We start from the raw sequence: 217859 nt of genomic DNA, 5'->3' as shown, positions 1-217859 counted from the left end.
TTACTCTATCTCCCACCCATACACACACCTTCCCCCATCCTCCTCATAGAGTTAGATCATCCTTTTGTTTAGATCATTTTTCAGCTACGATGTGAAGGCTGGACTCAACTGGGACTGTCTACTGGAGCACCTGCACATGGGCTTTCAGTGTGGCTGGATTTCTCCCAGCAGGATGGCTGGGATCTGAGAGGGAGCATCCTCAGAGCAAGCATTTCTGGACCACCGGGCAGAGGATGCGTGGCCTCTTCTCAACTAGCTCTGGAAGTTCTACAGCATCCTTCCCACTGCACTCTATGGATAGAGGAAGTCCCAGGCATATCCACATCCAAGGGGAGAGGACATAGATGTCACCTATTACTGGGGCGGGGGGGGGGGGTGTCAAAGAATTCGGGGACTATGTTTTACAACTGTCAGGTTAGTTTTCAAATTAGATTGTTCTCCAGTCTCTCCGCTTTGCCAACTCCCAAATTAGGATTCAATTTTTCTTGAGTCTGTCAAGTCAGTTAGCACTTGTTTTTCTGCTTTTCAGCTTCTAGAATTTTGTTGCCTTGTCTCACCCATTCTCTTTGACCAAGTTTACAGTTGTTTTAGTGGGGTTCTGAAGGCAGAAGAGATAACTGGCTGTATTTGATTTTCACATTTAACCCAAAGTTCCATTTACTTCCTTAATTTTAAAAATGTTTTGGTCATATAATTTTACACTAATTTGTTACTATGATTGTGTCATCCATGATTGCTTTAAATTAATTTTTATATCATTCTGTATATGACTATATCTAGACCCCTCACCAGGCTGGCCACCCTTTTCTGGACAGTCTATTCTCTTTCAAAAACTTGTTAAAATGGACCACTTGACATTGAACCCAGGTCTATGGATATATGGCACTGTGAGACAACTGCCCCCTTGTTCTGAAGGAAATTCTTTGCTGTCACAGCCTGAGGCCGAATGGCGTTGCTAACTGCATCTCTACACTGTTGACTTACACTGAGCCTATTACCCAAGCCACCTTTACCCACAGGCTACTAGTAAACCAGTTGGATTTTTGTTGTTGTTATTCCAATCTTGTTCTTGTGCAGGGGGCTTGTGGACCCTGAATGGAATACTTTACATTTATCCCCAGCTACATTTCATCTTGTTAGCTTCTGATACAGTTAGGCTTTGTATCCCCAACCAAATCTTATCTTCAGTTGTAATCCCTATAATCCCCACATATCAAGGGAGAGACCAGGTGGAGGTAATTGAATCATGGGGGCAGTTTCCCTCATGCTGGTCTCATGGTAGTGAGTTGGTTCTCACGAGATGTGATGGTTTTATAAGAGGCTCTTCCCGCTTTGCTCGGCACTCCTCCTTCCTGCCGCCTTGTGAGGAAGTTGCCTTGCTTCCCCTTCACCTTCTGCCATGATTGTAAGTTTCCTGAGGCCTCCCCAGCCACGCTGAGCTATGAGTCAGTTAAACCTCTTTCCTTTATAACTTACCCAATCTCAGGCAGTTCTTCATAGCAGCAACATGCTAATACGGCTTCCATTCATGACTCCAGCCTGTTGATATCATTTGAATTCTGATTGTGCTTTCTTAGTACTAGCTAATCCCAGCTTTGTGTCATTTACAATTCTGATCAGCCAGCCATCTGCTACAACCAAGCCACTGGTGATACTCTGTAAAGCTCAGGACTGAAGATCTGGGCAACCGCATCAGCCCCCTCTCCCCAGCTGGGTGCTGATTCCCTGGGCACTGTGCCCAGCTCTTACAATCCCACTTGTAGCTACTTGGCATTCAGCCTATATTTCTTCATCATGACCACAGGAATGGCATGAGTCTTTTTGCTTCTCTGTGTGTATGGAAATTGTTTCAAAACATACTACATTAATAGAAAATGTGATCTATGGTAAAGCCAACAGATCAGGAGACAACTTCCATTGAAAAGGTAGTTTGTTACTCACAGTTCCCTAGAGAAGGGAGCATGTCATATCACAGGGTACCACACGGGAAAGCACCAGAGGTGGTCAGGAGGCAGAGGGAGATGGGGGAGCTACAGTCAAGAGCCAGAAAGAGTGGGTGAGGCAGGGTGAGCAACTTTGGAGTTGGCTGGTATTAAATGAAGTTCAGCCTAATGCTGCCTCCTTACATATTTTAAGTTTAGCCTAAAGCTTTCTCTGTACAAAGCAAATTATAACCTAAATAGAGATGTAAACAGACTGTAACCAACTCTTATGCCAATCACTGAGTTTTGGCCAATCAAAGGGGGCCAATTGCTCAAACCATGTTCAAATAAGGCAAGTTACTTACTATCTCTAGGAATTGGTTAGCCCTATCATGGGCAGTCCTTTCAGGGTAGCAAAGCCCTAGATGTCAAGGCATCAAAACATGTAAGATAAAAGACATGGTTAAAACACAGATATAGCGTACTTATCCTTCAGCTAATGTTGATTCAAGGCGGGCCTGTGAGACTCTCAGAGAAGTTCTGCCTCACTGTTCGTGACACTGCAGGTCTGATCTCTCGCTCACCCAAAAGAAGAAGAGAAGAAGGTGTCAGAATAATCTGGCCTTGGCCAGGCATGGTGACTCACACCTGTAACCCCAGAACATTGGGAGGCTGAAGTGAAACAGTTGCTTGAGCCCAGGAGTTGCAGATCAGCCTGGGCAATATAGACAAAATACAAAAATAAATTAGCCAGGCATGGTGGCACACACCTGTGGTTTCAGCTACTGGGGAGGCTGAGGTGGGAGGCTCACTTGAGCCCAGGAGGTTGAAGCTGCAATGAGCCATGACTGCATCACTATACTCCAGCCTGGGTGACAGAGGGAGACCCTGACTCAAAAAAAAAAAAAAAAAAAAGGAAAGGAAAGAAAAAGCGTGGCTACTATTTCCACAGGCCATTCCTATAAGCCCTCTCTGCTCATGAGCACTGGAGGTTCCCCTGGGGAGGCAGTAGAGATTCAGCACAGAAGAGATAGTCAGCATTCAATTATTGCATCCCTATATTCCTCGGTATGTTCCTTGGGAAGTGTGTGCATGTGTGTATACTTCTCAGGGTAGATCTGTTCCTAGAACAATAGTTTTCCTAGTCTCCTAATTCCTATTGCAACTTCTTATGCATGAAAACCCCAAATCAAAATTCAAGACTGAGTTAGAATGAAGAACTGCTGGAATTAAGTGTCTATTTCCTACGAACCACTGAGATAAGCTAAAAGGGGCCACTGGTAAGAGAGAGTGACCATCCTGTGCTGTAGGTCATATTTCTCTCTCTCTGGGTGGGTGCATTTGGCTACCTCCTCAGCAGGCACTGGCTGTCTGCCACACACATGCCAACATGTGCCTGACAGAGCAGGCTGCATGCACCGGGATTTTAGCACATGTCAGGAGCAGGCTCGTGAATCTCAATGTCTCCCCCTGGAAACTGCCAGTTCCTTGAATGAGTACAGAGCAGCTGCCAGGGACCCAGCAACCAGGTCTCAGCTGGAGGCAGGGGCTGAGTCCCAAAAACTGCACCTGAGTAACAATGGCCCTTCCGCCCTGGTGTCCCCACGTCCCCATGTGTCACCAATGCAGCCAGCAGGTGCCATCAGCATGGAAGCATTGCTGAATCTCCAGTTGGTCCCCTTCCTTGGATGGCCATCCGCTGCCACAGCAGATGGAAAGAGAAAGCCTCTCCAGGCTCCTCTCCCTCCACAGCCCTCCACACATGCTGTGATCCCAGCATGCAAGTTCTGGATCAGTAAGAGCCAGTAAGAAAATCTCTCCGGTCCCTTCCAACTCTTATGTGTCCCCACCCGCAGGTTGATGGATGGACCCCTCCTTTGGAAACCATCCTCCCTGGAAGCAAGGCCTGTTTTCCTGTTTTCTTCTCTGAGGGGCCCTCTTCCCACCACATCTCCTAAAATTGGGTGTGCACAGTTCCAGGGCACGGTTGATCTGCAGGCTGGCAGCAGAATCTTGGGAGACCATAGGCCTTTTGCTGAGGGTTGAACCCAAGCATCCAGGTGCCAACATGCCAAGCCCACAGCCTTGGCTTCCCTGAACTCTGCAGGTTTCCCAGGCCCGTTTGGAGCTAATGTTCCAGCATTCAGACCAGCACACCCGAGCCTGCAGTCTCATGTTACTAAAATAAGCGAAGACATAAGCAAAGACTGCATGGGGGGCCCCTTCCAGGCACCAGGCCTTCTTTACACCTCACGCTTCCTGATGAAACAGAGAGAGCACTTCCCAGGGAGTCCAGGGACCTGCCACTACTAGCAGGATGTTAGAGGAATAGTGATCCTTCAAGTATACAGCGGTTTTTCCTAAGAGTTGTCACTGTATTCTACATGGAAAGGAGCTTTTACAGGAAGTCAAGAGGTAAAGGAATGAACAGAGTTAAGAAGGTTTGTCCGATAACCCAGGAACGCTCCATCACACAAATCCAGGGGGCGCCACTCATACTGTGTTTGCTGGGAACTGCTCCCCCTGGGGCTGCGCAGCTTTCTACCTACTCTTTCCTTCCCATTTCTTCATCCAGTCCCGTGGTCATTTGGGACACAGTGCCCTACACTTTTGGCAAATTTCGAGTTAGTCTCTTAGAATGAGAGAGCCAGAGGGACCATCGGGTTTATGGCATCCATTCCTCCACTTTGGAGATAGGGAGGCTCTGGTCTGAAGAGGTAACTTGTCCAGACATCCTAGGCAGAGGCAAGGCCCAGATCCAGCGCTCCTGACTTCCTCTCCTGTAGCACTACCCTGTGTGTGGCTGTAGACCTGGGAGCCACCTGGAAACACAGCTCCTCCAGATCTAGCCCCAGACCTGCTGAATCAGAACCAGCCTTTGATCAAGCCACCCTGGTGACTAGCACATGCATGTAAAAGTTCTAGAAGGACCGATCCTTACCCACACCCAGGAAGAAAGGATAGAGCCCTCTAAATACACTCTTGTTTCCAAAATAACCCGCATTTCCTGCACTCTGGAAGGAAAAGGACATATCAAGTATGGAAAAGAGAGGGAGGGACTAAGGTGTGTTCATTTTGCAAAGCTGCTCATGTGGAGAACCCTGCCCTCCAGGTAGATGGGCTCAGAAAGCACGTCTGTGGGGACGGGCTCACGAAAGCCTGGGGAAATGTGACTCTGCAGTTCCCTCTCTGACTTATGCAATTGTTTGTTTGGACTCTTGACTGACACAAACATAGCCTCTTCACTCCTCACCCTATTGACGTCAAGAATACAACCCTTTGCAGAGAGAGGAGACCTCAGAAGAGTCTTGAAGAGGCCTTGAACTTGAACCCCACAGAGCCAACAGCTGGACTCACTCCCTGCCTCCCAGAGGCATCGTTCTGCAGGAAGAGGCTCAGCTCCTGGGCAACCAGACCCTCTCCCCACAGATGCCCCTTTGCTCTTCATGCCACTCCTGGTTTGGCTTTGGTTAACAGATGTCATTTCCTCATCCCTGCTAGAGTGCAGGCTGCTGCTTCTTCCCAGGGGCCAGCAGCAGGGCCTTGTCCACCTCTGCCCTAGGCCTCCCCTGGTTCTAGGAACAGCAAGCAGTTGTTAGGGGCTGAATTTTGTACCCCCAAAAGTCATATGTTGAAATTCCCCCCAGTTCCTCAGAATGTGACTGTATTTGGAAACAGTGTCTTTAAAGAGGTAATTAGGGTAAAATGAAGCCATTTGGGTAGACTTTAATCAACAGGATTGGTGTCCTCATAACAAGAGATTAGGACACACAGAAGGTCACCAGGGGCGTGCGTGTGCGCGTGCACACACACACACACACATACGTGTAGAGGGACGACCATGTGAGGACAGGGAGAAGGCGGCCGTCCACAAGTCAAGGAGAGAGGCCGCAGGAGAAACCAACGCTGCCAACACTTGGACCTCATACTTCCAGCCTCCAGAACTGTGAGAAAACAAATTTCTGTTACTGAAGCCTCCCAGCCTGTGGCACTTGGTCACAGCAGCCAAGCTGACTAATGCACTCAAGAGTAAGCAGGATGAACCCAATTCTGACTTCACAGCAGCTCCTTCTCTGGGAGTTACCCATTGTTATCCATTCCTGTGAGGAACTGGATGGAAAGACTTCTTTTGATTTATTATAAACCCGTGATAGAAGGATGTAGGAGTTTGTGCACAAAACCTAAGTAGTTTTTTCTCCACTGGAAAAGAATCTGCAATGCATCCAGTTGTCTTATGATTGAGGTCTTTTTGTTTTTTTAATTTTACTTTAAGTTCTGGGATACACATGCAGAATATGCAGGTTTGCTACATAGGTATACATGTGTCATGGTGGTTTGCTGCACCTATCAACTCATCATCTAGGTTTTAAGTCCCACATGCATTAGGTATTTGTCCTAATGCTCTCCCTCCCCTTGTGGCCCACTCCTGGCATGCCCTGGTATGTGATGTTCTCCTCCCTGTGTCCATGTGTTGAGCTCTTTATTGGCACATTTTTCAATCAGCAGTATTGTAAACTCCTTCTCTCAGTCATGATTAGATTTCCTTTACAGCTAGAGAACCTAGTCTAGGGTTCTGATTTGGTCTGTTGCCCATCAGCCCACTGCCAGTAGAAGAAGAACAGCACTTTTCACAAAACAAACAAACAAACAAAAAAACGGCCATCATGGTGCCTGTAATCATCGCGTGCATGGCTACATGGCTACACTCAACCATAAGAGTCTTGTTTGTATTACCAAGTTATTACTCTGTTTTGTGGCTCCTTCTTATTTCTCTGCATGCCCCTCCCTAGTTTTGTTTTTGTTTTTTAAATCATGATCCGTTTTAGTCAAGGGATGGCCTGTCCCTGTCCTGGGCAATCTGCCCCTGCTCCCCTGTAGCTGGTGGTAAGCACATTTACGGTCCCTCCTTAACTATCGCTTTTAGAGATCAGGTGTGATTCTAAGGAAATGGGGTGTTACCTTTAGTTTCTTTCCAGACCTGAGGTTCTAAGTTTCCCCTCTTCTCCTCCCAATGTCCCCAAATGGGACAGGCTCAAACTGAGCCTCAGCCTTCATCACTGAGGGGTAGAACCCTCATCCACACACATGGGTAAGCAGGATTAAAACTGCCTTTGCAAAATTACGTCCGTGAGAAAATTATAGCAGTGAGGGAAATCTGATCTAGCCAACCCCCACTCTCTTGCCTTTAGCTTTCAAGCTGCCTTAATTACTCCTGGGCTTAGGCCAAGCTAACTTTGGAAGACATTTAGGTTATAGTTTAAATAATAGCCCTAAATAATAGCCCTCCTCCCAAACTTGACAGCCTTTGAAAAGCTAATGAGAGACCACCAAGCTAGGGCGAGGAGAGGAGCCTGAATTCTGCCAAAGCGTAGACAAAAATGACTGCCAGCCATTATTCCGGAGGTGCTACAGATAGTGTCACTCCTGTAGATTGGCCTTTTGAGATATCTTTTCAGGTTTTTTATGTGTCTGACACCCATGGCTCTACTTGGACCCACCAACCAATGGCTCCTGTGACCCCACCCAGGAGCAATTCAGCTCAAGAGGACAGCTTCGACCCTCTGTGATTTCATCTCTGTCCCAACCAATCAGCAGCAAGCACCCATTGCCTAGCCACCCCCACTCCTTCCCTCAAACCGTCCTTAACTCCTAAACTACAAGCCTTCCATGAGATGAGATTGATTTGAGTAATAACGCCATCTCCCGTGTGACATGCCCAGACTCATGTCAATTAACTCTTTCTCTACTGTAATGCTGTGGTCTTTGTTTGCACAGCAGGCAGGAAGAACCCACCAGGCAGTTACAGGGTGTCTTGCCATCGGGCCATGGGGGCGGGGACCACACCCAGCAACCTCCCTCATACGCCAAATCTCCTGCCTGCTCCAGTTACCCAAGGAATCAGTCAGTGTCACTGGGGAGCCATAAATCTCACCAGTTATTTTAACAGAGAGAATTTAAATTAAAGGTTTGTTGACTAGGTATGAAGTTGATAACGAGGTAAAAGGAAGGGAAAAGAGGAGACCTCTTGCCAGTGGCTAGTGATGGAAGAGGGATGTGCCCCACTTCTCTGAAGGTCTGTGGGGCAGAGCAAAGGCCTCCCTGTCCCCTCTCTCTGCTTCCACTTCAATCTCTAAGAAAGCCTGAGCCAAGCCTGGCCTCTGCCCCCATCACTGGAAACTGCTTCAGGGTTAACCTTTGAGGAGAAATTTTGAACTGTAACCACCAAATGGGTTCACCTTGCCCGCTGCCTAGACAGAACCAATTTATCAAGACAGGGGAACTGCAATGAAGAAAGAGTAATTCACACAGAGCTGGTTGTATGAGAGACTGAAGTTTTATTATTACTCAAATCAGTCTCCCTGAGCATTCAGGGGTCAGAGTTTTTAAAGATAATTTAGTGGGTAGGGGCTTGGGAAGTGGGGAGTGCTGATTGGTCAGGCTGGAGATGAAATCATAGGGGGTGGAAGTGAGGTTTTCTTAATGTCTTCTGTTCCTGGGTGCAATGGCAGAACTGGTTGGGCCAGATTACTCGTCTGGGTGGTGTCAACTGATCCATCCAGTGCAGGGTCTGTAAAATATCTCAGGCACTGATCTCAGGTTTTTGCAATAGTGATGTTATCCCCAGGAGCAATTTGGGGAGGTTCAGACTCTTGGAGCCAGAGGCTGCATGACCCCTAAATTGTAATTTCTAATCTTGTAGCTAATTTGCGAGTCCTGCAAAGGCAGACTGGACCCCAGGCAAGAAGAGGGTCTTTTCAGGAAAGGGCTGTTACCAATTTTGTTTCACACTCAAACCATGAACTAAATTCCTTCCCAAAGTTATGCTTCAGCTTCTGCCCAGGAATGAACAAGGAGAGCTTAAGAGCTAGAAGCAAGAAAGAGTTGGTCAGGTCTGATTTCTTTCACTGTCATAATTTCCTCAGTTATAATTTTGCAAAGGCAGTTTCAGAACCAGTGAAAGGTGAGTGCTGGGTTAAGGGGGCTTGAGGGAACTTCTCCAGCTGGGTGTTTCTCTTTTGTCCCATTTTCCTTCTTCCCACCTCTCCATTCTCTCTGCTTTTATGCCCCTTCCCTGCCTGGGCACCAACCACTGTCTCTTCTCTCATGGCCTGAAAGGTTGCCCGTAAAGATGGAAGTGCTCAGTGTCTCTCTGTTCTCAGTGGGCTGTTAAAAACGTAATTGCACATCCCTGATCCACACACACAGTCTGCTGCTTACAGGAGAACTTCTCAAGTTTTAGGGTACTGAATTATAAGGTCTCCAAAGCATAGAGCCCATGGAGTTCAAGAACTTGAATTTATGTTACCACAAAGCAGTGATTAAAAAAAAAAAAATACTCCAAGTCTGAGCTCTGCTCCCAGAGATTCTGATGTTGGTGTCTGGAGTGGGGTCCACTTGGGCATGAGGATTTCAAAAAGCTTCCCAACTGCTTTAAAAGTGCAACCAAGGTTGAGAACTACGCCCTAAGATACACACAAATACAGCAAATAAATGCCATTGTCAAAATTTTAAGAATGGAGCAGTCTCAGTGAGGTGTAAAGAAACGTGTGGCTAAGCACAATCCTCCATTGTCATCAATCCCCGCTTTCTGATGTTGGCTCCACCCAACTGGGCTTGAATAGGAATCTTTGACTCATCTTGAACTCTTTCTAAGACACTGGTAGTTCCAGAGTTTTCAACAATTCTGCCAGATTTTTATAAACTTCTTTCTTTTATCACAGGTTTTGATTTATCTGACAGAGTGAGAGACAGAAAGTGAGAGAGGGAGGGAGGAATGGAGAAGGAAAAGAGAAAGAGGGGAAGGGGAGAGATAGGGTACAGAGAGAGACAGGAGATGGGGGAGAGAAAGAGAAAGGATGGGGGAGAGAGAAGAAAGAAAAGAGAAAGGAGGGAGAGAGGTGGAAGAGAGAGGACAAAGAGGAAAGAGAGAGGGAGAGAAAGGGAGAGATGGGGAAGAGAGAGGGAGAAGGATAAAGAAAGAAGGGAAAAAGAGAGGGAAGAGAGAGAGCATGGACAGAGGGAAAGAGAGACAGGGAGGGAGAGAGGGGGAAGAGAGAGGGCAAAGAGGGAAGAGGGAGGGAGAGGGAGAGATGGGGAAGGAGAGGGAGAGAGAAAGAGAAATGGGGGAAAAAGGGGGAAGAGAGGGAGCAACGACAGAGGGAAAGAGAGACAGGGAGAGGGGGAAGAGAGGGTGAAGAGGGAAGAGAGAGAGAGGGAGAGAGAAAGGGAGAGATGGGGAAGAGAGAGGGGGAGGGAGAATGAGAAGGAAGGAAACAATGGGAGGGGGAAAGGGGCAAGGAGAGAGAGAGAGTGAGAGAGAGCAAGCAGTTGCCTTGGACCCCAAGTCTCAGGCAGCAGTGACAGCTTCCTCCCCACCAGCTAAACAGGGCCTTTACTTGTCTTCTAGCTCGAGGCAACATCTGCCTTTCCTCCGCAGTGGTGCCATAAGAAAAGCTCATGGTCATATAACCTGTCAACTTGTCTGTCCTCTTTCTAGCATCAAGAATTCACAGGTTTCTTCCAGAGGGAAAAATAAAAGAAAGAACTTTTATAGACACTATGCAGCAGGATTTGAAAACATAGACTTAACACGGTTTTGACCATAGAGGGTATCTAGAATGCAGTGATCCCATTCAGGGATCGCTATCAATTTCCTCTTTGTCCCTAATCAGATCACAGCATGTGGTTGAGATAAGGGGGGTGTATTGAGTTATGGGGTGGTATTCAGACAGAAGAAAATACCACCTTCGGTGGTTCAGCCAGACTAGGGAGACAGAGAAGCTTCAGATGGGAAGGTATTTGCCTCCTGATTGCCACAGGCTGAAATGCAATTAAGGGTCAACCCCCATTTCTCCCCTCCTCCATTCACACTTAAAAAATATCTCTGGTCGTGCCACCCTGATCCCTGGCAGCCATAAACAGGCGATATTCCAGGCCAAATGGCTGAGAGACTTGTCACTGCTGGTCCTCAACCTCCCTGCCCTGCATACTCACCTCCTGGGCTACAAAAGATTGCCCCTCAGGGCAGAAAGTGAGGGACCCTTCTCTGCACCCACGCTAGACTGTGTCGGTCTTTAGTTTCTAGTTTCCTCCCTCATTGTCAAGCTGTCAGTGTTGTGTTTATTATTATTATTAAAAAGGGACAGGGGGCACTGATGTGGTTGTTTTAGCCAAAGATGCATATTCTAAACCCAATCACGAAGAGACATCAGACAAACCCACATATTATAAAACAGCTGGCCAGTACCTCTCGAAAATGTCCGTGTTGTGAAAGGTAAGGAAAGGCTGAGGAAATGTTCTAGATTAAAGGAATCAAAGAGATGTGATAAATACGTGTAACACAGCATCCTGGGCTGGATGCTCTACTGGAAAATGTTGGCATACCGGCTATAACTAGAACAACTGATGAGATTTGAATGCAGATTACAGATAAAATGATAGTATCTTACCCATAATCAACGTTCAATTTTCTGAATTTGATCATCATACTGGGGTTATGTGAGAAAGTATACTTGTTTTGGGGGAATACGCAAAAATGTTAAGGGATACAGGAACATGACATATGCAACCTACTCTGAAATCATTCAGAAAAAGTATGCACAAATAGACACACACAGACAGGCAAAGAATGAGACAGCAAAGTAAATGTAGCAAAATGTCAACAAGTTGATACAGTGTATATAGGAGTTCTTTATACTATTGCAATTTTTCTGTAAGTTTGAAATTCTTTTGAAGAAAAAAGAAAAATATCAAAAGAAAGTGATGGGGAACTCCAAAAGAAAAGATCATGGGCCGGGCGCGGTGACTCAAGCCTGTAATCCCAGTACTTTGGGAGGCCGAGACGGGCGGATCATGAGGTCAGGAGATGGAGACAATCCTGGCTAACACGGTGAAACCCCGTCTCTACTGAAAATAAAAGAAACTAGCGGGGCGTGGTGGCGGGCGCCTGTAGTCCCAGCTACTTGGGAGGCTGAGGCAGGAGAATGGCGTAAACCCGGGAGGCGGAGCTTGCAGTGAGCTGAGATCCGTGCAGTGAGCTGCACTCCAGCCTGGGCGATAGAGCGAGACTCCATTTAAAAAAAAAAAAAAAAGATTATGGAAGGACTATTTAAATAGAAGCAATTCATATAGAAACTAGAGGAGTTCAAAAAAAGAAAAAGAAATAAGTAAATGGAAGCAATTTGAATACATATGAAAAAATGTTCAACGACACTAACAACCCAAGCAGTGCAAGGTGGTACTTTTTAAAATCTCATCCCATTACCCTGCTGCAGAAAAGGGTAACAACCACTTTTGGTGAGGGATCAGTGACACAGCAACTCTCATCCCTGTTCGTTAATGGACAGTGTTTCTGAAAAAGAACTTGAGACTGTAAAATGCTTTTAGACTCAGACCTTGAATAGAAATCTTAAAAACGTATCCAAAATAAAAAAAAAATCATTGATAGGGACAGAGATTTATATCTAAGCATATTCTCTGTGATGTTATTTACAACGGAAAAAAAACAGCATGATTTAAGTGTCCAAAAATAGCACAAAGGATAAATAAATAATACATGTATATAGGAAAATACTGTGTAGTCGTTTACAGCTGTGTTTCAAAAAAAAACATTGTTTTCCCTGGCACAATCCTGCCACCTCCCAACCTTCTCTCACTCTAGCCAGTCTCCTCTTTCCTGGGGATATGAATCTGCTAGGACTTCAAACTCACCACGGAGCCCCTGGGGCACACTAAGGATCACAACAAAAGACTTTTGCTCGTAATTTTAACCTATTGATCCAGCAGCCCTTTTTCCTGAGTCTCCTGCTTCTGGTTCCTGAATCCTCTTGATTCTGTCCTTGGCTTTTAAGGTTTTTCTTCTTTTATTGCATCGGTCTGAATTTCCGTCCTGGATTTATGTCAGTTCTTCCCCTTTTGTTCCACTCTGCCAGTGCAGCTTTCCTGACTGACAGCTCTTCGTTGCATTCTTCAGGCAGTTAACACATAGCCCCACTGCCAGTGCCAGCTCTGACTTTCTAAGCTCTGGCTGGAGTTAACTCCGTGGCTTCTGAAACCAAGGAGGCAATTTTATTTGGTGAAAACTAAGATTTGGAGCAGAGAGATGTAAATCTAACACGATCTTAGTCCACAGCCCTCACTTGTCTCATGGGTTATTTAGAAGTGCGTTGTTTGGTTTCCAAATATTTGAAGGCTTTTCCAGATTTCTTTTTGTTATTGACTTCTAATTTAATTCCACTGTGGTCAGAGAACATACTCTGTATGAGTTCCATATTTTAAAATTTATTGAGACTTATTTTATGACTCAGGATATGGTCTATCTTGGTAAATGTTCCATGTATGCTGGAAATCAATGTGCACTCTGATGTGGATTACAGAGTATTCTATAAATCTCAATTAGGTAAAGTTGGTTGATATGCTGTTCAAGTCTTTAATATTCTTTTTTTATTATTATTATACTTTAAGTTCTAGGGTACATGTGCATAACGTGCAGGTTTGTTACATATGTATACTTGTGCCATGTTGGTGTGCTGCACCCATCAACTCGTCAGCACCCATCAATTAGTCATTTATATCAGGTATAACTCCCAGTGCAATCCCTCCCCCCTTCCCCCTCCCCATGATAGGCCCCAATATGTGATGTTCCCCTTCCCGAGTCCAAGTGATCTCATTGTTCAGTTCCCACCTATGAGTGAGAACATGCGGTGTTTGGTTTTCTGTTCTTGTGATAGTTTGCTAAGAATGATGGTTTCCAGCTGCATCCATGTCCCTACAAAGGATGCAAACTCATCCTTTTTTATGGCTGCATAGTATTCCATGGTGTATATGTGCCACATTTTCTTCATCCAGTCTGTCACTGATGGACATTTGGGTTGATTCCAAGTCTTTGCTATTGTGAATAGTGCCGCAATAAACATACGTGTGCATGTGTCTTTATAGCGGCATGATTTATAATCCTTTGGGTATATACCCAGTAGTGGGATGGCTGGGTCATATGGTACATCTAGTTCTAGATCCTTGAGGAATTGCCATACTGTTTTCCATAATGGTTGAACTAGTTTACAATCCCACCAACAGTGTAAAAGTGTTCCTATTTCTCCACATCCTCTCCAGCACCTGTTGTTTCCTGACTTTTTAATGATTGCCATTCTAACTGGTGTGAGATGGTATCTCATTGTGGTTTTTTTTTTTTTTTTTTTTTTGAGGCGGAGTCTCGCTCTGTCGCCCGGACTGGAGTGCAGTGGCCGGATCTCAGCTCACTGCAAGCTCCGCCTCCCGGGTTTACGCCATTCTCCTGCCTCAGCCTCCCGAGGAGCTGGGACTACAGGCGCCCGCCACCTCGCCCGGCTAGTTTTTGTATTTTTTTAGTAGAGACGGGGTTTCACCATGTTAGCCAGGATGGTCTCGATCTCCTGACCTCGTGATCCGCCCGTCTCGGCCTCCCAAAGTGCTGGGATTACAGGCTTGAGCCACCACGCCCGGCCTCTCATTGTGGTTTTGATTTACATTTCTCTGATGGTGAGTGATGATGAGCATTTTTTCATGTGTCTGTTGGCTGTATGAATGTCTTCTTTTGAGAAATGTCTGTTCATATCCTTTGCCCACTTTTTGATGGGGTTGTTTTTTTCTTATAAATTTGTTTGAGTTCTTTGTAGATTCTGGATATTAGCCCTTTGTCAGATGAGTAGATTGCAAAAATGTTCTCCCATTCTGTAGGTTACCTGTTCACTCTGATGGTAGTTTCTTTTGCTGTGCAGAAGCTCTTTAGTTTAATTAGATCCCATTTGTCAATTTTGGCTTTTGCTACCATTGCTTTTGGTGTTTTAGACATGAAGTCCTTGCCCATGCCCATGTCCTGAATGGTACTACCTAGGTTTTCTTCTAGGGTTTTTATGGTATTAGGTCTAACATTTAAGTCTCTAATCCATCTTGAATTAATTTTTGTATAAGGAGTAAGGAAAGGATCCAGTTTCAGCTTTCTACTTATGGCTAGCCAATTTTCCCAGCACCATTTATTAAATAGGGAATCCTTTCCCCATTTCTTGTTTCTCTCAGGTTTGTCAAAGATCAGATGGCTGTAGATGTGTGGTATTATTTCTGAGGACTCTGTTCTGTTCCATTGGTCTATATCTCTGTTTTGGTACCAGTACCATGCTGTTTTGGTTACTGTAGCCTTGTAGTATAGTTTGAAGTCAGGTAGCGTGATGCCTCCAGCTTTGTTCTTTTGACTTAGGATTGTCTTGGCAATGCGGGCTCTTTTTTGGTTCCATATGAACTTTAAAGCAGTTTTTTCCATTTCTGTGAAGAAACTCATTGGTAGCTTGATGGGGATGGCATTGAATCTATAAATAACCTTGGGCAGTATGGCCATTTTCATGATATTGATTCTTCGTATCCATGAGCATGGTATGTTCTTCCATTTGTTTGTGTCCTCTTTTATTTCACTGAGCAGTGGTTTGTAGTTCTCCTTGAAGAGGTCCTTGACATCCCTTGTAAGTTGGATTCCTAGGTATTTTATTCTCTTTGAAGCAATTGTGAATGGAAATTCATTCATGATTTGGCTCTCTGTTTGTCTGTTACTGGTGTATAAGAATGCTTGTGATTTTTGCACATTAATTTTGTATCCTGAGACTTTGCTGAAGTTGCTTATCAGCTTAAGGAGATTTTGGGCTGAGACAATGGGGTTTTCTAAATATACACTCATGTCATCTGCAAACAGGGACAATTTGACTTCTTCTTTTCCTAACTGGATACCCTTTATTTCTTTCTCTTGCCTGATTGCCCTAGCCAGAACTTCCAAGACTATGTTGAATAGGAGTGGCGAGAGAGGGCATCCCTGTCTTGTGCCAGTGTTCAAAGGGAATTTTTCCAGTTTTTGCCCATTCAGTATGATATTGGCTATGGGTTTGTCATAAATAGCTCTTATTATTTTGAGGTACGTTCCATCAATACCGAATTTATTGAGCGTTTTTAGCATGAATGGCTGTTGAATTTTGTCAAAAGCCTTTTCTGTATCTATTGAGATAATCGTGTGGTTCTTGTCTTTGGTTCTGTTTATATGCTGCATTACGTTTATTGATTTGCGAATGTTGAACCAGCCTTGCATCTCAGGGATGAAGCCCACTGGATCATGGTGGATAAGCTTTTTGATGTGCTACTGAATCCGGTTTGCCAGTATTTTATTGAGGATTTTTGCATCGATGTTCATCAGGGATATTGGTCTAAAATTTTTTTTTGTTGTGTCTCTGCCAGGCTTTGGTATCAGGATGATGTTGGCCTCATAAAATGAGTTAGGGAGGATTCCCTCTTTTTCAATTGATTGGAATAGTTTCAGAAGGAATGGTACCAGCTCCTCCTTGTACCTCTGGTAGAATTCAGCTGTGAATCCATCTGGTCCTGGACTTTTTTTGGTGGGTAGGCTATTAATTGTTGCCTCAATTTCAGAGCCTGCTATTGGTCTATTCAGGGATTCAACTTCTTCCTGGTTTAGTCTTGGAAGAGTGTAAGTGTCCAGGAAATTATCCATTTCTTCTAGATTTTCTAGTTGATTTGCGTAGAGGTGTTTATAGTATTCTCTGATGGTAGTTTGTATTTCTGTGGGGTCGGTGGTGATATCCCCTTTATCATTTTTTATTGCGTCTATTTGATTCTTCTCTCTTTTCTTCTTTATTAGTCTTGCTAGCGGTCTGTCAATTTTGTTGATCTTTTCAAAAAACCAACTCCTGGATTCATTGATTTTTTGGAGGGTTTTTTGTGTCTCTATCTCCTTCAGTTCGGCTCTGATCTTAGTTATTTCTTGCCTTCTGCTAGCTTTTGAATGTGTTTGCTCTTGCTTCTCCAGTTCTTTTAATTGTGATGTTAGAGTGTCAATTTTAGATCTTTCCAGCTTTCTCTTGTGGGCATTTAGTGCTATAAATTTCCCTCTACACACTGCTTTAAATGTGTCCCAGAGATTCTGGTATGTTGTATCTTTGTTCTCATTGGTTTCAAAGAACATCTTTATTTCTGCCTTGATTTCGTTATGTACCCAGTAGTCATTCAGGAGCAGGTTGTTCAGTTTCCATGTAGTTGAGTGGTTTTGATTGAGTTTCTTAGTCCTGAGTTCTAGTTTGATTGCACTGTGGTCTGAGAGACAGTTTGTTATAATTTCTGTTCTTTTACATTTGCTGAGGAGTGCTTTACTTCCAATTATGTGGTCAATTTTGGAATAAGTGCAATGTGGTGCTGAGAAGAATGTATATTCTGTTGATTTGGGGTGGAGAGTTCTATAGATGTCTATTAGGTCCGCTTGGTGCAGAGATGAGTTCAATTCCTGGATATCCTTGTTAACTTTCTGTCTCGTTGATCTGTCTAATATTGACAGTGGAGTGTTGAAGTCTCCCATTATTATTGTATGGGAGTCTAAGTCTCTTTGTAAGTCTCTAAGGACTTGTTTTATGAATATGGGTGCTCCTGTATTGGGTGCATATATATTTAGGATAGTTAGCTCTTCCTGTTGAATTGATCCCTTTACCATTATGTAATGGCCTTCTTTGTCTCTTTTGATCTTTGATGGTTTAAAGTCTATTTTATCAGAGACTAGGATTGCAACCCCTGCTTTTTTTTGTTCTCCATTTGCTTGGTAGATCTTCCTCCATCCCTTTATTTTGAGCCTATGTATGTCTCTGCATGTGAGATGGGTCTCCTGAATACAGCAGACTGATGGGTCTTGACTCTTTATCCAGTTTGCCAGTCTGTGTCTTTTAATTGGAGCATTTAGTCCATTGACATTTAAGGTTAATATTGTTATGTGTGAACTTGATCCTGCCATTATGATATTAACTGGTTATTTTGCTCGTTAGTTGATGCAGTTTCTTCCTAGCCTCGATGGTCTTTACATTTTGGCATGTTTTTGCAATGGCTGGTACCGGTTGTTCCTTTCCATGTTTAGGGCTTCCTTCAGGGTCTCTTGTAAGGCAGGCCTGGTGGTGACAAAATCTCTAAGCATTTGCTTATCTGTAAAGGATTTTATTTCTCCTTCACTTATGAAACTTAGTTTGGCTGGATATGAAATTCTGGGTTGAAAATTCTTTTCTTTAAGAATGATGAATATTGGCCCCCACTCTCTTCTGGCTTGTAGAGTTTCTGCCGAGAGGTCTGCTGTTAGTCTGATGGCCTTCCCTTTGTGAGTAACCCGACCTTTCTCTCTGGCTGCCCTTAAGATTTTTTCCTTCATTTCAACTTTGGTGAATCTGGCAATTATGTGTCTTGGAGTTGCTCTTCTCGAGGAGTATCTTTGTGGTGTTCTCTGTATTTCCTGAATTTGAATGTTGGCCTGCCCTACTAGGTTGGGGAAGTTCTCCTGGATGATATCCTGAAGAGTGTTTTCCAACTTGGTTCCATTTTCCCCCTCACTTCCAGGCACCCCAATCAGACGTAGATTTGGTCTTTTTACATAATCCCATACTTCTTGCAGGCTTTGTTCATTTCTTTTTCTTCTTTTTTCTTTTGGTTTCTCTTCTCGCTTCATTTCATTCATTTGATCCTCAATCGCTGATACTCTTTCTTCCAGTTGATCGAGTCGGTTACTGAAGCTTGTGGATTTGTCACGTATTTCTCATGTCATGGTTTTCATCTCTGTCATTTCGTTTATGACCTTCTCTGCATTAATTATTCTAGCTATCAATTGTTCCACTCTTTATTCAAGATTTTTAATTTCTTTGCGCTGAGTATGTAATTCCTCCTTTAGCTCTGAGAAGGTTGATGGACTGAAGCCTTCTTCTCTCATCTTGTCAAAGTCATTCTCTGACCAGCTTTGATCCGTTGCTGGCGATGAGCTGCGCTCCTTTGCAGGGGGAGATGCGCTCTTATTTTTTGAATTTCCAGCTTTTCTGCCCTGCTTCTTCCCCATCTTTGTGGTTTTATCTGGCTCTGGTCTTTGATGATGGTGGTGTACTGATGGGGTTTTGGTATAGGTGTTCTTCCTGTTTGATAGTTTTCCTTCTAATAGTCAGGACCCTCAGCTGTAGGTCTGTTGGAGATTGCTTGAGGTCCACTCCAGACCCTGTTTGCCTGTATCAGCAGCAGAGGTTGCAGAAGATAGAATATTGCTGAACAGCGAGTGTACCTGATTCTTACTTTGGAAGCTTCCTCTCAGGGGTGTACTCCACCCTGTGAGGTGTGGGGTGCCAGACTGCCCCTAGTGGGGGATGTCTCCCAGTTAGGCTACTCAGGGGTCATGGACCCACTTGAGCAGGCAGTCTGTCTGTTCTCAGATCTCAACCTCCATGCTGGGAGATCCACTGCTCTCTTCAAAGCTGTCAGAGTCATTTGCATCTGGGCAGGTTTCTGCTGCTTTTTTTGTTGTTGTTGTTTAGCTGTGCCCTGTCCCCAGAGGTGGAGTCTACAGAGACAAGCAGGTTTCCTTGAGCTGCTGTGAGCTCCACCCAGTTCGAGCTTCCCAGCGGCTTTGTTTACCTACTTAAGCCTCAGCAATGGCGGGGGCCCCTCCCCCAGCCTCGCTGCTGCCTTGCGGTTAGATTGCAGACTGCTGTGCTAGCAATGAGGGAGGCTCCGTGGCTGTGGGACCCTCCCGGCCAGGAGTGGGTATAATCTCCTGGTGTGCCCGTTTGCTTAAAGCGCAGTATTGAGGTGGGAGTTACCCGATTTTCCAGGTGTTGTGTGTCTCAGTTCCCCTGGCCTGGAAAAGGGATTCCCTTCCCCCTTGCACTTCCCAGGTGAGGTGATGCCTCGCCCTGCTTCAGCTCTCGCTGGTCGGGCTGCAGCAGCTGACCAGCACCAATTGTCAGGCACTCCCTAGTGAGATGACCCCAGTACCTCAGTTGAAAATGCAGAAATCAACCGGTCTTCTGTGTTGCTCATGCTGGGAGTTGGAGACTGGAGCTGTTCCTATTCGGCCATCTTGCTCCACCTCTCCCAAGTCTTTAATATTCTTACTGAGTTTTTCTACTTGGTCTATCAGTTATCAAGAGGGAGTATTGAGATTTCCCACTATAATTGTGGATTTGGCTGTTTCTCCTTTGAGTTTCATTAGTTTTTGCTTTGTGCATTTTGAAACTTTGTTATTAGGTGCATAACTAGGATTATTATGTCCTCTTGATGAATTAACCACTTTATCACTATGCAATGATGATCTTCCTGATCATTAGTAATATTCCTTGCTCTGAAACTTACTAATATTGATATATAAACTCTGTCTTTAGATTATTATTTGCAAATATCTATCTTCCATCCTTTTACTTTTAACATATTTATGCCTTTATATTTAAAGTGGGTTTCCACTAGACAACATATACTGAGGGCTTCTTTTTTAAAAATCCAACTTGGTAACTACTGCCTTATTTACTTAGTGTTTTAGACCATTTACATTTAATGTGTTTATTTATATGATTGGGCTGAAATCTACTATCTGGCTATTTGTTTTCTATTTGTACCTTCTATCATTTTTTAATTTCCTATTCTTTTCTCTTTTCTTGGATTATTTGATCATTTTGAATATACATTTTATCTCTAAGTTGTTTGGTAGATATAACTCTCTTGTTTTTCTAATGGTGGCTCTAGGGTTTCTAGTATATATCTTTAGCTTATCACAGTTTCCCTTATACATTATATAGCTGTGTTTATTGTCTAAAAATCTTGCAACAACATACTTCCATTTCTCCCTTCTTGCCCTTTGTGCTTTTGTCACACATTTAAATTCTACATGTTATAAACTCCACAATGCATTGTTACTGGTTTTGTTTTAGACAATCTTTTAAATAGATTTGAGAAAAATAAGAAAAAGTATTTTATATTTGCCCACATATTTACTATTTTTGGTACTTGCTTTGGTATGTCTGAAAAGTCTATTTCACTTCATTTTTGAAAAATGTTTTTTGCTAGATGAACAGTTTTTTCCTTCAATTTTTAAAGAGGTTACTCCACTGACTTTTGGCTTACATTGTTTCTGAGGAAAAGTCTGCTGTCATTGTTTTTATTCCTTTGGATGTATTATCCACCACTGCCTTTGCAGCCTCCCCCTCAACCCCCCCTCCACACACCCAGCTGGTTTTAAGAGTTTCTCTTCACCACTGGTTTTCAGCAATTTGATTATGATGTGTCTTAGTGTAATTTTTCTTATTTTTCTTTTGCTTCAGAGTCATTGAGCATTTTGGATCTGTAGGTTCGTAATTTTTATCAAGTTTGGGAAAACCTCAGACATTATTCTCTTAAATATCTTTTCTTATATCCCCACCTCTTTACTGTTCTTCTGTGGTTCTAGTAACATATTTTAGGGGGCTTGATGTTTTATTGATGCACTGTTCATTTTTTTCCTCCTTGTGTTTCATTTTGGATAAGTTCTATTGCTCTGTCTTCAAGTTTACTTATCCTTTCTTCTACCCTACCTAGTCTGCTGTTAATCCCATATAGACACTGAGACTTTTTAAATCTCTCCAAGTTCTATTTGAGTCTTAAATTTCTTCCATTTCTCTTCTCAGCTGTGTTTATGCTTTATTCTATCTTCTTGAGCATCTGGAGTAAATTTCTTTCCACAATTTTAATAACCTTGTCTAGTAATTCTATCACCTGAGTTATTTCTGGGTCTCTTTCTATTGACTTTTCTCATCATTGTTCATATTTTCCTGCTTCTTCGTATGCCTGGAAGTTTTTGTTTTGATGCCATACATTGTCAGTTTTCCATTGTTGAGTGCTGGAATTTTTTATTCCTAAATGTTTTCATATTCTGTTCTGGGATGCAATTAAGTTACTTGGAAACAGTATGAATCTTCTGAAGTTTTTTGAAACCGTTATTAGGTGGCTGCATAACAGCCTTTCATCTAAGACTATTTTGTCCCCACTACTAAGGCAATACTCTTCTGATCGGTCTACTTGATGCCTCACGTGTAAGGTCTTCCACTATGGCTCATCTAGCTTGAACTGAGCTTTGGGAACTTTTCTGCCTGCTTCATTCCAGTGGTTCTTTCCTCATTTTTGATAGTTTCCTCACAGGCATATGCTAATCAGTACTCAGATAAAGAATCAAAGGAGACCCACTTCACTTCTCTGTAGCTCTGTCCAGCTCTCTTCTCCATGGTAATCTTCCCTGTGAATTCTAATCGCCTGACTCTTCAAACTCTGATGTCTGTCTGCTAAACTCAGGGACTCAGTTCCTTTGGGGCTTCCCTTCCCTATGCTGTGGCCTGGAAACTCAACCAAGGCATAAGATAGGGCATTGTAGGCGTCACCTTATCTCTCTCCCCTCTTTCAGGGATGACTGTGTTGTGCTATTTTCCCATATCTAAAAATTGTTATTTCATAATTTTCGTTTGTGTGTTGTTGTTGTTTAGCCAGAGGGTAAATCTGGTCCTGTTACTCCACCATGGCAGGAGGTGGAAGTCCTCTACATCCCTCTCGTGAATTATGAAAAGTGAACTATACAACCTGCAATAGAACGCTATGTGTTTAGAAGTTTAATATGAAAAGGAACCACTGAGACCTAACTACATGGCTAAATCCCTTTTTCTCCTACTTAGGCAAAAGATACTACAACCAAAAGAAAATAACTTAAAATCCTAGAATTTCAAAGAAGCAAAAGATGTTTTAATCATCCAGTTCATCTCTTTCCTTTTGCATATGAGGAAATAAAATCTCAGAGGTGTTAAGGAATTGCCATATTAGTATTGGTCAGAGCTGGGAACAGAAGCCAAGTTTCCCAACAGACAAACCACCAAACCATGTTATTTCCATTCTGCCCATAAACAATACTGACCATTTATCCAGTACTATTAAGTACAATATGTCCATATTTTGTAAGCATTATCCTAAACTTCCTGACAACCCTAGTACTATCAGGGTAGGTACTACCATTGTCACCATTTTACAGATAAATTACCTGAAGCTCAAGGGGTTTAAATGATTTGTCTAAGACAGCTAGCTGCTCTCCAAGTATGGCCCCTGAAACTCTTCTGTGGGGTCTGCTGGGTTAAACTATTTTTATAATAATACTAAGATGTTATTTGCCTTTTCTACTACGTTGACACTTGTACTAAAGGTGTAAAAGCAAAGGTGGGTAAAACCACTTGCACCTTGGCATGAACCAAAGCAGTGGCACCAAACTACATTCAAAACTCTTGTATTTTTCACCATCATGAACTTGCAGGGCTTTTAAAAAGCCAGTTGGAACTTTATAATGTTCTAAATTAAACAGTATGTTATTAATTGTATTAAGTATGGACATCTATGTAAAGCTGTCATTTTACTATTCTGTGGGACAAAATGGGAAATACACTGAAAGCACTTCTGCAAAGAAAAGTATTTCCTTGAGTGTTTGAGTTTCAGGATGAACTTGACACTTTTTTCTTGGAACATCATTTTTATTTGAAATAATGACTGACAAACTATGGTTCGTCGTATGCAGTTATATAGTAAACATTTCCCCAAAAATGAGGACAGTGAATCTATCACCTCAAAGAAAACAACTGACAATATTTGTCATCAATGATAAGATGAGCTTTCGGGGGGGAATGGAATTTTGTAAAACTTATATTTTTCACTGTGAGCTTGACAGCTTCCCAATACTTCAAGACTTTCCTGGTGAGATTGGTGAAGACACTAACAACATGATTTCATGGTATTATACAATAAAATGCACCAATATTTGGAATATCTGCTTAACTCAGTGAATAAATATTTTCAAGATGAACAATGCCTGATACCCCAAAATCATGCATTAGTAAAAAAATCATTCAAAGTACAAAATCAACCAATGCATTTTCATGTAATAGCATTTGAAAAATGTTCACTGATAATGCTTTCAGATTCCACACTGCAATTAACTGTTAAGAAACTGCCATCTGTCTTTGTAGAATCAAAAAATATCCCAAAATTACCTGAAAAAGCTATTAAAATACTTCCTTGTATTCCAACTGCATATCTGTGTGAGAGTGATTTTTTTTTTCATATACATCAACCAAAATGACATATTGTAACAGAGTGGATGAAGAAACTGATGTGAGAATCCAGCTGTGTTCTATTAAGCCAGGGAATAAAGAGATTTGCAAACGTGTAAAACCATGTTACTCTTCTCAGTACATTTTTTTTTTTTTTTTGGAAAATAGCTTTTTACATAACAATGTGTTATTTTTGTTAACATGTAATGGGTTTATTATTGTTACTTCTAAAAAAGTTAGTAAATAATTACTTATGTTTTCTCCTATTTAATTTTGAATAGTCAATATCAACAGACATAACCCACATAAACAAACGCTCCTCAGGGTCCTTTAAAAGTGAAGGGTCCTGAGATCAACATGTTTAGGAAGTGCTGGTCTTAGATAACACATCTGAGAGGTGCTGAAGCCGGGTCTATGTTCATCTGGCTCCCAAACCCATTTTGTTTCCAGGATACAATGTTGTCTGCCTCCTTACCCAAAGTCTCATCAGTATTAAAATGAAAAACAGAATTGGATTCCTAAAAGCTTTATTTTGCAATGTTTTCTATAATACTTAAGTTTTTCAATGTTCAGATATTTTTCTTCTTTGAAGGATGAATTTCTTTTTATGGCATGTTTTATATCTAGAAATGTTTATTCTATAATGTTTAAGTTTGTATGTGTGTGTGTGTGTGTATGTGTGTGTGTGTGTGTGTATTTTTTTTTTTTTTTTTGAGTCGTAGTCTCGCTCTGTCGTCCAGGCTGGAGTGCTGTGGCGCTACCTTGGCTTACTGCAACCTCCGCCTCCTGGGTTCAAGCAATTCTCCTGCCTCAGCTTCCCAAGTAGCTGGGACTACAGGCACATGCTACCAAGCCCAGCTAATTTTTTGTATTTTTAGTAGAAATGGAGTTTTACTATGTTAGCCAGGATGGTCTCATCTCCTGACCTCATGATCTGCCTGCCTCGGCCTCCCAAAGTGCTGGGATTATGGGAGTGAGCCACCGTGCCCAGCGATGTTTAGATATTTTTGAGGAAGCAAAAGTTTCTTGTCCTAAAGCTTTAGAATGCCATTAGGTATTGAAGATGACTCTTTTTGGGCTATAAAATAAAATGTAGTAAACATACTAGTTTTATATTGCATACAAAGTCCAAATAGTTGACAGCAGTCCTCTATTAGATTTCACAAAACAGAAAAAATTCTGAGCCAGGCACGATGGCTCATGCCTGCAATCCTAGCGCAAGAGACTGAGGTGGGAGAATCACTTGAGGCCAGGAGTTTGAGACCAGCCTGGGCAACAGAGCAAGACGCCATCTCCACAAAAAATTAAAAAATTACCTAGGTGTGGGCCGGGCATGGTGGCTCATGCCTGAAATCCCAGCACTTTGAGAGGCCAAGGCAGGTGGATCACGAGGTCAAAAGTTCAAGACCAGCCTGGCCAAGATGGTAAAACCCCGTCTCTACTAAAAATACAAAAATTAGCCAGGTGTGGTGGCGCACACCTGCAATCCCAGCTACTTGGGAGGCTGAGGCAGAGAACTGCTTGAACCTGAGAGGCAGAGGTTGCAGTGAGCCGAGATCACGCCACTGCACTCCAGCCTGTGCGACAGAGCAAGACTCTGTCTCAGAAAAAAAAAAAAAAGTACCAGGCTGGTGGCCTGTACCTGTAGCTCCAGTTGCTCTGGAGGCTGAGGCTGGAGGATTGCTTGAGCCCAGGAGTTCAAGGTTGCAGTGAGCTGTGATGGTGCCACTGCACTCCAGCCTGGGCAACAGAGGTAGACCCTGTCTCTTAAGAACAAAAACAGTAATTCTAATTCTCTGACTGTGGGCTTATTTTTCATCCATTGAGACTAAGCCCTAGGAGTTACAGTGATGTCCCAGGGGGGCCAGCCTTGCTGGGAGATGCCCTTAGGAGGAACTCTTGCATGCCCTTCCTCAGTCGTGCATTCTCCGCAACCTCCCTCAGGCTTCTGTGCAGCTTCTCCATCTCCTTGTATTCACTCCCGACATCTACAGGAGAGCAGAAAGCTCACATCAGGATTTGGCGTCCGTTGCAGAAACGTCTCCAAAAAGCAAATCCCCCAACAATCCTGTCACTTGTCCCAGAATATGGATCTGGTGTGGTGCTCACAGATCAGACATCAAAGCAGGTATTCCTCCTCTTACCAGAATGCTGTCTCAGCATGGGGTCACCCTCAAAAGAAATACAAACCTACCCACAAGAAAAACCCTGAGAAGTCACTGAGTCTGTATTAAGGCCTCACAGGCGTGTGATATACAAAGCACATTGCACAATAACACCTCCCCTAACTCCTCTCCAGGCGGCTCCCCCTCTTCCCCCCACCCCAATCCCTATCCTCCCAGCACAACCCATTCTCAGTGAATGTTCTCTCTCTGGCATCTCAGGTTTTCATCCCATGATCATGTTCTCACAATGGTTAGTTTTATGTGTCAACTTGTCCAGGTCACAGGGCCCAGATACCAGGTTAAATGTGAGTCTGGATGCCTCTGGGAGGGTGTTTTTGGATGAGATTTACATTTAACTCAGTAGACCTCAAGTAAAGCAAATGGCCCTCCCCAGTGAGGGTGGACCTCGAACAGCCAGCTGAAGGCATGCATGGAGCCAAAGGCCAGCCTCCCGCAAGCAGGAAGGGATGATCCAGTGACAGCCTTGGGCCTTTGAGATGGAATTTTGCTCTTGTCACCAAGCCTGCAGTGCAATGGCATGATCTTGAATCACTGTAACCTCCACCTCCCAGGCTCAAGTGCTTCTCTTGCCTCAGACTCCCAACTAGCTGGGATTACAGGTGCCCACTAGCTCACCTAGATAATTTTTTTTTTTTTTTTTTTTTTTTTTTTTTTGTATTTTTAGTAGAGACAGAGTTTCACCACGTTGGCCAGGCTGATCTTGAACTCCTGACCTCAAGTGACCCACCCACCTCAGCCTCCCAAAGTGTTGGGATTGCAGGCGTGAGCCACTGTGCCTGGCCAAGCCTTGGTTGGGCCTTTGTCTGCAACATCGGCTCTGCCTGGTTCTGCAGGGATGGCCTCTGGACGCGAACTGCCTCTCTTTCTGGAGTCTCTGTCCTGTGGGCCTCCCTGCATCAGATTTTGGGCTCACCAAGCCTCCACCATTGTGTGAGCCAACTTCTTAAAATAAATCTCTTCCTTCATCTATCCACACATCCTACTGGTTCTGTTTATCTGGAGGACGCTGACTAATGCAGTCCCCTTTGAAGGGACACTTCAGACTGAGCCCTGAATGCCTTTCTAATCCCCCCTGGCTTTCTGTACCCCAGAGGGTGACTCAGGCTGACTGGCCCTGAGCCTGGCCAGGGATGGGCCTCATGAGCAGAGGGGAGTTAGGACCCGGAGTCTTTTTGTTCTGTCCCATATCTGCAAGGCCTCCCTTCTCTCTGCTGCCTCTGAAATCAACCTAACCTTTGAGGTTTCCCCCAGGACCCAGCTTCACTGAAGTTTCCCTGTGTCCCAGCCCTGAATAACCACTCTGTCTCTGAACTTCAAGAATAACGATCTGAAGTCTGACTGGGTTCCCTCCCTCAGGGCTTTGCTTCAGTGTCACATTCCCAGGGAGACCTTCCTTTACCACCCTGTCTCCTAAACCAGCATCCCTTCTTCCCTTTCTCTGTTTCGCCTCCCTGCCTCATATCTCACTTATTAGTTTGCTTACTGCCTGCCTTCCACCACTGGGCTGTGAACTCCATGAGCGTGGGGACTCTTGCCTGTATTGGTCACCACTGTGTCCTCAGCACCCAGAACACTGCCTGGCACCCAGGAGATGATCAGAATTGTTTGCTGAGCGAATGCAAACTCCCCAGTCTAATGATGCACATTCTTACACATCTTGTCTTACCAACCAGGTAAGGCCCTGACAACAGGGACTGCCTTTTAGATTTCTGTATAAAGCATGCCCCCCACCCCCGACATGATGTATATTTGTTGTCAATGGTGAAGAGAAGGAAATAGGCTTAAATTATAGCAGGTGCAATTGACATCAAACTGAGGGAAGCACCTGGTCAAGGTTTCTGTGAGACCTGGTCAAGATCTCTGGCAAGCAGGAGTTCTTTAAAGAAGGCACATTGGAATGACTAGCATCTTAAAACTTAGATTTCTACAGAGGCCTGGACAGAAGGTCGTGAGAGTCCACTACATTATAGTGTGAGGGTGTTGTATCTCCTTCCCTGGAGTCCGTTAGGATCAGGTTAGAGGTCCATCTAACCAGCCATAAATGGGGCATAAAGATTCCCAGAGAGATGGAGAAGTGCAGAACAGATCTTTAGAAGTGGCCATTGTGGCTGTGACTTTGGGAACAGCTCTGTCTACTTTCACCCTGGCAAACTCAGTGGTATCAGACCTATTCATTTCAGCAGGCAACTATCAATGTGATAAAAAATATAAAAGGCACAAAATATACAGGGTGCAGAGCAAGGCTCCCACCCTCTCCTACCCTCCAGCCTTCCGGTTCCCCACCCTCTCCTACCCTCCAGCCTTCTGGTTCCCCACCCTCTCCTACCCTCTAGCCTTCCGGTTCCCCTCTTTAGAGGCAATGAGTACTGTCAGTGTTCTCTGTAGCCCATGAAGATTTTTATGCACATACAAACATATACATATGTATTTCCTTTTTTCACCCCCCACTCACAAATGGCAACATATCATGTACATTTACTCACTTTGCTGTTTTCCACTTTGTAATATATTTTGGAGATCATTTCATACCACTACCTATAAAGCTGCTTTATTTTTTCTAACAGTTGCACAGTCCTCCACTCGTTGTGTATTTAATTTAATTTAAGCAGTGCTTTACTTACAGATATTTGAGTTGTCCCCATTTTTGACATTAGAATGTTACCCTGAATAACCTTGTCTACATGCCACTCTCCTCCCATATAAGGATATCTGTAGGGTTGCTGCGCCAAATGATATGTGCATTTTAAATTTGGCTAGAAATTACTTACTTGCTTTTTCTACCAGTTTACCCTCTCCATGGGCTCCATCCGGGGGGCCTGATGGAGCCCATGGCCAGAAAGGGACATGGTTGCCTACACCAAGGTCCACAGCTGGGGCCACATCCCCAGGCTGCAGGTGGATTAAGAGAAGTCTTTCTCCACCATCACCAGACCATGAAGTTCTTCATAAGGAGGCATCAACTTAAAAGAAAGGCCTTATGGAGACGGCAGGGCAGAGCTGTGGATTTAAATTAGCCACTTTCCAGCTATGGGACCTTGGGGGCATTTCCTAATGTGAGTCTCTATTTCTGCCTCTGCAAAATGCAGCAACAACATCTATCCCTGGGAGCTAATGTGAGAATTCAGTGAAACCATGAGCACAAAGCTTGAGTATAATGCCTGCTCTCAGCTGGGTGCTGGGCAAAGGGTGGGGCTGTCGTTATCGTTATCATCATCATCACCATCATCATCATCTCCATTCCTTGCCCTGCTAATTCTTCCTAACTTAATACCTTTAAATTCAAGAAGGAGCAACCACAGCCAGGGCTGTCTGCACAATCACCCTGCATGCAAAGCTTTGGCATATTTACCTGCGAGCTCCTTGTAGAGGCCATCCCCCTGGGACAAAGCAAGGGTTAGCATGGTGGCGATGCTGCCCTTCACCTTCTCCACGATCCCAGTCTACGTGACAAGGACATTCAGTACGTTAGGATGGTGCAGCCCAAGGAAAAGTGGATCTTACAAAAGGGACCCCACCCAATCCCCCAGCCATAGAAGGTACAGACTGGAGTTGTCAAAGTAAGGCTTTGCAACCCAGTTGCAAAATGGTGAAACACTTTCGAGGACATCAAATGGCCCAGGAGGCAGCAAGACAACATTTCTGTGGGCTCCCATCTGTATAGTATCTCCCTCCTTGCCTACAGACTTGTGGGGAACTGAAGCTCTGGTGCCAGCTGATCAAATCAGGAGCTAGTGGGGAAGCATGAAGGCATGGGGGAGAGAACGGCAATCGCAGAGACGGGAAAAGAGGGAAAGAGCCGGTCGCTCTCCCGCTGTCCTCTCCTCCATGCATCTGCTCACTAGGGAGATGTCTACTGCACACTTGCTCTGTGCCACTCACCTTACTGTACATGTCTGATTCTTCCCAACTGCCTCAGAACTGTCTTCTTGCTACTCTTAGTCCTCTCATCAACTAAAGCTCCTTTCTTCCCTCTTCTGTTTCTTGTCTTCCTTTGAAAAAATGTCAGGCTCCTTCCTCTAGCCTGGCAGAGTCTAGTTTTGAAGTTGGATCTCCTATGCTTTTTCTTTAACATTCTAGATTCCAGATCAAGAGCCCTAAGTGTACATCTCAGCTCTAGGCATGGGCCTGGAACCTATGACTCAAGGCCTCTAGGTTCCCACTTCCTTTAAGATCAGGGAATGACAGATTCACAGCTCCTAAACCAGGAGAAGCAGTCACCTCACGCTAGAGTGAAAATGAAGCAGTAAGCCACATTACTGATCAATATATCAGAGACTAATCTGTATATTCAACAAAATACGATTCCATTGTTTAATTTACAGGACTATTGCAAAGAGGTAATTTTAAAAAAACAGTAAATCTTCAAACATTATGTATAAAAAGAAATTTCTTCCACTGTATTGAACTAAAATATTTTAAACAATTAAAAGTTAACTGGCATTCTGAAAAAAAAATCACAGAATGGCAACACTATGGTCTTGCCCAGTTTTAACTTCCTATGTTTCTGTAATTTCAGATACATTTGTACATGGTCAATACACACATTTTTTAAGCGACATTGTTTCCTGGATGTCTTAAGATCCAGTGTCTACGTACGCAACGGGGAAACGGGAACTGGCTTTGTGGAGTTCGGCCAAGTTCTTGTCCATGAATTTGTAGACTGTGATAACATGTTAAAGGATTGAAACTAAACTGCTGCTGGTGAACAAGATGCCTCTTAGCCTACTCCAAGGGAAATTATATGCATTGAAGTGTAAAGAAGAATATTTTCCAAAACTGCAGTAGTGGTGGAGGAGAGGAGATTGGGCAGAAACAGGTTGGAGATGTTTCAAGAAGGCTGGTTCCAAGGTGGATCGAGACAGAAATGGGCCAGCTTCCTTGAGGGCTTGGGAGACAGGATCAGCCAGCCTGGGTTGAGGCAGAAAACGTGGAGCCTCACATGGCCAGGGAGGAAGCCCACAGTGGCATGGACGTCAAGGATCTCTACTACTTGGGGGAGAGGGGGTGGCAAGCCATGAGGCCCAGAGCAGAGGCAAGATGGTCCAGGTAGGCTTGGCAGAAGCATTTAGGTCCAAGGAAACCATCAGGAACTGTCTTTGGGGGTAGATAAAATTAAAGCTGAATGTGTGCTGGGTACCATAACTGACTGGCCTTGAGTAGTGTGTCAATATTTACTTATTGACTTTTTTTTTTTTTTTTTTTTTTTTTTTTGAGACGGAGTCTCACTCTGTCGCCCAGGCTGGAGTGCAGTGGCCGGATCTCAGCTCACTGCAAGCTCCGCCTCCCGGGTTTACGTCATTCTCCTGCCTCAGCCTCCCAAGTAGCTGGGACTACAGGCACCCACCACCTCGCCCGGCTAGTTTTTTTTGTATTTTTTTAGTAGAGACGGGGTTTCACCATGTTAGCCAGGATGGTCTCGATCTCCTGACCTCATGATCCACCTGCCTCGGCCTCCCAAAGTGCTGGGATTACAGGCTTGAGCCACCGCGCCTGGCCTACTTATTGACATTTTATGTAGACAAGACATTTCCCTATTTAAACAATCTGTTTTGAGATCATGCTATTGTTGGACGTGCTGGAGCCAGGCTTCCTTATCCCAAATCCAGCTGTGCATCTCCCTGGCTGTGTGGCTGATTGATACAACTCTCGCTGCTGGAATTTTCTTCTCTATAAAATGGGAATAATGATAGTACCTACCTCACAGACTTGCTGGGGATTAAATGAGTGAACTTAGTCTGTAAATAGCTGAGCAGATATCTAGCTATTACAGTCGCTGTGCTACTGGTGACTCAGGAAAGAGGAGGGGCGCAAGAGAGTGCTGGAAGAGCTGCAGCTCTCAGGTCAAAGCCCCAGAAAGCATCTGTTCCATTTGGGCCCAAACGCCTACTACGTCTTCCACCTTCTGCGCCCACTTCCTGTCCTCTCCCAGGGCCTCTCGGGGTCTAGGATCTAGGCTGTGGGTGTAGAGTACCTTCAGCTGCTGAAACTGGTGCTGCATCCTTTCCTGGGCCCTTTCAAACATGCCCTCAGCCACCTGCCGGTCCACTCCTCTTCTGATGGCATCTTTCATCCGCTCACACGCTTTTTTGCCCGTGATCTGAGCTGCCTCTGGCAAAAATGATAGCCACAGTCACACCACGACAAGGACCTGCTTAGAAATCTTTGGCATCATGGCTGGGCACGGTGGCTCACACCAGTAATCCCAGCACTGTGGGAGGCTGAGGTGGGCAGATCACCTGAGGTCAGGAGTTCAAGACCAGCCTGCCCAACATGGTGAAACCCCCGTCTCTACTAAAAGTACAAAAATTAGCTAGGTGCTGTGTGCACATCTGCAATCCCACCTACTTGGGAGGTTGAGGCACAAGAATTGCTTCAACCCAAGAGGCAGAAGTTGGAGTGAGCTGAGATCACTGCCACTGCACTCCAGCCTGGGCAACAGAGTGAGACTCCATCTCAAAAAAGAAAAAGAAACAGAAAGAAAGAAATCTTTGGTATTAGAAAGAAAAGCAAGCCAAGCAAACAAACAAACAACAAAAAGTATATACATATATGTATGTATATATATGCACTTATATAAAAATAACACTTTCAATATTTAGATAATAACCAGCATTCAGAAAACCTAATGATTGAATTCAGCTGAAACTTGCAAAATCACTCCCTACTCCTCAAACAATGGAGCCACCAAAACAGGAAAGAGTCTGAAAGTGAGTTCACAAGTGAGTGAGTTCAAGTATTTGTGAATACTTGGAAATAAGAATGAGAACCTGGACACTGGATTCTACAGCTAAATCAGCTGGGATGTTGTATGGAAAAAAGCAGGGTGTCTGGACCAAGGGTGGACACACAGAGAAGGGTCCTCACGCCCTGCAGTCATGTGGTTGCAATGTGTGGAATGAGAGAGCTGCAAAGACTTAGGGTGCAAAAGAACAGGGCCTTTGAGGGAGCCGCAGAAAAGGATGTGAAAGGTGCTGACAGGAAGTCCCAGTGCAGGCGGCAATGCCATCCCCCTCGGCCCCCACCTTCGTAACATAGCTTCAGGTCGCTCTGGACAGAGGCGGTGAGGGACTCATAGACCCTCCTCTTCCTTCTGAGGATGTGGCCCTCCAGGCCCCCGAGGATGGCGCTTATCTGGGAAGACATGGCAAAAGAGGCCGTTGGTGACAATTCCTTCAATGAAAGCAGGTCAGGTATCCCAGTGCGTGGCCACCATTCCCTCCACCTTATATGATGCCTGGCTGTTTGTCTGCCATCTCCACAATTAGGCTGTGAGCTTCTCGTAGGCAGGAACTTTGTTCTAAGCATCTTTATACCCCAACTGCTTCCCTTGGTGCCTGGCACCTACAAACTACTCAATAAATATTTGCTGAGTTGAACTCAGGCACAGTCAAGGTCCTGGAATGGGCCCTCCCTGGGGGGCAGAGGAGATACAAGCTCTTTCCCTAGCATTGCCATGTAATTTGGGGTGGCACTGGAAGAAAGTGAGTCACAGACAAGAGTCTTGAAGCCTCAAAACTAAAAACTGACCTAAAATTGAACAACAACAACAAAAAGATTGACTTTAAGTTTCACTGCATCGGATGCTACTTTATAACCTTGGCAAAAATGATAGATTAGTGAAAATGGTTCCAGTTGATGCAAATTTTCATACAATTAAGGCTTCTTTAAAGATTCTTCCTGGAAACTGAGTCAACTTTGCAACCTTGGCGTGTGCTTTCAGTTACTTCACAGTGGAACAAACTGTCCCACACCTCCTCTGAGGCAGTCATGCCCGCTGCTCTCCCCACATCCCATTGGGGTCTGTATTTCACAGCGCCTCCAAGGAGGTACTCCCAGACCCTGGACACTCCAGGGAACAAGCGGGAACAGACAGGCAACCTACAAAACCGGCCTGGGAAGAAAGCCATGCCCAACCTCACTGCTCTCCCTGCTTTATATGGAACTTACCTCCTGGATCAGGAAATTGTTTTTGCAGCTATCATATTTCCAGCCACTTCTTATCCCAATTTCTATCATTTTCTCCTGCAGGGAGTGCTTAAAAGCATCAATGTGAGGCATCAGAGCTGAACCAGTGGGCTTCCCTGTCCTACAGAAGAAAGTGTCAAAAAAGTTTAAGAGAATGGTGGCTGCGGTGAGGCTGAAACAAACATGAAACTAGCTAGTGTCCTTTTATTCATTTAAAAGAAGGAAGATGAGTTCTAACAGTTATCATATTCCTATAACGTGCCAGGCACTGTGCTGTGCGAGGCCTTTGACATAAAAACCTATGAAGTTTGTGAGATAATGCCCATTTAACAGGTGAGAAAATTGAGGTTCAGAGAGGACTGCTGATGTGTCCAAGGTCACACAGCTAGCAAGAGGCAGAGTCAGGCTTGGAACACTGCTTTAGACTGCAGGACGCACAGTCTTTCCACTGCCAACATGTGTCCACTTGAAAGGGTGGAACTTGAACTATACCTAAAAGTTGGGTAAGATCTGAGGAAGTGGAAAGAAGGAATTACTCCCCATTGGACAACATGGTGAGCACAGTGGTTTCAGAATAGCTCAGAAATAGGAAGTGAGAGGTTGCAGAGGAGAGAGCACAAGCTTTAAATCCTAGCTCTCTGCTCAGAGCTGGGTGCCATTGGGAAAGATGCACAATTTTCTGAATCTCAGTTTGTTCAGATGTAAAAAGACAGAAGCTACTCCTTAGAGTTGCTGGGAACATCCGATGAGCTAATGCATTCCAAGTGCTTAGCACTGATGCCCGGGACAGGTAGCTGCTCTCTCTTTGTCACCTGCTGGGTGGGCTACAGTGGAAGGCTACAACTAGGCAGCGGTGCAGGCAGAGGTTGGAAAGGCAAGCTACAGGCAGGTGGAATGTCTTGAATGCATTCTAAGGAATTTGAAGTTTAGCCCACAGAATTGTAAACAGGGCGGGGGTGCAATTGGTGGAATGACACAATCCAAGACGTGCTTAAAGAAAGGTGGGGCAGGGACGGGGGCTCTGAGTAAGACACAAGCAAAGCCTGGAGAATGGTTCGAACAGCCACCAATGGGCAACCACATGAGATGCCAGTGGGAATGACAGAGACTAGGGATGGGCAGCTGTACTTGGGGACTGGGAGATTCTGTTTCTGTTGATGGAGTAAAGAATTAGAGGTCAAGGAAGGAGGGAAGGAGGAAGCACCAAGGAGGTATGGTCCCCAAACCCACACCATGTATGTGAGCAGGCAGAGTGTGTGAGAAACAGACACAGCATCTTCAGTGCATTCAGGGAAAGCTCCGAGGCTGGGTGTGGTGGCTCATGCCAGTAATCCCAGCACTTTGGGAGGACGATGGGGGAGGATCACTTAAGGTCAGGATTTCAAGACCAAACTGGTCAACACAGAGAGACTCTGTCTCTACAAAAAATATTTTTTAAAAGTTAGCCAGGCATGGTGGCATATGCCTGTGGTCTCAGCTACTTGGGAGGCTGAGATGGGAGGATTGCCTGAGTCCAGGAGTCTGAGGCTGCAGTGAGCTAGGATTGTGCCATTGCACTCCAGCCTGGGCAACAGAGCAAGACCCTGTCTCATTTTTTTTAAAAAAAGGAAGAAAGTAAGTTCTGAAGGCCATGTGTTTGCTTAATTCCACTCTCTCCAATCAAAATACCCTGTCCTGGGCTCAGATCCCTAAGAAAATGTATCCCCCGCTGCATGTATGAGATTTTTGAAAAATAATGGGAACCATAATATTAGTTTGAAAGCAGCATCTTAATCTGTGTCCAGGTCATCATGGGAAATTTTTAAGTAAACCAAACCAAGAAGGCTTTTGTGTTTTGCCAAAGACTAAGCTTTCCTTCTCCAGTTACAAGCTACTCTTTACACTTACAGATCCAAAGTCTAAATGCTTAAAGACTGGCTCAACGTTCTTCTGATGTTTGTTCCCGAAGGTGCAAGATGAAAGATCCTTTACCTAAAAATGCTTCCAAAAACAGGGTCGATCTGGTCATAGATGGGCTGAGTGAGGGCTTCGTTTAAATCAATTCTTGCCAGAGTCCTGGAGGCATAGATGCCATTTTTCAGGCAAACAGCTTTCAGGGTCTGATGAAAACCTTGGTTTCCTTTACTCCTCTAGATAGTCAACAATAAATTAGCAGAGTTAGCAGGCATTAACTGGAAGGTCACTGGATTAGAATTGCATTGCCCTGGCCAAAGATCATTACCAAGAATCACAGGAAAGGGTTGAGACAACATGCTCTTTAAACATATGATTAAACTAAATGAGGGAGGACAGTGGTCATGCCTCTAGGTCGTCTGGGTGCCGCTGCCATGGGCTTCCTAAGGTCCCTGTGCTCAGTTTGATCACAACCGTTCTCAAGCGATTCTGTTTGTGTTAGTTTACTCATTTGTCCGGCTCCTGTACTCGGCCATCAGCTCATTGAGATCAGGCACAGCGTCTCATCCATCTTTACGTCCTCAACTTCTGGCAATAACGTAAGTAGTGTTTGAGAAACATTTGCTAAATGAGCAATTATCGAATGAATAAATAAATGAATGAATGCCAATGTGCTATGACCCGACAATAAGTGTATGTCCTGAATTTTCTAAGGAGAGTCCAGATTTCATAAACTTTTTGTTAAACTTTTAATGAAATACAATTTGATTTGTATGTCTTGGCGATATTTTTTTTCCCAGGGAAATAAATACACAAATGAGAGGAAAGAAAAATATAAAGCTAGACCTATGACAGACATTAATCAATTTCAGCCAGATGGTAATCATTAGTAAAGAGAGTAAAAATGTGTTTGCTAAAATTTCAGTAGAGAGCTGTGATTTTTAATCAATGATATATGTTTTAAAGGAATGGCCACATAGCATTGTATAATTCATATAATTCTTTTTTTTTTTTTTTCTCTGCTCTTTTTACTTAGTATTACAATATGAGAATATCCCCAAATCATTGCAAATATGTTCCAGGCTAGCTGCAGTGGCTCACACCGGTAATCTCAGCAATTCGGAAGGCCAAGGCAGGTGGATCATCTGAGGTTAGGAGTTCAAGACCATCCTGGCCAACATGGTGAAACTCCGCCTCTACTAAAAATACAAAAATTAGCCGGGCATGGTGGCGCATGCCTGTAATCCCAGCTACTCAGGAGGCTGTGGCAGGAGAATCGCTTGAACCTGGGAGGCAGAGGTTGCAGTGAGCCAAGATCACGCCACCGCACTCCAGTCTGGGCAACAAGAGCGAAACTCCATCTCAAAAAAAAAAAGTTCCAAAAATGGCACTAATAACCATTTAATATAGTATTTTATGGATGAAAAATAATTCATTTTACCTCTCTCTTGTTATTTTCCTATGGTTATTTTCCTATGTTAAATAATGATATGATGTTAATATATAAATGTCTTCCCAAATTTTTGATCTCAAAGAAACATTGTTTATCTGATAGGAGCACCTTGGGAATGTTTGTAGTCACAGAGGAAGAAGTCATTAAAAGGGTGATGAGAGGGGACAGTTGGGCGGGTAAAGTCCTGGAGATGCCCGAAAATGTCTGCAGTGGCTTCCTCCGCTCATAGCAAACTCTCAACAGGGTGGTCTCTGCCTCATGTCTTCGTCCTCTCACTCATTCACTTTCTGTGATCTGTGTTCTTCAATTATGGGATAGAAACAGCTCTATCCAAGGTAACTTCGTTAGCTATTGCTATGAAACAAATTACCCCGGACATAGCGGTGCAGTGGCCTAAAAACAAACACAAACACCTGTCATCTCTCGGTGATTCTGTGGGTCAGGACTGGGATGGCTGGGCTGGCCACTCTGGCTCAGGATCCTCCTGAGGTTTGGTCAGGTGTGGCTGGGGGTATAGTCATCTGGGTGAGGCTGGTGAATCTGCTTCCAAAGATACCCGGCTGCATGCTGGTGCTGGCTCCTGGCCTCAGGTGGGGGCCTTAGTTGCTCTCCATGTGACCTCTGCACACAGTGGCTCAATTTCAGTACACAAAGGCATCCCCCTGAGAAAGTGACCCAAGAGCCACTATGGAAGCTTCCACGGCCCTTGATGGCCTAGCCTCAGAAGCCACACACCATCACCTCTGCAGCATTCTCCTGCTCAGAAATCAGCCCTGATTCAATGTGGGGGAGACTCCATGAGGGCATAAATACCCAGAGGTGAGGACCCTTGGGGCCACTGGTGAGGACCCTTGGTGGCTGCCTAGCACAGTCACCAGTGAAACCCTCAGTGGCCAAATCCAATGGCCCTGGTTTGTTTGTTTGTTTTTACCTCTCAGGAGCATGTGATGTTCTTCTTAACAAACTTTTTTTTCTAAGAGACAGGGCCTCTCTCTGTTACCCAGGCTAGAGTGCAGTGGCACGACCACAGCTCACACCTGGGCTCAGGTGATCCTCCTGCCTCAGCTTCCTGAGAAGCTGGGACTACAGGGGCATGCCGTCATGCCCAACTTTTTTTCTTTTTTCTTTTTGAGATAGGTTCTTGCTATGTTGCCTGGGTCGTCTTGAACTCCTGGCCTCAAGCAATCCTTCTGCCTCAGTCTCCCAAAGTGCTGGGATGACAGGCAGGCATAAGCCATTGCACTCAGCCTTAACAAACTTTATTACTTCAGTTTTCTGATTGGAAAATAAGAAATTAAGCATTACACTAAAAATAAACATAAAAATAAGAAAATAGGCATTACACGATTTCCTTCTGCTACCTCTCAGGCTTTTCCTTCTCTGCCCCTCCCTTAACCCTCTTTATTCTTTTGCTTCCTTAACGTGGCCTTTGTATGAGGCAATGTCCTATCACTGTCCTTGCCTCCACTCCTCCTCAATCCCATTCACTGGTATACGTGCATCAACTCCATGCAAGTGACAGCTACATCCTCCAGCCCCATCTCTCTCCAGGCTTCAGTTCCACATTTCCATCATTGCATTAGACATTCCACCTCCATGAAACACTAAATACATGATCTTTAGTAGTGACCATATTGCTTCCCCAACCAAAGGATAAGCTCCTCCCTGTCATATCTCCTTAGATCGTCTTTAAATTGAGGTGATTTGCTTTCTCTTGGGTGCAAATCTTCCCCAAAATGTTGCCACCTTGCTTTCCCATACCCCCCATGTCTGAACTATTGACAATCCTGATTGAGATGTCCTTCAGATTTGCTCTCCCAGTCACCTCTTCCTTCCTATTCCGTCTGCCACAACCTTTGTTGAGACTTTACTGTGTCTCGTCTCAACGAAGTAGCTACTGTAAGGGAAATGGCTGCGCTTTAGTCAGGAGTAGGCTGAGGCAGTCTTCTGGCACAGCATGACTCAGCAGGTTTGGAGTACAGGTGCACAACCCTGCACATGATGTAACCACGCCACATGAGGGGCATTAGATGATCACCCACATGAGCTCGTGCTTGGCTCAGAATCACTATTGTCTATAAAAGATATAATTACTCTGCTAATGCTGTATATGCAACTTGCTCATGCCTAGAGAAAGAGTAAAGCCATGTCAAAACTGTCTATGACTCCTCGTTTTTCCAGCTACCCGCCACTCGCCCACTGACTCCCCTTAGACCTCAGTTAGACCCTGACACTTCCTAGCCAGGCTTTCTGCCTCCAGTTTTTCCCCAAGCATTACGCTTTCCAAAGCATTCATTCTGATGAAGCTATTCTTCTGCTCAAAACTTCACTATGTTCCAACTCTTCAACCTGGTCTAAAGTCTGCAGCAAGCTGTCAGCCTAATCCCCCAAAACCCTGCCCTGTGTACTTACACTGCAGTTAGGTGATACCTTCTGGCTCCCACATGAGCTCCGGCCTTCCTCCCCTGAAATGCCTTCCCTGCCCCTCCACTCCTCTGCCCAAAGACACACCACCATCTTCCAGGGCCAGGCTCCAACAACCTCCTCTCTAGAAGGTTTATTGAACTGTCCTCTAACCTGGCCTGCGATTTCTTTTCCAATATCCACCCCTCCTTCTCCAGTGTCACCTCCCTAGTCCTTCTGTTATGGAGAAAATGAACTCTATTCCTGCCCCCAGGATGGGACACACACACAGGCCTGAGCTATTCAGCACAAGACATTCCCTTTTCTCAGGGGTCATTTTAGAAATAGGTATGTGACCCATTTAGAGCCAAAGAAACACAGTGAGAGCTTTGCTGAGGTTTCTCAAAAAGGTTCTCCACTCTTCAGAAAGTGGGCCCGGAAACGGCCATTCCCTTGTTCTTCTAGACCAGTGATTCTCAACCGGGACTGATTTTGTCACAGCTGAAGAATGGGGGCTGTTACCAGCACCTAGAGGGTAGAGTCCAGGGATGAAACAACCTGCAATTCACAGGACAGCCCCTCACAACAAAGCATGAGCCAGTCCCAGCTGTCAATCAGGCTGAGGTTAACAAACCCTGCTCCAGAGCTCATGGTGTTCAGATGTGAGTGCAAGAACAGCTGCAGCCATTTTGCCATCATGAGAGAAGCAGCCTGAGAATGGGGCCCACAGAGGCACTGGATTCAGCTCATCCTCCAGGCCCTCTCTTCCCATGGCTCTTGGGCACGTGGGCCAATACACTTCCTCATGGCTAAGAATGGCTTCAGTTAGGGACTCTGATTTGCAGCCAAAAGATTCCAGACTGCCACAGCCCCCACCAGAATGCTCTCCCTTCTCTAAATATTTGGAGAACTTTCTGACTGTCCTGTGGTCCTTACCAGCATGCTCCTTTTTATTATAGTTCCCCAAATGCTCTCTTAACTATTTTAAGCAGGGATGTATCTTTCTATCCCTGAAACCTAATAAGAAAAACAGTTGACTTGTTAGACACTCTCTTTACGCTGAGTGCGTTGGTCAACCCAGCATTATCCCTCTATGGTCATTCTTTCAAGTTATCTTTACAGCAACCCTATAACATAGGTACCACGGTCCTCAACTTACACAGAGTAACCTGAGACACAGAGAGGTTGAGTAACTTGTCCCCGGTCACATAGCTGGCGGATGGGGAAACTGAGGTACAAACCAGAGCCCATGTGGGATACGAAGCCTCTTGGCAACTGTGCCTTGTATTCCAAAGTCCTTGTTACGTGCAGAAATGAATGAACGAATGAATGCAGCAAAATGTACTTTTACGGGGATTTATGGATGTTAAACTATATAACTGGTTGGCAACTACAAGTTGCTGCAATCGTTTGCAGAGTAGTTTAGGAGATGCAACAGGTGAGTGCAGCAAGGGTTGGGTGTCCAATTATGAAGTTAGGCAGGCCTGGGTTAGATGTGGAGTCCATGTATGGCCATGGAGAAGGTATTTAGTCTCTCTAAGGCTATAAAATTAAAATAATAATAAGGGCATTTGCCTCACAGAATGGTTGTAAGGATCAGATGAGGTAACATGCAGTACCTGGTTCCACAGTCAGCATTTTGCTCACATTTGCTGACTGAGTGCATGCATGCATATTATACGCATGGATACTTGGCTACCCATGCCCAACTGCATGGAAGACACTCCAGCTGTCATCCTCCTGTGTCCACACACTGACACTTTCCCCAGTGACCCCAGAATCACCCCAATTTATCTCCTCCTTTACTCTTGGTTCTTTCAGCATTTATTCTTTGTCTTGTGCTACAGGAATCTCCTCCTTTCCTTTCATCCAAATTGCAGCACATGCACCTACTTATCTTTTTTTTTTTTTGAGATGGAGTCTCACTCTGTCACCTAGGCTGGACTGCAATGGTGCCATCTCAGCTCACTGCAACCTCTGCCTCTCAGGTTCAAGCGATTTTCCTGTCTCAGCCTCCCCAGTAGCTGCAATTATAGGTGCCACCAACACACCCGGCTAGTTTTTGTATTTTTAGCAGAGACCAGGTTTCACCATGTTGGCCAGGCTGGTCTCGAACTCCTGACCTCAGGTGATCCACCCACCTCAGCTTCCCAAAGTGCTGGGAATACAGGCGTGATCCACCACACTCAGGCTCATCTAGACATTTAAACAAGCTTTTACACAAAGCACACAGATAACAACACCCAGAACAGGCAGGTGCTAGAAAGCCGGTATCATTGGTGCACATAGAAAAGCCTCCAGGAAGCTAACCACCCCATCACACTCACCTTTTCACACATTTTCTACTGCTTACATTCCAACTTTCCAAGGCCCATTAAAAACTACAACCACACACCATCCATGCCCTTCTCCCAGCACAGGGGACACCAAGTCATCTTTGTTACATGAGCAGTGTTGTCCATCACATCTTCCCCTTAATGGGTGCTACGGACTAAAGTGTGACCCTTGAGGTTCATATGCGAAGCCCTAACCCCCAGGGTGACTGTGTTTGGAGACACAGCTGGTAATGAGGTAATTAAGGTTAAATGGGGTCATAAAGGTGGGCCCCTGATCTGACAGGTGCGGTGTCCCTCTGAGAAAAGAAAGGGATCCCAGGAGTGTGCGTGCACAGTGAAGAGGCCATGTGAGGACACAGCAAGAAGGTGGCCATCTACTATCTCCAGAAGAGGAGAGAGGCCTCAGAACTCACCCTGCTGACACCTTGATCTTGGACTTCCAGCCTTCAGAACTATGGGAAAATCAATGTCTGTGGTTCAGGCCACCCAGTCTATAGGATTTTGTTATGGCAGCCCAAGCAGACTAATAAAATGGGCCTCTTTTTTCACCCCTTAGTCTTAGATAAATACTGCCTTGCACTTATATTTTCATCCTTCAGAAACTCTATACAACTAATTACGAAATAAAACCACAATCTGAATGCCAAGTGAGAGGTTACAAGACGTTTCCTTATTGTGTAAGCTAATTGATAGACATCAATGCTACCAGATAGGTAGGGCAAGCATTGAGCATCCTCATTTTACAGAAGAAAACCAAGAAATTTTAAAAATGGGTCTAGGGCTTTGCCCGGGGCTACAGGGTAGATATTTGGTGAAGCTGATACTCCAACCAAGACCCTAAGATCCCAGATTCCCACTCTGTCTTTGCTGAACTGTGCGCCTTCCTTGGTCCTTTCGAGACACAGATGAACAACTGTTATTTACAATTTTCACTCTCTGCTACCCTCCTCTAGCTTTTTTTTTTTTTTTTTTTTGAGATGGAGTCTCACTCTCTCACCAGGCTGGAGCACAGTAGTAAGATCTCGGCTCACGGCAACCTCCGCCTCCCTGGTTCAAGCAATTCTTCTGCCTCAGCTTCCCGAGCAGCTGGGATGACAGGCACGTGCCACCACGCCTGGCTAATTTTTGTATTTTTAGTAGAAATGGGGTTTCACCATGTTGGCCAGGATGGTCTTGATCTCCTGACCTTGTGATGTGCCCACCTCGGCCTCCCAAAGTGCTGGGATTACAGGCGTGAGCCACCGTGCCTGGCCCTCTAGCTCTTTATCGCTTTTGAAGGGAATGGGATGATGCAAAAGGAGCTTGGGGATTGGGCAGGCCTCCCGGAATATCCAAGTTTTCCCTGGAGGGGTCACTCACCACCAAGCATGCCCTGAGGATGCAGCGGTAAGAAGTCCTGGCAGTCCTGACCCCTTCTTGCAGAGGTTGCTCCATGCAGGCGAAGCACTGCCCGATGGCCTTCTCCAGCAGCTCAACCTTCTCTTCCGCAAATCTCCGCAGGACACTCGTGTGCAAGTGTTCATTCTAGGGACAAGGACCATAAAAGCATCAGGCCACCTCCTCCCTAAGGGCACCTTCTCCTCCAGCTTTGCTTCCTTTAAGCTTGTCACCAGCTCAAGATTCAGCTTATCACTCAGAGCTGACTTCTCTTTACTGTCCCCATAAGACCTTACTCAGTGCACAGACCCCTTTGTGGGGTTAGAGAATAGAACAAATACCTGCCTGGTGCAACTTATTTCATTTCTTAAAAATCACAGTCTCTGCTTATTCAGCAACTTATTTCAGATGTATAATCCATCAAGCTATTTGGGGAAGTAGCTATCCACATATAAATCCAATTGTTACTAAAACAGGTTTTTCCAATGATATCTGATTCAACAAACATTTCACAAGCTTTGACTCTGCACGAAGCAGTTTTTAGGATAATGCTTCTCAAATTTTAATGTGCATACAAATCAACAGGAGATCTTAAAATCCGAAATCCAAGACCCTGGGATTCTGCATTTCTAGCCAGTCCTCAGGTAATGCTGGTCTTCTGAGCTATGGACCACACTTTGCATAGCAAAGCTACAGGACCACAAAAATAAATCCATGCTTCCTTCTTCAAAGAATACAGTCTAATCAGGGAGAAAACATATATTCAAATAATACAAGGAAGTGACCACCAGAGAAAGCCTTGACTCCTAGGTGCCTGATATGGTTTGCTGTGTACTCACCCAAATATCATTTTGAATTGTAGCTCCCATAATTCCACGTGCTGTGGGAGGGACCTGGTGGGAGACAACTGAATCATGGCGTTGGCTTCCCCCATACTGTTCTCATGGTAGTGAATGAGTCTCATGAGATCTTATGGTTTTATAAGGGGAAACCCTCTTTGCTTGGCTCTCATTTCTCTCGTCTGCCGCCATGTAAGACGTGCCTTTTGCCTTCCACCATTATTGTGAAGCCTCCCCAGCCATGTGGAACTATGAGTCCATTAAACCTCTTTTTCTCTATAAATTACCCAGTCTCAGGTATGTCTTTATCAGCAGCATGAAAATGGACTAATACAGTGCCAAACTGGTAACCCATAGTGTTGTTCCCTGCATGGGAACCTTGGTGGGCCCCAACAGTGCCTGCAGCAGACAGAGCCACACTCCCCAGCTTGGCCTTTAAGGCACTTCACAGCCAGAACTCACCCCACCTCTCCAGCACCACCATCCCTGTTTGCCCAACATGTCCTGCCAAGTAGCTACCCCTGGACTTGCTGCTATTCTGCAAATGTGCTGTTCGTCTCGTGCCCTGTGGGCCTTGATGATTTCATCTTTGTTTCTTCCGAGACAAAGCTCAAAGGTCCTTCCCATGAGGCACCTTCCCTGAGTCCCCAGGTAGAAGTGGGACTCTCTGTCCTGTTCTCCCACTGCACTTCCCACAGTTCTGCACCACAGCACGTCTCCTATCGTATGACTTCTCTCTTGTTCCCTGTGTCTCCTTCCCTGGATAGAAACTTGCCAAAGGAACAGGCTCTTAGTCATGTTCTTTTATTCCAGGGCACAGCACAGACAGCAAAACCCACAGACATTTCTGGATTGAATGCATGGCCCAGAGAAACTGCGAGATAATTTGGGCTTTTAAATTCTATTCCAAATAGACAGAAATAGCTCTCGAATTGATGTGTGACATGATATAGGTAATTTAACTTCTCTGGTTCTCAACGGTATCATCTTTAAAGTAAGTGAATTGGGTTGAATGATCTTGAAAACAACCTCACATTCTAAAACTTGGTGAATCTTGGAGTAAATACGTTTTAGCGTTTATGGAGACTGTTTAGAATTTGGTGCACCCTGGGAATTTTCCTCATTTTCACTATTAAGAATTCTACAAAGCATTTTTCCCAGGACATCCTTTAGATTCTTTTGAATTTGTGTTGTCACCAATGATGAAAATGAAAGAAGAAAGAAGTCATGGAAAGAAAAACTATGGGCATGATTCTCACAATGCCTCACTGTCAATAAATCCCTCTTGAATAAACAAAAGAATGATAAGAAAGGGAAGAGTGGAGAACAAAAGAACAATAAGAAACAGAGAAGCTGGCCCTTAGTATGAATCAATGCAGACTTCATTTGACATTGAGATGTGATCATCAACTTCCTATGAATTCTTAAAAATAATGATTACTTATTTAAAATCACTACTCACACTCTAAATTTTTGGTTTCAGTGATCATCTTTGAAAAAAAATCAATCATACACATATTTAGATTTGATTTTTCAAAATTCAAAGGAACTGACAAATTCTTGCCTTCCAACTTTCTATCAAAGAGCTAAGAGTAAGACCAATATCTAAGGCCAAGGAATTTTGAGCAAAGTTGCCAGCAACTCCCTAACATAGCTATTGCAGAATTGCCAGTCAGCCCCCTTCTCCTCTGTGTTTTCCGCTGCTTGGAGTTTGGCTGCAAGGGTGAATCTGAGCCCCTCTGAGCACTGCACTTCCATATTAGCAAAGAAAAGCACATGGGGTGGGCACTTCCGGCCTTGATGGCAAAATGCCTTGCCCTTATGTTTGTAAAATACACCAACCACACACAGCCTACATCGGATTCATTTTCCATCAGCACTTCCAAAAGCAATCTTGTGCTGGGCAGAGAGACAAATTTCACCCTGAAGAACTGCTTTGGGAAATTGGAAGGTCAAATCCTTCCCCAACGATTTCAGCGGACAAAAGTCAAATGAGAAAGTATCACATTCCAAGAGTTTTGTTTTGTTTCTGTCTTGTATAACTAGACCAAAACAAGTCATAAGAAATATGATTAAAAAAAGATTGAATTTTGCTCTATATGCCCCTTTTATGCAGAAGAAAGATCCCACACCACTAAAGCCTTTTTACAAGCCTTTATACACAACCAAAGGCTCCAGGTGGCACTGCTTACTCCCACGTGGAAGTCAGGTCTCGAGTGTCTGCCTCCCCTTGCCACCCCACAGGGTCACCATTGGCCCACCTTCCCCATCCTCAGGATCAGCTCCTCGACCACTCACAGAGCCCTATTCATGTACTTCCTCTGCCCCTTCCCTGTTCCGGCCTAACAAGAAGACAAACACCTTGACTGTGCACATCTGATGGGTGAAGGCAAGTGTGGAAGTAAGTGAGGACCAACCAAACAAGAACAGGCAGAGGCTGTTTATTCAGAGCTCACTACAGCAATGGAGTCAGCCACCATTATTTGAGTTTAGCAGAGACTCAAAAGCAGGCAGGGGAGTGGAAAAGCTTCATGGTGGACAAAAGGAAAGGCTTCAGGGGTGCCCTGATTGGAGGCTGTTGGCCTGGGGACACTAGAGACGGGCTAGCTAAAAGCAGAGCAGCCAATGTGGTTGGTTAGGTATAGACATTTGACTTTTCCGGTTGGTAGTAAGGTGGAAGCAGGGAAAGAGATTAGGGAAGTTATTCATCAAGTCCTGGCCATCTGGTGCTGATTGTTAACAGAGTTATTCTTCAACCTCCTGGATTGTTATTAGAGATAGCAGTTTGACTTCCTGCAAGTCTGACTTACAGATAGACGGCTTCCTGGACTGTTTATTGTAGATAAGAGGTTGGTTTCTGGGCAGGTTGCTGCAGGTTGTGGGTCAGAGATCTATTTTTACACATGGTCCAGCCACTGTCTTTGTATAGTCCATCTCTCATAAGGAGACAACACAGCTAGTGACTGATGACGGTAAGAGGTTTTTCTCCAAAACCCCCCAAGTCTCTAATCTAGTAGCTTATCCCTCTTATTTTAGGGTTAAAAAGAAATCATCCATGAAGAGATAAATACGTCAATTACTATGAGAAAAGTAATTTTAACTAGTTTTTCAGAAGGCCTGCATTCTTGCCAGTGAAGATAACTATCAAAACTCTATTGGAATTCCCTCCGAGCTTCCATCCTCTCACATTATTTTCCTACGCTGCTCTGAGCTTGAGATTCTGACAGCACCAGAGACATATGAAATATTTTTGGACTGTGTACATAAGCACGCTTCTCCAGGATAACCAAGAAGAGTCTGTATTCCACTAGAAGCAAGCCAAATCACGCCTGCCATCGCTTAAACACATTCCACCTTGTTCGAGTCTCAGGAGAGATGGAAAATAGCTACTATTTTGACATTTTTCTCTCAGCCCATCTGTCCCAGGTCAAATATTATTCCTTTCTCTTTTACCCAAATGTTATGATTTTAACCTTCTAATTATCTTTTTGTCCTTTTAGACTCTCTGAACTTCATATTTTACTTTAATATGAAAAGAAAAAATATCATAAGTTAATTTTCTAACTTGGTAAAAGGAAATGTCCTGCCCAGATACGGGGAGAATATGAAAATCCAATGTCTTCCATACCGGCAGGTTTTGTGTGGAGCTGAAACTATCTGTGAGGAGCAACAGGCCAAAGGCTTCAGTCACATACTTGGTCACCGTCCTCCTCTTCTTGTCCAAGAGCCTCTTCCTGACGTATTCTCTTAACTTAGGGATTTCTGGAATTCACAGACAGTAAAAATAATTGTAAAAGGCCAGAAGTTTGTGGTCAATAGAATTCATAAAAGTTGAAAGACCAAGATGGCGGTCTGAATGAACTAGAGTTGAGATCCCAAGTGGGCTTGATGCCTACAGAATTAACCTTTCTGAAAAGCACTTTTGGCCGGGCGCGGTGGCTCAAGCCTGTAATCCCAGCACTTTGGGAGGCCGAGACGGGCGGATCACGAGGTCAGGAGATCGAGACCATCCTGGCTAACACGGTGAAACCCCGTCTCTACTAAAAAATACAAAAAAACTAGCCGGGCGCAGTGGCGGGCGCCTGTAGTCCCAGCTACTCCGGAGGCTGAGGCAGGAGAATGGCGTGAACCTGGGAGGCGGAGCTTGCAGTGAGCTGAGATCCGGCCACTGCATTCCAGCCTGGGCGACAGAGCAAGACTCCGTCTCAAAAAAAAAAAAAAAAAAAAAAAAAAAAGAAAAGCACTTTTGCCGTGTCTAGGATCAATGACCGCGATGAATGGTAGATCAGCAATACTGCATATTCATTTTATTTAGCCATATTAAAAAAACTACATGGAAAAGAACAGGCTGGTTGAAAACATGGGGTCTTTCCTTTGGACAGCTATCACCTACAGAGGTAAAGCAAAGTGCTCACAATTCTACAGTCTCAGCCCTTCGGTCCCCCTAGACTTTTCTATCTATGTCAACTAACCCTTAACACTGGAATAGCCCACGCTTGCTGTAGAAAGGAAGAAGAACCTCTGACATGCAGGATTCTAGAGGTGACAGGATTCCTGTCACATCCTAACCTGTTGTTGGTCAGAAGATAATAGATGCCACTCTACCCTTTTCCCCATTATTCCCATATGTGGCAATTTCTCTATATTATTCCTCTCCATATACCATGCTAATTTTGTCTTTTATACCCTTAATCAAGCAGTTCCCCCATCTCTGTGAACATTTCACACCTTTGCTCCTTAACCTCCATGCACATACCTACACGTCTAGTACAATGCATGCACGTCGCAAGCCTTGTCAAGTTCAGATGAGAATATAGTCCTGACCCTGCCTGCCCACTCACTTTCCACTGAGTGTCTAGTGCACACAGAGCTCTAGATTCCCCGGGCTGCTGTTGCACTCATGGTCAGCAGCAACTAACTAAGCCTCAGTTTTACTTCAATTTTTGCACTTGGGTTAGTATTAGCTCCTCATCCATATTTCAAGTTCTGTGAAGAAAGAGTCATGCCTTATGCTTTCCCTGCCTCGCAGACAAAATATACAATAGTCGCTCACAAAATAATTCTAATGCCCATAGTTGGGTGGGAGGGGACTAAGGAAATAACCCAGTAGTTTTTTTTGTTTTGTTTTTTTTTTTGAGACAGAGTTCTGCTCTTGTCACCCAGGCTGGAGTGCAGTGGCACGATCTCAGCTCACTGCAACCTCCGCCTTCCAGGTTCAAGCAATTCTCCTGCCTCAGCCTCCTGAGTAGCTGGGACTACAGGTGCCCGCCACCACGCCCAACTAATTTTTATATTTTTTAGTAGAAACAGAGTTTCACCATGTTGGCCAGGTTGGTCTTGAACTCCTGACCTTAGGTGATCCACCTGCCTCAGCCTCCCAAAATGCTGGGACTACAGGCATGAGCCACTGCCCCCAGCTTTTTGTTGATGTTTTTTTGAGACAGAGTTTTGCTCTTGTTGCCCAGGCTGGAGTGCAATGGTGCAATCTCGGCTCACTGCAACCTCTGCCTCCTGGGTTTAAGCAATTCTCCTGCCTCAGTCTTCCAAGTAGATGAGATTATAGGCATGCACCACCACACCTGGCTAATTTTCTATTCTTAGTATAGATGGGGTTTCACCACGTTGGTCAGGCTGATCTCAAACTCCTGACCTCAGGTGATCTACCCACCTTGGCCTCCCAAAGTGCTGGGATTACAGGGCGAGTCACCACATCCGGCAACCCAATTATTTGACCTTTACCAACCCATGGTAAGATTTGGAGGCAAGAGGAATTGTGGTCTCTGACACCATAACAATGCAAAGAAGGGCCGGGCGCAAGGCTCAAGCCTGTAATCCCAGCACTTTCAGAGGCCGAGATGGGCAGATCACGAGGTCAGGAGATCGAGACCATCCTGGCTAACCCGGTGAAACCCCATCTCTACTAAAAAATACAAAAAACTAGCCAGGTGAGGTGGCGGGCGCCTGTAGTCCCAGCCACTCGGGAGGCTGAGGCAGGAGAATGGCATAAACCTGGGAGGCAGAGCTCGAAGTGAGCTGAGATCCGGCCACTGCACTCCAGCCTGGGTGACAGAGCGAGACTCTGTCTCAAAAAAAACAAAAAAACAAACAAACAAAAAACAAAAAAAAAAAAACATGCAAAGAAGAAAATATCTTTATTTGCAATTGGTATTGAAACCATGGCAAGCTGGAAAAAATTGTGTTGCACAAAAAGTTCTAGAACAGGAAATTTGAAGTGCCACTTGATCTTCAGAATTTCAGTGCTGGAGATTAAAAAAAAAAACATAAATTACCCGTTTCCTCCTCGGTGAGGAGAGCCTGCTGCCAGTACTCCTGGGCGCTGACTGTATACACCAGATCTGAGGCTTCCAGAACCTTGAAGTCAGCTGGCAATTTTCTCTGAAGTGAAAGAGTCACACAGAAAACAGAATAACTCAAACCACAGCAAAGGCAATCATGCACAGGACCCACAAGAGCCTTCAGCCAATTTCAGCTCACTCACTTTCAGTTCTCCATGACCCCCTCTGGGAACAGACAATATTCTCAAGGTCTGGTGTTGCCATCTGTCCAGTCCTAACAAGGTCAGAAGTTATGAGGGAACTGCTGCATATAAACTATTGTCTTGGGAGTTAAATATCAATTCTAGAAGAAAATGTGTAGAGAAAATAGTTCAAAGGTGTATTTAAATGTTCAGAGGGGTAATAATACCAGGATCCTTTCTCAAAAAAGAAGTACATGTCTGGAATGGGCAGTGGCGTGCTGCAGCCAGCTCGTACCAGCTCCTGAAAGCCAACAGCACATGTCACTTTCCTACTCTGCCTTCCGTGACGTCACACTGGTAGCTTGAAATTGACAATAGTGGGACTGTTTCAATCCTGAATCTCAAACTGATAACCCAAATCCATAACCACATTGTGATCCCCAATTTACAACCAAATAATTTCAGCTGACATGTGACCATAGCTTATCAATACTAAGAGGCACATTGTTTCCCTGTTTAATATTTCTGAAATTGAGATGCATCTTGCAACTGCTGTAGGCCAGGTGGCAATCACAAGGTGGTTGTCACTGGCTGCATGTTATGAGCTGAAATGTATCCCCCTCCAAAATTCACATGTTGAGGTCCTAATCTCCACTAACTCCTATTGACACCACAGGAATTGGCAAATGGTACACATCAGCCCTTTGTTTTTTCATCGTTTGTTTGTTTTTGGGGATTTTTTTTTTTAAACAAAGAGCTAGTTGTTAAACATTTGCAAGTGAAACACAACACAAACCTGACTAAAGTCCTATAAAAGCAACAATTTCTTAGGTAGTGAGTGATCATACACATCTTTTTTTTTTTTTTTTTTTTTTTTGAGACGGAGTCTCGCTCTGTCACCCAAGCTGGAGTGCACTGGCCAGATCTCAGCTCACTGCAAGCTCCGCCTCCCGGGTTCACGCCATTCTCCTGCCTCAGCCTCCCGAGTAGCTGGGACTACAGGCGCCCGCCACCTCGCCCGGCTAGTTTTTTGTATTTTTTAGTAGAGACGGGGTTTCACCGTGTTAGCCAGGATGGTCTCGATCTCCTGACCTTGTGATCCGCCCGCCTCGGCCTCCCAAAGTGCTGGGATTACAGGCTTGAGCCACCGCGCCCGGCCCATACACATCTTAATGCAGACTAATGTTGAAACAAATTATGATGTTAAATGTCAAGCAATTGGCTGGGCATGGTGGTTCACACCTGTAATCCTAGCACTTTGGGAGGCCAAGGTGGGCAGATCACGAGGTCAGGAGTTCGAGACCAGCCTGGCCAATAGGTGAAACCCCCATCTCTACTAAAAAATACAAAAATTAGCCGGGTGTGGTGGTGTGCACCTGTAGTCGCAGCTACTCGAGAGGCTGAGGCAATATAATTATTTGAACCCGGGAGGTGGAGGTTGCAATGAGCCGAGACCATGTCACTGCACTCCAGCTTGGGTGACAGAGAGAGACTCCATCTCAGGAAAAAAAAAAAAAAAAAGTCAAGCAATTAAGAATTATTTGAGAAAGTCTTTTTTTATGCTTAGAAAAACATTGTTGGCCGGGTGCGGTGGCTCAAGCCTGTAATCCCAGCACTTTGGGAGGCCGAGACGGGCAGATCACAAGGTCAGCAGATCGAGACCATCCTGGCTAACACGGTGAAACCCCGTCTCTACTAAAAAATACAAAAAACTAGCCAGGTGAGGTGGTGGGCGCCTTTAGTCCCAGCTACTCGGGAGGCTGAGGCAGGAGAATGGCGTGAACCCGGGAGGCGGAGCTTGCAGTGAGCTGAGATCCGGCCACCGCACTCCAGCCTGGGCGACAGAGCGAGACTCTGTCTCAAAAAAAAAAAAAAAAGAAAAGAAAAACATTGTCATGGAGAAGTCATGCTAGAATCATACATAAATAGTATTCCGTATTCTTTCATTCTTCTCACTTAAAAAAAAGAGAAAACCATTCACCTACAGAATGTGCATGTGTGGGTGTGGGTATTTGAGGGAGGTAGAAACCAGTGGAGAGTTGTCAATCTCTTTCTGATGCAAAGATATAAAAGAGCTGAGTGAGTAGATGCCCTGCAGTCCACTGAGACTGGTGAGAAGCCGTGTCCCTGGCAAGCTGTAAGCACATGTAGTTAAGGCTGGAATACAGATATCTGTGTAGACTGCCAGAAGCCCACCCCTACCAACCCTCTTATAGAGTCAGCTGAAGTTGCATAAAGAATCTATCTGCTGAGATTTTGCTTTGATAGAGTTTTCACTCTAGGAAAAAGTTTAGGGAAAGCTGAAATTATTTTCTACTGGGAGATGACATTAATGTAGAATTAAGTTTAAGTAGGGTTTTAAAACAGTTCCAAGAAAGGCATGTACTTAGCTGTGCCCAGATGTTTGCATTATTTAAAATCTGGACCTAAATCTTGTATAACTTTTCTAAAAATTATTGAAGATTAGTTAACATTTATGCTTTTTATTATAGCAAAAAGAAATGTTTTTATAGTGTCAATGAAGTGACTCTAGTATAAAGGGTTCATATTATTGTAAAAGATAAGTAGAAACGGCTATAGTTGGAGGTAGGATCCAAGATGTTAGTAGATATTCATCAAATTATGCCACAGAAACATTAGACACTGCTCTAATTTAAACACATGGCTTATGATAATAAAACGTAACACAATATATTAAAGTTTGTAGAAAGATATTGTATGTGAAAGAGGAGAAAATGGGGAAACTCATACCAGAAGGGAGGCCAGGCGCGGTGGCTCACACCTTGTAATCCCTGCACTTTGGGAGGCTGAGGCAGGCAGATTGCCTAAGCTCAGGAATTCAGGACCAGCCTGGCTAACATGGTGAAACCCCGTCTCTACTACAAATACAAAAAATTAGCCGGGCATGGAGGCACACGCTTGTAGTCCCAACTACTCAGAAGGCTGAGGCAGGAGAATCACTTTAGCCTGGGAGCTGGAGGCTGCAGCGAGCCAAGATCGTGCCATTGAACTCAAGCTGGGACAACAGAGGAAGATGCCAGGAAGGAAGGAAGGAAGGAAGGAAGGAGGGAGGGAGGGAGGGAGGGAGGGAGGGAGGGAGGGAGGAAGGAAGGAAGGAAGGAAGGAAGGAAGGAAGGAAGGAAGGAAGGAAGGAAGGAAGGAAGGAAGGAAGGGCGGGCACAGTGGCTCATGCCTGTAATCCCAGCACTTTGGCAGGCCAAGGTGGGCAGATCACCTGAGGTCAGGAGTTCCAGACCAGCCTGACCAACATGGATAAACCCTGTCTCCACTAAAAGTACAAAATTAGCTGGTCGTGGTGGCACATGCCTGTAATCCTAGCTACTCGGGAGGCTGAGGCAGGAGAATCCCTTGAACCTGGAAGGCGGAGGTTTAGATGAGCTGAGATTGCACCATTGCACTCCAGCCTTAGTAACAAGAGCAAAACTCTGAAAAAAGGAGAGGGGAGGAGAGGGGAGGGGAGAGGAGGGTAGAAGAGGGGAGGGGAGAGGAGGGGATTCAATGGAAGCAGAATTAGAAAGGACATAGTAAAATTGGAGTTAGATTGAAATCAGTAACATCAATCATGACCCAGCTGGGCGCAGTGGCTCACGCCTATAGTCCTAGCACTTTGGAAGACTGAGGCAGGTGAATCACCTGGTGTCAGGAGTTCCAGACCAGCCTGGCCAACATGGTAAAACCCTGTCTCCACTAAAAATACAAAAATTAGCCAGGTGTGGCAGCACATGCCTATAATCCCAGCTACTTGGGAGGCTGAGGCAAAGAATCTCTTGAACCCAGGAGGCAGAGATTGCAGTGAGTCGAGATCACGCCACCGCGCTCCAGCCTGGGCAACAGAGCCAGATTCTATCTCAAAATAATAATAATAATAATAATAATAATAATAATAATGATCCAATTTTAAAATCTTTTTTTAATGGTTATGTTACCTGAAATCAGTAACATAAATCATGACTCATTTTTTAAATCCACCTTTTCTAGTTTTGTCATGAAAATTATGTTGCAGTGACATCACTCTGCCACTCTTACTTGTATGAAATAATTTTATCTGTATCGCTAGCACTCTGACTTTTGCTGTTATTGTTAGAGATGGGGTCTTGCTATGTTGCCCAGGCTAGTGTTGAACTCCTGGCCTCAAACGATCCTCCCATCTCGGCCTCCCAAAGTGCTGAGATTACAAGTGTTAGCCAATGTTCTCAGCCCTATTTATTTATTTATTTATTTAGAGACAGAGTCTCGCTCTGTCACCCAGGCTGGAGTGCAGTGGCACAACCTCGGCTCCCCACAACCTCTGCCTCCCAGGTTCAAGTGAGTCTCCTGACTCAGCCTCCCAAGTAGCTGGGACTACAGGTGCACGCCACCACACCCAGCTATTTTTTTTTTTTTTTTTTGTATTTTTAGTAGAGATGGGGTTTCACCATGTTGGCCAGGATGGTCTCGATTTCTTGACCTCGTGGTCCACCCGCCTTGGCCTCCCAAAGTGCTGGGATTACAGGCGTGAGCCACTGCGCCTGGCCAAGAATGTTTTGTAAATGCTAAAGGGAGTAATGCTAAAGGGAGTCAGCTAAAAGGGCTCCCACTAGCCAAAAAGTGACACATTGAGCATCAAAAAGAACACAACAGTTCTGTGAAAAGCTATGAGATCATTATGATCCTGAAACTGAGTAAATAAAATAAGGTATGTTAAAGTAAAGGCATTAACCAGTTCAAACAACATGCCTGAGACTGTCAAAATACGGTCTATAAATTCCACTTGGCGCGAGTCCTAAAAGTTTACCTAACGTATGTAAAAGAATGTTAACTGTCTTAGCAGGGGCACAAAAATCCCATTAGGTCAAATCAGGCAGTAAAACTTTGTAAATTAGGTTAAAATAAAAATCGTGTGAGAGTTTATAGTAAAAACAGAGTCAAGGCAGCCAGCTGTGGTGGCTCACGCCTATAATCCCAGCACTTTGGGAGGCTGAGGCGGGTGCCACACCTGAGGTTGGGAGTTCGAGACTAGCCTAACCAACATGGAGAAACCCCATCTCTACTAAGAGTACAAAATCAGCCGGGCATGGTGGCACATGCCTGTAATCCCAGCTACTCAGGAGGCTGAGTCAAGAGAATTACTCGAACCCGGGAGGTGGAGGTTGCGGTGAGCCAAGATCGCGCCATTGTACTCCAGTTTGGGCAACGGGAACAAAACAAAAAACAAACAAACAAACAAACAAAAAACTGGGTAAGGCAAAATTTAAGGGAAGGTCAAGTGACCCATAACATACCAGGTAATAAGAAAAGACGTGTCCTGGCTAACACGGTGAAACCCCGTCTCTACTAAAAATACAAAAAAAACTAGCCGGGCGAGGTGGCGGGCGCCTGTAGTCCCAGCTACTCGGGAGGCTGAGGCAGGAGAATGGCGTAAACCCGGGAGGCGGAGCTTGCAGTGAGCTGAGATCCGGCCACTGCACTCCAGCCCGGGCAACAGAGCAAGACTCCGTCTCAAAAAAAAAAAAAAAAAAAAAAAAAAAGAAAAGATGTGGAGCTGGAAAGTCGCATTACTATAGGATGGGGCCCAAATCACACATCTTGGAAGGATCTATGTGCCTGTGTCTCAGTCTTGAATCTCAAACTAATAACCCAAATCCATAACTACATTGTGATCCCCAATCTTCAACCACATAATTTCAGGTGACATGTGACCACAGCTTATCAATACTAAGAGGCACATCGTTTCCCGTTTAATATTTTTGAAATTGAGATGCATGTTGCAACTGCTATAGGGCAGGTGGCAGTCACAAGGTGGTTGTCACTGCCTGGGTGTTATGGGTTGAAATATATTCCCCTCCAAAATTCACATGTTGAGGTCCTAATCTCCACTACCTAAAAATGTGACCTTATATGGAAATTGGGTCATTGAGGATAAAATGTATTAAGATGAAGTCATACTGGAGTAGGGTGGGCCCCTAATCCAATGACTGGTATATTTAAAAAAAGAGGAAATTTGGATAAAGAGACATACACATGAGAAGAATGGCATATGAAGACTGGAGTTGTGCTGCCACAAGCCAGGAATTACCAGAAGCAAGGAGAGAGAACTGGACCAGATCCTTCCCGCAGCTTCAGAGGGAGCATGGTGCTGCTAACACCTTGATTTTGGACTTCCAGCCTCCAGAACTGGGAGAGAATAATTTTCTGTTGTTCCAAGCCACCCAGCTGTAGTGCTTAGGAGGTTCATACACTGCACATGGCCAACTTGGTCACAGCTGTTTACATTGCCCTTCCTTCTAATGAGTTGTATGCATTACTTAACTGCCATTTAATATGCCTTTTAAAAGATTATGCTATGATTCAGCATTGAAAGGTCAGCATTTTCCAGGCCTTTACATCAAAAGGCCTGGAAATGGAAACATGGGGCATATATTTGATGTTAGTGGAAAAAATGCTCCTGGTTGGTGGAGTAGACAGTAATTCCAGATTTTCTTGCAAAGCACCACTTAAGTGCTTCAAGGGACCTAGGAAAGGGAGACATCCACATGTAGATGAAGCTGGGTTGTGTTTTGATACTGAGGTACGTGCAAAGTGACTGCCTATCTCAAACGCAGCCAAAAAAAAAAAAAAAAAAGTGATGGAAACTCAAGGAATGCCTTATCAAGAACTTCTGTCTCATGTTTCCTGTGATTAAAACTAAATTTGCTCCAAGGCCAGGCACTGTGGCTCACACCTGTAATCCCAGTGCTTTGGGAGGCCCAAGCAGGAGAATTGTTTGAGCCCAGGAATTAGAGACCAGCCTGGGCAACATACCCTGTCTCCATAAAAAATTTAAAAATTAGCTGGATGCATACTGGTATACCGGTAGTCCTAACCCCTTGGGAGGCTGGTGGGGGTCGGGGGGAGTGGAGGGCAGGCAGAAAGATAGCTTGAGCCCAGGAATTCAAGGTTGCAGTGAGCTATACTTGCGCCACTACACTCCAGCCTGGGTGACAGAGTGAGACCCGTCTGGAAAAAAAAAAAAAAAAAAAGTTCCAAACGATGGCATGTAGCACAAGTCAAGGTTTCACAATATTTCAAACTGAAATAAAGTGGTTGGAGAATGAAGGTATCACCTTGCCATCAGAGGTGTGTGTTGGAGGCCTCAGAAGAACTTGCACCATAGCAGTGACAGCTATAGTCACCCTGCAAGCTGATGTACTGCTGCCCAGGCCCTAACTTATACAAACCAATTCGGCATGTTTACTGGTATAGTTGTAAATTGTGTATTGAAGTATTCCATGTTTCCATTTCCAGGGATAATATGATCAGGCACTCATACAATGCATATTTCTTTAATACCAAAAAGAACAATTTAGGAGACCATGACCAGCTTTACTAAATTTTGCCTCATTAAAACTGGCATTCAAGAATTGCCTGGTACAATATTCTGGCTTAAGCATGAGGCCTAATGATACTGCGCTAGAAACAAAAGCTTTGAAATTTTCAGTTCCACGTTGTACAGCAGACGTTTTCTGTATCAATATCTTTGAAGACAAAATACAGAAAGAAATTGAATATAGAGCTGGACATCGGCCAGATGTTTTTACTACTGAATCCAATACCAAAGATTTTGTTTCAGCCAAACACATCATCTGTCACATTGTACTTACTCTTATATATTCCTTATGTTATTTTGTTTATATTTTATCTTAAACTTGATTTTAGTTTTATAGTTGTATAAGATTGTTATAGGCCAGACGCGGTGGCTCATGCCTGTAATTCCAGCACTTTGGGAGGCCGAGGCGGGCAAATCACCTGAGGTCAGGAGTTCAAGACCAGCCTGGCCAACATGGTGAAACCCCATCTCTACTAAAACTACAAAAATTAGCTGGGCATAGTAGCAGGCACTTGTAATCCCAGCTACTCGGGAGGCTGAGGCAGGAAAATCGCTCGAACCCAGGGTTCGGAGGTTGCAGTGAGCTGAGATTGTACCACTGCACTCCAGCCCAGGCGATGGAGTGAGACTCTGTCTCAAAAAAAAAAAAAAAAAAAAAGACTATGATAGTAAGGAGTTGTATGTTTGTACCCATTTTAGTGATAAAATAGTAAAAATAAGAAAACACTAAACGCAGCTCAGACCTTATCGCCATCCACCCCCTCTTACTCCCCCTCCGAGCCTTTCCAAGCTACTCACCTGTCATTCACCAAACACAGCAGCCTATGTCAATGGTGTTCTTGCTTCTGCCTCAAAAGCGCCTTCTCGACTTTTTCACCTCACTAAAGACTACAGTTTCTTTAAAACTCTGCTCTGCAGAGCACTGTGGTGCCTGCTGAGCTGTAGTCCTAGCTACGTGGGAGGCTGAGGCAGGAGGATCATTTCAGCCCAGGAGTTCAAGACCAGCCTAGGCAACATAGTGGAAACCCAGTCTTTAAAAATAATAATAATAAAATTGGCCAGGCGCAGTGGCTCACACCTGTAATCCCAGCATTTTAGGAGGCTGAGGCAGGCAGATCACCTGAGGTCAGGAGTTCGAGACCAGCCTGGTCAACATGGTAAAACCCCGTCTCTACTAAAAACACAAAAATTAACTGTGTGTGGTGGCATGTGCCCGTAATCCCAGCTACTTAGGAGGCAGAGGCAGGAGAATCCCTTGAACCCAGGAGACGGAGGTTGCACTGAGCCAAGATTGTGCCACTGTACTCTAGCCTGGGTGACACAGCGAGACTAAGTCTCAAAAAATAATAATAATAATAAAATAAAATTCTGCCCAGAGGCTGAGTTTTCCTTGAATACCTCCCCAGTCCCACCTCCCCTGCCACCAGTGTGACCTGGCATCTTTCCTCCATGTCCCACAGCACTCCAGAGTTCCTCCACTGTATGGAGATCCCAGACTCACGTGGGCCTACTCCTCTGTGGACCACATGCTCATCTGACCCTCCCGACAATCACAGGAGATAGATATCATTATCTCCCCATTTTAAAGATGAGAAAATGGAGCCTCAGAGGTAACTGAAGCAGTAGGACTGAGTTAAATCCAAAATGTCTCCTCTAGGTCAGTAATCTTAGTACTTTGGGAGGTCAAGGCAGGTGGATCGCTCAAGCCCAGGAGTTTGAGACTAGCCTGGACAACATGGTGCAACCCCATCTCTACAAAAACTACAAAAATTGGCCAGACATGGTGGTGCATGCCTATAGTCCCAGCTACTTGAGAGGCTGAGGTGGGAGGATCTCTTGCACCTGGGAGGCAGAGGTTGAAGCAAGCCGAGACCACACCGCTGCACTCCAGCCTAGCCAACAGAGTGAGACCCCCGTCTCAAAAACAAAACAAACCAAATGAGCAAACTGTCTATTCCAAAGCTTTTGCCCTTGCAACTACACAATACCAGGTATACATTTGTATCTCAAAATCTAGTTGCTGGGATACAGAAAAACACATAGGGAAACCTGTTAACTCACCTTCAGTTTTTCCTTGAGAATTCTAGTCCTTTGTAGTTTTATCATTTCATTTCTTTCTAAAACAGCCTCTCGCTGACTCTGAATAGCTTGCTAGGTTGTGAAAGGAAATAGAAGCATGCAGAGAGCAGTGTTATCAACAGTAATGAGGTAGCAAGACGCACATTTTCTTGGCAGATCTTCATTTGGTCCAGACAGTCAAATACGCATGCACTGTATTAGAATTATACACAGTTGCCGGGCATGGTGGTTCACGCCTATAATCCCAGCACTTCGGGAGGCCAAGGTAGGTGGATCACGAGGTCAGGAGATCGAGACCATCCTGGCTAATCCAGTGAAACCCCATCTCTACTAAGAATACAAAAAATTAGCCAGGGGTGGTGGCACATGCCTGTAGTCCCAGCTACTCAGGAGGCTGAGGCAGGAGAATCGCTTGAACCCAGGAGGCAGAGGTTGCAGTGAGTTGAGATTGCGTCACTGCACTACAGCCTGGGCGACAGAGTGAGACTCTGTTTCAAAAGAAAAAAAAAACACAGTTGACCCTTGGACAACACGGGTTTGAACTGCATGGGTCCATTTATACGTGGATTCTTTTTCAATAATTGAAAAACATTTTGAAGATTTGCGACAATCTGAAAAAACTCACAGACAAACCCTGTAGTCTAGAAATAACAAAAAGTTAAGAAAAAGGTATGTCATGAATGTATAAAATAGATGTAGATCCAAGTTTATATTTGATCATGTACTACCATGAAATGCATGATTCTATTATGAAAAGTGAAAATTTATCAAAACTTCTGTAAACACCTATAGACTGTACATGGTACCATTTGCAGTCAAGAGAAATGTAAATAAGCATTAAGATGCAGTATTAAATCATAACTGAGCAAAATTAACTGCAGTACACACTATACTACTGTAATAACTTCAGAGCCACCTCCTGTTGCTGTTGTGGTAGCTCAAGTGTTTCAACTATCCACTTAAAATGCCAAACACCACGTGATGCTAATCATCTCCACGAAAGCAGTGCATCGCTCCAGTAAATTGCATACGGCACTAAAAAGTGATCTCTTGCAGTTCTCATGTATTTTGCAGCCTGTTTAGTGCAATACCCTAAATCTTGAATAACACCATGGGACCCATCTGAAGTCCAATGATCCTGGAGCAGCTCCCAAGTAGCAGAGAAAAGTCATGACATTGCAAGAAAAAGTTGAATTGCTTCATATGTGCCATGATTGAGGTCTGCAGCTGCTATTGCCTGTCATTTCAGATGTACAATTCATCTTGCAAACAGATAAAGTAAACTTACTCTATTGATAACTACAGTGCCGTATTGTAAATGTATTTTCTCTTCCTTATGATTTCTTTCTTTTTTTTCTTTTTTTTTTGAGACAGAGTCTCGCTGTTGCCCAGGCTGGAGTGAAGTGGCGCCATCTCGGCTCACTGCAACCTCCGCCTCCCAGGTTCAAGTGATTGTCCTGCCTCAGCCTACTGAGCAGCTAGGATTACAGGTGTGCACCACCACGCCCAGCTAAGTTTTGTGTTTTTAGTAGAGACGGGGTTTCACCATGTTGGTCAGGCTGGTCTTGAACTCCTGACCTCGTGATCTGCCTACCTCGGCCTTCCAAAGTGCTGGGATTACAGGCATAAGCCACCACTCCCGGCCGTGATTTTCTTAATGACGTTTTCTTTTCTCTAGCTTACTTTATTGCAAGAATACAGAACATAATACATATACAAAATACGTATTAACTGTTTATGCTATCAGTAAGACTTCCAATCAACTGTGGCTATTAGTAGTTAAGTTTTTGGGGAAGCAAAAATTATGTGTGGATTTTTGACTGAGCAGGGGTAATAAAAAAATAAAAAACTAGTTCATACTTACATTTCCCGCCTTTCTTTCTCTGAAATGAAATTAGGAAAATGTAACAATTACTTAACTTTTACGATGTGTCACTGCAGTCTTTGACTTTCCCTAAAAGCAGCACATACTGCTCTGTGTCGTGCCTTTTCATAAGCTCTTTCTTTGACCCGATGCTTTCTCTTCTGACCCACCTCCAGCGTCCACTTGAAAAAAGTGCCTTCATTTCTCAACGGCCAGCCGGCGTTTTGTCAGCTGTGAACATTTTCTGTGACCTCACTCTCTGTCCCAGTCAAAAATGCAGCCCTTTCACCTTGGGTTCCCATAGCACCTGGCTTGTTCCTTCATGTATAACCTTTAACCCTCTTTTAGATGGTGAGCTCAAAGACTGGGCAATGTGCCTCTGAATCCACAGCCCCTACCTATGTTCAATAAATGCTTATTATTAACACATTAGATTTTATTATTATTATTATTTTGAGACGGAGTCTCGCTCTGTCGCCCAGGCTGGAGTGCAGTGGTACGATCTCAGCTCACTGCAACCTCCGCATCCCGGGTCCAAGCGATTCCCCTGCCTCAGCCGCCTGAGTAGCTGGGACTACAGGTACACACCACCACGCCCGGCTAATTTATTTTGTATTTTTTAGTAGAGATGGTGTTTCACCATGTTGGCCAGGATGGTCTTGATCTCCTGACCTTGTGATCTGCCCACCTCAGCCTCCCAAAGTGCTACGATTACAGGTGTGAGCCACCACACCCAGCCTAATTGTGTTAATTTTAATGTTGGCATTGGAAAGAGAGGGCTAGAGATATTCTCTGCTGGGGTGAGATGAGGAGAAATGCAGGAGAAAAAAATGAAGCTGCAATTCCAACCCAGACCATGACAGCAAGTGAATTCCTGAAGACGGCAGTCAGACCTAAGCTTCAGTGAGTGGGGACGAAATGGTGGAGGGGTGGTAAAGGAGCTCCTGTTGGAGGTGAGATGCATCCGTGACATCACATCCCGTGAACACACACCCCATGGATACAGGAAAGCCCAGTTTATGCCCGCTGATCCCCTCTAAGGACTAATCACACCCCCTCTCACTCTCAAAATTGTCCCAACATAGAAGGTTAGTTATAGTCTTCCTAGCTATAGCGACAGCAGAGCTCTCCATGGAAATCAACATCTATTAAGCCCACAAATGCTTACCTTTTATTTGTTAGAATACAGCTCTTAGAGAATGCATCTACCTTCACCTAAAGTTCTACAACTTTTGAGGACCTGTTCCAAGTGAGTTAAAAAGCTCAGGAGTCTCTGGCTGGGGATGCTGGGCTTAATACCTAGGTGATGGGTTGATCTGTGCAGCAAACCCCTATGGCACACATTTACCTATGTAACAAACCTGCAGATCCTGCACATGTACCCTGGAACTTAAAATAAAAATAAAAATAATTTTTAATGATTTTTAAAAAGCTCAGGAGTACAAAAACCTGAAACATCAAAGCTGTACCCTGGGCTGGGTGTGGTAGCTCACTCCTGTAATCCCAGCACTTTGGGAGGCCAAGGCGGGCAGATCACCTGAGGTCTGGAGTTCAAGACCACCCCGGCCAACATGGTGAAACCCCATCTCTACCAAAAATACAAAAATTAGCCAGGTATACCGGCCGGCATCTGTAATCCCAGCTATTCAGGAGGCTGAGGCAGGAGAATCGCTTGAACTCGGGAAATGGAGGTTGCAGTGAGCTGAGATTGTGCCACTGTACTCTAGCCTGGGCGGTACAGCAAGACTCCGTCTCAAAAAAAGAAAAAAGAAAAAAAAAAAAAAAAAAAGCTCTACCCTGCCAGGTAGGACTATGGGTTTGTACTTCCTAGTTACAGGGGTGTCTACACTTTCTACATCTGTGGAGCAGGTGGGATCATCAAATCGCACAGTGCAGGAGGTACCATCTGCATCTGGTACATGTGAGTAGCACCCTCAGAGCTGTGTAGGGGACACTAGCTTGGCACTAAGCAGCTACCTTGGAAAGTTCAGATTCCCGAGACAACCCAACTAAGGGTCCTGATGTCCCAGGAAGTCACCCAGTCTTTTGTTTCCTCCCCAACAGTCACTTCCTGAAGCCCCGTAACCATGTTACACAGTCAAGCTCCATGCTACTGTAGTCGGGACCCACAGAGGAAAGCCCCTGACTGAAGCCCACATCCCCGTGAACCCAGCACAATACCTTAGGTATTCTGGCAAGTGGAGTTTGTCCGTCTTGGTGACCACAAGGGCCACGTCCCTACAGAAGCCCCGCTGGCAGGCTTTGATGCTCTCATTCAGAAGGTCTTCGTGGGCTCGTCCCCCAGAAACTCGCTCTATGTCACTGATCACCCAGATCACTGAGCACTTGTCAATGGTCTGCAAAACATGACCACAGCACGTGTCAGCACAGGAATGGAGTCACAGTTCCTGAGGACCGATTCCCTAATGTATCCCTTAAGCCTCTCCCTCGAGTCCCACCCCTCACCGCTCCCCACCACACTCTGTGCACTAGCTGGACTGAGCTACGTGCCATTTCTCATATGTGCCTTGTTCTATTAATTACCTGGCCACAGTCTCTGCCTAGCCCCCATCTGTCCCTCAAGACTGCGAAGGACCCCTCAAGCATGGGCTGGCCTCTGCATCCTGTAACATCTGGACTTACCTCCCGCATCGCCTCTGAGACACAGTGACGGCACCAGGTCTGCTCTCTGCCCCCTGATGGGAAGTGACCATCTGCACCTTTCCTCTTGGGATCCACCTCACTTCAAGCCCAGTGCTTAGCACACAGGAGAGGCTTCACAGTAGTTTGTGCCATTAGAGATTGACAGAATTCCCTAAATCAGTCCTCCACTCCCAGTCCCAGATCCATCACTGGCTTGCTTTATCTCAGTTGTCCCCTGGGGAAAATTCTTGTTTTTCCAGGGCTAAGTTTGGTGGCGCACATACCCCCAAGCTGTCACCTTGGGGTGCCGTCACCTGATGGCATCATTTTGATGTTTGACTGCCCCTGCATGTTTAGTACAATGCCACCAGACGGCAGCAGGGAGCCAGAAACCACATGACAAGTTGCAAAGGCCAATGAACATGAAATAACAACATATTAATGACATAAATGTTGCTTTATTAAATATGCAACTTTCACGTGATAATCATGCATAGCCTTGTGACATTTCTCTAATTGTATTGTTACTCTTGTCTTACCTCTACATAAATGAAAATCTGGTTCAACTCAGGGATTGAGTTCATTTGTGGTTCCTCAGTGCTTTGCATACAAAGGGGTGACAAGTTTGTGACTTGATAATTAAATCATCATTTTGCTTTATACCAGTAGTATTTAACTAGTAGAGTTTTTGTGCCCCAGAAGATATAAACAGCCTCCAACTTGTGATGATTCAGCGTACAATTTTTCTTTTCAACTTTACAATGGGTTTACTGAACGATTGGTAAGTCCAGGACAACAGGGACTAATGATGGTTATGATTCCAGCTTACAGGGGGCTTATCAGGATGCAATTCTATGGTATGTCAATGAGCATCTGTATTTGGCAATGTCTGGAGACATTTTTAATAGTGACAACTTGGGGGGTACTTGCACGTAAAGGCCGAGGATGCTGCTAAACATTCTTCAATGCCCAGGACAGTCCCACCCCCGCCCCCATCCCACAGAGAATTATCTGGCAGCCCAAAATGTCAAGAGGTTGAGAAACCTTGATCCAGGGCAGTGGGTTTCAGCTTGCTTTTAGCAGGGGAGACTTTTTCAAATGAAATCTTAGTTAGAATTCCAACATATAAACTTGATTTTTAAAAAGCAGAACTGCTGTGGTTGAATTGGGAGTGGAGGACCCAGAACCACCATCTGCACAATACCCTCTACCCTCTGTCCATGAACCTTTTGGCTCCATAAATCATTGCTTAAAAAGCATCAGTTTCTCGAGTTAGACAAACCTCTTGGATTATAGGGAAGTAAATGAGGCCCAAGTGGTAAAGAGACTCGTATAGGGCCACACAACGATGGATCCTGTCTCTCCTTTATAGGTGAATGGATGTTGACTTAGGCAAGAAAATAAAAACCATTACAGTCCTTCTGCTTCCCAAACGATAATCAACTTAGAAAAGCTTTGGGCTCATCCTAAGTCAAAAGAACAAAGCTGGAGGCATCACACTACCTGACTTCAAACTATACTACAAGGCTACAGTAACCAAAACAGCATGGTACTGGTACCAAAACAGAGATATAGACCAATGGAACAGAACAGAGTCCTCAGAAATAATACCACACATCTACAGCCATCTGATCTTTGACAAACCTGAGAGCAACAAGAAATGGGGAAAGGATTCCCTATTTAATAAATGGTGCTGGGAAAATCGGCTAGCCATAAGTAGAAAGCTGAAACTGGATCCTTTCCTTACTCCTTATACGAAAATTAATTCAAGATGGGTTAGAGACTTAAATGTTAGACCTAAAACCATAAAAACCCTAGAAGAAAACCTAGGTAATACCATTCAGGACATAGGCATGGACAAGGACTTCATGTCTAAAACATCAAAAGCAACGGCAACAAAAGCCAAAATTGACAAATGGGATCTAATTAAAGAGCTTCTGCACAGCAAAAGAAACTACCATCAGAGTGAACAGGCAACCTACAGAATGGGAGAAAATTTTTGCAATCTACTCATCTGACAAAGGGCTAATATCCAGAACCTACAAAGAACTCAAACACATTTACAAGAAAAAAACAACCCCATCAAAAAGTGGGCAAAGGATATGAACAGACATTTCTCAAAAGAAGACATTCATACAGCCAATAGGCACATGAAGAAATGCTCATCATCACTGGCCATCAGAGCGATGCAAATCAAAACCACAATGAGATACCATCTCACACCAGTTAGAATAACAATCATTAAAAAGTCAGGAAACAACAGGTGCTGGAGAGGATGTGGAGAAATAGGAACACTTTTACACTGTTGGTGGGATTGTAAACTAGTTCAACCATTATGGAAAACAGTATGGCGATTCCTCAAGATCTAGAACTAGAAGTACCATATGACCCAGCCATCCCATTACTGGGTATATACCCAAAGGATTATAAATCATGCTGCTATAAAGATACATGCACACGTATGTTTATTGCGGCACTATTCACAATAGCAAAGACTTGGAATCAACCCAAATGTCCATCAGTGACAGACTGGATGAAGAAAATGTGGCACATATACACCATGGAATATTATGCAGCCATAAAAAAGGATGAGTTTGTGTCCTTTGTAGGGACATGGATGCAGTTGGAAACCATCATTCTCAGCAAACTATCGCAAGAACAGAAAACCAAACACCGCATGTTCTCACTCATAGGTGGGAACTGAATAATGAGATCACTTGGGCTCGGGAAGGGGAACATCACACACCAGGGCCTATCACGGGGAGGGGGGAGGGGGGAGGGATTGCATTGGGAGTTATACCTGATGTAAACGACGAGTTGATGGGTGCTGACAAGTTGATGGGTGCAGCATACCAACATGGCACAAGTATACATATGTAACAAACCTGCACGTTATGCACATGTACCCTAGCACTTAAAGTATAATAATAATAATAATAATAATAAAGAAAATAACTTGACTGGAAAGATATAAAAATAAAAATAAAGGACCACCCTTTCTACTTCCATCACCAAAAAAATAAAAAATAAAAATAAAAAAAAGAAAAGCTTTGGGGTCTGGGCCAGATGTGGTGCTCACATCTGTAATCCCAACACTTCAGGAGGCTAAAACAGGCAGATCACTTGAGCTCAGGAGTTCAAGGCCAACCTGGGCAATATGGTAAAATCTCATCTCTACAAAAAAAAAAAATGAGCCAAGTGTGGTGGTGTGCACCTGTAGCCCAGATCCTTGGGAGGCTGAGACAGCAGGATTGCTCAAGCCCAGGAAGTCGAGGTGGCAGTGAGCCATGATTGTGCCACTGCACTTCAGTCTGGGCAACAGAGCAAAATGCTGTCGCAAACAAAACAAAACAAAACAAAAGTAGAAGCAGCTTCCAGCTCTGTAGTGCCAACAGTGGGCAGAGAACAGTCCAGCCAGTAGAAGGCCATAAGAATGCCAGGCTGGGTGCTCCTCAAGGGCAGAGCCCCCATCACCTTCATATTCCCCTTGGTCCTGGTAAGCCACAGGTGCTTAGTGTTCACTAACATGAGAAAAGGACAGCAACCATAAAGGGTGCAGTGGTTAAATTTCAGACCCCACACAAAGCTCCCCACTGCCAGGGTTTGGTAAAGTTAGTGTCATAGAAGATACAAAAAAGTTTTTCTATAAAACCAGAACTGCCAGACTTAGGAGTAGATGAGATGGCACCCCACCACCGCCACCTGCATCTCCCCAGGCCCCTACAATGAGAATGGGACTTAGAGGGGTTCAGAGACATGCCTCAAGTCACATGACTTCTAAGTGGCAGATCAGATTCAGGGACATCTGAATTCATAATGGGTTTTAGGGAAGGCAAGGCTGGCAGCCTGACATAGAGGGAGGGCGACTGTCTTGTTCTCCCTGCAAAGAGTGGGGTCTTGAGTAACTTCTTGTGAGAGGAGGTCAAAAAAACCCACAAGAATGCAGGGGAGCCGGGCCAGGCAGAGCACGCTGGGAACCATCCCTCACTTCAGCCTGACCTCTTCAGAGCACATTTTCTGAGCCAGAGCTGCTGGCTTTGATAAGCTGCCCAGTGTATCTGAACTGGCTGCAGCCGCAACTCCATCCAGGGAGAGGCCCTGGCAGCCTTCCTGGGCTGTTGCTCTCTTGGCCAGACCTGGAACTAGCCAAGGTTCATGATTTCCACTCCAGGATCCGAGGTCTTACAGAAACTAAGGCTCACAAGGCCAGGTCTGAGCCACCGACCAAGGGGAAGGACACAGGGACTGCCTTTCTCCTACAGGAGGTGGATAATGTACAGCATGCCCTGGGGGAGGTGGGGTAGACAGAGCCCCAGCAGGGAAGTTAAGAAACCTGCTCTCCAGTTCAAGGCTGTGTGGTCCTGGACAAGTGACTTCCCCTCTCTGAGCCTTCATGTCTTCCCCTGTACAATCAGGGCAGAGGCTAGAGCTTGCTCTAGATTGTGACTGGAAGCTGTGGTCAGCAAGCTCCCCTGGCGCACAGTCATTCATCTAAACAAATCTGTGGAGTTTAAAGAACTGAATTCTTCGGCAGCTGCTGTGCTGCTCACAACTCACTGATGCTGGTCCTCGCTCCCAGTCCCCTTCCAGCTCCTGGGCTTCTGTGTTCCTCCTACCCTCTGCTCCAGAGTGCCTCTGTTACCGTGCCCTTTCTCAATCACATGCCCCAGTCCCTCTCTTCCTGCAAGTTTTCCCAGGAAGCCAAACTCTGGAGCAGTAGTACTAAAGACCTGGAACTTTTCCAGGCATGTCTTCCATAGTCTCCCTCCTCCACCAACCCCATGCTCCTTCTCCCATTCACCCAGGAAGACTCACCCTGCCCCCACCACACCAGCTTCCTCAGCCCTCCAGCTCTGTGCTGATGCTGCTTACAGTCAACATAGTTGCAGTCTCTTGGGTTCTGGGTGACTGGCTGCAGCTTCTCTGCTTTGTCCCCAACACTTGGCCTCCCAGTTCCACTCTGTCCTTGGTCACTCTGATTCCTCTTAAGCCACTCTATTGCTCATCTTTCTCATACATCACACACACTTGTCCTGGCTCCAACAGTCATGTCCTATAATTCCTCCCTCCCTACTTTCTCTGGCCACCATATCCTGCCAGGGCCCTGAGACTTAGAACATAGAAATTAGAAGAATTTAATTCCAATGAGCTCATAAAATCCCTGAAGCTGAAAGCAGAGCATTCTTTGTTGCTTGAGAAAGGGTAGAGGAGTTGAGGGAAGAGAGAACTAAGCCTATGAAAGACAGTCACCTTTTTCCACATCTCGTCCCTTATGCTGTTGAAGTCGCCTGTGCCTGGGATGTCCACCAGCACGACCCCTTCTGGGATCAGGTCGGATTTGGGAAGAGTCACTTCCACATGTTTGATCAAGGGCCAGATGTGCATCTCAGCGGCCTCCCCATCCCAATCTCTCCTCTGTGTGCGGATGTAGGGGTCCAGCTTGATGGACAGCTCTTCTGCCTGAAGAAGAAGGACAGAATCACGCACGCCAGCCTTGTTCCCAGCTCTGTTCATCCTGGTTGGCTGTGATGCAGGTTCATGGTAAGTATGCTTAGTAAGGGTAAGAAGTGCATCTGACAGAAGGCCTGAAATCAGGTCTGTAGGACCTAGAACCTGAGAGCCAGGAAGGACCCTGGAGATGAGGAAGTTCAAGCTCCTTACCTTGCAGATGAAAAAAAAAAAAAAAAAAACAAAGTCAGCTAAAATGGGACGTTAGGGAAGTTATAGCATTGCTGAATAATAGGTTTATCTTCTAAACTGCATTCAATTCTGAAATTAAGGTAATATGTAATTGACATTTTCATTACCAGAAAGCTAGCAATGACTATAGAAAATTAACAGTGATATGGTAACTATATTTTCCAAATTGAAAATTGATCTGAAATTGGATCTTAAAAAGAGTTTTTAAAATTTATCTTCCGATTACAAAAAATACCTTGATATGTAGGCATTTCTAGGATATTTTAATGATGGTGGGTAAGAGAGGGACTAGTTCTTAAACCACGGTTTCTGCTTAAACATGTCTTGGGACAATGACACATCCATGCCAGCAACTATGACAGTAAATCTCAACTGGGGTACTTCAGAGGACAGAGGATTTGGGATGTATGGTGGTCATTGTTAAATAAATTTCTATAGAATAGTCCTGAAAGAAAGATAAGAATATCAATTCCTAAGAGAGTTTAAATTAAATTGCTGGATTTGTTGCAGTCTGGGTAAGGAGTAAGAGATTTCATCAATTTCAACCAAATGATAAACAGCGAAAGATAATAAAAACTCTTTAAGATATTGTAATTTTAAAATAGAGCAGATACCGTAAGAGAGAAGTCCAGGAAAAGACATGGGCTTGAAAAGTCTCTTTCTACTAGAGGGCTAAGCCCAATAAACTGGTTCTGGGCAAACATCATTATAGAAGGCAAACTCGGATTCTAGGATCTCCAGTGGAAAGCCTGAATTTGTAAGCTCACTTATTGAGATGGTAATTCTGTTCACCTTCTTTCCGTGGGTAAATGTATGATGCTGGGAAGGAGTATTTCTAAATATAGAGTTGGCGAAGACATTGATATCCTTGTGTAAGCTGTATGTATTCAGATAAAGTCACTAGTTTTGTAATCATTGTGTTTCTCAGACATAGTCTATGTTTTAGATATTAGAAGTATAATCATTTTAATAGTAATATTCATCTTAAAACTATAAGAAATGGGTACTGTGTTTGATTTTCCAGATATACAAGAGATAGCAAAGTGCTTTGAAAAGGTTTCATTCATTTGATTTTTAAGTGTGCCTAGTCAAGTATTTAAACATTTTAGAGACTCAAATATATTGAACTTTAACCGAATGCAAAAAGCCTAAGGAAATGTGATTAATTATATAAGTATCATGGAATATTTAAGGAAGGTTTGCTTTGTTAATCAGGAAATAATTGAACATTAAACTTTAGGACGCATATAAAAATTGTACCCATTTTACCAACAGTCACTAGATTTATAAATAGAATAGCAATATTTTAAAGGTGTATTTAAAGGTGAGAGATACAAGAAAAACTAGGTTTTTAAATGTATAGCTTTCCTAAATTGAATGTTGATTCCACAAATATTTTGTTTTAATTCAGAAATTGAATTTTAACTTAAAATAAACATTGTTTATAAAAGCAAGAATACTACCAGTTGCCTATCCAATGTCCATCCTGTTCCTCCTTTATGCCAGCAGAATCCTGATTTTCTATCTGATTGGAAAGGCAGTGGAGTGAGACTGGTCTAAGCAAATCATGACAAGTCTGCTTTTCACTTTTTCTGGACCCCCTTTCAGCCAAGAAGGGCCATGTGGCTCAGTTCTGAACTCTGAAATCTACACAGAAATTTGTCAGAGGTATTTCTGGGAAAGCTTTTACTTTCTCATGAAAGGGGAGATGTGGCTGATGCCAACTTTTTCTCCACTTCTTCCTTCCAGGAGGCTAGCATGAAGTCTAGCACTTCGGGAGCCATCTCATGACAATGGGGTCGACGGAAGGCCAAGGGAACCAGAGATGCTGATCTTGACATTGCTGAGCCACTAAACCAACCCCACCCCTACTGCTCCCAAACCTCTTACATGAGAAAAAGAATAAATCCCTGTTTGTTTAAGCCACTATAAGTCTTCTTCAAAAATCACTGGCAGCCCAAATTATCCCTAATTATTCTCAAGTAACTGTAAATAGTCTTCTTTTGTGCACAAGAGCTCCTCCTTTCACATACTAAAAATTCCCATTTGATAGCCATAAATAATGAGGATAACTTGGGCTATGGATACTTCTGATTTGGGTAGCAACTTATTTCTTATTTCACACAAACACTGTACCACAAGCCCGTCCCCTGAAACAGATTCAACTGTTAGACATCAGACGCAGGATGAAATCAAGAAAAAAACGAACTTGATGCTACCTCTTCCGCCTTGAGGGTGATGACTCTGGAGGTGGGGATCTTCCTTTTGGGCTTCGCCCTCAGTAACTCCTCATAGTTCTTACTTTCTGCCCCATTTCCATAAATCATTTGTAGCTTCCAGGTGGCTTCCTCCACTGCCTCATCCCTGTTCCATGCATCTGCCTCTTCTCTGCCCAGCTCCTCCGTCCTGTGCAGGAGTTTAGTCAGGTTCTTCAGCTCCTCCCTCCACTCCTGCCAAGGCAGAGTAGGGCCAAGCCCCTCTTGACACAGACACAGAGAACACCGACAAACAGAGGCGCCCACTGCCCCCTGTGGAGGGCCAGGGGGCTGCATATTCAGAAAATCTAGGTCATCTATCTGGGATCTCGAAGAGGGAAATGGCTTGCCCAAAGTCTCATAACAATGCAAGCATCAGGCTAGACCCCCCTAGCTCACTTGATTGAACTTCCTCCTGGGATGGGCTCTTTTCATTAAACAAAGGCATGAGCTATATTTGCAAGGAATATAATGTTATCTCTGAGAGATAGTGAGAAGGAAAGAAAGAAAAGGAGGAACAAAAGGAAGGGAAAGAAGAAAGAAAGGAGGGAGAGATGGAGGGAAGAGGAAGGAAGGAAGGAAAAAAGAAAGGAAGGAAGGCAGGCAGGCAGGCAGGCAGGGAGGGAGGGAGAAAAAGAAGGAAGGAACGGACGGAGGGAGGAAGGGAACACTTACCTGGTCAGACAGAAGGTGGATTTTGGCCTCATACTGTGCACAGCAGCCGGAGCTCACTTGTACAATGCAGGAAGTACATATGCTTTCTCCAGACACTGGTAGAAACATTGCTTGCTGGATGATGGCATTGATCAGGGAGCTCTTCCCAGCCCCGGTGCTTCCAAATAATCCAATGTAGATTGGGTCCACTGTCGGCTTTTCAATCAAGGCAAGGAGCCTATTTCTGGGTGAATTTTAAAATGTACATTGTCATGATCATCAAAGTTTAGAGGGAACAGCATTGAAACAGAATGCAAAGGAACTGAATTCTAATCCTGGGCACGTCACTAAAATCTTCTGAGTCTCTGTTCTCTCCTCTGTCAATGGAGAATATCAATCCCTATTTGCTACACAGAGTTGGCCTGGGGATCAAATGAGATTATGCAAAAATATTTGGTAATGATAATTCCACACAATCCCTATAATGTCTATATAGATGTGAGGTATGTTTATTTGTATTCACTGGAAATTGTATATTCTTTGTTTGTCTGTTTGTTTATGTGTCTGAGACAGGGTCTCGCTTTGTCACCTAGGCTGGAGTGCAGTGATGCAATCATGGCTCACTGCAGCCTCAATCTCCTGGGCTCAAGAAACTCTCTCGCCTCAGCCTCTGAAGTAGCTGGAACTACAGGCGTGCCCCACGACACCTGACTAATTTTTTTGTATTTTGTGTAGAGACAGGGTTTTGCCATATTGCTCAGGCTGGTCTCAAGTGGTCCACCTGCCTCAGCCTCCCAAAGTGCTGAGATTACAGGTGTCAGCCACTGCATCTGGACAGAAATTGCATATTCTTGACCCTAGAAATACAGTGTATACAGAGGTGAAGTATTAATAGTGTTAGGAGCAACACAGAGTCTTACTGAACAGGAGAAGTTACAGCCTCAGCACCACTCAACTCCTTCAAGTCACAGAGGACAAATAGTTGGGGACATGAGCTCAGAGTCACACAGCCTGGGGTGAATTCTGGACCCTCTCACTGACCACTGGTGTGACTTTGTTCAAGTCTGGGCCTCTCTGAGCCTCACTTTCAGTAAAACGGAAGTAATCATAATAGTTCCTACTTTATAGGAGTGTTGGATGGATTAAATTATATTTCACATACATATACACACACACACACACACACACACATATATACACATACACACACACACACATATATATAAAGCACTTAGCAGATTACCTAACAGTGACAGCTCAATGAATGGCAACTATCCCATAGCGACAGAAATTTGTATCCTTCTTTCTTAGTTTCTAATTAAATAGTCCCTTTCCTTGTTGGGGGGAAGCACCTATAATAGCCTAAGGACAGATACTGACATAAAATTTCAGGGTTGCAGATTTCAGACTCACATGAGATATTTGACTCCATTAGGGATGCTATCGTCCAGGAAGACAGACTGAATAAGTTTCTGATAAGTGTTGCTCAAAACTCTTCTGGTCCGTGATTCCAATTTTTCATCTGGAATTAACAGAGAGAGGTCACCTGTAGGTACCTGGCAGGGATAAAGTACTAGGTCTCCAAAGGAGGTGTCTGCTGAACATCACAGAGAAGGAAAAAAAAAAAAAAATGAAATGAAAAGCCGATTAAACAAGATAGCAGGTTATCTCACACTAGGGATGGTGGCTCACTAGAGATAGCGATCATTGGTTCTGAAAATCTCCAAACAGCCAGGCTGCTCTGAAACTCTGGTAACAGAAGTTATGGTATGCTTTGCCATGGGCTTCAGCCCATTCTAGATTCTTCCCTCCTGTGTCATAAAAAGAAAAAAAAGTGCAAGGACACCATGTTGACACCCACCGAAGCACTAACCTAATCATCTTCACAGGCTTTGTTCTAAGCAGGAAGAAGTTATTTTGATAACAACCCTCCTGCCCAGAGATGCCTGGAGACAAATTGCCTAACTGCATACTGCTGCAGAAACTTCGAGTCCTCTCTTTCCAAAACAGGTTCATTTGAAGATGTTTCATCCAGCTGCAGAATTTAACTTCCTCTTTCTTTGACCATTTTAACATACTTGGAACAGAACAGAACCATGTTAAAACAACAGTTTCAGGACACTCACATTCCTTAAGAGCACTCTGCTCCACAGAAGGAAATGCTCGGAAACGCTGATCTCGATCTGATTTCCTTCTTTTTCTCATTGGTTCTTTATATAAATCATCTTCAACTAGAGATAAACAGAGGATATATAAGATTATACGTGTTGGGGCATGATATTCACCTCAACCTCTAGAGTAGCTGGGACTACAGGCACATACCATCACACCTGGCAAATTTTTGTAGAGACAGTGTTTCACCATGTTGCCCAGGCTGGTCTCGAACTTACCAAAAACACAAAATGTTTTGGATTAGCTAGGTGTGGTGGTGCGTACCTGTAGTCCCAGCTACTCAGGAGGCTGAGGTGGAAGGGTCACTTGAGCCCAGGAGTTGTAGGCTGCAGTGGGCTATGATTTTGCCACTGCACTCCAATCTGGGTGACAGAGCAAGACCCTGTCTCAAATATGTGTGTGTGTGTGTGTGTATATTTATACATATATATAAAGAGGAACTGCTTCCAGCTCTGTCTGCCCATAAACTCATTTGGGAAAAAACACTGTTGGATCATTCCAGTTTGGTTCCTACTTTCCAGAGTCACAAGACTGTCTGCATTTAGTTCCAAAACGTAGAGTTCAATCTATCTCCCCAGATAAAAAGCTTCTATTTGCAACTCCTCAGAAGCCAAAGTGGCTGGACATTCTTCACCAAACGCCAAGTTTTAGGAAATCAACCAACTGTGTAGAGAAAAGTTGAAGACAGGGTTAAGTGTGCGGTGAGGAAAGGCCTCTGGGAGGTCTTGTCAGACTAGGAAAGAAATCAGCCTGGTGCAGTGGCTCACACCTGTAATCCCAGCTCTTTGGGAGGCCAAGGCGGGCGGATCACGAGGTCAGGAGATGGAGACCATCCTGGCTAACAAGGTGAAACCCCATCTCTACTAAAAATACAAAAAATTACCCAGGCATGGTGGCGGGCACCTGCAGTACCAGCTACTCAGGAGGCCGAGGCAGGAGAATGGTGTGAACCCCGGAGGTGGAGTTTGTAGGGAGCCGAGCTCGCGCCACTGCACTCCAGCCTGGGCGACAGAGCAAGACTCCGTCTCAAAAAAAAAAAAAAAAGAAAAGAAAAAAAAAAGAAATCAACGAGAAGCAGAATGCAAAGGAAAACAGGGGCCATGTGACCAGGAAGAATCACACATTCTTGAGCCTCAGTTTACTCATCTGGAAAATGAAAGAACTGAGAACAACAACAAAAACACACACGCGCTACAAGAGTTTGGATGGATGCCCTCCGGAGAGCCTTAAAAATTGGGGGAAATGTTTTCCCTTCTTCGCTTGAAGGCATCAGCAGCTGCTTCCTTACATAAGCAAGAACAGAAATCACCTAGAAGCAGATCTTTGTAGCTCTGTGGAGATTCATTCACTTAAGTTGTTTCCCTTGGTTATGAAGTGAAGGGCTGGTTGGGCCCATCATCCTAAAGAAGGGGTATAACCAAAATGTTGTGTTTTAGACAGATTTTGGAAAACACCCCTTGGTCATATGTACCTGGCTAGAAAGGGGTAAGAGGTGGATCTTTGGGGTGAAGGTTGTTGAAAATGGTTCTAACCCAGGGCTCCTGGGGCTGGCCCGTGCCTTAGAAAATGGCCATGAGGTGAACCGAAAGAGTTGATCCCCAAGAATCACAGGGAGGCCATGAGGCTCCAAAACTGAGTGTGACAATCTGAGGTCATTCCCTGAAGAACCACAGAGAAGAAACGTCACATGGCACCCAAGAATGGCAGCCCACACAGAAGGCCCAGTCTCTGCCCGTGGGCTCTAGACACAGATCTCCCAGACAATTCAGGCAGCCTTCCCTCTCTGTTCAACCTTGCATCTTCCAGCACAAATGGAAGCCAACGCACACCCCGTAGAATATTCTAGTGCAAGTCATGCTATTTGCCAAGGCCTGAATCTCTGCCACCTCATGCTCCACGCTCATGCTGCAACTGAGAGTTGAGAGAGGTTACACTTCAACCCTTCCGTCTCAGACATTCTAACTGATGATTGAGCTCAAATTCAAGAATTCGCCCTGGCTCAGTTTGAGGACTGCCTTAGAACAAAATACCAAGAGGTTGCTGGCTCGGTGGCTGGAGCTGGAGAGGAAGAGGCAAAGAAAGAAGAGTCTGCTGGTTAGGCCCCAGGCCAGTTACCGACTGAAGAACACTTTAATCTGTGCTCCAAAAAGCATCTTAGAACTCCAGGATATGTCCACGACCTGTCTGTGGAAAGAGTGGAAAGGGATGTAGACTTTGTAACTCAGGAACTCTTTTGGGTAAACAATGTTTGCCTAATCTCTTAGCCATGTGTATAAAACAAGGGCCAAGTTCACACATCCAGGGCCCTTATTTCAACATTGTAAGGACTGGCAACAAATCTGATAAGAGTTTGGAAGTTTATTTCTCAACTAAAGCAAAGGCTAGGAAGTCCAATACAGCAGGGTTTAAAACTTTTTCTTCAATTTCTAAAATGCAAAACTATCCGGAAAGGAGAAAATATTCCATCTTGGATTTATACCATATAAGGGTAGTATTTTTATATTAGATTGTAATAAAAATAAACTAGTCTGAACTTAGATCACAGATCTTATTATTCTTGTTCATCACTTAAGCCCTTCCTTGCCCTTTCCAGCACTCCCCATCAAATCCTCCTAGGAGCCAGCAGTTGCGGTGGATAGCGGCAGTCCAAAAAGTGTAGTATACCACTGCTGTTCCTCCCTGCTGCCACAAGGTGTCACTTTTGAAAACTGATCCCCCAACAGCCTGAGCTGAGATGCGGTTTCATTATTGACTGTTGAACTTTTTTTTTTTGAGACGGGTCTCCACTGTCGCCCAGGCTGGAGTGCAGTGGCAGGGTCACAGCTCACTGCAGCCTCAACCTCCTTGGCTCAAGCAATCCTCCGACCTCAGCTCCCAAGTAGCTAGAACTACAAGCACTCACCACCACGCCCGGCTAATTTTTTTTTCTTTTTTCTTTTTCAGCGATGAGGTCTTGCTGTGTTGCCTAGGTTGGTCTTGAACTCCTGGGCTCAAGAGATCCTCCTATCTTGGCCTCCCAGAGTCCTGGGATTACAGACATGATTCAGACCATTGCCAGAAACTGCCAGAAATCTTCCAAGCAAAATGATCCCATTCCTCAAGGCTAAGCTCAACTGAGGGAACCCCAAAGTGGCAATTCTTCCTATATGCCTGTTCAGGCTTGCTTCAGATGCTAGCATCACCCCCACTAACCCAGAAACACTGCTTCACCTTGCCCCTAAGGAAATCTATCCCCTCGGAGTGAGGAAACGTTCCCTCTTCAGTCCTCAAAACACAAAGGATATGATACACGACTGTTTTCTGCAACTGGGGGATACATCCCTGTCATCGTCCTATAGGGAAGGCTCCCTCATTGGCTCCAGGGGCCCTATATCTGCCTTCTGAGGAAGGGAAGCCACCCATACTGACTCCAATGTGAGTCACACTTCCATGAGCCACTCCAAGGCACCTACATCTCTCCTTCTAAGGAAAGCCATCTAATGTCATTCCAGGGGTCTTGTAAGAGAGGCTACCTTCAGAGTGTTCAAGGTGACTTTCTGGAACATTATTATTATTATTATCGAGATGGAGTCTCACTCTGTCACCCAGGCTGGAGTGCAGTGGCACAATCTTGGCTCACTGCGACCTCTGCTCCCGGGTTCAAACGATTCTCCTGCCTCAGCCTCCCAAGTAGCCTGGTATTACAGGCACGCACCACCACACCCAACTAATTTTTGTATTTTTAGTAGAGACAGGATTTCGCCATGTTTGGTCAGGCTGGTCACGAACTCCTGATCTCAGGTGATCCACCCACCTCGGCCTCCCAAATTGCTGGGATTACAGGCGTGAGCCACCGTGCCCAGCCTGGAACATTATTTTTTTTTAAAGGAAAAAGTCCCACTTATTTAACTGCTGGCCAAACAGTTCACTTCATGATGAATAGGCTATTTCAGTTACTGTTGAAATATCTGATCTTCATTCACTATTTAAACTTGTCATGAGAAAGCACCTTCTGAATAAAGGGTAAGGAACAATGACAACAGTTAAATATAGTCCCAACCTATTTGCCTTTTATCCTATAACAGTAATCAGTTCCTATATCCTCCATTAGAAGATACTGCAGAGGTGTTACCTGGATGTGGTTCCTGGCCAAAAACATCCTTCATTTCTGCCATTCCTTGTTACGTGAACTCCTGCTCTTCTCCGCTTAGGAGAACCAGCCTATGAAGACAAAGTACAAAGACAGGTGGGGCAGCAGAATTTGAAAATACAGAAAGCAAAACCTAAGGATGTGTCAATCTGCTTGTGCGGTGTTTCTGCCCATTCCAACTTATCTCTGAATCCCTCACATCTAGTACACTACTTGATGGAAATATAACAAGATTAGTGTTTGAACACCGATTTCCAATAATATTTAGGCCAGGTGTGGTGGCTCACACCTGTAATCTCAGCTCTTTGGGAGGCCAAGGGGAGGCAAATCACTTGAGGTCAGGAGTTCAAGACCAGCCTGACCAACACGGTGAAACCCCATCCTATGAAAAATACAAAAATTAGCTGGCGTGGTGGTAGGCGCCTGTAATCCCAGCTACTCGGGAGGCTGAGGCAGGAGAATCGCTTGAACCTTGGAGGCAGAGGTTGCAGTGAGCCGAGATGGAACCACCGCACTCCAGCCTGGATGACAAAGTGAGACTCTGTCTTCGGGTGGGGGGGAAGAAAAGAGTCTAAACCAATAGTACCTGAGAGCTTTAGGATAACTCATGCTGAAATGAGAATAAGCCTCTGGTGACCAGAGCTGTGAAGGTGAGTGTATATAGCTTCACTGCTTTGGGTGGCATCAGTGCTCCACTGGGGCAAGCCTTGAACCCTGTGCCAGTGATATTTAGTTCCAGTAAGTCTCAGCAGGAATCTGGGAGGTGGATGGAACATTAGATATTCCTAGAGTTCCCTTGAGTTGCTTTGGGGGACTGCTGACTGGGGAAGGAGATGCAGTGACTTGGTTCCCTGGACCTTCCTCACCAAGCGCAACTTCCACCAAGAGGACACCCCTCCTGGGCTCTCCTTGCAGCTTGCAGGCATAGAGGGTCTGTGGGAGGGAGAGGAGAGGCACATCCGAAAGAAGAAGGGACAGATTCAGCTGGTCTCCAGTCCACTGGCAGATACGGTTTGGACACAGAGGGAGAACTCGCCCCATGGAGGCTCAGAACAGAGGGCACTGCGCAGATAGGGTGGAATCTGCTAGCCTGGAGCTGCTTCATCTCCACCCATAGGGAAGAATTAGAAGAACATGAATGGGAAATACCCAATGTGCTTACTTGCCGTTATCTGATGTTTCTGTTTGGATCACTCAGCCGTGTATTTCCAAAGCAGAGTCACCAGCCCTTCTGAAATATGCAAAATCACCCCTGATCTGTCCTACTAGACCTACAGGCTGTTATTTAGGGAAACTATGTCTCATTTACACATTAACCCCAAATTAAAATCACCATCATCAGTTAGTCTTAGTTTGGTTTGCAGATATTAACTGACTAAACGGCTTCTGTATTTGGCAGGTGCTGGGTGAATGGGGTGAGAGCCCCTATTAAGTGCGAGATTCTGAGTCTTAGGTAGACCTCTTTCCCTCTCCCTTCCTCCTCTCTGCAGCCCACTTTCAGACCATCCCACACTCTTTACAGTTCTCCAAAGCAGGGTATCCTATTGAACTCTTGAGCATTTTAGCACATGTGGGATGCCCTTCCCTTCTTCTCCCAGGTGAATTCCTGCTCTTGCTTCAAAATCCTATTTTAGTGTTTCCTCTGTGAAATGGTGTCTGATACCCACTCATTCCCCTCCTGCATTCCTGCTGCTCCATACACACCTGTGTTATAACACTGATTGTACTGTGCTTACATCTCTTCCTCCTGGTTGAACCACTCAAGGTCAGAGGACTGCATTTTTTTCAGTGGTGCATTTCTATCAAGAAGGGCAATGACTAAATGTTAGCTGATTGAATGGATAACATAATGGATGGGAAGCTTTTGATGAGATTCTACACCAAAGGACGTTTAAAAGCTAAATTTGTTGTTTTTGTCTGGTGGTTTGTTTGCTTGTGACAGAGTCTTGCTCTGTTGTCCAGGCTGGAGTGCAGTGGCACGATCTCAGTTTACTGCAACCTCCACCTCCTGGGTTCAAGCAATTTTTCTGCCTCAGCCTCCGGAGTAGCTGGGATTAGAGGCATTGCACCATCATGCCTGGCTAATTTTTGTAATTTTAGTAGAGATGGGGTTTCGCCATGTTGGCCAGGCTGGTCTTGAACTCCTGGACTCAAGTGATCCACCTGCCTCAGCCTCCCAAGGTGATGGGATTACAGGTGTGAGCCACCATGCCTGGCCCTGAATTCATTTTTGATATGTTCGAGTCCTTGCTTAACGAATAAAGCAAAGAGTAGAAATCAATAGTCAAGCATGCAAATGAAGCAGCACTCACAGTGAGGACTGCTCCACGGGGATGAGGAGTATTTGATGTGAGGAAGGGAAGACACAGGTAAAGGCAGAAGATGGTGGTGGGGGGCGGGGGGGGCTTCATGGTGGTCCTCAAATGCATTACCTTACAGTTGCAAATAAAAGAGACATCCTGCATATTTTCTAGGGTTCTCAGAGGGTAGGAATAGATCCACTAGGTGGAAGGTACAAGAAAAAATTTTGGCTTAACATTCTCAAGTAATCAGAGTCGTCCAAGATAGAATGAGCTCCCTTACGAAGAAGTGAGTTTTCTGCCTCTAGAGGTGTCTGAACCTATATTGATATGACCACCTAATAATGACATTGGGATAGATACATTTTAAGCCTTCTTCAAATCCCAAGATTCTATGTTCTTACTTGAAAATTTTCACCAGGAAAGCTGGTAGTAGAAGTGTGCTAATGAGGTCACCAAATTTCACAAGAGGCACAAGCAATTTCTGGTTTGGAATACTGAGTCAGAAATGCTGACACACATCAAAACCTAGGCGTGTTATGAGAAAAAAAGACAGATGGGCTATAACGTGGGTAAACATACCATAATGCATGTCAATAATTTTAGGCAGGGTATGATGGCTCACGTCTATAATCCCAGCACTTTGGGAGGCTGAGGAGGGAGTATCGATTGAGCCCTGGAGTTTGAGACCAGCCTGGGCAACCAAGTGAGACCTTGACACTACCAAAAAAATTAGCCGGTTGTGGTGACACACACCTGTAGTACCTGCTATTTGGGAGGCTGAGGTGGGAGGATCCCTTGAGCCCTGGAGTTCAAGGTTGCAGTGAGCTGTGATTGCGCCACTGCACTCCAGCCTGGGTGACAGCAAGACCCTGTCTCAAAGGAAAAAAAAAAGCTGGATACAGAACTAGGATTACCCTTAGGAAAAAGATCTGTTGTTTTCTGAAGAGAGCAGCTCAAGAAGCAAATCCTATGAAAGGTTAGGCATCATATTATCACAGTGAGCACTGGAAGCAAAACAAAATGTATGATCCAAGCAGTGGATAAATCCACGGTCGACCTCCAGGACAGCTGGTGTACTGGAATTCAAATTCTAGGAGGAAACCGTGGAGCCAGATAAAGTACAAAAGAACTGACAGGCCAAGTTGATAAGAGGCGTGGTCATACAGACCCTAAGATTAGGGTCCTTCAGTTGAGAGAGCTGTGGATTAAAGGGCAAAAAATCAAAGGGCTTTGAGTTTAGAGCAGAAGCAGTTGTGGTCACTGAATTCTGGAATACGGGCGGTGGTTCTGGCTTCTTTCGGAATCACAGGAACTTTAGTTCATTTGACTTTATTTACTAAATCAACAGTACACAAAGTCCAGCAAGGGCCGTTAGCATGTAACTAGCTGGGGTTGGGTTGGGTTTAGCTGCATGCAACGAAGACAGAAAACCACACACCTTCCTCCGTAGCAGCATCTATGGTTTCCGTATACAAGTAATTTGTGAACTCTAACTGAAATTTAGAATAATTGGAAATTATGTGGATTTGGTTGTAGTGGATTGGGCTTCAAATTCCTTTGGCCAATGTTCAAAGACTGGCGTGAAGGGATCATTTGATGACCAAACAAAAACACTGGCAAGCGGAAAGGGATCATTTGCAAAAAGGCTAAGCGGACAGAAGAAAATAAACACCAAGTACTTAAAAAGGAAAAGCGATAAACAAATGGGGGTAGTTTGGTACAGACATTTAGTATATAGTTATTGGGTTGAACTAAATGATGAGGTGGGAAGAACATTAGGCTAGAAATCAGGTGTGGAAATTTCCAGCTCCAGCTTCGCCGCCAATCAATAAAGCTGGAGGACTTCAGACAAGTCGTTTTATCACCCTGACCTCAGGTTTCCCAGGTGTAAGGCAAAGACTGAACTAGTCCTTAAAGTGTGAGTGTTCTCTGATTTAGATAGGTGGTAAAAAGATGAAAATTCTCATTTTGAAAATGTTACTTGTTATTGAAACCAAGACCGTACCAATGATTAGGGATTCCGTGTGGCCAAGAGCAGTACACCGAGAGCACTGTGATTTCAAGTGCATTATATTAAGGAGAAAATGAGCCATAGGAGTATAGTCCTTCTTCAAATCATCCTGCAGTCTATTTCCCCCCAAAGGGAAGGAATGGTGGTGTTCACTGCGAAAATTTGGTTTCTGTGGAGAAGCAATTGGTAACAGTCCAAATGTATTGCTCAGATAGGCAAAGTTCTGCCTGTGTGGTTTATTTTGCTTGTATTTCAGCTATGTGGTTAGCACTGAAGTTTTGCTTTTAGTGCTTATTTACATTCCTGTGCACTGAACCTAAGAATAGCATCTTTTAAATAAGATTGTGGACATTCAGCTAGATATAGGAAGGTCACACAGAACTGGTTTCCTGATAAATAATTGTAACTTTTCACAGTTACTCTTGCTTCTCTCCCTCTCCTTTTCTTCTGTTTGTGTTTGCTTATTGTCTTTTTCTTACAGGAAAATCACAGAGGCAACACAAATGCAGGTCATTCCTGTAGTAGAACAGCTGCATATCATGGCATTGAATAAAGAATGCGGGCTGGGTGCGGCGGCTCACGCCCATAATCCCAGCACTTTGGGAGGCTGAGGCAGGTGGATCACGAGGTCAGGAGTTCGAGACCAGCATGACCTGCATGGTGAAACCCCATCTCTACTAAAAATACAAAAATTAGCCAGGTGTGATGGCACGCGCCTGTAATCCCAGCTACTCACGAGGCTGATGCAGGAGAATTGATTGAATCTGGGAAGCAGAGGTTGCTGTGAGCTGAGATCACGCCACTGCCAGCCTGGGCAACAAAGTGAGACTCTGTATCAAAAAAAAAAAAAAAAAGAATGCAAGGGCCCCGTCTTCTACAGATCCAGACCCTGAGGACCAGGAAGGGGAAGAAACTTGTCCAAGGTCACATAGTAAGGTTATGGCAATGAGGGCTGAAACTCAGGTTTCCTGACTCCAAGTTCAATGTTCTTTTCATCACATTCAGCACTTCTAATAGGCACTATTTAAACAAGCCCCCTGGAGCTCAGGCATAGGGGAATGGAGGAAGTGGTGCCCACAAAGGAGGGTTCCCTCAAACGCATGGCAAAGGCATTTCATGAGAAGGAAGGCTGTTGAGTGGGGAGAGCAGCAACTTTGTATGCAGGAACTCAAGCTGAAGCCACTGCCTGCAAACTGCTTTTTTGTTTTTTGTTTGTTTTGTTCTTTTTTTTTTTTTTTTTTTTTTTTTTTGAGATGGGGTTTTTGCTCTATCGCCCAGGCTAGAGTGTAGTGACACATGATCTCAGTTCACTGCAACCTCCACCTCCCAGGTTCAAGCAATTCTCCTGCCTCAGCCTCCTGAGTAGCTGGGATTACAGGAACCTGCCATCATGCCTGGCTAATTTTTGTATCTTTAGTAGAGACGAGGTTTCACCATGTTGGCCAGGTTGGTCTCGAACTCCTGACCTCAGGTGATCTGCCCACCTTGGCTTCCCAAAGTGCTGGGATTACAAGCGTGAGCCACCACATCCAGTCTTACAGCCTGCAAACTCAAAGACACCCTCAGAAGTAAAACAAGCCAGAGAGAGACAAGAAGAGAGAGAGACTATCAGAGGAGTACATTTTCACTGCATTTTTTCTGTGTTCAATGCCAAAATTCAATGTGTTTATTACAAATGACAAATGTCTTTTTCTTTTCCCCTAATTATTCTCCTTAGGCAGAATCTCATTTCACCCTACCTTGCCTCGCATCATTAACCCTTGCCAAAACTATTTACTTACTTAAATTTAAATACTTAAATTAGCACAGTTTCTCAAAGGGGCATTCTGGTCATTAACATTGGTTTACTCTCTACTTTTAATAAATATGGGAAGTGCTTGGTACATAGCAAGCACTAAATAAATTGTCTGTTGAATGAATGATGGTAGATATAATTTTTTGAGATCTGTCTATATCTAGATATAGATATATAACTTAGATGGTAAGATTAAGAATAGCAGGAATTATATTTATTATTTTATTTATTCATCCATTCATTCAACAAATTCAACTCAACTATTTGTGAGTACCTATGGTGTACCAGGTACCGTTCTAGATACTGGGGGTACAGCAGGGAACAATATGGGCATGGTATCTGCAAACAAAGGGCTTCCATATTCCAGATGTGAATGGTGGAGTGAAAATTACTAGGGATTTGGAGTCAGAATGCCTGGATTTTTGCTCCTGCTCCCAAACTTCAGTACAACACAGAGCAAATCACCTGATCTCTCTGAGCCTCTATTCCTCCACATATAGGATAGAATTGGTTAAAAAAAAGAAAAACCTTTATCAAGAGTTAATTGGCCGGGCGCAGTAGCTCATGCCTGTAATCCCAGCACCTTGGGAGGCCAAGGTGGGCAGATCACGTGAGGTCAGGAGTTTGAGACCAGCCTGGCCAACATGGTGAAACCCTGTCTCTACTAAAAATACAAAAATTAGGGCTGGGCGCAGTGGCTCACACCTGTAATTCCAGCACTTTGGGAGGCCGAGGCAGGCGGATCATGAGGTCAGGAGATGGAGACCATCCTGGCTAACACGGTGAAACCCCGTCTCTACTAAAAATACAAAAAATTAGCCGGGCGAGGTGTGGTAGTGGGCGTCTGTAGTCCCAGTTACTTGGGAGGCTGAGGCGGGAGAATGGCATGAACCCAGGAGGCGGAGCTTCCAGCAAGCCGAGATCACGCCACTGCACTCCAGCCTGGGCAACAGAGCCGGACTCCATCTCAAAAAAATAAACAAATAAATATATATATATATACATTTATAAATTAGCCGGGTATGGTGCTGCATGCCTGTAATCCCGTAATCCCAGCTACTTGGGAGGCTGAGGCCGGAGAGTCGCTTGAAGCCTGGAAACAGAGGTTGCAGTGAGTCAAGATCGCACCACTGTACTCTAGCCTAGGCAATAGAGCAAGACTCCATCTCAAAAAAAAAAAAAAAAATGAAAGAGTTTGTTATGAGAATTAAATGTGATAATGAATGCAAAATTGCTCTACAGGCACTTATGCATCTGTAAAAATGTTATTTTTTTAATATTTTGTGAAAGTAGCTTACACTAGAAATCAGTACCAGTATCATCCAGGCCACGTCTGTTAGTCTTTGGGGAACAAATGCCACCTTAGCTGAGATCCTGACTCCCATTCTTGTCTCCACTGATTAAGCACATTGAGCATGCTCTACCATCTTCCTTAAAGAATCTTTGGTTAGCTGGGTGCAGTGGCTCACACCTGTAATTCTAACATTTTGGGAGGCCAAGTCGGGCAGATCGCAAGGTCAGGAGTTTGAGATCATCCTAGCTAACACGATGAAACGCCGTCTTTACTAAAAGTACAAAAAATTAGCCAGGCGTTGTGGCACACACCTGTAGTCCCAGCTACTCTGGAGGCTAAGGCAGAGGAATCGCTTGAACCCGGGAGGCGGAGGTTGCAATAAGCCGAGATCATGCCACTGCACTCCAGCCTGGGCGACCGAGTGAGACTCCGTCTCAAAAAAAAAAAAAGAATCTTTGGTCAAGTTTTTTCGTGCTCTCACAAGAAGGCGAGCTCAAGAATGAAAGAAGGAAGAGGAGGAGACTATTAATGAAATGATAGAATGTTGATGAAATTTAGAATTTATTTCCTTTCTCTTTGAGTTTGGGTTTAGGTTTAAGTAACTTTGGTGTTGGCAACATTTCCTAACCACCTTGTTGGCCACTGCACTGCTCTTCCAAATAGGGATGTCCCAGGAGAGCAGTTTAAACGCATTAGCTCAGAAGCAAAAGTGAAACAAGGGCCTCCAAATCTCTGAAGGAAAAGAGATATGTTTCCAGCATTAACACATCGGCTAATGTGTTCAGCATTAGAAGTGTGGCCACCAGAAGCAGTCATAGTAGAAGCGAGGCTTTGGGATGACATGTTTTTCTCCATCTTTCTTCCCTAGGTAAAGAGGTAAGCAAAACAAGCAGATATTTTCATAACGTATTTTAGCAGATTCTAGCGAAGCGAATTTGAATCTTCTCATACTGCTCTCCCAAGCTTGTTCAAGCTAATGAGGCATAAGATGACACTTCCCTCCTTATCAGGAATTCATACATCTGCCAGTAATTTCTGCAATAGCTATTTTCTTTTGGGAGGAATGATTAATGACTTGCCTAAGATCACACTGTTCAGTACAATTCAAACTAAAACCTGATTCCCCCCATTAAAACCTGATTCCCCCCATTTCTAGCCCACTGGCCTTTTTACATAGCCTTAAAATTCACTTAAACAGCCTGGGCATGGTGGCTCATGCCTATAATCCTAGCACTTTGGGAGGCTGAGATGAGAGGATCCCTTGGGTCCAGGAGTTTGAGACCAGCCTTGGCAAAAAAGCGAGACCCTCATCCCTACAACATTTTTAAAAAAAAAATTAGCTGGGCGTGGTGGCATGCATTTGTAGTCCCAGCTATTCAGGAGGCTAAGGCAGGAGGATTACTTGAGCTAGAAGGTCAAGACTGCAGTGAGCCATGTTCACACCACCGCACTCCAGCCTGGGTAACAGAGCGAGGCCTTAAAAACAAACAAACAAAACCCCCAAAATTCACTTAAGCAAACAGAAAAGTAGTTTTTCCCTCAAGAAAGTATTTCCCTCAAGAAATAACTTGCTTTAAGAAAATCAAATGAGAGAGAAGAGATAAATGTCCCATATACAGAAGAATTCCAAATAATTTACATAGCTACTCTGTCCTCAAGGAGGTAGAACAAAACTCCCTGCTCCTTAGGTAAGTGCTGTGCATAGCAACTTCTTTCCAAAGAGAACAGGGCAGAGATTAGAGCAGGGAAAGGGTCACTTTATAGCAGAGAAACCACACAAGCACTGCCTCCGCCAGGTGGTCAAGGTCAACACCAACAGTCCTAAATCATGTTGACGATGTTGTCCCTTGATATGATGTGATGAGAACAGCACTTAAACTCTGTGACTCCTTCCCCAAAACCTGTAACTCCAGTCTAATCATGAGAATAACCTCAGACAAATGCCAATAAAAGAAGCCTACAAAATACCCAACGAGTACACCTCAAAACCACCAAAAAGTCTGAGAAACAACATTACAGCTAAGAGAAGCCTAAGGGAACATAACTAAATGTAATGTGCTATCCTGAATAGGATTCTACAGTAGAAAGCAGACGTCAGATAAAAACCAAGAATCTGAATCAAGTACAGACTTTAACAATAACACATCAGTATGTGTTCATCAGTCGTAACAAATGTACCACACTAATATAAGATAATAGGGGAAGTTGGGTGGGAATTACATAGGAATGCTCTAAACTATCTTCTCAATATTTCTGTAAACTCAAAACTGTTCTAAAAATTAAGGTCCATTTTTTAAAAATCAACCACAAGTTACAGTATAAATTACATAAAAGAAACAACTTACCAGATGTCACTGAACAGAAAACAAAAACAAAGTTCTGCTTTGGTTATAGGAGTCCACAGAGGAGATGGTGGCAGCTTCTCCTTGGTTCAGGTATTTGGAACCAGCTGGGGTACGCAGCCCTTTGGGCCACAATCGCAAAGCCACGTTTACACACCAGAAGTGAAACTGACTTGCCATCAGGGAGCTATTTATCATGGTCTCCTCCCACAGATACTGATTTATGCTGTCTTCTTTCACTGAAATCTACATTTGCCAGGGGTGGTGGCTCACTCCTATAATCCCAGCACTTTGGGAGGGCCAAGGCAGGCAGATCACTTGAGGCAGGAGTACAAGAGCAGCCTGGCCAACATGGTGAAACCCCATCTCTACTACAAATACAAAAAAAAAAAAAAAAATTAGCCAGGTGTGGTGGTGGGACCCTGTAATCCCAGCTACTCAGGAGACTGAGGCAAGAGAATTGAGCCTGGGAGGTAGAGGTTGCAGTAAGCCGAGATTGCGCCACTGCACTCCAGCCTGGGTGACCGAGCAAGACTCCATCTCAAACAAACAAAACAAAATCTAAATGGTACATGAAATGGGGATCTTGCATCCTTCTCTGCCATATTCCTCAAGTAGGCAGATCTGTCTTTTTTCCTTTCCAGATGCATCGCTGCGTCCCTCCACAGCATCCTTTCCCTGAGGGTGAACCCTATTCAGATGACTGGCTCACTGGAGCAGATAGGAAAAATGCCCCAGTTCCGAAAGAGACAAAGCACTGGCTCCCAGACACCCAACTATAAGACATGACTGGGAGAGATGGAGGCTATGAGATAATAAATATAAACTTATTCTTGACCCAAAGTCTTAAAATTCACCAAAAATAACATCTGCCAAAAACAAAACAACACTGGATTGTTTGAGAGTATAAATGAGTGATATACTGCTTTACATCTCTTTCTGGAACTTAAATTTTAAATCCGTATATTTTTATTTTATTTCTTTATTTATTTAGAGACAAGGTCTTGCTCTGTCACCCCCAGGCTGGAGTGCAGTGGCACGATCATAGCTCACTGCAGCCTCGACCTCCCAGGCTCAAGCCATCCTCCCACTTCAACCTCCTGGGCAGCTGGGACCACAGCCATGTGCCATCATGCCCATCTAATTTTAAATAAACCCAGAAAACAAAAATTTTAAAGTACTGTCCAGGAGAGAAGAAACTAAAACTCACTCCAAATACAGGGAGAAAGCTGTTCCTTGAACCCTCAGCTTCAGGGTGTAACTTTTTTTTTTCTTTTGGTGAGACAAAGTCTTGCTCTGTCACCCAGGCTAGAGTGCAGTGGCATGATCTCAGCTTACTGTAACCTCTGCCTTCTGGGTTCAAGAGATTCTCCTGTCTCACCCTCCTGAGTAGCTGGGATCACAGAGGTGCACCACCATGCCTGGCTTTTTTTTTTTTTTTTTTTTTTTTAATTTTAGTAGAGACAGGGTTTCACCATGTTGGCCAGGCTGAACTCCTGACCTCATGTGATTCGCCCACCTTGGCCTCCCAAAGTGCTGGGATTACAGGCGTGAGCTACTGTGCCAGGCCAAGGGTGTATGCTACCTCTAAAAGCCAACTCAGTCATTACCAAGACGACCCTCAGTACTCTAGGTATATATTTAGTCCGAAGAAGGGATTCAGAAGGTAAAGAGGTCAGAACAGGGAAAGAATTTAAGGTAAATGTTTAGACTGTGGTCTTAAAAACTGCTTTGAACTTTTGGCAAGATGATGTCCCTCCTCCATAAGAAAACCACAGAAACAGCAAGCTAAAGTTCAGAGCAAAGAAAGTCAGCACAAATGCCACCCTGGGTGCTGAGTCTTACACTGATCTCTAGGCAAAATCACACCTTACACTTAACATTCATGTCACGCGTGCTCAGCTCTCCCTCTACTGGCTATTTGTTAGCTTCAACAATTCACCACAAATGCTACTAAATTACTTAATTACTAAAATTAATTTTGAGCATGTTTAAAGCTTCCTGGGGCCAGGCACAGTGGCTCACGCCTGTAATCCCAACATTTTGGGAGGCCGAGGTGGACGGATCACCTGAGGTCAGGAGCTCGAGACCAGCCTACCCAACAGGGTAAAACCCCATCTCTACTAAAAATACAAAAATTAACTGGGCATGGCGGCACACACCTGTAGTCCCAGCTACTCAGAAGGCTGAGGCAGGAGAGTTGCTTGAACCCGGGAGGCAGAGGTTGCAGTGAGCGAAGATCAGGCCACTGCACTCCAGCCTGGGTGACAGAGCGAGACTCCATCTCAAAAAATAAAAATTAAAGCTTCCTGGGTTCCTTTGTTTGTTTGCTTGTTTGTTTGTTTTAGACAGGATCTCACTCTGTCACCCAGAATGAAGTGTAGTGGCGTGATCACGGCTCACTGCAACCTTGACCTCCTGGACTCAAGTGATCCTCCCACCTCAGCCTCCCAAGCAGCTGGGACTACAGGCATGTGCCACCACACTTGGCCTAAAAAAAAAAAAAAAAAAAAAAAAAACTTGAGTAGAGATGAGGTCTCCTTATGTTACCCAGGCTGGTCTCAAACTCCTGAGGTCAAGTGATCCTCCCATCTCAGCCTCCCAAAGTGTTGGGATTACAGGTATAAGCCACCAGGCCCAGCCTCTGGGGTTCTTCATGGTAGTCCTTGGCACCTGCTATTGGACACCTGAATGCTAGGCCTGTTAGATGTTTCTCCATTCTCTCAGGCTGAATTTCCATTGAACTTACAGAAGAGAAGCAATGAGAATGTCTACAGAGCGTCATCATCACACCCAACCACCTATCCAGTGCTCTGCCCTCCAGCCTGTTACTAGATGAACTATCCATGCACCCATTAAAGGCCAATCCCTTCTCTGTGCACCAGATTCCATCCCTCTCTCTAACTGAAGAACCACGTAGAGTACCTCCTCCTCTTCTCTAATTCACCAAACTTTCACTCTCCACTGGATTATTCCCATCTGTGAACAGACTTGATGTCATTTATTCCACCTTAATAAACACTCCCCTGAACCTCCATTTCCCTGCCAGGTATTAGTACATTTCTCCGCACTTCTTTATGACAAAACTCCTAGGCCAGGCAGTGTCAGCACTTTGGGAGGTTGAGGCAGGAGGATCACTTGAACCCAGGAGTTCAAGACCAGTCTGGGCAACATAAGGAGACCCCCATCTCTACAAAAAATAAAAATAAAAATTAGCCAGGCATGGTGGCACATGCCCGTAATTCCAGTTACTTGCGGGGCTGAGATGGAAGGATCACTTGAGCCTGGGAGGTCGAGGCTGCAATGAGCTGTGATTGCACCACTGCACTCCAGCCTGGGTGACAGAGCAAGACCTTGTCTCCAAAAACAAACAAACAAACAAAACCCCACAACTCCTCAAAAGAGTTGTCTCTACTTACTGTCTCAAATTCCTTTCCTCTCAAGCTAATATAAACCTATTCCAGCCAATCCTTCACCCTTCCCATTCCAATAAAACTGTTCTTGTCAAAGTCCACAATGATCCTGGTCAATTTTCAACCTTTATCTTCCTTGAGCCATCAGGAGCATTTGACCTGGTTGATCATTTCCCCCTGTTTGACAAACTTTCTACACTTGGCTTTCAGATAACCACTGCCGTAGTTTTCATCCCATCTTCCTGGAAGTGCCCCTCAGTCTCCTTCGTTGGTTATTCCCTTGCTCCTCAACCTGTTAATAATAAAATACCCCAAGGCTTCATCTTTGGTCTCTTTCCTTTCCACAGCCACCTGTTTCATAGCTTTCAATTTTGCTCACATGCCGATGGCTCTCGACTGATATCCACTGTCAACCTCTTTCATGTCTTCCTGTTCACTAGTCATCAGAAAATACAACAGGTTCAAACCAATCCCCGCCAGCCCCCTGAAACACCTCTCCACCTAATCTTCTCCATTTCAGCTAATTATAACTACATTGTTCCAGTGCCTTGGTCCAAAAGCTTTGGTGTCACACTTGATGTTGTTGTCTGCCTTTCATATTCCACATCTGATCTGTCAGAAAGTCTTGCTGAAATCTTCAAATTATATTCAGAATCTGAACACTTCTCACCACTTTCACTGCTGACTACCCCGATTTGAGTCACAATAATCTCTGGCCTCATTCAGTGGTTCCTAAACGTTGATGCACGTTGGAATAACCCAGGATCTTTTAAACATGCTAATGCCTGACTTCCACCCCTTGATATTCTGATTTAATAGGTGTGGGATGGGATCTGGGCACTGGGATTTGTCACTGTTCTCCAGGTGACTCCAACTGCAGCAAAGTTTGGGAATCATTGGCCTGGCTATGGTAACCGCCACCCACCTGATCTCCCCACTTCTACACCAACCCCCTCCCGCAGTCTATTCTCAATGCAGCAAATAGACATGCTCTACATGCAATTCTAGTAGGGTACATGTTCCTGTCTTTATTAATGGGAGAGGTTCTTACTCTCCAGCCCATGGACAAAGGAGATCATAGATGGGTTTCAGGAAAACATCCCAAGTCCTACCTCCAAATTTTGCAAAATTTTGTGCCTGTTTTTCTGAAGAACGTAAACCAGTGTCTGAGACAGATCTCAATCTGGAGGTTTGTTCTGCCAAAGTTGAGGACACACTCAGGAAAAAGAGACATAAGTTATGGTGGAATCTGTGGCCTATGGTTTTTCCAAAGGGAGTTTTGAGGGCTTCAATATATAAAGGGGAAAGAGCAGGCAGGAGGGGAAAGAGAAACAATAATGCATCCATTTCATACTCAGTAAATCTGCCTTTTACAGAAGACAAAGTAAACACAGAGGAAGGAGTCAAATATGCATTTTTCTTGGGGTGGGCTGAAGGGTGATTTCTAGTCTTGTCTTTGTCCCCTACCTGTTAATTTACACGGTCAAGGTGGAATTCAACAAAACTGTTGTAAGGTGAAGGTTTTGCCGCTCACAAGGAATTTCCCTGTGAACAACTCCTCTGGGAGGATACCTGGGGAGATACGTGGCCTTCTACCTTTGCAACTGTTTAGGAACAGAAGGAAGGCAGTTTTTGCATGACTCAGTTCCCAAACCTAACTTTTTGTTATCGTTGTTGAGACAGGGTCTCACTCTGCTGTCCAGGCTGCAGTGCACTGGACAACAGAGCACGATCTCCACTCACTGCAACCTCCACCTCCGGGTTCAAGAGATTCTCCTGCCTCAGCCTCCCAAGTAGCTGGGATTACAGGTGCGCACCACCACGCCTGGCTAATTTTTGTACTTTTAGTAGAGACACGGTTTCACCACATTGGCCAGGGTGGTCTTGAATGCCTGACCTCAGGTGATCTGCTGGCCTCGGCCTCCCGAGGTGGGCATAGCGCTGGTATTACAGGCGTGAGCCACTGCGCCCGGCCCCAAGCTTAACTTTTTTCTTTGGCAGAGTTTAGGGTCCCGAGATGTTATTTTCCTTCCACAAGTGACATCCACAGCTTTCATGATGGTTACCTATCATATGTGCCATTCATCTAAGACCAAGGTGACCACTTGTTCCCAAAACCTGCACCTTGGATTGTTACTCGATTCCTGCCTGGTCTCTTCCAGGCCCTCGGTTAGTTTCCACAACTAGCGAAAGTTCCTCCTCCTTGGTCTCGCCCATTCACGTTCCCACCCCCCCGCCCCGGATGTGACGACCCTGGGCTCCCACTCCCCCTCACGAGAGACTACCCACTTCCACCCTTTTACTTAGACTTCCTGACGTAGCCTCTATCCAAGAGCTCTGTCCCACATTTGTACTGCCCAGGTCGAGCTTTCTAACCCCAAGATACCACTCCGTTCAGACGCTCCCATCCTCCATCCCTGAGACCCGGGACAGGATCGCACCTGAGGGGCCTCTGGCGCCGCAAGCTACCCCGCTAGTCGTAAAAAGGGGCGGGGCGTGGCTTTGTGCACGTCTGTCCGGGAAGAGCTTTACGATACGTTGACCGACATTTTACGACAGGCGGGGTTGCTTTGTGGCTGTGAGCTTCCCCGAGGTCTGAGTTTGTGGCTGCAATTTTATACCTGGTGGCTCTGCTACGGCGGCGCAGTAATGAGGCAGAAGCGGAAAGGTGCGAAAGGGGAAGGATATGGGGAAAAGGGGTGGTCTGAAAGGGGCGAAAGCCCAGGCAATCAAATGCTGAACCGAACTTTTCCCGCGAGAATCCGCTACCCAGTCCAGTGGCCCCGCCACCTAGGGTCAGTCTGTCCATTCCGGCCCCCCAGCCTTCTCGTTTTTCCTGTTTTGCTTTTGGAAGCATCCTACCTTTCTTCTTTTCCTCTTTGGCAGTCACTTGGTGTCTTTTGTTTGAATGGCAGGGAAACCTTTATTCCAAGATATGTCCTCCGAGGAGTTAACGTCGATTTAATGGGTTGTGGGACTTTTCATTTGTTAAGATTTGTTTCACGACACATTTGACGTGTTAGTTTGAGAGTTTCTTTTAAAGCCTTATGTTAAGATATGGAAAAAAAAGCCTTAATTATCCTTGGATTCAGTGTAACAGTTGTGCATGCAATTATTTTCATTTTTATTACCTCCTTAGTTAGCATGGAACAATTCCACCTTTGGTTTTTCAACAGGACGGATTCAAGTTTGAAATATTCTCTCACAGGTTCTGTTCCTATTTCTATACACTCGTTTGACCAGCTGGTCTAATCATGGTAATGGTTGTCAGAATAATAGCTACCATTTATTGAGCCTGTATTTTGAAGTCGGTATCATTTCCATTTCACAGATGAAGCTGCGATTCAAAGAGTTAAGTAACTTTCCCAGACCAAAATTATACTTAGGTATGGAGCTGTTTGGCCAGGCTGTATCTATGACCTCAAAAAACATAAAATGGAAAATAAATACATCGTTAGTCACTATGCTTCTTGACATTAACTGCTATTTTTCTTGCAAGCAACAATTCTAAGTGTCCAAGTTACCTTCGATTGGGTCTTGTCATATTTGCATGCCCTAAATCAATTTGTTATCTCACTCTAACTTGCTCCTTCTCAATCTGTCGGGATTCTTTTAGCGTCTTCTGTCACCAAGTCATGTTGGTTCTTACTTAGAAATTACCTCTTGAAATAGTTTATTCCTCTTCATTTTGGCCGCCAACCTCCTAACCCACCTTCATCACTAATATTTGAATGGTATTTTAGCTTTCATATACATTATTTATTTTTTTTTGTTTTTGTTTTAATATTTGCTTTATTAAAATACATTTAAAATATAGCATTTTTAAATCTCTAAGTTCAACTTGAAGACATCATAAGAACAGTAAATTTGATAAAAATGAGAAATTACATTCCCATTTAACAATTTGCAAATTCCAATTATCCTGAACATTTAATACCACTTACATATTTTATTAATCACATTTTCTTAAACATTTGATAAGAGATTTAATATTTTGATCCAACTACCAAAAAGGCAGACTTGTGTACTTGACAGATTTTTCTAAACACTTGACAACTCACTATTCAAACATAAACACAAAATAGCATATCAAAAGTTAATCACTCAGTTGGAAAACATTCATACCATAGGCTTTTGTTCATTTCTTGAATAATTTTGTTATATCTTCCTCTTTTAGACTGCAATGAGCTATAATTGCACTACTGCACTCCACGCTGGGTGACAGAGCAAGACGCTATCTCTAAAAATAAACGTGTGTGTGTGTGTGTGTGTGTGTGTGTGTGTGTATATATATATGTGTCTTCCTCTATTATAATTTTCATATACATTATTTATGTGAATCTTATAATGGTTTTGTGAAATTTGGATGTATTATCCTAATTTTACAGACAAGGAAATGGGCACTCAAAAGTTGTTGATCTCGGCCAGGCGCTGTGGCTCATGCCAGTAATCCCGGCACTTTGGGAGGCCAAGGCAGGTGGATCACTTGAGGTCAGGAACTGGAGACCAGCCTGGCCAACATAGTGAAACCCCGTCTCTACTAAAAATACAAAAATTAGCCGGGCGTGGTGGCAGGCGCCTGTAATTCCAGCTACTTGGGAGGCTGAGGCTGAGGCAGGAGAATCGCTTGAACCTGGGAGGTGGAGGTTGCAGTGAACCGAGATCGCACCCACTTCAGCCTGGGTGACTGAGCAAGACTCTGTCTCAAAAAAAAAAAAAAAAGGTGGATCTTTTCCTTTACCACACACCTAGTAGGGATTGGGACTGGATCCTGTCTTAGATTTTGTGGGTTTTTTAAAACAATGTTGCCTTTCAAGAGCCATTTGCATAGTATCCAGATTATATGTGTTCTTTTTTACTTTCTGAATCATTCTTTGTACCGATAAATATTCTTACCTTCCTTAAACATTACTTTTATCTTTTTATTTCCAAAGTTGAGAATATGTAATTCTTCACTGTCTACTGCATTCCATTTCAATGCCTTTGCCTAGCGGCCAGGGTCCCCTGTAATCTATTCTTTACTAAACCCTGTTAGAAAGGTGGATTCTAGTTAGACTGTGCTCTTTCACACACAGATAGATGATTCCTATGCCTGACATTATTTGTTCTGGATTGCCTTCTGTTTTGCATGTCCAAATCTTGCCCTATCTTTAAAGATCTCTGTGCCATTTCCTCCATGAAGCCTTTTCCTACTCATTTACTCTTCCAGTTCTTGATACACTCAAGAGCTATACAAGTGGTTTCCAAATATTTTTCTCTTCTTATCGACTGATCCCCTTTAACCCTCCAGATAAATTCTTATACAGAACCTCAATATATAAACAGCTGAAAGCAGAGCTGCTGTGGTGGAAATAAAGAGACCCCCTCCTTTTTTTCCCCCCTGCCTTATTTTTCTCTTCCCTTCTCCCTTCCTCTGCCATGACCACCACCAGTCCTACCTCTGTTACATAGCCCCTGAGGCACCTTTGTAGAACTCTGGAAGTGCTGAGTTACATGGTTTGGAAAGCATTTAGCCTTTGATTATAGATGGACTTTGTTTCTCTCAAAAATTGTGTATATGTTAGCCTTGCCTCATTAAATTAGATGCAGCATGCTACAGTGAAAGAAGCATGGAACTTGTGGTGAAAAGAGCTGGATTTGAGTCTTGGCTCTGCTATTTACAATGGCTTGTTAACTTGCCTTAGCCTCATTTTTCACATCCATAAAATGGGATAACAGTACCTACCTTCCATGTTACTGTAAGGGTTCAAATGAGATAAAGTAAATGTGAGGCCTCCATAACTGCCAGGGCCTTCCATCCACACTTTTCATTATCTTTTAGCTTTCTCTACAATATGAGTTCTCAACCCCCTGGGCCGCGGACCAGTACCAGTTCGTGGCCTGTTAGGAGCTGAGCCACACAGAAGAAGGTGAGCAGCAGGCGAGCAAGTGAAGCTTCATCAGTATTTGCAGCCACTTCCCATCACTCATGTTACTGCCTAAGCTCTGCCTCCTGTCACATCAGCAGTGGCATTAGATTCTCAGAGGAGCCTGAGCCCTGTTGTGAACCGGGCCTGCAGTGGATCTATGTTGTGTGCTCCTTAAGAGAATCTAATGCCTGATGATCTGTCACTGTCTCCCATCACCCCCAGACGGGACTGTCTAGTTGCAGGAAAACAAGCTCAGGGCTCCCACTGATTCTATGGGAATAGAATTTATTATGGTGAATTGTATAATTATTTCATTATATGTAACAATGCAGTAATAAGAATAATAAAGTGCACAATAAGTATAGTGCGCTTGAACCATCCCAGAACCGCCCTGCTCCCCTGGTCTGTGAAAAAATTGTCTTCCACAAAACCATTCCCTTTTATCGAAAAGGTTGGCAACCACTGCTCTATAGGCAAGAAGGTTGCTTGCCTACAGCTTCCAAGCTGATATGCCACAACTTTTGTCCCTGGAAAAAGACTGGCATTTTTTACCTTGAAGAAAAGAGCTCAGATTGGCCTGGCTTAGAGATATGCCCATCCTTGAACCAGTCCTTGAGCTGTGCTTGAGTAGATGTCGTACAAGAACCTGTGAGCTTCTGCTGTTGCCTTTGGATGAGAGCGGGAGCTCCAGTTGCCAGAAGCTCATGATGGTGGACAGACAATATTTTAGAAATGCATTAAGATTCTTAGGCAGATACCTGGGTTTGAGTTTCAACTTTACTCCTTGATAGCATCTTTATGTAATAGGCACATATTCTTGTTCTGTCTACCTCTGTTCTGAGAATCACCTGAATTCATGCATCTAAATGTTCTTTATGAACTCTAAAGTAGTATGCAAAATTAGTAATTACAACTCTGGAGATAAAGGGAAGAGAATTACTTTGGTCCTTTCGTGTGTGATTAGGTTCTTTCTCCTCACCTTGTTTCTACTCCTTCTTGTATCCTTTCCTGTATTTATTTGTAATCATCTCATAGAGTATGTGCTTCTAAAGGGAGCTTTTCCCATATCTATGTAAAGCCAGGTTTGTTTTAAATTAAAGATACAAAAGATATGATCAAATCGTAAGTAATAGAGGTTTAGCATCTTCTGAATTTGAGCTATTCATTTGGCATATTTGTATGGTTTTGGAAGGAAAACTGCTACTAAATCAGATTTTAAAATCTTGATTGAATGATATGATTTTTGACATTGTTGAATATTAACTTTCCAGGAGATCTCAGCCCTGCTGAGCTGATGATGCTGACTATAGGAGATGTTATTAAACAACTGATTGAAGCCCACGAGCAGGGGAAAGACATCGATCTAAATAAGTAAGTGGATATAAAAAGACAGCAAGCTTGTTCTTAGGTAGCAGATCTCTTTTACGAAATTATCTAGTACTACTTGTTTTCCAGCTCAAGTTTTGTTTCAGTTGAGAATTTTAGCTTTCTGCCTTGCCTTGTCATTCATTGCTTAATGGCAAAATTGTCTCAGCTTAAGAATACTAATAGCTTCTAACGTTTATTGGGCACTTACTGTATTCCAGACGCTGTTGCTAGTGCATTATATGTATTAGCTCAGTTAATCCTCTCAAAATTCTGTGAGATAGGTACTGATATCAGCCACATTTGACAGGTGGGTAATCTGAGCCAGAGAGTGGTTAAATAATTTGTCCAGGGGTAAGTAACTAGTAATTGGCAGAGCTAGGATTTAGAATTAGGTCAGCCATCTCCAGAGCCCATGTTCTTCTGTGCTGCATTGCTGCACATCCTACTTTCCTTCCCTACTGTCTCAGCTGAAGCAGCAGCTTTCTGTCAGGAAAACCCTCGCTTTGGGGCCCCTGATCTAATCCAACCCTCCCCTACTGTGGAACTTCTTTGACACATTCATCCACTTCCTCTCCATAATCATATTCAGCTTGGACTTTCCTACAGTCTCACATAAGAGTTGTCTTTCGTCTCTGCATCTATTTTTTTAAAAAACTCTAATATATAGTCGCTCTGTGTAGATCTTCCCAAATGAAAGGGTTCTGTCTCCAACCCTAGGTCATCTAATCACCACATACAGGAATGACCTTTTTTGAGACGTTATTCTCTGATACTTGAGATGCTGCAATATTTTACCCCTTCCTTGAATCCTCATGCTTAGTAAATATTTGCTACAGGAATAAATAAGTAAATAATTATCCTCTTCTGACTATAAAGTTATTGTATTTTACTGATTTTTCTACCATGTCTTTAGCAGTTTTTCTTCCTTTTTTTGTTATACCCCTGATTATACAAATCTTCAATTTCTAGTGAACATTTCTACATCTTACATATATTTGTTGTTCTCTTTAATTTAGCACATCTAAAGCTAAAGCTGCCATCTTCCTTAAAACTCGCCCCTCCTCAGATGTCACCAGCCTATTATTGGAAGGTCTCTCAGTCTGGCTTCAACCTGCTTTTCCAAGTTTTTAAACCTCTGTACCTTTACATTGAAAATCTGCTTCCTGTCAAGTTGGTCTACTTGTATTTCTTAAAATATATGCATTCCTGTTTTTGCATCTGCACATAAATCAGCCTCTCTGCCCTCCATGTCATCTTTGTGTCTTTACTGACTAAGACCTACTCTTTCTTCTGTGCTCATTTTCCATGAATATCTCCCCGGCACACATCAGATTCCTCCCTGAATTCTGGAAGCACTCATTGTTGGTATGTGTGTGTGTTTTATGACATATGTTTTAATCATTTGTACATTAATTTTTTCGGCATGCCTGTCTGCAAACATGTAAACATAGAACATGAAAGGACTGTGCCTTGCACATTTGAACATACCAAGTATTCAATGTTCAGGCAACCTCTTGTACACGTTAGGTACTCAGTTAATATTTGTTGACAATGATGTGAGCATTTCACAGATATTTCTAGATGGATTAAAGTTAGAAGACAGGGTGACTGTTAGAGTTTGGCTAGCAGGCACAAAGAAAAGCTGGTGAAAGTTTTTTTAAACTTTCAAAAATACATACTTTATTTCCTATTTGGTTCTGTGTAGCCATCCTTGATTTTTTTTTTTTTTTTAATTGTTTTGCCTAGGACAGTAGTTGTCAACCAGGGGTGATTTCCTCCTCAGGACATTTGGCAACGTCTAGGGACATTTTTGAGTGTTACAACAGGAAGACAGGAAGAAGGCTGGTAATGTGTAGAGGCCAAGGATGCTGCTAAACATCCCTCAATTCACTGGCCACCTGCCACAGGAAAGAACTGTGTGGTCCCAGACATCAGTAGTGCTGAGGTTGAGAAAGGTGGAGTCAGAATAGTCATTTGAAGCTGCAGCACTATTCTGAACTAGATCTATATTGTGTCATTGTCCTTCTCCCTCCATAGTCCTGGTTTTCTTTCTGATACTCGAGGGTGGGAAGTAGTCATTCACTCGTGAATTTTGTTCTTCTATTTCCCTGATAGTCACAGATCTTAAAACTATTCTTGTCACATGATGAAGGGATTAGAGAGTGACAGTTGTTAATGATATTGTTTATAGATCATCCTCTTGATAGCTTGTCCTTAAAATACCATGATCTTGATAATGTGAGATGCTTTACTTTCAGGGTGAAAACCAAGACAGCTGCCAAATATGGCCTTTCTGCCCAGCCCCGGCTGGTGGATATCATTGCTGCCGTCCCTCCTCAATATCGCAAGGTCTTGATTCCCAAGTTAAAGGCGAAACCCATCAGAACTGCCAGTGGGGTGAGTGATTCTACTCATGAAGTGTCGACACACTGGGTATCTGTTCTGGCAGAAGTCCCTGCCTCGTGTAGTACCCGTGTGGTGAGGTGGAGGTTGGGGATTCTGACTAATGAAGTCCCCGTATTAGGATATGTGCTGGAATGGAGACCTGTGCTGAATGCAATGAGAGCAGAAAAAGGAAAAAAGTATAATTTTGATTAAAGGAGTAGAAGACGTTTTGATTTCTTTAAAAGTATAGATTCAGGCTTGGTGACAATCACAATAGGATAAATGTTGGTCATCTTAAGCGGGTAGCTTTCAGTATAATTGATGCTTACGAAAGGTGCTTTTGAAAGGCAGTTAATGGTGCACAGTAGTTCTATATATGGTCATTATGAGCACTGTGGAAGTCCAGAGGACAGCGATGTCCCTGCAGCAAAAGGGGCTGGGGAAGGCCCAGTAGAAAGCACAAAGCTTGCTTGACACATAAGCCAAGAAGAGCAGGCTCGAAGCATCATGGGATCTAGGACAGAAGGGCTAAAGTACAGAGGTAGAGAATGACAGGAAGGGTGTGGTGCATGCAGGGAATAGCGAGTATGCCAGACCGAAGGGCGTTGACAGTTCAGGAGAGTAGGACTGTGCATTGAACAGGTAGTTTGGGATCAGCTTATAAAAATCTTAAATGTCTGGCAAAGCAGCTAGATAATAGGAAACAAAAGTTTGAAAAAGGGAGTAATATGAACAAAGTAGATTTTCAGAAAATTTATTTGGATACAACACGCAGGGTAGTTTGGAGACAAAAAGACTAGTTTAGACGTTCATGGTATGATCTCAGTATGCAGTGTTAAGGACTTGAGTTAGGAGGGAGACTCTAGGATGAAAAAAGATGAGTGTGAGATACATGCGCGGAAATCGATAGAATTAAGACCCTCTTGACATATGGTCCCCAGAACGAATTCTCTTCCTGATGTGATCCCACAAGTTCATTCTGTTATTTGAACTGGGATATTATATTCCAAGCAGCTTGTGTTGACTTAGTGACCATGTCTCCTGGATCACGTTACGTTTGTGGCTGATTAAACCCTAAAACTTTAACATACAATGTACCACCAAACCTCATTTCTTCTTCTTTGTACTTAAGTGTTTTTATTTTGTTTTGTTTGTTTGCATCTAGTGTAAAAAGTTTGTTGACCAGGCACGGTGGCTCACGCCTGTAATCCCAGCACTTTGGGAGGCCGAGGCGGGCAGATCACGAGGTCAGATCGAGACCCTCCTAGCTAACATGATGAAACCCCATCTTTACTAAAAATACAAAAAAAAAAAAAAAAAAAAATTAGCTGGGCATAGTGGCGGGCACCTGTAGTCCCAGCTACTTTGGAGGCTGAGGCAGGAGAATGGCGTGAACCTGGGAGGTGGAGCTTGCAGTGAGCTGAGATTGGGCCACTGCGCTCCAGCCTGGGTGACAGAGTGAGACTCCATCTCAAAAAAAAAGCTTGTTAAGAAAAACTAATAGTCCATGCCCCCACCTCCCTTTTTCTACCCTAGGGCAACCATTTTTAACTCTTAGCCAATTTCTTTAGTATTAACTTCCATATCCCTAAATAAGATAACATTCTTTATATAATAGATAAGTCTTGACTTTTTTTTCCGTGAGACAGAGACTTGTTCTGTCGCCCAGGCTGGAGTGCAGTGGCACAATCTTGGCTCACTGCAACCTCCACCTCGCAGGTTCAAGAGATTCTTGTGCCTCAGCCTCCCAGGGAGCTGAGATTACAGGCATGTGTCACAATGCCCAACTGATTTTTGTATTTTCAGTAGAGACAGGGTTTCACCATGTTGGCCAGGCTGGTCTCGAACTCTTGACTTCAGGTGATCTGCCCGCCTCAGCCTCCCAAAGTGCTGGGATTACAGACGTGAGCCACTGTGCCTGGCCGACTTTTTAGGGTTAAGCATTATGTGTGGGCTTGCCACTAAAGAAGACAGAAACTTAGCAACCTTTCAGCCTGCCTGGTAAACTGAGGCTTCTGTGATACCACCCTCTCTGTTTTTCCTTCTATCTCTGATCATTTCTGTCCTTTCTTTGAGGGCTACCCTTGCTGTGCTTGCCTCTGAAAGTTGGTGTTTTCTTTTTTGCTGGGCCCATTGTGTTTGGTACTTTACATGCTTGCTTTGGTAACCTCATCCATTTGATGATTTTACCGTTGCTGTATGCTGACTCCCAGCATGAACCATTCCCTGAACTTCAGCCTCCTGTCAGATTGTCAGTTAGGTATCTCTCCTTTGACTGCCTAAGAACCTCCTCAAGTATAACATAACCCAAACTAATACCAAACGTGCTTATTCACCTTTCCTGTCCATTTCCTGTTAGTTCATGGTACCACTGTGCACTCAGTTTCCAAAAAATATGAAATGCATTTTCCATTCCTACTGCCACTGGTAGGAATGCTTTGGCCTTTATTATTTCTTGTTTAGATTATTTCAGTCATTTCCTTACTCGTCTACTTTGTCCTACCTGCATGAAATTCATCTTTGACAGTGTCACAAGAGTGATCTATTGAAAGTATCAGAAACACACAGCTGGTGGCCATTCCTTATCTACTGCCATTCTCACCTCCATGCCTTTATTCTTGCTGTTTCTTTGATGGTGCTTTGTTTATTTTATACAGTAGTTTTAGGTTTACAGAGAAAAAAATTATATACTTCCTCTAGCGCCTTCACACCTACTCCAGTTTCTCTATTATTAATATATTGCATTGTTTGGTACATTTGTTATAATTGATGAACCAATATTGCTGTACTATTGTTAACCAAAGCCTGTGGTTACATTAGAATACCCACTGTGTTCTACATTCTGTAGGTTTCACCAATGCATAGTCATGTATCCACTATTACAGTGTCGTACGAAATAGTTTCACTGCCCTAAAATCTCCTATTTGTGGCTGGGCGCGGTGGCTCATGACTGTAATCCTAGCACTTAGGGAGGCTGAGGTGGGCAGATCAGCTGAAGTCAGGAGTTCGAGAACAGCCTGGCCAACATGGTAAAACCCCATCTTTACTAAAAACACAAAAATTAGCCGGGTGCAGTGGCAGTCATCTGTAATCCCAGTTACTTGGGAGGCTGAGGCAGGAGAATAGTTTGAACCAGGAGGCAGAGGTTGCAGTGAGCTGAGATCATGCCATTGCACTCCAGCCTGGGTGACAGAGCGAGATTCTGTCTCAAAAACAAACAAACAAACAAAAAAACCCAGCTCCTATTTGTCCCTCTCCCTCTCCATGCTCCAGACGTAACTTGACTACCACTGAGTGTTTTACTGTCTTTAATAAAGTTCGATTTTTCCAGAGTTTCATGTACAGTAATTGGAATCATACAGCCTTTCCACTTAGCAATATGCGTTTAAGTCTGCCATGTCTTTTTGTGGCTTGGCAGCTCATTCCTTCTTTTTAGTTGCTGAATGATATTCCATTGTATGGATGTACCACTATTTGCTTATTCATTCACCTATTGAAAGACATCTTGGTTGCTTCCAATTTTTGGCAGTTTTAAACAAAGCTGTGTGAAGGTTTTCAGCTTACCTGAGTAACTGTCAAGAAGTGCAACTGGTAGATCATATAGTAAGACTGTGTTTCACTTTGTAAAAAACTGCAAACTCTTCCGGTGTGACTGCACCATTTTGCATTCCCACGAGCAGTGAGTGAGCGCTGTGATGCTCCACATCCTTGCTAACACTTGAAGATGTCGGTGTTTTGGATTTTATTTAATTAATTAATTTATTTTGAGACAGGGTTTTGTCCTGTCACTGAGGCTAGAGTGTGGTGGCATGATCACAGCTCACTGCAGCCTCAGCCTCCCAGGTTCAAGCTATCCTCCCACCTCAGCCTCCCAAGTAGCTGGGACAATAGGCATGCACCACCACACCAGCTAATTTTTGTGTTTTTTTGTAGAGACAGGGTTTCACCATGTTACCTAGGATGGTCTTGAACTCCTGGGCTTAAGGGATCCTCCCACTTTAGTCTCCCAAAGTGCTGTGATTATAGGTGTGAACTGTGGTGCCCAGCCAGTGTTTTGGATTTTAGCCATTCTCACAGTTGAACAGTGGTATCTCCTTGTTTAGTTTGTAATTCCCTAATGACATGATGTTGAGCATCTTTCCATACACTTATTTGCCACTGTATATCTTCTTTAGTGAGATATCTATTCACATCTTTTGCCCTGTTCTTAATTGGGTGTTTTTTATTAGGTTTTAAGAGTTCTTTGTATATTTTAGCTGGAAATGGTTTATCAGGTACCTATTATGCAGATATTTTCTCGCAGTCTGTGGCTTGTCTTTTCATTGTCTTTCTTAGAGCACAACTTTTAAATATAGACAAGTAGGTTCGTAACCCATTTTGAGTTTGTATTTGAGTTCGTGTTTGTGTTTTCTTTGAAACACCACGGTTGTTAACTCGGATACATTACTGTCATCTAAGCCTCAGACCTCACATAAGTTTCACCAACTGTTTCAATAACGTCCCACAGAACCTAGTTCAGAATCACCTATTGCTTTTAATTGTCATATCTCTTTAGTCTGGACATTTCCTTTGTCTTTTTTGGACTCCATTACCTTAACACTTTTGAAGATTTCAGGCAAGTTATTTTGTAGCATGTCCCTCAATGTGGGTTCATCAGCTGTTTCCTCATCATGAGATTCAGGTTATGCGTCTTCAGCCTGTGCATCACAGAAGTGGCACTGCGTTCTTCTCATTATCTTCCATCTGGTGGTGCCTAGATTCAGCTTTCCTATCACTGACATTTCTTATTTTGATCAAGGTGCTGTCCACCAGAATTACCCTCTGTCAAATTATTTTTTCCCACTTTGTATGAAGAAGTGTTATATGGAGAAATACTTAGAAACTAGGTAAATATCTTGTTTCTCATCACATACCCAGTTCACTCCTTTATTTGTGTGAAGGAATAAATGGTTTCCTATTTGGTGGGTTGTCATCTGTTACTATTTATTTTGATGCACAAATTATTGCAGACTTGACCAGTGAGAGCCTTTTCAAGGTGATTTCTATGTCTTTTTAAAATGTCCTCATCATTCTTTGAGCAGATTCTAGCTTTCTGGCACAATAAAATGTTGCAGGCTCGGCCAGACATGGTAGCTAATGCATGTAATCCCAGCACTTTGGGAGGCTGAGCTGGGTGGATCACCTAAGGTCAGGAGTTCGAGACCAGTCTGGCCAACAGGGCGAAAACCTGTCTCTGCTAAAAAAAAATACAAAAAATTAGCCAGGCTTGGTGGCACATGCCTGTTATCCCAGCTACTTGGGAGACTGAGGCAGGGGAATTGCTTGAACCCAGGAGGTGGAGGTTGCAGTGAGCCGAGATTGCGCCCTTGCGCTCCAGCCTGGACAACAGAGTGAGACTCTGTCACCAAAAAAAAAAAAAAAAGAAAGGAAAGAAAAATGTCCCAGGCTCATCTTAGACTTTCTTTGCTCCGGCCCTGGAATCAGCCATTTCCCCAAGGAGCCCTGATTTCTTTTAGTGGAGAAGGATATTTAGAAACTAAGACCTGAGTACTAGGTGTGCTTACTGCTATTAGGGTGTTACTGCCGCCAGACTCTCTCAGTGGACCAAGCGAGGACATATATATGTATAGCTGCATACATATATGCACACATATACATGTAACACATTTCCATTTGTATTTATTTATCAGTCTACCATATGTTGAACACTCTGACCACAATACCTTTAATTCTACCCAGCCTATAGAATTCATTCTGCTTTTCTCTCTTTCCATGTTTGTAGCTACTTCTCTGACAGTGAGAAGCCTGGCTTGCATTCGCTTTCATAAATGGCCAGATTTGACCAAGTGCCCCGGATGTAACCAATCTCACATCTCTGCCACTGCCTCCTATCCTCACCTCACTGAGGCTCTGTCAGACCCCTCTGAAGTTACTTACACCCAGACCCTGAAACATGAAGGTGTTAGTTTAATAGTCCCTGCTGCAAATATTGAGATCCAGTGTGTTCATGAGACATTTGAGTCACAAAGGTTAGGTTTATATATAACTTCATAGAATTGCATAAAGTAATTTTTTTCTTACAGGCTATTTAGTAAGACAATCAGAGAGAGAAAGACTAAGAATCACTGTGGCTTTAACAATTAATTTAGTTTGTACTTAATTTATTGTAAAATGGAATATAAATTCACATATATAATACATATGGACAATTTAAAGATAATTAATACTAAATAGAGATCACTCTTGTACCCAGTGCCCAGCTTAAGAAATACAGCCTCGTCAATACTTTTGAAGCCCACTCTTGCCACTCTCTGGTTGCATTCCTCTCCTTCCTTCCGAGGGATAACCACTCTGTGAAGTGTTGTATTAATTATCCTATAATAGCTTTTTTATTCATCTTTCTTTTATAGATTGCTGTTGTGGCTGTGATGTGCAAACCCCACAGATGTCCACACATCAGTTTTACAGGAAATATATGTGTGTAAGTATGGTGATTTTGTTAAATTGTATGTGTGTGTGTTTTATTTTAACTAAGTATGCCCCCTCGAGCCCTTAGTCAGTACATGCTGGTAATATTTAAAACTTCGACTTAATAGATTTATAGATTACTCCTTTCAAACAAGCAACCATTAGATATTTTAGTGCTTTAAAATTGGAATATATGGGGCCGGGCACAGTGGCTCACGCCTACAGTCCCAGCACTTTGGGAGGCTGAGGCAGGCGGATCACCTGAGGTCAGGAGTTTAAGACCAGCCTGGCCAGCACCGTGAGACCCCATCTCTACTAAAAATACAAAAATTTAGCTGAGCGTGGTGGCATGTGCTTCTAGTCCCAGCTACTTGGGAGGCTGAGGCAGGAGAATCGCTTGAACCTGGGAGGTGGAGGTTGCAGTGAGCCGAGATCACACCACTGTACTCCAGCCTGGGTGATAGAGTGAGACTGCATATCAAAATAAATAAATAAAATTGGAACATATGGATATTTTAATTTGTTGCAATATATAATTTTAAAAATGTAGGTTATGGAACTCAAAATAGTAGACATTGGGATATGCAACTCAAAACAGCACATTCTGTTTAACTCATAAATGAAACATGGGAATATGAGCTGCCTAAATTCCACGTCAGAAATTTAAAATGAATTTGGATCAGAAACGTATCAAAATAAAAAATTATCCTTATACGTAACCTTTAGATTTCTCAAACTCACCAATTTGAAAGAATTAGCAGAAAAGTTTGCATGATTCTGGGTAGGAAGATAAAAAGGGGGAAAGATTTTCTTGAGTGTGGTTCCCAAGAGAACATTGAGTATTGATTCAAACTTAGGAAAACTTCATTTTTGTTATTTGTCTCTAAAAGCTTAAACCTCTGAAATAACCACAACAGTAGTATTTTGAAAATGGGTGTAATAGTGTCCCTTTACATATTTATCTTATTTACTTGTTGGTAGAGAATAACGTTATTTACAGATACTGCAAAGGTAGATTCTTCTGTTAGGATTTGAAAAGGAAGCTCGTTTGTTATCAGGATTCTATGGAGACGGTAGATGCTTGGAACCAGCCGGTTGAACTCAGTTTTGCATCTGACATTCTTATTCTTTTGTTGTATTGGCAGATACTGCCCTGGTGGACCTGATTCCGATTTTGAGTATTCCACTCAGTCTTACACTGGCTATGAGGTACAGTAACTTTGAGGCCGTCCTGATGAAGTGTTGCATCATGCTTTACTTGTAGTATGGTTTTACCAGTACTGGCTTTTTGATAATTTTTTGTTTTTGTTTTTGTTTTTTTTTTGATTATGAAAGCTGTTCATTCACCAAATATTTACCAGTGTCTACTAGTGTCCTAAATTGTTCTAGCCACTAGAGAAATACTTACATAAGCACTTCTTATCCCAAACGTTGTTCTAAGTGCTTTATAACTGTAAACCTTATTGCAGTGTTTTGAAGATAGACACTATCATTATCCCAGTTTGTCGATCAGGAAACTAGGGCATAGTGGGCTTAAACAGCTGGCCCAAAGACACACTATTAGTAAGAGACAAGCAGGTTTCAAACTCTGCTGCTCACCGCTACATTGTACTGTTGCTTTAGCAGTGGAAAATGGAGAGGGTCCCTTTGTCTTCCGGAATTTACATGTTTTTTTCTTCTTTTTTTTGAGATGGAGTCTCGCTCTGTTACCAGGCTGGAGTGCAGTAGCACGATCTCCTTCACTGCAACCTCCACCTCCTGAGTTCAAGTGATTCTCCTGCCTCAGCCTCCCAAGTAGCTGGGACTGCAGGCAAGCACCACCACGCCCAGCTAATTTTTGTATTTTTAGTAGAGACAAGGTTTCATCATGTTGGCCAGTCTGGTCTCGAACTGCTGACCTCAAGTGATCCGCCCGCCTTGGCCTCCCAAAATGCTGGGATTACAGGCATTAGCCACTGCACCCAGCCTGGAATTTGTATTCTAATAATGGAAGGTAGACAGTAAAGACACAAGAAAAAGTATCAGGCACTCAAAAAATGCTAAGCAGAGGTGTGATGGCAGCTGAGATGGTTTAGCTGTGGTGGTTAGGAAGGGATTCTGTGAGGAGGTAAGATTGAAGCGGAGTCTGAATGACAAGGACCTAGTCCTAAGAATATGTGGAAGGGGCATTCCTAGCAGAGAAGTCACTAGAATAAGACCCAAGGAGGGAAAGACATGGGGGTGTTGTGCAGTACAGAGAGTGAGGGAAGCATGAGGCTGGGAGGCAAATGAGCTGGGGTTTGTAAGCAAAGTTAAGGAGTTTCCATTTTAGGGTAGGAGTCATGAGAAGCTATTAGGATTTAAGGCAGGGGAATGATACAATCCAATTGAGTTTTTTTTAAAGATCATTTTGATGGTCAAGTAGAGAAAGGGTTAGAGTGGGAACCAGAAGGAAGGCAGGAGGCCAGTGAGGCACTTTTGAAGGAGTCACTCTCCTCAGAAGAGCTCAGAAGCCAGGAAACCTTGTGACTTTTTTCTCATATGTGTTTTCATTTTTTTTCCTGTTTTCTAGGGTTCAAATTTTTTAGAATACAAGAGGAATGATTTTGTGAAAAGGCTTCCTCTTATTCCTATCCCCTAGCCATTTTTTGCTCTTCCCCCTACCACTTAGTGTCGTCTATTATTTCCTCCCCATCCTACAGGGATATTTTAGGGAATACAGCATACACAGATTGCCTATCCCTTATGTGAAATGCTTGGGACCAGAAGTGTTTCGGATTTTGGATTTTTCTGGATTTTGGAATATTTGCATATGCATAATGAGAAATCTTGAGAGTGGAACCCGAGTCTGAACATGAGATTCATTTTTGGTTTATGTACACCTGATACACCTAATTTGAATTAATTTTATACAGTATTTGTAATAATTTTGTGGATGAAGCAAAGTTTGTATTAAGTACTTGCATGTGGAATTTTCCGCTTGTGGCATCATGTTGGCACTCAAAAAATTTTGAGTTTTGGAGCATTTTTGATTTTTGGATTAGGGATGCTCAACCTGGACATATTCTTTGTTCGACTCATTCCATATAAGGTCGCATATCAGAGTCCTCTTTCACTTTGCCTTTTATTTTACAATATTTTAGTAAACATTTTATGTCGGTACATTGTTTTGGGGCTGTAGAGTTTTCCACTGTATGATAGTAGCCATTAAAAATTGTGTGGTATTTTAGAAGCTTATTTAAAAGTTACTTTATTACATGACTCTAGAATATGTATGCACGTCTGTGTCTGTGAGCAGAACACTTTGGTGACCCCGGGATTCCAGACGTGTTTATACAAAAGACAGATGTGATCCAAGGAGACACCCTGCTGTTGAGGTGCTTATGACTGTGCGGGTGGACACCTGCCGGATGTGATTTGGAACGTTGTTTTGAACCCTGACAAGACTGAGAAAAATTAATGGGGGTACAAGCCATGTTTCAGTGTTCTGAACCATGGAGAGTTTTTTTTTTTTTAATACAATCCTTTTGAAACTACTTTTTATTTTTATTTTATTTTATTTTATTTTATTTTATTTTATTTTATTTTGAGACGGAGTCTTGCTCTGTCACCCAGGCTGGAGTGCAGTGGCTGGATCTCCACTCACTGCAAGCTCCGCCTCCCGGGTTTACACCATTCTCCTGCCTCAGCCTCCCGAGTAGCTGGGACTACAGGCGCCCGCCACCTCGCCCGGCTAGTTTTTTGTATTTTTTAGTAGAGACGGGGTTTCACCAGGTTAGCCAGGATGGTCTCGATCTCCTGACCTTGTGATCCGCCCGTCTCGGCCTCCCAAAGTGCTGGGATTACAGGCTTGAGCCACCGCGCCCGGCCTACTTTTTATTTTTAATTCAGTGTGAGCATAACAATATTTTTCTCTTGTAGCCAACCTCCATGAGAGCTATCCGTGCCAGATATGACCCTTTCCTACAGACAAGACACCGAATAGAGCAGGTACATTTTTTAAAAACATGTTTTTAAAAAATTAGCTGTTTATACTTACTAAGAAGTCATTGTTGGTTGAGTCCAATTGAACCTGAAATAACGAAAAATGTGTTTTTCCCCTTTTTAAGTTTTCAGTATCCGTCTGAGGGAGGATTTGCCATGCCTAGCAAGGGGAAAAACACTGCTTTCTTTAAAGACTGTATTTATTGCTTAAGGGTTTTATATTCTCTAAGTTTTTTGTATTTGTAGAAAATTATTAGTAGTATGAAATTTGTGGAATAAAAATGTATGAAAGTTCTTAGACAATAGGTGGATGTGTTGACTTTTAACTTCCAAAAGTCAGAATAAGAAGTATTTTGACTGGCCAGGCCCAGTGGCTTATGCCTGTAATCCCAACACTTTGGAAGGCTGTGACAGCAGATCACTTGAGCCTAAGAGTTCGAGACCAGCCTGGGCAACATAGCAAAACCCCATCTACAAAAAATAAAAAAATTAGCATGGCGTGGTGATGTGCACCTGAAGTCTTAGCTACTTGGAAGGCTGAGGTGGAAGGATCCCTTGAGCCCAGAAGGTCAAGGCTGCAATGAGCTGTGGTCATACCACTGCACTTCAGCCTGGGTGACTGAGCAAGAGCCTGTCTCAAAAAGAAGTATTGTGACAGATTTGTTGGGTGGAAATAGGAAATTTCCTACAAAGGAATACAAAGAAACTTGTGGGGGTATGGCATTATTCTATATCATGGTCATGGTGGTGGGTAGATAACTCTAAATGCTCTCATCCATTGTACACTTAAAGTTAGTGGATTTTATCGTATGTAAATTATACCTTGGTGTAGCTGACCAAAAACAAGTACTACGTACATGACCTTGCACTGTTCAAGAAATCTGAGCATTAATACAGATTTTCTTTATTTACAAGTTTATTTTAAACTTGTCCAATTTAAAGAATGTAAAGCACTGTCCATAGTAACAGTAATGTATAGTAGGCACATCCAAGTCTAAAGTAGATAGTAATACATGCTATAGTGGATGAGTTGTGTCTGGGTTTATTTATTGGCTTATTGGTGAATACTGTTCAGTTTTCATATCCACTTTGCTGTCACCCAAGCATATGAGGAACAGGATTGTCAGTGACAGGAGAGGACCCCACCTGGGGGAGCCTGCATTTTTCCAAAAAGTGGGTTCTAAACTGACCTTTGTTTCAATTTCTTTTTGAGCTATGATAGTTAATTCATTTAAAATGTAAAACTGTTAAGCATGAAATGTTTATGTTTACCAAAAAAGGAGCATAATTTACAAGATTTAGAAATGAATATAGAGCAGTGATTCTTTTCTTAAATGCACTAGAATTACCTGAGTAACTTCTCCAAAACGTGTCAGATCTTCGCCTCTGGGTGTTCTGATTAAGTCAGCTTTAAGGTTCTAGCAAGATATTTTAAAAAGCTACCAGGGTAATTTTGATGAGTATCTCTTGGAAACAACGATAGATATAGAAATAGAGTATTATTTTAGTGTTGATATATGTACACACATGCATATATATAGTTTTTCTGTATAAATTTTTTTGCTATTTTCAGAAATTAGTGTCAATACCTATTTTTAAAAATTAGAATCTTGGCTTATTGTAGTCAACAAAATGAAAGATTGGTATCATTCTCTTCCCTAGTAGAGGAGACCTAATATTTATTAATTAATTTATTTTTTTGAAACAGGTGTCACTCTTAATGCCCAGGCTGGAGTGCAGTGGCACAATCGCAATTTCGGGTCACTGCACCCTCGACCTCCTGGTTCAAACCATTCTCTTGTCTCAGCCTCCAGAGGAGCTGGGATTACAAGCACGTCTGTCTAATTTTTGTATTATTAGTAGAGATGGGGTTTCACTTTGTTGACCAGGCTGGTCTCAAACTCCTGACCTCAGGTGATCTGCCAGCCTGGTCCTCCTAAGTACTGGGATTACAGGCATGAGCCACTGCACCTGGCCTGAATATTTCATTTTTAATCAGACTTTCACTTTTTTTTTAGAAAGCAGATTTGAAGTGCCTCCTGTGCCCAGAATCATCCATCAATTTTAGACTGCTGTCTTCATTTTTCTTTCTAATTTATTCTTGTTTTCTTCCATTACATCAAATTCTTATTATATTACATAATCATTCATGTATCATTGTTGACCATAAATGCCACCTTTTTGTCCCCTAGGCTTACCACCAAGTCTGACATAAAATACATGATCAATAAATACTTATTATTCTGCATATTGTATTATATTTGTCTTTACTGGTTTCTAGTTTATATTCTTCATGTTTTTAAATTTCCACTTTGTACATATTAAAGTCACACCTCTTATTTGTTATTTTATGTTCTCATTCTCCTTATTTGAGTTGTACTCACTTTTTTCTTTCAGACGAGCCTATTTTTTATCCACAGAATTAGCTGAATGTGTTTCATTACTTCTGATTTTTAAACTACTGATGAAAACACCGCAAAATAAGAGATTTGCAATGCCTTCTTAGAGTAGTTGCTTTTGCTTACATCATTCTAATGCTGATGAATTTGTCTTTCAGTTAAAACAACTTGGTCATAGTGTGGATAAAGTGGAGTTTATTGTGATGGGTGGAACGTTTATGGCTCTTCCAGAAGAATACAGAGATTATTTTATTCGAAATTTACATGATGCCTTATCAGGACATACTTCCAACAATATTTACGAGGCAGTCAAGTAAGAAATTCTTATTTTATCATAGTCTCCAGAGTGATTGTCAGTTTATGCTCCTAGCATTAGCTTACGAGAATGCCTTCTGCCCTGCATCCACATTCTTACTTCTCATAGTCTTTCTCGTTTCGTGAAAAGTTCTCATTTTCACGGAAATAATCCTTTCACTGAAATAATCCTTTTAAAGAAAAAATGAATATAGTTTGTTGACATAGTAGTGTTCTCAAACAGAGAGATTCACCAAATATGGTCCACGAAGGTCTTTTCAGCCTTAGGCTCGTCTAAACAACAGTAGTTGTGATTGGCCTAATTAAGTTTTTCAGCCCACCTAAGAAGGGGACTGGGAGTGTGCTTTATTTGAAACATTTAACTGCTGTAAAATCAGCAAAACAAGGTACTGGTAGTTAAAAACTTAATTTAGAGTACATATTTCATAATTATTAAATAATAACTTTATGATTGGGATCTTAGTCTGTCTTGTGCTGCTGTAACAAAATATCTGAGACTAGGTAATTTAATGAACAGAGATTTATTGACTCACAGCTTTGGAGGTTGGGAAGTCCAATATCAAGGTCCTGGCATCTGGCAAGGGTACGTCATCACATGGCAAAAGGCAAGAAAAACAAAAAGCGGGCTAATTCACCCTTTTATAATGGCATTAATCTTACCCACAAGGTCAGATTGCTTCTCAAAGGCCCCACCTGTTAATACTGTTACAATGACAATTTCAACATGAGTTTTAGAGGGGACAAACTCATGTTTGTCAAATCATGTGTTATTCAAACCACAAGTTAATTTACTCATTTTGAATTCTAGTTGACAAAATTATGCATTATTTTGACTCCTTGATTTTAGCAAGAAGAATACTACAGGTTAGTATGTAGTTCAGTGATTTAAGAAGTGAAAGTCTTAAAATAGTTTTTGTTTTCAGGAATTGTGGGAACACCTGGATAGTTACTGTTTTCCTTACTTAACAAATCCTTCTTGAGGGCCCACTAGATACTGTGTGCTGTTTTAGATCCTGGAAAGTGGTGATGTTTAGGCTGAGCCTGAAGTACAAGGAGAAGTTAGGCCAACAGCAGAAAGGATAAGATAAAGGCCCTGAAATGGGAAACAGCTTGGGTGTTCTAGGGACAGAGAAGAAGCCAGCATGGCTAGATCTTGTGTTAATCCATTTGTGTCACTATAAAGGAACACTTAAGACTAGGTAAGTTATAAAGAAAAGAGGTTTAATTGACTCCAGTTCTATAGGCTTCACATGAAGCATAGTGCTGGCATCTGCTTCTGGTGAGGCTTCAGGAAGCTTCCAGTCAAGGTGGAAGGTGAAGGGGGAGCCAGTACATCACATCACGGGTTGGGGAGGTGGCACACTCTTTTAAACAACAGATCTCACGTGAAACAACTGAGCGAGAACTCACTTATCACCAGGGAGACAGTGGTAAGCCATTTATTTATGAGGAATCCAGCCCTAGGACCCAAACACCTCCCACCAGGCCATACCTCCGACATTGGGGATCACATTTCAACATGAGATGTGGAGGGGACAAACACTCAAACCATGTCAGATCGCAGTGAACAAGAGAAAGAACATCATGAGATGGGGTTGAAGTGTTAGGTAAGGGCCAAGATACATGCTTTTGAGGAGTTGAAATTTTATTTGAAATGCAGTAGGAAGCAGGTGAAGGGGAAGTGGCATGTTCTGGTTAACAGATAGGGTCATTCTGTCTACTGTCTGGCTAATGGATTAGAGGAGTACCAGGGTGAAAGTGGGAAACCAGATAGAAGGCCATCTGATTACATCCATCCCTGCTCAGCTGGGGGCGGCAGCAGTGGTGATGGAGAGGAGATTGAGATAGAGGAAGGGATTAAGCCTGGCACTAAGGTTCTGGCTGTCAGAAATGGTAGGAAGGTAGGGTATGGCTGTATACTGAGGTGGAAAAAACAGCGGAAAAAGCAGAGAAAAATCTCAATGGGAGAAAAATCAAGAGTTCTGTTTTGGGTGTGTAAAGTTTGAAGTGCCTCTGATACATTCAAGTGGAGATGTCAGTGGGCTCTGAATACAAGAGAAGTCTGAGCTGGTGGTACAAAACTGGGGATTATCAGCTCATAGGTAATGTTGCCAACCATGTAAATGGAGGAGACCACCTCATGGGACAGTTGTGGATCTCCAAAGTATACTAAGTGAAAAGCAATTTTTAGAGCAATGCTTACAGTACAATCCCGTTATTTGTGTGTTCATGCACATACACACATACACATCTGTATATAAATGCATAGAAAAGGTGGCAGAATAATGGTCATCATAGATCTTAGAGCTGAGGAGGAAGGGACATGGGAAATGGGAGCAAAGGAGGATATTTCCCTTTGTTCCATGTACGGTGGGCCATGTTGTCATGGTGTTTAATATTCACTTATTTAATACTCATAGTAAACCTTTGAGTTAAGTGTTCAGATTATCCCTGTTTTTCAGGTGAGGAAGCTGAGGCACAGACAAATGAAGCAGTTTGCCCAAAGTTGCAGAGATGGTTGGTGGTAGAGTGGGATGTAAACCCCAGGTAGCTTTGCTTTCAGAGCCTAACTTTGCAAGCTGTGCTAGGTGTCAGAATGTGAGTGTGTCTGTATGTATGTGCACGTGTGTGCACATCATCGGAGCTTGAAGGTCTTGGGAGGAATATAGCCTGTTTTTCCTTGCCCCCCTTCCCTACCAACCTCAGGCTTTTCTCTGGCTTCTTTTTTATATGGGGTGGGGTTTCATATAGCTAATTATAAGTTTGTTCAAATAGTGCCACCTCTTAAGATTTTTTGTGTGGGACCAAATTTTGAGTAGACCTAAGAGTGGTTTTTATTACCCTGTAAGTAAAGCAGTTCTTGGCACATAGTAAGCACAAGTAAATGCATGAATGAATTTCAAATGAATGATCAGTTAGCTAATGACCTGAGTATGGATGCCTCTTGGAAATGGGGGCAGTCACATCTTTTTGTGCCCTCTGTACTCCCCTACCCGCTTAATTTCCTTTGTTCTCCTTGGGTTTGTAAAAGTGAAAAGAAGAGAGGAGCTTTTTCATAAAATTTAATACCAAGGGTAGCTCAAAGAGCCCATGTGAAAAATTCGGCAGCTGAGAGAGTTTGTGTGCACAGCATCCCACTTCTGTTCGATTGACTCTAGGGAATGTAACAGGCGAATTCTGTGTCCGTGAACCTGGACCTGTGGCATTATGACCTCTTCCTCCTGCAGGGGCTTTAATAGCAGATGAGATGGTGACTATGTTGTTATTGCTCATTCAAAACTGATCAAGAGGCCGGGCGTGGTGGCTCACGCCTATAATCCCAGCCCTTTGGGAGGCCGAGGCAGGCAGATTGCTTGAGGCCAGGAGTTCGAGACCAGCCTGACCAACATGGCGAAACTTCCTCTCTACTAAAAATATAAAAATTAGCTGGGTGTGGAGGCTGGTGCCTCTAGTCCCAGCTACTCGGGAGGCTGAGGCACAGAAACACTTGAACCCAGGAGCTGGAGGTTGCAGTGAGCTGAGATTGCACTACTGCACTCCAGCCTGGGCGACAGAGTGAGACTGTGTCACCAAAAAAAAAAAAAAAAAAAAAAAAAAAAACTGATCATTAATGAGTCATTCTTAGTAAACGCTGAAGTCTTCAAACTTTAGAGGAGTAATGATATCATCCAGCTAATTACTCTTAATAATACTGAAAAATCAAACTATACCTTAGATAAAATGCAATTGAGGAAAACCAACCTTTATTAGTTCAAAGCCAGGAGACGGGAATGGCAGCAGAATGTTCTCTCAGAGGGTTACTGACCACAATTTATTCAGCTCTGAAAATTCCCTGGCAGGGACATCTATCAAGATTAGTTTTTCTATGCATGCTTATATACTTCTATACTCCCTTCTTGGACCTTAATATGTAAGGTCTTCAGGATAAGAAGAGGAGTACCAGGGTGAAAGTGGTACCAGGTCTTCAAGATAAGAAGACCTTACATATTAAGGGGAATTGAGCTGTAAATATCTTAGACTTGCCTGTCTCCCCCATACAAATTTGCCACTAAGCTTTTCATCACCTACAGTTTGGGTCACCTGAGGTATATGAAGCAGGCCAACTAAGATCTGCATAGTGAACTTTTAGGATGTATCTAGTTTGACATTTTCATCGATTGAAACTAAAAATTTTGCTTTATTCTTGGTGTAACGTTTCATTTTTGCAGAAATGTTCTAGTGCTAGTGGTGCTTGAATGTAAGTTGTCCATCATTGGGTTGAAAATAGGGTTGTCTAGTACAGCAAACTCAGTGTTTGTAGAAAAAAGCCCTGTGAAAGAGAAAGCCTCTTTCAGTAATATTCTAGGCAGTGCCAGTGTTGTTTTGTTTCTGTTCTTGAATATACCTCAAGAGGGCAACAAACACTTTATTTTCAGATAAAAATTTATATACGATTTGGGTTTTCATTGCAACACATGCCATGAATGGCTCTTGAGAAGTAATAAAAGTACAGTCTGGGAGCCATAAAACCATCAATAAATTACACTGAATTCTGCCAACACACATTTTAAATGCTTTGTTCTTTTCTCTTAGTCTCTATATTTTTGTGAGATAATCTGAAAAAAAAAAAAAAAAAAACCCGATTTGTGGCATTTTGTTTCTTTGTTGGGGTAGAGTTTTACTACAGACCCCTCATAATAGAGTTTGTATTTGTTTTGAGGGAAACTTTGTATTTGAAGAAATAATAGTCTCGTTTGTGCTATAGAACTAGAGACAGAAAGTATTTTCAAGTGTTGGCATAATTGTGAAATCAAAAACAGCCCAGAGAAGTTGTGGTTTTGACATAATGTGGCCCTCGGAAATGTTTGGATTTGACCTTGCCCTTCTCTCTTATCCTGCACAGAGCGTATGCGTGAAAACTGGTTGGTTTGCACAGCGTAGCCCACCGCTCTTAGATGTAAGGTGATGAACTTTGTTTATTTTACTTTGGTTTTTGCTTGCTGAACTACATAGATGTAAACTGACTTTCATTAGCTTAGCAGGGTTTTTTTAAAGATTAATTTTAAATTAGGTTAAAGATGATATATTGAGACCGATGAGTCAGCAAGCAGCATTTAAGGTTAACAGTCTGTTCACATTAGGGTCAAGTTTTACTGCTGTGTTAGCTCAGGTGTCCCTGCTGTGTTTTCATATGTTGAACCTAATTAAAGTTTTGCTTCTTAAAATAATAGGAGTTAAGGTAAAGAAAAGCCCCAGCAAGCAGAGAGCCTGGTTATTATTTATGGCAAGCTAGTAGCAAGCCATGTGTTACATATTCTTGCGGATGGAAAAATTCGAAAGTTGAGTGAACAGAGAGTTCAAGGACAAAACAGGTATGGCTTTTGTGAAGGCTCATTAAATCAAGCAAAGTGCTAATCACTCAGTACTATCAGCTGGACTGAGATTCTTCAGTAGTCTCCAGAGAGCAACAATTACTGGTGACTGTCATCGGGTAACAATCAGGCTCTGGAGATGAAAAAGACCGGTAGTGGGGTCTGAGTCACCCATTCACTAGAATGCAAATGTTGCCAAATAACTCGAACAACCTTTTAAAAGGGTTTTATTCCTTTTTAATCAGCTTTGCCCAGAAGCAGTTTTACATTCAATCTTTAAGGCTCCTTGGCTGTTTTCACAAGATGCAATTTAAAAGGGTAGTTACCCATTAAAAAGTGGGTGAGTCATACTTTCTCCCTGTGGAATTTTAAATTCATTTCCATTCCTTCCTCTTTTTCCTCCCCATTAATGACTTTAAATCCTCCAACTGTGTTCTTACCTGTCTTAGAAAAGCTGAAGTGCTAGGTAATGCTAGGTACCAGGCCCAGAAGACAATTTCATAGACTTGCAGAGCTGCGACAGAAGCAAAAGGAACCTACAGAGGCCTGAGAGTGGCTGACTGTGTCCCTGCTGCCCTGGGCCTCATTTCTGGCAGCCCTCAGGGCCTTCTGCATTTCTGGGCTTTGACACTGATACTCCCTACCTCTCACTTTTTCTGTTGACCATTTTACTTTCTCTTTTGGTCACCCAGATTTCCATACATGGTGACCAGGATCCTTAACATTGGCCGGAGAACGTAGGATGCAATTTTAGTCACTTTAAGAGAGTTGATACTGTTTTTCTTTCAGCATTTTATTTGAAACAAATAAAAATTAAACAGTTTTCAATGAGCATCCACATACCCATCATCTAGATTCTATAATACTTGCTTTATCACATATCTGTCAGTTCCACTATCCATTCATCAGTCTCTTTCATGCATACTTGCGCTCTTTTTTGATGCATTTCATAGTAAGTTGTATGCTTCATTATGCTTCTCCCCAGATACTTCATCATGCATATCACTGACTAGTGTTCACTGTTTGCAGTGTTTTTCCTTCGAAGTAAATTTACATACAGTACAAAACAATGTGTGGCGTAATATATATATGAGAAACACATATATTAAATATACCATTTGATTATTTTTGACAAATGCATATACCTGTGCTACAAAGTCCTATTAAGATACAGAATGTCACTGTCATCCCAGAATGTTTCTGGGGAAAGTTCTCACATCCCTCTTCCTAGTAAATCCTCCCCTGCGCCTCCCAGAGGCAGCCATTCTTCTGATTTTTTTCCCCATCACAGATTAGTTTTGTCTCTTCTGGAACTTTATATAAATGGAACCATATAGCATACTCTTGTAGGCCTCTCTCACTGAGCATAATATTTTGAGATTTATCCATGTTGTTGGGTGATTCATTTGTTGTTACCTATTTAGTGGTGAGTTATTCTATTGTATGCAGAGATCACAGTTTGTTTACCATCATTCTATTGATAGATGCCTGAGCTGTTTTGTTTGTGGCCATTATGAATAAAACTTCAGTGTACCTTCTTGTATAAGTCTTTTTGTGGCTATATGTATTTATTTCTCTTGGGGAATAAATAGACATAGAATTGCTATATAAGTTTAGTTTTACAAGAAACTGCCAGTCATTTTCCCAAAATGACTCTACTATTTGTACTCCCACCAATAATGTATGAGCATTTGGTTGTACCACATCTTCACCAACATATGGTGTTGTCAGTCTTTTTAATTTTAGCCATTCTAGTGGGTGTATAATGGTGTCTCGTGGTTTTAGTTTGCTTTTTCCTGATGACTAATAATGTTGAACACTTATGTGCTTATGCTATTTGTATATTTCCTTTGTGAAGTATCTGTTAAAATCTTTTGCCCATTTTTGATTGGGTGGTTGTGTATGCTAGCTGCCAGTCCTTTATCAGCTCTATATTTTGCAAATATGAAAACCCAGTCTGCAGTTTGGCTATTTGTTATATTAATGATATATTTTAGCCAGTTTTTAATTTTGATAAAGTAGAATTTAGCAGTTTTTTCTTTCGTGGTTATTGCTTTTCTGTATTGTCTCTAATAAACCATTGCACATTCCCAAGGCACAAAGATATTCTCCTGTGTTTTCTTCTAATTACAGTTTGAGCTTTCACTTGCAGGTTTATGTTCCATCTGGAATTAATTCTTATGTGTAGTATGAGGTGGGGATCACGGTTTCTTTTTCCCCATATAGACATCTCGTTGCTTTAACATTACTTCTTTAAAGACTTTCCTTCCTCATTCGGATTATATTTCACCTTTGTTAAAAATCGAAGGACTCAGTAGATGTGGGCTGGACTCTTTTCTGTTTCATCGATCTGTTTTCAATCCTTATGCCAGTGCTACACTGTTTTGATTACTGTGGCTTTTTAGGATGTCTTGAAGTCAAGTAATGTGAGTCTTCTAACTTTGTAATTGTTTTTCAAAATTGCTTTAGAAATTCTAGATCCTTTGCATTTCTATGTAAAATTTAGAATCAGCTGGCCAAAGTCTATTAAAAAGTATAATGGATTTAGAATTGTGTTAAAACTATAGAACAAATGGAAAGAATTGACAATTTATTGCTTCTTCCAATTACGAACATAGTCTATCTCCTTGTATACTTAGGTTTTTAAATTCTCTTAGCAATCTTCGTTGTTGAGATTTTGTAAGCCTTTTGTAAACAAATTTCAAAATATTTGTATGTGTTTTGGTGCTACAGTAAATGAAATGTAAATTTCATTTTAAAATTTTTTATTATTATTATTTTTGAGTGGGAGTCTCGCTCTGTCACCCAGGCTGGAATGCAGTGACACGATCTCAGCTCACTGCAACCTTCACCTTCTGGGCTCAAGCCATTCTCCTGCCTCAGCCTCCCGAGTAGCTGGGATTACAGGCATCCGCCACCATCTCTGGCTAATTTTTGTATTTTTAGTAGAGATGGGGTTTCACCACGTTGGCCAGGCTGGTCTCAAACTCCCAGCCTCAAGTGATCGGCCCACCTCGGCCTCCCAAAGTGCTGGGATTATAGGTGTGAGCCACCATGCCCAGCCATAGATTTCATTTTTTCAAATTTTTGCTGCTAATATATATATACATACAATTGATTTTTATATATTAATGTTATATCATAAGAGCTTACTAAATTCACTACTTAATTCTAAAAACTATTTTTGTAAATCCATTAATATTTACTTCCTAAACAATCATGTCATCTGCAAATGTGCATTTTACTTTTCCCTTTTGGATTTGCGTGCTTTTCTTTCTCTTGCCTTACTGTACTGCCTAGGACCTTCGGTACAGTGTTAAACAGAAGTAGTAAGAGTGGGCCTCTCTGTCTTGTTCCCAGTGATACAGGGAAAACATTTTTATTTCAGTATTAAGTGCAGTGTTGCCTGTGGATTTTTTATAGTTACCTGTATTAGATTGAATACGTTTATTGAGAGGGTTTGTCATTAACTCATTTGTCTAATGCTTTCTCTGCATCTATTTAAATGATCATATGATTTTCCTCCTTTATTGTGATAATATGGATTATTTTGTTTTTTTTTTTAACATTAAACCTCACAGTTCTAGGATAAACCCTATTATGTCATCATCTTTACATATTGTTGGATTCAACTTACTGATACTTTGTAGAGGATTTTTGTGTCTATGTTTATATGGGGTGGCAGCCTGTAATTTTTATAATTTTGTTGTCAGGTATTAGTTGTTGGTATTAGTATAATTCAGGCTTCACAAAACAAGTAAGGATGTGTTGTTCCCTCCCCTGTTTTCTGAAACTGTTCATGTAACATGAATGTGATTTCTTCCATAAATGTTTGCTAGAACTCACCAGTGAAACTATCTAGGGCTGGAATTTTCTTTGTGGAAGGGTTTTAGATAATTAATTCAGTTCATTTAATAGATATGGAGCTATTCATATTTTCTGTTTCATCTGTGTCCATTTTAATAAGTTATGTTTTTCAAGGATTTTGTTTCATTCATTTTGTCAAATATTTTGGTATTACGTTGCCTTATTAGGCTTTTAATGTCTGTGGAATCTTAGTGGTCACCCCGTTTCAACCCGGATACCCATCATCTGTGTTCTCTCTATTTTTCTTGTTTACCCTAGTTAGGGGCTTATCAATTTTGTTGTTCTTTTCAAAGAAGTAGCTTTTGGTTTTGTTTATTTCCTCTACTCTGTAGACTTCTGCTTTTATTTATTTATTTATTTATTTATTTATTTATTTATTTATTTATTTTGAGACGGAGTCTCGCTCTGTCGCCCAGCCTGGAGTGCGGTGGCCGGATCTCGGCTCACCGCAAGCTCCGCCTCCTGGGTTTTACGCCATTCTCCTGCCTCAGCCTCCCGAGTAGCTGGGACTACAGGCGCCCGCCACCTCGCCCGGCTAGTTTTTTTGTATTTTTTAGTAGAGACGGGGTTTCACCGTGTTAGCCAGGATGGTGTCGATCTCCTGACCTCGTGATCCGCCCGCCTCGGCCTCCCAAAGCGCTGGGATTACAGGCTTGAGCCACCGCGCCCGGCCAATCTGCTTTTATTTTTATTCCACTTTCTTTCGGTTTAATTGCTCTTCTTTCTCTAGTAAAAGCTTGACCGGGCACGGTGGCTCATGCCTGTAATGCCAGCACTTTGGGAGGTGAGGTGGGCAGATCTGGCCAACATGGCGAAACCCCATCTCTACTAAAAATACAAAAATTAGCCATGTGTGGTGGCGCGCACCTGTAATCCCTGCTACTGGGGAAGCTGAGGCAGGAGAATCGCTTGAACCTGGGAGGCGGAGGTTGCAGTGAGCCAAGATCATGCCACTGCCCTCCAGGCTGGGTAACAGAATGAGACTCGTTCTCAAAAAAAACAAAAAGGTTGGCCATCATTTTAGACCTTTTCCTCAAATCACTGCTTTAGCTGAATCCCACACATTTTGATGTGTTGTATTTTAATTATTCAATTCAAAATATTTCTTAATACCCTTTATATATATATATATATATTTTGATCCATGGAATGTATAGGAATGGGGTGTTTAATTTACAAATTTCCAGACAATGAGGTTTTTCTTGATATCTTATTAATTTCTAATTTATTTTCATTTTGGCCAAAGAACCTACTCTGTATAATTTTGGTGTTTTAAAATTTATTGAGACTTGTTTTATGGCCCAGCATATGTGGTCTCTCTTGGTGAACATGCCATGTGTGTTTGTAAAAAATGTATATTCTCAGTTGCTGGGTGTCATGTTCTATGAATATCAATTAAACCAAGATGGTTGGTAGTGGTGTTCAGGTAGATTTTATTTTTTATTATTTTGTAGTTCTTCTGTCAATTGCTAAGAGATTGAAATCTCTAACAGTGATTGAAGAACTGTCTATGTCTCTCTTCAGTTGTATTAATTTTTACTTAATGTAATTATTTTGAAAATCTGTTATTAGGTGCATACACATCTATGATTGCTGTGTTTTCCTGATGTATGAGCTTTTCACCATTATGAAATTACCTCTTTATCTTCATGAGATGTCCTTCCGCATCCCTGGTCTTGCAGTTTACTTGGCATTAATTTAGCTGTCACAGCCTCATGTGCTTACTGTTTGCCCTGTGTATTATCCTTTGCCATCCATTTGCTTTCCACCCGTATGTTTCTTTATCTTGAAAATGCATTTCTTTAGACAGAAGTCTACAGTAATTGGGTCTTTTTTTTTTTTTAATCAATTTTGCTCGTGTCTGCCTTTTAATTGGAGTGTTTAGTCTGTTAACATTTGTTGTAATTATTGATACATCAATTTAAGCTGATGGTTTGATTCGTATCTACCAGTTTAATCATCTCCTCACTTTGATTTTCAGTAGCCAAGAATAATAGTTGTAATGAACACTATTGTGGTCTAATTCTTTATAATGTATTTTTTTCTATATCCTTTAATAGGGAATGTCTTCTTAAGAGAAAAGGAGAAGACTCCTTATATCTAGTGCAATACCTTAAGCATAGAATTCTGGTACTTAGTAAATGCTCAGTGAATGCAGTGGAAAGAACTTTCCCTTAAGAATCAGGAGACATAGCCTCCAGACTTATTTATATTATTATTTTGCATTATTATCTGGTTTAATTCACTATTTTGTGTGTGTGATTTAGTTTCCTCATCTATAAAAATGAGGAGGTGTAGGACTATATTATCTCTAAAATTATATCTGTCATCAATGATTTGAAGCTTTCTAATGGAATGAGAATTTTTATCTAAAGGATATGTTCACAAGTTATTCTTCATTTAGCAACCACTTTCTGACAATCATTTTCTATGTTTTTATGTATATAAACCTTAAATTTCAATGTGGATATAATATTAAAAGAATATAATATCTGTGATTCTTTTTTCTTTTCTATTAATAATGTGTTGCTGCTCGTTCTTTAGCTAGACGAGGGGACTACAAAATGATAGTTTTTGTCAGCCATGAACAGAATCAAACCTCAAACAAAATGTTATAGGTTGTTTTTATGTATCTTAAGCCCTGCCAGCTAATATGATAGGGCACAACGGTCTTTGATTAGTCTGTAAGCTACAGTGCCACCAGGTTGGTTTTTCATAGGTAGTACTCATTTTTAAATCAAAATTCTGTTCTTTGTTACTTCATTTTGTGTTGGGCAGTGGTTAATTTATAGAACCTCATGACAAAACCACCAATATCGAGGAAGCAGACTTGACTACCATCTCAAAAAAAGATTGGGCGGAATAGTTATTTTTAAATCCTCAAGCACATCAAACAACTCATTTAAGTCTAGAGTATCACTAACAGAGCATTGGGCAGAACTTCAAATTTTATTGAGATATTTTCAAGATATGGTAATAGTTAAGAAGAGGAATTTGTTCGTGGTGCTGCTGCCAAGGAGTTACACCAATAACTCGAGGTGTTATCAACAGTTCAAACAAATCTGGCTGTTCAAAGAAGTGAGTATACTCCACTGACTTGTTTTGGGACCATAGATGGAGAAAAGATTATATGTTGTGACTAACGAAAATGAATATTTCATCTCTGTACCATTTTTTACTGTGTGGTCTGGTTTGAGCAGGTTGAGTATGAGGTTGCAGGATGTCCACAGAGGGAATGTTCTGTAAGCCGTTCAGGAACTTTGGCCTTGAGTTCTTGTGAGAGTTTAAGCAAGACTAGACTCAGGCACATCCAGTTGCAGTAAGGACAGAGGTTTTGAAAGAGGAGCTGCCACAAATTATTCGTAATGAGAGGTGCCCTGTCTGATACCACAGCTTCTTGGAGTGAAACAAAAGATAGTTTCCAGAAGATAATAATGAAGAGACTTTAAAATCAGTGTGCTATCTTCCTTCCATCAGTGTCCGCCTGGTTGGGCCCTTAGTGCAAGGAGACGGTGATGATGGATAGTGCTTTTGTCAAAAGGTCGCTTTCTTCTTTCCAGAAATAGAAACATGCTTCCCAAGAAACAATCTAAGTCTATTTATATTTCTGCCACTTCTAGCTTTTTGTTCTGTAGTCGTTTCTCTCTTTCTTTTTTTTTTTTCTGTAAGTCTTATCCCCCCAGCTAGATCCTTAAGCATGTCTGGGACAAGAACTATTATAGTTTTACTTTCTGAAGAATACCTGGCCTACTGCTAGGCACCAGAAGGTTAACTTTTTGCAAGAGGAAAGATAAGCTGTAGATGTATCTAGAGGCTGCTGTTGGAGTGAAGAGAGACCTCCTGTGTTCCCGATTATGCCTAATTCATTTATTCCTTCTTCAAATTTGTAATTTTTTTTTTAATTGACAGAATTTTTAGTGTTGAAGCCTTTTAGCGTCTAGACGTGTTTGAGACTGCCAGCTTTCAGAGGCTTCCTGTCCAGATGGAGAGACAGACATATCCACACATAACAAGGCAGACTACTTGTAGTGTGGGCAGGGTGCTTTGGGAATGGGAGCGCTGAGATCTCACTGGGGGCGGAGGGGTTCTGGGAAGATGTCATCGGGGGAGAAATGTATTGGAGCTCTGTTTTGAAGGCTGGTAGCTTTTGGGTTTTGTTTGCTTTTAAATTCCTGGGTTATTGTCCCATTTCTCTTCACCCCTGCTCCACAATTTTTAAAAATTCTGTCAGCATAAGGTTTTGGCTTAAGCTATGCTTCACAGAGAACATTAGCATCTTTTATAGCTGGTGCCATTCCTATGGCATACAGAAAAGCGTAGGATTCAACATAGCCCCATATTGTTGGGCTGTACAGGCTTAAAATGAATCTGTAATACCACAAAAAGAGCAGTAGAATTGGAATGAGAGGATCCCTTTTGAGTCTTGGCTTTGTCTCTCAAGAAGTTGACAGAGTTGCTGCATGCAGAAGAACTTGTAGCCCCCAAGAGTATGGGAGTTGGACTGGGTACTGAAGGAGAGCCATGCTTTGGGATGGCTGTCTAAATGGCACATACTGTTGGATAGCTACCTTAGTGATACAAGGGGATCACATTAATAGCAGGCCATAAAATATCAGCTTAGATTGGTTGGAAGCCTGTATGTGCATATTTGCATGTTAAAGAATAGTTATGTTGATATGTTTACATCCCTGTTAAATGAATAATTAGATTTAGTGAGATGTAGGTTTAGATATAGTATTATCCAAAAATTTTCATGAGAATACAGTAAGCCTATGGGAAAAATTCATTGTTTTGTCATTCAAATTTGATACAAATTTCTGTTTAATTGCTTTTTGGATGAAACTATAATTCTGGAAAGAGGAAATATAGTGAAAGCCTTTTTATAAATATAAAATATTGACTTTTCAAAACCTGAGTTGTTTTTTTCTTCCTCCATTTCTGTTAATGCAAAAGGTAATGACATTTCCTGCCTGAGGAAAGACATTTTTGAAATGGAGTTAAATTATTATTTGAGAATAAGGTTTCCTTCTATGGCCTGTACTATATTCTGATGACTTATAAAGAGACCTTGTACAGCAGTGTCCTCTGTATGTCCTTGGTGGGGCCTTTGACATTCTGTGCAATAGGAAGACTAGCTAATAAATTTTCTCTTTCCTCTACACAGATTCCCATTTGTGTAATTGCCTCCCCTCTAGTTTTTCCCAGTGATGTAAGCTACTATTATGCCACTACGCTTGCTAACTTAATGGTATCACTGTTAAGAAGTAACTACAGGTTTTTAAAAAATACCAATTGGAATGCCTCATTCTAGAATATTCTCATTTACCTTTAAAAACGTAGTCATTTAGAACTTTTTGCTTTGTTTTTTTTTAACCTTTGTATTGTGTGCCTTCTTCATAGTATATGAATATTTATTTTTATTTGAAAAATGTTTTCCCTCAAACCCAATACTTGATGCTAGAGGAAGGTGTGTTACGTCTCTCCTATGGCATCATGTACTCCTGTTACTGCGTGCCTTAGTACCCACCTGTTTAAGAGGCACAGGACCTGATGATTCTATTGTTTCAGAGAAGCCAAATTAGTTTGAATCCTGTCTTAGGCAAGATTTGATAAGGTCTGAGCCTTTTTTCTGTCTCATAGTTCATCTTTTAGTGACTTTGAACTACTCGTTTACTTTTAGTCCTGTTGCCTCTGGTAATCCTACCTAAAACCTCGTGGAATACAGAAATAAACAATGCAAAAGAGTTCAAATGTCCAGAATGAAAGACTTGAGAATTTGTTCTCTAGATTGGTGATTCTTAGCTTTCTTAGTTATTATTACCAATAAATAAGTCCGTTTTTATTGACAATTAAGAATGAAAGGTGAGCCTCACAGAATTAGTTACAAAAATTACAGAAATTTTATGATTTTTACTTTTCAATAAAGAGCAATGAACTTCTTCAGAAAGAAAGAAAATAAATGGCAATTTTTTTTAAGGCTTCTCTCATCCTCCCCCCAAAATTGAGAACATTGTAGAAGGGTGCATTAAGAAAAATGGTTGGTTCTAAGAATTGAGAGATGTTGGCCGGGTGCAGTGGCTCATGCCCATAATCCCAGCATTTTGGGGGGCTGAGGCAGGCGGATCACTTGAGGTCAGGAGTTCGAGACCAGCCTGGCCAACATAGTGAAACCCCATCTCTACTAAAAATGCAAAAAGATTAGCTGAGCGTGGTGGCATGCGCCTGTAATCCTAGTTACTTGGGAGGCTGAAGTACGAGAAATGCTTGAACCCAGGAGGTGGAGGTTGCAGTGAGCCAAGATCGCACCACTGTACTCCAGCCTGGGCAACACAGTGAAACTCCGAATCAAAAAAAGAAAAAATTGAGAGATGTTGAAAAGCAGAGAAGTCTGGGGTCCATGCTGAGTTGTCTAAACAGTGTGGTAACTGGAATACAGAGCAAGGACTTTGAAGTCAGGTGGACCCAACTTCAGATCCTGACTCCAATTTTATTAGCTCTGTGCCCTTGAACGCGCTGTTTACTCCCTTTCAACTTCAGTTTCATCACACTTCATAGAGCTGGTGGGAGGATTCAGTACTAGAGTATGTGGCACAGAGCTTGGCCCACAAAAGACTGTAAATGTGAGCTCCTATCCCCTCACTTCACTAGCCCTGCTAGCAAGAGACTTACTTCTCTGCCTCTTTGGCCATCATTAAGGCCACTAACTCAAACTGCATGAATCTAAAGTGGTGCTTGCTACTCTGATACGTGATTTTAGTAAAAGACAAAAGTGATTGGTAATTTCGTAAATCATTGCTAAGATTAATAGACTCGGTGAAAAGACTTTTGTGTATATAGAAGAAATTTCATCTAAAATATTCCTGTAATCATTACATATACCCTCCCCCCTTTTTTCTTTCATTTAAAATGACTCAAAAATATAGAGTGGGAAATAAATAATGCAGATGGTTTTCACTTATGTGAAAAATGGTTGCTAGGAATTGAAAAATAGGTTTTCACAGTTAAAATCACTGCTTTCAAGGAGATTATGGTTGCAGCTTACTGCAGGAGGATAATAATGATAATGATGATAATAACATTACTATGCTAGCTCAGTCACATCAATCCTATGAGGTGTAGATAGTATATTATCCTCATTTTGCAGATAAAGGAATCGAAGCACAAAGAGGTTAATAGCATCCTCATGTGCATAGTTAGGAAGTAGCAGAGCCAGGATTTGAACTTAGACAGCCTGGTTCCAGAGCCTACACTCTTTACCACTATCTCATGCTAGGAGGACAGAGAGAAGGCAGCTTTTTTGAGAGGGAGTAATGTCTTAAAACCTGCAACAGGTTAATTATTTTAGATTTGCTCTACAGGTATTCTGAGAGAAGCCTCACAAAGTGTATTGGAATTACTATAGAGACCAGACCAGATTACTGCATGAAGCGGCATTTAAGTGATATGTTGACCTATGGCTGCACAAGGCTGGAGATTGGGGTGCAGAGCGTTTATGAAGATGTGGCTAGAGACACCAACAGGTAAGATGGTGGCAGGTGATCTTGCACAAGCCTTCCTCCAGCTTCACCAGTTTTCTCTACGTTCATACCCAGCCTTTCTTCCTTCTGACCTTAGGGAAAGAAGTATGGGTATTCCTCCTTTTCGAAGTTCTTTCTTCTGTCTATCCTCTTACTTCCATCCCCTCTTTCCCTCATTTTCAGTTTTTCTCTAGTGACTCTTTTCCAGCAGCCTGTAAACATGCTCATCTCTCTCCCTTTTCTTGTCCTAAGCAGCCTTGTCCATATAGAAAGCAGGGGAGAGGACTCAGGGTTAGTAGTTTAAAGCAGGAGAGAAGGCCAAAAACAAAAGAGTGAGTAAAAAGAACATCAGGGTAATGTTGATGAGATTCATTTTTGTGGAGCAGATACCAACTAGCAAAAAGTATGGTGATGCCATGGTTGTTAACTTTGAGAAATTTGGGACTGCAAGGAAAGAAGGAAATAAGAGTTGTTAGAGCTTTATTATGCTCCCTCTAGAAATATATCTTTTAGTTGAAAAGAAAATGCCCGTGAAAGGTTTGCCCGTGAAAGGTTAACTGTATAAGGAGCTTCACAGTTAATTGCTAAATTAGTGGAGTAGGGGAGACAATTGAGAGTTTATTAGGCAGCTGAGATGACTGACCAAGAATTGTAATGGTGGGCTTCGGAGGAAGGATGTGTTGAGTTGGATGTTAAAGGCCCCTTTATTCTGTAGGGTTTCGGTAGATGTGGTTGGTGTCGTGCCAGGAGAAGGAAGCAGAGGGGAACTAGGGAGACAAGCACTGATCAGCGTCTTAGAAACAACCAAGAGGAATGCCAGGCCGAGGAGGATGGAATTTTCCCTTAAGGAATAGAGATCTGTTGAATATTTTTTAGCATGGGGAAGAATCTCATGGATATTATGTTGAAGAAAGAGTAACTGAATAGGATGCTCTTATGTGGGAAAAGGCTTCAACTAGGGAAACCGTGGAGTGGTGTAGCCTTCAAGGGCTGTGCTAGAGAGACACCTGTGCAGATGGAGGGGAAGGTGAAGCTTTCTGAAGAATACGACATCTGAGTTGAGACTTCATGGAAGAGTCTGAGTTCGTCAGGTGCAGAAGATGAAGATTGAGGCAGAAAGAGCATATGAACAAACTCCTGGAGATGGGAGTGCGTGGCACATTTGGGGAATTTGGAGTGGCTTAGTTTGGTTAGAATGTGAGATAGGAGAATGACAAGAGATAAGGCTGAAAAACAAACAAAGGGCCTGATTATTAGGGGCCTGAAGAGTCAGCCCAGGGAGGCTGGACATTAATCCAGTGGAGCAAGCCACCAGCAGGCTTAAAGCTACAATGTGATGGAGCATATCTGCAGCTTAGAAAGATGCCTTAGTTACAGTGTGAGGGGCAGGTCAGAGAAGAGCAAGTTGGAAGGGAGATCGGGTACGAGGCTGTTGCAGAAATTAAGCAGGAAATACCGATGTCCTGGAAAGAAGTGAATGGTGGTGCTTGGTGACTGACTGGAAGTGAGGATAGGAGAGAATGGGAAGTCAAGGAGGCTTGGAGAGAACATAGGTTTCAGTTGACTACCCTAAGGTTCAGGTACCTGTAGAATAGCCAAGTGAAGGTTGGCTTTAGAGCAGGACTAGGCAATAGACAATTCAGCAGTGGTCAAAATGTTCTGTGCCTGCAACCAAATTTTCCATTTTAATTCTTCTAAATATAAATTTTAATAACCACACGTGCCTAGTGGCTGTTATTTTAAATAGTGCTGATTTAAAGTATTGGTTATTTGGGTTTGGAATTCAGGAGACAGGCCTGGCCTTGTCCTAGGAATTAGGAAGTCATTAGCAAAAAGAGATTAGAAATTGAAGTCATGGAAATGGATGGGAGCATTCTGAGAGAGTGAGATGGAGTCTGTGGTTTTTAGGATCCTTCTGCCGTGAATGGGAACACCTTGGTGGCGGAAGGATTGCCACAAGGCTTCAGTCTAGTTGCCCAAAACTATTATTAGGACTTGTTTCCTGCTGGATGTGGCTCTAGAATGCTAAATTAAGATGATTTATCCACGTGACCCCAAATGACTCTGCCTTCTCACTAAGTCATTTTCTCTCTCTACTGTTTTTTAAGGCTCCTCCAAACCCACCAGTGAAATCTATTTTGTCTTATAGGTTTCAGTCTTCCTCTCTGTCTACAAATAATTTCACAAGATCTTTAAAGGAAAGAACATAGCAGCTTGCTGCTTCTGCATGGTTTTGAGCTTTTAATTTTTAATACAGATACTTACATTCATAAGCTTATTTTGACTGGTGATGCTAAACCAAATAATTTTAATACACATTTACTTTTGCTACCCCAGTGCTTTACTTTCAAGACTTTGAGTAGATGCGTAAGGGAATTTCTGAGAAATATCTCAGAAATAAAGTTATTTACTTCCAGGCCTTCTGAGAGGTGGGGATGTAAAAAATAACTTTCTGAGGTGTCTTTTCCCCCAGCCATATGATTTTGGTGATGGAATTTCTGTTACCTGTCTCAGAGATTGTTTCCCCCTGTTCCTTGTGTTAACTTTGTCACCTATTTACACAAATAGGTAGTGATTTTCACAGGTAGTGATTTTCTTTCCTTAGGGGTCACACTGTGAAGGCAGTGTGTGAGTCATTTCACCTGGCCAAAGATTCCGGTTTCAAAGTGGTGGCGCATATGATGCCTGACCTGCCAAATGTGGGACTAGAGAGAGACATTGAACAGTTCACAGTAAGTGTGGCTTCAGCCAGGCGCGTTCAGAATGCCTCTGCATGTTTCTTATCCCATCTGCTCTTGTTGCCTGTTTACTGATATTTTCCATTGTTAAAGAAATGCATCCTTATTATAGAATACTAGAAACACAGTAGGGTAAGGGACATCACCCACAGCCCCATCAGACAAAACTCTTAACATTTTAATGGATTCTTTCCAAGATTTTTCTATGCTTAGGCTTTTTTGAGGGTGAGGTTGTCTCTGCAAATATAACACAGACATACAAATATATATGACATAGGAAATTATTGTAATAGTTTTTTCACTTAACATTATAACAAACGTTTTTCCATGTTGTGGCATGGTCGCTGTTAACATGTTAACATATTTAAATGGCTTTTTAATTTTTTTTCCTTTTTTTTTTTATTATTTAAGTTCTAGGGTACATGTGCATAACATGCAGGTTTGTTACATATGTATACTTGGGCCATGTTGGTGTGCTGCACCCATCAACTCGTCAGCACCCATCAATTCGTCATTTATATCAGGTATAACTCCCAATGCAATCCCTCCCCCCTCCCCCCTCCCCATCATAGGCCCCGGTGTGTGATGTTCCCCTTCCCGAGTCCAAGTGATCTCATTGTTCAGTTCCCACCTATGAGTGAGAACATGCGGTGTTTCGTTTTCTGTTCTTGTGATAGTTTGCTAAGAATGATGGTTTCCAGCTGCATCCATGTCCCTACAAAGGATGCAAACTCATCCTTTTTTATGGCTGCATAGTATTCCATGGTGTATATGTGCCACATTTTCTTAATCCAGTCTGTCACAGATGGACATTTGGGTTGATTCAAAGTCTTTGCTATTGTGAATAGTGCTGCAATAAACATACGTGTGCATGTGTCTTTATAGCAGCATGATTTATAATCCTTTGGGTATATACCCAGTAATGGGATGGCTGGGTCATATGGTACATCTAGTTCTAGATCCTTGAGGAATCGCCATGCTGTTTTCCATAATGGTTGAACTACTTTACAATCCCACCAACAGTGTTCCTATTTCTCCACATCCTCTCCAGCACCTGTTGTTTCCTGACTTTTTAATGATTGCCATTCTAACTGGTGTGAGATGGTATCTCATTGTGGTTTTGATTTGCATCTCTCTGATGGCCAGTGATGATGAGCATTTCTTCATGTGTCTGTTGGCTGTATGAATGTCTTCTTTTGAGAAATGTCTGTTCATAGCCTTTGCCCACTTTTTGATGGGGTTGTTTGTTTTTTTCTTGTAAATTTGTTTGAGTTCTTTGTAGGTTCTGGATATCAGCCCTTTGTCAGATGAGTAGATTGCAAAAATTTTCTCCCATTCTGTAAGTTGCCTGTTCACTCTGATGGTAGTTTCTTTTGCTGTGCAGAAGCTCTTTAGTTTAATTAGATCCCATTTGTCAATTTTGGCTTTTGCTGCCGTTGCTTTTGGTGTTTTAGACATGAAGTCCTTGCCCATGCCTATGTCCTGAATGGTACTACCTAGGTTTTCTTCTAGGGTTTTTATGGTATTAGGTCTAACATTTAAGTCTCCAATCCATCTTGAATTAATTTTCATATAAGGAGTAAGGAAAGGATCCAGTTTCAGCTTTCTACTTATGGCTAGCCAATTTTCCCAGCACCATTTATTAAATAGGGAATCCTTTCCCCATTTCTTGTTTCTCTCAGGTTTGTCAAAGATCAGATGGCTGTAGATGTGTGGTATTATTTCTGAGGACTCTGTTCTGTTCCATTGGTCTATATCTCTGTTTTGGTACCAGTACCATGCTGTTTTGGTTACTGTAGCCTTGTAGTACAGTTTGAAGTCAGGTAGCATGATGCCTCCAGCTTTGTTCTTTTGATTTAGGATTGTCTTGGCAATGCGGGCTCTTTTTTGGTTCCATATGAACTTTAAAGCAGTTTTTTCCAATTCTGTGAAGAAACTCATTGGTAGCTTGATGGGGATGGCATTGAATCTATAAATTACCTTGGGCAGTATGGCCATTTTCATGATATTGATTCTTCCTATCCATGAGCATGGTATGTTCTTCCATTTGTTTGTGTCCTCTTTTATTTCACTGAGCAGTGGTTTGCAGTTCTCCTTGAAGAGGTCCTTTACATCCCTTGTAAGTTGGATTCCTAGGTATTTTATTCTCTTTGAAGCAATTGTGAATGGAAGTTCATTCATGATTTGGCTCTCTGTTTGTCTGTTACTGGTGTATAAGAATGCTTGTGATTTTTGCACATTAATTTTGTATCCTGAGACTTTGCTGAAGTTGCTTATCAGCTTAAAGAGATTTTGGGCTGAGACAATGGGGTTTTCTAAATATACAATCATGTCATCTGCAAACAGGGACAATTTGATTTCTTCTTTTCCTAACTGAATACCCTTGATTTCTTTCTCTTGCCTGATTGCCCTAGCCAGAACTTCCAACACTATGTTGAATAGGAGCGGTGAGAGAGGGCATCCCTGTCTTGTGCCAGTTTTCAAAGGGAATGCTTCCAGTTTTTGCCCATTCAGTATGATATTGGCTGTGGGTTTGTCATAAATAGCTCTTATTATTTTGAGGTACGTTCCATCAATACCGAATTTATTGAGCGTTTTTAGCATGAAGGGCTGTTGATTTTTGTCAAAAGCCTTTTCTGCATCTATTGAGATAATCATGTGGTTCTTGTCTTTGGTTCTGTTTATATGCTGGATTACGTTTATTGATTTGCGAATGTTGAACCAGCCTTGCATCCCAGGGATGAAGCCCACTTGATCATGATGGATAAGCTTTTTGATGTGCTGCTGAATCCGGTTTGCCAGTATTTTATTGAGGATTTTTGCCTCGATGTTCATCAGTGATATTGGTCTAAAATTCTCTTTTTTTGTTGTGTCTCTGCCAGGCTTTGGTATCAAGATGATGTTGGCCTCATAAAATGAGTTAGGGAGGATTCCCTCTTTTTCTATTGATTGGAATAGTTTCAGAAGGAATGGTACCAGCTCCTCCTTGTACCTCTGGTAGAATTCAGCTGTGAATCCATCTGGTCCTGGACTTTTTTTGGTTGGTAGGCTATTAATTATTGCCTCAATTTCAGAGCCTGCTATTGGTCTATTCAGGGATTCAACTTCTTCCTGGTTTAGTCTTGGAAGAGTGTAAGTGTCCAGGAAATTATCCATTTCTTCTAGATTTTCTAGTTGATTTGCATAGAGGTGTTTATAGTATTCTCTGATGGTAGTTTGTATTTCTGTAGGGTCAGTGGTGATATCCCCTTTATCATTTTTTATTGCGTCTATTTGATTCTTCTCTCTTTTCTTCTTTATTAGTCTTGTTAGCAGTCTGTCAATTTTGTTGATCTTTTCAAAAAACCAATTCCTGGATTCATTGATTTTTTGGAGGGTTTTTTGTGTCTCTATCTCCTTCAGTTCTGCTCTGATCTTAGTCATTTCTTGCCTTCTGCTAGCTTTTGAATGTGTTTGCTCTTGCCTCTCTAGTTCTTTTAATTGTGATGTTAGAGTGTCAATTTTAGATCTTTCCTGCTTTCTCTTGTGGGCATTTAGTGCTATAAATTTCCCTCTACACACTGCTTTAAATGTGTCCCAGAGATTCTGGTATGTTGTATCTTTGTTCTCATTGGTTTCAAAGAACATCTTTATTTCTGCCTTCATTTCGTTATGTACCCAGTAGTCATTCAGGAGCAGGTTGTTCAGTTTCCATGTAGTTGAGCGGTTTTGATTGAGTTTCTTAGTCCTGAGTTCTAGTTTGATTGCACTGTGGTCTGAGAGACAGTTTGTTATAATTTCTGTTCTTTTACATTTGCTGAGGAGTGCTTTACTTCCAATTATGTGGTCAATTTTGGAATAAGTGCAATATGGTGCTGAGAAGAATGTATATTCTGTTGATTTGGGGTGGAGAGTTCTATAGATGTCTATTAGGTCCGCTTGGTGCAGAGATGAGTTCAATTCCTGGATATCCTTGTTAACTTTCTGTCTCGTTGATCTGTCTAATGTTGACAGTAGAGTGTTGAAGTCTCCCATTATTATTGTATGGGAGTCTAAGTCTCTTTGTAAGTCTCTAAAGACTTGCTTTATGAATCTGGGTGCTCCTGTATTGGGTGCATATATATTTAGGATAGTGAGCTCTTCCTGTTGAATTGATCCCTTTACCATTATGTAATGGCCTTCTTTGTGTCTTTTGATCTTTGATGGTTTAAAGTCTGTTTTATCAGAGCCTAGTATTGCAACCTCTGCTTTTTTTCTTCTCCATTTGCTTGGTAGATCTTCCTCCATCCCTTTATTTTGAGCCTATGTATGTCTCTGCATGTGAGATGAGTCTCCTGAATACAGCAGACGGATAGGTCTTGACTCTTTATCCAGTTTGCCAGTCTGTGTCTTTTAATTGGAGCATTTAGTCCATTAACATTTAAGGTTAATATTGTTATGTGTGAACTTGATCCTGCCATTATGATATTAACTGGTTATTTTGCTCGTTAGTTGATGCAGTTTCTTCCTAGCCTCGATGGTCTTTACATTTTGGCATGTTTTTGCAATGGCTGGTACCGGTTGTTCCTTTCCATGTTTAGGGCTTCCTTCAGGGTCTCTTGTAAGGCAGGCCTGGTGGTGACAAAATCTCTAAGCATTTGCTTATCTGTAAAGGATTTTATTTCTCCTTCACTTATGAAACTTAGTTTGGCTGGATATGAAATTCTGGGTTGAAAATTCTTTTCTTTAAGAATGTTGAATATTGGCCCCCACTCTCTTCTGGCTTGTAGAGTTTCTGCCGAGAGATCTGCTGTTAGTCAGATGGGCTTCCCTTTGTGGGTAACCCGACCTTTCTCTCTGGCTGCCCTTAAGATTTTTTCCTTCATTTCAACTTTGGTGAATCTGGCAATTATGTGTCTTGGAGTTGCTCTTCTCGAGGAGTATCTTTGTGGTGTTCTCTGTATTTCCTGAATTTGAATGTTGGCCTGCCCTACTAGGTTGGGGAAGTTCTCCTGGATGATGTCCTGCAGAGTGTTTTCCAGCTTGGTTCCATTTTCCCCCTCACTTTCAGGCACCCCAATCAGACGTAGATTTGGTCTTTTTACATAATCCCATACTTCTTGCAGGCTTTGTTCATTTCTTTTTCTTCTTTTTTCTTTTGGTTTCTCTTCTCGCTTCGTTTCATTCATTTGATCCTCAATCGCTGATACTCTTTCTTCCAGTTGATCGAGTCAGTTACTGAAGCTTGTGGATTTGTCACGTATTTCTCGTGTCATGGTTTTCATCTCTGTCATTTCGTTTATGACCTTCTCTGCATTAATTATTCTAGCTGTCAATTCTTCCACTCTTTTTTCAAGATTTTTTGTTTCTTTGCGCTGGGTACGTAATTCCTCCTTTAGCTCTGAGAAGGTTGATGGACTGAAGCCTTCTTCTCTCATCTCGTCAAAGTCATTCTCTGACCAGCTTCGATCCGTTGCTGGCGATGAGCTGCGCTCCTTTGCAGGGGAGATGCGCTCTTATTTTTTGAATTTCCAGCTTTTCTGCCCTGCTTCTTCCCCATCTTTGTGGTTTTATCTGCCTCTGGTCTTTGATGATGATGACGTACTGATGGGGTTTTGGTATAGGTGTCTTTCCTGTTTGATAGTTTTCCTTCTAACAGTCAGGACCCTCAGCTGCAGGTCTGTTGGAGATTGCTTGAGGTCCACTCCAGACCCTGTTTGCCTGGGTATCAGCAGCAGAGGTTGCAGAAGATAGAATATTGCTGAACAGCGAGTGTACCTGTCTGATTCTTACTTTGGAAGCTTCCTCTCGGGTGTACTCCACCCTGTGAAGTGTGGGGTGTCAGACTGCCCCTAGTGGGGGACGTCTCCCAGTTAGGCTACTCAGGGGTCAGGGACCCACTTGAGCAGGCAGTCTGTCCTTTCTCAGATCTCAACCTCCGTGTTGGGAGATCCACTGCTCTCTTCAAAGCTGTCAGACAGCATCGTTTGCATCTGCAGAGGTTTCTGCTGCTTTTTTTGTTGTTGTTGTTTAGCTGTGCCCTGTCCCCAGAGGTGGAGTCTACAGAGACAGGCAGGTTTCCTTGAGCTGCTGTGAGCTCCACCCAGTTCGAGCTTCCCAGTGGCTTTGTTTACCTACTTAGGCCTCAGCAATGGTGGGCGCCCCTCCCCCAGCCTCGCTGCTGCCTTGCGGTTAGATCGCAGACTGCTGTGCTAGCAATGAGGGAGGCTCCGTGGCTGTGGGACCTTCCCGGCCAGGTGTGGGATATAATCTCCTGGTGTGTCCGTTTGCTTAAAGCACAGTATTGGGGTGGGAGTTACCCGATTTTCCAGGTGTTGTGTGTCTCAGTTCCCCTGGCTAGGAAAAAGGATTCCCTTCCCCCTTGCACTTCCCAGGTGAGGCGATGCCTCGCCCTGCTTCAGCTCTCGCTGTTCGGGCTGCAGCAGCTGACCAGCACCGATTGTCCGGCACTCCCTAGTGAGATGACCCCAGTACCTCAGTTGAAAATGCAGAAATCACCAGTTCTGTGTCGTTCGCGCTGGGAGTTGGAGACTGGAGCTGTTCCTATTCGGCCATCTTGCTCCGCCCCTGGCTTTTTAATTTAATATGCCATATCTTGCTTAACCCCTTGCAAGTTTTTCAGAATAAGGTATTACTGGTTTTTTAATATTATTTTGAAAACACTGCAGGTAAATGAGTTTATGTGTATAATTTTTTGTCGTATTTAGGTTTATCTGTTTATGATAAATTCCATGGAGTAGAATTATCAGGTAAAGGTAGAAACATTTTAAGAATCTCACTCTATTAATAAGTTGCTTTGCAGAGAGTTATAACAATTTATACTCATTTCAACAGAGTTTTTCTTCACAAATAATTCTCTCCTGTTTATTTTCTATATATGCTTATACATGCACACACACGTATGTACATATATTTTACTCTTTGCTAGTTTGATCGAGAAAAGTGCCATTTTAACTTGCATTTTGAAATTGTGATAATACATTTTTCAAGTTTGTATTTACTAATTACATTTCTTTCGTATTTTTGGAATTGTGTGTTTTTATCCTCTGACTCATTACTCTATTGGGATAAGAATATTTTTAATATTAGTTTGTATGAACTTTTTAGGTAAGGAGATTATGGACTCATTGTTTTTTATATTTGTTTCAAATATTTTACTTAACCTGTTATTGACCTTTTAGTTGTGCGTCCATTAAGTCGATCTTTTTTTTTTCTTCTTCCAGTGCTTCTGAGCGTAGAACTATCTTTCTGTTCTTTGAATTTTCACTGTGGGTTGTTTTATTGTTATTTTAACCCTCACAGTTTCTTGATCCATGTTAACTTTGTTGTGGGAAATGAGATTGGTCAGGCCTTTTGTTTTTCTTCAGATTCTCAGATAGGGCAAGTGTGTTTTAGGGATATCCTTTTATTGAAGGTGATGACAATGTTTGTTAAGTTATTTCATCTGTAAAAGTACTTTTAATTTGCTCTGTTTAGAAAAATGCAGTTCACCATGTCTTATTTGTGAAGTTAATAATTCTTTCCTCTCAAGAAGTTTACTTTTATTATTTTTTAAGTTGGTGAACTGCACCTGAGGACCTGTTTATGAGATAACATTATTTCACAGATATCCCTCTTCGTAATTCCTCCACACTGGCTGTGTAATAGATTGTGAGTCTGGTATCCTCCCCTCAGTAACTAATAGCCAGGTGCTCAGAAACCAGGCCAAAAAGGCACCTGAAACACATATTATTATTATTATTATTGCTAGTATTATAATACTTTAAGTTCTGCGGTGCATGTGCACAACGTGCAGGTTTGTTACATATATATACATGTGCCATGTTGGTGTGCTGCACCCATCAACTTGTCATTTACATTAGGTATTTCTCCTAATGCTATCCCTCTGCCTGCCCCCCCATCCCACGACAGGCTCCAGGGTATGATGTTCCCCGCCCTGAGTCCAAGTGTGAAACACAGTTTTCTTTAGCACAGCTCCTAGATGGACCAGTAGGATAGCCAGAACTCATAAAGTATAAGTGCTCCTGAAAAATAGAGTATGTTTCATACTGTAGCAAGCCATAGCAAACAGCTGAGTCTTGCTATGTATTTTCCTTGGTGTCTTCAACGTAAGGAATAGTTCAGTAATAATAATGAAAGGACTACCCTTCCTGTAAACAGATTTATTCGCTTGTTTGTAATCTTTGCAGGGAAACACACAGGGAATATGAGTGGATCATATTTCTTTTCTAACTGCGTCCTAGTAAAGTAACAGAAGGGAGCTAAAATGAAAAATATGAGTTCTTTCTAGAGAAGAATTCTCTACAAATTAAATTGTTTTAAAATAAATAATTTTTAGAAATTGATAAGAGGCAAACAGCTCAGTAGGAAAATGGGCAAAAAAACTTGAACAAGCATTTCACAAAAGAGAATATTCAAATAGCCAATAGACCTATCAAAAAGTTCTCAAAGTAATTAATCTTCAAAGAAGTGAAATTTAAAACTGCAATTGGTTTCTCAGTTTTCTGTAGCACCTTGGTCTTGTATTATGGATGTAATTTATCTTATCTCTGAAGAAATTTATTACAGATATTTTTTATACATTTTATTTTTCTTTATGCAATGCCTCTGTTTCCTCCAAGTGCCTTTTTTTTCTTTTTGTTTTGGTTGGCCCCTTAATGTCCTAGGCTTTCCCCAAATTTATGATGATCTTCAGTCAATTTCTTATGCCTTTTTTTTGTTTTTTTTTTTGAGACGGAGTCTCGCATTGTCGCCTGGCTGGAGTGCAATGGCGCAATCTCAGCTCACTGCAGCTTCTGCCTCCCGTGTTCAAGCAATTTTCCTGCCTCAGCCTCCTGAGTAGCTGGAATTACAGGTGCCTGCCATCATGCCTGGCTAATTTTTTGTATTTTTAGTAGAGAGTGGTTTCACCATGTTGACCAGGCTGGTCTCGAACTCCTGACCTCGTTATCCACCCGCCTTGGCCTCCCAAAGCGCTAGGATTACAGGCGTGAGCCACTGCGCCTGGCCTAAAGCAATTTCTTATGCTTTTAAGAGTAGGGGATTGAAAAACCAGATGGCAAGGCCTGTGTGCCTAGCTTGCAGGCGTGCTTCACTGAAGAATGCTGTTTTAGCAATAAGCTCTTCTTTCTTTAGGGGATTCCTGAATGTCAGTATGGTGAACTCTTATATAGAGCCATTTGATTCATCCAGAGATGAACTCTCCAACTTCCTGCTTTGGGCTGGGTGGCCTGGGTATATCTCAGGAAGTTGGTTGCTGACATCCAGAGAGTGGGATGGAGAGTCCACCAGTCTATGTGCTGGCTTTTCCCTGTTTTCAGCCTTGGTCTTCATCTAGACTTTCCTTTGTACCTGGAATCTCAGAGCCCAGAGGCTTTCCAGTTTCTCCAGGGACTAAACGTTCTCATCTGCCTGTTCAGGAAAGGCTAAGGGTTAACAGATAATTTCCTCTATGTACACACTTGATCCAGTACCCCTGTTTTTATTACCATGTCTCTCCTCTGTCCTGCCCAGTTCTTGGTACATCTGATCCATGAGCCTTTCTGGGACTCGGCAGTGCGATTGAGCAGGGCTTTCGTTTCTGTCTCCTTTTGCTGTTTTCTTTACTTGCAAAGTCATTCACAAGCCTTTCTAGTTTCTGTCTTTGAAGAATTTGTTGCCATCTTGGGTCTCATCCTTGCCTCCTTTCTAGTCCTCTTTGTTATTCTGGGTTTATACTTTTTAAAAAAATTCTTTCCTGTTCCTTTTCTTTTTTTTTTCTTTTGAGACGAAGTCTCGCTCTGTCGCCCGGGCTGGAGTGCAGTGGTGAGATCTTGGCTCACTGCAACCTCCGCCTCCCGTGTTCAAGCGATTCTTGTGCCTCAGCCTCCTAAATAGCTGGGATTATAGGCACGCACCACCACATCCAGCTAATTTTTGTATTTTTAGTAGAGACGGGGTTTCACCATGTTGGCCAGGCTGGTCTCGAACTCCTAACCTCAGGCACCTGATTTGCCTGCCCCGGCCTCCCAAAGTGCTGGGATTACAGGTGTGAGCCACTGCGCCTGGCCCCTGTTACTTTAGTGTGGTTTTGGAGGGAAAGAAAAGAAACACTTGTTTTAATTCTCTAGTGTAACCAAAAATTGAGAACCAATCAGTTTTCATTCTTTCCAAAGGAATGTATCAGTCCATATGTCTCCGAAACTTATTTTACAAGCACCGGAAGTACCTTTCTAAATCCCATGTTCAAATGTGGATTCAGACTGGGTGGACAATGGCTTCCATACGTGCTCTTTGTGGAATGGCTGCAGAATATTTATTAAAGACCTGATGATTCTTTAAAATACATATGTTATAGGAAAATCACACAATTACAGAAGAAGATCTCTGAAACTAAATAGTACATAAAGAATACAGCATTTAAGAACATGACAGATGTCAATGAGAGATGGAAAGGTCTATCGTTACATTTCTTTGTAAAGCAAGTTTAACAATGAAGAGCTTTGTAAGAATGATGTGGCAAAGATAAAAAGGATTTTTTCCAGTTTACAAGATAGAGCCCTACCAGCTGAGTAGATACTCCTGCCAAGGTGGGAGTGAGAGGGGACTGTATGAGTCCACTTTCATTACTCCAAAATATATTATGCAAAACAAGATTAGAACAAATTATCATTGCCAAGTCATGGAAAGGAGAATGCCTGGTGTCTCATTGCTACATCCCAAAATAAAGAAAGAAAGCAGCCAGCTGGGGTGATACAGTATAAGAAATGACTGTGGCAAAAGTAGATGAGTTAGATGTATTGCTCAGTGTCCGGATAACAAATGGATGACGTGTAGCCCAGGATAGGAATGGTGCCAGTTGGCTTAGGGACAAAGTAGTCATATTCAGGGATCAGCAAACTTTCCCTCTAAAGGACCCTATAGTAAATATTTTAAATTTTGTAAGCCAGATGATCTCTATCACAACTTTTGAAATGTTTAAACAATTAAGTATATTCCATTATTAAAGGAAGATATACTCTAGACGTGAAGGCACACATTGAATAGATTGTCATGTGGTGATAAGAAAGAGGTAATACTGGGTTCAATGGGATTTTTTTTTTTTTTTAAGTGGGACAGCTAGTATTTGAAGGTCAGAAGGGCCTCTCTGAAGAAGTGGTGTTCAAACTGAGACCTGAAGATTCGCTAGATAAAGAAAAATTGATGAATTTTCCAGGCAAAGGAAATTGCCTTTGCAGGGCTGGAAAGGCAAGATGGTGAGGGGTGGCATGAGATGAGATTGTGCAGGAGACAGGCTGGAATGGTGAGGGCCTGGTGCAGTCCAGCACACACTTGCTTTGCCCCAGTGAGGCTACAGAAACAAGGAGTTTCTGTTCTGTCTTATGCCCTACCTGGTCAGAAACAAAGGCTGCCCCAGGGCCTACAGGGTGTGCCAGAGAAGCTGTCCAAGGGTTGAGATTTCACCCTGGGTGATCTCTGCATAACTAATGGAGAAGTCATTTTCTGTTCTCTATTCACAGGAGTTTTTTGAGAACCCTGCTTTTCGTCCCGATGGTCTGAAACTCTATCCTACCCTGGTGATTCGTGGGACTGGGCTTTATGAGCTTTGGAAATCAGGAAGATATAAGAGTTACTCTCCTAGTGACCTGGTCGAACTGGTGGCTCGGATCCTAGCCCTCGTGCCTCCATGGACTCGAGTGTACCGAGTGCAGAGGTAGTGTGTTATCTTTTATTCCTAAAATAGTTGGTGACTAGTCTGTTCACCATTTCTCATGGAAATAGTCTGATTTCATATTAAGGGTTTTGGATTTTTTAATGGAAATAAGGTAACTGGAATGCCATCTGTAAATAGAGAGGGATGGAAATCATAGCATGTCTAAGCCACTTTGCCAATATCATATTTATTTACCCATTCATTCATGAGCCTGGAGATGGAGCCATGACGGTCAGTAGGCATGGTGCTTGCTTCCAAGCAGCTTATGGTCTAGTTCAGTGTTTCCTCTTCCAGGTCTGCTTCCGTCTAGATGCAGTAATGGGTGTGAGCATAAGAAGTGTGGTCATATGTGCAATCTCTGTTCTAGAGCCTCTGAAAGAAAAAGAGTAGCAACAATCACTCTTTACAGATATTAATGTAAATATAGAGGAAAGGTGACATATTTCTGATGGCATAAAGAAAATAAAATAATCTGAACTGCCTTCTTCCTAGGAAAGAGGAAGTAAGATCTCATTTACAATCAGAAACTTTATTTGCCTATTTATACATACATACATACGTACATACTAGAAACGTAACGTAACTTCACAGAAAAATTTTAGAAGCCGTAAAATTTTCTGTGTACCTACAATCCTAACAAAGCCGATTCCCACACACACGTTCCCACCACCCTGCCAAAAGCTACCCAGGCTCCAATATTACAAATGCAAGGCCAGAAGGAGACTGCAAATGCATTACGTTCAGCTGCTAGAGCAGGACTCCACTGAGCACAGAAACTGTGTGACTGATCATGTAAAGCAATGAACACTGGAAACAAGCAGAATTAACAACTTAAGGAAAATTATCAAGGATATAAAGTAACGGACTTACTTGAAGGTCAAAGGACATTTACATGATACTTCTGCTGCATACTGATTTCTCACAGTTTTAAAATCATTGGCCAAACTCCAGGATCTAAATTGCCTATATGATCTTTATTTTTAAAAATACACCTAAGAATACTAAGGAGATTTTAATAGAAAAATCAACTGTTGAAATTGCTTGCGTGGCCCTTCCCCTTGTTGTTCAACCCTTCTGAAGCAATTCAGTCCAAAAGACATTAGGTGGCACAGAGCAGTGTAGGTGTCCACGTGCAGGAGGCAGGGAGCCATAGCAGTCCAGAGCAGGGTGAGAAGGTCACTCGTTCACATGCAGGAGGCAGAGGCGTGGTGCAGGCTGTTGAAGTCAGAATGTGACGAAAAGGGCATTCATTCCCACCAAGGGCAGATCTGGTACAGGATGTCAGAGCTGTACATCCTCTAGGGGTGGGTTGGGGGTATTTGCAGAAGAGGAGACAGCAAGAAAAGGCCAGTTACTTATGGGGAGTTAATCTATTCGGCAGATATATTAATGATAATGGGTGCTGGGTTTTTTTGTTATCTTAGAAGTCAATTACAAATGTTGAAAAAGGAGAAAATTACTGTGAGCATTGTGGTGTTTTGGAATAGGAGATATTGGTGTGAACTCATAGTTTCCATCGCTTAGGTAGATGTAGAAATAAGTGTAAATGTAATGAATAACAACACAGTCAGCCCTCCTTATCCTCTGATTCTGCATTTTTCCTATTCAACCAGCTGCAGATGGAAAATACTCAGAAAAAACAGTGAGTGGTTGTTGCATCTGTACTGAACATGTACAGATTTTTTTCTTGTCATTACTCCCTAAACAATACAGTATAACAACTAGTTATAGTACTTACAGTGTATTAGATATCAATAAGTAATCTAGAGGCCAGGCGCGGTGGCTCACACCTGCAATCCCAGCATTTTGGGAGGCCAAGGTGGGTGGATTACCTGAGATCAAGAGTTCGAGACCAGCCTGGCCAAGATGGTGAAACCCTGTCTCTACTAAAAATACAAAAATTAGCCGGGCGTGGTGGCAGGTGCCTGTAATCCCAGCTACTCGGGAGGCTGAGGCAGGAGAATCACTTGAACTCGGGAGGCGGAGGTTGCAGTGAGCAGAGCTCATGCCATTGCACTCCAACCTGGGTGACAAGAGTGAAACTCCATCTCAAAAAAAAAAAGTAATCTAGAGGTGATTTAAAGTATACAGGAGGATGTGCATAGGTTATATGCAAATACTACACCATTTTATATGAGGGATTTGAGCATCCATGGATTTTGGTATCTTTGGGAGTCCTGGAACCAATCTCCTTTGGATACTGAGGGACAACTGTAAATATAATGTGTGTGTGTGTGTGTGTGTGTGTGTGTGTGTGTAGCAGTGAGTGCACCTAGTTTTGAGTGAGCACAGCTGATTTCCAGATCTTGGTCTCTAAATGCTCTCCATTACTAAGGGGAGCATCTTGTGCCAAAAAGTAAGGAAGTGTTCAAAGAAGAAAGGGGAAGCTGGCTTAAAGGGCTCCCATTGGCCAAATCTGGGACAATTTGAACATCAAAATAAATATTGATACTATCAGATTGTAACCAGCTGAATAAAATAGGAATCTACACATTTATACCGATATGCATAATTAATAAATTGTAAGTGTGATTCAGAAACATAATATTTGCAGTCAGTCTTCATCATTCTCACATTCCTTATTTGCAAATTTTCCTACTCACTAAAATTTATTTGTGACTCAAATCCAATACTGGCATTTTCACAGTCATTCTTGGGCATGCTTGGCGGTGAAAAATTTGAGTTGCCCAGCATGTCACCAGCTGAGGTCAAACAGATGGCGCTCTGCCTTCTCGTTTCAGTGCTCACACTGAGAGCCAGTGTCCTTTTTGCAGTCTGTTTCATGCCATGTTTTTCAAAGTTTTATGCAGTTTGTTGAGGATTCACAAATCTCACGGCAGGAAGGCCGTGACGTGCCTTCTGGAGAGAATACATGTTATGTAAGCTTTGTTCAGGCATGAGTGATGTGCTGTTGGCCATGAGTTCAGTGTTCATTAATCAACAATATATATAAGTTGTGTTTAAACAGAAACACACATACAACAAGGTTATATATTAAGGAGCCGACAAAAATATTGTGACCAGGACCTCACAAGAACCTAACCTGGTATTTTCCCTAGGAGCAGTTGCTCAGTGTTCAATTGCAAAGTGTGTTGGTGACACTTTGTAGAATGTAACTACTTACTGCCTGCTAACAGAACTAGAACCGAGTACCAACTGTACATAGTTTGAGAGTATCTGCCCCACCATACTTAACAATTACAGAGTGAAAGAGAATAACCTAATAGTGGGAAAACCTGGCAGCTGATCAAAGTGAACATTATCAGTAATAGGACAAATCTCAATTCTGGGCCGCCTGATAGAGGGTATGAGAGCATAGCATCACTTCTCTGTTACTCAGCCAGAACTTCACGATCTGAATCCAATAGTCAGGAAATGTTAGACAAAACAAAATTGAGGAACATTCTAAAACATAACTGGCCCGTAATCTTCAAAAGTATCAGGATCAAGAAAAGAGTTCCAACTTGAAGGAGACTATGCAGACGTGACAATTAAATACAAGGTTCTGAACTGGGTCCTTTGACTGTAAAGGACTTTATTGGGACACTGGTGAAACTCAAATGAGGTATAGGATTAGACACTAGTGAAGTATCCATGTCAACTTCCTCATTTTGATGGTTCTTTTGTGGTTATGTAAGAATATCCTTGTAGGAAATATTTAAAGTATTCTCAGGGTGTTGGGACATCTTATTTGCAAATTAACTTTCAAATAGTTCAGGAAAATAATTATTTGTACTGCACTTGGGACTTTTTGTGTAACTTTGTGATTGTTTCAAAATCTAAATTAATACAATAGACAACAAAGATGCAGTAAGTAGCATTCACAGAGACAAAAGAAAAAGATGATTTGCATGTGTTATAACTGACTCAAGCAACCAGAGAGCAGTAAAGATGTGGCTTCTCAGTCGCAGAGCATGGCAACAGATAGCACAAAATAGTTAGCAATTTCACATCCAGAAATACCGAGAGTAACAAGGCATGGATCTCACAGGCAATCAGATGAGGAATTTGCATTCTCTCCCTTCATTTTCAGCTTAAATTTCTTTCTGCTGTAACCAGTGAGTCAAAAGCAGCAGAGACATTGCTATACCATTAAAAGCTTAATTTTATAGACTTTTAAATACCACTATGGGACATTATCCTGGCCTACCAACAACTGAGAAAATAAGGACTTGAAGAAAACGAGGGCAGCAGATATAGTCTCCATAGGAAAAATGTAAAGGAGTGATGACAGGAAGAGTGGAGAACACTTATATGATACAACCAAAAGGTCATATGATAAGAAAGCCATGACATTATTAATAAGCAACATATGAGGCCTGTTAAGGAAACCTGGCTGTTCTCAGTTCTTCTGATATGAACCCGTTACACTTCTCCTAGGGAGAATTGGCCCATAGGAGAGTCCACAAGCTCTGATTTCAGGAGGCCCAACTGTCACATATGTTCCTCTATCAATACACCACTTACGGAGCTTGTGAGTGAGGAGTGGCACAGGTGGATGTAGGCTTACGATTTCGAAGTGACACTCTTACTTCACACATAGGTGGGTGGATTAAAATGTAATGGAATAATGTAAAACAAGAGGCAGTAGCGCAATCTCTTTCAAAATGTGGAATTAGTAACGTCCTCAATGAGTCTGAGGACAGTTTATTGTTTGAAGATAGTGGTGACTCAGCTCCTAACATAGTAATGCCATTGGTGAAGAGAGTCATCCAGAGTCTAGCTGTGATGTCAGGTTTTTATGCTTTAGGACTGATAATGTAGTTAACTGTGAATATGATCATTTGCTAGATTTTTTTAGTACAAAGACTAATATCTTCATAGTATTTTCCATTTTGTTTTATTCTTATTTGTTACGTAGTTTTGGTGCTTTTGATATGTAACTATGATACTTCTTGTTAGACATGTTTCTGTTAGAATTCATTTTTTTTTTTTTTAATGTAGCTTACTGTGGACTGAGGTTCAATAAAGCATTTACTTTTTTGTAAGCATGGGGAGAATTCCTTGAGATGCATTATGTTACTTTATGTTTTGCATTGAGTGTTTACTAAACTATTACTGTGACTGCCTGCATAAGAACTCATTCATATTTATTATATTTTGCTACTTCCTTTTTACCCATTTTTATCTCCACATTTTCTTTGTATATACCACACTGAAAAATGATTCAGATTTATTTTGTATTGCAACTTGCTTTTTATTCTCAACAGCCATTGAAACCACTGGAATTTTAGACTAGGCTTATGCAGTGCTGAGGTAGCATATGAGATTTCACGTTCTAGTCAATGTATTACATCTTGTGTTTCTGCTGTGTACCACCACTCCATGATCTCATACACTTCTCTTTTGATCATGTGATTTTATACTCCCCCCCACCAACAGTCTGTAGAATATTACTAATTATCCAGATCTTATGTTTCTTCCTGATTTCTAGCCATAAAATATTCTATTTACATGAGCCAAATAATGTTTTCTCTGTAGAACTAAACCACTTTCAATATATGTATTAATAACAAGTTAACATTATTTTTCCAGAAATTTTCTTACAAAGTTAGAGTGCATCTTTACATATCAGTATATTTTATACACTGGCAAATTTGCCGTTGGCACTTTCGTGTTCCATTTCTTAAGGATTTAGAATAATCTTCATGGTTATAAACTTAATGGCAGAATAGTACTCTGCAATGTTAATTTGTATTTTTCAGTAAACTGTTTGCCTTGTTAGACATTTAGGTTCTTCCAGGTTTCTTTGATTTCTTTTTCCTTTTTTAAATGTAATTATCCTGGCCTCCACTACAGCTAAAATTCATGTACATAGAATTTTCTACTGCTATTGAAGTAATAGAAGTTGTATAATCTGGGCGAAGGATTTCCCGTGGTAAAGGATCTAAGCATTTTTTTATTATTATTATACTTCTTAAATCCTTTCTGGAACAAGGAGAAAATAAATAAATGTTACAGCTTTTGCTATGAATATTGATACAGCTTTCCAAAGGGATTATACCAGTTTAGAGTAAACATTTACTGGTTTTATCACAACCTCTACAGAATTGGGTGCTTTGTAGTATTTTTATTTTATTTAATTAAGGGTATTAATTTGCATTTTGCTAGTTTCCCTTGTAACTGGTTATTATTTGTGTTTCTTCTTACATCAGTTGTCTGTTTATATTTAATTTGCCAGTCATGAAATTTGGATTATAAATACTGTCTTTTTATTGAGAAAGCTCAAAAAAGTTCATAAATGTTGCCTCATTTTGAATTCTTTCCTCTCACCCAGACGAATGGGAGACCAGGAAACCAAGAGGCCACATTCATGTTCGTATAGGACACTTAGCACATAACAACAGTCTAATAGCTGTGTTCTAGTAAAACAGCTTCATATCTTTATTCGAAAACCTTTAATTCAGCCAGCACAGTGGCTCACGTGTATAATCCCAGCACTTTGGGAGGCCATGGCAGGTAGATTGCTTGAACCTAGGAGTTCAAGACCAGCCTGGGAAATGTGGTGAAACCTCCATCTCTACCAAAAAATAAAAACACTTTAAAAATTGGCCAGGCAAAGTGGCACATGCCTGTAGTCCCAACTACTCAGGAGTCTGAGGTGGGAGAATCACTTGAGCCTGGGAGGTCAAGGCTGCAGTAAGATGTAATTGCTCCATTGCGCTCCAGCCTAGGCAACAGAGTAAGACCCTGTCTCCAAAAAAAAAAAAAAAAAACCCTGAAATTCCATTTCGAAGTGTTTTAAATTTTATATTCAGATTTAACTAGAATTTGCTATGTCTGGACTTTTAGAAAGTAACTTGTATCAGGCTGGGCGCAGTGCTCACACTTCCCAACACTCTGGGAGGCTGAGGTGGGCAGATCACCTGAGGTCAGGAGTTCAAGACCAGCCTGGCCAACATGGTAAAACCCTGTCTCTACTAAAAATACAAAAAAATTAGCTGAGCATGGTGGTGGGCACCTATAATCCCAGCTACTTGGGAGGCTGAGGCAGGAGAATTGCCTGAACCTGGGAGGTGGAGGTTGCAGTGTGCTGAGATCGTGCCACTGCACTCAGCCTGGGTGACAGAGCGAGACTCCGTCTCAAAAAAGAAAAGAAAAAATTAAAAAAGAAACTTGTATCAAAAGCTAGATAGTAAAATTTTGATATAAAAGTGCTCAGAAACATGTTAATTGCTAACTTAGACATTATAGCCAAATGTGTATGAGAAGGCTAAGTGTTTATACAGCATCAAGTGGCTGAGAAACTTTCTGATTTTGGAAGAGAGATTCATGGGGATTTTACTCAGCAGTGTTTTTTTTCTAGCTTCAGCCTTAAAGTTTTAGAGCAATTCTGAGACTGTAGAAAATTGGTGTTAGTCTAAGACTGCAGTTAAGCACCCTGACTCAACGTGTTTAATTTGATATTAGTGATGTCTTGCTAGGAAGAAACCACTGGCAAAGGAGAAAAGTCTTCCAGGATATTTAGTTCAGATGATTTTTAATAATTATAGATTATTTATTTTTTGTTTTAAACCATAGTAAAGGAAAATCATTTGTGTCTTTCTGTTCTGTGCCTTTAGAAAATATGCCTAGCCTCTATGGAGGTTCACCTAGTGGCAGCTTCCACCAATTACAGGCAACACACTGTTGACTGGTGAAGCTGAACTTACAAGGTTTATGTGGAGAAGGAACTTTTTTTTTTTTTCCTGAGATGGAGTCTAACCCTTGTCACCCAGGCTGGAGTGCAGTGGCACAATCTCAGCTCACTGCAACCTCCGCCTCACAGGTTCAAGCGATCCTCCTGCCTCAGCCTCTTGAGTAGCTGGGATTACAGGCTCCCATCACCGTGCCTGACTAATTTTTGTACTTTTAGTAGACACAGGGTTTCGCCATGTTGGCCAGGCTGGTTTCAAACTCCTGACCTCAGGTGATCCGCCTGCCTCAGCCTCCCAAAATGCTGGGATTACAGGCGTGAGCCACCACGACCAGCCAAGAAGGAACTCTTTTTAGGCAGGTATCAGAAGGGAGAATGGAGGAAAGGAAGATAATTTAAGTGAGAACACAATGTTTCACACTTTTAAAATTGTACTGTATTTTACTGATAGATTACTTGATGTTTTTAATTGGTTATTTTCCCCACCCTTCCCTACCCATTACCTTTTTTTAAGAAAAACTATTTATACTTTTTAGTTTTATGACAGTTGAGTCAGTAACATCTTCCAGGGGGTTTTTATGAAGCAGCATCCTAATAGAAGATTCTGTTCTAGCCCTGAAGGGTGCAGTCAATGATTAAATGTAAAATTCTGTCCAGACACATGATGAAGCCACATTAAACTGTTGCTGCCCTCAGGCTATTTGACAGCTGTCTGCTGATGTGATATGTAAATCATGATGAAACAGTAGAATAGGAATACCAATTCACAAGCCAAACATGTTTCTGAAATATGAACAACTGCAGACAAAAAAAAAAGGCCTAGATATCACTTGAAAGGTTTTTGATGAGCAAATTGCAAATATCAGCACCTCTAATCTTGAAATCTTACCTGTTGAAATAGAACAGTGAATATTTTTGTATGTAATCAGTCTTCAGGCCAAGAAAGTGGAACTCGATTGAATCAAATCGGAGAAACCTAAAAATAATTTTAACTCCTACCTAGATGAATGTAGCAAGCTCAGATGGTCAGTAATCTCATCTAGGTTTTCAACTCCTAGAAGACTGTAACAATGCCTGCTTATATAGTCCAGATTGCTCACTGCAGAGTACCATTGAACATGCTCAGCATACATAGAATTATCTCTTTTCATTTTCAGTGAAAAAGACTTTGTCACTGAAACTGGCAATTACCACATTTCTGTTCCTTAATGAGGAAAAACTTCCATCTGGTATACTCCCGGCACGATACTACCAAAGACCATTGAATCCATGTTGCATTCTCGTAGTGGCAGACGTAAATTTAAGGACATTTGTGAATTGTCAGCATCAGCATAAATGCTTGTGTTACCAGGTCCTCACTGACTTGTGCTCTCTGGTAATCAGGGCCAGCTTCAAGGATATGTGACCCATGCAGTCTCATAGGGTCTTGCACTTGGCTTAATGCTCTGCTCTCACCGTCTTGAAATTATTAATAATTTTTTCACAAGTACTCTTGTGCTCTCATTTTGCACCGGGCCCCACAGATTGTGTAGCAGCCTCCTGGGTCTTTTTATCATGCACTTCTGCCTACCAACACTATATGTAAAACCTTCCCTAGATAGTTTACATCTATTGAAATTTTAATGTCTTTTAAAAGTACCAGTTTGTTATTAAAAGTATTTGTAGAGATCATCTCCCCTTGCCTTCCCATCTCCCCTTCCCACTGCCTGTGGAGACAGTGCCCCCGAAGTATGGCCAGAAGCATGTCTGGCACCTGACTGATGCAGAGGTAAGGGGAGGGAGTGCAGAGATGGCAGCTGTAGTTTTTGGGAGATTAGTTACATTGAGCAAAGAAGTTACTTGATTTAGCAAATGGGTAGATATCCTAAAGATAAGGAGAGGCAGTTTTTTCGCTCCCTGAAGGGATTTACAAACATTTAAAAGGTGAAAACTGAAAAGAACACCAAGGTACCATGTTAGTATTGGAATTATCAGTATGAACTTATGGGTTTAAAAATGTATTATATATACATATATATATATATAGTTATAGCATGTATGTCTATGTATATAAATATCTGTGTGTGTGTGTGTATGTGTGTATGCATGCATATATTTCTTAGTAGTGTATACTGAGAGGTTCTAGAGGCAATGACACCCCAGCAGTAATGAACACAGTGAGTTGCAAGATCATAGTTTCTTTTTTTTTTTTTTAATTATACTTTAAGTTCTAGGGTACATGTGCACAACGTGCAGGTTTGTTACATATGTATACTTGTGCCATGTTGGTGTGCTGCACCCATCAACTCGTCAGCACCCATCAACTCGTCATTTACATCAGGTATAACTCCCAATCCCATACCTTCCCCCTTCCCTCTCCCCATAATAGGCCCTGGTGTGTGATGTTCCCCTTCCAGAGTCCAGGTGATCTCATTGTTCAATTCCCACCTATGATTGAGAACATGCGGTATTTGGTTTTCTGTTCTTGCGATAGTTTGCTGAGAATGATGGTTTCCAGCTGCATCCATGTCCCTACAAAGGACACGAACTCATCCTTTTTTATGGCTGCATAGTATTCCATGGTGTATATGTACCACATTTTCTTCATCCAGTCTGTCACTGATGGACATTTGGGTTGATTTCAAGTCTTTGCTATTGTGAATAGTGCCGTAATAAACATACGTGTGCATGTGTCTTTATAGCAGCATGATTTATAATCCTTTGGGTATATACCCAGTAATGGGATGGCTGGGTCATATGGTATTTCTAGTTCTAGATCCTTGAGGAATTGCCATATTGTTTTCCACAATGGTTGAACCAGTTTACAATCCCACCAACAGTGTAAAAGTGTTCCTATTTCTCCACATCCTCTCCAGCACCTGTTGTTTCCTGACTTTTTAATGATTACCATTCTAACTGGTGTGAGATGGTATCTCATTGTGGTTTTGATTTGCATCTCTCTGATGGCCAGTGATGATGAGCATTTCTTCATGTGTCTGTTGGCTGTATGAATGTCTTCTTTTGAGAAATGTCTGTTCATATCCTTTGCCCACTTTTTGATGGGGTTGTTTGTTTTTTTCTTGTAAATGTGTTTGAGTTCTTTGTAGGTTCTGGATATTAGCCCTTTGTCAGATGAGTAGATTGCAAAAATTTTCTCCCATTCTGTAGGTTGCCTGTTCACTCTGATGGTAGTTTCTTTTGCTGTGCAGAAACTCTTTATTTAATTAGATCCCATTTGTCAATTTTGGCTTTTGTTGCCGATGCTTTTGGTGTTTTAGACATGAAGTCCTTGCCCATGCCTGTGTCCTGAATGGTATTACCTAGATTTTCTTCTAGGGTTTTTATGGTTTTAGGTCTAACATTTAAGTCTCTAATCCATCTTGAATTAATTTTCATATAAGGAGTAAGGAAAGGATCCAGTTTCAGCTTTCTACTTAATGGCTAACCAATTTTCCCAGCACCATTTATTAAATAGGGAATCCTTTCCCCATTTCTTGTTTCTCTCAGGTTTGTCAAAGATCAGATGGCTGTAGATGTGTGGCTATTATTTCTGAGGACTCTGTTCTGTTCCATTGGTCTATATCTCTGTTTTGGTACCAGTACCATGCTGTTTTGGTTACTGTAGCCTTGTAGTACAGTTTGAAGTCAGGTAGCGTGATGCCTCCAGCTTTGTTCTTTTGACTTAGGATTGTCTTGGCAATGCGGGCTCTTTTTTGGTTCCATGTGAACTTTAAAGCAGTTTTTTCCAATTCTGTGAAGAAAGTCATTGGTAGCTTGATGGGGATGGCATTGAATCTATAAATAACCTTGGGCAGTATGGCCATTTTCATGATATTGATTCTTCCTATCCATGAGCATAGTATGTTCTTCCATTTGTTTGTGTCCTCTTTGATTTCACTGAGCAGTGGTTTGTAGTTCTCCTTGAAGAGGTCCTTTGCATCCCTTGTAAGTTGGATTCCTAGGTATTTTATTCTCTTTGAAGCAATTGTGAATGGAAGTTCATTCATGATTTGGCTCTCTGTTTGTCTGTTACTGGTATATATAAGAATGCTTGTGATTTTTGCACATTAATTTTGTATCCTGAGACTTTGCTGAAGTTGCTTATCAGCTTAAAGAGATTTTGGGCTGAGATGATGGGGTTTTCTAAATATACAATCATGTCATCTGCAAACAGGGACAATTTGACTTCTTCTTTTCCTAACTGAATACCCTTTCTTTCTTTCTCTTGCCTGATTGCCCTAGCCAGAACTTCCAACACTATGTTGTATAGGAGTGGTGAGAGAGGGCATCCCTGTCTTGTGCCAGTTTTCAAAGGGAATGCTTCCAGTTTTTGCCCATTCAGTATGATATTGGCTGTGGGTTTGTCATAAATAGCTCTTATTAATAATGAGATATGTTCCATCAATACCGAATTTATTGAGCATTTTTAGCATGAAGGGCTGCTGAATTTTGTCAAAGGCCTTTTCTGCATCTATTGAGATAATCATGTGGTTTTTGTCTTTGGTTCTGTTTATCTGCTGGATTACGTTTATTGATTTGCATATGTTGAACCAGCCTTGCATCCCAGGGATGAAGCCCACTTGATCATGATGGATAAGCTTTTTGATGTGCTGCTGGATTCAGTTTGCCAGTATTTTATTGGCATCGATGTTCATCAGGGATATTGGTCTAAAATTCTCTTTTTTTGTTGTGTCTCTGCCAGGCTTTGGTATCAGGATGATGTTGGCCTCATAAAATGAGTTAGGGAGGATTCCCTCTTTTTCTATTGCTTGGAATAGTTTCAGAAGGAATGGTACCAGCTCCTCCTTGTACCTCCGGTAGAATTCGACTGTGAATCCATCTGGTCCTGGACTTTTTTTGGTTGGTAGGCTATTAATTATTGCCTCAATTTCAGAGCCTGCTATTGGTCCATTCAGGGATTCAACTTCTTCCTGGTTTAATCTTGGGAGAGTGTAAGTGTCCAGGAAATTATCTATTTCTTCTAGGTTTTCTAGTTTATTTGAGTAGAGGTGTTTATAGTATTCTCTGATGGTAGTTTGTATTTCTGTGGGGTCGGTGATGATATCCCCTTTATCATTTTTTATTGCATCTGTTTGATTTGTCTCTCTTTTCTTCTTTATTAGTCTTGCTAACCGTCTATCAATTGTGTTGATCTTTTCAAAAAACCAGCTCCTGGATTCACTGATATTTTGAAGGGTTTTTTGTGTCTTTTTGTGTCTCTATCTCCTTCAGTTCTGCTCTGATCTTAGTTATTTCTTGCCTTCTGCTAGCTTTTGAATGTGTTTGCTCTTGCTTCTCTAGTTCTTTTAATTGTGATGTTCGGGTGTCAATTTTAGATCTTTCTTGCTTTCTCTTGTGGGCATTTAGTGCCATAAATTTCCCTCTGCACACTGCTTTAAATGTGTCCCAGAGATTCTGGTATGTTGTATCTTTGTTCTCATTGGTTTCAAAGAACATCTTTATTTCTGCCTTCATTTCGTTGTGTACCCAGTAGACATTCAGGAGCAGGTTGTTTAGTTTCCATGTAGTTGAGCAGTTTTGATTGATTTTCTTAGTACTGAGTTCTAGTTTGATTGCACTGTGGTCTGAGAGACAGTTTGTTATAATTTCTGTTCTTTTACATTTGTTGAGGAGTGCTTTACTTCCAACTATGTGGTCAATTTTGGAATAAGTGCGATGTGGTGCTGAGAAGAATGTATATTCTGTTGATTTGGGGTGGAGAGTTCTGTAGATGTCTATTAGGTCCACTTGGTGCAGAGTTGAGTTCAATTCCTAGATATCCTTGTTAACTTTCTGTCTCATTGATCTGTCTAATGTTGACAGTGGGGTGTTGAAGTCTCCCATTATTATTGTATGGGAGTCTAAGTCTCTTTCTAAGTCTCTAAGGACTTGCTTTATGAATCTGGGTGCTCCTGTATTGGGCGCATATATTTAGTTAGCTCTTCCTGTTGAATTGATCCCTTTACCATTATGTAATGGCCTTCTTTGTCTCTTTTGATCTTTGATGGTTTAAAGTCTGTTTTATCAGAGACTAGGATTGCAACCCCAACTTTTTTTTGTTTTCCATTTGCTTAGTAGATCTTCCTCCATCCCTTTATTTTGAGCCTATGTGTGTCTCTGCATGTGAGATGGGTTTCCTGAATACAGCAGACTGATGGGTCTTGACTCTTAATCCAATTTGCCAGTCTGTGTCTTTTAATTGGACCATTTAGTCCATTTACATTTAAGGTTAATATCGTTATGTGTGAACTTGATCCTGTCATTGTGATATTAGCTGGTTATTTTGCTCGTCAGTTGATGCAGTTTCTTCTTAGCCTCGATGGTCTTTACATTTTGGCATGTTTTTGCAATGGCTGGTACCAGTTGTTCCTTTCCATGTTTAGGGCTTCCTTCAGGATCTCTTGTAGGGCAGGCCTGGTGGTGACAAAATCTCTAAGCATTTGCTTGTCTGTAAAGGATTTTATTTCTCCTTCACTTATGAAACTTAGTTTGGCTGGATATGAAATTCTGGGTTTAAAATTCTTTTCTTTAAGAATGTTGAATATTGGCCCCCACTCTCTTCTGGCTTGTAGAGTTTCTGCCAAGAGATCTGCTGTTAGTCTGGTGGGCTTCCCTTTGTGGGTAACCCGACCTTTCTCTCTGGCTGCCCTTAAGACTTTTTCCTTCATTTCAACTTTGGTGAATCTGACAATTATGTGTCTTGGAGTTGCTCTTCTCGAGGAGTATCTTTGTGGTGTTCTCTATTTCCTGAATTTGAATGTTGGCCTGCTTTAATAGGTTGGGGAAGTTCTCCTGGATGATATCCTGCAGAGTGTTTTCCAACTTGGTTCCATTTTCCCCCTCACTTTCAGGCACACCAATGAGACGCAGATTTGGTCTTTTCACATAATCCCATACTTCTTGGAGGCTTTGTTCATTTCTTTTTCCTTTTTTTCTCTAGACTTCTCTTCTCGCTTCATTTCATTCATTTGATCTTCAGTCATTGATACTCTTTCTTCCAGTTGATCGAGTCGGTTCCTGAAGCTTGTGCATTTGTCACGTATTTCTCGTGTCATAGTTTTTATCTGTCAGTTCATTTATGGCCTTCTCTGCATTGATTATTCTAGTTATCCTGTCTTCCATTCTTTTTTCAAGATTTTTAGTTTCTTTGTGCTGGGTACATAGTTCCTCCATTAGCTCTGAGAAGTTTGATCAACTGAAGCCTTCTTCTCTCAACTCGTCAAAGTAATTCTCTGTCCAGCTTTGATCCGTTGCTGGCGATAAGCTGCGTTCCTTTGGAGGGGGCGATGCGCTCTGATTTTTTGAATTTCCATCTTTTCTGCCCTGCTTTTTCCCCATCTTTGTGGTTTTATCTGCCTTTGGTCTTTGATGCTGGTGACATACTGATGGGGTTTTGGTGTGGGTGTCCTTTCTGTTTGTTAGTTTTCCTTCTTACAGTCAGGACCCTCAGCTGTAGGTCTGTTGGAGATCGCTTGAGGTCCACTCCAGACCCTGTTTGCTTGGGTATCAGCAGCGGAGGCTGCAGAAGATAGAATGTTGCTGAACAGTGAGTGCTGCTGTCTGATTCTTGCTCTGGAAGCTTCGTCTCAGTGGTGTACCCTGCCGTGTGAGGTGTGAGGTGTCAGACTGCCCCTAGTGGGGGATGTCTCGCAGTTAGGCTACTCAGGGGTCAGGGACCCACTTGAGCAGGCAGTCTGTCCGTTCTCAGATCTCAACCTCCGTGTGGGGAGATCCACTGCTCTCTTCAAAGCTGTCAGACAGCGTCGTTTGCATCTGCAGAGGTTTCTGCTGCTTTTTTGTTGTTGTTGTTTAGCTGTGCCCTGTCCCCAGAGGTGGAGTCTACAGAGACAGGCAGGTTTCCTTGAGCTGCTGTGAGCTCCACCCAGTTCGAGCTTCCCAGTGGCTTTGTTTACCTACTTAGGCCTCAGCAATGGTGGGCGCCCCTCCCCCAGCCTCGCTGCTGCCTTGCAGTTAGATCTCAGACTGCAGTGCTAGCAATGAGGGAGGCTCCGTGGGCGTGGGACCCTCCCGGCCAGTGTGGTATATCATCTCCTGGTGTGCCGTTTGCTAAGACCTTTGCTGAAGCGCAGTATTAGGGCGGGAGTTACCTAATTTTCCAGGTGTTGTGTGTCTCAGTTTCTAAAGGGATTCCCTTCCCCCTTGCCCTTCCCAGGTGAGGCAACGCCTTGCCCTGCCTCAGCTGTCACTGGTCGGGCTGCACCAACTGACCAGCACCGATTGTCCAGCACTCCCCAGTGAGATGAACCCGGTACCTCAGTTGAAAATGCAGAAATCACCCATCTTCTGTGTCACTCGCACTGGGAGCTAGATACTGGAGCTGTTCCTATTCGGCCATCTTGCTCCAGATCCGATCATAGTTTCTAAATACCACTCTCCACTAAAAGAAATCGGGGCTTGGAAAAATGACCATTTCCAGGGCTGGGGCAGCAAACATACAGGATGAACATAGAACATCTTGTTGTTCCAGAGAGTAAGTAAATAACCAAAGAATGACGGGGTCATTCAGAAGGACCCAGAAACCAGCCTGAATAGGTACCCACTGGCAAAATCTAATGTCAGCAACAAAATAAATAATGTTATTATTAGTTAAAAACTTGTATAAAATAGGAATCTATAAGTTTATACTAATATACATAAATGAATAGTTAAATAGGAAAGAAGGGAAAAGTCTTTCTTACATACAAGGTCAACTAGTAAATGTAGGAGGGATGGTAGAAATAGTCACTATTTGGCAACCATTATAGGAAAGGTGATAGAAACAGGAGTCATCAGTCGATGTGAGACTAGTAGTTGTAGGTTTAATGAGGAACAGGGTGTTGTCATGACATTGACATTTCTCCGCATGAAATATTACTCAGATGTAAAGGGGGAAATGGTGACCATGGTGGAGATAACCAGCAGACACAGTTTTGATCAGGGCATCCTGTGATGAAACAGGTCAATATAGCATGCCTATGTGATTCACTGAGACGGGGCATCATTTCTGTGGTATTCCTGCCAAGAATTCATGGACTGTGGTCATGAGGAAACACTGGACACTTCCAGTGAGAATAAAGACTTTCTCACTGGATACCATTAAGTATGGTGTTAGTGATAGGCATTTTTAGATACTGTTTATCAAGTTGTGGAAGTTCCCCTTTATTCCTAGTTTACTGAGAGCTTTTATCATGAATGGGTGTTGGATTTTGTCAAATGCACTTTCTGCATTGACTAATATCGTGAGATTTTCTGCTTTAGCTCATTGTTGTGATGAATTACGATAAATTGCACTCGGTTTCAACATATTCTTTTTATGCATTTGATACATTGGATTTAATTTGCTAATATTTTGTTGAGGATTTTTCCGTCTATGTTCATGACAGATGTTGGTCTGTAGTTGCTGTGATCTGAGTGTTCCTCCTGCACGAAAAAATAAAAAATTCATGTGTTGAAATCCTTACCATCAGGAGGTGGGACCTTCTGGGATGTGATTAGGTTAATAAGGCAGAGCCCTCATGAATGGGATTAGTTACTCAAGAAAAGAGGCCCCAGAGAACTGCCTCATTCCTTCCATCATATGAAACACAGCAAGAAGGCACCATCTGTGAGAAAGTGGGCCCTCACCAGACACTGAATATGCCAGTACCTTGATCTTGGCCACCAGAACTGGAAGAAATAAATTTCTGTTGTTCATAAGCTAAACAGTTTATGGTATTTTGTTAAAGCAGCTCAAACAGACTCAGACAGTAGTTTTCTTGTAAGTTCTTTGTCTGGTTTTCGTGTTAAGGATGCTGGCCTCATAGAATGAGTTAAGAAGTACTAAGAAGTATTCCCTCTGCTTCTGTCCTCTGAAAGAGATTGTAGAGAATTGGTATAATCTTGCTTAAATGTTTGGTAGAATTCACTAGTGATATAGTCTTATTCAGATTGTGTATTTCTTCTTGTGAGTTTTGGCAGATTGTATCTTTCAAGGACTTTGTCCATTTCATCTAGGTTATCAAATTTGTGGGCATAGAGTTGTTCATAGTCTGCCGTTATTATCCTTTTAATGTTCATGGGCTCTGTAATGATGTCTCCTCTTTCACTTCTGGTACTAGGCATTTCTGTCCTCTCTTTTTTGTTAGCTTGGCTGGAGGCTAATCAACTCTTTATTGGTCTTTTCTTTTTTTTTTTTGAGACGGAGTCTCACTCTATCGCCCAGGCTGGAGTGCAGTGGCTGGATCTCAGCTCACTGCAATCTCTGCCTCCCGGGTTTAGGCCATTCTCCTGCCTCAGCCTCCCAAGTAGCTGGGACTACAGGCACCTGCCACCTCGCTGGGCTAGTTTTTTGTATTTTTTAATAGAGACGGGGTTTCACCATGTTAGCCAGGATGGTCTCGATCTCCTGACCTCGTGATCCGCCCGTCTCGGCCTCCCAAAGTACTGGGATTACAGGTTTGAGCCACCGTGCCCGGCCTATTGGTCTTTTCAAAGAACCAGTTTTTGGTTTCATTGATTTGTTTCTCTGTTGATTTCCTGTTTCAATTTCACTAATTTCCACTCTAATTCTTATTATTTATGTTCTCCTGCTTACTTTGGATTTACTCATTTTATAGTTTCCTAAGATGGAAATTTGGATTTTTTTAGCTTAGATTTTTCTTTTTCTTTTTTTTTTTTTGAGACGGAGTCTCGCTCTGTTGCCCAGGCTGGAGTGCAGTGGCCGGATCTCAGCTCACTGCAAGCTCCGCCTCCCGGGTTTACACCATTCTCCTGCCTCAGCCTCCCGAAGATTTTTCTTCTAATATAGGCATTCAGTGCTATAAATTTTCCTCTAAGCACTGCTTTTGCTGCCCTTGTTCTTTGTTTCTATTTTTGTTTTCCATTCTTTTTCTGCCCTTTGTGGTTTTAATTAAGCAGTATATATTATTCAGTTTTCTCTCCTTAGCATATCAGTTATTCTTCTTTTTTTACTTTTTTTTTTCCAGTGGTTGCCCTAGAATTTGCAATGTGCATTTACTACTAATCTAAATTCACTTTCAGATAACACTGTACCACTTCACAGGTAATGTGATACCTTATAATAACAAAATAATCCTAATTCCTCCTTCCTGTCCCATGTATCATCGCTGTCATTCATTTCACTTAAATACATGCATAAGTAAGCATTTCTATATATGTGTGTATATACACACACATAAGTTATCTATAGCAGCATACATAATTGAATACCTTGCTATTATGTTGAACAAACTCTGTTGGATCATTTTAAAATAAGAAAAATGAAAGGTTTTATTTTGCCTTTATTTTTGTTCAACATTTTTCTTTATGTAGGTCTGAGTTTCTGACCTATATCATTTTCCTTCTCTCTAAAGAATTTCCTTTAACGTTTCTTGCAAGGCAGATCTATTAGCAACAAATAACCTCCATTTTTGTCTGAGAAAGCCTTTTTTCTCCTTTATTATCCTTTGAAAGAATACTTTCATAGGATACAGCATTCTAGGTTGGTGGCGGGTGTTTTTTTTCCTATCAGCAGTTTAAATACTTAACTGTACTCTCTTCTTGCTTGCATGGTTTCTTAGGGGAAGTTGGATATAATTTTTATTTTTCTCTGTACATAAGGTGTTTCCCCCATCCCCAGCTTCTTTCAGGAATGTTCTTTATCTTTTTATATTCTGTAGTTTGAAAATGAAATGCCTACGTGTAGGTTTTAGGGGTGTTCACCCTGTTTGGTGTTCTCTGAGTTTCCTGGATCTGTGGTTTGATGTCTGATATTAATTCTGGGAATTTCTCAGTTACTGTTGTTTCAAATATTTCCGATATTAATTTTGTTTCTTCTCTTTCTGATGTTCTTATACACATATGTTACACCTTTTATTTATTTTAGAGACAGGGTCTCACTCTTGCCCAAGCCATTCTACCACCTCAGCCTCCCATGTAATCGGGACTACAGGCGTGTGCCTCCATTTTTTGAGGGTATGTGGTCTTATTATGTTGCCTAGGCTGTTCACGAACTTCTGGGCCTCAGCCTTCCAGAGTACAGAGGTTATAGGCATGAGCCACCGTACCCGGCCTGTGTGACACATTTTGTAATTGTTCCACAGTTCTTGGAAATTCTGTTCTATTTCTTTCAGTCTTTGTTGTCTGCTTTTCCATTTTCAAAGTTTCTCTTGATAATATCTCAAGCCTAGAGATTCTTTTCTCAGCTATGTCTATCTACTAATAAGTCCATCACAGGCATTCTTTATTTCTGTTTCAGTGATTTTTTGATCTCTAGCATTTCTTTTTAGTTTTTCTTTGGATTTCCATCTTTCTGCTCACATTCCCCTCTGTCCTTAAATGCTAGCTACCTTTCCGTTAGAGCCTTCAGCATGTTAATTATAGTTGTTTTAACTTCCTGGTCTGATCATTCCAACATCCCTGCCATGTCTGTTCCTTATTCTTGCTCTGTCTCTTCAAGTTGTGTCTTTTGCCTTTTGGTATGCCTTCTAATTTTTTCTTCATAGTCAGACATGTAATGTTCTAGGTAAAAGGAATTGCTGTAAATAGGCTTATAGTAACCTGATGGTAAGATGACAGGGGAGGAGAAGTGTTCGCTAGTCCTGTGATTAGGTCTTAGTCTTTCATTGAGCCTATGCCCCTGGACTGTGAACTTCACAAGGGTTTCTCGTTTTTTCCTTCCCCGTTAAATGGGACAGGATGACTAGAGTGGGCAGGAGTTGGATATTTCCTTCCCCCAGGTCAGTTAGGCTCTGGTTAACTAGTTTCTCCTACGGGAAGGCCTTGTTAAGAAAAGTAGTGCTAGGTCATTTTTCAAAATGGTTTCTTTTCCCCTCTGCCAGCCAGAAGCAGAAGGGTTTATTTCTCTGATATTTAATGTGGGGACCTGGCCAAGCTACTGGAGGTAAATCTCACAATATTGTAGGAGTTGGCCTGTGACTGGGTCCATCTGGAGTTTTTAACTCTCAGACTTGTCTGAGCCTCCAGCAGTGCATCAGTTAGAGTTCAGGTTTTCTTACTTTAGAGTTGGTTTCGCACAGCAGCTTCCACTCAGGAGTCTCTGCTCTGTTAAGCCATGCCTTCAAGTAATGAGTCTGTGGTCTCTGCTCTGGGAAGCCACAGCTCCCTCTTTTTTCCTGTCTGTCTCTCCAGCCCTGGGGCAGTAGTTTACCTTGTATCTTCCCCTCTTATAGGTCCAATAAGAGTTGTTGACTTTTCAGACTGTTGACCTTTTACTTGTTTGAGTGGAGTAGCAACTTTCAAGCTCCTTAAAGGCAGAACTAGAAACTGGAAGTTCCTCCTCTGCCTGCTTTTCACTTAGGTTTTTTTGTTGCTGAGTTATAAGAGTTCATTATATATGCTAGATACAAGTCCCTTATCAGATATATGATGTGCATATATTTTCTCTCATTCTGTGAGTTTTTTCGCTTTTTTATTGGTATGATTTGCAGCACAGACATCTTTAATTTTGATGTAGTCTATCTTTTTCCTTTGTCACTTGTGCTTTGGCGTCATGTGTAAGAAGCTCAGCAGTGGCTGGGCACCGTGGCTCATGCCTGTAATCCCAGCACTTTGGGAGGCCAAGGCGGGCAGATCACCTGAGGTCAGGAGTTCAAGACTAGCCTGGCCAACATCGCAAAACTATCTCTCTACTAAAAATACAAAAATTAGCCGGGTGTGGTGGCAGGCACCTGTAATCCCAGCTACTCGGGAGGCTGAGGTAGGAGAATCACTTGAATCTGGGAGGTGGAGGTTGCAGTGAGCCGAGATCATGCCACTGCACTCCAGCCTGGGTGACAGAGCGAGACTCCATCTAAAAAAAAAAAAAAAATGCTCAGCAGCATGAAGTTTACTTCTGTGTTTTATTCTAATAGTTGTGTAGTTTTAGCTCTTACTGCATTTGGGTCTGTGATCCATTTTGAGTAAATTTTGTATATGGTATGAGGTAGGGGTCCAGTTTCATTATTTTGCCTATTTGTTGAAAATACCATTATTTTCTCACAGAATTGTCTTGGCACCATAAATGATTTTTGATGTGTAGGTCTTAGATCCTAGTTTTGAAACCATTACTGAACATCCAGGTAGCTCTGACTATGGTGATTTACCAGATGTCATATCCTAGAAAATCCTTGTGGAGTTCACATGTCATTTACAAACTTTAGTCGTTTCCATAATGAGGCATACTCAGGGTCTGCCTAACCAAATTGTCATTTGCCAGTAGAGAACTTAGTGTACCAAAGAAGGGCCTAATTTTTTCCCCTGATATCAAATTAAAGCTCCAAAGTGCCTCAGCTTTTTATGATTGTAAATTATCAGTCTGTCTAGATGAATTTTAATTAACGTTTTCTACCTTTGCCACTTATCAGATTAATGAATTCTGTGTGTTTAATACCTGTCCACGTTTGTCCCTATCAAGTTTCAAAGTATGCTTTTTAGAAATTAGACCAGTTCTTTGAATTCTGTGTGCTAGTGAAAAGAGCAAGTATAAAGTTGTGCATATGGATTAATAAGCAAATCATTTTCTTTATAGGTAGGGAGGGAAGTTTAATTTGGATGTAGGGAAATGGCAGTCGGATAAGAGCAGAACAACAGCATCATTTATGATTGGGGAGCTAATGGAGGGAAGTTGTCCTGTTGGTTGTGAGATGGGTTCTGCAGCTCCTTCTGTGGGCTGGGTAGGCTCCATGGGCAGGTCTCTTACACATCGCTGTCCTGGATTATCTCCTCTGAGTCCGTTCTACAAAGGAGACTCTTTAAAACCATGTTTTCTACCTATGGTAACAGAGCTGATGAGAGTTTAATCGATGCTTCTTTTAAGGGTTTGAGATTTTTTAATTGGTTTTTGATGCATTGGATAATTAACTTCTCAGTGATCAGTTTTCTGCATACAGTCATCCTTCAACCCACAGAGGCCCTACCTTTAGGCCTCTGCTCTCTTCCCATGTCCAGCCATCCATGGTATCCCACACCTCTTCATTCATTTTCTTCTTAATTAACTAAGGACATAGAGAGGAGCGCTGCCCCAGGTGTAGTCCTGAGATGCTATCTCATGTTCCTAAATGCAAGAAGGCTGTTGTGTGCCTTAGACAAATTGCATATGTTAAGCTGCTTTGAGTTATAGCGCTGTCCATGAGTTATAGTGCTGTGGCCATGAATTCAGTGTTAATGAATCAGCTAGATGTTAAATAAGGTGCCTTTAAACAGAAACGTGCATCAAACAAGGTTATGAATTGATCAGTTGAAGATGTTTTAGGGGCTCACAGGAACCTAACCCTGTATATCCCCTGTGGACAATGCTTTAGTATTCACTAATTCAGTATTCACAACAGCATAACTATCATGGATAACAAGAATTAAATGTATTTGTCATGTAATGGGCACTAACACTGGTTGCCACTGACTTTATCAGATTAATTTTGTGCCATGTATGATAATGTTTTAAATTTTAAGTTTTATGTATTTCTTATATGTGTATATATAATGTATAGCCATATATTTAATAATTTATATATTTGTGAGTTCTTTATAAATTATTTTAGGGTAAAAAAGGGCATTTGGAAGACTTTATGTTTGGCTTGTACAATCTGAAACAGTAAAATTTTTAAAATATACATACGTTCCTTGCCAAAATCAACCATATTTTTTACTTTAATAGCTTTCATTTAGCGTCACCTGATTACTAATTTTAAAATGTATTTGATTTTAAGAAAATTATAGTTTCAAAGATAGAAAATTTATTTTGCCAAAAACTGTAAGTAAGCCATATATGCAAACTCTGGTCACTGTAATATATACATTTTATGTCACTCTCACTTTGAACCCTCCAGTGTGTCTTTGCCTTAAAGAATTTTGACTTATCTTTGATTTATAGAGTATTTATGGCAACTCTCCTGGCTTCCAGAGCCTAACAGACTTATTTGTATAGCTTTTAAAGCTAATTGATTGGCTTTTGATACTTTTGCTGGAGGAATATCTTATTAAAATCAAATGGATGAATTAGCTAATTGCATTTAACATTTGAAGGGATAAGTGAAAAGAGGAGAAAAAGACTCAAGTTGATTCAAAAGCAGAATGAGAAGAAAAAATAATTGGCATATTCTCCACATCTTTCCTCTGATCAACCACATAGGAGACAAAACAAATTAGAGACTTGTCTTTGAATAGGAAGCAGATGTGCGGAGCATATTCTTACTTCAGATTTTGCTAACTGTTTTATCTTTAGATACTGATTTTTATCTAGAGGAGAGTGTTGGAGCAACTAAAATGGAACTCATAAAACTTCAGCTCTTGATGGAAGTTTCCTTGATGCCTGGCACTTTATGCTGTATTAATGCTAGGAAACAAATTTTATTTCCTCCTATCTTTAGGCAAGCTGTTATTCCTCTAATGCATAGTCACTTGTAACTTAGATTTTTGAGAAACAAGGAAAAAAGATTTATTCTTTGAGACCAGTTGTTGGCTAAGGCAGGCTTTTGAGCATCCCAGTTACTTGTCATTCAGCAGCTGTGTAGGAAAGTGTAAGCTACATTGTTGAACAAATTTCTTAAAGGAAAAAATTTATTTCTTGATTTATTTGGTACAAATGTCTCTTTACTCAAAAAATCTTTACAAATGGTTATTGGGCATTCAGACATTTGTTTAGCACTCTGTAGTCTTATAAAGTGATTTCAATCAGGTGCCTTTCACAGAAACCCTGAAGGTCAGGGGAAATCATAATTTCCTTGATGAGAAAGCTGAGGCGTAGAGAAGCTCCTTGTTAGGAGGCGTTGCCTCTGATTTCCTGGTCAGATTCATAAATTTCTTGCTTTTTTGTTTTTGTTCTTTTTTATTTTTTTAATGTCCTTGCCTTACTGCTATGGAGAATGATTTCTATTTTGCAACAGTTTATGTTTTTCTCCTGTGTACAGGGATATTCCAATGCCTTTAGTCAGCTCAGGAGTAGAGCATGGTAACCTGAGAGAGCTGGCACTTGCAAGAATGAAAGACCTCGGAATACAGGTACGAGCAAATATGGTGGTCAGGCCACAGCTGTTGAGAAAAAGAGGAATCTGAAACGCTAAACGACTTTGCTGCTATCACCCCTAAAACTAGACTTGCGGGTCAGGTCAGAAAGTCCCCAGATGTTGAAGGCATAGTCACTGGACCATGTCGGAGCTGAAGCCAGTGGTGCAGAGGCTGCCTGCTGTTCCTTCATTCCTTTCTGCTCTCTTCTGCCTGCTCAGATTGCCAACTGCGTGCTCCATTCCAGTTTTTAAAAACAATTTTTCTTTTGAAGTATTAGGAATTCAGTTATTGACTGAAGAAAAGGAAGATGTGATTCCTGAGAAGAAAGTATAATCATTTGAAAAGACAAGGATTATGGGCATGAAATAATTGCCAAAACTGCTATTGCCCCACATATACCAGTCTCCCATCCCTCTGGCCATTGAAATCCCTTCTTTGGTCACAGATACTTACTAAGTATCCCCTCTGTGCTGGCCCAGGATGTAAAAAGAGCCCAAGAACCTGCAACTTAACAGTCTCTGTGGGAAATTGTTAAGTCACAGGAAGGTTTGAAACTCCAGTACTCAGGAACTTCTTAGAGCTGCTAAAGGAATAAACCAGGAGTGGTGTTGAGAACAAGGGCCGACTCCTGGGCTCTGCCTTCAGAGATTCTGGATCAGTAGGTTGGGATGGGACCAATCTGTTATCCAGCACTAGGTACATGGTTCTCATGCACAGTTCAGATGTGGGCCCCACTTTGAAAGACATTGTTCCAAGGATTGCATATGGTGTTTGTGGACTTCCCTAAGACATTTTATTCTCTCACTCAAATTATTATGGAGAAAATTTTTCAGATTGTTCAAGGGAGAGTTTGTGAACATTATTGGCATATTCTACCCAAAAAAAGTGAAGAATTTTATGTTCCAGAAAAATAGCAAATGCATTTGTAGTAATTAATGGCACCAAACAAAATTGTGTGCCTGCTTTGCCTCCCAGACTCAAGCTGTTCATGTTCTCCATCTCCTCTCGCCTCCAAGAAGGCCACTGACCTTCAAGAAGGTCAAGGTGACTGACCTGGCCTGGTTATCCCAACAATCTCGTTGTCCATCCATCTTCTTTAACCCTCACCCCTCATAAGCCTTGTTAGCCTCTGTTAAAGTAAACTAGGATTGAGTCCAAAGGCTGGAATTCAGTCATAGCCAAAATATATCTAGTTCCTAGAGGCAACATCTTGAGCAGAAAATAAGCACACACCAAACTCTGCCTTTAAAAAAGCATGCCAAAAAAAAAAGAAAAAAAGAAAAAAAAGAAACAGCATGCAGGTGTTCATTAAGAACATGGAACAGTAATACATTCCCATGCTAGCTACCATATAGAACTACTGTAGTGAAAGGACAGCAGCTACACTCAGTAGATTAATAATTACCGAGATTGATCATCTTTGTCTGCTATACAGTTTTTGTTTACTGGAATTCATGGATTCCACATCAGCAAAGCATTATCTTGAGCAGTTCCTGGGTTGTAGAAGTAGCTTTAATTTTCTAGCACTGAATAATGAGCTCTTATTTTTCTCTTGGAATTATATACATGTATGGCAGTCCTTCATAAATATACTATTAGTAGAAAAGCTTACGTGACATCATCAAATTTCCCACAGTGATCTTTTCTCACTGGAAGAAAATGTTTATGGTTTGTTCTGTAAGGGGGAAATACACCATAGGATATATAATTGAATAATTACAAGGATTTATAATAATGAAAAGGACTGTGTAATTGTAAATGTCTGGTAGCGTAGCATGCACTGTGGGTCGTAGAATAGAAGTGAGAGCCACATTACAGATGCTTGGCCATGCAGACCAGGCATTGCATTGGCATTGTCTGTAGGCAGCTCCATGCCTCCTCAGATATTCAAAGAGCCATTTGTGATTGTGCTTCAGAGTATGTAATACACAGCTCTAGGTTCCTTCTCCCTCCCTCCCTCCCTTCCTTCCTTCATTCCTTCCTTCCCTCCATCTCTCCCTCCCTCCTTCCCTTTCTTCTTCTTTCCCTTCCTTTCTTCCACAGTGCCCTTCTTGCAAAAAAAAAAAAAAAAAAAAAGCCATCTTCAACATGTACTTTTTGGATATTCCTAAAATGATACAAATATGGTGATGCTAAAAATGTTAACTGCCATAAAATGGAGAAGGTTTTAAAAATTTAGGAATTTACTTTTTACTGTTTATATACATACTTCTGGATTGTACTTTCAGATAGTTATATCACCCAGGCAAACCTGTTTCTTACTCTTGTGACTTACATTCTTTACTGCTAAGATTATATTGTATATTGATCTTTTTTGAATTCTAAATTTATTTTAAAAGCAATACTGTACTACTTCATACATTCCTATTCTGGTTTCCCCTATCCTCAGATTGATTAAAGGTGGTTTTATTTTGAAATTCAGCTCTTTTATCTCATTATAAGTTATGTGCAAACTTAATTTTGAGCCCAGGGTTTGGTGGAGAGGTTTAAATAAAAATAAAGATTGAATTACTTACCAGTTTTATATTTGTGCCCTCCCCCTGCTCCGCCACTTTTTTTGACAGTGTCGAGATGTGAGAACCAGAGAAGTTGGAATCCAAGAAATTCATCACAAAGTACGGCCATACCAGGTTAGTCTCTTCAATGTCTTAGAGGGCCTAGGTACTGTCCTTAGATCTTTGCCAACCCTGCGCCCACATGTTCTTAACCAAGGACAGAGCCCCAGAAGTGAATAACTAAGAGCAGAGACTAATCGAGGATTAGATACCGGTGTCAAACCATGAAAGCCAAATAGGAGAATTCTAGAAGAGCCAGGTTAAGAAAACGAAGTCTGAACCTCATTCTAGATTAGCACTGTCCAATGGAACTTTCTGCAGTGTTGAAAATGTTCTATGATCTGGGCTATCCAGTATCCCATATGGTGGTGACTGTTGAGCACTTGAAATGTGGCTTGTACAAATGAGGAACTAAATTTTTAATTTTATTGAATTTTGATTAATTCAATTGTAAATAGTCCCCTGTGACTACAGGCTACATTTGGGAAGTGTGTAGTATGATCTGCTTCTCTCTTTGTGTGTAACTATTCAGCTGTTGCCCAATGGTGATAAGCAAATGAATAGATCAGCCCTTATCCACAGGATCCACAAAAATTAAGCATAATGCCTTAAGGCATTGATGGTATGTAATGAATTAACTTCTCTCTTATACTTGTATAATGTCTAACTGTATGCCAAATTTTCTGTAGGATTTGATTCTCTTGTGGAGCCCCATTTGAGAAAGGCTGGAATAGATGATCTCTGCATTGATGTTTCTGTTTTCAGCATGAGTTAGTTAATTGACATTTTTCACATGTAGGACCTTTTGAGAGAAAAAGCAGATCCAACACAATTTGCCAAATTCTTGTGCAGTTCAGTTATTTAGCAAACATTGTTGAGAAGGAATATGTGTTAGTCTGAATTGTTCACCTTGCTCTGGTTACAATCTGCTCATCTACCGAGTGTTTCTGCATGTGGCCGTGTCCATGTGTATACTTTTCTCTGTGCATGGATATTGTTACATATGGCTTCTATTTAGGAAAAGTACAAGAGCCATTTGTACAATGAGCTGAAGAGCCAAAAGCCTGTGCAGACTGCTACCACAAAGCCTCTCCCCAAAAGCTACCCTCCATGATTGAATTTTCTTTAACATTTTTATCCCATAAAATTATGCATAATATTTTAAGTGCCCTGTGGGAGGCCATAATTCCTTGAAATTTCATCATGGTGCCAGTGACCAGCATCACATTTTTCTTCCCCAAAGGTAGGTTTCAGTGGAGACGATAAGATTAGAAGGTGAAACCCAAACCATTGAGCACCTGACAGTTTTGAGACAAAGGGGTGCTCCTGAGAGCTACGCATGTGACGGATTTTGAAATTTTACATTAGAGACTCTTCATGGGGAGTCAAATGCGTGGAAGCCTTTACTGAGCTGCATCTCTGTAAGAGTCTCAAGGTTAATGAAGTTCAAGTATTTGTGAAATTATACAGTTGTTTTCCTTTTATAATAGTCCATGAACAAGGTATGAACTTTAATCTTGGTGCTATTTGAGAGTAGACAAGTAAAAAGAAACATAATTAGTGATTATTCATTCCTTATCCCTAACTAGATATTAACCTAAATAAATACATACAATTACAAAAATGAATTTGGTTCTTTAATTTTGAATAATATTTTTTGTGGCTTTTTACTAAACAGGTTGAACTGGTAAGGAGAGATTATGTTGCAAATGGTGGCTGGGAAACATTCTTGTCATACGAAGACCCAGATCAAGACATTTTGATTGGCCTCCTACGATTACGCAAGTGTTCAGAAGAAACTTTCCGTTTCGAATTGGGTGGAGGTGTCTCTATAGTACGAGAGCTGCATGTGTATGGAAGTGTGGTCCCTGTGAGCAGCCGGGATCCTACCAAATTTCAGCATCAGGTATCCTGTATTCCATTTCTATTTGACTTGTAAGAAACTGCCCAAGTAGGAAAAGAGAAAAGGAATGGGGTGAAGACAGGAGGAAGAGACAGAGGAGGAGGAGAGGGGAAAGAGAAGCATAGAAACAGAGGAGCCAGTGTTTTAGTTGTTCGGAGATGTTTTCTCCCCAGATTGTATCCTTTTGGGAGGAAAGGACAAACTGAGATTCAGTCAGTTGGAACATAACAAATTGAACCACATGGAATTGGTATTTTTTTGAGATGGAGTCTCACTTTGTCAACCAGGCTGGAGTGCAGTGGCATGATCTTGGCTCACTGCAACCTCCACCTCCCTGGTTCAAGTGATTCTCCTGCCTTAGCCTCCCTAGTAGCTGCGATTACAGGTGTGCACCACCATACCTGACTAATTTTTGTATTTTTAGTAGAGATGGGGTTTCACCATGTTGGCCAGGCTGGTCTTGAACTCCTGACCTCAGGAGATCCACCCACCTTGACCTCCCAAAGTGCTGAGATTACAGGCATGCGCTACTGCGCCCGGCCTGCAGTTAGTATTTTTGAAAGTAAGAAATTGTCTAATACTGGCAATCTCATATGGGTCCACTTATTGTGGAATCAGGTTAGATGGTGATGGGAAAACGTTTATGAAACACTTCTTAAGGTTAAGCCATATTATACATAGAGGAACCCTATTCTAACCCCAGACAACCTACCTTAATAACTCACTTCTCAAAATTTCCAGAAAATGTGTTAAAATCTAATGGTGGATATGATATAAGCTCCAAAATTGATGATTTAAGAATTTTGCCTGGTTTCTCAACTCTTAGAAAGTAGAGAGGTGGCTGGGAGTGGTGGTTCACACCTGTAATTCCGGTACTTTGGGAGGCTGAGGCAGGTGGATCACCTGAGGTCAAGTTCAAGATCAGTCTGGCCAACATGGTGAAACCCCATCTCTACTAAAAATACAAAAATTAGCTGAGCATGGTGGCACATGCCTGTAGTTGCCGCTACTCGGGAGGCTGAGGCAGGAGAATCACTTGAACCTGGGAGGCAGAGGTTGCAGTGAGCCGAGATTGAGTCACAGTGATCTCGCCCAGTGCAGTGAGCCACGGCACTCCAGGCTGGACAACAGCGGGAGATTCCATCTTAAAAAAAAAAAAAAAAAAGTAGAGAGGTGACTAAGAAATTAAAGACATATTGCCCCAGACTTCCATCATTTAGAGATTGCCTAGAACTTACCTAAAAAGAGACAAAATTTGAGAGGGAATTACTGTCTTCCTGTGGATAGATTACATCATCCACAAAATGCCTTTTGGTAGCTCTTGTTCGAAAGTTAGGCCTTTTTCAATTGTCTACTACAGTATACCTTTGGTATGATTGAATGGTTTCTTATTCCTTACTCCCATAAGTGGGCTTTTTCACTCTTATTTTAACAGATTTTAGCAACTACTAAAGTATATAGCCTTCTTGTTTTATGGACCCCTCTTAATGAACTGCCTTCCTTTTTAATTCCCACTCCTCTTTGTTGCTCTGTGCAGGGATTTGGCATGCTGCTGATGGAGGAAGCAGAAAGAATAGCTAGAGAAGAACATGGATCTGGGAAAATTGCTGTGATATCAGGTAAATGGGGGAGGGCGAAGTTCATGATTCCTTCCCATTTTGAACTTGGCACCACAGTGAAAACTATGTTGGTACCCTCTTGCCCCTGTTGATGGTTATTACGTTCAAAATTGAGCTGAGCTGACTGGCGAAGGACTTGTGCTCAAACAAAAGTTACAAAAGCAGTTTAGTGGAATAGAGCTTTCTGAGCCCTCTGAGAGTCAAGACCAGTGACCCATATCCCCTCTTCTGCACTCTGTCACACTGTTCAGCGTGGTTGCTTCCTCCCTGTGCTGTGCTCAGTTACTGTATCTGAGGAAATGGAATTTGCGTGTGTTTCACTATTGTGGAGATTATCACTATTGTTCAGAAATTAAAATAGAACCTCAGTTGCCAGTACAAGCTGTTTAAAGGCCAAATTCCTGCTCTTTCAATTTTCTTCTCAGTAACTTCGATCCTGGGGAACAGCTTTCCCCTGTTTGGGAGTAAAAAAGTTTTCTCCAGCCCTCTTAGGGTCCCTGGCTGGGTCTGAAAATTAAATGACAAAGGCAGATTAACAGGGGAAAAGCATACACATTTATTGCATATAAATTTTATGGAACAGGAAAGCCTTCATAAGGAAATAAAGACTCTAAGAAATGGCTGAACCTGAGTGTTTTTATACAAGTGCAAAGTCATGAAAAAATATGACATGACACAGGAGTAAGAGCTAAGGGTGAGAAATGGGGATGTTTAGCAAGGCCTGTTCATTTTGATTCCTCAAGGTACCCCTCTGCCTTCAGAGGTGAAGGTGTTTGTTTGCTCCAGGTGGTGTGAGGGCACCTCCCTCATAAGCATCTCATGACCTGTGTCAGGGGAGAAGAAAGGGGAAGGTCAGAGGGTCCTTCCTGCATACGCCATTTTCTGATTCCTTCACCTTAAGATACTCAGTATGCCAAGGCACCGTCTTTTGGGGTAGTGTGTTCTGAACCCCATCAGGAGCTTCCCCTTTTCTTATCTAGGACAGCAGGTCACTGGGGAAGTGGGCATGAAAAGGAAAACCCAGTACAGCGTGTGTGAGTGGAGCAAGAAATGACATAGATCCCTTTCACATCTGCTGTTCCGTAGTGTACCCTTACAGAAATCGCTGTTCCCAGTAGAAGCTAACAGGGTGAGAGCCATGATCAAAATGTAGGTTATTTTTCACCCAGCATGTTTGTTTTCCCACTCCAATACTACAACATTCCTAAAGCTCAAATACGCCTTCTGAGAACATCATCTCTTCTGAAAATGAAAGTTGAAATGAGGCTTTTTTAAAAAAATAATAATAATAAGTCATTGCCAATCAGTAAATCAATACCTATGCTCGGGTTTTAATTATTATAATTACGAAAATGTAATGACTCAGGCTCACTTATAATCATTTAGTGTGGTTGAGGTTTTTGGCATTATCTAGACAGATTCCTAAAAGCTTTTTTTTTTAAAACATGTCCAGCTTTATTTTTTTTTTTTTTTCTGTTATCTTTCACAGAAAGAAGAGGTAACTAAACCAGGCTCACTTGATTGGTACTGTTACCTGTAATAAAAAAAGGTTCACTTCTCAACTGTTTAACCTGTGGTTGATCAGAAGTACCAGGCAAAGGCCCGACTGACTTGGAACCCCTCTGCACGTGCATCTGTGTAGAGTTGATAACACCTGAAATTTCCATGGCCCCTTTTGTCAGAGCACTGTCACTGTTCTGGTAAAGTGCTTGTGAAACTTCAGTGTGCTTACAAATCACCTGGAGATCTTGCTAAAATGCAGACTCTGACTCAGTGGGCCTGGGTGGGGCCTGTGCTCCCAGGTGATACCTGTGCCGTCACTTTATACCTACGGCCACACTTTATACACAAGCAAGACTTTAGTATTCTCTTTCAAGTGTATTCTCTTTTCAGTCACTGAGATAATCATAACGCTCTGTGATCCTGGCAGTGCTGCACTCCCGGAGTCTGATAATAGTCATGCGACTTTCTGGTGTCTGTGGGAACCTAATCAACGTTAAAACTGAAGAGCATGCATATTCTATCACTGCTCTGCATTATTTCATCTGCTTTCGTGACATCTGTGTCTTTTTACAATGTTGCATGCAGAGAGGACCCCTGACTTGCCTGAGGTCATATCCAGTTGTTCATAAGAGCCTCAGTTTCTGGTTTTTATGAGCAGGGTGATTTCCATTTTCTAAGTGGAAATCGGCATCTGTCCTCTTTCTGGCGTATCTATCTCCCTAGCTTTTTATCATAGTCTAAATAATAGCTCAATTTCAGATCATCTGCATGTAGAGTTTCTCAAATAACAAGAAGAGACTTGCTCAAATTAACAGGGAAGAACCTTTCTCTTGTCGGCTGGTATGATAGATCTACTTCATTTCTATACAGGGGGTTGCTTTTGGCCAGTGGGTTTCTGTAGGAACAGTTCTGGAATGCCTTCTTGGGACTTTAGTGAGTTCAGGAGGAAGGATGCCATAAGCATTACTTCCTGTCACCCTGCCTAGAAGCCCCACTGTTGCTCTCTATAGGGAAAACTACATAAGCCTGGACTTTCTGTTTGACTTAAGCACTGGTCACCCTTCAAATGAAAGAACTAAGAACACTTGCCGTCTGGATGATGCATTTTTATTTCTCCAATTGAGTAATCTATGATTGTTCTGTGTAAGTTTCTGAATCAGATGCCGGAGAAATTAGTCCATTATTCAGAACTTCAAGGAGGGCAGATGTGAAGAGCTTATTATTATATCATGCTTTTAATGTTGTGTTTTTCCGGTTTTTGCATTTTGACTTTGGTTTCTCTGATATGAGTACAGTGCGTGTACATGTGTTTTAGTTTTTTGTAAATAGTTACTCTCCATAAATTAATCCTTAGAATGAAAATCTCTTTATGATAGTGCTGGTGTCTGTGGGCTGCATTTTGTCAACGTTACCTCATTGGATTAGCTGAGAAGAGGCACTGATTTGGGTGGGGTATGGGGGTGGGGAGGACAGGTGGCCAGGATTCCATTCCTGCTTTGCCAGTAGCTCTTCTTGTGATCTAGATAATTTTACTTGCTCTCCATGGGCCTTTATTTCCTTATTTTAAAAAAATGGATGTGGTTATCTTTTACAGTTCTGACTCTAGAATTCTACCCCTTAGTATCTTCTTTAGTTCTCAACATGACCAGTTATGTTTTCCTGATTAAATTGTAGGTGGGACCTTTTCTGTGCCATATTAAGAGACTCTAATTTCATCAGTAATAGATATCAGTCTCATTGTAAGTTGGGTGTTTGCTGATGAAAATGGTGATAGTTTCCCGTAGGTAATTAATCCTAGGCTTTGTGAATGCCTATTAACTTAGGTCACAACTGGCAATACTGTTTGACCTAAGTGTTTACTTTTTTCCCAACCTTGTCCTCAGTTTGTAAATCTATCCTTGTTCCAGGTATGTAGGCTTTTGTGTAAGTTGTACACAGTGGTGGCCTAGATGTTCTGTCCTGGCATAAATAGTAAGCTTGAGTAAGGGAAAGACAGAATAATTTATCATTTTGTTTATTCTTGTGTAAGAGTAATGCATTTAGGTAGAATTTTTTTTAATTGAATTTTGATTCATTATGACTTCCCTTCATCTTGCCAGCAGATTTTCTCTGTAACTTGGGTTTATAATCTTGGATTCAGCCTCTAAACAATATTATGAGCTACACAGTAGATCTGATTTGAGTCACTATAGAAAGACTCTGGGTATTCTTTTTTCTGTATTTAAAAACAAATTGGTTTTTTATCTGTGCTACTTCAATAGACTTTGTTTATAGGTATACACTGTGTGTTTTATAGCAGATTATCTTTTTAAAAAGATGACTACCTTTATGGCTACATGAGAAAATGGAAAACTTTCTCGCATATCAAAATCAAACAAAGCAATTTCTTGAAAGAGAGGCCTTTAGGTTTATTCTGTTTTTTTCTTAGTGAACTGTGTTTTAAAGTGAACCATCAACTCTAAATGTGAAAATTAAAGTAAAAATGAAATGTTCAGTTTCATCAGCATCAAAATCACCGTGTGTTGAGGGGTCACGTATGAAATGAAGAGACGTATGAAAAAAGAAGATGTGTGAAATGTCACCCTGCCCTGCGTGAATGTTCGTGTTGGGCTATGGGAAACTCACCCACCTTCCCCTCATTGATTGTCTTTGACTGCAGAGGAAGATAAGTTTTCTCCCAACTTAGACTGCAGATTAGTTCGTAACTCAAGAATAATTACTTCACAGTAAGAAAATATTCTTTTTTTATATATAAAAATGGACAAATCAGTGTTATGAGAACCACCAGTTTATAAAATAATGTGTAGGCAAAAAATAACAGCTAATTGCTGCCAAATATCTAAGCAATTAATTAGTCCCTATTAATTCCAAGTGGTATCATTTGCCAGCTTAACCCATATATCTTCTGTCAACACACATCTGTTCAAGGTTAACAAATTATATTTACTCAGAAACCATGATGTTTATCTACTTGGATGATCAGCATTCTTTCCTTTAAAAATGTTAACATGAGCAGTTTTTGTGTCTCCTCTCTTACGATATAAAGTGCAAGGAATTATACTGGAGAAGCTAACCACAACATCTGAAATGCCATCACTAATAATCACCATGGAAACGGAGATCTCTGATGTCACACTGCCTGTACCATTTCTAAAAGGGCAAATATAACTGTAATAGTCACTGTTTAAAAAGCCATTTAACACCCCCAACAGAATGAGTTTTTTTCTTCTGGCAATTTTGGCTAGGTATCAGATCCAATCGTGTGACTGTTTCAGTTTGCCAAGCTAATTGCTATGCAGCAAGATGACCAGCTATTCCCCAAGCTCCTCTGACTACCTTCATCATAAGCACTATTCTATTTGTGTCCTTTCAAGTAGAAAATTAATATGGCCATTGGCCAAGAATTGTACAAGGCCAATGGATCGCACAGTGATGGTGAGAAATGAGGAAGATGTCTGAATGGTCGATGACAGAAATCATTGAAGTCAGAGACTGATAGCCATTTTGTTTAAATCTATTAAAAAGCCAGAGAAGGGGAGAGGAGAGAAGAATTTAAATATAGGGTGATTAAACGAGTCACTATGGAGATGAAATCATCCTTAATCACGAAGGTCTTAGTTATATGACCCTAAAACTACATCACAGTGCCTCCTGGTCAGAAAATAAATGTACCTGTGCCTTCTACAATCTAATATGGCTTTCTAGGGCTACAGTTAATGGTCTTGTTTGCCAGAGCCACTGATTAATAAAATCATATGTGGGCAGAAAATAGCAGTTATTTTGTTGAAACATTTAAACTACAAATGGCTGAGATTTACTTATTCGATCTTCACCTGTCTCCCAGGCTACTACAAATCTCCCTCAGTTTCAGGTGAAGGTAGTTTTATTCCTTGCATTATAATCTGGTTGAAAAGAAGTGTACATTCATAACTAGGTTTGTCTGAAAATGGACTCATAATCCTTACCAAAATGCCCAGAAAAGCATTTCTTCATTGTAGCATGTCTATTTGCTAATGGACACAGGAAGCCGGCCAAATGCAGACCAGTTTGTGGCACCTGCACGTGTTAGTCTAGGGCTTCTCAGAAAGGAGGGGAAAGAGTGTTTGCCCTTTTGTACTCTGTGCTTTAGTCCTTTACATCATTTATCTTTGTGACAAATTATCCCCTAAATGTCCCCTAATTAAATGTACATTTTCTGAGTTTTGTATATTCCTCTGTTCCATTTCGGTATTCTAACAATGATCATATATGTTTCTTTTTTGGTGTACCAGTAGTATTTTTAAAATCATTATTAATATCTTTTTAAAGACAATAGATACAACATAAAGTATTTCTTTACTATAAGAACTCAATTTCAGCATCATTATTAATCAGACTGGAATTGATGACATGGAATACTACTTTGCTAGGTAATGAATTAGCTAGATGTTTGCTAGTTGGTGTCTTGCAGCTGCACTGTGGCAGCATTGTTGCGTAGCTCTTCCCAGGAATCTGTATTCCATGACTTGACATTTACTCATTTGAAGGTGAGTCAGGTACCAGTTTGTAGTACACCGCACATCAAGTGCATCAGACCATCTCTCACTTGGCATCACAGACTATGTTAATTAGTACACATGTTTTGAATATTATTGAAGAGGGCACTAATGAGTTTCTACTGTTTGGATCTTGGAGGCAACTGACTTTTTGTGACGTTTTTCAGGCAGAAGCTAGTGATACTGATTTGGAGTGGCTGATTGGCATTTGAAGAACAGCATTTGGCAAATGCCGTTGCTAATCCCAGGTTCATGCAGTCCATCCTCTTACGTTTCAGAGTGTGCACATTGAGATCTTGAAGTCCAGCCTTGCCAGTGTAGACACACAACACATTTGTAGACTTTCTCCCATTCTTGTTCCTCTTAGTTTATGGATATAGGGAATGATGGTCTTATGCTTTTGCTTTGGAGGAATAGGGTTATATCATGTGATTCCTAATAACATTCCTGAAAGGTCTGGGAGCTTTGAGATGAATGACTACCTTTATTTAAAATTAGACACTTCACAGGCTTTTTTCTGAGGAAGCAAGCCCTCTCCACAAGCAGCCTGCCCTACACTACTCACTACTAGCTGTCTCTCAGAAAGTCTGTTTTAATATTTTGTTGCAATGTTGATTTCTTATCAATGTAACTTTAATATGAATAGTACTGTTCTTTTCTCTAAATATTTGTCATTGCCTTAATTCACTCAATTTGATAAAGCTTTTCTATTTTAGATCTGTTAGAGGCAGGGATTTGGCAGGTTCTTCTTTGGGTGAACAGGTATTACTGAATAATGCTGGAAAATATTGGTGCTGCCTTCCTTAGCAGCAACCAAGATACTAGTTTTGTGGAGCCTTTTAGTTTAGAGATTTCTGATTCCAACAGAACACATGCAAGGAATATCTTATTCTTTAGTTGGCCTGGCTTAAGCTGTTGTCTCTGACCAACAACTCACATTTCTAAGACAGTGCCTGTTAGACTTAGAATTGTAGTTTGTGGCCATGGGATCATTTCCTTATGCACCCCATCCTCTAGTCCCTAAGCAGACCACTGTCCACTTGTCCACCATTCATGAATAAATTGCTGGGGTTCAGTAAAGCAGTCCACATGCCCCAGATCTCTACATGTGTGATCTGTTGCCTCACTGCAAATCCTAATAATTAGTGTTTGTTCTGGTTATTACTATATAACATACCACCCCAAATTTTAGTGGCTTCAAACAACAACCATTTTATTTGCTTAATGATTCTGTGGGTCAGAAATTCAGCAGGGTATAGAGGTGATCTCTGTTCTGTGATGACAAGGGCCTCAGCTGGGGTGGCTTAAATGGCAGTCAGTTGGCTGGGATGGTGTGTCTGAAGTTTCCGTTCTGACTGGGGCTGTCCACATGAGCAGCTTGGTTCTTGTCCACGTGTCTGCTCCACGTGGCTTGGGCTTCTTAATAGCACAATGGCTTGGGTTCTAAGAGGAAGGAGCAAAGGCCTGGTCTTAGAAGTCCTAGAATGTCTATATTAGTTATCTGTCATTGTGTAATAAATTATCCAAAAACTTAGTGGCTGAAACAACAAACATTTCTTATCTCATGGTTTCTGTAGATCAGGAATCTGAGAGTGACTGAGCTGGGTGCCTCTGGCTCAACATCTCTCACAAGGCTGCAGTCAAGGTGTCAGCTGGGGCCATAATCATCTCAAGAGTCCATTGCAGCTGAAGGATCCCCTCCCAAGTTCACTGTGCAGTTTTTGGCAGGCATCGGTTCCTCACAAGCTATTTGTCTTGGGGCTGTGGTTCCTCGCCATGCTTCGTGGGCCCCTTTGTAGGGCTGCTTGTCACATGATGTGACAGCTTGCTCTCTCAGTGGGAGTGATCAGAGAGGGAGCAAGCCCATGCAAGATGGCAGCCATGGTATTTTTATAACCTAATCTCAGAAGAGTGTTAATGAGTCCAGCTCACCCTCAGAGGGAAGGAATTACACAAGTCTGTGAATACCCTAGGCAGTGAACTTTGGGAGTCATTTTAGAGACCGCCTACCACAGTGTATCTTCTACCCTGTTCTGTTGGTTGGAGTCACTGGGCCAGGCCAGATTTAAGGGGAAAGGAAGTGAATTATATCTCTGTAAGGGAGAAGGCAGCCATCTTTGGATGCTGTCAACTGTAGTGGTGGAATACATCTCCATTGCTTTGTGATTAGTAGGCATCCAGTACCTCTAATGCCTTTTCCAAAGATAGACCCTTTGGGTAGACCTAAATTCAAGAGTTCTTGTCCCAACCCTAGTATCAGATTTTCAGATAGTCAGGCATGGCAACACAATCACACCTCACGCTTTCCTAGGCAGAGCTTGGCAGGTCCAACAAAACTCAGCCTGCACCTGACCCTTTGTGTGCCATCTCTCTTCCATGAGGACATGCCTCTCTGTTTCCCCTTGCAACCCTATTTTATACCTGATGCCTTAGGTGCACATGCTGGCCATTTATATTTTTCTTCCAGATGATGGAACATAGAAGCCTGTTTTTGGGCTGATACATGGTTTGCCTCTGGAACTTTCCTGCCCTTAGATATTTATTCTCCCCCTACAAACACATGGAGAAATTTTATGCACTGTAAGAAAACTTTTTTCATTTGGGGAGTTGATAAATCATATGTAAAGCAGAATTTGCCATTTTAACCATTTTTAAGTGTATAAATCAGTGGTATTATTTACATTTGCAGTGCTGTATGACCATCACCGTTATTTCTAAAATTTTTAACACCCTAAACAAACTGTGAACCCATTAAGCTAGTAACTCCCAGTTCCCCCCACAGTCCTCTAATCTATTTTCTGTCTCTGTGAAATGGAATCATAGAATATCTGTTCTTTTATGTCTGGGTTATTTCACTTACCATGATGTCTTCAGTGCTCATCCGTGCTGTAGCATGTCTCAGAATTTGCTTCCTTGTTATGGCACAATAATATTCCATTACATATATATACTACATTTTGCTTATCATCCATCAGTCCAATAGACATTTTGGTTGTTTCCACCTTTTGGCTATTGTCAATAATATTGCAGGGTGGACAAATACCTGTTTGAGTTCTGCTTTCATTTCTTTTGCACATACACCCAGAAGTATAATTACTAAGTCAAATTGTATAACTCTATATTTAACTTTTTGAGGAAACACCAAACTATTTTCCACAGTAACTACCCTGTTTTTCATTCCCATGGTGGCCACAGTGCACAAGGATTTCAGTTTCTCTACATCTTTGCCAACACTTAAGATTTTTCTTTTTTTTTTTTTTATAGCCATCCTAGTGGCATTCTGTGGGAGGTTTGACTTATATTTCCATAATGATTACTGATGTTGAATGTCTTTGTCATTTTTATCTTCTTTAGAGAGATGTCTGTTCGGGTCTGTTGCCCCTTTTTTAACTGGATTGTTTGTCTTTTTGTTGTTGAGTTGTACGAGTTCTTCATATTTTCTGAATATTAGACCTTCATAAAATATGTGATTTGCAAATGTTTTCTTCCATTCTGTGGGTTGCCTTTTCACTTTTTTGCTACTTTCCTTTGATGCACAAAAGTTTGTAATTTTAATGAAGTCCAGTTTATCTATCTTTTGTTTTTTGTGTCTTTGGTGTTATATTTAAAAAACCATTGCCAAAGTCAAGGACATGAAGATTTTCCTCTATGTTTTCTTCGAAGGGCTTTATATAAAGTTGTAGCTCTCAAATTTAGATCTTTGACCTATTTTGAGTTCATTTTTGTATATGATATAAGAGTCTAATTTAATTCTTTTGCATGTGGATATCCAGTTTTTCTAGCACACTTGTGAAGAGACTTTTCTTTCCCCATTGAATGCTGTTGACATGCTTGTCAGAAATCAGTCGAAAAGAGAAGTGAAAGTTTATTTCTGGGCTCTCAGTTCTATTTTGCTGGCCTATATGTCCATCTTTACATCAGTACTATACTGTTTGAATCACTGTAGCTTTGTAGTAATTGGGAAGTATAAGTCTCCACCTTTGTGCTTCTTTTTCAAGATTGTTTTTGGCAATCCTGGGTTCCTTGAAATTCCATGTTATTTTTCACATGGCTGTTTTTATTTCAGCAAAAGTAACCATTGGGATTTTGATAGGGATTGCATTGAATTGTTATATGGCTTTGGATGGTATCATCATCTAACAATGTTAAGTTTTCCAGGCCATGAACACAGGATAGCCTTCCATTTATTTAGTCTTCTTTAATTTCTTTTAGCAATGTTTTGTAGTTTTCAATGTGCCAGTCTTGCACCTCCTTGCTTAAATGTATTCCAAGATATTTTATTCTTTTGATGCTATTGTGAGATTTTTAAATTTTTGTTTTTGAATTGTTCATTATTAGCATATAGAAATAAACTGATTTTTCTTGCATATTGATTTTGTGTTATGCAATTTTGCTAGATTTATTAGCTCCAATAATTTTGTATGTGTGTGGATTCTTTAGCATTGGCTACATATAAGATCATGTCATCTTGAATAGAGATAGTTTTACTTATTCCTATCCAATTTGGGTGCCTTTTATTTCTTATTCTTGCCTAATTCCTCTGACTAGAACCTTTAAGTACGGTGGTGAAAATGGGCAACCTTATCTGGCTTCTGATCTTAGGGGGAGAGGTTTCTGTTTTTCACCATTGAGCATGATATTATTATCTGTGAGTTTTTCACATATGGCCTTTACAATGTTAAGGGAGTTCCCTTCTATGCTAATTTATTGGGTGTTTTTATCATGAATGGGTTGTGGGTTTTGTCAAATGCTTTTTCTGCATTTGAGCTGATTGTATGATTTTTTCCCCCCGCTTAATTCTGTTATGGTGTATTACATTGATTTTTGTGTGTTGAACTATCCTTGCATTCCAGGGATAAATCCCACTTGGTTGTGGTATATAATCCTTTTAATATGCTGCTGAATTCAGTTTGCTAGTATTTTGTTGAGGAGTTTGGCATCTGTATTCTTAAGGGGATGATGGTCTAAAGTTTTCTTTGTAGTGTCTTTATCTGGCCAACAGAGTAATGCTGGCTTTATAAAATGAATTATAAAGTGTCCTTCCTCTTCAGTTTTTTGCAAGTATTTGAGAAGGGTCAGTATTAATTTTTCAATTGTTTGATAGAATTTACCAGTAAAGCCATCTGATTTTGGGCTTTTTCTTATTGGGACATTTTTTATTACTGATTCAGTTTCTTGTTACAGATTTATGTAGACTTTCTGTTTATGAGTCCGTTTGTATATGTTTCTAGAAATTTGTTTCATCTAGGTTATCCAACATGTTGGCATATAGTTGTTCACAGTATTTTCTTACAGAATTCTTATTTCTGTACAGTAAGTAGTTATGCCCCCTCTTTATTTCTGTTTTTGTGATTTGAGTCTTCTCTTTTTTAACCCAATCTAAGGTAAACATTGCTAGTTGATCTTTTCAAAGAATGAACTTTCGGTTTTTACTTTTTTTATTTATTCTCTTTTTTTTTTTTTTTTTTTTTTTTTACTGAGACGGAGTCTCACTTTGTCACCCAGGCTGGAGTGCAGTGGCGTGATCTCAGCTCACTACAAGCTCCGCCTTCTGGGTTCACACCATTCTCCTGCCTCAGCCTTTGGAGTAGCTGGAACTACAGGCACCCGCCACCACGCCTGGCTAATTTTTTTTTTTTTTTTTTTTTTTTTTTTTTTTTAGTAGAGACAGGGTTTCACCTTGTTAGCCAGGATTGTCTCGATCTGACCTCATGATCCGCCCACCTCAGCCTCCCAAAGTGCTGGTATTGCAGGCATGAACCACCAGTGCCTGAATCTTTTTTAAAAATTCTCTATCTTCACTCTAATCTATTCTTTTCTTCCTTCTGCTAGCATTGGGTTTTGTTTGCTCTTTTTTTTTCCCCTCTAGTTCCTTAAAGTGTAGAGTAGGTTACTGATTTCAGATATATCTGCTTTTAAAATCCCAAATGTGATCATTTGTATCTGCTTTTTTAATGTGAGCATTTACAGCTATAAGTTTCCCTCCGAGCACTGTTTTTGCTGCATCCTGTAAGTTTTGGAATGTTGCATTTTGTCTTTCATTTGCTATAGGTGTTTTCCAATTTTCCTTGTGATTTCTTCTTTAGCCCATTGGTTAAGAATGTGTTAAGTTCTGCATATTTATGAGTTTTCCAGTTTCCATCTGTTATTCTAGTTTCATTTCTTTGTGATCAGAAAAGGCATTTTGTATAATTTCAGTTCTTTTTAAATTTATTAAGACATGTTTTCTTGACCTGACATATGATCTATCCTGGAAAATGTTCCATGTGCACTTGTGGAAAATGTACATTCTGCTATTAGTGGTAGCATGTTCTATATATGTCTGTTAGATTTAAGTGGTTTAAAGTGTTGTTCTAGTTTTCTCTTTCCTTATTGATCTTTTATCTTAATTTTTAAATTAATTGTTGAAAGTGGATATTGAAGTATCCAAGTCTTAATGTAGAACTATTTATTTCTCCCTTAAGTCCTGTCAAGTTTTGCTTCATATATTTTAGAGCTCTGTTGTTAGGTGCATATATGTTGGTAATTGTATAAATCTTCCTGATAATTGAACATTTGTCACCATATAATGGTCTTCTGTCTCTTGTAACCTGTTTTGACTTAAAATTTGTTTTGTCTGATAATGTAGTCACTCTATGACTCTTTTGGTTATTAGTTGTTTTCTTAGCGGTTACCTTGGGGATCATAATTAACATTTTAAGCCTCCAGTCACTCAGTTTGAATAATACCAACTTAGTTTTAATGCAAATACTCTGCTCCTATACATCTCTGTCCCTCCCCCTTTGTATTGTTATTGTCACAGATTACATCTTTATACTTAGATATCCATTAACCTAGACTTAAAATTATTATTTAATGAATTTTCCTTCAAATAATATAGGAAGAAAAGAGGAGTTACAAACCAAAAGTGCAATAATATTAGCTTTTATGTTTACCTATGTAATTATCTTTATTAGTGTTCTTTATTTCTTCATATGGTTCCAAGTTACTGCCTATTCTTCCATTTAAGGTTGAATGACTTCCTTTAGCATTTCTTATAGGGCAGGTCTAGTAGTAATAAGCTTCTTTAGCTTTTCTTAATCTGGGAATGTACTAATTTCTCTTTTATCCTTGAAGGATAGTTTTGTTGAATATAGAATTTATGATTGGCAGGTTTACTTTTTTCTTTCAGCCAGCACTTTAAATGTGCCATCCCATTGCCTCTGACCTCCATAGTTTCTAGTCTAATTGAGAATTCCTTGTATGTGATGACTCATTTCCCTCTTGCTGCTTTCAAGATTCTCTCAGGTTTTCAACAGTTTGACTCATATTGTGATCATTGTGGATCTCTTTGAGTCTATCCTGCTTGGAATTTGCTGAGCTTCTTGAATGTATAGATTCATGTCTTTCATCAAATTTGGGAAGCATTCAGCCATTTCTTTAAATATTTTTTTTACCCTTTATGTCTCTCATCTCCCTCTGAGACTCCAGTGAGGCATATATTGGTATGCTTGATGGTATCCCGCAGGTCTTTTATTTTTCTACATTTTTTCTTTCTGCTCCTCAGACTAGATAAATTTAATTGCGTTATCTTAAAGTTCACTGATTCTGTCTGCTGCCTCCTCATAACTGCCATTGAACACCTCTAGTGAATTTTTTATTTTTACTATCATACATCTCTGTACCAGAATTTCTATTTTTTAATATAATTCCTGTCTATTGACATTCCTTCTTTTTAATAGTATCCCCCTGATATCCTTTCTTTTTCCATGGTTTCTTGTAACTCCTTAGGCATATTTAATGCAGTTGATTTAATGTCTGAGTAGTAATCTCAATATCTGGATTTCCTCAGGAATAATTTCTGTTAAATTCTTTTTTTCTGTGAATGAGCCATTCTTCCCTGTTCTTTGTATGCTTTAAAATTTTATATTGAACTACTGAGAACTACACAATTAGTGTAATGTGGTAACTCTGGAAATCATTCTTCTCTTTCTGAGGAATTGCTTTTGAGGTCTGTAATCATGCATTTGTCTAGTGACTTTTTTTTTTTTTCTTGAGATGGAGTCAGTCTCGCTCTGTCACCCAGGCTGGAGTACAGTGGCATGATCTCAGCTCACTGCAACCTCCGCCTCCTGCGTTCAAGCTATTCTCCTGCATCAGCCTCCCGAGTAGCTGGGATTACAGGCACATGCCACCACATCTGGCTAATTTTTTTGTATTTTTATTAGAGACGGGGTTTCACCCTGTTGACCAAGCTAGTCTCAAACTCCTGACCTCAAGTGATCTACCCGCCTCGGCCTCCCAAAGTGCTAGGATTACAGGCAGGAGCCACTGCACCTGGCCCTGTCTAGTGACTTTGCCAAACTATTTTTGCAAAGTCTGTGTTCTTCATTGTGTGTGTAGTCACTGAAATTCCTGTTCTTATCTCTATGATCAGCCTGTGACCTGAGAGGGATTTTCTTAAATGTCTGGTTCAAATAAAAAGGATATGTATCTCTTCAAATCTTTTGATACACTCCACGAAGGAAGCGAGATGGGGTCAAAACAAAGACAAGGGTCTGCACTGGTCCTTCCAGGAACCTCCAAAGTGAACATAATACACAGCCCCAAATTTTTGGAGGACTAGGTCCTTATTGCCCACTCCAGTTCCAGCCAGCTGCTCCAGGAAAATAAGTTACCATTCCTGTGGCTACGGTGGAGCTAAGGAATCGGGGGATGGTTGATGGCTTGAGCATGCTCTTCCCTGAGTGAAGTTTTACAGCCTCTCCCCTCACCAAACACTCCCCTAGTTTCTATAAATCTTATCAAATTCCAGCATTCCAAAACAGTTGGTTCCAATTATTTTTTTCCAGCTTAATCGTTTTAGCAGAAGGATGAATCTCTAAAAATTCCTACCTTGCCATTTTCCCTTTTGAAGTCTGTATTTAAAGAGACTATAAATAGAAGGGGTCCCTCTTCCTACCAATTTATAAGATAGTATAGTCTGACATGAGTAAAGAAGTGAGAATGATGTGTGACATAGCAAACATCCTGCACTGATAGGAACAGAGACACTCTATTTTTGAATCAGATGATTGTGGGCCATCCTATGTCACATCATGGGCCAAACTCCCTGAAAGAAAAAAACTTTCTAAAGCTATAAGATAACCCACCAGCATCACTCAACTGTAAGTTACCATGGTAGTATCTATTTAGATTCTGTAAATAGATAAATTACAGTTTGTAATTTAAAAAGTTTGTGTATTAAAAAAAACCTTTGTAAATTACCTGGTTTTTTTCTTTGTTCTTATCTTGGTAGTCTTTTCAAAATGTGTAGAAGAACCTTTAGGTTGCTGAGTAGGAGACTCTCTTGAGATACTCTGTATTTCCACAGTGATGGAGAATAATGTGTACTGTGTTAGTTGCAATAACCAATTTGAAGAACTAAGATTATTCATGGGTAACCTTTGTATGATTTTAATAGAATGGGGAAAAAATTCTGAAAGGTTTAGGGTCGTATAGTTAATTGGTTCATTTTCAAACATTCAGGATAAAAACCTTTTCCCAACTTTCATATCAGTGTGCATTGTTGAAGAGTAAAATATTGCCATCCTGGCAGGGGATCAATGAGAAATAATAAAGTCTCATTTCAATAACAAGTGAATGAAACTAATGAATATATTTCCTTGTTTTAATGTTGGTAGACATATCAAGTAGGCAATAGTTGATTAATTGAACCCAAAAGCAATTAAAACAGTTTAATTTGTTTTTATTTCACTGATTTCTTATAATTAAACCATCATAAATCAACTGAATGTTTTGCATCTAATCAAAGCAGAAATTTAAGCTTTAAAGGATAGATTTACAAGTTTGGCTATGAGAATATGATGTGGCCTCAATTTTAATTCCATCTAAGAACACATTACTGGCAGTGAAGGGTGGCCTGTGTCCTAACAAGTAAGCATCAAAAAACAAGAATGCGCCTGTAATAACTGATTCATTTTCCTGCTTCAGACATGATTATTAAGCCAAGGTTTTTCTTAAGGAATTCCAAGAGATAAAACTCTTCAATTTCCAGGCTCCTAGTACATACTGAGCAAATACTTGATCAATTAAACTTCATTATTTCTTCTTCTATTAAATCACATTAATAATTCCATGTTCGTTCTTTGTCCAGTTGGAATCACAACCCTGGCTCACTTGTTTTTCCATAGACTTGAAGAATTGATTTCATTCCCCATTTAAGCAGTCACATAGTTGAGATTATTTAATCTTGCCTTCTTTTTCATTTTAAAAGTTTACTGGAAGCTGTAACAAATAGCAGAGTTTATAAAATGTTAAATAACACCTGTATGTCTTAGCTCACTCAGGCTGCTATAACAAAACTGGGTAATTTATAAATGAGAAATTTCTCATAGTTCTAGAGGCCTTGTGACCTAATTGTCACCCAAAGACCTCACCTCTTAATACTATTGCATTGGGGATTAAGTTTCAACATATGAATTTTGTGGGGGATACACATTCAGACCATAGCACTCTATAACCCCCACTCAGGTCAACAACCAGCATCCAAGAAGTGCCTCTGTTGGCCCCTCCCTCTTCCTTCCCAGTATCCTAACTTTTTTGGTATTTTCTTCCTAAGTTTGTATCCCTTAACTACATAGTCTAGTTTTGTTGTTGCATATTTTTGTTCTGGTTACTTTTGCTCAACATTGCTGTGAGATTGAGCCAATGTTGTAGTAGCAGCATTTCATTCCTTTTCATTGATATATGGGATTCCATTATGCTGATAGTTCACAATTTATCTGTCTTAACTCTTGCTAGGTTTCCAGGTTAGACTTACGAATATTCTTGTGTATGTATTTTGGGACACATAAGGACATATTTCTGTAGAATGTACACCTAAGAGTGGAGTTGCTGGGTTGTAGAGAGTACATAGATTTAGCTGAGGATTCTGCCAAGTGGCTTTCTAAAGTGCTTCTACAATTTTTCACTATTACAGGAAATGTATGAGTTTCAGTTGTTCCATGCTGATAAATGAGTGGCATTTCTTTGTGGTTTTAATTTGCGTTACCTGATAACTGATGATTTTGACTACCTTTTCATGTGTTTACTGGCCATTTGGAGATCCTCTTTCTGAAGTTGCTGTGTGCACATGTCTGTACAAGTTTTTCTAAAATCCCCAAGATATTATTATTATGTACGGTTAGTATTCACTTAGATTTACTGATAAAATTGACCCTTAAACAACACAGGTCCACTTATACTCGAATTTCTTTCAACCAAACACAGATTGAAAACACAGTATTTGTGGGCTGTGAAACCTGCGTATACAGAAAGCTGACATTTCATAGATGCAGCTTCTGCAAGGCTAACTGCAAGACATGTGCAGAGTTTGGTAGGTGGTCCTGGAACCAGCCCACCACATATACCAAGGGCAACTGTATATTTACCACTTTCTTTGCTCTTCTATCTTTGCTATTATCTTTAAAGTATTTTCTTCATTTTCATTGACATGTAGGATTCCATGTCAGCTTAGCTGTTTTACTGTTGATGGATAGATATTTCGGTAGTTTGCACACCTTGTTTTCTTTATACCTTTATTATGAATTTATTATCTGTTGGTAGTAAGTTGTTCTTCCAGTTTTGATTGTATACAAATGTCTTTATTTTGCATTATTATTAAAGCAGTGGTCCCCAGCCTTTTTGGCACCAGGGACTGGTTTTGTGGAAGACAGTTTTTCCACTGATAGTAAAGGGGTTGGGGTGATGGTTTCAGGATTCAAGTGTGTTACATTTATTGTGCACTTTATTTCTGTTATTACATTGTAATATATAATGAAATAATTATATGAATCAGTGGGAGCTCCAAGCTTATTTTCCTGCAACTCAGCAGTCCCATCTGGGGATGGTGGGAGGCAGTGACAGATCATCAGGCATTAGATTCTTATAAGGAACACACAACCTAGGTCCCTCGCATGCATAGTTCACAGTAGGATTTGTGCTCCTTTGAGAATCTAATGCCACTGCTGATCTGACGGGAGGTGGTTACCACTCGTCAGGCAGTAACGTGAGCAATGGGGAGTGGCTGTAAATGTTGTGTGGCCTGGCGGTTGGGGACCCTTGTCTTAAAGGTCGTCTTTACCAGGTATAGAATTCTGGGTTTGCAGGTATTTTCTTTCAGTACTTTGTATCTATCTTTCCCATGTTTTCTGGCTTTTAATGTTGCAGGTAAGAAATCAGCTGTCTTTGAGGATATTCCCTCAGGCTACTTCTGTAGTTTTTTTTCATAAATATATTATTTTTATTCTTTCAGACTGTCTTCACTGTCTTGGTTTTTCTCTAGTTTTACTAGGATATTTCTAGGTATGAATTTCCCGTTTGGGCTTCTTTAGACTTCTTTAATCAGTGAACTGGGTTTTAAAATCAGTTCTGTGTGATTTGCAGCCTCTAACACATGCATATTGATTCTTTCCCATTCTCCCTCACCTCTCTTCCTAGGACTCCAATTAAACATATTTTAGACCTATTTATTATATCCACTGTGTCTAATACCCTCTTCCGCACCAATGTTGCTTTGTTGTCCATCATTTCTTCTGACTTAATCTTTCAGGTTACTGGTTTAGCTCTGTCTGATCTGCTAGACCCATCCATTGATGCATTGGTCCCACACTTGAACATTTCCTAAATTTCTGGTATCTTTTTCCATTCTGTGATGTCATGTTTTAATGTTTCCAGTTGTTTTCAGACATTGAACATAGTAAGCATACCTGTTTGCAGTCTGTGTCTAGTGATGTTACATCTGGAGTCTCTGCTATTTCTTGTCATGTCCTGTCTCGAAGTGCACCTCATCATTTGCTGGGCATTTGATATGAGAATTTGCTTTCGGGAATACTTGAAGACCTAGGTGACGCTCGCTTCCTCCAAGGAAGACCTGTTTCCTTTAGCCAGGCATCTCAGAGTTATAGTTGTCTAGGACCAAGACTGTAGTTTATCTAGAAGATTCCTATCCCCACCACACCAGTCCCTCCTCCCAATTCAGAGCCTTTCAGAATACAATCCAGAAGAGAGGGTGCTATGCTTGGGTCCCTGTCTGTGCCAGGCTCTGAATTCAGACCCATGTTCCATCTCTTCAAGCCTCCTCGAGGTGTGGAAGCAACTGAGAGGCAGAGTTGCTTCCACACCTCCTAAACAGCAGGGCGCTGGGGGAGTCTTATGACTGCTTCTCTGTTTCTGGTGGCCACAAGACACCGCCCCCACGCCCCCGGTATCTCAGCTGCCCTTCCTAGATCACACACCCTGAGACACAAACACTTCTACTCCCTTCTGGAAGCTCACATTTTCTCCTTATTCTCGACCTGACAATTAAGAGCTCTTAACAGTCTCTGATATTTTCCTAGCAGAAACATTTTAAATTTTGTCCCAGTATTTTCATTGTCTTTGGCTGGAGCGTTCCTCTTAATTTTCTCTGCCATAATCAAGCCTGAAGTCATCTGTTCGCTAAGCTTAAATACTCCTGATTCTTCTGCCCTGCTCTAGCTTCCATCATTGAGCCTTCTTTGTTGTTTTCCTCCAAACTCTGTGTTGTAGTGCTTGTCGTTTTAGAAATGGTGACTGCACTTTACCAAGTTGTTACTGAAAAGTTTCCCCCTTCCCATTCTCACATTTGTAAGCTGAATCTGTTTACAAAGTTTCTTATTGCCTGTTATCAGACCCTTTTCTGTGATTTATTCTTCAGTTTCCTCCTAAGCCATATTGTTAAAAATGGAAATAACCACCATGTTTATCTCATCTAATGAGTTGTCAAAGGATATTGAAAAACTGGACACAGATACAGGAGGTGAGGTGATTAAGACAAATGGCAAGTCCTTTCTTTACCAGAAAAGAAGGGATGTGCTTACTCACTCTGACTCAAGGTCCAAGACCAGAGTCGGGGGAGTTGGGTGGGCCTACCCCATCACATAGGTGCCAGGCGCATTAGAAACGCTCTGGGCCATGGGGTCGGGCAGGCTGGGTCTCAGTTACAGTTCTACTTCCCTATCCTGTGGCCTTGAGTTATGACCCATTCTGAAACTCACCTTTCTCCTAGGACAATAATTGCAATCTTGTTACATTGTAAAGAAATTAGTGCATGGAGAGCCTCTAGCAATCCAATGCCTGGCAGGTATTTAAATCTCCCTCTAACTTCTACCAAGTGGTTTTTTTTGTTTGTTTGTTTGTTTTGAGATGGAATTAGAATCACAAGCTAGGTAGCACTTAAGTTCATTTCCTGCTCTTGATTTGTGATTTATTTTCCCTTTTAGAGGAAAGGTGTACTTATTTTTAGTGTCCAAAGACATTACTCTGGTATTGCATTTATCCCCTTAGAACAAAAGGCTGCAGTAACTTGGAGGAACAAAGAGTTGGTTTTCAACAAACTCAAGTACCACACAGACTGGCTTACTCCATCTCCCCACTCTTTCCCCTACAATTTCTCTCTCAAATAGAATCACAGCAGAATTTAAGTAAACATCTGGATTTGTGGCCAGGCACAGTGGCTCGCGCCTGTAATCCCAGCATGTTGGGAGGCCGAGGCGCGTGAATCACCTGAGGTCAGGAGAGCGAGACCAGCCTGGCCAACATGTTGAAACCCCGTCTTCACTAAAAATACAAAAATTAGCTGGGCATGGTGGCAGGTGCCTGTAATCCCAGGTACTCTGGAGGCTGAGCCAGGAGAATCCTTTGAACCTGGGAGGCAGAGGTTGCAGTGAGCTGAGATTGCGCCATTGCATTCCAGCCTGGGTGACAAGAGTGAGACTTTGTCTCAAAAACAGAGAAACAAAAAAAACACATCTGGGTTTGTTGACCCCCACCCCCGCATTTTTTTGTTGTTGTTGTTTTGTTTTGTTGTTTTGTTTTTGGCCTTTGGTTAGTCTAAAGTTGTGTGATTTGATTTCCCATTTTTACTAAAGAGCATTGAGCAGCCCAGGATGAGCGTGCTCCTGTAGCCAGGGGCCCAGGCTCCAGCATATGCATTGCCTGTGATTCCCCCCTTTCCCAAATCCTTCAAGTTAGCAGATTAAGCCACATGGTGTGTATCTTTTGGAGAGGGACATGGAATCAAAGCAGAGGATTTCTTTCTCATCATGAGGGGCTTGAGGACATTTGGTTCAGAAAAGGATCAGAGAGACGCTGTACCCCTGGGTCTCCTCCGGGTTGGAGATTCACAGGGAGGCCAGGGGCTCTTGCCAGCCCGCCTTGGAGCAGTAGCCAGAGGTCATCCTTGGGAGAGGGGCTTTCCTGCTGAGTGCTGAATGACTACTCCTCTCAGCCCATCCCAGAGCAAGCAGTGTCCTCTGCCTTTAATGTAACCCCTTTCCATGGGTCTATCTGTAATTGATCTAAAGTGTGCAGTGGAAGTCATTTTAATAACTTATATATAGTAAAACTCATGTACAAATAAGCAGGCTTGTTTTCTTCTCCCAAAGGGGGTGGATGTCCTGGGGCAGAGGCAGAGGGGAGGCCACCACAGAAGCTGTTCACTCTAGGCACTTTGCAAGGTATTCTTTTTTCACCTAACTCATGTCATCATCATTGCTGGTAGAGTGGGGAAGATAAAAATATTTATCCTGCCTACAGAGTAGGAAAAAGGTCATGTAGGAAAGCTCAGGGTGTAGATGAGAGAACTTGGGAGGATAAAACAAAGCCAGTGTTTGGACTCCCCCAACTCCTGCCGTTCTTTCTTGAGACAGAATCTCACTGTGTCCCCCAGGCTGGAGAGCAGTGGCACGATCTCAGCTCACTGCAACCTCTGCCTCCTGGGTTCAAGCAATTCTCACACCTCAGCCTCCCGAGTAGCTGGGATTACAGGCACTCACCACCACACCCAGCTAATTTTTTGTATTTTCAGTAGAGACAGGGTTTTGCCATGTTGCCCAGGCTGGTCTCGAACTCCTGAGCTCAGATGATCTACCCTGTTGGCCTTCCAAGTGCTACAAAACAAAGTCTGCATTTGGACTCTCCCCACTCCTGCTGTTCTTAATGCTGGCTCTGTAGCAGGGCACCCTGAGGCTGCTGCATGGAGTGAATTCCTGCTCATTCCCCATCCCAGGGGAGCACTTGGCTCCTCATACAGCCTGTGGGCGCCTCTTCTCTAGGGGAGGCAGAGCAGTTAGGCTGAGGACTCGGAGACAGTCCAGGCAGCCTGCACGTCAGTCCAGGAGGGTGGCTGACGTCAGCTCTGAAGGATGATTGCTTTTTCTTGGCTGGCTAACAAAAGGAAAGTTACTATGACAGAGGACTTTCTGGGAGCCCTGCTGAACATGGAGAGGGGATCAGAGCAGAGCAAGGCCCTCACCCCAACCCTGGTAGTTAAGTGCAGGGCTAATGCCTTTCCCAACCTGTTCTGCAGGTTATAGAAACAGGAGGAAATTTTTCTTTCAAAAAACAAGAGGCAGAAAGAAATTTAGCTCTTTAGGTGAGCAGAGGTTAGAGTCCAGACTGGCTAGAGGTGAAGCTCCCTCCCCTGGATGCCAGCACTTCTCAGAGGACCCGGAGACAGTGTTCCATCTCAGGGCTAAGCTCGCCATCTCAGGCCTGCCGCGTCTTATTGAAAATAAGGACAAGAGCTTCAATACACAGCTTTCCTCCAAAAGGCCCATCGTGAGGCCTGAGTGCCCCTGCCCAAGGTGGTAATCGTTTCTAGGGCACACCTCCTATAGAAAGGAAAAAGTAGAAGGCCCAAGGAGCCTATAGCTCCATGGGAATCATGATGAGAAATGCTTAGATGTACCCCAGTAAAGCAGCTCTTTCAACCAGCATGCCTAAGAAATCAGGGCACTCTTGATTGTTGAACTTTCTGGTTATCCAAGGACTGTCTGGTCGAGTGTTAGATGTAAGGAACTCTTGTCTCTCACCTCTGCAGCCATTTATGGTAGACAAATATAGGTTGATGCATATTTTTGGAAGTGAAGCTCTTGAACCAACAATTACACATCTTCCTTCTGAAAATTAGGCCATCATTTTCATTTGACAGAGGACATATAAAAGAGCAAAACTAAACATGTCTCCAAGAACTGAGCTGAGCAGAACCAAAAGGAAATGTTAGAGATGTTTTCTAAGTTCACGTGAGTAGAAAGCTCGAAGCTTAGAAGTCTCCTGGGTGGGAGGCGGAGGTTGCAGTGAGCCAAGACCGTGCCATTGCACTCCAGCCTGGGCAATAAGACTCCATCGCAAAAAAAAAAAAAAAAAAGAGGTCTCCTGGGTGAATTGTCCCTGCTAAAGCTGAGTGATGGGTGCAGGGAGGTTCAGTGCACTGTCTTCTGCACTTTTGTGTGTTTGACATTCTTCAAGATACATTGTTTTAAGTCCATGGAAAATAGTATCTGTTTTGTAAAAGTAAAATAGAAATATAAAAAGCCAGAAATATTTCTAAAAGATTTGGGGCAGTTTTTGTTAAATAGAGATAATAATATAAGTCAGGAAGGTGCCTCTTAATCTCTCAGCTAACAAGGTAGGAAATTTGTACCTAGGTTAAGTAGTCGTCCTGCCGTTTAGCTCTTGTACATTGAATCATTCCATTACCCAACACTCAACAGAGAGCCTTTTTTTTTTTTTTTTCCCACATACATCCTCCAGGAACACATTTCTTTGTATATACACAACATAAGAATAGCTGACCAGCATATGAGAGATCTGCAAACATTTATTGCATCTTGCTTATATGCCAGACACTGATGATAGAAGCCATTGACTTTAAAGAGCTGACATCCTAGGGAGGGAGACAGACCTGTGCAGTGTGATTACTAAAACAATGGAACTCTAATTAAGGCACACAGCCAGCCTGGAGAGAGGGTGCTGTGAATTCTGGCTTTGTAGATAGGGGAAGTATCTGCAAAGGTCTCCTGGTGGGACCTTGGGGATGAGTGGGAGGGTGGCTGGGAGTGCCCTTGTAGACAGAGTGGGCGGCTGCTGAGGGAAGCGCCCAGAGGCAGTGGCTGAGCCTGGGTGGGGACGCCAGGTGCTGATTCTGGACCTAGTCAACTGTGCCAGGAACTAAAGTCCAAGAGTCTGGGCAGGAAAGACTTTGTGGATCAGGCTAAGGAATTTGAACTTTATCTTGGGACATATCATTAGTGATTCTAAGCAGGAGAGCAGTGTGTTCAGAATTACTCTGAATTCTGATTTTAAATAGTGGCTTGCCCTCGTTTGTTTTTCTCTTCCTGTCCTCGAGCTTACTTGTCAGTTATGATATTTTTAGTTACAAGTCACAGAAAACTCAGCTCAGTGGCTTGTACCCAACATGCATGAACCTTGAAGACACTGTGCTAAGTGAAATAAGCTGGTTATAAAAGGACAAATACTGCATGATTCCACTTCCATGTGGTATCTACAGGAGTCAAATTCATGCAGACACAAAGTAGAATGGGGGTTGTCAGGGGCTGGAAGAGGGGGAGTAGGGTTGGTGTTTAGTGAGTACGGAGTTTCAGCTTTACAAGATAAAGAGTTCTGGAGATGGATGGGTGATGGTTGTACCACAATGTGAATGTATTTAGCAACACCGAGCTGTATACTTAAAATCAAAAATATCCTCAAAATGGCTTAAACCAAATGGAAAATATTTCATAAGAAATATATAGAGAAGCTTTGGGACTGGTTAATTTAGGGTTCAACAGTTTCCAAAAGAAGCCAGGTGGCTATGCCTTCTCACTCTGCATCAGCCACTTCAGCCCCTTGCAAGACAACTGCCCCAGTCCAAAATTACCTTGCAAAGCAACATCCAGGAAAAGAGAACATCCCTCTCTAAATCCATTTTCAATTGCTTTTAACAGAATACCTGAAAAGGAACTTATTTCTTACAGTTTTGGAGGCTGAAAAGTCCAGGGTCGAAGGGCTGGATCTTGTGAGGGCCTTCCTGAGGGTGGGGACTTTCTGTGGAGTCCTGCGGTGGCACAGGGTAGCACATGGCATCACGCAGTGGCAGGGCTGCATATGCCAGCCTCAGGACCCTGTTCCTCTTGTTGTAAAACCACCAGAACTCATTATCCTATTAGTCCATGAATAGATGAATCCTTTCATGAGAGCAGAGCCCTCACACTCTAGTCACCTCGTCATAGCCCCACCTCTCAGTAATAGGGATTAAGTTTCAACATGAGTTTCAGAGCAGACAAATACCTAACCCATAGCACTCCCTGTATCTCTTTAAGAACAAGAAACGCTTCCAAAATCAGTGTTCAGCATCTTGGCATGAATGTCTAGCAGCCATTCCACATGCAGCCTGACTGGAGCCCCCCTCCTGATTCCCCTTGCAGCTCTTCCCACCGTCTCCTCACTCCCAGGCAACAGTGGCTCTTATTTCTCCAGACTCTTCCTTTACTCAGGCTAAATACCTTGGAGTCACCTTGGCCTGTCACACCCCACATCCATCGGCAGATTCTTTTCGCTCTGCCTTCCACATGTGCCCAGGCTCCGGCTGCTTTTCACCACTGTGACTCAGCCTGAGCCACCACCATCTCCCACCTGGATTATTGTCATCGATTCCTACCTGGTGTCCCTGTTTCTGCCCTCGGTCACATATCCATTCAGTGAGCAAATATTCACCATGTACCTCACATGTGCCAGGCATCGCTCTGGGTACTGGCAGCTCTACAGTGAACAGAACAAAACCCCTGCCCTCCTGGAGCCTTCATTCTGTTCTCAAAGCAGCAGTCAGATCGTGTCCCTCCTTTGACCAGCATCCTCTCATTCTTCCATCCCACTCAGAATAAAAGCCAGATTCCTTAGGAGACCTGCATGATGGTGCCTCCTTGTTCCTTGAGTAAGGACGAACGCACGCCCATCTCAGGGCTTTCACGTTTGTTTTTCCTGCTCCCTAGAATCCTGTCCCCACCCCTGTAGCCTCAGGCCTTCCTCTTTCATTTTCTTCAAGTCTCTTGATTTGGAATTTGACAGAAAGATGGGAATCAGTTGGCCTGAACAACTGGCAGTGGAGTGGCCATTTATAGAGACGGAGCTTCCTGAGGGAGGGAGCTTGTAGGGGCAGGGCACCAGGAGTTGGGTTTTTGACTTGCTACACCTCCCATGCCGATTTAGACATTCAGGTGGGTTGTGCAGCACCTGTGGACGAACTGAGGCCCTGAGTGACAGATTTAGGGGTTGCCAGTGTATATGCAGGTTTATGCTCAGTGTCACAGGAAGCATGTGCACAGAAGAACTGCATATTGCAGTGATTTCAGTTAGGGATACGAGGAGGAACCAGCAAAGGAGACTGAGGAGCAGCCAGCGAGCTAGAGAAGAATCAGGAGATGCACTTCTCCAAAGCCCAGTGCAGGGACATGCAGAGAGGGAGCGAGGGAGTGCCTGCGGCAGGTGCTGCTGATAGCTCTCCCCGCCCAGCCTCAGCTGTCTCACTCCCACATACAGACAGCCGGGCTCTTTGAGGAACGGGTCCAATATGCAGGGGTAATGGACCTTTCGTACCAACTTCAACTAGTTCATGTTCCTTGAATGCTGAGACATCATAAAAAATAAAATTTGGTCTCTGTTACTGGTTCCTGACATAGAGCTTCTAAAACCCTTATAATTTCCTGAGCTGTAGGGGTTCAAGGGGCATCTTTTGTTCTAATATGGTGACTCTTGGTGAGCTTCTGGGTGGGGACCTGTCACCAGAAAGATCAAGCTATGATGAGAGGGTTGGACTTTCAGCCCCATCCTTCATCCTCCAGGGAGGGAAGGGGGCTGGAAATGGAGTTAGTAATTGATCATACCTACACGGTGAAACTCCATAAAATCCCTAAAAGATGGCGTTCAGAGAACTTTTCATTTTGGCAAACACATCCACTTTCTGGGAGCATGGTGCACCCCAGCACAGTGGGGACAGACAGTCCTGTGCTCAGGACCCTCCCAGACCTCACCCTGTGTGCCTCTTCACCTGGCCGTTCACTTGTGTCTTTTATCATATCCTGGAATAAACTGGTAAACGTAAGTAAATGTTGCCCTGAGCTCTATAAGCCATTATGACAAATTATCAAATCTGAAGAGGGGCTTGTAGGAACCCTCTATTTGTAGCCCAGTCAGACAGCAGTTGTAGGCAACCTGCGGACCCTCTGCTTGCAATTGGTGTCTGAAGTTGCGGGGTAGTATCTGGACTGAGCTTGGAACTAGGGGGCTTTGTGCTCAACAGAGTAGGTAGTATTCAAATTGAGTTAAATTGTAGAACACCCAGTTGGTGTCAACAGAGAACTGGACAGTTGCTTAGTGTGGAAAACCTACACTTCTCTTCACAGACCACACTTCATGAGCCAGGGCCATTCCAGCAAACCTGCTTCTTTGACACAAGCTAATGAGGAAAACACTTTTTCCTGTTAGGCCTTGTATACTCCCAACAACTTCTGTAAGAAGAACAACTTCTTACAGTAGCCACAAGTGTACCTTCACTACTGGGTGAAGATACCTTCGCTACTTGAGTGGAGATTCCATCTTTCCCCCCCACTCTTCTCTCTTTAAAACTTCTGGGAAGCCATCCATCGTTTGGCCTCATCTCTTCTCGTTCACCTGTAACACCTAAGGTAGTGCTTGGTGCTGCCTGTAGGATAGTGAATACACAGGCTCCAACATACGGGTGAGCACATTTGCTATTGCCTGTGAGTGTGTGTGTCACATACCCTAAGCTTATGTTAAAAATCAGGGAAAGAGACTAACTTCTCTCCACTTAGCAGTTTCTGTATTTTAATGCAGCCTGAATTCAAAGTAATAATGTTCCAAACTTATTAAACTGAGATTTTATGTGGGAGAGAATTTGGTCTCTGTGTGGGGGAAGGGTAAAAGGCTGAGGGAAGCACATGCAGACTTTTGAGAATTACTAAAGTGAATGCTCCTTTTTTTACTTCAATTTTTCTGCAGGGGTTGGCACCAGGAATTATTATAGAAAGATCGGCTACAGATTACAAGGCCCGTACATGGTGAAGATGCTGAAATAATGGCCACACCAGTCCACCTTTCTGCAGTATCCTCCCTGGCAGAACACGGAGAATCAGGATTTCTTAAATACTCAACAGAGAGGCTGAGCAGAGCAAATAGGGGACTTCACCCTCATCCCGCAGCTGCAGAGACTGGAAACTGCCTTCAAGGCCATGGCTGGTCATCTGCTGACCACACCCCAGATCCGTCCTCTCCTGTGTGCACCCAAAAAAAATCATTTGCATTTTTGAGGCTTAAATCATCTATCCAGTTTCTAAATTTTGCATGAGGCCTGCAGGTGGCCTATTTTGACTCAGACGGTGACAAAAGCAAATTAACTCATTTGGACACCATAACTCATGAAATAAAACTGATTGTCATTCGAGGAGCAAACTTAGGAGTAGGTTATTTATATACCCTAGGGACAGAAAGTCAGGTTGAAACAGGAAAACCACCAGACTCTGATCTCAGGCCTTTAACGACATACGCATTGGAGCGCAAGTTAGGAAAATGAGCTTTTGTTTTCATGGAAATCATTCTGATTACAGTGCTGATTTAGAAATAGCACTGTGACGGGGAAAGAGGAATTGCAGTTGTGGGGGAGTGAGCTGGCAGCAGCCGGCCACCAGCCTCTCCCAGGCGGGAGTCCACCATCCGAGACGGCGATGACAAAGAGCTTCATTTCACGTTCTTTGTTGTCTCTACTTCCCACCCTCTTGGCAACTACAGAGCAGTGTGGGCAGCCACAAGTGTGGTCCCCAGAGAGCGTCTGGCTTTCCTGTTTGTCTATCCCGAGTGGGTGGAGTCTGAGATTGTGTGCCCCTAAATCAAGATTTGCTTCCACAGAAGCCATTACTTGCAATCTTTTTTTTTTTTTGAGAGAGTCTTGCCCTGTCACCCAAGCTGGAGTGCAGTGGCGCGATCTCACTGCATCCTCAGCCTCCCGAGTAGCTGGGATTACAGGCACCCACCACTGCACCTGGCTAATTTTTCTATTTTTAGTAGAGATGGGGTTTCACCATATTGGTCAGGCTGGTCTCGAACTCCTGACCTCAGGTGATCCATCCACCTCGGCCTCCCTAAATGCTGGGATTACAGGCATGAGCCACCGCACCCAGCCTTTAATTTTTTAAGGTGGATTTTGGTTGTTATAAATGGAGAAAGGTAAGAGTTCAAGTTCAACTTGTGTGAAAGCAAAACAATGGAAAACAGGATTGGCTTCTTCAAAGGCTCCTCTTGTAGAACTGCCTCTTTGAGATTTCGAGGTAATCTACTTTGGAGACTCTGCCTGGAGAGGGTCAGTTCCTAAGTTAAGAGCATTGCTTAACCTTGGCTCCTGTGGCATTTTACAAAGGTTTAAAGGAATTGATTCCTCTGAAAGGGCCTGAAAATAAAAAGTCCTTAACATACAAAGGAGAGTCATGTGGTTTTTTTTTTCTCTCCCTGTAAATGCAGTGACATGTGCCACGAATGTGCAGGTTTCAGTTTCCAACCTATGGCACTGTTCATTTCCTCCTGGGTGCTGTTTGCCATTTCATTAAACTGCTACGAGGCAAATGGCAGTGGCTTTGTTACGGGCTCACTGTGGAACTACCATGGCTTTCCATGAGTGTCGTTCAGGGACTTAGCTACTTCTCAATTATGCTTTTTTACCCTATAAAAATAAAACTAATAAAGCATACTCTCGCTGGCTGTCAGAGCTGTGTTGCTGGAGACAGAACCAGCCGCACAGCCCTGGAGCGCAAAGTCTCTGGGCCTCGACCTTCTCATCTGTGCTAGGTGCCCAAATGGATCAACACACATAACTTACAAGAAGGGCTTTTGTGAAATGGTAAAAAGGCCTGCACATGGAAAGTTCACTTCAAAAGATGACAATTTAGGGAATTTGAAACGAAATGGCAGGAACTTGCACCTTTCTGATGGCTGTCAGCCTTATCTCAGGATTCACGAGAATCCCTCTTTCTAGCTCATCCCTGGCCTGCCTTGCCGTATCTTGTGGCCTGTGCCAATTGGCAGCAGTTGGGGAGCTTCCCCCGGGTGTCAGAGCACCTGCTTCCCTCTGCCACCAGAAGCTTCCGCTTCTCTTGTGACTGCCAGGGCTTGTTCCGGCACGGATGGTGCTTGGCGCCTCCACTGTCCGGCTGGTCTGGCCGCTCTGAGGCCTGTGGGGCCACTTCATAAGAAAGCTCAGTTGGGCATGATCCTGCTGGCCTCGGTGTGAAACCATCACAGCTGCAGCCTGATCCCACCTGAACTGAAGGACTCCTTAGCAACCACCTCCAACCCAGAAAGCTCTGCTTTTAGCTCAACTTCTGGGACATCACCTGAAGGGTTTTTTTTTCTTCTTCTTTTTTTAATTCAAGTCATATCAAAAACAGACTGAAATAAATTTGAACAGACAATGAGATTTTTAAAATACATTATCACCAAGTGAAAGGGCCTGGTAAAACTCATTGTTCCATTTGGGAACAAGCAAACCCCTTTTCCATTTTCCATCTCTGCAGACCCAAAAGTACCGCAAAGACAACTCAAAAACCAACGCCTGTTCCCCTAAAACGTCTTTCAGATTGCAAATTTTCATTGCCAATGGGTTTTTCACTTTTTTGTTTTCAAGATTATCACATTAAAAACAGAAAATCTTGTTCCTAAAGAACTCACAGACCCCTGAGTTTACCAAAAACAAAAAAACAAAAAAAAAAAACCACAAGATCTGGAATCTGAAAACCTGGTTTCCTCATTAACCATGAAGCTTTGAGCAAGGCCCCTCCCTGTTTCTGAGCTACCATTTCCCTATTTGTCAACATGTGTCGCTCGGGGCAAGCGTAGGAATCAGATGTGGCATTTGAGAGACACTGCATAAACCAGGACATAACACCGATAGTTGTTGCTGCCCCCAGTGAAGTGCCTTCTCTGCTGATGTGTGACCTTGGGCAAGTCAACCCTGCAAAGTTTCTTCATCTGTAAAATGGGAGTGAGGACTACAGAAGCCCATGTATGCAGGGTTCTTAGAACAGGAAGCGTACTATAGAAGCACTAGCTTTGATTGCTAATATCTAACAAGTGCAATCATCCACCCATTTTTTTTCTTCAATGAGGGAGATTCTCTGCTGACAACAGAATTTCTGATTCTTTGCTACAATCTAAGTTTTTCTTAGAAGCCCATGTCAGAAGAATAGTATCTCTAATGCTCCAAGACCCTATCTCCTTCTCCTCTGGTCTATTTTATTCACACAAGTCTAGGGTTGCACACTGTCAAATCCATTCCTTGAGGGCCAAGATCCTAGGTGAGATTGCAACAGCAAAAAGCATTTTGAAATGCTGCTGTCTTTGGAGTGGCTTCCCGGAAAGGTGTCCAGTATCAGCACGCATTGCCGATCCCTGTGTGAGCTGGTGGCTGTGTCCACCTAGGGAGTCTGGCAGCCATTTGTGGCAGGGGTTGGGATGGGGAGGGGACACCCTTCTATATATTGGAGTTGTGTACACCAGCAATACGTTTGTGTTTCATTCTGTGAAGGCATTTCCAAAAATGATGTTTCAAGAAACCTATTTTAATGTAGACAAATCCATGCCTGGGAAAAAGTTGCCACTCGGCTGCTTTTCTCTATCCTGCCTTCATTGCCGTTACCCAGATGTGCAGCTTTATCTCCTTTGTCTCTACAAGCCTAATTCCCCCCTTGTCCACCTGGAAAATTTCTCGTCATTCAGGAGAACAAAGGACGATTTGTTGAGCCTCCACCAGGCCCTGGACTCTGCCTCAGGTCCTTTCACCTTCTTCATCTTGGGAAATCCCTCCAACCCCCGCCGTCCTCAAGGTCAATAAGGTAAGGTGAATAGTCTCCACTACTTTTTTTTTGTTTTTGAAACAGGATCTCACTCTGTTGTCCAGGCTGGAGTGCAGTGGCATAGTCATGGGTCCCTGTAGCCGTGCAAACTCCCAGGCCCAAGCACTCCTCCCACCTCAGTCTCTCAAGTGGCTGGGACTACAGGCATGCACCGCTACACCCAGCTAATTTTTTTATTTTTTATAGAGGCGGGAGGGGCCTTGTTGTGTTGCCCAAGCTGGTCTTGAACTCCTGGGCTCGAGTGATCCTTCCTCCTCAGCCTCCCAAAGTGTTGGGATTACAGGCGTGAGCCACCGCGTCTGACCTTGTCTCCATTACTTAAGTAAGGAAGGCAGGCTGGTGTCTTCACCTCTGAGCCTGGCATCACAGGAAGCCACTGTGGCACCCAGGTGCAGTCACAGTGCCATTCCCCAAATATCTGGGGATCGTGTATACTATACTCTGAATAGGACCCTGGCGTGGCCCAGTGCAGCGGCCCTGGTCTCAGCCACTAAATACTAAGATGCAGGCTTCGAGACCGAGTCAGTGACTCAGCCCTTCCCACCCCACCCAGCCCCACTCTTCCTCTTTTAGAGGAAAGCGTTTCCAGTCAGCTTATGTTAGACCTGGGCACCGAGCCTGTGCCTTCAGATGTGAATTTCACCCTCACGGCAGCCTGTGAGAGAAGCCCTATTATCAGCATCCCAGCAGTTCCAACTGGCGGGAGTGGAAGTGGATGATTTCCTTAAGAGATAATGCAAAGTACAGAAAGAGTCTGCTCTTTTCATTTAAATGAAAATAGCGCTTGGGGGCTCTAAAAATTATATATGCTTATTATAACAAATGGAAATGAGACAGAAAAGCACAAAATAACCTGAAATCCCACCATCAATGCCAGCCGTGGCTAACATTGTGATGAATGTCCTTCCAGCCATCTCTCTGCACACACAGACACACACAGACATGCAATCAGTTTTACATAAAAGAGTCATATTGTACATGTTGCTGCTTTTTTACTCTACAAGATGTAAAGCAAGCATCTTTCCATTTCAATATGGATCTACTTGAATTTTTTTTTATTATTTTTGTTTGTTTGTTTGCTTTTGAGATAAGGTCTCCCTCTGTCACCCAAGCTGGAGTGCAGTGGTACTATCTCGGCTCACTGCAACCTCCAACTTTTGGGTTCATATGATCCTCCTGCCTCAGCCTCCCAAGTAGCTGGAACTACAGGTGCACACCATCACACCCAGCTGATTTATTTTTTTGTAGAGCTGAGGTCTCCCTGTGTTGCCCATGCTGGTTCTCAAACCCCTGGCTCAAGCTATTCCATCCTTTGCAGTGAGTACCTAGTGGTCCCCTGTCTGCAGATGCACGGTTGATTTCAGCGGGCCTTTCTAATCTCACACTCTCATCATCACAGTACCTAGAAGCACCAATCTGTTGACTCAATACCAAGATTTACTTCTTTAATTTATTTTCTACAAACATTCATGACTGGCCCCCTTTGTGCCCCCACCCCGACCCCCCTACCCCTTTGGTTGTCCTGCCACCAAGCCTTTCAGTCCTTCACTCACAATGGGGAAGGCCTCCCTGGCTCGCGTGTGGCCTTTCTCATCCAGAGGGCAGCAGCACATTTCATCATGAACAAGTCCCATCACACAAAATGTCAAGATGCCTGCTCACTGGAAGGCACTGGAGCGTGACACCCTTTACTGAGGTGAGAGGTGACTGTACCTTATCTTTTTTCCCCTGATGTAAGGGACTACGTCAAGTCAGATCCCTGCACCAGCTGCAGCCCTGCAGAGATGCTCGTCAACTTGTCTGCAAGGCTAGAAAATGTGACCACCAGGGAGACTTGATGGTACCTGCTGTCACCATCAGGGCAGGCAGCAGAGGGGCTCTTAGCGCTTGGATCCCTCCCCCCCCACAAAAAGAATGGCGGGACATTCAGATGCCTGGGTGCCAGGCTTGCTTCCGCCTCTGTCCAGCTCTGCAGAGACAGGGTCTGGGTCACCACCTGTCTAGGGTGCTGAGGCAGCAAGCAAAGATCACCTGCATCTACCTGAAAGAAAGTACAGGAACATTTTGGCGAGAGGAAGAAAGGGAAGTAATGCGTTGAGCAGTCATGTCTGGTATTGCCCCACAGCAGTCCTCTGAGGGTGGAATTAAGGTCCCCATTTTACAAATGGGAAACTCAGGCTCAAAACAGCTCAGTAAATTAACCAAGGCCACAGAGCTAGTCAGAGAAATGAGTGTGAAGATGACAGACTGGCCCAATACAGTGGCTCGTGCCTGTAATCCCTGCAATTTGAGAGGCTGAGGTGGGAAGATCCCTTGAGCTCAAGAATTCGAGACCAGCCTGTGCAACACAGTGATACCCATTCTCTATAAAAAAATTAGCCAGGTGTACTGGTGCACACCTACAGTTCTACCTGCTACAGAGGCTGAGGCAGGAGGATCGCTTGAGCCTAGGCGTTGGAGGCTGCAGTGAGCCATGATTGTGCCACTGTACTCCAGCCTGGGTGACAGCAAGACACTGTCTAAAAAAAAAAAACAAAACAAAAAACAAAAAAACACAATAACAACACAAAACCACACACACACAACAAATTGACATTTGCAGACTTGCAGAAATTCATATTTATGAGCAGTGGTTCCTCTAGAATTTCTAAAACAAAGTTTCTGACTGGCAGTTGGGTTGGAGAAGAATTTATCTTGAAGCTAACGTGACCTGGCAGACATCGTTTGCTCCCCACCACCTGTTCCAAGCCACTTCTTAGCACAACAACTGCCAATGGGCTCTTGAAAGACCTCTTGATTGAAATATACAGACAACAGATACATCCAAATAAAAACTGGTAAATAGGGACAATATGGAAAGAATGAACTAGTAGCAGGAAATCAATCTGCTTAAATAGAAAATTGAAACTAAGTAACTCTGGGAGTTACTGTTACAGAAAAGAATGGAAGTTTCTGGGTTAAAATGGAGGACGGAACACACACATCTAGTATTGCTTCCACCTGGAGCTAGATGTGTGCATTCCATCCTCCCTTTTAACTGATGTTAAAGAGAGGTGAGGGCCTAGCACGGTGACTCACGGTGACTCCCTATACTTGGGGAAGCCAAGGTGGGAGGATTGCTTGAACCCAGGAGTTTGAGACCAGCCTGGGCAACATAGCAAGACCCTATCTCTACAAAAAGTTTTTAAAACTCAGCCGGGTTCACACCTGGCTGTGATGGCACACACCTGTAGTCCCAGTGATTTGGGAGAGGTTGAGGCAGGAGAACCACTGGAGCCCAGAAGTTTGAGGCTGCAGTGAGCTATGATTGAGCTGCTGCATTCCAACCTGGGTGACAAAGTGAGATCTGTCACCAAAAAAAACAAAAGACTAAGTTTGCCTGATGCTTTCAGGTGTGGAAAAAGAGACAAGTGAGCCATGCAGAGGAGGAAGCCAGAATGGGGTGTCTAGGGTTTGTCCAAAAGGCCTTCACAGAGGGGCAGAGAGGTCCCAGCACAGAGAAACTGAAAGTCCCCTCTCACCCCACATCCCTCAGGCTGCAGAGGAATAAGTGGCCAAGACTACAGGTGGGAGCAGTCTCCTTCCCCACTCAACCCTGTGGGGACCCAGAGGCCACAGAGCCAATGTAGGCTCCTAAGGCCCCTGCCTCCCTTATTTCACCTCTGTCCCCAGCACCCCAGCCCTTCCTCCTCCAGGAAATAGGGAGGAAGTGCGGGTGCCCCTGTGGCAGGCCCTCCCTGGAAGAATGGAAGTTCCACCCTGGAAATGTGGATGTCATACGGCCTGGGCCGTTCTCATTGTTGAACTGAGATCGTGTTGAGAGGCTCAGAGAGAAGGAAGGACACCTGTTACCTAAGACAAGTCATAAAAGTCAGGGGAGGCTGAGGTTTTCATCCCAGGGCTGGGGAAATAAAATAATAGTTGGCCTTTGAGAACCTCCCATCAGCTTGTTCAAATAACAGCAACATTCTGATTGTGTTCCCAGCTCAGTCTGTTCAATTAGCAGGCACATGGACAACACTGGATTTCCATTTTAAATTGAAACAAAACAAAACATTTAACGATCACTTTTGTTTTAATAAGTTATTACTCCCTTTGAAAACAAACTTTTTCTTCTGTACCAAGATGTCGGCGATACAGGTGGAATTTGACCTTTCTCTGGAACTAAAGGATTTAGCCTTGAATTTTCTGCCTGGGAGTATTTACAGGGTGAGGCCGTTTTCAGCCACAGGAGGGTTTATGGTGAAATGAAACCCATAGTGTCAGTACTCTGGGGTTAAGATTAGAGATCCTTTCTGTATTTGGAGTTTAAAGTGTCACTTTTCAGAGAATTTGACATTTCAGATTATTTGACCGATCAGCTGTGATTCCAACTTAAAACAGGCAGTTGATTTTTAGACTTAGGATTTTAAATGGAAAGATGTGAGAGAATTTGAATAAATTTGCAAGCAATGCTGGAATGTTTAAGAAATCTTGAGATTTGCTATATTTAAATTTTTAATGTGTTAGATTTATAAGACTTTTGAAAAGTTACTTGGGGCTGGGCACCATAGCTCACACCTGTGATCCCACACTTGAGGTCAAGGAGGGCAGATCACTTGAGCTTAGGAATTCAAGACCAGCCTGGGTGACATGGTGAAACCCTATCTCTGCAAAAAATACAAAATTTAGCTGGGTGTGGTGGCGTGCACCTGTAGTCCCAGCTACTCAGGAAGCTGAGGTGGGAGGATAGCTTGAGCCCAGCAGGAGGTTGAGGCTGCTGTGAGCCATGATCAGGCCACTGCACTTCAGCCTAGATGACAGAATGAGACCCTGTCTCAGGCAGAAAAAAAAAGAAATTACTTGGAAGGGTTTTTGCTTGCTGAAGTCATAAGTTGCCTAGTCGGGCACTTAAAGTACATAAAAAGAAAATTAAGATATTGAATTTATATAAATTTGTCAATGTGGTTTTAAAACATTGAAGAAAATTTTATTTTTAAAAGCTTTTTAAAAAAAAATATATATATATATATATATTATAGAGACAGGGTCTCACTATGTTGCCCAGGCTGGTCTCAAACTCTTGGCCTCAAATGATCCTCCCACCTCGGCCTTCCCAAAGTGCTGGGAGATTGCAGGCGTGAACCACCACACCCGAACTCAAAAAAGCCTTAACCGACTTGAAAATAGGACTGATTTGGAAGACGCATGCTTAACTCACACCAGGCATGGAGAAGGGCAGTGAATCACACATGGCACATCCTGAAATCTCAATCCTCTTGTCACTCGTAGGCTCTGGAAGTTGCACAGCAAGTTCAGCCACATTCTATAACTGTGTGAGCTGGTTCATTGACTCTATTCATTTATCACCAAGAATCCACAATAGTAGGGAAATCCACAGAGCACTAGTGGAGCCCGCTCTGTCAGGAGAATCCAGGAAACCTAGAGGAAGGGCTGTGAGGGATGAGTGGGAGTGGAACAGGGGATCAGGCATGGAAAGAGAATTCCAGGCAGAGTAGCAGGAAGGCCCCAGCCTGGGAAGATGTCTCAACATCAGGTTGGAAAGACCAGTTCTAGAAAGAAATAGGCTAAATTAGAGTGAAGTCAAGTCAGGCACAGTGACTCATGCCTATAATCCAGAACTTTAGCAGGCTAACGCAGGAGGATTGCTTGAGCCCAGGAATTCCAGATTAGCCTGGCCAACGTAGCAAGACCCTGTGTCTACAAAAAATTTTTAAATTAGCTGGGTGTGGTGGTACATGCCTTCAGTCCCAGCTATTTGGGAGGCTGAGGCAGGAGGATCGCTTGAGCTTGGGAGGTTGAAGCAGCAGTGAGCCGTGATTGCACCACTGCACCCCAACCTGGGCAACAGAGCAAGACCCTATCTCCAAAAAAAAAAAAAAAAAGAGTGAAGGCAAGAGAACATCTGAGAACTCAGTATCAGGATTCAAACTATAGCAGCAAGTGGACTGGAAGGGTGGGGGAGTGGGGAACATCAACAAACGCAGTATCCTTTAAACAAAGATAGTATCCCACAGTGACGCAGTGGCATAAAGAGGTAGGGTCCTGGGACTCTCCTCCTGTGAGCTGCCCCAGGCCTGGGACCTCACCTGTTCTTGTGTTCCCAGAGCCTGGCACCCAGAAGGTGTTCCATAAATCTTTGTTGGAAGAATGACAAGAAGGGAAGGATGGGAAGAAAATGTCTAAGATGGGGGAACTATTGGAATGAAGTTGAGAGACACTGACTCAGCACATACTGTGGTTCAGCTGATGTTTTCTTTTCCTTTTTCTTTTTTTGAGACAGAGTCTTGCACTGTCACCAGGGCTGGAGTGCAATGGCACGATATCGGCTCACTGCAACCTCCACTTCCGCCTCCTGGGTTCATGTGATTCTCTTGCCTCAGCCTCCTGAGTAGCTGGGATTACAGGTGCACACCACCACACCTGGCTAATTTTTTGTATTTTTAGTTGAGATGGGGTTTCACTATGTTGGCCAGACTGGTCTTGAACTTCTGACCTCGTGATCTGCCCTCCTTAGCCTCCCAAAGTTTTAGGATTACAGATGTGAGCCGCCACACCCAGCCTGTTGTTTTCTTGTGTGTTGTTTCTCTTTATGATTTATCCTGCCCAACACAAAAGTAAGCAAAGCAGCTTCGTATTGTCTAACTTGCTTTTAATATTTTACTTGAAATGTCATAACTAGAAAGTTTTCTGTGCTTTAAAATGTCAACATCGACCTCCTGCTTCACCCTCCAGGTCTTGTTCCCAGTGCTTATTCTCCTGGGCCCCTTTGCCCAGGGGTGTGACGGCGCCTCCCTCCCTTTGGCTTGTATAACATTACGCAGTCCAGCCTCCCTCCTCCTCTCTCCTTCCTACTTAGACACACTCCACTCTGAGTTGTGAATCTATTCGTGACAACCGTATCCCCTCTGCATGGGCACCAGTCACCCATTTCCACTTGCGCTGTTGACATTTCTGCTGTCATGTCCCACTGTTGCCTCAAAGTCATCTAAAATTAAACTCCTCTCCCTCCACCCCCACAAAACCACTGCCCTTCTTGACTTGGACCACTGTTAATGGCATCAGTATCCTCCCAACCACCCAAACTCCAAGCTTTTAGTCACTTTGGACTTTGCTCCCTTCCTCACCCTGCATATGTAGCTAATTACTAAGCTCTTTCCTCAATTTTTCTCTAACATTCATCTGAGTTTTCACTGCCTTGCTCACTTTGACACACAAGTCATAATATTTAGAGGTACACAGTGATGCTTCCATATGTACAATGTAAGTGATCAGATGAGGGTAATTAGCATGTTCATCATCCCAAACATCTATCATTTCTTTGTGTTGGGAGTGTTGAATATCCTACTCCTAGCTACTTCAAACTATATATTATTGTTAACTAAGTCATCCCACAGTGCTACAGAACACTACGACATTTCTCCTATCTAGCTGGATTCTGTATGCTTTAACAAATATCTCCCTGCTCTTTCTAACTGATCTGTCTGCCTCTATTTTCTCCCTCCTTTAATCTGACTTGTCAGATTAACCTTCCTGTAACAATCATAAAAGCAACAATAGCTAGCATTTATCAAAACTTGCTACGAGCTAGGCACTGTTCTAAGAGCTCTACATATAGGCATACGTTCAAAACTCACATCAGTCTCATCGTGTTACTTTTTTTTTTTCTTTTTTTTTTTGAGGCAAAGTCTTGCTCTGTCGCCTAGGCTAGAGTGGTGCAATGGTGCAATCCCAGCTCACTGCAACCTCCGCCTCCCCGGTTCAAGTGATTCTCCTGCCTCAGCCTCCCAAGTCGCTGGGATTACAGGAGCATGCCACCACGCCTGACTAATTTTTATATTTTTAGTAGAGATGGGGTTTCCCCATGTTGGCCAGGCTGGTCTCAAACTCGTGACCTCAAGCAATCCGCCTGCCTTGGCCTCCCAAAGTGCTGGGATTACAAGTGTGAGCCACCACGCCTGGCCTACTCTTATTTTATAGATAAGAAAACGTGAGGTACAGATAGGTTAAGTAGCTTGCTCAACAACACACAGCTAGGATGTGGCATCGGAGGATGACCCAGGAGGTCCGCATTGCCTACAAAATGAACTGCATCTTCCCATGTCCCCACCTCCCTCTCTCTGCTCAGCTACACTGAGGTCAGCAAGACGCCCAGTGTGCGCCTCTTCTGTGCCCCAAAACACAACTCAGCCCCTTCCCACCTCCCTTCCGGGGCCATCTGAGCTCACCATGGTCTTGTGAGCATTGCCGACGCTACCCATTAGCACCACAGGGGTACTTGTTGGCGGGGTGTATGTGCTGACATAGGACATGGACTTGATGGGACTATTTTGTCATGGAAGACGTTTTAAGGTGGCAGGATCCAAACAGTCATATCAAAATGTAAATGCACTACTGCCTTTTAGGTTTTATTTTGTGTTTAATTGCCATAAAATATCCATAATAGACTTCCTTAACCCTCACCCTATCCCTCAAGTGCTCTCAGCCCCGCAGATGTTCAGGGGATAGAGGAGTGGTCTGTGTTGCGCATCGCTTGATCTGTTACCTCTCTATTCTGGTTTTTCACTAGGATATGCATCCACGTAGGACAAAATTCTGAAGGGACAAAGGATATAGCATGAAAAATAAGTCTCCTTTATACCCCATCCCGTGCCACCCTGCCCC

General features: G+C 42.3%; 2 protein-coding genes across 9 annotated transcripts; one reads left to right on the top strand and one right to left on the bottom strand.

Annotated features, from left to right (window-relative positions):
* Window positions 1-24358: 24358 nt before the first annotated feature.
* NUGGC (nuclear GTPase, germinal center associated) lies at window positions 24359-95290 on the bottom strand. Of its 8 annotated transcripts, none has more exons than XM_010370923.2 (19): window positions 95240-95290; window positions 79623-79711; window positions 75466-75570; window positions 74753-74861; window positions 73361-73583; window positions 72650-72880; window positions 69981-70190; window positions 64269-64444; window positions 62088-62106; window positions 60206-60295; window positions 50591-50696; window positions 47929-48062; window positions 43444-43608; window positions 35971-36128; window positions 33982-34120; window positions 33057-33165; window positions 32006-32142; window positions 29384-29474; window positions 24359-25836 (listed from the first exon to the last, which is right to left on the bottom strand). In XM_010370923.2, the coding sequence occupies exons 2-19, from the start codon at window positions 79663-79665 to the stop codon at window positions 25691-25693; spliced, it is 2391 nt and encodes a 796-aa protein (XP_010369225.1). In that variant the 5' UTR covers window positions 79666-79711; window positions 95240-95290; the 3' UTR covers window positions 24359-25690. The 8 variants fall into 8 exon arrangements, with proteins under 8 accessions (XP_010369225.1, XP_030793558.1, XP_030793560.1 ...); XM_030937698.1 differs by lacking the exon at window positions 95240-95290 and adding an exon at window positions 95175-95227; XM_030937700.1 differs by lacking the exon at window positions 95240-95290 and adding an exon at window positions 95185-95204.
* An 18-nt stretch (window positions 95291-95308) lies between these two features.
* On the top strand, window positions 95309-205746 carry ELP3 (elongator acetyltransferase complex subunit 3). The gene is made up of 15 exons (XM_010370919.2): window positions 95309-95466; window positions 99979-100078; window positions 102334-102472; window positions 108871-108941; window positions 110074-110137; window positions 112829-112897; window positions 115449-115603; window positions 132182-132343; window positions 134946-135072; window positions 146556-146749; window positions 171248-171338; window positions 173909-173974; window positions 175578-175805; window positions 177340-177421; window positions 205297-205746. The coding sequence occupies exons 1-15, from the start codon at window positions 95448-95450 to the stop codon at window positions 205371-205373; spliced, it is 1644 nt and encodes a 547-aa protein (XP_010369221.1). The 5' UTR covers window positions 95309-95447; the 3' UTR covers window positions 205374-205746.
* The last annotated feature ends 12113 nt before the right edge of the window (window positions 205747-217859 follow it).

Source organism: Rhinopithecus roxellana, chromosome 9, assembly GCF_007565055.1.
Source record: "Rhinopithecus roxellana isolate Shanxi Qingling chromosome 9, ASM756505v1, whole genome shotgun sequence".
Taxonomy (NCBI): domain Eukaryota; kingdom Metazoa; phylum Chordata; class Mammalia; order Primates; family Cercopithecidae; genus Rhinopithecus; species Rhinopithecus roxellana.
The sequence above is the reverse complement of the archived record's forward strand: the minus strand, read 5'-3'. Positions and strand labels throughout refer to the sequence as shown.

Coding starts and splice junctions, on each gene's coding strand:
- ELP3 (XM_010370919.2), top strand. Junction 100,079..102,333: donor AAAGACATCGATCTAAATAA/GTAAGTGGATAT, acceptor CTTTACTTTCAG/GGTGAAAACCAAGACAGCTG. Junction 173,975..175,577: donor ACAAAGTACGGCCATACCAG/GTTAGTCTCTTC, acceptor TTTACTAAACAG/GTTGAACTGGTAAGGAGAGA.
- NUGGC (XM_010370923.2), bottom strand. CDS start 79,665: ATGGCAGAAATGAAGGATGTTTTTGGCCAGGAACCACATCCAG. Junction 72,881..73,360: donor TCCACCTTCTGTCTGACCAG/GTAAGTGTTCCC, acceptor CTGCCTTGGCAG/GAGTGGAGGGAGGAGCTGAA. Junction 70,191..72,649: donor TCACCCTCAAGGCGGAAGAG/GTAGCATCAAGT, acceptor CTTCTTCTTCAG/GCAGAAGAGCTGTCCATCAA.